At 46.7% G+C, this 278,542-nt stretch overlaps 11 protein-coding genes, 1 long non-coding RNA gene and 1 pseudogene across 29 annotated transcripts; 8 read left to right on the forward strand and 5 right to left on the reverse strand.

The window, feature by feature from the left end:
• The first annotated feature begins 999 nt into the window (after positions 1-999).
• On the forward strand, positions 1,000-33,911 carry HNRNPUL1 (heterogeneous nuclear ribonucleoprotein U like 1). Of its 6 annotated transcripts, none has more exons than XM_031458751.2 (15): positions 1,000-1,114; positions 6,623-6,748; positions 8,754-8,910; positions 10,722-10,795; positions 12,378-12,517; positions 14,089-14,188; positions 16,033-16,145; positions 20,567-20,833; positions 22,195-22,317; positions 22,410-22,538; positions 28,416-28,584; positions 29,197-29,481; positions 30,617-30,906; positions 32,237-32,428; positions 33,015-33,911. In XM_031458751.2, the coding sequence occupies exons 2-15, from the start codon at positions 6,628-6,630 to the stop codon at positions 33,129-33,131; spliced, it is 2,277 nt and encodes a 758-aa protein (XP_031314611.1). In that variant the 5' UTR covers positions 1,000-1,114; positions 6,623-6,627; the 3' UTR covers positions 33,132-33,911. The 6 variants fall into 6 exon arrangements, with proteins under 6 accessions (XP_031314611.1, XP_031314614.1, XP_031314608.1 ...); XM_031458754.2 differs by having other exon boundaries at positions 1,002-1,114; positions 8,757-8,910; XM_031458748.2 differs by lacking the exon at positions 1,000-1,114 and adding an exon at positions 2,574-3,026.
• A 464-nt stretch (positions 33,912-34,375) lies between these two features.
• CCDC97 (coiled-coil domain containing 97) lies at positions 34,376-47,914 on the forward strand. The gene is made up of 5 exons (XM_010985236.3): positions 34,376-36,564; positions 41,135-41,593; positions 43,294-43,563; positions 44,015-44,144; positions 45,629-47,914. Exons 1-5 carry the CDS (start codon positions 36,519-36,521, stop codon positions 45,747-45,749), a joined length of 1,026 nt encoding a protein of 341 aa, XP_010983538.1. The 5' UTR covers positions 34,376-36,518; the 3' UTR covers positions 45,750-47,914.
• Positions 47,915-52,680: 4,766 nt separating this feature from the next.
• TGFB1 (transforming growth factor beta 1) lies at positions 52,681-66,410 on the reverse strand. 2 transcript variants are annotated; one of them, XM_010985237.3, is made up of 7 exons: positions 65,132-66,410; positions 61,984-62,144; positions 60,616-60,733; positions 58,926-59,003; positions 58,524-58,674; positions 53,672-53,825; positions 52,681-53,174 (listed from the first exon to the last, which is right to left on the reverse strand). In XM_010985237.3, the coding sequence occupies exons 1-7, from the start codon at positions 65,484-65,486 to the stop codon at positions 53,016-53,018; spliced, it is 1,176 nt and encodes a 391-aa protein (XP_010983539.2). In that variant the 5' UTR covers positions 65,487-66,410; the 3' UTR covers positions 52,681-53,015. The 2 variants fall into 2 exon arrangements, with proteins under 2 accessions (XP_010983539.2, XP_031314615.1); XM_031458755.2 differs by having other exon boundaries at positions 58,524-58,671; positions 65,132-66,409.
• Positions 66,411-66,985: 575 nt separating this feature from the next.
• Positions 66,986-73,886, reverse strand: B9D2 (B9 domain containing 2). 2 transcript variants are annotated; one of them, XM_010985238.3, is made up of 4 exons: positions 73,696-73,886; positions 73,155-73,246; positions 70,188-70,313; positions 66,986-67,587 (listed from the first exon to the last, which is right to left on the reverse strand). In XM_010985238.3, exons 1-4 carry the CDS (start codon positions 73,728-73,730, stop codon positions 67,274-67,276), a joined length of 567 nt encoding a protein of 188 aa, XP_010983540.1. In that variant the 5' UTR covers positions 73,731-73,886; the 3' UTR covers positions 66,986-67,273. The 2 variants fall into 2 exon arrangements, with proteins under 2 accessions (XP_010983540.1, XP_010983541.1); XM_010985239.3 differs by having other exon boundaries at positions 73,675-73,880.
• A 6,348-nt stretch (positions 73,887-80,234) lies between these two features.
• Positions 80,235-84,663, forward strand: TMEM91 (transmembrane protein 91). 4 transcript variants are annotated; one of them, XM_031458761.2, is made up of 4 exons: positions 80,235-80,564; positions 81,654-81,892; positions 83,637-83,786; positions 84,318-84,663. In XM_031458761.2, the coding sequence occupies exons 2-4, from the start codon at positions 81,683-81,685 to the stop codon at positions 84,474-84,476; spliced, it is 519 nt and encodes a 172-aa protein (XP_031314621.1). In that variant the 5' UTR covers positions 80,235-80,564; positions 81,654-81,682; the 3' UTR covers positions 84,477-84,663. The 4 variants fall into 4 exon arrangements, with proteins under 4 accessions (XP_031314621.1, XP_064345419.1, XP_031314620.1 ...); XM_064489349.1 differs by having other exon boundaries at positions 80,239-80,564; positions 84,477-84,663; XM_031458760.2 differs by having other exon boundaries at positions 80,504-80,626.
• Positions 84,664-86,334: 1,671 nt separating this feature from the next.
• EXOSC5 (exosome component 5) lies at positions 86,335-94,390 on the reverse strand. The gene is made up of 6 exons (XM_010985241.2): positions 94,110-94,390; positions 90,573-90,686; positions 89,964-90,085; positions 88,603-88,743; positions 87,528-87,617; positions 86,335-86,776 (listed from the first exon to the last, which is right to left on the reverse strand). Exons 1-6 carry the CDS (start codon positions 94,255-94,257, stop codon positions 86,684-86,686), a joined length of 708 nt encoding a protein of 235 aa, XP_010983543.1. The 5' UTR covers positions 94,258-94,390; the 3' UTR covers positions 86,335-86,683.
• Positions 94,391-94,738: 348 nt separating this feature from the next.
• BCKDHA (branched chain keto acid dehydrogenase E1 subunit alpha) lies at positions 94,739-111,907 on the forward strand. 2 transcript variants are annotated; one of them, XM_010985240.3, is made up of 9 exons: positions 94,739-94,871; positions 102,224-102,406; positions 102,508-102,594; positions 105,770-105,878; positions 107,947-108,108; positions 109,851-110,057; positions 110,224-110,365; positions 110,560-110,731; positions 111,402-111,907. In XM_010985240.3, exons 1-9 carry the CDS (start codon positions 94,764-94,766, stop codon positions 111,570-111,572), a joined length of 1,341 nt encoding a protein of 446 aa, XP_010983542.2. In that variant the 5' UTR covers positions 94,739-94,763; the 3' UTR covers positions 111,573-111,907. The 2 variants fall into 2 exon arrangements, with proteins under 2 accessions (XP_010983542.2, XP_064345418.1); XM_064489348.1 differs by lacking the exon at positions 109,851-110,057.
• A 124-nt stretch (positions 111,908-112,031) lies between these two features.
• On the reverse strand, positions 112,032-114,217 carry B3GNT8 (UDP-GlcNAc:betaGal beta-1,3-N-acetylglucosaminyltransferase 8). The gene is made up of 2 exons (XM_010985244.3): positions 114,113-114,217; positions 112,032-113,705 (listed from the first exon to the last, which is right to left on the reverse strand). Exon 2 carries the CDS (start codon positions 113,671-113,673, stop codon positions 112,480-112,482), a length of 1,194 nt encoding a protein of 397 aa, XP_010983546.3. The 5' UTR covers positions 113,674-113,705; positions 114,113-114,217; the 3' UTR covers positions 112,032-112,479.
• A 3,604-nt stretch (positions 114,218-117,821) lies between these two features.
• On the reverse strand, positions 117,822-160,801 carry DMAC2 (distal membrane arm assembly component 2). 2 transcript variants are annotated; one of them, XM_064489350.1, is made up of 7 exons: positions 160,683-160,801; positions 137,752-137,874; positions 121,272-121,468; positions 119,822-119,902; positions 118,813-118,949; positions 118,553-118,715; positions 117,822-118,141 (listed from the first exon to the last, which is right to left on the reverse strand). In XM_064489350.1, the coding sequence occupies exons 1-7, from the start codon at positions 160,761-160,763 to the stop codon at positions 117,961-117,963; spliced, it is 963 nt and encodes a 320-aa protein (XP_064345420.1). In that variant the 5' UTR covers positions 160,764-160,801; the 3' UTR covers positions 117,822-117,960. The 2 variants fall into 2 exon arrangements, with proteins under 2 accessions (XP_064345420.1, XP_010983547.1); XM_010985245.3 differs by lacking the exons at positions 137,752-137,874; positions 160,683-160,801 and adding an exon at positions 123,210-123,246.
• LOC116155027 (U6atac minor spliceosomal RNA) lies at positions 124,068-124,167 on the forward strand (annotated as a pseudogene).
• On the forward strand, positions 126,580-128,589 carry ERICH4 (glutamate rich 4). Its single transcript, XM_010985246.3, has 2 exons — positions 126,580-126,797; positions 127,889-128,589. The coding sequence occupies exons 1-2, from the start codon at positions 126,624-126,626 to the stop codon at positions 128,099-128,101; spliced, it is 387 nt and encodes a 128-aa protein (XP_010983548.1). The 5' UTR covers positions 126,580-126,623; the 3' UTR covers positions 128,102-128,589.
• A 25,386-nt stretch (positions 160,802-186,187) lies between the features above and the next one.
• LOC116154638 (uncharacterized) lies at positions 186,188-196,796 on the forward strand. The gene is made up of 2 exons (XR_004138553.2): positions 186,188-187,214; positions 194,513-196,796. It is a non-coding gene; the product is annotated as an uncharacterized LOC116154638 (long non-coding RNA).
• Positions 196,797-220,654: 23,858 nt separating this feature from the next.
• CEACAM1 (CEA cell adhesion molecule 1) lies at positions 220,655-239,114 on the forward strand. 6 transcript variants are annotated; one of them, XR_010382368.1, is made up of 8 exons: positions 220,660-220,861; positions 224,893-225,252; positions 228,898-229,176; positions 230,035-230,313; positions 234,580-234,709; positions 235,383-235,483; positions 236,161-236,390; positions 237,204-239,114. XR_010382368.1 is itself a non-coding variant. In XM_064489351.1 (8 exons), the coding sequence occupies exons 1-8, from the start codon at positions 220,777-220,779 to the stop codon at positions 237,321-237,323; spliced, it is 1,386 nt and encodes a 461-aa protein (XP_064345421.1). In that variant the 5' UTR covers positions 220,660-220,776; the 3' UTR covers positions 237,324-239,114. The 6 variants fall into 6 exon arrangements, 3 of the variants coding, with proteins under 3 accessions (XP_064345423.1, XP_064345421.1, XP_064345422.1); XM_064489351.1 differs by having other exon boundaries at positions 236,161-236,192; XR_010382369.1 differs by having other exon boundaries at positions 220,661-220,861; positions 235,431-235,483.
• The last annotated feature ends 39,428 nt before the right edge of the window (positions 239,115-278,542 follow it).

Below are 278,542 nucleotides of genomic sequence, written 5' to 3' on the forward strand. Positions count from 1 at the left end.
TAAATCTTAAGAGTCTGGGTGCTGTAGTTCTTAAGATTCACACGTTGTAAGTTCTACAGGTCTCCGGGTCTAGAATTCCAAGGCACGCTATTCCAAGGTTCTAACCTTACAATATTCTTTGGTGTGACCTTTCCCCCTCTTAGCCACCTCTGCTTCCTCCTCCCGCACGTAGGGGTGTGCCCCCTGAAGCATGTGCAATGCATTAAGGATGCCTCCTTTCCCCAGAGGACAATCCTTTGGGGCCATGCTGCCCCTCTGAGCCAGTCTCTCATGCCCCCTCTATGAGTGTGGACTCTGGCACCTCCAAAGGGGCTCAGATTACATAAAACTTTGTAACCGTGCTTCTGTCTCCTCTTGTCTCCACTCAGTTGTCCTGTGGCCCCTCTCCCTGGCAACTCAGTTACCCCTTCAGTAAAAAAGAAGGGTTTGGTGGTGTCTAGGAGTTCTCCCCTCGCTAAAGAAGGTAGAAACGAACATATTTATGGAGAAAAAGACAAACACGCAGAGAAAAGCAGACTTTCTGAAGCTCCTAGTGAGGAATAGGCACATAGATACTCACATGGTCACACAGACAGCCTCCCCCACTGCAAAGTAACAGACACATGAATTAACACTTAGGCACAACTGGTCACAAATACAGAGACACACATCCAGACACAGAGTAACAAAATTATTTGCAAACACATGCACAGGCAGGTAGTCACCAGGAACAGGAAAAAGTAGAGTAACAGATACGGATATTGTAAAGTGACACAAATACTCAGACATACAGAGTACGTATAGAGTACTCACAGACCCAAGCGTTCAGATTCACACAGAAACACAGGCACAGAACACCTCCGATAGTCACAAGCCCACAAAGGGACTCTTGCCAAGACAAGCCCACTGTGTTTTGCACGCATCGCGGGCACACGTTCCTGGGTGTGTCCCGCAGCAGCTGGAGGAACCCTTGGCAGCGCCCGGACGCCCCCCGGTGGTAGCTCTTGAGAACCGAGAACAGTTCAATCCGGGCCACAAACTTTTTTAGGACAAACCATTGTGGGAAGCTGGGAGGAGAGAGGAAGTCGGACGTGGGCGAGGGGCGGGGTGTCTGGACTGGAACCTCCGGGCCCACGTGAGTGTCTGTCCCGCTTCTGAGTGGGTGCTGTGTGTCTAGGTTGCCGTTGTGTAAGCTTGTAGTGTAACTGTCCTGTGCGTCTTTATCATTTGATGCTGTGCCAACCTTAGTGGGCACATCTATACCTCAGTTTGGTATATTGTCCCCTGAATTGATACATTTGATCCTACATATGCCATTTGTTTATCTATGCTGTGTGTGCGCCTTTGTCTAAGCAGAGGTTGTGCGGGGCTTTTGTGGGCTTTAGGTATGATTCAGTGGGCAGCGGTAGTTTGTGTTGTGTATTTCCATAGTGTATCTTGTGTCTTTTGAGTTAGAAGCGACAAGTGGTGCAGGGTTAGACATTGTGAAATTCTGTGGGTTTAGTGGCATGAGGCTTAATTACGGACCTGTCTGTATAAGCTTGTCACTATAGACGCCAAACAGGCGGATCTACTGAAGAGCAGTTCAGAGGATTTGGGGTAGAGACTCCTGAACTTCTGGAGGTCTTTCCGGAAGGGAAGGCTCTATGATCCCGTGCAGAGCGCCCATTCCACGTAAGATCTCAACCATAGAGAAAGACGGCAGCCCAGTTGTGATCAGGGAAAGAGGCGCCCGAGAGATGTACTATCAAAGGGGAGAGGGTGCGATTTCCCTTACAACTTTTCTCCGGTTGTTAGTCTAGCCTCTATTTTCAAACCTTCAGGACGCTCTGAGTGAAAGGGTTGCTTTTCATAAAAGCAACTGAGTTTATTCCAGATTAAAAATCATTTATCTACTTAATCTCTATTTCGTATACTTCCCTCTGTAGCCAAATTTGTAAGGCCGACCGTAACCAGAATGACCAATCTGGTTAGGTTTTCCTAAAACGATCCAACTGTACTAGCTTTTGTGAGATAAGACAGTAACTGTGATTGGTGGACAGGTTGTTTTGAAACCGCCCTAACGGCAAGGGGCAGGTCCTTCGTGAATTCATCTCTTTCCGGTTTCTTAAAGGCAATAGTGAAAGGGGCGGGGGAGGGGTCCGCCGACCCTCCATTTGATTGGTTCTAGTGATTTTACCCGCTTGTACCCCTCTAGGGGCGGGAGATTTAGTCCAATCAAAATATGTGTTACAGAGACACTAGTTTGATGAAAGGACTGTGCAGGACAGGCCGTGGTGGTGGGGGTGGATCATTTTGAGACCTCATCGCTAAATGGCCCAAGTCTTTACTCCCTTTCCCTGATTTGACTCTACGGGAGCGGGCGCGCGGGCGCTACCCAATCACTGCGCGCTCCGCCTCCCTCCTTTTCCCGCCCTCCCGCTTCGGCCAGGGTATCGACGTAGGCCAACGCTTCCTCCCCGGCAGCTCTTAAGCCCTTTCATTGCCTTTTTTTTGAAAGACGTGCTCTGATTGGCTGAGTCTCTGGGCCCGCGCCCGTTGCCCCCATGCGGTGGCCAATTGGCACCCGTGTTGCATCGCACAGGTCCGCGGAGGAGGGGGAGGTGGCGGCGGCGGCCATTTTGAGCTGCCGCCGCCATTGGAGTGGGGGGCCCCCCCCTTTCCCCCTTCGCCTCCTGACAGGAAAGGTTTAAGGGGGACAGAGCCCTGGGAGGCCGGTCCGGGCTCGGGGGCCGCCCCGGGGGCCCGGGCCATGGATGTGCGCCGTCTGAAGGTGAACGAACTTCGCGAGGAGCTGCAGCGCCGCGGCCTGGACACTCGCGGCCTCAAGGCCGAGCTTGCTGAGCGGCTGCAGGCGGCGCTGGAGGCCGAGGAGCCCGACGACGAGCGGGAGCTCGAGGCCGACGACGAACCGGGGCGACCCGGGCACAACAACGAGGAGGTCGAGACCGAGGGGGGCTCCGAGCTGGAGGGGACCGCACAGCCACCGCCGCCCGGGCTGCAGCCGCACTCGGAGCCCGGCGGCTACTCGGGGCCGGACGGACATTGTGAGAGTGCGCGGGGCGGGGGCCGGGGAGCCCGGAGTCCGGGCCGAGGAAGGGCTGTGGGACGCGGGAGTCCGGCGCCTGAGGTCGGGGAGACGGTCGTAGGATCGGGGGATCCCGCTACCCGCCGCTGAAAAGGATCTGGGGACAAGGCCCGCGGGACGACTGGAGGGTGGATCCTGGCTTTCGGTGCAGGGGAGATACTGGATTGGGGTCCTTGGTTCCGAAGATGAGGAAGGTCTTGGGGGGTGTAGAGGATTCTGAAGCCTAGGGCTCAGAAACCGGAAGCCGTGGTTTCTGGAGCCGAAGACAGACGGAAGAACGAGAGGTTTTCTATTCTGGGGTTGAGGAGGGTCTTGGAAATGGTGATTTTAGGGTTTGAAGCTGGGGAGGCTTGGGAGCTGTGTTAGCCCAGCCTATGGGCTGGGCATTGGGAGCTGTGTTTTCAGAGCTGGGGAAGGAGTGACCAGGTGCCTAGGGCTGGGAGAGTTTTGAGGATGGAGGATCCTGGAGTTTGCTGCTGTATGAGGTACCGAGAATTCTTATATTTGGTACTGGGATGGGTTGGTAAGATGGAGTGCTGGTGTCTGTCTGGGGAAGGTCTGATGGACTATGTGTTCTGGTGTTCCGCTGGTGAGCATTTAGAGGATGTGGGAGACTACTGTATATTGTACTATGATGGACCCACATCTGTGTGAGGATGGCCTGGGGGACGCTGAGGTCCAGGGCTGGAAGGCCAACCTTGAGGCAGGGGCAACCTGGTATCTGGTGCTGGCAGTATGGGGACCTTCTGGTTGACTTCTAGAGGGAGGTATATGGAAACTTGGTGTCCAGAGGCTGGTGGAGGACAGAAGGGTGATTCACTGGGTGAGGGACCTGGAGGTCTAGAGCTCGGAAGGCTCTGAGAACGTAACACAGTGGCCACTGTAAATAGTATAGGTTGTTTGGAGAACAAAGGTAGCTGGGAGTGGGATGGAGTAGATAATAAGCTGGTGGAGTTTGAAGTCAATGGAGTATCTGGGGGATAGAGAATTCTTGTGTCCAGCACAGGAGTATGTAGCTGATCTGGCAGATATAGGGGAGAGGAGAGCACGTAGGATGTGGAAAGTGAAAGAAAACCTATTGACTTGGCTGGGGGCCTCAGGGTGGAGTAGAGGGAGTGTTTCTGGGGCTGAGCATCTCCACGAGAGGGCTCCTTGGTCCCCAGAAGTAGTTGTGTGCCTGGGGATTGGAGGGGGCTTCATGGGGTAGCAGGGAATCTCTGCATCAGCCAGAAGGTATGACTGAAGGAGAGGGGATGGAGTAGGTCTGTGATTTTCTAAATAGAGGAGACCCTGGTATGGGAGGGAGTAAATCTGGAGTTTAAAAAGGGTGGCTTTCTAGCAGGACTAGGGAATGGGGATCGGAGAGATTGAGGAGTAAGTGGAAAGGACTCTGGCATCCAGAGTTTGTGTTATTTCTCTGAAAAGAAGATACCCTGAGCCATGGGGCTAAGAGGGAATGAGGTGAGCAACAGGGTCAGGGAAGAGACTAGATTTGGGGTTGACGTTGGGTGTTTTCTTGTTCAAGAGAGATGGGATCTTCTGGAGCAGGGTAATCTGAGTGTAGATTTGGGGTAGAGGGCCATTGACTAGGACCCATGTGCTGGGAAGAGTACTGTCTATTTCGTAGATCTGTGAGGGAAGGAGGAGTGGCCCAGTGTGCCTGTCTAGGGCAGGCAAGACCCTGGCAAGAATGCCTAGGAAGAAGGGCCAGTGACCCAGTGTCTCCAAAAGAGTGAGGTGCTTTAGAGCACAGACTCTAGATTCATATTTGTTTCAAATCTGGCTCCATGGCTTGAGCAAGTAACTTCACCTCTGTGAGCTCTGTTTTCTTTGTGTGTAAAGTAGGGATAATAATAGTGCCCCCAGGATTGTTATGAATGAGATCACATGTGTAAGGGGCTTAGCACTGGACCTGCCTATTATTCCGACTTGGATGTTTTAGCAGAGAAGGGCCCCAGAATCATACCTTCTGTGGGCGAGGCTGCCTCTGTGAGCAGAGGAAAGATCCTCAGAAAGAGAGATGTGAGGCTTTTGTGGCAAGAACACTGCTTAGAGCTTGAAAGAAACAGAATGGTTTGAAAGGGCCCCCTGTATTCTAATTAAGGAGATACTCTCTTCCTTTCTCCCCTATTCCCTATAACAAAATCCTTTGAGCTCTCTTTATACCCCTCTCCAACCCTTCCTTCAGCCCTGGTAAACAGACCTGTAGCAAACCACGTGATCTGTGACTTTTCCTCCCTTTGGGCTGCACCTGGTTTGTGCCCAGATATATTTGTCCTCTGAGAAAGGATCCAGTCAGTTAGTAGGCGGCAGAATAGTCTCTCCTTCCCTGTGGTTCTGCCTCACTGGTCCTGGCACAGCCACCACTAGGGCCCTGGAGGCACCTGGCAGAGCTTGCCCCTGGGGCGGAGAACCTGCTTACTCCTCACCCTAGGTTTCCAAGGTTCTCTTTAGGTTTGACTACAGGGTTCTCCTTGAGGAAGTTTCAGGTTTTAATCCCACCTCTGAGCTTTCACATGTGTTATCTCAACCCCAGGAATGTTTTCTCCATTCTCATCACTGAATTATCACCTGTGTATTCTTTGAGTTGAGGCTTATTTGTTTCTTTCTGAATCCCTGGTCTCAGCCCCTTGTACTTCTTTTGTAGCCCTTAACATGATCATAATTTTTGTGCTTAAGTATTTGTTTAATGTGTGTCTATCTCACTAAACTGAAGGCTTCAGTGAGGTAAGCTTATTCTCGGCTGTCTCCCAGCATCTGGTGTGTAGTATGCACTCCGTGAATAGTTGGTATTATTATTTGCCCCACTTCAGTTAAGCTCCTCTTGGACCCACAGGACACCTTCCCCAAACCCTTCTCATCCACCTAACTCCAAAGATTTTAGGACTTACCTCTAATGAGACGGAGGCCACTATTATCATGACTCCTGTTTTCTTAACAGTTCCTTTCATTTCTTCCCCATCTCCCCTTCATCTGAGATGGTTACCCCTTATCATTACAGCTATTTTAAAGTGGAAGAGATTTTTAAAGAGGGTTGGCTATGCAGGTGGAGATAGTGAATTGGGTTGGACAGAGGACTGGTTTGTAATCTGAACAATTTTTAAGGTTGTACTCTGAAGGTAACTCCCTAAGCATTATACCATGTCAGAGAATAGCTTGGCTGGTGGCTTTTAAACTGTGCTCCATGGAGTCCCAGGTGTCTGGAGCTGCCCCCCACCCCCGCCCTAGTGGGGACTTAGAGGATGAAGTCAAGCTGGACTTCTCTGATTGTCCCATTTCCTTGCTTCAGCTGGAGCAGTTCTGCTTCATTTGGTTTTGTATGTTGGGATTTCTTAGAACCCAGTCACAGATAGATCTCCAACCTTTTGAGGGGCAAGAGGGCACGTCCTCAGGCAACTGGGGCCCCTTACTGCATAGGTGGGTTTCCATCTGAAGGTGTTGTATACCTTTTAGCCTTTAGCAGTCTGTCCCCAGTGGGGATGGTGTTGTGTTGCATTAAAATGCCACCCCTGGTCCCAAGAAGCACCCTTCTGACTGGCCATTTTTTGTTTTAAGATGTCATGGACAATATTACCAGGCAGAACCAATTCTATGAGACCCAGGTCATCAAGCAAGAGAACGAGTCAGGCTACGAGAGGAGACCACTGGAAATGGAGCAGCAGCAGCAGACCTATCGCCCAGGTAGGAAAGCAGGTATTTCTTTTGAAGGAAATAGAATCAATATGTGAGTGGCCCTTACCCTCTGCCTGGGGCCTCTCTTCTCGAAGAGACTTTGCATCTTCCTCTTGGGCAGTCCATTTGGGCTTTGTCAGTCTGGCAAGGTTTTTTGAAGGAAAGAACTTAGTCTCACTCCCAGGTGTTAGGAGTAGGGGTGTCTTCAAAGTGTCTGTTTCCAAATCTTGGTACCAACATCCTAGAGAGTTTGGCCTGGGGGCCAATACTTGAATCTTACTTAGAATCTTAGAGTGTGGAAGCCAGGGCCTTCTAAATGTAGTCCAGTGTTTCCCATGTTCTGAATAACATTGTTTCAGGAAATCATACTAGAGACATCTTAGAAAAGAGTTCGTTGGTCAGACACATCCGGAAAAAGCGACATATGGTATACCACCTCTGGAGAGTCACTGTGCTCGTTAGAGTACTAAAGACTCTGAGAAGCCCAGGATTGAAAAAAAAAAACCCTGTGTCACATTGTTTAAACCCAGGGTTTCCCAAACGTGTGCACGTGTGTTTGTAGAACAGGGTTCCCTGTAATGCCAGTTTGAGAAACAATTGTAATCCCCCTCTCTCCCCATTTTTCAGATGGGGGAGGTAGCAGGGCTGAGGTCAGAACATGGGAAACTGGCTCCTGAGCCACTGCTCTTGGTTACTAAGCAGCATCCCTCACCAGTGTGTCCTACTGTTTGGGAAGCAGAGTCTCACTGTTGAGTAATGATAGAGCCGGGACTGACTGTCTTGTACTCCTTTCACTCTGCTGTGGCCTCAGTGCCTTTTCTTAGTGAATCCAGTTGATTCTATCTAATTCTATCCTGATTCATCCACAAACTGAAATCTCCAGACTTTTCTTGTGGGTGGCTCAGGATTTTAATGAATGTAGGTTAAACCATAGATTTGTGTCAGGCTCTGTGAGACTTGTAGGATCATCTGGCCCAAGGAGAGTATTTTTTTCTGCTGTTATTAACAGATGGTTATCGGGGCCTCCTGTGAGCCCAGCAATGTGCTGGGAACCATGGAAGCTTTCTTACATGAGTGAATACCATCTCTACCCTGGAGAACCAGGAGCCTTCTCTGAGAGAGTTGATCTGCATGCCAAAGCCAGGGAGTGGCTTGAATGTTGAAATGTGTAGATGTGAGTGATCCACAGCATCAGGCATAGGTGCTGTGGGAGAAATGAGGAGAGGCTGAATTCACAGTTTGCTCTTGGTTAGGCACTGATTCTTGGAGTCTGTGTGAGATTGGGACTTTCCTATGGTCCACAGCATGTTATCCCATCCTTACTTCCTATCTGTGGTGTGACTTAATTGAGGCCATAACACCTAGGGCTGGCTTATGTGCAGATCGTCCCTTCTGAAGTAATTCTGCACTTTGTGGTAGAGAGATTAGAGCTGGTTAAATTACCTGTGGGACCACAACACTGTTGAGTTGACCTTCCCCCCCTCCATCGCTAGATTGAAGAAGCTTTGTAAGAACTGAAGTGGAGGTACTTTGGGAGGAGAAATTGGAGAATGTAGAATCATGGAATCGCAGAGTTTAAACGGATCTTAGAAATCTTTTAGGGCTCCTTCCCACTTGGTGCAGGCCAGCTTTTATGGGGCCTTTGGCAAAGTAGCCAAGGCAGCCTTTCGCCTTTGGGTAGGCCCTTAATGAACTTGTCCTTGGTTAGTGCTGAAGTCCCCTCTCCCTCCCCATGAAGCCTGAGAGTTATCTGACTGACATCTGTCATGCCATCAACTGTCAGTGCTGATATGCCTAGATGGCCATCCTCAGCCTCCCTGTGGAGAGCCTTGTTCTCCAGCTCAGCCTTCTTTGCTCCCTCAGCAGGCTTCCATTAAACCCAGCAAGCTGCCTGTGCCTAGACTTTCATCACTGTAGTCAGGATCCTGCCGATACCTCCTGAAGTAAAGGGGACCAGAAAAGTGATAGCTGAGGAGTTTCTGAGTGTCTTGACCATCTGAATTTGTCCTGACAGTAGAAGTGAAGACAGAGATGAAGCAAGAAGCACCCACTGGCTTCCTCCCACCCGATTCATCTCAACTCAAACCAGACAGACAGCAATTCCAGAGTCGCAAGAGGCCTTATGAAGAAAACCGGGGACGGGGGTACTTTGAGCACCGAGAGGATAGGAGGTGGGTGTGTGAGGCAACCCTTTGTCCAGTAGGTCTCCACGTCTGTAGCCCGGCACCTGCTGGAACCTTTGTACTAACCAGGAGGGGCAGAGTTCTCCCTGCCCTTACATTCTCCACCAGTCCTTCCTGCACTCACTATCAGATTCAACTTTGCTAAACTTTTGGTCCTTCCCCCAGTCCCTCCCTTTCCATTACCTGGAGGGTGAAGTCCAAACACCTTGTGTTTACATGTGAGATTCAATCTGCTTTTCCAGTCCTTTGCCCCACTGCCCTGCAGTCTGCACAGTGTCCTGTCCTTAACGGTTGCTTGATACTCCTCCATTGAAAGAAAGATCTATTTGCTGACCTACTCCCAAACATACCCCTTCCAGCCATCTACTCATTCATTTATCATCAGCACTCATAGTGCTTTTACAAGTTGCCCACCCTTGGGCTGGACACTGGAGACACACAGATGATTTTCAGCAGTGAGTTTCGCCTTCTATTGTTCCCAGTATAGGGATTGAGACACACATACACACTAGTAAGCCACAGTCTATTGAGGTAGGTAGTCAGGGTGGGTGTGTCAGGAGCTCATGGGAGACAGTGGCCTCTGCCCTGGTCATTTTCTTTTCCCCTTTCTTTACAACCCTTCCCTCCCTTCACCCCAGTCCCATCTCTACCCCTCCCACCTTTCCTCCTTCAGCTCCTGTGTGAGGCCTTTTCTAATCACATCACAGAAACTAGGAATGACCACTTATTTTCTCCTCATTGTGGCTGGTCATCTGACACATTTTATTTCCTATCTGGTGGAGTCACTCTTCTAATTTGCTTGTGACTTTTTTTTTAAGACAGGGCCTAGGTCTCATGGCTGTGGCTAATGTTAGGAGATGGAATCTACCTCTTATGAATTGCTCTCACTGACTCCTACAGAACAGAGGCCTAGAGCGACTTACTGACAGAGAGCAGAGGAAGAACAATTGGTTTCATCCAGGGGTGGCAGAGAAAGCTTCCTAGGATGGACTCACCATGTGATGAGCTGCTTCTTCATACTGGGCTTCGTGCTAGCCCTGGACTGGCAGGGTGGAAAGGCTTTCCACCAGAAGGGAGCCTGCTGCTGGGGGAGTGCCAGTGGCTTGATGGGTGTGGGACCCGATCGGGGCATATGGTGGATGAAGGTCATCCAGACTGTCCTAGGCAGGACCCTGGGCATTAGACCCCGTGCTTCTATCCTTTACTCTTATTTCTATACGTTGGAAACCAGCAGTATTTTCATATAGTCCCTTTTTAGTATTTTGGTTGGAATGAATCTCGTTCATAATTTAGGACACTTTTGAAAGAGAAAGAATGAAAAAAATGGGTCATTTCAAACCTTTCAGATATGGAGTTTTTGAAAGCCTGGAATGTGGACAGATTGTAATAACTGGTGTTTGTCTAGCTTTTATACATTCCCCTTCCTGGCCCAGTACCCTGCCATAGCCTCCCATCAGTAACAGAGTCCAGTACACAGGCAATTCGCGCATGTAGATGATATGAATCAGAATCTGGGAGTGTGAGCGAAGAGTCTCTGAAAAAGCTCTATAAACGATTCTGATGGCCTCCTAACAGAGCACGCCCTCTCCGGTCTCTGTCCCCACCTTAGGAGTTAACAGTCAGTGCTCTCCTTGCAAGGATATAGGGTTCCAGAATTCTTCTGCTAACCTCTGCGGGAAGAACTTGAAATCCAGGAAGCAGCCTGAAAGCCACTTATAAATTCCGGCAGAACCTTCAGTTCCCTTCCTCTGTGCTTGTCCAGCTGTTCTTGTGTGACTTAATCCTTCTTTATGACACAGGGGCCGCTCTCCTCAGCCTCCTGCTGAAGAGGATGAAGATGACTTTGACGACACCCTTGTTGCCATCGACACATGTGAGTCCTTGGAGTCTTTATCTGATTCCGCCTTCCAGTCAGTACTGGGAAACTGTACCTTGACCTTCACAGAATCTCTGCCCAGTACCATCCAGAGCCAGTGTTAGTTCTGATGTGAGAAACGGCAGCTCTGGGGCAAGGGTGCTGGTTTGGAGGCAGAAATTCTGCTCCCAGCTCTAGATGTGAGATTCTGGGCAAGTCATTCTACTTCTCGGGACTTCTCTTCAGGGAGGAGTAATCCAGCCCTGATACCTCGGAGAACTTTCAGTGACACTCATCAGAGTGGATACAAGTGCCATTTGGAAAACCCTGAACACCCTGTAAATACAGAGGGTTGTCGTCTAATCAGGAAGGGAACCTGAGTGCTGCTGGGGAAACTTAACTCATTGACAGCCATTTCCCCAGTTTCCATCAGCTGCTCAAGTTCCTGGTAAAATCAGTGCTGCTTTGCCTTCTCAGGCGTTAACCTGGCTTGCTATGCTCTCTGTCCTCCAGTTCAGTTTTTTTTCCTCTGAATAAGAGGCATTCCCCTTGACTGTACATCTAAACTCCTGGGGGAATGAATATAGAGATCTTGTTCTTCCTCAGACATCCTAAGACAGAATCTAAGTGTAGAGCCTATGAATCCAAGTTTATAAATGCACCCAGAAGCCCAGTCAGGTCTGAGAACTGTGCTTTTCAACAGAGCAGAACGTTAACAGCAGTTCATTCGTGTTTCTTTTCATAACTCATGTTTATAGAGCAGTGGCTGCATACTTTGGAAGAGGTAAAGACATCTCGTACAGTCTCTTCTATCACAAGAATTCAAAGACAGTATACCCAGAGTAAAGCCAAATGTTTTTTAAAGTTGGGTGGCAGTGGTCCATGAAGCAACATCTGATTAGATTAAATGCCAAATGTACAGACCATGGCACTCAGCCTTTTGAGAAAGGAGAAAGCCTACTGGATGAGATGATCAGGAAAGACTCTCCTGAAGGCATGAGAGGCTCCTTAAAGAGTAGGGAGAGTCCAAGCTACAGCAGCAGAGCCCTGGGCCCACATGAGGAGGTGGGAGCCTGTGGTGCACCTGACAGTGGTCCTGGGTGGTGAGTATGGATCAGGGTCAGATGTTTGTTCAGCTGTTGGCAGCACGAGTCTGGCTCCCACACACATAGTTAGCACAGAAGATGGTTGAAATGTGTGGCAGTGGGGATTAGCCTTTCCTAAGTTCTAAAATCCCTTGAAATTGGTGAGGATATGGAACCCTCTTACTAGCAAGCATACATCCCCATAAAAGGCATGTGTACAGTTTCTAGGGGTCCCCCTGATGGCCATCCTTGAACCCCAACCAGATGAAGAACCCTAGTTCCTATGTGAAATGGTTGCTTTCATCCTGTGCAGGCCAGTTGTCAGTAGTCCAGGGCCTTTCTACTAAAAGGGAGAATGGTAAGGTGGTATAGCTGGTTTCTCATGAACCTATCCCCACAATGTGTCAGCTTGTGTACTCCTGGCTAACACTCTTGGGGAACTTACCTCTGCCAGTGCCTGTCTCTCTCTTGGGACCATTAAAACATCAGCCAACTGCAGCCTTTGTTTTCCACAGATAACTGTGATCTCCACTTCAAGGTGGCCCGAGACCGGAGTAGTGGCTACCCACTCACAATTGAAGGCTTTGCATACCTGTGGTCAGGAGCCCGTGCCAGCTATGGGGTCAGAAGGGGCCGTGTGTGCTTTGAGATGAAGGTGAGTGGGAACAACAGAGGAGACAGGGACAGAAAGCCGGTCCATCCTTTGGAATAGCCTATCACCAGCCACCTTGTTCAGAGCCATGATAGCAGAAGAGATTTGACTGAAAATAGACTTTGTGTCCAAACAAAAAAAATATATAATGAATTCAAGAGAACTATACCATTGCTAAACATTATATGGGAAAAACAGGCCGACCATACATTGCTTCATCAAGCATATTTTCCTTGGTGGGATTTGACCCAGGTATTATACAACCAACCATTTTAGAGGTGACATGTTTGCAGAACTGGGAAAAGGAGTTGTTTGGAAAAAAAGTGGGCTAGAAAGAATGGATTTGGGCAACACCAATTAAATGGAAGCCAGAGGGAGAGCTGGGCAAAGAAAGCTTCTGCCATCAGGCCATCCTCTACCATGATCTCTCCACAGTTTCATGTCATGTTTATGAAAATAACACATGCTCGTGTATAACACAAGTTCAGATGGCACAGAATATAGGGTAAAAAGCAAGGTTATACTCACATCCTCCCAGTCCCCATCCTACCCTCTAGAGATAACTTACATGTTAACAATTTCTTGTATAGACTTTGTATATTTAAACTTATTTATGATTGTATTTGTATTTGCATATGATAGATACTCCAGGTTCTTTACATGGTTATTTCCGTTAATCCTCACAGTATCATCATGAAATAGATACTGTTATCCCCATTTTTTAGAGGTGAAAGTTGAGACCAAGGGTTATCATATTTGATTGGCTAAGACCATTAATTCTAAGTTGCACATTGTTTTGTGTGCTACTCATAAAGAAATGCTGCCAGTTAAACTGCCACAGTGCTTTCTTATCACATCAATTGTAAGATATATCCGGATTTGGGGGATGTTAAAATGTGAAAAATGTACATCCAGAAGTCAGTGAAATAGGGTAACTTTCCAAAAGCCACAAACAAGTACAGATAAATAGGCAGTCTAACCTCTAACTTAATTAGAGGTTAAGTCAGAAGGCGCTTTTTATTCTTTCTGCTTCTTTTACTTAGTACTATATCTTGGACATTTTTCTATACCAGTATATCCCCTGCCTCATTTTTAACTGCTGTGTCATATTCTGTGGCTTGGATGTGCCATAATGTGACCAGTGCCTTATTGATGGTTCTTTCTTCCCTTCCTTTCTTTCTGTCGTATAAACAATGCCACACTGAGTATTTTTGTGTGTAGTTACAGGATAAACTGGAAGTTGAATTGCTTGGTTATAGAGCATGTGCCCTCCAAAGACGTTGTACCAATTTATATTTCTACAACAGGTGTTCAGTCCCTGTTTCCCTTGCAGCAAGTGTTAAAACTAAAAAAAACTGTGTTTTGAAATACCTGTCTCTGGCCCTGCACTCTCCAGAGCCTTTTGGAAGCCCTGGTTTCAGTATAACAGGCTCTTCAGAGCAGCTTAAATACCTTTTCCTCAGCAACAAAAAACATTCCTGTTTTTTGCGGTCTGTGCACTTCCCTCCTGTATTGCCTTGTAACCCACCAGCCTCCAGAGAATAATTCTGGGCCCTCTTGTTCTCTGTCCCCAGATCAATGAGGAAATCTCTGTGAAGCACCTCCCTTCTACGGAGCCAGACCCACACGTTGTCCGTATCGGTTGGTCCCTGGACTCCTGCAGCACGCAGCTAGGTAAGGGGAGATCAGTCAGGCAATCCAGAAGAGTAGAGCAAGTGGCTCTGTCCCTGGATTCTCACGCTTCCTAAGCTTCTCTTCCCAGCGTTGGACCTGGAACGGAACTACCTAGGGTGGAACAGACACAAGAATTAGGTATATGCCACTGCCCAACTTCAGGCATACAAGTTTCGACTGGAAGATCACAGTCATATGACAACTTTTCTACCGAAAATTTATCCTTAATCTTTAAGAAGACGGTCCAAAGGTCTCTTTAGAAAACTGTTCCCTTTAAAAAAAAAAAAAAAGGATCAGTTGTCCCCTGTTCTCAAACTATGCTGAATGTAGTAAGTTCCTCAAGCCCCATTAAGTTCTGCTGAGATTTTTTGTCCCGAGCCTAACCCTGAGTAAAAGAGAAATCAGAGATCAGTGGGGCCAGGGCTGGTTGACAGAGAGAGGCAGCGGCTGCCAATTGGGAGGTTTTGAATTTTCATAGGACCCCAGGCCTCAATGATGTTCTGACCCCAAGTGACTGATTTCAGTGACCAATACTGAGACCTCCTTCCTTGGTCATATATACATTCTGATTATGAAAATAACGTGAGCTCCTTGTAAAAATTCAGGCCATTATAGAGGGTAAAAATGGAAATGCCCCTAGACTGTGAGATGATAACCAGTGTTAACATTTTCACGTGTGGTCTTCTGAAAAGCTCCTGTGTCCTTTGCGTATCTTAAATGGGGTATATTATGCGTACTATTCTGTTTGTTGCCTGATTGCTCTTTCCTACTTAGTATATGATGTATATATAAATTTTTTTTAAGTTGAGAGTTAGGTTTTATTCGGTGGACATTTCTGAGAACTTCTGATGGATATATTTTTGTAAATAAGTATAGCTCTTTTGACCACTGCATAATTTTTCATTTTATAGTTGTATCACTTATTTATAAATGCTTTGTAGATCATTTAAGTTGATTGCAGGTTTTTGCTATTAAACACTTGAGCTGTCCTTGTGTGTAATTAATCTGACTGGTCCTTAAAAGTAGAAATGCTAGGTCCAAAGGAGTGTACAGTTTTCATTGTGATGTGCATTAGCACTTTTTAATTTAGGATTCATATGCCACCTTTTATTTTTGTTTCAGTTTTGAGATGTAAGTGAAGGGTAGTTGATACAGATAAAGATACAAAGCCCAGAACAGTCACGCAGATGTCCAGGGTCACACAGCTGGTTCATACAGGAACTGGGCCTGGAATTCATGCTTGTTGGCTCCTGGTTTTCTGGCAGAATGCTCCTTGGGTTCCTAGCCTAGGATTTGTCTATAACCCAGATGTCAGCCAGGGCCCTTGGGATCAGATTCACATTGCTTCAGCCCCTGGTTCTGTAGCCTAAGGAAATCCAGTACCTTTCCTAGGGCTTAGACCTCATTGTCTGCAGGAGAGAAGTGCAGCCCCTTCACTACTTTATGACCAAAACTCACTGGCACCAAAAATTGACACCATTAGTAGACTTGACTGAATATTGAGTGTCACAGGGAAGGGTTGCATCTCAGCATACAGCCTTCCTCTATCCCAGCTCCTCTCTTCCCTCTTCCCTGTCTTTCCAAATTCTCCCCTTCTATGCAAAGCAGTTCAGTTCAGCTCCTACGCCCAGATTTAACAAACTAAACCCATCAAGACCTCAGAAGTTCTGCATAATGAAGTGCTTCCTTTCTACGGAACCTCCTTACCTTTCCCCCCAAAAAGCATCTGATTAGTAACACTAGTAAAGAAAGTGATTTTTTTTTTCTTAAAAAGTATGTGACAGCCATAAAGGCTGTTGTGACCATCGCAGGTTTAACCTGCCTTTGCCTATTTCTTCCGTCAGGCGAAGAGCCTTTCTCCTATGGCTATGGAGGCACTGGGAAGAAGTCCACCAATAGCCGGTTTGAAAACTACGGAGACAAGTTTGCAGAGAATGATGTGATTGGCTGCTTTGCGGTGAGTGCTGGCAGCCTGTGGGAGTTGGCAGAACCAAATGTTGGTCCTATCAGTTCAACCTGCAGACTTCTTTCTCATAATACCTCTGTCCATCGTCTGTCCCATGTCCAGCCACTCTCACCATACCTCTTTGTGTCTCTGACAGACTGGAATGTTTTCAGTCATTTTGTGCAAAATTCTGCCATTCTTCCCCTTCAGGTCTTTTGTGCAAAGCTGTCAGATGGCACCCTGAAGATGTTTGGGGCATCAAGTGTGCACAACCTTCCTCCATTCCTAGATAAGAGAGACGTTTTCTAAACAAACCCAGGAATTTCTTATTTTTCTTTGCTATGGAATAGACTTTCTGCTCTTGAAGGCAGTGATGTTGACTCTTGCCTCACTTTGGCATCATCTCTTCCCAAAACTTCTCCCTTCCTTCATTTCACATTGGTTAAGTCAGGCTTCCTGCGTTGCCTTTTAAAAGGGCAGGGGAGGATGTAAAACAGAAAAAGATAGAGGGTACCTGACCTGCTGCTGCACTTCAGTCCCCAAGAGCAGTGACCAGCACTCACAGTGCTGTGGAGTGTGGCTGTCAGCTTTGGACCAGATTCCCTAGACCCGGACCCAGTCCCTGCTCTTCCACTCACAGTCCTGGACAACTTACCCTCCCTGCATTTCAGTTCCTTCCAGATGAGAATCTTTGCATCTCTCTGAGAATTTCATGTAGGTCACTAAGTTAACCCAGTAGAAGCACTTACAACAATGTCTGGCACATACCAAGTGCTCAGTAAGTACAACTTAACGCCGATATCACTAGGAGTTGTAGATGTTTGTAAAATGTGCCATGAAGCCCCAAAAAGGAGTTACTTAGATGGATCCTTCCTCTTGGTCTTCTTCTCTCTTCCTCATATTTGTACACATGTTCTCTGTTTTTCACCCCGTTTCCTTTTACCTCTTATGTTGAAATAATTTCAAACTTAAAAGCCATAAGAATTCTCACAGAGCCTTGTCCAAATTATAAGATTTGCTTTACCATTTTCTCAAATGTATATTGATTTTTATCTGACCTGTTTGAGTACATTGCCCACATCGTGTCTTCGTTCCTTAATACTTTGGCATGCATCTCTTAAGGATAAACCTCAGTACAGTTATCACATTTACCATTGGGTAATTCTGTTACCTGCTCCATAGTCCACATTTAAATTTTGTCAGCTGTCCCAACCATGTCCTTTAGAGCAGTTTGGTTTCTGGTTCAGGATCCAATCCAGCATCACATATCACATCCTCTTGTCATGTGTTTTTAGTCTGAAACTGTTTCTCAGTCTTCCTTTGTCTTTCACAACCTCATTATCTTTTTAATAAAAAGCATGTTTTCTTGAACAAAAATTAAGCATGTTTATATTCTGCACACTGTTCTAAACTTGATTTTCTTTTCCACTTAACAGTAAACCTCGGCTCTTTCCCTGTCCGCACAGATAATATAGATCCAGTTCAGTTTAAAGCATTGTTGAATAATTAATAAATTCCCATGGTTTCCAAAAATACCAAGAAATACAGAAAGCTATGCAGTGTCTTCTTCAGATCTGTCCCCTCCACCCATGGTTCACATATATCCTCCCCTACATGTGAACCTCTTGGTACTCAGGATTTCTTTATCAAAATACAAGAAAGATGATTGTTATTTTTCTTCTTTTACACAGAAGGCAGCATATTACATATATGTCATTTGCATCTTTTTTTTGCTTAAATATATATCTTAGAGATTTTAAAAAATATCACTACCTAGAGGACTTTGTTCTTTTATATAGTCTGTAGTCATTGTGTGGATCTGCCATATTTATATAGTCAGTCCTATATTATTAATGTATTAATGGACATTTGACTAATTTCTCACCTTTTTATTTAGTGGTTGCCTAATATTCTGATGCAGGTGTCAGTTTCCCCTGGTGTAATTTAGCCAGTCTTCTGTAGGTGGACCTGAAAGTCATCTGCTGGAAAAATCAATGCTATGATGACGGCTTATCTTTTCCCCACTTGCCAGAGTATCTTGGAGAGTCTTTTGGGTCCCCACACATGGATCCCTTGTGTGATTTAGTTTCTCCTACTTCCCCATTGGAGCACATTTAGCAGTGCTGGAGTGAGCAATTTTCACATAATTTTTGCATTCTTGTGGGAATATAGGTGTAGTGTTTACTCCTGAAAGCATAACATCTGAGTCAAAGGTGTATTGTTAATTTTTGACAGCTATTGTCAGACTGCACTTCAGAGAGGTAGTAGCAATAAAATGTGTTGTCAGTGTGTGACAGTGTTCCCCAGACTCTGCCCCACCCAAACGTGAGGTTATGTGAATGTGTGGCATTTTGGAACTCCAGGCCTTGAGTCTTGCTTCAGCCAATTCACCTCTACTTCTATTTTTGAGATTCCATGTGCAATTTCCTTTGTTTAAAGGATGCCATTAACTTTAAAAGGCTCAGAGTGAGGGGTTGCAGGAGATGTAAAAATCAGTGACCTGAAGGAACCAGTAGGGAGAACATTTGTGTCAGGTCTTGACTTCTCAATATTTACGAAACAGAAAGGACAAAACAGCCTTCCAGGTAGGGAAAACAGTATAACCCATTTCAGTAAACGTAAGGAGTGAAATATTTGGAGCCCCGGGGAGAACACAAAGAGATATGAGAAGTGAGGCTACACAAATGGTGCGCTCTGAATGATGCTAGGCACCACTGGAGTGTATGGCACCTGGAGGATTTTAGCAGAAGTGACACAACAACACTTACTTCTTCAACAGATGGCCCTGTCAGTGGTGGATTTGTCAGTTGAGGGTACTGATTTATGTACAACATGGTAAGTTCCTGTAGTGAAGCTGATGGCCAAAAGGAAAGTTAAACCTTGATGATGTTCATTTCCATGTTAGAGGAAAGGTGACCTGGGCCACTCTTCCTCGGGTAAGAAGACAGGGCAGGGACCGTGCTGCAGGAATCAAGAAAGGATTCAGTCCACAGATGTCTGCATGCCTCCCCTGCATGGTCTCAATTCGTGGGCGCTTACAGAGGAACAGATAGAAAGGACTGTGTAGAGCTGTACCATGTGAGCACTGAAGAGGGTGGTGAGGAAGCTCCTTTAGGGAAGGGGCTTTCACAGCTTCTCAAAGGGCGAGTCCCGAGCTGGTCTCCCTATGAAGAGGGAAGGAATACCACATCTTGTACTTTTTCTATCAGGAACCCAACCTTTGCTTCTATTTGTTGTCTGATCCCAAGTTTTGAGTCTCCTTTAACTGTAAACCTTCACCCTGCAGCCAGAGTGATCTTTCTAAAACACAGTTTTGACCAGGCCACTCTCCAGTTTGAAACAAGTCAGGGGCTCTGCTCTGTTGCCGTCAGCACGAATCCAAATCCCTGAGGTGACAGAGAGCCCCTCACACATTGAGGGCAGGGGCCATGCCTCCTACCTTTACTTCAGCCGAGCACAGTACCTGGCATCTTGGAGTGAGAGTGCCCATTCACTGTGTGCTCACAGTGTAGTAAATACACTAACCTGTTTAATCCTCAGAACAGCTCTATGCTGTGTAAATTCTTATCATGGTCCCTCTTTTTGATAAGGAAACTGAATAGGAAGTAAATGGTAGCACTGAAGCAGTCTAACTTCTAAAACAATCTTAACCACTAAACTTCAGCTGCTCAGTAAAGACTCAATAAATTGTTGTGTTAGTAACTATGGTCCCTGCCTGGCTCTCCAGCTGTACCTGAAATTACTCCCCCCACCCCATTCTTTATGCTTCGGCCAGTCTCACCCTATGTTGCCTCACTGCCAGATCTGTACAAAAACAATACTTCTATTTAGAACTCTCTCTTCCCGCACCAAACCTGGCTCATTTCCATTTATTGTTCAGTACTTGGCTTATGGGTTCCTCCTCAGATAATCTTGCTCCTGTGAGGTGCTCTTACTGAATTAGGACAGTGTCCTTGGTCCAATTCCCTACTAGGCCCTGAGCTCTGTCAGGCCCAGATCACTGTAGACATACACACCAGGAAGAACAGGAACTGGGAACACGTCTTGAATGCATAAATGAATGCATTTGTACGAGCTGAACTTGACTTCAAAGGCCCTGCTTTGGCTTTCTTTCCATCTGTTAATCTTGCTGGGATTGGGGGAAGACAGGATTGCTTTTGTCTTCCTCTCAATCTCAGACTAGGCACAAGACTGAAATACTTGGAGCTTCCTAAAATTATACACTTCACATTGGCCAGCTTTTGGGTCTTGGGCAAGCTTTGGGCTACACATTTTCTGAGCTGTTCCCTGGTGCTGCCCAACGTATCTGTATGCTGGGGAGGGATACACTTAAATCTGGAAAGCTGGCTCTGTTTTTACTCCCTACATCTACTCTCTGACTTGTGCCTTAAGCTGAGCATTAGTAGTTACCTTCCTTTGGCTTTTTCTCCTAGGACTTTGAATGTGGAAATGACGTGGAACTTTCCTTCACCAAAAATGGGAAGTGGATGGGCATTGCTTTCCGAATCCAGAAGGAAGCCTTGGGGGGTCAGGCCCTCTACCCTCATGTCCTGGTGAAGAATTGTGCAGTGGAGTTCAATTTTGGGCAGAGGGCGGAGCCCTACTGTTCTGTCCTCCCAGGCTTCACCTTCATCCAGCACCTTCCCCTGAGCGAGCGAATCCGGGGCACCGTTGGACCAAAGAGCAAGGCAGAGTGTGAGGTGAGTGGGCCTGGAAGCCTGAATTGGTGGCCTCCTCTCCAGAACCATGTTGCTGCCAAGACCGAGGGGAGACATTGGGCAGCCAGGTGTGGTGAAAACAGCACAGCCTTGCTGCCTGGGTAACCTTTGGGGGGAAGGGCCTCTTCCCGGCTCCTCCGTGCTGGACTTGGAGTTGAAAGCTGCTGTGAGAGTGAGGTGAGAGTTGTGGGTGTGTGGCTTACGCCAAAGAGGGAGGGGCTAAGGTAAGAGACCTAAATCTTGGAAAGATTCCAAAAGGAAGTTGCCACATTGCTCCTTGGGTGAGGTCAGAATCTTGGAAAAGGAGGCTTTCCTTCCAGCAGAAAAGGGTGCAAAGGCACTTCCTGGTGGGCGAGTTCTTGGAGGAGATGTGCAGCTCCACACTCCCAGCCAGGGCTGTCTGAGAACAAGAATGGCAGCGGGGCGTGGAACTGATTTGGCTGCAGAAGCTGTACTAGTGGTCTTTGTTCTGAAATATTTTTTCTGATACATGAATGATTTTGTGTTTATTCTAGAAAATTAAGAAATATAAAGAAATGAAAGTTTCCCATAATTTCATCATCCACAAAGAAGTTTCCTTTGAAAGTTTTGGAGTTTGTTTGCTGTGCTAGGTGCTTGTTATACACACACACATTTGTAATTGAGATCTCATGATACAAGCGTTTTGATATCCTGCCCTTTTCACTTAATGTTATTTTATGAGAGCACCGTTTTATTTTGTTTGGAGTTTTTTGGTGGGGGGAGGTAATTAGGTTTATTTATTTATGTATGTATTTAATGGAGGTGCTGGGGATTGAACCCAGGACTTCGTGCATGCTAAGCATGTATTCTAACCACTGAACTATACCCACCCACCCCACCTCCCAACACCTTTTTTAAAACTCATTCTTAGTAGCCTCACATACCATTTTCCTATTGTTGGCATTTAGGTTGCATCCAGTGTTTGCCAAGTTCTAAACATAATGATTAAATACGACATATGTCCTTGTGTGTATAGTCGTCCTCATCTGAGACTCCGGGAAGGTTCTACCACTCCTTGTGCCTATTCCCTGGACCCTTCCCTGTCAGAGGCCACTGAATCTTGTCTGAACAAAAATGTAAATACTCATAATAACAGCACTTGATTGTGTGCTCATTTCATGCCAGGCCCTCTGCTGAGAGTCTGACAACCCTCATCTCTGAATTCCAACAGCAGTGCTTTGAGGTAGATGCTTTTTACTTCCCAGAGGTGACCTGAGGTTTAGAGTCACCCTCACGGTCACAGGCAAGTCAGAGTGGTGCCAGGCTGCCATGCTTCACGCTGTTCTTGCTTCAAAGTGTCCCTCCTGGTCCTGTTCTTATAGATTCTGATGATGGTGGGCCTGCCCGCTGCTGGTAAAACCACGTGGGCCATCAAACATGCAGCCTCCAACCCTTCCAAGAAGTACAACATCCTGGGTACCAATGCCATCATGGATAAGATGCGGGTAAGTACGCCCCTGGTCTTTATTTACCTCCCATTCCCTGAGTACTGCTCAGCAAACAGCACTACCTACCCCTCACCACCCTCTGCCCACAGGTGATGGGCCTGCGCCGGCAGCGGAACTATGCTGGCCGCTGGGATGTCCTGATCCAGCAGGCCACCCAGTGCCTCAACCGCCTCATCCAGATCGCTGCCCGCAAGAAACGCAACTATATCCTAGATCAGGTACTTACTGGTGACCATCATGCCCCAGGAGAGGAGAGGGTACCCGGGGAATCCCCCTCTGTCCTTGTATTTTTTCCCCCATAATGCTCTTGGACTGCAGTGCTGGTCAGAGGTCAGCCACATGTGATGGCGCAGTTCCAGATGCTTAACACAGCTCTGTGAGTCCAGTCTGTGAGGGGGGTCTGGGGCAGTGATCCAGGTGTAGCTCAGGCCCTGAGCAGTGCAGAAGAACATCATCAGGTGAGAGCAATTTAGTGAAATGGAATGATACGGATTTCTGAGCTGAACAGACCTCGGCTTGAATCCCAGCTCTGCCACTTCTAGCTGCATGCCTGTGGGCAGCTAGCTGGCTTCATCCTCTGACTCTAAGCCTCCTAGTCCTTAAAATGGCAATCAAAATAGTACCCAAAATGTTACTTATTAACATGGGGACAGGCACATAGAAGCTAGAGTTTGTTGTTAGTTATTCTACAGAATAGGTGTGTCTCAGCTTCTCTGAGCATGTTTTTATGACTGTCAGGTACATGTGTAAGTCATGTATTTTCTACCACATTTCAATTAAAAGCAGGGTTCTTAACATCAGGCAATTTGGGAACCTTCAAAATTAAACACAGAATTTTGTATGCAGATGCAGGTATGTCCTTTTTTTAGCTAGAAAATTTTGAGTTAGGGGAGGAAGATTGCCCGTGGCTTTCAGCAGTCTCAAAAATATGGGTGACCCGAACATGGTTAAAAATCCCTATCTCAGAGTAATGTTTTCCTCATATTTACCACCTGTGAGATATCCTTGACATTTGTCCTGAAGGGTTTTTCAAGTGGTAAATTCTAAATTTAGGGATGTGCAAACAAGTCTCTGTTCCCCTCAGCCTTGGATTTGTGCTTTCTTAAAAACCTGTTTGGGGGAGAGTGTGGCTCAGCGGTAGAGCACATGCCTAGCGTGCATGAGGTCCTGAATTCAGTCCCCAGTACCTCCATTAAAAATAAATAGATAAGCCTAATTACCTCTCCCCAGAAAACAAAAACAAAAAAACCTGTGAGTGTGCAAATACATAAACTAAGCAGCACACCCAACGTGGCAGCCTTACTGGGTTTGCTTTCCATACATGTAACCCTGAGTACTTGGTTACCATGAGTTCAAAGGGCTTTTGAGCTGGTGACGATAGTTGGCTGACCAGAAAGGTGGTTAGAAACTTCAGGGGATCAAGGTGTTTTGCTTAGATGTGAGCAGCTTATACAAAACATTTAAACAGGAGCTTCTGGATTGGTAAACAAGTGGAGATTTGGGAAAGGTGGTGCACTCAGCATGGGAGCTCCCTGCCCCTTCCCATTTTCCTTGCCTTTTGCATCTGTTCCATCTGGCTATTCCTGCATTATATCTTTTTATAATATACCACCATTTACAGTTGAAAAATGATGCCTCAATAGCCAACATTTGAAAGGAGCACATAGTAAGAACTTACTTTTAAAAAGAAAAAGGGCTACTGGCTGGTAATAGTTCATCATGATAGACAAATTAGATGATCTCACCGAATAGTTAGGTATTGAGAGTGAAAATCTGGTTTGCTGATGAAAACTAGAAATGAAAACTGAAAGTTGGCAAAGGCTGTGCAACACCACTGGCACTCTTCTGTGACGGGGGAGATGTGAGATTTACTCTGCTTTTCAGGAAGGTAGACATGAAAAGGTGTACTTTATCCGGTGACCAGTGCTGCAAACCATGGAACTGAGCCTGAAGACTCATGTTTGTGAATAAGACGGGACATGATTCCATAATACTAAATTTTGATAAAAACAAAGTAATTGGGCTAATGTCTAGAATATAGTTACAGTGGGGGAAACGTTGAGCACAGGATAGTCCAAGAGCCATCCAGGGGTACTGCCCCAGCTCAGCCCCATAAGTAATGCATACAGACAGCTTCTTCCCCTTGGAAGACTTTGTCTTTTGTTTGTTTGTTAACCCTGGCCTCAACTTTGCCCCATTTTTCTTGTCAAGGCATTTTGGAATTTTCGCCCCAAAGGGACTCAGTGTCCTGAAAGGTCGAGCAGTGGTGTTTTAATACCCTGAGAATCCCTTTTTTGGATACCCCAGCAAGTATTCCCTGCTTGTCTTTTTCTTAGTTTGCTGGTTAAATCATCTATGAAACCCATTTCAGATACGTGGTCCAGTAAAAAAGGTTTATAGTCCAAGGAGTAGATCATCTTAACATATCTGTCCATCATTTCTCTGGAGGTCAGGCCCCCAGCACCTCAACCAGGCATAGAAAAGCTGACACTGTAAATATTCACTGTTGGCCCTCTTGGCTTGTGCTGGCTTGCTCAGGGACAGCGTCCTGGGCTGTCCCAGGTGAACTTGTGGTCTTCAGGGCTCCTGATGGAGGAGCATGCAGGTCAGGCCAAGTGCTCTAAGCCAACAGCGAGGCAAAAGAACCTAAACTCTGAAGGTGGAAGAGGACGGTTCTCTGGTTAACCACAGATGGGGGCCTGAAACTAGAGGTTATTGAGGCCTAGGAAGAGGTCTAAAGCCACTGGTTTTGACCTGTTTTGGCTTACACCCCAAAAGTGTGATCCAGAAAACCCTCGGTGGATGTGTAGAAGATTCAGACCAAGCCCCAGGCCAGATCCTGGCATTTCCCACCCCACCAGCCTTGGCAGTGAGGGCCAAGTTGATGCAGAGCTGTCTCCTGAGTTAGATGGAACTTCCCAGAGCAGAGACTGGTACTACAGGCAAAGTCCCTGCAGTCCCTGGATCTCAGACCAGAGCTGTTTTTCCCAAGTGCTCTGACCTCCCTGCATTTGGCTCTTCTGGGTCTCCTATGACATAGTTAGACCTCAGAACTGCCATCCTCAAGAGGGAAGGAGAATGTGCCTGCAGAAGCCAGGCTACCCTGAGTGAGCCAGGATTCTGCCTTTGTCTGGCCAGGACCCCAGCCCTTACCCTAGGATGTGTCTCACTGGGCACAAGCTTTCATGTGTGTTGGACCTTTTAAGTACATTCCATGATGGACCAGAGTATTCTCTTCAGATCTTCTGGGTATTAGAGCTGTGGAACACTCAAAGAGAATAAGAAAGAAGGCCATATTGCTTCAAGTGGCTCTTTGGGGTCCTCTGTTGCCCATGGAAAACCTCTGGAATGAGATGCTGGCTGGCCTTTCCCTAGCATATCAAGGTGCCTTGAGCCTGGGTGCAGAGCAGGAGCTGGCCCTGTGTGAGGCAGCAAAGTTGCCCTCCTGGAAGCTTCTGAGAAGGCCTCTGCAGGGCCACATTTGAGGGCCAAAACCACCCCTAGAGCTGAGGTCTGCAGGCTAGGCATTCTCTTAGGATTGCAACAGCCCACAGCCAGGCCAGGCAGTGATCAGAGGCAGGGCTGGATGAGACAGCATTGCTAACCTCGCCTTAACCCTCAGAATGTACAGTTGTGGTTCTGCTTTGCATCCCTGTTGGCAGGTGCCATGCCTTTGCCTGAAACAGAAACCCAGGGCTACAGTGGAGGCCCAAAAGTAAATTACCTCTTGTTGACAAGCATTGGAGAAGATGTTTCTTTCCTCCACCCTCCCCAGAGCCTCAGCCCATTCCTTTGTTGACACTGGCCAATTCTCTCCCCGCACACGTGGTTTGTTCCACTGGGTTTAGCTCACTCAGCCCAGAGTGAACTCTTGTCACCAGCTTTAAGGTTGCTCCTCTGGGATCCTGGCAGGTTTTTCCTACTGCCAGTCTGACCCTGTTGAATTGCAGACAGGGGACAAGTGAGAATGGACAGGGGACAGTGGGACTCTTACAGAACTCAGGCTGTGAGCAGCCTGCTCTGTTCCTCACTTCCCCAGACTGTCACACACCAAAACTACCCCATGTAGCTGCTCTGAGAAACCCAATTCCTATCAACTATATTTCAGTTTAAAAAATAAGATGTTGTAAAATAAATACATAAAATAAAACTAGCCCAGGCTTCCTACCCAAAAAACTCCAAAACTCAATTCCTGCCCTTTGGCCCACATCACAGGGGAATGGGAGTAGCCTGGAGGCCAGGGAACACAGACAGCCCCAGACCTCCTTAGAGTCAGCATCTTCAAGCAGGGTGGGACTGGAAGAAGCAGGAGCTACGCAGAGGGAGCCCACACAGCTGGAAAAGCTGACCTAGCTGTTGTGCTGGTCTCCTAGCAACAGCCACCAGCAGCCCCCAGTGACCACAGCAGTGTTGGGCCAGCCCAGGGGCTCTGACCTCACTGTTTGCTGTGGCAACAGCCACTGACAGCTAACTCCCTTCCTCCAGGAAAGCCAAGTATTTGCATTTCTGCTGTCGTGGCTTAGGTGCCCTTCTTCCCTTCCTGAAGCCAAGGAGTGAGGGAAAGGAGGTGCAGTCTTAAAAACTGTCACCAAGAGGATTCTCAGCACCTTAGTTCCAAAGTGTCTGAGGAGCCATCCCTTCAACTTTGAGTCTAGCCACTTCCCAGGACAGGGGCCAGCAGTTTATGAGTTCAGGCTGCTCTGCCCCCATTCCTCCCATTATGAAGCTGCAGGGACTAGCCCCCTGGGCAGTGTTGCTTTTCTTCTTTGTCCCCTCATCAGTACATTGACAGGACAGGTCTGCCCCCAGAGAAAACCTCCAGGAGGTGTTTATCCATGTCCTCAGGATTCAAAGGAATCAAAATAGGATCACATCTTATGGGCAAGCAAAGAGTGGGATGGGTTGTCCACAGAATGGCTGGGGCCACATCCACCCACTCTGGCTTTTGTGCCAGGAAAAAAAAACTCATTTTCTAGCTGGAGGTAGCCAAATTCTATCTTCCTATGGCCAGATGCCACTTGCTATGGTTTTAGGAATGGAGTCTAAGAAGATCAGGGGGGAGAGGGCTTAACTTTTCCTTTGTAACCTGATGTGCTTTTTAACCACTTGTGGCTCAAGACCTCTCCTTGGGCCAGTGCTCTAGGCACAGTTTACAGCATGTGTATGCCCACCGCACACCCTCATTGCCCCCTGCCCCCTTAACAAAGTTGGGACATTTTCCCTGGGGAACAGGGAAGAGCATCTTCGCCTGCTGTGTGTGTCAGGGCCTCTAGGTCTGGTTGGTATAGAGAATAGCTACACCCTCAGCCCAGATCTCCCAGCAGGCTGCACTGGGGTCCCTGGCCTCTGGCCGACCCACAGTCCAGCTTCCTGTTCCTTGTGTCTTGGAAGACGCTCTCTTGTGCCTCATCTTTTCCTCAAATGTAACTTTCCTTGGTCCTTTCCATTGGGAAGCCTTTCCTAAGACAGTGTCAGTTCTGTTGGCTATATTTTCAGACTTCTTTCCCGCCAGATTTTTTGTTTTCTTTTAAACGGAGGTACTGGGGATTGAACCCACCTTATGCATGCTAAGCACGCATTCTACCACTGAGCCATACGTTCTCCCCTTAAAATGGAACATGTAGTCTTTTGGGGGGTGGGGGAAGGGAGAGGTATTAGGTTTATTTATTTATTTATTCCTTGTTGGAGGTACTGGGAGGTACCCAGGACGTCGTGCGTGCTAAGCAGGCACTCTACTACTGAGCTGTACCCTCCCCCCACCAGACATTTTTACATCTCCAGGTCCTCACCAGAGCCAGGAGGAAGGTGATATGATCCCTGCCTCTCAGATGGAAAAATCTGAGACTTAGACAAGTAGTAGCAATGCCCAGCCATTTGGAATCCCTTGTCCTGTGACTGTCAGCAGCCGCTTTCCCAAGTCAGTTCATTTTGTGAGGGTGGACTCAAGAATCTTAAAAGTGAAGAAGAGCAGTTTCCTGAGCTTCCCTGCTTAGGAGAACTAGTATCCTTTTCTCAGTCCCTGTCCTACATAACATCCCACAGAGGAAAAAAACCAACTGATACCATTTCTTGCCTCTTCTGTTACCTACTCCTAGACAAATGTTTATGGGTCAGCCCAGAGACGAAAAATGAGACCATTTGAAGGCTTCCAGCGCAAAGCTATTGTAATTTGTCCCACTGATGAGGACCTAAAAGACCGAACAATAAAGCGAACTGATGAAGAAGGAAAGGATGTCCCAGATCACGCGGTCTTAGAAATGAAAGGTAGGAGATGAATGATTCCCAGAGGGACATCGCAACAGGGTCCTTAAGGGAAAAGGTACCTTACACGGTTTTCCCTCTCCAGCCCCTTAATTTTTTTGATCTTGTTCTTTCTTTCTTTGCTTCTGCTTTGTCCCTTCCGAACTGTCTTGTACAGCTGTAAATGGAAAAGCTTCCTGAATCTCTTCTGTGGCAGGATTTTCAGACTAGATGGGCCTAGGGCCAGGGGAGGGAGATGTGTGGGAGCACGTGCTGAGAGACGGGCACAGGCATCTGCCTCTGGCACCCACTGGGTGGGCTGACTGAGGAAACCTCAGTTTGCGCCTCGGTTAAAACAAGAATGGTGACTGAACCCGTCTGGCCTGCTCCCTGCATTATAAAACATTGGTTTGGTGGGGCTTAGCCACCTCTTCAGGAAAGGGAGAAGAGGGTCTTTGTAAGCCCCTGACCATTGTCAAAGAGGCTGAGCTTGGGACCCTGTCTTGCTGCTGTTGCTCATGTGGCAGTCCCCTCCTTCCTTCTGGCAGGGCAGTGTCCTGGGGGTAAAGGAGACCAGACCTCAGAAGGTACTGACCGCCTCTCCTTTTTCCCTCTGGGGCCCTCTCTGCCTCCTAGCCAACTTCACATTGCCAGATGTTGGGGACTTTCTGGACGAGGTGCTGTTCATTGAGCTGCAGCGGGAGGAAGCAGACAAGCTGGTGAGGCAGTACAATGAAGAAGGCCGCAAGGCTGGTCCACCCCCTGAAAAGCGCTTTGACAACCGAGGCGGTGGTGGCTTCCGGGGCCGTGGGGGTGGCGGCGGTTTCCAGCGATATGACAACCGAGGTCCCCCCGGAGGCAACAGAGGAGGCTTCCAAAACCGAGGAGGAGGCAGCGGTGGAGGAGGCAACTACCGAGGAGGTGAGACATCTCACACTGAGCTCTCCCTACTTTCGGTTCCCAGGTGAGGGTTGGGCTTTGTGACTCCTTCCTCAGTCAGCAGATGGAAGTTTCCCTGGCACCAGCTGTTGGCTAAACTCTGGTAGAGAACTGAGACAAATTAAGAGTCTGTGACCTCAGGGAAACTGTCGCACTGTCCTGCTCCCCTGGACATTGCTCCTGAAACCCTTGCCTATGTGTATGTCACATTGCTGTCATTTTTGTGAATCCTTTTCCCCCTCATCTGACCATAAGCTCCTTGAGAAGAGGGGCCAGACTGAGTTGACTGCCAGTTCTGGGTCCCACCTCAGGACCTGGCACAAGGCAAATGTTAGAATTGGTTTTGGTTTCTGGTTTTAAAACAAATGGAGAAATAGGCTTGGAGGGGTTAATTTGCCCAAGATTCATCTAGCTGAATCCAGAGCTAGGATCAGGTGATCCAAAGCCCAAGTTCTTATTCACTAAGTTGTGCCATCTCTGAAATAAAGTGTAAGATCATGATTTAATAAGCATACCCTACTCCGTTTTAGTCTTGTGCTGGATAGTTCTGGGGACACAGCCATGACCCAGACACTTTATCACCCTTTAGTGATGGTCCAGAAGTGTTCTGGGCTGAATGGGAAAGTACTGTGAGTTCATTTATACCCGATCCAGCCTGCACGGGAGCAGGGCTCAGGAAAGGCTTCCTGACATACTGGTGTCTAAGCTAAGGTCCAGAGGCCAGTAGGAGTTGGTCAGGGGAAGGGTTCTGGGCCTAACAAAGCTGCATAAAAGCTTAGAAGAGGCTAGCCCATTTGGCCACGCCCAAAGAGGACTGTCCCCAGTGCTTAGATGTTGGGGACACAGTAGAAACCAAGAGAACTGGTCCTGGGCCGACAGTCCAGTGGGTAAGACAGACCTGTCAGCAGGCAGTGAGGACTGAGCATAATCAGGGCTTCACAAGGGGATAGTCCCAGAGCTCTAGAGAAGCCCAGAGAGGGCGCTTTACTTGTTCACTGGGACTGGGTTTTTGCTCTGTATCTGGTCATACTGGAGCCTCAGTGGTCACACAGGCAGCCCAGCTCCTGAGGGTCCCGAGTTGAGAACAACGAGGCCTCATCTGGTTTCTCCAATGCAGGTTTCAACCGCAGTGGAGGTGGTGGCTACAACCAGAACCGCTGGGGTAACAACAGCCGGGATAACAACAACTCCAACAACAGAGGCAGCTACAACCGGGCTCCCCAGCAACAGCCGCCACCACAGCAGCCACCGCCGCCACAGCCACCGCCACAGCAGCCTCCACCGCCGCCCAGCTACAGCCCTGCTCGGAACCCCCCAGGGGCCAGCAGCTACAACAAGAGCAGCAACATCCCTGGCTCAAGCGCAAATACCAGCACCCCTACTGTCAGCAGCTACAGCCCTCCACAGGTGAGAGAAGGAGAGCAAGCGTGCGCAGTGCGAGGAGGTGGGGCTGGGGGAGAGGTCAACAGTGCTCCAGCCACGGGTGGCCACTCTTACCTCCAGCCCTGCCCTTTCTCCCTGCCAGTGCTTCTGACTGGAACAGACCCTTGACATTCCCAGATCCATTCCAGACCCAGAGTAAATTGAGAACCTACATATTCTACCATCCCCCTCGGGGTGGGCTGTGAACGGTGCTTCTTCCAGCAAGTACATTTCTCTTGGCTGTGTCACTGGCCTCTGTGAATCCCCAAGAAAGCAGCCGATTGTAGTTACCCTTTGCCCAGGCTGGCCCCCTGTCTTCAGGATGTGGAGATGGGCCCTAAGGTTGGTGAGGACTTGCCCTCTGCCCTGAGAACTTCACTGCGAGCAGCTCCAGGCTGAGTTTGAGTTCTCAGAGAGCCAGTGCCTGGCTCTGGTATGCACAGGCCCCTTCATCAGAGCAGTCTTCATTTACTGTGCACCTTCCACATGCCAGGCCTCGGGGCAGCTGCCAGGAGGCAGAGGTAAATTGTTCCAGTTCTGGTCTAACCAATACAGATTCAGACCCTAGCCCCACAGCGTTCTGGTTTTGTGACCTTGGACAAAACAACTTCACCTCTTTGGACCTCGTTTTCCTCATAAAGGTCTAGAGTTGTTAGTAGAACTCACTTCCAACATTTGTTGTGAGGGAAGGGTGGCATTATAGCTTCACAGGTAAGGCTCTGGTACTAGGCAGGCCTGGGAGCATGTCACGGCTCTGCCACTTTTTACCTGTGTGACTTGGGCCCAGTGATTTCACCTCTCTGAGCCTCACCTTCCTTCTCTGTAAATAAAGCCGATGGAACCTACCTCACAGAGTTGATGGGATTAGAATAGTTAAGAGTACAGCCTGGACATAGGAAGCACTTAGGAATTTGCCACAACTGTTTTTCTCAGTAGATCTTCCTGTAACAAATGCCACCATTTACTTATTGTGCCCAGTGGATTGTGCACATAAGCTTACTGAATACTTGAGGCAGTCCGAAGGAGTGGTTCTGTTGTAATTCTCATTTTACGGAAAAAAACAAAAGCTGGGATTTCAAGAGATGCCGTGTGCCTTGCTTCCCCAAGGTATCAGAGCTGGGATTAGAGTCTAGATTATAGCCCCACATCCTCCCCTGTCCTGCCCTGTCGCAGAGCTGGCCTCCCTCCTCCTCAGCCCTCAAACAGCCTCCACCAGGGAAGTTCCTTTGTGGGCCCATTGCTTACAAAGGCCCTTCCTCCATCCCAGCTTAACTGGCTATTTCACAGAGCCCTGGTTTTTCTCCCTATTTTCCAGCCAAGTTACAGCCAGCCACCCTACAACCAGGGAGGTTACAGCCAGGGCTACACAGCCCCACCGCCTCCACCTCCGCCACCACCTGCCTACAATTATGGGAGCTACGGCGGCTACAACCCAGCCCCTTATACCCCACCGCCGCCCCCCACCGCACAGACCTACCCTCAGCCCAGCTATAACCAGTATCAACAGGTAGGTGCCAGAAGGGGTTGGGGGTGGAATGGAATGGAGAGACTTCTGGGGCCCCCTCGTTGGTGTGTATTCTCAGACTCATGTCCCTGCTCATCCCTAAGAAGATGGACAGCCTTCTGGCCTCAGGCTGGCATTCATCTGGTATAGCCATTCCATTTGAACAGCTCTGCCCTGACTGCTAAGTAACTGGTATCGTAGTCCCTCTTCCCAGTGCAGCAAGAAAAGGGCATAGCAGGAACCTCAAATCCTGCTTCAGCACCATGGCCAGTGTCCATTCTTATTGGTTGATGCTAGATCACCACACCTCTTTTTGAGTATTTTGAACATGTTATCTAGCGATACCTGAAAGGGCACTAGGTTGGCAAGCCAGAAGATCTGGGCTTCAGTCACTAACTGCCCACGCATGTGGCATCAGGTCAGTCACTTGTCCTCCCTCCAAAGGTGCCTTGATTTCTCTGTTAGGAGACCTATTTGCCGACTGTCATCATTGTACCCATCTCTGCTCTGGGCTAGAGTAGGGTCAGAGGAGGAGCTGAATGTGGGTATGGATGTGACAACCTGGTGCTCTTGGTTTCTCTCTCCCCAGTATGCCCAGCAGTGGAACCAGTACTATCAGAACCAGGGCCAGTGGCCGCCATACTACGGGAACTACGACTACGGGAGCTACTCTGGGAACACACAAGGGGGCACAAGCACACAGTAGCCCGTGTGTCCTGGAGGCCCCTGCCGGCTTCCTCCACCAGCGCCCACCTCGGCCCCCTCGCCCACCCCCTCACCGGGTCCCGTGGTGCTGGGGGACGGGTCCTCCCAGGGCTGCCTCCCTTCTGAGGGGCTCTTCTCCCACACAGGGCCGGGCATTTTCCTCTGGATTCAAACAGGCAACAATGACCTTTTATTTTCTGTTTGTCCCCCTACCCCCGTCCTCTTTCTCTTCCTCCCTTCCTCATTTTTGACTAAAGACCCCCTCCCTTGGTCTTACAGTGTGGCTACAGGGCTAAGGGGAGGGCCCCCTTCCTGTCCTCTTGTTCCAGTCCTGCTCCATCCCCTCAGCTTCCCAGACCCTCATGCAGTTGGTTGTAAATTCTTCCAGGAGCTGTTTTACTGTCTACTTTTCAGGATTAAAAAAAAAAATCAAAAACTTAAAAAAAAAGTTTAAAAAAGCAAAATGCAGAGGGAGGAAGCAATGACAGATTTTTTTTGGTAATTATGCTTTTTTTTTTAATTTTTAGAATTTGTCTTTTTACTGTGGGTCGGCTGTTGATATTTCATCAGGAACCATTTCTTTGCTGAGTTCAGGTGACTGAGGAAGAGCCACACCCTCAAAACAAAACACACAAACAAAACCACAGAATCATCTTTAACCTAACTTTTTATACGATGTCTCAGTTTCCCGTAACTTTGCACACAAGCTTCTGTGTTGAGTTGAATTGTACCTGCTTTTTGTATTTGGAGAGAGTGTGACTATTGAACTTGAAACCTTTTATTCTGGGCGTCTTAGTAGTTTCTGGTGGGATAAAGTGGGTGAGAGGGAAGAAGGGAGTTGGGGGGCTCCTTCCCTTCAAAACATGAAATTTCTCCCACTGACTCCTCTCCAGAGTCTCCCAGGTGCCAGACTTAAAGGTTTTTCCTACAGTGATCCTATGATTATTTTTACTTCCCCTTGATCCATATGTTTTAACAGGATTTTAACAAACTGCACTTACTAAGAAATGTGTTTGCCCTGTTTTGTTTTTGGTTTGTTTTCAATAAATGACATGGCACCTCCTAGCAGGAAGAAAGCAAGGTTTCAACCCTAAAGTGTTACTGCAGTTGGCCTTTCATTGGGTTGGGGGCCTTTTCAAGGGGACATTATTTACTCATTCATTAAACACTTATCGTGGGATTTGTGTGCCTGTCCCCGTTTTTCGTTCTGAGGATGCCCCCTTAAACTTGGGGCCCTCAGTTTTAAATCCACTAGTTCATTTTTAAAGTGGTTCCTGGTCTCAGCCCTTTCCATTCTACCCATAATCCCAAATCCCTACCGGAATTTGTGAGTAGATAGGATGGAACAGGTCCCTAGGCAGAGAGCGAGCCAGTGCTTGGAAACTAGGGCTAGACTGTTCGGGGTCATCAGTGAGTGTGACTGCCCATCCATGTTAGGCCTGGCATATGTGCTGGACTTAGGATGTTTACTGTCTTGTGTTCCTGGATCCAGGCTAGTGGGGATTCCAGGAGCTTCTTTATCCAGCCAATAAGTGTTAGGTACTTGCTCTGTTCTTTACTCTGGACAGTGCTGAGGACACAGCATGACCAGGGTGGTCCTGGACCCTGCCCTCATGGGGCTCCCAGTCCAGAGGTAACAGGGACCTGTCATGGAAGGGTGACAACACCAGGGTCAGCTGTGAGGGTGAGGGCTTCCTGGAGAAGGGGAAATTTCTTAAAATAGGAATAAGCTAGAGTAAAAGATTCTCAGCACCCCACAGCCTATCCTCCTCCAGCAACTTGAGTCATTTCTTCATCCCCTCTGGGCACACTGTGCTCCTCACCCCAATGCTGTAGCACATGAATGGCCAGTTCAGCCTCATCTCTTCCCTCAGGAACTATCACAGAGCTTTGTGAAGGGGACACAGGCTACAAAAAGGGAGGAAGAGGTTGACTTTTTAAGGTCAGGTGTGAGGTATATGAACATGAGATGGAGCCAAGGTTGGTAGCTATGGGATAAAAGGGAGGCTAGGGTGGCCTTTCCTGTTCAGTGAGGGCCTCGGATCTTGTAGTCAGCAAGTCCCCTTCCCTGTAGATCCATGTGCTGGGCAACAGTGCCCTCTGCTGGCCCTTCCTGGCAATGTCTAAGGGTAGTTAGTCCCCACCTTTTCTCCGGATCCTTCATCATGGGGAGTTACTCCTCTGCTTTTGGCCACCAGTGTCTATTTTACTGCATCAACCTCCTCACAGATCTCCCTTACCTCCAGTGCCTTACTCTACCAACTCCCCACAGGATAAGGGAGCTCAAGCTACTTAATATGGCTAATGAGGCCCACATGCCTGGCCCCTGGTGACCTCACTGGCATTTTCTCTTTCAAATTTCAGATCAGTGGTTTGTTCTGGGGGGGGGGGGGTGTCACAAATCCCTTTTAAAATCTAAATACCATGAACTACCTTGTAAATGCATGTGTTCACAGTATTTTGCATAGATTCTTGAGATTCTCAAATCCTTGCAGTCCAATCTTGGCCTTCAAGTGAGAACTCCTTTCCTATTCCCTGACCATACTGAAGTCCTTGCAACAAACAGAACTATCCATGCCTGTCTACCCTCCCACCTGAGACCCTTTCTCTACCTCCCTTCCTCTTATCCTGATTCTCACTCATCCTTCAGGTCTCAGTTTAGGTGTCCTCCCAGAAAGGAGCCTTCCCTGACCCTCCAGGATTAGGTGGGCAGCTCCCTTAGCCCCGTAGGTCCATCAGAGCCCTAGCCATTCAGGGTGGTCACTGGTAACACTTGAATGTGAGTTCCTACCCATCACCTAGGGCAACTCCGGACCAGGGTCTCCCCTCCACATCTGCAGATTCTCTAGATCCTGGAAACACAAAGTAGGAAATTCACTCTCTGGTCTCACCACCTATCAGGCTAACCAGGGACTGGGTGTGATGACAAAAGCAAGAGACACGGCATAGTGAATACTCTTTGAAGAAATAAGAGGATAGAATGGGGTACAAGCTAGACAAGCCCTCAGACGCCCTGAAGGTGGTCATTCAAACCATTCATCCCCAAATTAAGCACGTGGGCCTCTGGAATCACAGCAGTGCACAGGTTGAACAACGATTCAGATCCCTCCGGATATTGCAGTTTCTTAGTGGTTCGGGTTGGGGGCGGGCGTTAGAGCCGATCTGACCCTGACACCCTTTTCCTTCCTGGTCGTGTAAGGGCGGGACCGGACAGAGGCACGCATGCGCATAGGAAGGTCCGTCTTCGTCCCGGAACTTTGGTTCCAGGCGCGGCGGGGCACCGGTGACCCCCGGGAATGCGCTTGGCCGGAAGTGGCCGCTGACGACCTGGGGCCAGGGTTGGCGTGAGGATCCTGCTGTGGCGGTTAACAGGTCGTAGAGAATCAGAATGGAGGCCATGGCGACCGCGGCAGGGGCGAGGGAGCCCGGTGAAGGTGAGGTCCTGGCCACGCGGAGGCAGCGGGAGGGTGGGGTTACGGTGTCACTGAGAAATGATTCCCCGTGAAGGCGAAGGAGGACTCTTTAAAAGGGAACACCCGCCCTAGACCTTTCACCACTTTGTCGATTAAGCCCTCTTGTTTCGTTCTGACCTCCTTTACCTCATTCCCTCCGTCGAAATTAACCTCTTCCAAGTTCCAGGCTAACCCAATTCCTAACCAAGCTAACTCTCAGGGTAGCATAGACCTCTCCTTCCCTCAGGCTAACTCTCGCGTTGTCCCAGGAAACCCTGCTTCTCAAGCTACCTCCGTCCTTATATCAAACTGACCCTTCCCTTGCATCCTCCTCCTGTCCCATGCAAACTCTACTCAGCCCAGACTAACGGCTCCCACATTTAATTCTAATTTCTCCTTCCCCAAAGGCCAGAGTCCCATCTGCCGCCTCAGGGCCCTTAATCCATTTCTGTGCTCCCCCAACTCTATCGCATTTTCAGTGTCTTTATTTCTCCTGATGCCTCCCCATCAGTACCTAAAATGCTTTTGTTTTGCTAACCTTAAAATTCTATCCCATGTGGGATGAGGTGCAGTTGGGAGGTTGGTTGAAATATCACTGGCCAAGAATTAGTAATTGTTGAAGCTGGATGATGGGCATATTGGGGGTGGGGGTCATCATTGTACTCTCTACTTTCTTGCATGTTTGAAATTTTCCATAATTAAAAAAAAAAAGTTTTAACCTAAAAAAAATCTATCCCTTGATCCCATACTGCCTTCCAGATACCATCTATCTTCTCCAAAGAGTCACCCACACTTCCTTGTATTTCCTCACCTCCCACCCACTGCAGTCTGGCTTTTACCTTCAGAAACTGCACCTGTTAGGGTCCCCAGTGACCTCCCGTGTAGTTAAACCGAGTTGCCCCATTTGTTTTTTTACTTACTAGACTGTGGGGCCAGCTGGTGTTCTTCAAAGTTAAACGACCCCCATAGACTACTTGGAGAATTCAGTGCCATTGACACCTGTCCTTCTCGAAAGTTTTCCTTTGGTTTCTGTGACACTACTGTTTCTAATTTCCTTCTTATCTCTCAGGCTCCTTCTCAGCCAGTATTAGTTTGCTGGAGCTGCTGTAACAAATTACCACAAACCGGGTGGCTTGAAACAACAGAAATTTATTCTCTCACATTTCTGGAGGCCAGAAGTCTGAAATCAGTATTGGATTGAAATCAAGGTGTCAGCAGAGACACAGAGGGCTCCCTCAGAGGCACTAAGGGAGAACCTGTTCCTCGCATCTTCCAGCTTCTTGTGGCTCTTGGCATTCCTTGGTTTGTAGCCACCTCACCCCAGTTTCTGCTCCTGTCTGTCTTCACCTTGCCTTCTCTGCATATGTTCACGCTCCCTCTTATAGGACACTTGCAATGGCATTTAGGGCCCACCTGGATAATCCAAGATAATCTCCCTATGTCAAGATCCATAACTTAATCACATCTGCAAAGATATATATATTTTGGGGGGACCATATAAGGTAACAGTAACAGGTTCCAGGAATTAAGATGTGGCTATCTTTCGGGGGCCATCTTTTAGCCTCTCACAGCCTCCTCCACAAGCATGTCTTCTCCCCATCTATGCAGGGCTCTTTCCTAGCCCCTCTTCTCTTCTCATCCCTCACACACTACCCCCTGCCTATCTTCACTTATTTCCTGCTTGCTGCAGCCTTGCTCCCATTCCCACCACTTTTGAGAAGCAGATCTCACCAAGGTTTGCCCAGCACTCTGCTTTCCTGTCACCACTGCGTGTATTGTCTTTGACCTTGCCTGTCTTCCCCTATCAGACGGAGTGCGCCCTGGGAGTGGACTGGATCCCTCCATGGGTCCTCAGCATTGCCCAGCTCAGGGCCCAACATAGATTTAGAGTTGCTGAAGAGTGGTTGAATGAATGTGTAAATGAGTAGGAGATAATGAATGAATGAATGAGTGAGTGAACAAGTTAATGAGTATGTTAATGATTTCATGAACAAGTGGAAAGGCAAAATTGAGTGAATTAGTGAATGAAGTGGTAAAGGACCAAGTAAACACCAACACACTCCTGTCTTAGGACCATTGCTTTGGCTTTTCCCTCTTCCAGTTTGCCCCAGAAATCTCATGGCTCAGTCCCTCACCACTTCAGGTCTCTACTGAAATGTCACTTTTGTGTAATCTCTTTAAAAATCACATAAAAAATAAAATAAAATACTTAGGAATAAACCTGAGCAAGGAGATGAAAGACTTACATGCTGAGAACTATAAAACATCAATAAAGGAAATTGAAGATGATTCAAAAAAATGGAAAGATATCCCATGCTCTTAGATTGGAAGAATTAATATTATTAAAATGGCCATACTTGGGAGGAGGGTATAGCTCAGTGGTAGAGTGCATGCTTAGCATGCATGAGTCCTGGGTTCAATCGCCAGTACCTCCATCGAAAAACCAAATAAATAAATAAACTTAATTACCATCCCCCCTGCAAAAAAATAAAAGAAAAAATAGCCACACTACCCAAAGCAATCTACAGATTTTATGCAATCCCTATCAAATTACCCATGACAGATTTCACAGAGCTAGAAAAAAAAATCCTAAAATGTATATGGAACCATAAAAGACCCAGAATTGCCAAAGCAATCTTGAGGAAAGAGAACAAAGCTGGAGGCATAACCCTCCCAGACTTCAGACACTACTACAAAGCTACAGTAATCAAAACAGCATGGTATTGGCACTAAAACATGTATGGATCAATGAAACTGAATAGAGAGCTCAGAAATAAACCCACACACCTATGGTCAGTTAATCTTTGACAAAGGAGGCAAGAATATACAATGGAGAAAAGACCATCTCTTTCAGCAAGTAGTGTTGGGAAAGCTGGACAGCCACATGTAAATCAATGAAGTTAGAACACCCTCACACCATACAGAAAAATTCAAAATGGCTTAAAGACTTAAATATAAGACATGGTACCATAAACCTCCTAGAGGAGAACATGGGCATAAATCGTACCAATGACATAAATCTGACATAAATCATACCAATGTTTTCTTAGGTCAGTCTTCCAAGACTATAGAAGCAAAAGCAAAAATAAACAAAAGGAACCTGATCAAACTTTAAGCTTCTGCATAGCAAAGGAAACCATAAACAAAATGAAAAGACAACCTAAGGACTGGGAGAAAATATTTGCTAGCCATGTGACTGGCAAGAGCTTAATTTCCAGAATATACAAATAGCTCATACAACTCAGTAACAAAAAAACAAACAACCCAGTCAAAAAGTGGGCAGAAGGCATAAGTAGACATTTCTCCAAATAAGACAGGCAGATGGCCAACAGGCACATGAAAAGATGCTCAGCATCACTAATTATTAGAGAAATGGAAATCAAAACTACAATGAGGTATCACCGCACACTGGTCAGAATGGCCATCATTAAAAAGTCTACAAATAGCAAATGCTGGAGAGGGTGAGGAGAAAAGGGAACCAACCCTTCTACACTGTTGGTGGGAATGTAAATTGGTGCAGCCACTATGGAAAACAGTATGGAGTTTTTTCCTTAAAAAACTAAAAATAGAGTTGCCATATGATCCAGCAATCCCACTCCTGTGTGTATATTCCAGAGAAAACTATAATTTGAAAAGATTCATGCACCCCAATGTTCATAGCAACACTGTTTACAATAGCCAAGACATGGAAGCAACCTAAATGTCTATAAACAGATGACTGGGTAAAGAAGATGTGATTGGTCTGTCTGTCTGTCTGTCTATCTATCTATCTATCTATCTATCTATCTATCTATCTATATCTCTCTCTCAGCCATAAAAAAAGAATGAAATACTGCCATGCAGCAACGTGGATGGACCTAGAGATTATCATACTAAGTGAAAAAAGTCAGAAAGAGAATGACAAATACCATGTGATATCACTTATATGTGGAATCTAAAATATGACACAAATGAACTTATTTACAAAATAGAAACAGACTCAGACATAGCTTATGGTTACCAAAGGGGAAAAGGTGGGGGAGGGATAAATTAGGAGTTACAAACTACCAAATATAAAATAAACAATGAGGTCCAACTGTATAACACGTGGGACTATCTCTAATATCCTGTAATAAATCATAATGGAAAAGAATACATATATATATGTATACCTGAATCACTGCTCTGCACCAGGAACATACACATTATAAATCAACTATACTTAAGTTTAAAAAAAATCACTTTTTTGGCAAGTTTCATTTAAAATTGTAGCCTCACCCCCATTCCCTCCTCCTTCCTTCTTTATTTTCCTACACAGCTCTTGAAACTACTTAACACTATACGTTTCCTAATACACTGTATGTTTTCACTCACTATGTTTTTAATTGTATGTGTTCCCCCACTAAACTGTCAACTTCTTGCTAACTGGTGTCTTCAGGGCCTAGAATGGTGTCCAGAATATAGTAAGTGCTCAATAAATGTGCAGTGAGGGAGGGAGCGCCCAGTCCCTTCCACCCACTCCTCCTTCTCCTGCTCCCATCCCTGGACTGACTGATCTTCCCTCTCGCGGCAGGCTGTGAGGAGCCCAGTCCTGGGCACTGGGGGGAGCTGAGCTGCACGCCGGTCGCATCCAGACCCCAGGACAAGGTGGAAGCAGTAGAGGGAGCACCCAGGGCCCCGGATGGTGAAGACGCCCCGGAGGCCAAGAACGCGGCGGTGAGCGCCATGCTGCGCGCTGTGGCTGCCAGCCGCCTGCCCGTGTGCAGCCAGCAGCAGGGCGAGCCCGACCTGACCGAGCGCGAGAAGGTGGCCATCCTGGGCCAGCTGTACCACGAGAAGCCGCTCGTGTTCCTGGAGCGCTTCCGCACGGGCCTCCGCGAGGAGCACCTACCTTGCTTTGGGCACTTGCGTGGTGACCACCGCGCGGACTTCTACTGTGCCGAGGTGGCCCGGCAAGGCACTGCCCGACCTCGCGCCCTGCGCACCCGCCTGCGTAACCGGCGCTACGCCGCCCTGCGGGAACTCATCCAAGGTGCAGGGGCGACCGGGCCGGGTGGCAGGGGAGACTGTGGCAGAGGAAGTGAGAGAGGAGAATGCAGAGCAGAAGCGCAGATGGAAATCCTAGGACAGACAGGGACACAGGGAGAGACAGATAGAAATGTGAGGTAAACTAGGAAGAGACGAGCAGGGACCCAGGGGAAGAGAATGCGACCAACAGTGAGAAGGCTTAGCATTTAGGAGAGGACAGAAGTGCCGTTTGGGACCAGCGGGTGGAGGACACCGTATCCAGCACTGTGATAACTGGTTACCCCTCAGGAAAACTAGATCCCTCCCTGCCCCATGCACAGAGGCATTGACAGAAACCTGGGGGACTATGTTCATGACCCTGGGGAGACAGAGTTCTCTTGAACAGGACACCCACGTGAAAAGCATGAAGGAAAACATCGGTGATGTTTCTTACAGCATGTTGTACTTATAAGCAGCTTTGTGATCAAAGACACCAGAACTAAAGATAAAAAGACGAGAGCAAATGTAGGAGAGTGGGTTAAGGTTCTGGTTAGGGAGAAGGCGCAGCTGTGGAGAGAGGGATCTGGAAAGAGTGGGACACAGCGGCAGATGTCGGGCAGAGATGAAGATGGGGGCAGGGGAGTGGGAGATGAATGAAGGAAGTGGGGTTAGGTGGCAGAAACAGACTGGGGCATGGTAGGGGGCGAGGAGGGTGGGCAGAGGAGGGGTGGGAGGGACTGAGACCCAGAGAGAGAGTTAGGAAGAAGGAAGGAGAGAAACAAAATGTTTGATGGAAAACACTGGAAACAAATGAGGGTAAGAGAGAGGGCAGGACAGGGATGGTCGATGGTCACAGACTCAGGTACCACAGAGGCCCGGGTTCCTCAGCTCTGAGGGTGGGGATAATGACAGTGGGTGGGAGGGACTGAGCTACCCCTGCAGGAAGAGGCAGCTGGGGGAGGTGCAAAGGACCAGGATCTGGGGCGGTGGGGAAGCCAGTCCCACCTGAGGGGTGGCTACAGAGAGGAGCACGCTGGGGAGAGGTGTGACCTGAGCTCTGGAGGACCCTCACCTGGGCAGATGCCTTCGTGCCACCCTATCCCATGCACACACATGCCTACTCGGAGCAGATGTACACGTACATGCCCGGCAGTGCGTGTCCAGGCGTGTGCACCAACAGACAGGCACATACAGTCTACATACTGGCTCCTGCCCATGTGCAGGACACCTGCCCATGACATCCTGCACACGGGCTCCCAGTCACAGCTCCCCATGGCTGTGTGCTCACACACACGCATACACAGGAGGATGTGTGTGTACGTGTGGCCACGCACGCTGATGGGCAGGAGCTTGTGAATGCTGCCTAGGCACAATTGTACACAGGCCGGAGACCACCAGTGCCTCAGGCCAGGGTGTACACCGGCCTCACTGCACCCACACTTGCTGAGACACAAGTCCACACGTAGATACAGGCCTAGTCACGCACGTGTGCTCAGACACGTGCATGACTGCTCGTGGTCACATGACCACAGGCATCTGTGCATGTTTCCTAACATTGCTGAATGTGCACACTGACACTCACTTGTGTTCAAGCTTCCAGTAAGCGTGGTCACACGCATGTGTGGACACAGGTCTGCTCAGGAACACTCACTCCCCCCCCTCCACCAGCCCCTCACCTCGCCTGCAGACCCCTGACCCTGCGCCCACACTGTCTCCTCCGTGCAGGGGGCGAGTACTTCAGCGATGAGCAGATGCGGTTCCGGGCCCCGCTGCTCTATGAGCAGTACATCGGGCAGTACCTGACCCAGGAGGAGCTCAGTGCTCGCGCCCCGGCCCACCAGCCGCCCAAGCCCGGCACGCCTGCCTGCCCGCTCTCCGACCTGCTGCTCCAGTCCTACCAGGAGCGGGAGCTGCAGCAGCGACTGCTCCAGCAGCAGGAGGAGGAGGAAGCCTGCTTGGAGGAGGAGGAAGAGGAGGAGGACAGCGATGAGGAAGGTGAGGGCCAGCAGCCTAGAGGCCCCAGTGTCAGGACACCCCAGCCCTGGGCCTGTGTGTCTCCACGGCACCAGGCTGGGCCCACTTGCAAGAGCAGACATCGAGTCCCTCCCCTGCTACCCCAGCTGCCCTGGCCCTGTCCATCCTCTCCAGCTTCCCTGTCCCAACTCCTCAAAAGCACCAAGCTATCCCTCACCTCCAGGCGTTGCTCATGCCGTTCCCTCCTCCAGGAATGCCTTCCTGTCACCAGCCTTCAGGTGTCAGGTCATGTTCTGCAGCCTCTGGAGCACTGTAGTGTCCTGTGTCTGGTGTGTGCTCTGGGAAGGTAGAGATGGGGCCATCTTGGTCACTGCTGTGTTCCCAGTGCCACCCAGCACCAAGGAGGCAGCTCTCTGTGGGTGTGAGTTCAATGCCCTCCTCATACACTCCCACCGTGGGTGTCTCCCTGCAGACCAGAGGCCCGGCAAAGACTCGGAGGCCTGGGTCCCCGACTCGGAAGAGAGACTGATCCTGCGGGAAGAGTTCACCAGCCGGATGCACCAGCGCTTCCTGGACGGCAAGGATGGGGACTTTGACTACAGGTGCTCCCGTGCCCTCACCCCCCGCCCAGCACCCCACAGGACATCGGCTCTGCGGTCACACAGCCTAGGGGTTTCAGATCAACCAAAGATCCGTGGGTGACCTTGTAGTAGCTTTGTCCATCTCTGAGCCTCAGTCCCCTCATCTGAAGGAGGGGAATGAGCAGGGCTGACATTCAACTCTATATTCATGAAACATTGAAACATTCCATTTGGGAAGGTGGTGGTGGCCTGGTAGGGTGCCACTACCCCAAGCTCCCTCCCTAAGTGTCCCCCAGGACCCTGGACCCCTTCATGCGGCAGGAACTAATCCCTGGCAGGGTCGCTGCCTGGCGTGGAGGGGCCTGTGGTGGGGGCCCCTGCAGTGCTGGCTGTTCATTTCTCCAGTAGATCCCCAGGGGTGAGACACCTGGGCCACCTGCTTTGGAAAAGAAGTTTGCCATCAGGGAAAAGAATGCAGGCTAGTGAAGTACCAGAGTCAAAGATAATGGTTTTGTCCACTGAGGCAGCCTCGCCTTGTGGTCCAGAACACCAGGTGTGGCAGCAGAGGGCCCTGGTTTCAAACCCCCATGACAGACAGACAGGCAGACCCTCGAGGCCTTGTCAGTAGAATGGGGGTCATGATTGCCACTGCCAGGGGCAGCACCTGGTACCAGAGCATCGCTTGGGCCTCTCTGGGATCCCCCGGCTCCAGAAGTGAGCCTGGCTGATCACTTCCAGCTGGGGTGGAACATCTCCGTGCTCCACACGAGCAGCGAGCAGAGTGTCTGGGCCGTGGGGGCCCTCAGGGAGGGCACCACTGCCCTTGTGGAGCCAGGCGCCCACAAGGAAGTAGGGCCTGGTGTGAGGAATGGGGAGTAGTGTGGACCGAAGCCTGTCCCGTCTCCTCAGGGCTGCTGCTGGGCTGCATTCAGCGCCAAAGAGGGTGTGAGGGGGCCTGGGAGGGGTTGGGCCGAGTCGGGGGTCCTCCTCATGATTTGGGAACCCTCATTCCCTGAGGTCAGAGTTTCTCAGCTTAGGACTGTGAACCCTTGGGGCTGGACAGTCCTGTGTGTGGGGACAGTCCTGTGTGCGGTGAGGTGTTGAGCAGCATCCCTGGCCTCCACCCACTGGATGCCAGTAGTAGCCCCCGCAGTTGTAACAACCACAGTATCTCCACTTATCACCAAATGTCCTCTGGGGGACAGAATCTTCCCGGTTGAGAACAACTGCCTCGGGAATGTGGGCCCACGTGTCAGCACATCTTCTAGCTTTTCAAGAGAAACTAGATATTTCCATGTAAAATCTCTACTTTGGAAAATGTTGCCTTCTGTTTGAAGTCTTGAGAGACCCAGCGTAACTCAGCTGCAAGTTAGCTCTGACTTGCGGCTGCCAGCATATGGCCTTCCTCTTCGGGGGGCCCCAGGCCCCAGCTCCTCCCAAGGGTTAGAAGTGGGGAGGCTGGGGTACAGGCCGAGCCAGCCCCTGACAGCCCCCTCCCCCTGCAGCACTGTGGATGACAACCCTGACTTCGACAACCTGGACATCGTGGCCCGGGATGAGGAGGAGAGGTACTTCGACGAGGAGGAGCCTGAGGATGCGCCCAGCCCAGAGCTGGACAGGGACTGATGGCTGCCCGCCCCGCCCCCCCACCACAGCAAGGCCACTGATTACAGGCCAGCTCAGTGACTTTCTCTAGGGGACAGCAGGGCAGTCACCCCACACCACCAGCCTCGCTGAGTCTGGTCCCATCTCAGCAGCCCCCTTCCCCACTGTGCCTGGAGCTAGCTCCCTACCTTCTCCCTCGAACCCTGAGTCTCTTTCTCCTATTATCTCTCGGTCTCTTTCTCCCCCTCCTTTCTGTGTCTCTGTCCCTCTCTCTGTACCTCCCTCTTTTTCTTCTCTGCCTGTCTCTTTCTCCCCCTCTCTCTGTGCCTTGGCCTCCATCCCCATGACAGGGCCCAGGATGAACATCCTCCCCTTGACCAAGGCCAGTGGGGCCCTTTGGAGTTGGAGCTGGAGCTGGCCAGGTTGACACGAGTGCACAGCTCGGTCGAGGCTGACCCAGGGCCCTAGAGTGGGCTCTGCTTCTCCCTCCTGGTCCCCGCCTGTTTTCCTCCGCCTCTATTCTTGAATCTCAGCCTCACGCTCGGGCCTCCTTGCCTGTGTTACATTCCACCTCTCCTTCAGCCTCACAGGCTCGGCCTCTGTGCTGCGTCTGTCCCTCTCTCTGCCTTGCAGCCTTTATCTCTGGGTTTCAGTGTTCCCCACAGGCCCTGGCTGCCCCCCATCCTGGCAGCTGTGGGATTACTGCTGAGCAATCCAGCCTCACTGTGGGCAGTGGGGAGACCCTGAGGGTGGCCACCAGCTCTCACCTCTCCCTGAGGACCCAGGTTTGGGAGATGTGGGCAGGGGCAACCCTGGGGATTATGGACCTACTAGCTTGGGTGCAGGGGGAGGAGGTGGTACAGGGAGAGGGGACTCTCCCATCCCAGCCCCCTGGCCCCCCTCTGCTCAGCCACAATTTTCCCTTCCTTCACTTCCTTCACCTCCCTCTCCCTCTCCTGTTTACACTCCCCAAATACGCACAGGCTGTTATCATGGGTCCTGAGTCATCCCACACACACACACACACACTTACAGCCTGCCCCAGCGTCCCTACCCCAAGCCGGCCACAGAGCCCGCCCCACGGAGCCCCCTGCCGCCCCAGGCTAATGGGAGCCAGATGGCCGCCTGGTGACTCAGCCACTGGCCTGTGGGAACCCAGGCGTCCTGTCTTCCCATGCCCCCACACCCAGCTCATGCTCCCCCAGTAGACATACACAGAGAAAGGGCCAGCTGCTAGGGGAGGGAGGACCTGGGGACCCCTCAGTCTGTGAGCTAGAATGGTGGCATCCTGCCATGGCCAAGCCGGAGGAACCCTCTAAACTGCCTCATCCAGCATGTGGCCCAGAATGAAGGGGAGACCCCAAGGCTTCCTGGGGCCACAGCTCTTGACCCCCAGGCCTTGGCTGTGCCCTCTGGGTCAACCAGAATTAGAGCCAGACATGAAAAGTGAGAGCTGGACAAAGGCCGAGGGACATTCAGACAGAGAGACTATTAAATAGGGAAACTTCCGGTTACTGAGCAGTTCTATCCTGTGCCAGGCCCCAGCAAAGTGCTTGGTGCACTGAATCCTCCAGACAACCCCGAGAACCAGGGCCTCGGCTCTGTTCCATAGGTGGGGCGCAAGAGGCCGGGAAAGAAGATGTTAATGTACTCAATGCCATGTGGCCATCAGAGGTGGAAACCCAGGTGTAGAATCACACAAGTCCTAGACACCACTCTGCTGGCCTGCCTGTCCACTATCAGGGCCACACAGAGCAGACCGACACACAGACTTCCTCAGATGGGAAGACTGAAGAAGAGTTAGCTGTGGAGGACGATAGCAGCAGCTGACACCTCCGGGACCCGCCCAGTGCACTGAGCACCATCCTGTACACGGACGTGGACAGAGGCATCCTGATGTTTAATCAGTACTCGAATCACTGAACCATCCCAGCGGTCCCATGTGGCACGGACTATCAGTACCGCCAGTGCGTCTCCCAGGGGGCCCACGGCGGTCCAGCCAGCTAGACGCATGCGATTTGGGAAGATGAAGAGGGCGAGGTGTCCTTCAGGCGTTTGTGTCCACGCTCTCAGGTTGTGAGAGCACTTTCATAATCCAGGTTTCAGCCCTAGGTGATGTGCACATTTTTCACCAGTCTATCATTTGATCATTAAATTTGTTTGTGATATACTTTGCCATACATAAATTTGTTACATAATTTTTTTAAGTGATGAGAGACAGCAATTGAGTCAGAATTAGGGTTAGTCAGATGGCAGAGAAGGAGCGTCTGTAGCTGAGACAGAAGTGGAGCCGAGAGACACACCCCCATCATGGCCTCGGAGCCGCTGAGACCCAGAGAGGTGCCTGTCCCTCTGCTCCCGGGCCCGGCCGGGGTTGGGGTGGGCGGAGAGGCTGAGTCAGGCAGGGGAGAGCCCCTCCGTGGGCATCCGGCCCCCACCCACCATGTCTCCTGTGTGTCCTCCCCGCCGGGCTCTGCTGGCCGCCACCCCCACCCCCCACGTCTGACACCTCTGTGTGTCCTGCCAAGGCTGAAAATGCCTGCCTGCTCTTCTTGTCCCCTCCAACGGCCTGCCCCGCTGTCGCTGTCCCTTCTCCCTGCTGCTGTCTCCTCTCCTCTGCCTCTCCCCCAACGCCTGCCCCGTCATCCCTTTCATTCTGTCTCCGCACCTCTCTGGCTGTCAGTGTTTCCCCATCACTTTTCATCTCCCCTCTCTGAGCCCCTTCTTTTTTCCCCCTCGTTTTGCCAGGGCCTCTCCCTGCTTGTCATTCCCTCCCTCTGGATCTCTGAGCTTCCAGCCCCACTTCCCCATGCCATTCTGTCGGAGTCCCCCATCCTCCTCTCGTCTTCACCCTCTTTTTTTCCTACTCCTCTCCCTGCTGTCTCTTGGCCCACCCCCTGTCTCCCATCTTAGCCACTCTCTGTCTCCCAGACCCTGGGAAACCCAGTGGGGATGTCCAGGTCAATGGTTCACTGGTGGCCCGTGGGAGCCCAGAATGAGGGGTCGCCACCTCGCCCCCACCCAGCGAGGCTGCGGCCTGTCTGGCCAGGAGGAAGTGACTGTGCTGTGGCCTGGTCACCCCCGCCCCCAGGACCTGCCTGGCTGCTGCCGCCCCCGGGCTGGGGCCCAGTAAACACAGCCGCCGGCAGCCTGAGATATTTATACCGAGGTCCGGGCGTAGGTCCAGTGCCCACCACAGCCCCTGCCCTGCCCTGCCCGCTACAGCCAGCCCCGAGCCAACGTGGCACCAGCCAGCAAGGGGACGCACCGCAGACACAGCCTCCACTCAGCAGGGAGGCGGTCGCTGGGGATTCCAGCGGCCTCACTGGGGACACAGGATGCCCCCTTCCCAGGAAACACCAACACAAATGCAGCCCCACACGTGCAGCTGCTCATGAACGGGAACGCTCACTCGCCCTGCAGAAAACTCAAAGGTGATAGAGCAAAATAGAGTCCCACACAACTGCTCACATACTGAAGTCATCAGCCCACAGGTGGGGATACAAAATGCAGACAACCACCTGCTCACAGACACCCGCTGAGGCTGAGAGCACCAGTCCAGGAGGTAGACACGCACTCACACAAACACACTCGGAGGAGGACAGCAAGCATATGGGAGACACACCCCATAGACACACAAACATGCTCAGAATACCGGCAACACACACACTGATCACGTAAAGGTAACCCAGATTCTGCTTGCCCACAGACACAAACACACACAACTGTCACACACACGCACTGAAAATACAGCTGAAGCAGGAAACAACACACACACACACACAGCGCCTCCTGGAAACACACTTCTCACAGACGCATAGAAATACATAGAAAACACCCACACTTCTAATTTCCACTAAGAACGCACATATTTACACCCAGAGAAGAGCAAGGGTGTTGGGGGGAAATTCAGACACAAAACACACCCCAGGGATACAGCCCGTTCATACACACAGACTAGCTTAGGACACAGAACCCAGAGAGCACACCAGCTTGTACAGCAGAAACAAAACACAGGTGCATGCACCAGAAATGCAACACACATACACACATACACAGAGCTGAACACGTGCTGGGACACATTCATTGAAATCCCCGTCCATCCATATCCAACATAGCTGGAAGGCACCCAGCTGGTGGGTTAGAGACCCCCATAGTGGAGACACAAAATTCACACCACAAAGTTTGCAGGGACACACGCACACAAAGGGATCCTGAATACATTCCAATTCACATTAGAAACAAACAAAAGACATCAACACTCTGGGTGTCCAGAGATCTAGAGGAAAGGGGGCTTTCTCCCCCTCCTCCCCCATCTCCTCCTGCCTTTCTCGCTCTCACGTTGACCCCGTCCTGGGCCTGTCTGGGGGAGGGGGCAGGAAGGCCTGAGCTGGCCTCCCCGGCCCTGCTTCCTGCCCCGTGAGGGCTGGACGGAAAGCTGGGGCTCCAGCCGGAACCCAGGCTCCCCCCACGACTTCCCTCCCTGCCCCGGGCTGCCCGCAGAGGCGGGGGAGGGGACGGGGGCGTCCCGAACCCCCGGTCCCGGCCCCGCAGTCGGCTGGGGACCGAGGCTGCCTCATCCCGACTGGGCCCGGCCTCCCCACGGGGCCAGGGTCCGGGGGTGGCCGGGAAGGTGCTGAGCCCGCAGGTTTCCCTGCCCCCGCCGGCCTCCCGGGCAGGTGGGCGGGGTGCGCCCCGAGGGCGGGGCCGGGGCTCGGCGACCGCGGGAGTGCGCGCCCCGGTGTGCGGCCGGGACTTGTCCTCGGCCAGGCGCGAGCTGGGCGTGTGAGGGCCGCGGCCCCGGAGGTGTGTCTGGGTGTGGGGGACTCTCCGTCTGGGACCCGGGGTGTGACAGGGCGTCTGGCTATGACGGGCCGGCTGCCGTTGGAGGGCCGAGGGGGAGTCCCCGGGCCTGAGCGCGCGGGGCCGGCAGACATCAGACCGTGGGCACGACGGCCCGGCCGTCTGTGCGATCCTGACGTGTCAGATCTCCGTGTGTGGTGTGTGTCTGGGTGCGGCTGTGACGTGCCAGGTCGTGTGCATGCACACTGCCTGTTGTGACCGTGACCCTGCGGAGGATGTTTGTGTAACTGCTGGTGTGTCCCCGGCCGGAGCCTCTGTTTCATTTCCTGACGGGGCTCCGATGCAGTGAGGAGTGTATGTGTGGCACACTGCCCCTGAATCCACGTCTGCTCCTGTGGCCATTGTGACTGATCCTACAGCATGTACTTGTGTGGCTGCCTTTTGCCGTGTCCCAGCCAAGGCTCCAAGGCTGGGCTGTGTGCATGTAACAGGGCAGCACGGGTCCCATGCCACCAGGTGTCACAGTTCATGTGTCATGGGTCCTGCATGAGTTTGCATGTGTCCATTGTGGCTCTGAGAGGTGAAAATGTTTGCATGGCCGTGGGACACTGTCCACATTTGAACCTCTATGTGAGTGTGAAGGCGTGCTTACCTGTGCTGAATCCTCACGGGGCTGCAGTGACTGCAGTTCATCTCCACACAAGAGGCTAGTGACAACAGCAGCATGTCCTTGAATAGTGAACTCCTTCTGCCCCCACCCCACCTGGCTCTCTGTGGCTCCCAGACCCGAAGCAGGGGTGGCCACATTTCTACCCTTGGCCTGGGCTGGGCTGGACTCAGAGCCCAAGGACAAAGGACCCTCAGCACTCACACCATCCTCGCCCAGGGCAATCACTGGGCAAAACAGGTCAGAGCCACGGACCCAGGAGGGCAAGGGGAGAGATGGGAGGAACTGAAACCAGGAAGGAAGAGACGAAACTGGGAGGCCAGACAAAGAGGAAGCAGGAGAGAATTTACCAGCAAGACCCCAGCAGATAAGAAACGCAGCAGAGGGAAACCCACCCTGGCTCAGGGTGCTGTCATTTCTCTCCTGGACAACTGGTCTCCCTGTAGTCCCCCCTGGCCCCATTCAATCTACTCTCAACCATCATCCAGAAGGACTGTCTGAGCACCTAAGTCAAATCACATCCTTCTGTTCAAAATCCCGTCATGGCTCCTGCCTCCCTCAAGGTATAAGTTTTCACTTTCCCACAGGCCTGATGTGGTCTAGAAGGCAGAACCAGTGCAGAAGTTGTGTGCATAGACCCTCAACTCCAGCTGCCTGGGTTCGAATCCCAGCTCTGCTGCTTGCTAGCTATGTGACCTTAACAAGTAACTTAACCTTCCTCTACCTCAGTATTCCCATCTGTGGAGTGGGGAGGAAATGGTCTCTATAGCAGGAGTTGGTAGACTTTCTATCAAGGGCCAGACAGTAAATATTTTTGACTTTGCATACAGTTTCTGCCCTTGCATAGACAATACAATACATAAACAAATGAGCATGGCTGTGCTCCAATAAAACCTCATTTACAGAAACAGGCAGTAGGTCAGAATTGGCCTGCAGGCAGTAGTTTCCCAACCCCTGCCCTGTTGGACTCTGGGGAGAATGCCTGAGCTAGTAGCTCCATACCTGGTGTGGAGAATTGTTATTACTTTCTGGCCTGTGAGTGATACTATCTGACTCAGATCCCAACACCCTTCCCCTTGCCCCTCCCTTCCAACCACACTGGCTTGTTTCCTGCCTATGTAGCTCACCCCAAGTTCATCTTCAACTCCAGACCTTTGCTTTTGTCCTCCTACCAAGAACACCCTCCCCCACTCTCCCCCAGGTTGTCTTCTTGGCTTCAAGTCCCCAAGGCCACCTCCTCCAAGAAGCCCTCCCTCCTCCCCAAAGCCATCTCTCACCCCATCTTGCTTCCCTGTCTTCGTCTAGCTTTACTATGTCTGTCTCCTCCCCAGAAAGTAGGTTCCTAATGCGCAGGAACTATTCCCTTAACCTTTCTGTGCTTCAGTTTCCTGAACTTTAAAGTGAGTGTTATCAAAGTCCTTTGTCTCAGAGCTTTGTTATAGTGGTTAAATGAGTTAATTAATATAAGACACTTAGAATAGAGTCCAAGGTGCTTAATAAATCTAACCAGTGTTCACCATGAGTTCTTGGAAAATAACAAGTGCTCAGGAAGTGTTTATGTGAGGAGCGGAAAATGAATGGTGGAGAGACATGAGGAGGCAGATGGGGGAGGGGAGGGTCCGGGAACGTCGGAAGGGAGACCCCAGTCAGGCGCCCAACGACACAGAGACACAGTCCTCTCTCCACCTTTAATGGACCCCAGGTGGGCTTGGGGCGCGGTGTCCTTAAATATAGCCCCAGTGAGGCTGTCGGGGGTGGGGCCGGGCCTGCCGGGGTGGGCGGGGCCTGTGGGGCGGGGCCTGAGGGGAGGCGGGGCTTCAGCTGCACTTGCAGGAGCGCACGATCATGTTGGACAGCTGCTCCACCTTGGGCTTGCGGCCCACGTAGTACACGATGGGCAGCGGCTCCAGGGCCTGCGGTACGCAGCATGGCGCCGCCGACGCGCCAGGGTTGTGCTGGTTGTACAGCGCCAGGACCTGCGGGCGGGTGGCTGGGGTCAGGGTTGGAGGTCGTGGGCCGCAACCTCCCAGCCTCTCCCCATCTCCCTCTGTTTTATCTCATTATGTTTCTTTCTCGTTCCCTGCCTCTCCCCATTTTCCACTCTTGGCTTGTTATCTTAGTGTCTTTCTCTGTCCTTCCATCTTCCTAATTCTCTCTGTCTGTCCCCCTGGCTTTTTCTCTCTCATTCTGTCTCTGTTTCTTTCTCCTCCCACCTCCCCACCTCTTCAGCCTCGCCCAAGTTATCCGTCTCCGTGGATCTCCCCATATCCGTCTCCTCTGCATTGTGTCTCTAACTGCTCAGACCCTGTCTCTTGCTTCCCTCCATTCCTTTACCATCTCCCCTCCAATCTCCCCGTCTCTATTTCTGACTACCATCTCACCAATTCATCTCTGATTTTACCTCTTTTACCCCCTCTCCTCCCTCGGTTCCTGTTTCCCCCCATCCCACCCCGAGCTGGTACGCCAGACTCACCTTGCTGTACTGCGTGTCCAGGCTCCAAATGTAGGGGCAGGGCCCCAGGCAGAAATTGGCGTGGTAGCCCTTGGGCTCATGGATCCACTTCCAGCCCAGGTCCTTGCGGAAGTCAATGTAGAGCTGCCGCACGCAGCAGTTCTTCTCCGTGGAGCTGCAGGCAGGAGGGAGGAACCCAGGTCAGGTGAGTGGAGGGGCCGCCCCTCCTCCGTGTGTGTGTGTGTGTGTGTGTGTGTGTGTGTGTGTGTGTGTGTGTGTGTGTCTGTGTCTGTGTGTGTGTGTGTCTGTGTGTGTGTATGTTTCACTCTGGCTGCCCCACAACCCCGCACATCTCCATCTTGGTCTCCCTTGCACCCAATGTGATAACAGCAATAGCAGTAATAGTAATGATTATCACTGATAAAGCACTTGCTTTAGTCCAGCACTGCACTAAGGGCATCACATTAACCATTATGTCATGCAATGCTTGAAACAAGCCTGTAAGAAGCCAGATGACTGTCCACAGGGGAAGGCTACATAAATCACGGCATATCCACACACGTGAACATAAAAAATACAATGCAGCTCCATGTGTACTGGCATGTTCTAAGTGTGCAACAATGTCCATTAAAATACTACCACATGCTGGGCTGGGGTCTACTGGGGACTCAGTACAAATGCTTGTTATTCCCACAGAAATCCTCTCTGGCTCTGTTTCTTCACTTCATTCATATGTATGTTCAAATGTCCTCCACTCAGGAAGGCTTAACTCCTAGGACGCCACATGGCATGCAGTAGGTGCTCAAGAAATATCAGTCAAACAAACAAATGTCTTTTCCTCAGAGTCCTTCCTGGGCCATCCTATCCAAAATACCAATCCAAATGATTATGAATTCCATTCAGTGTAAAAACGGCATTTCAGCTATGCAAGAGAATATGAAAATGTCTGCATTTGAAATGGGGCAAATCTTAATACCTGTTGACACTGGATGAGAGTTTACGGGGGTTCATTATACTATCTTGGTTGCTTATGTATACATTTAAATTTTTCCATAATAAAAATATTTAAATCAGAATAGGAAAAATAAATTATCCCAATGATTTCTTTCTTTCTTCTTCCTCTGATTTATTTTCCTTCTTAGTACTTATTGCCACCTGCTCTTTTATTAGAGACTGATTTGTTTACCTGCTCATTGTCTGTCTTCCTCTGAGGACAGGACTTTTTGTCTATTTCATCCCTAAATGTGCTCCCACTGCCTACAACAGTGCCTGGCACACAACAGGTGCTTAGCAATTATTGGCTGTATCAGTTAACTGATCAAAAGGTTAGGTTTTTAAAAAGGACACTGGAAAGTGGTGGTGTGTAAAACTCAGCTATTCTGGACTCATGATTTCTGTCCCAGGCTCAGATGTGAAAGTCAGTCCTCCTCAGTCTGGGGCCCAGGCTTCTGCTTGCCTGGAAGGAAATATGGGATTTTATGTGCTGGCCTCCAGGACCATGGTTGAGATGGGTAGGGAGCTTGGCTAAAAAGCCTGACTCATGGGCAGCTGGGAACACTTTATATTCCATGTTCATAACAGGTGAAAGAAACATTATGCAAAGTTACAGGTACAATATGATCCAAATTCTGTTTTGAATAGAAGGACTAGAAGGCAATATATTAAAATGTTGACAGTGACATTTGATATCTGGCAACGTGATAGGGGATATCTTTCCAAATTCCCGATAGTGAGTATGTGTTACTTTTAGAACCAGAAAATAAAAATTAGGGGGTAGAGGTATAGCTCAGTGGTAGAGTGTGTGCTTAGCATGTGTGAGGTCCTGGGTTCAATCCCCAGTACCTCTGTGGAAAAATAAAAGAAAAGAAAAATTAAAAGAAAGAAAATGTAGTACACTTCCCACTCCCCTGAAAAAAGAGACTCTACCATTTGGACAAAATAAAAACATATATGGATATGTGTGAGTGTGTCATGCTGAGACTCTCAGGAGGGAGACATAAATGTAATAAAAGCTTCTACAGAGGGGCCTGGGGGTCAGGGCTGGAGGGTCTCTGAGTATCCTTTCTAGGTTTGGTCCATGTGCATGTATTTTCCTACTCAAAAATCAATAGAGAACTAATAAATTTCAAAACCCTACAAGGCAGGTCTTATTATTATTCCCATTTGAAGGATGAAGAAACTGAGCCTCAGAGAAGGGGGTAAGGTGTGTCTGCTCATATGCAGCCTGTACGTGTGGAGCTCTGGGCCAGTTCACAGCTAACTCTGTGCCACCCAGGAGTTTGTGGTCTCATGTACCAGTGCAACCATGTCAGCTCAAGCAGAAGGGGAGAGGCGATGCCACAGGACCTCCCAGGGCAAGACATGGCCTTTCTGGGAGCCACATGGTCCTGAGAAGAAAGTTAGAAAACTGAGGTTCCTGTGAGCTCAGCCTGGTCCCTCCCTAGTCTAATTGGGACCCAGTTCCCCCATCTGTACAAAGATGCGAGAGACGCTGGATCAACTAAGATGCTGTGAAGGGCCCGGAAGGCATCAGGAAGTCCATGTACGGGCTCAGGGAGGGGCATATGCCCCCATATATAGGCATATTTCTTGGGGAAAGGTTCCTGGCTTTTGGCTTCTCAAGGGGGGCCTTGACTCACAGAAAGGGAAGAACCACTGTCCAGAATAATCTCGCATTTCTGGTTCAGCTCTGGCCGGGGTGCTGAGGTCCTACAATGTGAACAGTGTGTGATTCTATTATCCAACTCAGCTGTTCTCCACGTGGGGTTCCTGGAGCAGCGGCAGCATTGCCTGGGAACTTGTGGGAAATGCTAGTTCTCGGGCCCCACCCCAGACCCACTGAATCAGAAACAGAGGGTGGAGGTGGGGGACAGCAGGACACATTTAAAAAGCCGTCCAGATGACCCTGAGACAGTATCTAACCCGTTTGTTCTGTGCATGCCTGGATCCTGCTGCCTGGGATACAAACGGTCCGGGCCCTTGCAAAGCTCTTGCCCAGCAACTCTGCCGTCCAGTCTACCAGAACCCAACAGGGCCTGATGAGTAAAAGAAACCCACTGGGGGCCCCAGGGTGGGCAGAAGGGGCCTCCTATCCAACTGGATGTTGGGGAAAGGGTCAGGGAGGCTCCCCAATAGAGATGGTATTTATGCTAAGAATAACATTATTGCGGAAAGCCTCAAACATACACAAAAGCAGAGACTATCACGTTGAACCTTGGTGTCTCCATCACCCAGCTTCAGCAATCCTCAAGTCACCACCAGCTTCACTGTGTTTCTACTCTTATCCACTTTCTCTCCCCCAGTGAATGATTTTGAAGCCCACGTCATCCACCATATCATTTCAGTCATAAATATTTCAATACGGATCTCTGAGAAAATCAGGACTATGTTAAAACACCACATAAGAAAAACTAACAATTCCTTGATATCATCAGATATCTAGTCAGAATTCACATTTCCCCAACTGCCTCATAAACATCTTTCAATAAAATAGTCCGCATAAATAAAGATCTAAATAAGGTCTACACATCGCGATTGGTTGATTCACCTTTTAAGATTCTTTCTAAAATCTATGGAACCGTCTCTGTATTTCCCCCCTGTGTGTTGTAGTTGTTGGAGAAATTGGCTCAAGTTTCCCACACTCTAGATGTTGCTGGCTGCATGCCCATGGTGGTGGCTCACATGTTCCTCTGGTTTCTGGAAACTTGGGAGTTGGATCTACCGTCTTGATCAGCTCCAGGTTTGATTTTTTGGCCAGACTTCCTAACTGACATTTTGTCCCTCGCGTGGTTGGCTGCCTCTCTCTGTAACGTTATTAGCTGTTGGCAATCAAGACCTCAATCCATGCATTCACTCACAGGGTTGCTAGGCTGAGGGTAGGATCTGGTGGTGAAGAAGCTTGGGAGCAGAGATGACTCGCCAGCGGGAGAATTGCATGCAACAAAGCCCAAAGGCATCATCAAAATATGAAGCAGGGGAGGACCAAGGTCAGACTATCATTCTAAATTAGCAACATTCTACTCTGAATTTCAACATTCTAGGACTACAACTTTTCAATTTTCCTAGATTACCATACACCAGCATCTCAAGATTCTAGATACAACAGCTTTCCAACTTTCTAAGATTCCCACATTCCAACTCTCGAGGATCTTGGCATGTCTGAATTCCAATATTTCAAAACTACATTCCAACATTCCACAGTTCTGAACCCATCACTCAAGAGGTCCAAGCTGCCACTTTCTAAGATCTCAGCCTTCCAAAATTCTAACAAGATTCCAGCACTGAGTCCCAATATTCTAGGTTACCAATATTCCACTTTCTCCAACTCCAACATTTGTGGATGCTAATATTTTAACACAGGATTCCACTATTCTGGGCCCAATATTCAAGGACTCCTATCTGCCAACACTGGAGACTCCAGTCGGACAGTGGGCAATCCTCCGATTCTGGATTCCGAAGTTCTAGGATTCCAACATGCCTTGAGTCCAACATTCTCAGATTCCAATAATTAACATCGAATTCTAACATCCTAGAATTCCCAACATTCTAGAACCAACCCCTACCTGCCAACAATATAGGAATCTAACATGGCGACGTTCTAATATTGAATTCCCACTTTCTTGGTGTTCAACATTCTAATGGTCTCTGATTCCAACACACTAGCAAGAAAGCAAGCTGATCTCAACAATCGAGGACTTCCAGTTCACACATTCAGCATCCTAGGCCTCAGACCTCACCCCCTGAGCCCTCCAGGCTGAAGGAGATGCCAGCCCAAGCACAGCACCAGGCAGGTGCCCAACCTGCGGTGCCTGCTCAGCAGATGTCCAGAAGGTCTCCAGCCCGGAAGGCCTCCGTGAAAGGCTGCAAGGTTCACCTGAAGCAGTAGTTGGTGTCCAGGGCTCGGCGGTGCCGGGAGCTGTGCAGGTGCTGGGCCCTCTCCAGCGGAGTGGCCATGAGGAGCAGGAAGGGCCGGTTCATGCCATGAATGGTGGCGAGATCACCTCGGCGGCCAGAACTGAACCCTGCTTTGGTTTGGGAGTCAGGGGATGGGGAGGGTGGGGGAGACACACACACTCTCAGATGGATGCATGAGTGATAGGCAGGGGCAAGAATACACACACACATGCACATACGCACACACACACACACTCACTTTCTCAGAGAGGTGGATGGGTAGGGGGAGCGGTGAGAAGGCAGGGGGAGGGAAGACACACACATACACACACACACATCACTGCTGCTGGGCACAGGGCCGGGCCAGGGAGGTGGGCCTCACCGTTAATGTCCACTTGGAGTGTGTTATCTTTGCTGTCACAGGAACAGTGGGCACTGAGGCGAAAGCCCTCTATTTCCTCTGTGGGAGTGGGGAGAGAGATGCCAGTGTCAGGGGGTGGCCCATCCCAGCCCCTGGGGGAGGAGAAAGGAAATAGCAAACCCCTGGAGTAGGGGTGAGGGGACCTCCTTCCTGCCCTTCCCCTGCCTGTCCTCTCACTGCACCCTCTTGATCCTTCATCCTCCTTCCGGTCTCAGCTCAAATGCCACCTCCTCCAGGAGGCCCTCCAGGACACAGCCCCTCCTCCACTATGACAGAACTTTATTCACAGCACTTACCATCTCTGACATGTGTATTTGGCTATTTAGTTCCCTCATTGTTCTCAGTGGAAAGCAGGATACATGGGGGCAGGGATCCTTGTTTTCTTGCTCCCCGCTGGGCCTGGCCCACAGTCATAAAAACAAACATCTACTGAGTGCACACTGGGTGCCAGACCCTGTTCTAAACACTCTTTGTGCATTATTTCCTTTCATCCTCACCAAAGCTCCCCATTTGACAGACAAGGAAATCAAGGGCTGCAGAGAGGGGGTGACTCTCCCAAACTGGGAGAAGGCAGGGCTGAGGGGCAAGAGCCTGGGCTCTTGTCCCAGGGCAGGACTGGGAGAAAAGTTTCTTGAATGAATGAGTGGAGTGCTTTCCTGAGCTTCTGCTACCTGCTGGGCCCTGTGCTGGGTGCTCTGGACTCAGCAATGACTAAGACTGGCATTTGCCCAGCACCCACCTGCTCCCTAACCCACATCTTTTCACCTGCCAAACCATCACATATCCCGTGAGTCTTGACACAGTCATTCTCACCCAGGACTCATTCCCAGACCCCACCAGATGGGTTTGGGTGCCCACTCTGGGCTCCCACAGCACTTACAGCCTCCCCCATCCCGGCCCTGTTCACTGTGGCCATCACAGCCTGCTAGGTCTTTGGCAAGACTTCCTAGGTGTCCAGAAGTGACTGTGGGTCCCATGAGGGCAGGCCTAGAAGTTGTCATGGTCACTACTGTGTCCCCCACACCACCAGCACAGGGCCAGGCACAGAGCAGGAACTAACTGGTATTTACTGAACGAAGGAATGAATGAGAGGGAGATCAGGAAGGGAGATGTGGGTGCTGCAGACTCAAGCGGGACCGGATAGACTCAAACCTCTTCCTCTCCCTGGACTCAAGGCCTCTGCACAGCCTGTCTCTCTGCCTTGAACACTATTGTGCCTCCTTTCTGCTCATCCCTCAGACACCCTCTTCGATGTCCCCTCCTCCAGGAAGCCCTCCCCGATCTCCCAGGCTGGGTCAGGCACCTCCTCTGGACTCCCCATCCCAGCCCTGCCTACTCTGGGACATTTCTACCTGGTTTTCAGGTCTTCCCTCCAAGTCTTCCCATTCTAGCAATGGACCACGAGCTCCATGAGGGCAAGGATGGGGCTGTTTTGGCCACTGCTGTGACCCCAGCATCACCCAGCACAGGGCAGGTGCTCAGGAAATGGATTAACCATTAATCACTCAGGTTTGAGCGTCTGGGAGGAGGGCCAGGTCTGGGCTCTTTGGCACAAACATGGGATGGAGGGTGCTAGACAGGGTGACCAAAGGACAAACAATGGGGTCAACACCATTACAAAACAGGGGTGGGGCAGGCAAGCGGTCCTCACCTCTGTGGGTCAGCCACTGCCGCACAACTCCAGTGACATCAAAGGACAGCCACTCCGGTGAGTCGCTGGGGGCCAGCAGCCGGTTGCTGAGGTAGCGCCAGGAATCGTTGCTATATTTCTGGAGGACAATGCGTTGAGGGGAGAGACAGTGGGTAGATGCTGCCACACACCACCATGTACGCTGCACCCCTCATTCCATCTGCTCCCCCAAACGGGCCTCCACGCAGTCCCTCAGTCCCCTCCCGGACACCCACACTGAAAGGCCCAACAGGAACCACCCACCCCCACTGCAGCTGGGAGAGGAGAGAGAGCCTCAGGCATGGGGGGTGGGGAAGGTACCTGGGCAGTTCAGCCCCTGCCCCTGACCTCCTGCATAGCCGGGGAAATTCCTCTCCCTCTTTGGCCTCAGTTTCCTCTCTGGTGAAATGCCAGGACCCTTTCAGGTTGGACAGTTCATGATGCTAAGACTCTTCTACAGACATCGTAAGGGTCACTGACTATACAGTTCTGCAAATTTGACCCCCCCCCCCGAATTCTGAGGGTCTGTAACTTTCGAGGGGCTGATGTCAGAAGTCATTCCCTAAGTGCAGTGCTTGGGAACACCCTAAGAATCGCACATTTAATGAGCTGGAGAAGTTCTGTGAGCCTGCTGCTTTACAAACCCAGGAGCTGGACATGCCACAAACCCAGATGTTGCAGATGCCAGACACCCCCGTGGAATGATCCCCTGGAGCTGGCAGCATAAAGCCAAATTCTCTAGACCCCGAGAACTTAACATCAGACAAATTCCCTTCCTGCAGGAGTCTAACATCTACTACTGAATCTAATGCTCCATATGACAGGGATTCTAGGTCACATAACTGTCAAGAGAATCCAGCCCTCCTGGAGGCCCCAGTCCTCCTGGAGACTAAGTCTTCTAGAACAGAGCTATCCAAGAGAACTTTCCACGATGATGGAAATGTTCTTTATCTGTGGTGTCCAAAATAGCAGCTGCTAACCCCATGTGACTACAGGCCACTTGAAATATGGCCAGTGAGACTGAGGAATGGAATTTTTTTTTCTTTTAATTTTAATCAACTTAAACGGACCACATGTGGCTAGTGGTTACTGTATGGGACAGAGCATTTTGAAAGTCTCCAACCTTTCCAGAGATTCCAGCTTCCAAAGCCCTGAGTTCTTAGAGCCCAAATCCTAGATTCCAGCCTTCAAAGTGTTTAGCATCTAGGGCACTAGGAGTCTAAACATTTCAGAGTCCCTTGGTTCCATGGTCTGTGCTTCATCGTCCTTCGGGGTCCATCTATGTGGACCTCGCAGCCACCAGCCTTCCAGCCGCCCCAGCCCAGGCTGCCCCCAGGGCCCCTGTCCCACCTGGTACAGCTCCACGTGCTGCTCCGCTTTTAACTTGAGCCTCAGCAGGCGCAGCTCTGCCCGAGAGAGCAACACAGGTTCGGGTACCGCCTCTCGGACCTCCGATGTGTTAAACAGCATGTATATGCTGTGTGGGCTCCGCTTGATTTTATCATAGATTTCTAGGTGGAAGGAGAGGGGTAATGTCAGGGTTTGGCAGGGGCAGGGGAACTGGCCCACACCAAGTCCAAGAGCTGACAGCCTTGGGGTTGAAGCCCCTGACACCTTTTAGCCGGATGACCTTGGGTGACTGGCTTCTCCTCACTAGGTTTGTTTCCTCCTCTTTAAGCGGGATCCTATTCACCCTTCCTTCCCGTCATCTGGGAAGTGCCCCCTCAGTACAAAGCTGGCACAGGGGTGGGGTTTGCTCTGCTTGCTCAGGCCTCCCCAGCAGTTGGAGCCTCAAATGCAAATTACGTTGCAGAGTAGGGATCAAGGGTATTTGGCTCTGACTGACTCTACTGCCTTCCAGCTCTATGAGCTTGGGCAAGCCACATTCCCTCTCCCAGCCTCAGGTTCCTATTCTTTGTGAAGGATCAATTTGACATCAAGCTCTCTGCCTCCTAACCCAGATTCTCCTAACTGAAGTACTGTGTGACTTTGGGCAAGTGGATTCCTCTCTCTGTGTCAGATTCTCATGTGTAAGGCAAGGTCTGATTGCAGGACGACAGTGTGAGATAAGTGAGACAAAGCAAGTCACACAAGATCTGCACACAGTGGTCACTCTAATGTGTTCAACAACCCCTTGAGGAAGATACTATTATTATACCCATTTTATAGATGGGGAAACTGAGGCCCAAAGAGATGAAGCAATTTGCCCAAGGCCACACAGCTAGGAAGCTGCAGAGTGAGGATTCAAACTCAGGCAGTCTGATTCCAGAGGCTGTGCTCTTAACCTCTAGGCCATGCTGCCTCCCTGCTAATGTGACATTCTTCCTCTTATTATTATTATTAATACTAATTGTTTCCGCCCTCAGCTGGTTAAAGAAGGCAAAGTTCATTCTAGGTAGGAATGGCTTCAGGGGTACAGGCAGGGAACACAGAAAATTAGGAAGAGTGTTTCCTGGTCCGGGAAAAATTTGGGCCTGGGAATGAGGGGGCAGGTCAGGAACTCCTAGATCGACCTCTGCAGTGGGAGCGTGGAAATGGTGGCGACATCTGAAGAGAAAGGACAGAGGAGGCCCCTTCTGTGGGCCTCCTTCTTCTGCTTCTCCCCTTCTAGCTAAGCCAGCCCCCGCCCACCACAAATAAGCCCTATCTCGGTCCAGGGGTTACTCAGCAGACCCCAAAGGAAGCCCAGGCCGGGAGACAGATAGGGAGGAAGAGAGATAGAAGGGGTAGGAACGGTCAGAGGGAGAGATGGAGAGTTGGGCATGGAGGAGAAAGGGATAGAGAGAGAGAAAGAGATGGAGAGAGAGAAACTGGGAGACCCAGACAGGGACAGAGAGAGTAACGGGGATGCGAAAGAAACGGCAAGGCAGAGATGGGAGACAGAGACACAAGAGATGGAAGACATAGGGTTTGGGAGCAAGATGGAGGCAGAAGAGGGTTGAAGGTATCAGTGTTGAAAAAAATTTCTACCACGAAAGTGAAGCGACCAAGGAAAAGGTGAAATGGAGATGCGGGTGGGTAGGGACATCATTTGGCTGAAGCCGCAACTGGGCGCACAAATGGGCCAGAGACCCGTAAGTGCACTGCCCAAGAAGGAAAGTGAAAGAAAGCAGGGGGGTGGCACCCAAGTCTCGGGGCCACGCGGGACGCCTGGGTCCCCTCGCGGGCGCCGACGGGGCGGGCCCGACGATAGCCCCGCCCAGAGCTGGGGGTGAAGAGGGCGGGAGAGGCCGCCGCCGCGAGAGCGGGGACCGGACCTGCCTCGTCTCGCCCCAGGCTCCGCGCGCGATCCCCGCCCCTCGAGGCACGGGAAGGAAAGGGAAGGGAGGGAGGGCGAGGCGGCCGGACGCTGGGGTTTCCCCAGCCTCCCAGGGAGGAACTAGGAGTTTGGGGTCCAGGCTTTCAGCATTTAGCTCTGCGGGGTCCTCCTGCCCCCTTCCGGAAGCGGAGGCTCCTCCCCCCGCGCGTGGCACCCACGTGGGGCTTCCTCACTCCTACCAGCTCTGTTTCCTCGCCCGGGTCTTGTAGAGTCGCACCCACCCACCTCTCCCGCTACGATTCAACTCCTCACTCAGCCATCTCCCTTCCATTCTGCCGGGGCCGGGGCGGGGGTGGGTCGCAGCTCCCAGCATGGCAAGGTCCATCTCTCCTCTGCTGCCTCCCAGGCCCACCTTTCCCACGCTTGTCTCCCCTTTCCCTTCCCAAGCACGACCCAGTATTCTAGGGTCATAAGTTTCCTGGGGCTCGTTTCCTCCACTGGGCTTCCTCCTCTCTCGTCTCAGAAATACTCGGGAGCACCTCCTGGAGCATCCCTCGCACCCGCCTAGGGTCTCCGCTTCTCTCCCGCTAGCTTCCCCCACCCTACAACCTCGCGCCCCCTTTCTACCCCGCATTTATCACCCCCTCCCCGCCTTTCTCTAAGCCCTCCCCTAATTTCGCGTGTTTCTCGAGCCCTGTGCAAGTGGATCCTCTCTGCACTTTCCTGGCACCTCCGAGCTTACACCTAGTTTTCCTGTCCTTCTTGAATCTTCCCGCCTCACGACCCCTGGGCTCTGGATCAGCTTTCCCCACTACCTCTCCTTTCCCAAATGCTGGGGTCCTCGCTTCTCTCAAAGCGGGCCCCCTCTCTGCAGCCCCCACCCCATGACCCCTGCATTCCAGTGCACCCTGCTAGGGGAAGTCTTTTTCTACACCCCTTCCCTCCTACCCTCTAATTGCTTCGCGTCTCTCCTAAGGGACTCCCCCTACGACCCACATGTTCCTGTCGCCTTCTAAAAGTGGTCCACTTCTCTCACTGTCTCCTCTTCAAGCCCAGATACCTGGGGGGTAGGGAGATCAGCCCTATCTTCTTTGGAATCCCCCACCCACGTTCCCGGCTTCCCCGGGGGTCCTCTTCCTCCAGCCAGTCTCCCCTACGGGTAATTTCCTCCCCGCGACCCCTGCACTCCGGCGCCCCCTGGGGGCTCCCCTCCAGGGTCCCCTGCCCCTCCAAGCTCACTGTCGCCGTTTTCCACCATTAGCACGCGGGTGACCTCCTTGGCGTAGTAGTCCGCCTCTGGCTCGGGCTCGGGTTCGGCACTTTCCCCGGCCACCCGGTCGCGGGTACTGTTGTAAAGGGCCAGTACGGCCTCCGGCAGCGGGCCGGGCGGCACCTCCCCCTGGCTCGGGGGGCTGGCGAGCCGAAGCTTGGACAGAATCTGGCCGCGGATGGCCTCGATGCGCTTCCGCTTCACCAGCTCCATGTCGATGGTCTTGCAGGTGGATAGTCCGGCGGCCGGCCGACCAGGCGTCAGCACTAGCAGCCACAGCAGCGGCAGCAGCAGCGGCAGCAGCCGCAGCCCGGAGGGCGGCATGGGGGAGGCGGCGCCCCCCGGCACAGCCGAGAGCGCTAGCCGAGCTGGGGTGGCAAGAGGAAGGCCCCGCCCCGACAGGGGCTGGGGGGTCTCCCGAGAAAAGTAGGAAGGTCTGGGAGGGAAAGTTGAGGCCCTCAGGGAGAACGGAGCGGAGGTGGCGGGGAGGCTTTGATGGGTGGGTTCTTGGTATCCCACGGAAAAAACCGGGATGGGCGAGATCTGGTACCAGAGGTGGGTGGTCTTGAATAGGAAAGCTGAGGCAGGTCTGAAAGAGATCTCGTCTCCTGGATCCCAGAGGAGAAGGGTCCTTGGATGCGCGGGGGCTCAGGAGAGAGGCTGGGAGTTGGGGGGCGTGCAGGGGGGTGCGCCCGAGGTCTGGGGTCAAGTCTTCGTGGGAGTCGGGTTTGCGGCTCCTGAGGGCTGGTCCGGAATGGGGGAGCCTGGGGAACGCCGTGTAGGGGGCAGGGAGGGAGGAAGCGTCCGAGGCGGTGGGGGGTGCGGTCTGGTGTCCCCAAATCCTGCCTCTCGGGGCAGCGCTGCGCAAAGCGGTCGCCGCGCCTCCGGCTCCCAGCGGCAGCGGAAAAGTCTCAAAACTTTTTTTCCTCTTCTCCCAACCAGCTCGTCCCTCCTCCCGCTCCTCCTCCCCCTCCTCCCCGCAGTGGCGGCGGCGGCGGCGGCAGCACCAGCGGCGGGGGCGGCTCGTCTCAGGCTCTGGGGCCTCGGGCTGCTCCTCAGCGGCTTCTTCCTCCGCTCCCGGCTGAGGCCGGCCCCGCGGGCTGCTCCGAGCCGGGGGGTGCCCCGGAGGGGGCGTCCCCCCTGCCCCCGGCCCGGGGCCTCGCTGTCTGGCGGATCCGCGGCGGGAGGAGGAGGGTGGGACGGCCCGGGTCGTGAAGGGCGGCGGCAGCGGCGGCGGGGACCGGCTGGGGCGGCGGGGGGTTTTGAAGCCGCCCCGGCCCCACCCAGGAAGCGCGCGGGGCGGGGGCGGCCCTCAGGGGGAGGGCATGGGGGGGCCGGGCCACCGTCCTCAACTCGCGTGGGCGGGCTCCAAGGGGGGTCTCTTAAGCCCTCGGGGGAGGGGGCGGGCACCCGGCTCCGCCCCACCAACAGGGTGCTGCCTCCTGGCGGCCGAGCGCTACCCAAGCGGGTGACTGTGATGCGTGTAAGCTTCTCGAGCTGCGCGAGGGTCACCGAGAGAATGAAGACCTGGTGGAGAGGGTTCAATCAGAGGATGGGGACACGGTACAAGAAGTCCGAGGAGGTCCACCCGGAGTGGAGAGTGAGGAGGTGGGGCAAAGGGGGAGAGTGTCAGCCAGAAGACAGGGAGCCAGTGGGGCGGGAGCCCCAAGGAATGGGGGCCGTAGGAGCATCACCCAGAGTGGGGAAGGGGTCAGAGGTTGAGGCAGAGGATGGGGTAGGGGGCCTGAGGAAGGAGAGTGACGGTGGGAAGATGGGGCACAGGACATCTGACAGATGAAGAAAGGCAGAAAAGCACCCACTCCTGAAAGAACTGCTCTCCTTTATTGAGCCCTTCCACGAGCAAACAGCTTCTTTGCACTCAACCCACTTTGCACTCAACCCACACAATGACTGACCCCATTTTACAGAAGGGAAAACTGGGAGGGGCAGCCAGTGGGCTTGAGGTGCTAGACAGGACAGAAGCCACACTATGCCTTGGTTGGAGTCAGGTCTGACAGTTTCCAAAGTCCATGCTTCTGACCACTGAGCCATCCTGCCCATCACTGGGTGTCCTGAGATATGGGTGGGGCCAGCTGTTGATGCAGGGTCCTTCAGCATTCGACACCATAGCGGTCGAAGTGGCGGAGCAGCAGGCCCAGCTCAAGGTGCACGGTGCCGCCAGCGGCGGTGTGCAGGCGATAGCGGTCAGCCCCGCTATAGATGGCATCCCCATGCAGCAGCTGAGGCCCGCCACCCACGAAGGCCCTCGCCAGCTGCTCCCGCCAACTGCCCAGGGGTCGCCATGTGGGGCAGTCCAGCTGGTGGGTGCCTGGACTGCTGGGCACATGGCAAAAACCATAGCCTTCAAGCTGGCAGCGGCCAAAACTGTCTTGGGACCACACCTGGAGATGGAGCCGGGGCCAGCCTGTAGGATAGGAAAGAGGGAGGAAAGAAGGGATGGGTGCAGCCCAGTCTCCTGCTCCTGGAGACCCCAGGCCCAGGCATTCCCCTCCAGGTTTCTGCCCCAGCCTCCTCTCTGGACTCCCACCCACACATAGTGGCCAAAGGGATTTTTCTGAATCCATGTTCATCCCTTGCTCAAAACCCTTCCATGATTTCCTACTGCACTCAGTATGAAGTTCCACCTCAACAATTAAGGCCCTTTAGGTCTGGCCTCTGTTAACTTCCCTCTACACAGCCTCCTCTTCCGTGGCCCCATCTCAAAGGAGCCCAGTCCCCAGGTAAATGCTTTGGGCCTTGCCCTGGATGCCTCCCTCCTTCCCTCCCCATGGGCACACCCTGTCCTCTTCTCTGGCCTCGGGGCCTTCTTTCTTGCTTCCTCCAACCCATCCTTCATCTGGCAGCTGGAAGCATCCTTCGCCCCCTTCTATAGGTCTCCCAATTTCCTCACTCTGAACACAGTTCAGCTCCTCAGCCTGGTAGGCAAAGCCCTTGGAGATCAGCCCCATTTCACCCTCCTTTCTGAGTCCCTCTGTGCTCCACCCTGTTTAAGAAGCTGGGGACACAGCAGCAAACAGAGCAGACAAAGATTCCTGCCCTTGTGCAGCTGACATCTTAGACAACGAACACAGTAAATAAGCAAATTATAGGGTATGTTAGATGGTGATAACTGCTCTGGAGAATAATAAGCTGGGTAGGATGGGGGTAGGGATGGAGTTTTAGAAAAACGGTGATCAAAAAAAGGTTCACTGAGGTGACATTTGAGTGAATGAGTAAAGGAGGGACAGGAGTATGGCCGCATGGCTGTCTAGGGAAGAGCACTCCCAGCAGAGGAAAGAGCTAGTGCAAAGGCCCTGAGGTGGAGTTGCCTGGTGGGGCCAACGTGGCTGGAGCAGAGTGAGAGGAGATGGGGAGGGGGTGGTGGTGACAGAACCAGATCGAGCAGGGCCTCGTGACCCACTGTAAGGCTTTACTTTTTACCCTGAGTGAGATGAGGACCACAGAGGGTCCTGAGCAGAGGAGGAATGTGACCTGACTTAGGTGCTCACAAGGGCACAGACTATGGGGGTGGGGTGGGAACACCAGTAAAGACGCTACTGTAATAGGCTGGTGAGAGGTGAGGATGGACAGATCAGGGTGCTGGGGAGAGAGGGGTGGAAGTGGTAGGATTTAGGAAGCATTTCAAAGGTGAAGCTAATAGGACTTCCTGATGGACAGAACTGGAGGGGAGGGCGCTGAGAAAAGAGGAGGCAAGGATGATGCCCATATTGGGAGACTTGGGGTCCTTAAGAGCTGAAAGGTCTGTTGACTGCCTCACCTTCCAATCCATTACCCACAAGGCAGCCAGAAGGATCTTTTATTTATTTATTTGATTTGGTTTGATTTGATTTGGGGGGGGGTAGGTAGTTAGGTTTACTTATTTATTTATTTTTAGAGGAGGTACTGGGCATTGAGCCCAGGACCTTGTGTATACTAAGCATGCGCTCTTCCACTTGAGCTGTACCCTCCCCCCATAGAAGGATCTTTTAAAGGCAAAATCTGACTTTTCAGTCACCTGTGCTGGCTCCCCAGTGCCTTCAGGAGATGGCCTCATCTCTGCAGCCTAGCATTCAAGGCCCTGCATGGCCTAACACCATCCCCTGCCACCTGACTCCTTGCAGTCCTCCTGCTCTCCCTCGGGCCTCCAGATGCTCCTGGCTCACTTTCCCCCTTGAGCCTTCCACGTGTGGCTCTCTGCCCAGAACTCTCTTCCATCCTTCTGTTTTAATAGCTCCTGCTGGCCCTTCACAGTAAAGCTCAAACATTCCCCTCCTCCACGAAGCCCTCCCTGAACTCCCCAGGAGAGTCAGGCGCCTCTTCCGGACTCCCATAGCCCTTCAGGATCCCCCATCTTGGTCCTGCCTACTCTAGGTTCCTACTGTCTGAGGGCAGCTCTGTCTCCCCCAAAGGATGATGAACCATGTGGGGACAGGGCTGGGTGGGACAGGGGCTGTCTCAATCAGACATCTCCCTGGCATCACCTGACACAAGACAGACACTCAGTAAATATTATTTACATTGTAGAAATATATGGCATATTTACCTAGGCTATTTCCTGGAATCCATTCCTCTCTAATGACCCAAATTTTCCGCTAGAGGAGGTTTTCTGATACCTGGCCTCCCCCACATATTCATTTCCCCTCTGAGCATCTGAAGAGCGCTGCCAGCAGAACAGCCACCTGCCCTCACCTCTCTCTCTCTCACACACACATATACACATAAACCCCTCCCAGCTTCCTCCCAATTGAAGACTGTTGTTTGTCTCTGTGAAAGCCACCACCTCTCCCCCTGGCCCTCCCCTTGACCTTGCTCCCTCCACCCCTGGCCTCTGCCCTATTTGGAACACACTCTAGAGTCAGCCTGGGGATGCCTCAGCTCAGCCTCTCCAGGGCCAAGCCTGCCCAGGAAAGGGACCCAAAGGGCATGGGGAACAGGGACAGCACTGGGTGTTCTCAGTCCTGGAAGCATCGGTGCCACTAACCTACCTCCCCTTAGTCTAGCCTGGGGCCCAGGCAGGGAACCTACCTTGAAGGCCTTTGGTGGCAAAGTGCAGGTCGATGGGGTGGGACCAGTAGGCCATGTCCCCTATCTGGGGGGTGTCCACCTGCGTTTGGCCCTCCCGCACACCTGACAGGAGCTTCCATGCTGCCCCTGCAGTGAGAGTCAGGACACAGATGAGGCAGGGCAGGGTGGGAGGCAGTCATCGGAAGGGGATCCCACTGTGGCTGGAGCACCCCATTTCTCCCTGGCATGGCGAGGGGCAAGGGTTGCAAAGTGTGAACTCTGGAGCCAAACGTCTGGGTTCAAATCCTAGCGCTATTCCTCCTGCCTGTGCAACCTTGAGCGAGTTAGCTTTCTCTGCCTCGGTCTGCCCATCTGTAAGGTGGGTGTCACAATAATGCATTCCTCACAGTGTTATGAGAAGATTAAATGAGTTAATAGACACGATGCACTCAGAACAGGGACTAGGTCATAGTGAGTTCTGGACATGTGTTGGGTATCATTTTATTACCATTCTCAGCCCACACTTAGAGGCCTAGTCCAATGATTAAGATGGGCCCAAGGGTGTCCTTCACGAGAAACACAGAGCACATCGAGAAAGGTGCGTCCTAGCAGCAATCCTGAGGGTGAGAGTAAGAGCAAAAAATGCACTCAGTGCTTACTAAATGCCAGACGCTGTGCTAAGCGCTTTAGTAATGAATTCATTTAATCCACCCTCTGGGACTCTTAATCCCCACCCTACCCCTGCTGACAGATTCTCCTCCGGAGCCCACAAGGCCCTGCAAGGCCTGGCCTGTGCCCCTCTTCCTGAACTCATTTCCCATCACTCTCCCCATTCCTCACCGCCCGCTAGGCTCGCCGGTCCTATTTTTGTTCCCCTCCTCAGGGCCTTTGCACTGGCTGTTCCCACTGCGTAGAAAACTCTGCTCCTAGATGTCCCCCTGCCTGGCTTTTTTTTTTTTTTTTTTTTTTGTATTTCATCCTTCAAGGATCAGCTCAGGTGCCACTTTCACAGAGGGGTTCTCCCTCACCCTCCTATCCAAACACCAGTCCCTCTCCCATCATTTCATCTCATTTCTTCCTAGTACCTACCGCTGTCTGTAATCATTGCACTCATGTCTTTATCTGCTTATTTATTTTCTGTCTCCCCTACTGTGAACCCCAGAAGAGCAAGGATCTTGTAAACTACTGGATCCCTGGGGCCTCAAACCCAGATCATGGTACACAGAAAGTGCTCAATAAATGTTCTTCAGACAAATATGTGATCCTAGGAGGTGGGGGCTAATATAATTTTACTGGTAAAGATACAACCTCTGAGAAGGAAAGGCATTTGGCCATTCATTCCACAAATGTTTACTGAACACCTACTCTGTGCCCCACCATGTTCTCCACCCTGGGGCTACAGCAGGACCGCAGCAGACCAAGGTCCCATGGTGGAGCTGATTCAGATGGAGATCTGAGTGATGGCAGAGACCAAAGGACAAATAGTCCCACTTTATAGATGAGGAAACTGAGGCTCCAAGAGGGGAGAGCACTTGCCCAGGGTCACAGAGCTGGTGAATGGTAGGGTACTGGAAATTGAGTTTCTGAGTCCAGAGCCTGCTTCTTATCTGCTCAGCTGGAGGATCTCAGTTTCCCAGGGAATCTCAACCACCACCCTCCCTACCAGTGAAATCACAAAGGACGCAAGGCCTGAAAAGATGATGATGGCAAAAGCCACATGCATTTCATGGGCATTTATCTGTGCATAAATACTGAGGGCTTTACAAACAAGACTCTATCCAATTTTTTCTTTCTTTTTTTTGAGGGGGGGATCCAATTTTTATACAAGCCAGGCAAATACTTACTGGGCACTTAGAAGTCTAGGCCTTTTTCTAACTGCTGTTGATATTTATTTAGTCCTCACAACAATTCCGTGAGGTAAATAGTGTTATTTTTCCCATTGTACAGACAGGGAAATCAAGGCAAAGACAAGTGTCCAAGGTCACATAACTAACATGCAAGAGCGGGTGTTGAACCCAGGCAGTCTGTGCTCTTAACCTCAGCACTCTGCCTCCTCTTAGTTGCTATTTTTAAAAAAAGTTTTTTAAATTGAAGTACAGTCAGTTACAATGTATCAATTTCTGGTGTACAGCACAATGTCCCAATCATACGCATGCATGCATATATGCATATACATACATATATTCACTTTCATATTCTTTTTCATTAAAGGTTATTACAAGAATTTGAACATAGTTCCCTGTGCTATGCAGGAGAAACATTTTTAGCTGCTATTTCCTTCATTTTCAGACAAGGAAACTGAGGCTCAGAGAGATCAAGTTCCAAGGCTCCCAATTAACAGGCAAGGGAGTTCATATTTGAGCCTGGACCTGATGGCCTGTGGCCTTAACCATCACACCATCCCACCACACTGTACTGCCTCTGATGGGGAGACATGAAAATTGGGGCCTGCAAGGTCCCTATTGGGCCTGTGTGGATGGATTTGGATGACTGCCAGAATAGGGTTCCTACATTCTCACAGAGAAATATGAATACAGGAGTGTAGCCTTGCTTCTTAATTCTGAGATGGAAACTTCCATTTTACATTAAGAACTCAATAAATGGAGGCTGTTAAGCAAATAATAAGGATGGGGGAGGCACCCAGGGCACCCCTAATACAGTGAATGCAGTCAAAGAGCTGTCAACTGTTTTGAGGATTGGGAGTATGTGCTGGGGCCGGGTGTGTGTGTCTAGCCTATAGTCCCATATCCTTAGGGAATGTGTGTTGAGAGAGTGGGAGCCAGAGTCCCCGGAGATGGGATGGGAAGGGATAAGAAGGGAGCCTGAGATTAGCATGAACAGAGCGTGGTCACGTTTAGGAGCCCTGAGAGCCGATGGAAGCTGAAGATCCGGGACAGAGTCAAGGAGTCAAAAAAAGAGGGTGTGGCTTCTTTTGTGGGTCTAGACTGGGGGGATCTTGGTGGGGAAATGCACCATGCCCGGGAATACCTGTGTGGACGCCCCACTTGCAGAAAAGGCTACTTTCCGAGAAACCGGTGGCCCCCATGATCTGCCCGATTACGTGCACCTCAGCCATGGCCCTGAGAGGAGAAAAATATTATCATTGCCTTGTGAGAAAAGTGTACAATTATCTCCACCTAACAGATGGGAAAACTGAGGCCCACCAAGTAAGAAGCAATACTTGGGATTCCAAGCTAGTTTTCTCAAACCACGAGGCTGCGGTCTTAATCATGATACTAACTGCCTCTCCAAGACAGCCCCGGAAAAATGAGAGGCGAGAAACGGACCAGCTGAGGAGCTGGCGTCTAACTCAGCCGGCCTCCAAAATAACCTCTTCCTCCCGATCATTGCAGCGGAAAGTCCCGCCCCAGGGCCCATAGCCCCGCACACAAGCACAAAGCCCCGCCTCCTCACGTCGGATCCCTCCCTTCAGATTCATGAGGCGCATGCGTTCTAAGTGCAGGGCACTTTAGCCCCGCCTCTGAGCTAACGCATGCGTTATTCCTACCTCAGAGCACCTAACGGTTACCAGAGGTGAAAGCGCCGGCGACGATTGGAGTTCATGGGCTTGAATGTTTGTCTCTCCGCGGACACTGACCCTCAGGCCTGGCTCGCGCCTCTCCCAAGACCTTCCTGGCAGCGAGAGATCTGAGGGGCCGATCCCTCCGAGGCCGCGCCCGGCTCCCGCCTCCCTGGTTGTTGCTAGGGCGACAGTAGCCTCCGCCCCTGGCCTTGCCCCCGCCCTGCGGGTTGCTAATTGGCCCTAGCGGTCTATGGGGGCGGGGCTGAGATGTGATGGACTTTTTCTCTCCTGGTTTCTCCATTTTGTGACAGGCGTCTGTCCAGCCGCGACCCACGGTTCCGCCATTCGGGGCGTGGCCCTGCTGTTGCCATCTTGAGTGTGGCTGAGGAAGTTTGATCATCAACTGCTTCTCCCAGACACCTTTTTTTTTTTTTTTTTTAACAAAGTAAGCAAGTACATCGATGCCCCGTGCGCCCTAAAACTCTCTTCACAACCAGAACCACAAATCAGAGACTTGAGCCAAAGCCAAGGGGGAATCTCCGTCAGATGGCTGTGTGCATCCTCCGCCTCATAACTAGAAAAAAACCCCAAAACTCATTCAGAGAAGTTGGGGAGGGGGTTCCTTTTTAGAGTTCCCCCAAGCTTCTCAAGGACTGATAAATCCAACTTCCTTCTCAGCAATACTGTCCAGTTCTTCACTGTTAGTGGCGATTCTGAGCAAGGAGTCGGGTATGGGGGAAGGGGTATGAGAAATGAGGAACTGAGGCCCCTTTATCTGCAGAAAATCCTGTTCTTAAAGGCTGAACTCTGTCAGTAACTTGTGACCTTGCATGACTAGGTCTCAATTATCGCATCCATGCAATGGGCACAAGGAGAGTAACTGAGTCAGAAGCACTCATTCTGATTTCCAGAGCAGTGACTTTCCCACCCTTTAAGTCCAACTGAACCTTAGTTCGTGTCTTATTCCTCCAGCCCAAACCAAAAGAGTCCAAAAGGAACTTTTCCCCCTATCTTTTAGCAAAACGGGGACTGCAAAAGTTAGAGTCACCAGCTGAAAGTTATAGCTAGGGGGCAACATTTCAATGGGATGATATTTACATAAATAAAATAATTCAATAGGTTAATATTTCACTAATAGGTGTATTTGAAAGTCACCATTTATGGAGTGATTTCTCTGTGCTAGCCCCGTAAACTGATTGTTTTGTATGCATGATCTCCTTTAATCCTCACAGCTATCCCACAGGGTAGGAAATTATCAGCTTTATTTAAGATGAAGAAATTAGGGCAAAATCATTTGCCTTAAACCAAAATGATTATAGTTCTGTCTCTGTCCTCAAACTCTATGTTCCTAACCTTCTGCTTTCCTGCCTCTCTTGGATACACATCTCCCAGTATCAAATATGGAGGTTATGCACGTCCTCCTCGACTCCATCACGTCCCATATACAACCAGTCATCAAAGTTCCATACAAGTCTACTTCTTAAATATTTTTTCTTCAGTTGGTTTCTTCCCCACTGGTTGATATTACTGATTAAGAAAAATGCTTCCCAGGGGGCAGAGTATAGCTCAGTGGTAGAGCACATGCTTAGCAAGCGTGAGGTCCTGGGTCCAGTCCCCAGTACCTCCATTAAAAATAAATAAATAAAGCTAATTACCCCCTTCCCCCAAAAAATGCCTCCCAGTTCAACTACCTGGGTTTAAGTCTTAGCTCTGCCCCTTCTGTGTGACCTTCAGCCTCTCTGGGCCTCAGTTTCCTCATCTGTAATGTGAGTGATGGTATCTACCTTGTTAGATTACTGTCAGGATTTAATGAATGTATGAAGCTATTTTAAAATATGTCCACAGACTCTTTAACACTCCTTCTTTCACTTGGTAGAGCCTAATTTCTCTCCTCTTGAGTATAGGCTGCACTTTGTAACTTGCTTCTAACCGGTGGAATATGGTAGAAGTGGTTGGTGTGTGACTTCTGAGACTAGGCCATAAAAGGCATTGAGGCTTCCTCCTCTCCCTCTCTCTCTTTTTTTTTCACTTGGAGGGGGAACATAATTAGGTTTATTTATTTGTTTGTTTGTTTGTTTATTAATGGAGGTACTGGGGACTAAACCCAGGACCTCGTGCATGCTAAGCACGTGCTCTACCACTGAGCTATACATACCTACCCCCTCAATGTCTCTCTTGAATGGCTCAGCTTGAGAGAGACCAGCCACCAGATTGTGACAGCAGTGAAGCAGCCAGTGGAGAGACCCCAGTGGGGAAGAACTGAGGCCCCGTGCCAACAACCAGCACCATGTGAGTGACCCATCTTGGAAGGAGACCTTTCAGCCACATCAAATCTTCAGGTGACTGTTGCACCTGGCCAACATGCTGACTGTAACTTCATGACACCCTAAGCCAGAACCAGCCAGCTAAGTCATCAACAGATTGCTGACCAACAAAAACTATGTCTGATGATAAATGTTTATTGTTTTAAGCCAGTAAGTTTGGGGAGATAATTTGTTACACAGCAGTAATAACTAATACAAATGCCTAATGCATTTAGGGTAGTGCCTGGCACAAAGGAAGCATTATGAATGTTTGCTATTATTGATGGTTTTTATTGTTGACGTTGTTGTTGTAACTGAAATGACATACACACGTGTTTTACAATAAGCACGCTGAGTACTTATTGATGGGCTTTTTACTTTTAAGGTTTTCAAAATTGTGATAAAATACACATAACATAAAATTTACCATTTTAACTGTCTTTAAGTGTACAATTCAGTGGCATTAAGTACATGCACACAGTTGTGCAACCAGTCTCTAGAACTATTCTCATCTTGCAGAACTGAAACTCTGTACCTATTAAACAAAAACTCCCCATCCCTCCCTTCCTCCAGCCCTCTGGTAACCACCTATCTACCTTCTGTTGCTATGAATTTGACAACTCTAGGCGCCCATATGAGTAGAATCATTCATTGTTTGTCCTTTTATGACTGGTCTATTTCACTTATCATAATGTCCTTTAGGGTCATCCATGCTGTAGTGCATGTCAGAATTTCCTTCCTTTTTTTAAAAAAATTATATAGCAGTCTTTTATTTATTTATAATTATACTCTTTATTTATAATTATATACTTAAATTTGAAGTATAATTGACCTACAACACCATGTTAGTTCCAGGTATACAACATAATGATTCAGTATTTCTATATATTACAAAATGATCAGCACGGAATTTTCTTCCTTTTTAAGGCTGAATAACATTCAGCCCATTTTCTTTATCCATTCATCTGTTAATGTACAGTTGGTTACTTCCTCCTTTTCCTGGCTATTGTTAATAATGCTCTTGTGAACATGTGTGTACAAATATCTCTTCAAAACCCTGCTTTCAGTTCTTTAGGGTATATACCCAGAAGTAGAATTGCTGGGTTATATGGTAATTCTATTTTTAAGTTTTTGAGGAAGTGCCATACTGATTAATAGTGACTATTCACATTGTTTTATATCTTGCATTTTTCACCCAGTGATACATCTTGGAAATTTATCCACATCAGTATGTAAAGATCTAACTCACTCTTTTTCAAAAATAAATGTTTTGAAGTATAATATATGTACAGTAAAGTGCACAAATCATAAATGAGCAGCTGGATTAAATTTCATGAACTGAATGAACCTGGTAACCAGAACTCAGCCCATGTAAAGAACATGACCAGCCCCCTAGGATGCCCATCATGCCTTTTCCAAGATGCCCCCAAGGGAAACCACTAACTGGATTTCTAACAATATGGATTAATTTTGCCTGTTTTTTACTTTATGGAAATGAAGTCGCACAGTATGCATTGTTTTGTGTCTGCTGTCTTTGGCTGTGTTTTGCTTGTGAAATTCATTCACGCTATTGCATATGGCTGTAGATCTTTCATTCTCATTGCTGTATAGTTTCCTCTGTGTGAAGATGCCACACTTTATTTATCCATCTGTTGACATATGTTTGGTGGACATATGTTCAGATCTGAGTGGAGTGAAATTGCTGGGTCATAGGATATGTTCAGCTACAGTAGTAACTGCCCAACAAGTTTTCCTAGTGGTTGGACCAATTTGGATGCCCACCAGCAGTGTATGAGAGCCTCCCCAACCCCATCCTCACCAACATTTCCTGGTGGTGTGTTCCTTCATTTAGCTGTTCTGGTGGGTGTGTACTGGTATCGCATTGTGATTTTAATTTGCATTTCCCTGATGACTAGTTGAGTAACTTTTTAAATGTTCATTGCTCCCTTGGATTTCCTCTTTTTGTGAAATTTTTGTTCAATTCTTTTGCTTGATTTTATGTGTGTGTATATATATACAGATATATACATATATATTATACCCATAACTCATTATTTCTAACAATAAAATTCTCCTAAGAACAAGAGGATTCTCCTATATAACCAAAATACCAATTTAACATTTCCCCAAGTATCAATTTAACATTGATGCAAAACTATCATCTAATTTATAGTGTATATTCAAATTTCGCCCACTGTCCCAATAACATACCTTATCACCATCTGCTCTCCCTCCGGGATCACACTTTGTGTTTTGTTGTCATGTTTCCTTAGTCACCTTTGATCTAGAACAGGCTTCCAGCTTTTAAATCTTTGTTATTGTTTTGGTTTTCATGACACTGACATTCTTGAAGAGTATAGACCAGCTACTTTATACTGTGTCCCTCAATTTGGCTTTGTCCCATGTTTTCTCATGATTAGATTCAGATGATGCATTTTTGGCAGAAAAATCACAGAAATGATGTTGTGTCCTAAGTGTATATCAGGAGGGACACAATGTTGATTTGTCCTAATACTGATGTTAATTTCTATCTCCTGGTTACAGTGATATTGTCCGTTATTACTATTTTTTTCCCTTTGTAATAAATATATGATCTGTGGGAGCATACTTTGAGACTTAATAAATATTCTGTTCCTCATCAAACTTTCAGTCAGTGTTTAGGCTTCTGTTGATGATCCTGGCTGGAATCTCATGTTTAATATTCCACGACCATCACAAACTCCAAGAGGCCAGGGTCTCTTGTGGTATCCTGGGGAGACTGACTATACAAGGCTGATGGCAGCCAGAGAGATCTACTGGACATGAATAAATCTCTAGGGTGGACAAGGGAGTCGGAGGGACCTATATTGCTCAGAGGTTTGGTAAAAAAAACAGGCTGGTGGGAATTCATGCCCCCACCCCACAAATATGTATTGAAGCCCTGCTTTGTGCCAGGCACTGTTCTAGGCCCTGAGGCACAGCAGTGAACAAAAGAGATCAAATCCCAGCCTGGCTGGAACTGACACTGATGTGGGAGGATTCAAACTACAAACAACAGAAATATATGTTTCATAGTGATAAGCAATAAGAGCGAGGTTAAGGAGACAGAGAGTAACAGGGTCTCTCTCCCCATAAAACAGGTCTCTCATCTTCCCTCCGTGGATCTCCCCGCCTGTTGTCTGCCAGAAACTCTGGCTGAGCCAAGTGCACTTCCAGACACCATCTGCTCTCCCCGGGAGTGGGGCCTGTGCCAGCTCCAGCGTCTGGACTCTTGGCACGGAGCCCCAGAGCCCTGGAGCAAGGGAACTCTGGCCGGCCCCACATCAGGAAGGGAATCCTCCAGTTTGACTGTCTGGGACTGGTGAGATGGAGGGCTTCCGAGAAAGGGAAGCCAATGCAAGATGGGTGGGCTCCCTGAAAGAGGTGGAGGCCGGCAGGGTGAGAAATCCTCTAATCAGACTGATGAAGATGGAAATAAATAATTATATTCCTAAATACCAGACATGTTCGGAGTGCCTAGTTTGGGGCAGATGTTGGACATTTGTTATGGCACCTAATCTAAGTGTTTTATATATATTATCACATGTAAGAGGCAGGGAGTATTTACTACATTTTACAGATGAAGAAATTGGGGGCTCAGAAAGGTGATGCCATTATCCAGAGGTCATATAGCAGGTGCCTTGAAGAGCCTGGAAAGGAAAGGTCTGTGTGGGTCCAAACACTGCCTCATAACCACCACCTGTACCACCTGATAAGTAGCACGCCACCCCTGGCCCACTCCCACCTCCGCACCCTTTCCCTGAAAGCCCCTACCTCACCTGCTGCCTCTGCTTTCTCCCCTCTCTTTGGGCCAGCAAGAAACACAGCCCTGGGTTGCAAACTGCTGGTGGATCCTAGTACCAGTTGTTTACCTTGGCCAAGTGAGCACACATCTCTGAGCCTCAGTCTCCTTATCTGCAGAATTGGGATAGGAATAGAGCTACTGAGAGGAATCCTTGAGATGATAATGCAGGGCATCTAACCCAGGGGCCGGATGTAGTCTGCACTCAGTGACCCCGCGGCGTGCTCGTAGGCAAATCCTAACCTCTCTGCGCCTGTTTCCCCCTGGGCACAACAGGACAATCAACGATCGTTCTTAGGAATAAACGTATACGTGTATGTGTAAAGCACTAGGAACCTTACCCACAGTTAGCTGTGGTTGCCGTTATTATTGCTGGGCAGCGGGGAGGACAGTGGGGTGGAGGCGGGGCCAAGCCAGGAAGGCCCTGGAGAATTGGGGCGCCCCCTCCACCGTCCTACAGCTTTTGGGTCTGGGTTCGGGAGGGTCTGTGCTCAGAGACTACCGCCTGCTCCTCCACACCCGGGGTAGCAGGGACCCACGCCGGGCGCTGACGTCGGCCTTCAAGGCCCCCTCCCCGGCTCGGCAGAGGGAGGAGCCTGGGGCCCGCCGCCCCGCCCCCATCCCCGCCCCCGCGCGCTGCGGGCCAGGGGCCCTGGGAGGGGCGCCGAGCGGCGCGCACAGACCCCGCGCCCCCAGGCCCCGGTCCCGGCACCGGGGAAAGCGAGGTTCACGGAGTTCCCCCACCCCGGGAGGTAGGGTCGGGGCGGGTGTCTGTGCAGGGGGCCCAAGAGGTTTCGGCCTATGGCCGTGGGCGGTGAGTGAGGGGCTCAGCTGGGGGGGGGGGGGGGGGCGGGTACCGCTTTCCCCCGGGTCCTGGCGTTGGGGATCCGGAGGCAAAACCTTGGTGAGGAAATCGGCTCAAGGCAGGTTTGTACTGAGGGCGGGAGACTTGGGGACCCCTCAGGGGGATAGTGAGGGCAAGAAGAATATTCTCTGGTTGAGTTGAGTGTGTACGTGTGGTGGTTTGCGGATGTTATGGGGGAGGTGTGCAAAGGTGGATTCTGGTGAGGTGTTTGGGGAGCTGGTAGGTGTGAGTCATGGATGTGGCTGGAGTAGGAGAGGGGTGTGTGGCTCTGGGTATCTGGGGCAGGTGTACAAGGAAGGTGATGGGTGGGAACAGGGGAGAGTGTCCAGGCTGCATGTGTGGGAAGCCTGTGTATATATGTGTATCTGGGGGAATCTGATGCTGGGGGGATTAGGATGAAGGTGCAAGGAGTTATTTGGATGAGTGTGTGAGAAGCTTGGGGCTCCAGAGAGGTGTTTTCTGCGAGCTTATTTTAGGGGGGCAAGTATGCAAACAGTCCCTTGGGACATGAATGTGCACAGGAGGAGGGGGTGTTGGGCTTGCCTGGATGGGTACGTGTGGCAGGGGACTTGGGGATTGAGAATGTGAAGGCTTGGGGGCCACAGAGGGTGTGTGAACTACGCATAATTGGGGATGGGCGTGGGGGGGAGGGATGGGAGTGTGAACCCAGTATGGGTGTGAAGTTCATGGGCCAAGTAGGTGTGTAAGGCATGGTTTGGAATAAATGTGCAACAGGTATGTGGTTTTGACCTGAAGAGAGAGTAGCCCAGAACCAAATGTCCAGATTCCTGAGTTCTTGTCACAACTTGGATGAAACTCTTTTTACTCCCTGGGCCTCAGTTTCACTATCTGTAAAATGGGTCTGAAGATCAGTCAGCTACCTAATCTCTGCCTGGGGCCTCTCCAAAGCCAGGAGTCAGGGGAAGGATGAAGGTGCAACTTTTACAACTTGTCTTTTTCTTTCCCCTACCCCCAGGAATTCCCTCTGGGAACCTCTCTCCAGCCATGGACAGCCCCAGTCTTCGAGAACTCCAACAGCCTCTGCTGGTGGGTGCAGGCAGTGAGCCCCTTGTCCAGAAGCCTGGTGAGCCTGATCTGGGGCCTCCCTTTCGAGAGACAGCCTTTGCGGAATCGCTGAGGGGTTGGCAGTTTCTGCCACCATCTTTTCCCTCTGTGAGCGCTGGCCTAGGGGATCCAGGGCCACCTGACCTTGAGGTAAGAGCAGCATCACTAAGGTGGGCTCCTTAGTGGGAGATAGGGGAGGGGGCTGGAGGGCGAACCCAGCTACGGCCAACATCTGGCAGGCTGGCAGCTTGAGTACCAGCCTTTGGCCTCCAGTCTCACTTCCCAACTGTGTGTGGCCTTCCTTGGTTTCCAGTTGTGGTTCTTCCTATTCTCTTTTTCCCCCTGTTGCTTTACCTTTTTCTCTCCAGATTCATCTCATCTTTGTTCCCTTTGTCTCTTTTTCTCTTCCCTCTGACTTCTGACCCCCGTGTTCTCTATCTGTCCATCTCTCTCCTAAGCCAATGCATCTCTGTGCCTCTGTTGTCCCTGGTCTCTCTCTTTTTTTTTTTCCAATTAATGTCACTTTTGATAATTTCTTATTCCTTGGGCATATTGTCAAGCTTGCCTTTTATTTCCTAAACATGGTTTTCCGGTTGCTATTACTGTATAAGAAAACACTCCAAAACTTAGCAACTTAAAACAACAATAATCATTATCATGGCTCATGGTTTCCATGGGTCAGGAATTTGGGAAGGACTTGAGTGGCTCTGCCTCAGGGTCTTCCATGAGGTTGTGGTCAGCCAGTGGCTAGAGCTGGAACACTGAGGGTCTGAAGTAGCTGGGGTCTGGTTGGATCTCTGTCTCTTGATGGAATCTCAGGGCTTCTGCATGAGTCTCCCCAGGTGGGCTGGTTTGGGCTCACAGCATGGCAGCTTCAGGGCAGTCAGACTTCTTGTGTGCCTCCAGCCTCCAGCATGAGTGTTTCAGCAAAACAGAAGCTGCTGACTACCTTTTCTGACTTATGCTTACAAGTCGTGTGGCATTACTTCCACCACATTCTATCAATTACAAGTGAGTCACAGCCTGCCCAGACTCAAGGAAAGTGGACATAGACCTCACCCCTTGATGGGAAGATTATCAGTCACACTGGAAGAAGAGCATGTGGGATGGGAGAGTGGTTGTGGCCATTTTTGGAAACACAGCCTGCCACATTGTGACAGTAAGCTTCCCTTTGGTATATGTGTCTGATAATTCCATTAATTGAAGACTTTGAGGGCCTTATTACTTCTGCCAATTCTCATCTATGGTTCTCGTGTGCCTGGTTATTTTTGACTGCGTGCTGGTCATTGTATTTGAAACATTGTTTTTAGGAAAAATTTCTTTGAGGCCTAGAATTAAAGTGCCTTCCTCCAAAGAGGATTTGGTTTACTTGTGTCAGCTGCAGGGCAGAAGGGGCCTTCTCTGTTCATTTGACCTCTCTGTTAAATTAACCTTGATTTTCACTTCAGTTTTGGCCTTAACAGTAACTCCTTAAAGTCTTGTGAGCTGTTTGATACAAAATTAAAACAAATTGTTTTTAACCTAGAACCTGTAGTTTCAGCTGACAGGTTTGTCCTAGTAATTTAGGCCGCCAGAGCTGGCACCCCTAATCTCCATCTTGTTACAGTTTCCTGTCCCCATTGGTTTCTGTCTTCACTTCAGAGATTTTTAATTCAGAGCTTTTAAGCAGTTATAGTATCCGTGATTGGACTTGTGAACTCCTTGAAACTGAACTCAAAGCTTTTGAGTGTGGGTGATGCTTTTCTCTGGAGACAAGGTCTAGAGCTTCCCCACAGAGGGATCCAGGATTTAGACAAGTCAGGAGCCTATCTCTTGGAACATTTTTCTCTCTTGGTGTCTTTGGGGGCAGGGAAGATGGGTGGAGATGCCCACTTAGGCCGTCTCCTGCCCATAGGATGTGTCATCCAGTGACAGTGACTCGGACTGGGATGGGGGCAGCCTGCTCTCCCCACTCCTACCCCACGACCACCTTGGCTTGGCTGTCTTCTCCATGCTGTGCTGTTTCTGGCCTGTGGGCATCGCCGCCTTCTGCCTGGCCCAGAAGGTCAGTCTGTGGGTGTGGGGTTGGGAGGGGACTGGATTAAAAAAGAAAAATGCGTTAAAAATAAAACAAAACAGAGGAGCTATGCTTGCGAGGGGGCAGGTGGAGGGGGAGAGATGGAGATAAGTATTCATCATCTAAAAACATTCAGGGGTAAAATGAGGCATGTTTCACAGAAAGCAGCCCAGAGGGGTGGTTAAGAACCTGAGCTCAAATCCTAGGTCTGCTGCTCTCTAGTAAGGTTGTGCGCAAGCCATTCAACCTCTCTGTGCCTCATTTTCCTCATCGGTAAAATGGGAATGAATAATTCCTGCCTCAGGGCCATTGTGAGGCTCAGAGTTAGAACTGTGGCATATGGTCATATATACATGTTTTTATTAGTCACGCAGTATTCCCCAGTGCCCAACTGTGCCCGACCCACAGTAGCTGCTCCATCTGTTTTTGGAATAGATGAGTGAATACATGGGTGTGTTGGGTGGGGGAGGAGCTGGGCTGCGGGGATGCCTGAGTCACCGCTGCCCAACGCCTCCACAGACCAACAAGGCTTGGGCCAAGGGGGACGTCCAGGGGGCAGGGGCCGCCTCCCGCCGCGCCTTCCTGCTGGGGGTCCTGGCCGTCGGGCTGGGCGTGTGCACATACGCGGCCGCCCTGGTGACCCTGGCCGCCTACCTCGCCTCCCGGGACCCGCCCTAGTTGCCCCTGCGGCCCCCACTGTGAACCCAGAGGCTGGCCGCCCAGCGCGTCCGCGGTCGGAGTGGAGAATCCGGGTGGATGAGGCGGCGGCGGTAGCGTCCAGAAATGGGAGGGCGCCGGACCACCCCCGCCCCGCTTCCTGGAGGCCGCAAAGAGCGATTAAACACCAGACACTCTTGCCGCCAAACCTGTGTCTGTCTGTGTGTGTGGGAAGGTGGAAGGGGCTGGCGGCGCCTGACCCCTGGAGGGGGCGGGCCAGAGTGACGGGCTGTCCCCAGGGTGCCCCCTGACACCTCAGAGCTAGAGAAGGGGGAATCCGCCGCGCGGCCCGGAGGGCTTCCAAATTGCAGAATATTCTCTTCACAGCATGGGTGGTCGGTAGAATTAGAGAAAGCCAGGTTGCAAGTCCTCACTCCTCCATGTTCATTGTGGAACCTCTGCCCAAGTGCCTTCTCTCTGAGCCTCTTTTTCTCATTTGCAAAATGGGACTATTTCCCCCCACACCTGAAACAGACCCGAAGACTGTGGGTCATACATGTAAACCGCAGCCTCCCTCTGAGCTCCTTTGACAGCAAATGGCAGAAATCCAACAAGGCCTGCCTTGCCCAAGAAAGGGCAAGAAAGCCGACACAGTACCGTATTCAGGGCTCAAATTAAATGGTCTGGTCTCCTCATCTCTTGGCCCTCCTTTCTCCTGTTGGCTTCACTGTGCAGGCTCCCCCTTCTGGGAGAGAAAAATGGCCCCAGGTAGCTCAGGTACCCCAGAGGTCCTGTTCCTCAGGAACTCTCTCGTTGGCCCTCCTGGGGTAGGAGGCAGCCCCCTCAAGTGGCCCGAGACTGGGAGGCTGGGATGGATGGAGCCTTAAGACATCAAAGGCAGGCAAAACAGCCGTCTGCCATGAACACTTAGCAGAAGCACGTTAAATGGGGCCTGATAACACCAAGTAACAAGGCGACAGTGGTTTAGTTTTCTCACTCCATTTAAAGCCATTTAATCTCGCTAGGAGGAAATACTGTTCCCCATTTGTGCCCTCCTGAGTGTCTTCACGGATCATAATTTTAAGCTAGATATTTATGCATTTCCTTCTTGGTTACTGGGGATGAAAATGACACCTGCCCAAAGGGCAATTGTGGGCACCTCGTGAGCCAGTTCAAGTGTGAAGTGTCCAGAAGGCCCCCCAGCGTGTCACCTTCACCATGCACCCCCAAGTGGCAGTGGCAGACAGGATCTGGCAGCCATGTGGCCCACCGGTGGGAACACTACTCCTGAAGGATGTTCCTGGCTCCTATTCCCTAAATATGAGGGTTGTGATCAGTCAAATCAAAACTAAAAATATACCCATTTCCAAAAGCCCCTTAGGGATTGCTCCCACCCCTGAGAACCAACAGGCCTCAGCCACTTTGGTTCACAGAGAGGGAACCGCAGTCCAGAGTGTGCTGGCATCTCCTGGGTTTGTCTGAACGGTGAGGGCTCTGGGTTTGGACTCAGTGGAACCCATGCTGCACCGCTAATTAGGTGGTGACCCCTGGCAGTTAAAAGACTCAGAACCAGATTCCCCTGAGGCCCAGAAGGCCTGTTACCTCCCTGAGCACCCCTCCCTCCTCCCACCCTCATTCTGCTTCAGCTACACTGGCCACCTTGCCAGCCCTTGAACCTCTGCAGGTCTCTGCCAGGGGTCCTCCCCCCACATATCTGTGAGTTCCTGAGCCTGCCCCTGGCCTCTTCCCGGGCTTCCCTTGGATGTCCCCCTTTCCATGAAGGTGTCTCTGACTGATGTATTAAATTTGCCCTCCTCAAACGAACCCGCCAAAACCCCTCTCCCGGCCCCGTCCCTTTTTAAAATAACATTTGCCACCATTCAACAGACACCAACTTTATTTGTCCATCACTTCACTGCTCCTGGAACCTGGGACCTGGAGGCTACAGTAACAGCCCCACTTTATGGGACGGTCAGAATGAGTAGATTCACTCAATAAATGCACACTCCTAGAGTGTCTTCCTGGGGGCGGGGTGGGGTCTGTACCGACCTCCCCCCATGGGCCCAGGGACTGACTAGCAGGTTGGGGGTCCCTGCAGCTCTGGGACCAGCTCACTCCGGCACACAATGACAGATAGGCAGGGCCAGGCTGCTGGTTTATTTGTCGCTGGAGGTGGTAGGTGGCAGTGGCGGGAGGGCGCCCTGCCCTGGCTTGCCTCAGCTCTTGCCTCAGCTCTTGGAGTAACGCCTCTGCAGCGATTCCCGGTAGAAGCGGAAGACGTGCTGGGAGGCGGTCTGGGCTGCTGCCAGGCACTGCTGGAGCTGGGAGGGGAGACAGGTCAGTGCTCAGGGCCCGGGTCTGCCCCATGGAGGCTCCCCCAGGCCCCACCTGATTCCCAGAGTCCCCAGACCTAGCCGTCCACAAGTAAGGCAGGTGGTGTGGGGATTACTCCAAGTGCACCCCCTCCTCCCCGACTGCATGGGCTCCCGAGAGGAGAAAAGGAGAAAAAAAAGATAAGGGGAAGGCTCCAGGGGTCAGATTCCTGCAGCTCCAAGCCCTCAGACCAAGGGGATCGGGCATCCTGACCCCTGGAAGTGACCGCAACCTTGTTGATCTCTGGAGCCAGAGTTTGGAATTTTAGAGCCACAGGCCCTGTGACTCCAGTCTTACAAGCCATGGGATCTGAGACACCCCAGATCTTTACTGCCACGTATGCCTGGATTCACAGGAGGGCCAGGTTGGAAATGCTCTTGGAGACCATTTCATCCAACAGTTGCCAAACTGTTTTACGGACATTCCAAACTCCAAGGTGCACAGCTCTGGGCTGGAAGCTGGGAGGCCTTCAGGTGCCCCTACCTCTTGATTTCAACCTGAGCCCCTCTTCTATTCTCGTAAGTTGGGCTTCCCTTTAAAATTCCCACAAGGGTTTCTATGGCTGCAAAGTTTGAACACTCCTCTTTACAGAAGGGATGCAGGGAAGGAGCTCTCCTTAAGCCTCTGAGGATTGGGACAGGACCTGACGTTAAATGGGAGGGAGGGATCTGACAGTCACCCCTAATCACACGCTGGTACCTCAGCATCGGAGTAGAGCCCCTTGGTGGTGGACATCAGCAGCTTCCGCTCCACGCTGTCAAGTGCAAACGTCAGGACTGCCCGGGCCTCCTAGGGATGAGGGGTACAAGGTGGGGGACCTGGGACTCTCCCCTCAGACACAATCTCAGCTGGTCCCAAAGAAGGGGCTTGCTTTTCTCCCAGCCAGGCACTTATGTATCAAGTGTGTGTGGTTTTTTTTTTCCCCCTACATATCATTCCTTCCCTGCTTCCCTGGGTAACCGCCTCCCACGCCAGACTCCACCACACGGTTCTGACAGGGGCTTCTGAGCACAGTCTCCTGTGCCACAGGGGCAGCCACAGTGCCCATCATTCCCTGGTGCCTTCCAGCCTCCCTCCAGTGCTCTGTACCCCTGGGGCTGGAAGCCAGCAAATTCTGTTTCCCAGATTCTTCCACCAGTAAGGTTCTACCAGTAATCTGGGGGAAGACTGGAAGGAGGGAGAGCAGCATCTTGGTCCTCCCTACAGCAGGAGTTTGGGGTACATCACCTGCCACAGTAGCCATGGAGGTGGGCTGGGCTCTGGACTTCAGCAGCCAGTGCAAAGCCAGAGCATTTCTAGTTCCAACTGCACCAGTGTCTCCAACAGCACAGACTAGGAGTTGCCTTCAGGCTTCTAATATCTGGGTGGCCTCCCTTCTTCCTTTTTGCTCCTGCAGCTCTTCCAACATGGTTGTAACCAGGTCCCAGCATTAAATTCCCTCTGTCTGAAATCCCCCAAGGAGTTTCTGCTTTCCCGACTGGATGTGACTGTTACAGTCGGGCAAATAACTGTGACTAACCAGAGCCCTAGCACACTGTGCACTTGAGAAAAAGTTCTCTCCTCCTTTGCTTTTGATTTTCAGCCTCTAAAAATTAACTCCCTTTTTGCTTAGATGGGTTAGAGTTGGGTTTCTAGCACTTGCCCAGATGAACAGAGCAGAGCTCGCCAGTTGGGACTGAGGTGGTACAAGCCAACAGTTTTGGAGAAGCGAGGCCTAGAGGAGGAGAGGGAGCGTCTGCCTGAGGTCTTTGACCACCCTGCCCTTCATACCTACCTTTTCCTGCTTTGCTGTGGGGTCCAGCATGAGGGTCCCACCAGAGTCCAAAGCACAGGTGACCCCACAGAACAGGGCCCGCATGGGTACCCCAGCGTCCACCAATGCCATGCAGGCAGCATTCAGGCAACAGGCCAGGAGCTGAGTGCCACAGGCAGTGGTTAAGTTTCTACAACACATGCACGCCTCCATTCACCCTGCTAGTGCTTGTGGCAGACATCACTAATTGCTCACAGAAAAACAGAATGGGAAAGTAGTGCTGGGATCCACTATCCTTGAGTTCCAGACTTGAATTTGCCACCCGTAAGCTGTGACCTCGAGCAAGTTACTTACTCTCTCTGAGCCTCAATCAGGAATCATAATGATATGCAACAGATAGGAACCTTCAACGAAACTGAGGGCGGAAGCCTTCCAAGATCACACAAGGAGGCAGTGGCAAGGCCAGGCCCGGAGCTTGGGAATTGAGCAGGTGGTGCTATCAGGTGACAGAGGGATGAGGCAGTATCCTGGGAGCCCACAGTCCGGGGAAGAGGTGTGGCTGGGGTGCGGTGCGAGGTGAGCAGAGGCCTAAGTCAGACAGCTGGCCACACCTCAGGTTCCTCAAGTCCCTCCTCCCCAGGCCTAATGTGGCAGATAAGGGCCCAGCTTTACAGTCAGTCAGTCCCACCTCTGCCACTGACCCTATATTACCTCCCTTCCGTAAAATGGGTTCACAACAGATCTCGTCTTCCCCATCTATGAAGTGTCTGACCAGCACAGGGCCACGCCCCAGCAGAGCCTTCTAGAAAGGCCGGTTTCTGGTCCTTGGCCTCCACCTTTCTCACCCAAACCACAGCCATCTTTCAAGGCTGAGCTGCTGAACCAACCCCTCTGCCTGCTTAGGGCTCCTCCAGTGTTGAACCTCAAATCCAAGCTCAGGGTCAGAACAGAGGTCAATGGCACAGGCTTTGGAGTCAGATAGGCCTGGGTGTGAATTCAGCCTCTGCTGCCTTCCAGCCACATGACTTGGGCAAGCAAACTCCCCTCTCTGGGCCTCGGTTTCCTCACGTGAAACATGGGAACGGAACACCCACCTGCTAGGGGCCTTGAGCTCTAGAACCAGATGGCCTGGGCCCAAGTCCTGGCCCTGCCAATTACTAGAAGTGTGAGTTGACCCTACTGTGCAAATTAAATGAGTTAGGTATAAGGTGCTCAGAACAGTGCCTGGCATGTAGTAAGCACTCAAGCCGTGCCTGCTGTTCTACAACAAGTTGGTGCTTGTGAAACAGACTAGTAGAGGGTGCATACATGGCCATCAGTAAGGGGGCCAATCAGAGATTCTGGAGGACTTCCTGGAGGGGGTGGCCTGGGGGAAAGGATACAGAGCCAGCATCACTGACAACCTGCAGCACCACAGTTATGGAGGTGCGGGGATGCAAGGCTCCCAGCACCACTGCTTCACACGTGTTTCTGATCAGTCGCTCTCGGCTCTTCTCTGCTACGCCTGGGGAAATCAGGGGAGGGGTAGGGGTGGTCAGGCGCTTCCCTCCCGTCTGGCTCACCTTCCTCCATATGCCCCACCCAAACCCTCTGGAAAGGGCCTGCAAGTCTCAGCCCTGGTTAGTACAAGACCCTGCATGGACGATAGAGGATTCCTGGTGGGAAAGAGAGCCTCAGAGCTCCCAAATCCAGTGCTGCTGTCTACTCCCATCCCCATGGGCCCAGCTCTGGGGAGTGAGGGGGACAGAGCGTAAAAGGGCAGAAAAACAGGTTAATGGAAAGAAGGAGAGACGGAGCCCGGAGAGAGGAGGGGAAAGTGAAGACTGAGAGAGAGAGAAGTGACAGGAACACAGGCAGAGAGCTGGAGAAAGAGACAGAAATGGCTGAGGGGAGGGAGAAGGGGAGTGGAGACTGGGGACAGCAGTCGGGGAGACACCGGGCAAGACGCCCCAACAGAGTGGACATCGGAAGATCCAGCTGGGCCCAATTACCAGGCAGCCCGGTCTTCGGCCTCAGGATCACTTCCAGGGTGGCCTTGTTGAAGATCTCTTTGCTGACCTTCACCTCAGCTGGCCCGTACACACCAGCCAGGACGGACGTATCCCCTGGGGAGACAGCACAGGAGGCCTCATCCACATTTTCCCTGACTCTGGGGCCCAATGTGCGGCACTTAACAGTGTGGGGACTGAGCCAGGTGGCCAGAGCTCCCCACATCACCCCCACTCTGGCCTCCCATTTGTTGGCAGTGATTCTTTGAACACTTGCTTCGTTTCTCTGCTTTCACTTCCTCATCCGCACAATGAGGATAACAGTACCCTCCACTGCCCCTACCTGTGAGGATTAAATGAGATAATCTATTTAAAAGAAAAACGCTGCCAGGGAACTGCTGAGTGCCCAACAGACTTTTGCTATTATTATCAACTTTAACATGCAGTCCTTCCTGAGCGCTAATCTTCCTTCCTCTTACTGCTGTGGTCCCAACTTCTCCTTCCAAAGCATCCCCTAGCCCAGCTCTCTTCCTTCAGGCCTACATCCCCAGACTCTGCAGCAGTGGAGAGAAAGGGGTAACAGTCTGGGGGTGGGTCCTGACTCCTGCTGACTTCCTCCTGGCATTTTGCTCACTTCCCTGGGCCTCAGTTTTACCATCTGCAAAATGAAGAGACTGGACTGTAACATCAGCTTCCAGGCTTTGCTAACCGCAACTCCCCATAAGAGATTTTAGAGCAGGATCCAACACACACATCTGTGTGTACTTAATGGAACGAAAGCCTCACAAAACAACTGTTACCATTACTGCTTTGATACACTCTGATATTCTCCATTCTAGGTTAAAAGAACCATTAACAAATGCAATTCTCAACCCTGGCTGTACACTGGACTCACGGCGGAGCTTTAAAAGATTCTGATGCCCAGGCCCCTTCCCCAGGAGCCTCTGAGCTCTGCAAGCTGCTCTAATGTGCAACCGGGCCTGCAACCTGTAGGGGGAAGACATGGAGCTCTCTCTCGAGCACAGCTTCCAAACACTGGCCTGCAATCAGAATCACCGCAGCAGTTAACTTACAGTGTAGAGGGCCAGCCTTAGTTGGCATGGGCAGGTTTTGGGGCTTTGCATTTTTAACCTCACCAGAGAGTCTGAGGTCACAGGCATGTCGGACACACTTTTGAAGGTCTGCACAGAACCCTGCTCCAGGGTCCTGGGCTTTGGGGCTTTAGAATATGGAAGGGGCTCAGTAGTTCTTAAGCTCTAAAAAACTCCAGGCAGCTGCATTTAGCAACAGCTCAGCCTGGGGGAGGTTCTGGGAAAGTCCCGGGTGAGGCCTTCCCCGCCCCCCCCTGCTCCCCGGGGTTGGGAAGGAGGAGCTGCCATGTAATTGGGGGATTCTTCTTGGCTCCCAGAGGCTGTGCCCTGAAGGGGGAAATTATCCAAACAGAACTAGATCCACAATGGGGTCTTCCTTCCTGTTACTCCAGATGAGCTCTCTGTGGTTCATCTGAGCGTAGGGGTCCCTCCACTCTCACCTTCTCCAGGACATGGCTCCAGCAATTCCCTCCCCTCTGGACCCTACATCCATCTAACTCCAGCCCCACTGAGCTGATCCTCTTACAGCAAAGCTCCTGAAGAGCCGTCTCCACTCACAGACTCTTTTCCTCCCTGACCCCACCACGCCACTGGAGCAGCTCGACAGTGCCATCCAGGATCTGCGTCCAAGTTGTCAACCCACAGGCCATTCCCATCCTCACGTGATGCAGCCTCTCAGTAGGGCCGAGGCAGCTGGTTGGCCCTTACATCTCAAACTCATTCTTCTCTGGGCTCCAGGTCACTGTCCTCCCTTGGGTTTCCTCTTACATTACTGGCTACTCCTCCTCAGTGTCTTTTCCTAGCTCTGCACAAGTTGGAAGACCCAGGGCTTAGTCCTGAGACCTCCTCTCTTCTCCATCTATACTAATTTTGGTGGTAATTCCAACCAGTCAGTAGCTTGAAATACCACCTATAGCCGACGGAGTCCAAATTCCAGTCTCATATGTAGTACCGCCCAGTCCACACTGCCACTCGGATTCTACCAAGCACTGCAAATTTAATCTTCCAAACTGAACCCATCTTCTGCTAGCACAGCTGATCTAAGAGAAAAAACATTAGGGTTCTCCCTGACTCTCTCATACCTCCAAACCAAACCATCTGCAACATTGGTCAGTTTTACCTTCAAAACACACCCAGGATCTCACTACCCGCCTGCTTCCACTCTGGTCTGAGCCACCATCGTCTCCCTCCTCCCTCCGATCCTCTATAGTCAACACTGCAGCCAGAGAGGTTCCATTAAAATATATTCAGATCATGTCACATGGCTCCGTTGTCATCATTAGGCCTTATGTGACGGGCAGTCCTTACCTCTCTCCAACCTCCTGTCACTGCTGCAGCCACACTTGTCTCCTGACTGTTCCTCAAACACACCAGGCAAGTTTTTGCCTCAGGGCCTTTACCCCTCTTGTTCCCAGTGCTTGGTAAGCTTTCCTCTTGATCTCTTTAGGGTTTGTTCCCTTACATTTGGGTCCTTATTGAAATGGTGCCATCTCAGTGAGGCCTTTCCCGAACACCCTATTTAAGACTGCTTGCAACCCTCTCTGGCATACCCTATTCCTCTTCCCTGATATATTTTTCTCCATAGTATTTTGCTGTATATTTTACTTAGTTACCTTTTGTCTGTCTCTCTGAATGGAATGCAAATTCTGTTAGGGCAGGGATTTAAAAAATTTTTTTATCTGTGTATTCTCAGTCCCTAGAGCAGCACTTAGCAAAAATGCAGGTGTTCAACCAAGGAATGAATGAAAGTAGGCTTTGTACCTGGGTTTAAGATAATACCCTAGAGAGGGGCCTGAAGCATTTATAGGGGTGATCCTTAGGCCTATCTCCAGAGGAATGTTTACCCAGGTCAGGGAGTTGAGTCTAGTTTGAGAGGTATTTAGCTAGCGGAAGGGGATATTTACCTAATAAGTAAGACCTGCCCCAGTCTTAGGGGTATATGGAGAGTTGTGTATCCCAGGCAAAGGGATATTTATCCAATTGTTGGGGCGGGGGCTGGGGCCATCACCCGCAATCTGTAAAGTATTTACTTGGGTAAAAAATCTGCCACGTATCTAGGGAGTAATTAAACTGGTAGTGGTGATTTGCCAGACTACCGGGTATTTATGCAAACAAATGGGCTTGCCTCAGTCTGGGATGTATGGACCCACGGTTGGTGTGTGGGAGGCCGGGAAGGAACCTAGTCAAGGGAGACAGTCACCCAGGTGAAGAGATTTTCCCTATTCCGAGTATTCGTTCTTAAGAGGAGGTCTGCCCCTCTTTCATTTTGAGCACTACTTACCAAGTGGAGATATCTTCTTTCTAGTCGGGAGGGAGACATATGTCTGCTGGCGTATGCAGTAGTATCCACCCGGGCAAGAACCGCACCAGTCCAGGAGGGTTATTTACCAGCTAGCAGAGTACACTGTAACCACCCCCTCAAACGAATACCACTTGGGTAAGTTCTTACCTTGCAGGAAAGAGGCAGAGCCATCAGGCCGGGACAGCAGGTTCTGTTCGCAGGCAAAGTGCCGGAGGCTACAGCCGGGGCCCCGAGGGCCGGACTCTGTTTTAGACTCAGCGCAGATCTTAGCTTCATTCTGCATCGCCGCCTCCATCGCCCCGGACCCCACGTGCAGCGGGGATTCTCGCTTCCGCACAGAAGCGCGCGCTTGCGTACACACTGCGTACCCAGTGCGCACGCGCCGCCGGGGGCTCCAGAATCCGCGCCTACACGTGGCTCCGCGTTTACTAACAATCTGGTCGCTCTCACTCCCGCCTCGAAAGTCCAGGAAAGCCATTGGACAGAAGAGAAAAGAGGGCGGGCCTTGGCATGAGCTCGTCCTACCCGAGGCCCCCGGGCCCTGAAACCCTGGGGCTCTAGCCAGATTGCCCTCTTCTTTGCCTGTTACAGAAACAACTACGACGAGGCGGTCTGAGTAACTTTGGGGGAAGCTGTATTGTTTTATCCCCCTACATATGTGTCCTACAGACCACAGGACTAGTAGCAGGTGGTTTCTTGGCAGGATGATTTGGCATTTGAGTCAGGCTCATGAAGGGGCAGCCTCAGTCTCCCCAGTCTCGCGAGGAGAGGGGGCGGGTCGCCCAAGGATTGTTAGTCAAGATGGCGCTGGCAGCTGCTGCGGCGAGGGTTTGGGAGCCAAGTCGAGGCTTGGGCCAGGTCGGCCTCCTGGTCCTGCGGAGGCTTGGGGCTCGGGGGCTTGCTAGATCTGTGAGTACTTGGGACACCGGGGAGTTTTCCGCAAGGAGGCATAGGGACGTTAACGCTGTCTTCAGAGTGTAGGGGTCCCTGCAGGGAGTGGAGGATGAATTGTTACCGAAGGGACGAGGGCTGGGAGAACCACTTGGAGAGGATACACAAGAGAGGAACTTTCACTTCTTAGGAAAAGCGCCGCAGGTCCTTTGTAGACCCTGAAGGAGGGAGATAATTGGAGAGAGCTAGGGGGCTTCTCATTAGTTGCCATCTATCACCCGGTGAGGCCGCAGGAGGAAGATGTGACTTTTTCCCTCAGGGGCTGGAGAGTGAAACTACGTTTGTAAGAGAAGGACTTTCTTCTCGGTAGAAACATCCCCTTCAAAGAGGAGAAAAGAGAGAAGGTCCCTCATCACGGGCTTTTTAGTGCGTTGTGTTTCTTTGCTCTAATTCTGATTTTAAAATGAATTGGTTAAAAAGTCGTTTGATCTGTGCCCTCAGGTGGAATGCCTGGCCAGGGCCCTTGTCTGTTTATACAGAGGAGAGAATCAGTAAATATTTGTTGAATTAATGAGAGGGGAAGAGAAGAGAGAGAGGTCTAGACAGAGCACTTTGCCCACATTTCTTAGAAACACTTGAGAAATGCCTTGTTTCTTGTCAAAAGGGTCAGGCTCCCTTTAGGTTGATGCTAAGTGGCAAGCAGAAATTTAGTTAGGAGCTCTGTTCAGAGGGAGAGAGGCAGTGAGCTGCAGAAAAGCTGTGAACTAGAATTTTACATAGAAGAGAGTAGTGGTTAAGAAGGTGGGCTCTGAAGCTAGACCATGTGGGGTCATACCCCTAACCTGCCACTTTCCAGCTCTGTAGCTTTGGGCAAAGGACTGCTCCTCTCTGGACCTAATTTGCTCCTCTGTAAAATGCTAACCTTGGTCACCTCATAGTGTTGTGAAAATTAAATATGTCAAGTGCAAAGAAGCGAACCTGGCATGTGACAAAGGCAATAGGAGTGTTGGCGGCTGTTGAAAGTAAAGGTGGAGGGAAAGGACAGAAACTGACCTTGGAGATGGGGGATAGGAAAGGAGTGACCTTGGGAGTGCCTGGATTGGTGGGGGCCTTAGTGGGAAATCTGTCATGATCTTGTAGGGTTGGGCCTGATCGTCTGATCTTCAAACCATTCAGGAGGGAAGATGGAACCTGTGGGAAAGAGCTGTAGCTAGAGAGGGAAGCAGGGGAGGAGGATGGGCTGCGAATGAGGTTTAGGGGTACCTAGGAAGGGAGTCACTTGACGCAGGTAATTTCAGAAGGGTTGCTGGAGCAAAATGGAGGTGGGACAGCCCCTGCCTTTGGGCTGTTCTGTGCCAGGTGTTTGAGGAGCAATCAGATCCTCCACATCTGGTCTCCCTGGAGCTCACTGACTGGCCTTTGGGGTGGGGGTGGGCTGCACTGGAGTGGGAGTAGGGGAAGGTCATTTATAGCTGATCAAATCTGCGTCCTGGCTCAGTCTCCTTGCTGCCCTTCCTCTTGCTTCCCTTCCTTTTTTAAAAATGTTATTTTTTGGCGTGGTGGGCAGGGGCAGCAGGAGGTTATTCAGTCCCTGCTTTTTGTTTATCTATTTTCAGAGCCCATGTTTTTAATTCTCCGTTTTTAATTATCTCACTTTTTTTTTTCCTTAAGATTAAAAAAGATTTTTTGGAGGAGGGCAGGGAAGGAGTAGTAGCCTTTAGTCAAAGAAGCTTTTAGGCCAGGGCTGTCCCATAGAACTTTTTGTGTTGATGGGAGTGTTCTGTATCTCTGTTGTCCACTACAGTAGCCACACGCCACACGTGGCTGCGGAGCACTTGAAATATGGCTAATGGGACTGAGGAACTGGAGTTTTAATTTCATGTATTTTTAATGAGTTTAAATAGCCGCAGGTGGTTGGTGACTGCTGTATTGGATGGTGCAGTTTTAGCCAATCAAGGTGGAGTTGGGAGAGAGTGCCTTGGGGGCAGGTTGGGAGGCTGTTTCACAGTGGACAAATTGGGTTGTTGGGGCAGGTTGGGTTGGGAGGAAGTTTCCATATTTCTCTCCTGACTGCTTGCTCCTCCTTTCATGTCTTTTATTCACTATCCTGTTGCCCTGGAGGCATTTGCCTGATTCTGTCTCCCTCTCCCTGCAGTTGCTAGCTGAAGTTTTAGTCATCAGGGAGAAGAGGAGGGAGGAAACTTGATTGTCAAGGAGTCCTGAGATGGTTTCTCAGCCACCACCCTGAGAAGCAAGTGGGACCTTGGCCAAGTCACTTTACTACCCTGAGCTTAGCAAGTGGGGTGAGTGCTCTGGTGGAAGTCAGGAAGCTCCTCCAGCTGGGCCTGTATGATCCAACCCAGCTGTTCAGGCAGCCTGTTCGGGGGCTCTAGTGCTCCAGGGCCCGGTGTGGCATCTCCAGGTGGTTGGTGCCCAGCGTGTACTGTGGTATGAAACCATAGGGGTTCATCTCCTTCTTGATTGGTGTCTTTTTATTTAATTGAAGTATTGTCCGTTTACATTGTTGTGTCAGTTTCTGGTGTACAGCATCATGTTTCAGTCGTACATATACATACGTATGCTTCTTTTCATATTCTTCATTGTAGGTTACAAGATATTGAATATAGTTCCCTGTGCTACACAGTATAAGACTTGTTGTTTTGGCCGGTGTCTTAATGAAGCACTTCATAATTTATAGTGCCAAGTCACACCGTTATTACATTTAGTACTACCATCCTGCACGGTATATACTGGTGGTTTTCTTCTATTACAGGGGAGGAAACTGAGTCTCAGAGAGGTGAGGTCTGAACTTGGAGCTCTGGACTCCAAAGCCCAGTCTCTCTGTAGTTTCAAGATGCTTGGAGGAGAAGGTATAGGGCTTTGGTCCAAGTCTTGCAACTCCTGCTTAGGCTAGTCCTAGTGTGTATCATCAGCTGCTGGTGGGAAGAACCGGCCTCAGCGCCCCTGTGCCCTTCCTTCCCTGTCCTTTAGCCCCACTGGCCATTTGCCTCTTCCTTGGACAAGCCCCTCCCACCCAGAGGCCTCTGTAGGGATTTGGTCTTTCAGGTGTCGACCGACAGACCACTTCCTCAGAGAAGCTTTCCTGACCCCATCACCAGTCTCTGTAAAACGGGGACAACAGCAGTACCGACCTCAGAAACATGTGGTGAGGAGTAAAGGAAACAGTTCTTATGAAGCACTTATCACATACACCATGCGCTCGGTAAGGGCTCAAGAAATGGGGCTGCTGTTTCTCTCCAGAGACAGTGAATCTGGTGTGGCCTCGACTGATGCAGGAAAAGGCCACTTCATCCCCTTGGTGGCTCCCTGAGGCTGGGGAGAGCCTGCTTCATCTCCACCCCTCCCTGGCCGCCTTCACCAGAGGCCCCAGGAAGGGGAGGCCGCTGATGAGGTCCCTGACTCTCCTGAGCTGCAGGTAGAGCTGGGGCTCAGCCTTGCAGCATGCCTCAGCCTGCAGAGAGCGGGTTTGGTGGCCTTAGCTGCCCTTGCTTCATCTGGCTTAACTGGCAGCATCACAGAGCCTCCCACGACAGAACCCCGCCTTTCTCTCCAGCTTCCCTGTAGCAGGCAGGCTGCCTGGCTTTGTATGCTCACGTCACCACACATGAGCTCTGTGGCCTTGGACAAGTCACCTAACCACTCTGAGCCTTAGGGCCACCTCTTTTCCAGAGGTGTGGTAATGGCACCTGCCTCACCTGGGTGCTGGGTGGGTTCAGCGAGCACACGGGCATAACAGAGCAGCTGCCTCGTGTGGCGCCGAGGCATGTAGTTAACTGTTGTTATTGGGGTGCCAGGGTCTCTTCTCTTGCCTCAGAGCCTTGTTGTTCCCGAGGACCCAAGTGTTCTCCTGGCCCCCAGCCTTTGCCTGGCTCACCACTGCTTGTCCCGCAGGCCTCGGCTTCACCTCCCTCCTCCATGAGGCTTTCCTCCTGCTGCATCTGCTGCTGGCAGTGACAGCCTCCTCCCAGAGCTACGGCAGGTGCGTTGCACCTGCCTCACCACAAGCCTGCGAAGTAGAAATTCTTATTTCCATGAGAGGACGCAGGTTCAGGGACACTGTCTCCTGCCCAGGTGACAGAGATGGAATGGGACAGAGCTGTATTCAAACCCAGGCTGTTTAGCTGTCCCGCCCCTCATCCCACCCTGCTGCATGTTAACCCTCTACAGTCCTGCTTCCTCTGAGATTGCCCCTCTTGGTTGTAACTTGTGTATTCAGGGCTTGTCATCCCTCTCCCATCGGCTCCTGCCCTCAGTTCAGGGCCCGACTTAGAGCAGGTATCCACTGTCTGCTTGCTTGACCACAGCGGTTGTCAGATGCACTTGCTAGCCTCTCATTTATCCAGTGTTCGTCATGTGCCAGGCACTGGGCTGAGCCCTCTACACATGGGCTCATTGACTCTTCATGAGCACCCATGAGATAGATACTCACACCCGCCTCAGTTGACCTGTGAGGAAACTGAGGCTCTGGGTTTAGTTACAGGGCCCGGAGGCAGTGGTCAGCTCAGAGTCCGTGACCTTAACTGGCGCCATACGGAACGGCTGGAGGAGGGGCCGGACCCAGCCTTCCAGAGCAGGCCTGTTTCCTGTGTGGTAGGAAGGGATGTGGCTTCAAGGCTTTGTGTAAATCTGTGCAGCCTCTGCCATTGTCAGTCACTGGTCACCAGGAGAGGACCCCCCCCAAAAAAAAAAGAAAAAATGGCAGAGATGCATACTTCCTCTGCAGGCATTTTACCACTCACTCCCATGATGGAGCATTTCCTCAGGGCCAGGCACTGTCTGAGCCTTTGGTAGCTCAGGGAATCAGCACAGTAACAGGGTAGGTACCACCGTCACCTCTATAGGCCCAGGATGACGGGGCATGGCCGGGGCCCAGCTCCAGGGTGCAGGGGCATCGAGGTGCCCTGACAGTAGCTTTCCAGCCTTGAAGGCAGACAGTCCTGCCCTGACCCCGGGGTTTGTTCCAAACCCTGGCCCCTGGCCTCCTGTCCTAGGGCTCCTGCCCAGACAGCAGCCCTCATCTGGTTCCACAGGCATCTCCCCTGTGCCTCAGTCTCTCGGGAGTGTCTGCTGGGGGCCTTGGTCTGGAGTTACAATCCAGTCTGAGGTGCCGTCAGGCCTTCTCCCAGGCGCCTCTTGCCCCCATCTTCCCAAGGTGCCAGTCAATTCCTTTTTTCCCATTTCCTGACCTTCCTAGATTTTGTGTTTTTTTCTTCCCTTTTGCCAGTCTTGGAGCACATAGTACGTCCCATGCCTGTGCTGAACCCTCTGTGTGCCTTATCTTAGGAACGTTTGGTGGCAGCCCTCTGCAGCCTTTTTGCAGATGAGGAAGTTCAAAGAGACAAGGTGTTTTGCAGAGGGCTGTGCAGTGAGATAAGAAGTTGGAACCCAAGCTGATGAATTTCATCACTCATTCACCAGTTCAGTCAGTAATCGCTTGTTGAGTGCTCTGTAAAGCAACGTGGACATGCTCCTCGCCTTCCTGGAGCTTGTGATGTGTGGGGGAACGGACACGAGATGAACGGATCTTCTAGGTGGGTCCGGCCCTGTGAGCACTCACGAAGGGGAAGCATGGTTTGCGGGAGTTGGGCTGGTTCCATGACATTGTCAGGCCTGGGCCTGCCCTGCCGTTGGGAGTGTAATTTCCTGTATTTCCTCACAGCCGCAAACGCAGATAAACGCACATGTGTTCCCCCATGGGAACCTTGGATGGCCTTGTTCACTGCAGTTACAGGAGGGAGGGTGGGGAACACATCTGTGCAGCCGCGTGTGAGATCCAGCTCGTGGCAAACCCGGTCATTCTTCCTTTGCTCCTGTTAGAAGTGAATGACTGAGCTTAGCGGGTGGGCAACGGCAGCTGGCTTTGGGGGTCTGGATGTCAGTCCTGCCCTGAAGCTCAGTCCTGACTGACTTGTTTTATTTCTGGGGCCTGGCGCAGGGAGGTTACATTACCTCCCTGAACTTCGGTTTCAAGGGCAATAGTAAATAATCTGTCTCACAGCCACGCTCCGAGGACTCGGTGAGGGTTGTGGACGTGGATCTCAGCCTGGCGCCCGCCAAGTGCTTAATAAAGGGTGTGTTGCAACACTGAGACCAGTCTAAGGCCGTCTAGCTCAAGAGCTAAGAAATGGAATTGGTTCACCTCCTGGTGCACGTGGAGGTGTCTGCCAGGCTTCCCCGCCAGGCCTCTGATCCGAGGGGGTGTGATGCTTCCCACGGACTCCTCCAGCCACGCTGAACTCACTTTTTGCCCTTTGATCTGTTCTATTTCCCCGGCCTCACGTGCTCTTTCTCTGACTCCTAGATATCCTTTGGGTCCCAGTTCTCACATCACTTCTTCAGGGGAAACTTTCCCTCTTTCCACTCTGCTCTAGCCCCCCGGCTTCTCTTGGGAGAATACGCATCACCCTCATCCCCTCGTCCTTACTTGCTCAGCATCTGTCTTTCCTGCAGGGTGGCAGGGACAGGTGTCTTGCCTGTCATAGGTCTCCAGAACTCAATACCTGGGACGAAGCAGGTGCTCAAGTATTTGATGACTGAGTCAGTCTGGACTCCTGGAGGGAGTAAGGACTGGAGTGGTGGGGCATAAAAGTGTGGGGAGCAGTTTGCCACGTGACGGAGGAGGAGGCTGGCCCAGGATAGAGATGGCAGCAGCCGGGCGGCAGTAGAAACGATAATCCACATTTTTTAAGCTTTTACTCTGCTTACAAATACCCTGCTCACCCTTTTATATTAACGGTTCTAAGCCTCACGACATTTCCACGAGGTGTTCTCCATTTTACAGATGGGAAGGAGGAGACTTGAAGAGGGGAGTCACACTCCCATTGTCACCCAGCAAGGGATTTGAACCCAGGCAGGCTGACAGCTGACTCTTAAGGGCTCACAGACGTAAGCTGGGCAGCCTCCCTCTGGGTACGGGGGTCAGTAAAGAGCCCATCTGGCTGACTCGAGGACGCTCTGTGTCTGTGGTAGCCATGGGGGTGGAGAGGAGGGTGCAGCTGTGGTCAGACTGGAGAAGCCTTGGATGCCAGGGTGAAGAGCTGGGGCCTCTCATGATAATGGCTACCAGTTCCTGAGTTGCCTGCCACTTGATTAGATCGATTAATCTTTACAACAACCCTGTGTAGTAGACACTGTTATTTTCACCCTAGTTTTACAGGTGAGGAGCTGAGACACAAAGAAGTAGGAACTTGCCCAAGGTCACACACTGGGAAGGTGGCAGAGCTGGGAACCATGTGCGTCAGGCCCCAGAGACCACAGCGGCTGTGGCAGCTTAACCACCAGGCCTTACTGCCTACTGCTGTGCAGTTGAGCTGCTCCTGACATGAGTGCCCCCCACCCTCTCTCCCCAGCACCCCCAGAGGCAGCAGCAGCAGCACTTCTCGTCCCTGGATGACAAGCCCCAGTTCCCAGGGGCCTCAGCGGAGTTTATAGACAAGCTAGAGTTCATCCAGCCCAATGTCATCTCTGGGATCCCCATCTACCGTGTCATGGACCGGCAGGGCCAGATCATCAACCCCAGCGAGGATCCCCACGTGAGAGCCACCTCCCTCTGACTCCATTCCCCCAACTCAAGCCCCTTGCCCATCTCCTCTCTGGTCCTACCTGGCCCATGTCTGTCTGCCTCCATCTGCAGCTGCCCCAGGAGAAGGTGCTCAAGTTCTACAAGAGCATGACGCTGCTCAACACCATGGACCGCATCCTCTATGAGTCCCAGAGGCAGGTGCGTGGGGACGGGCTGGGGAGGGGTGCTTGGGATTACCTGAGGTTACCTACCTGTGTTTGGGCCAAAAGACAGCTCCCAAGGAGGAGGGGGTGGAATGGAGATCCTTGTCTTGAAGTCCTTCAAGTTCTTGAGGTTCTCCTGGGGCTCTGGAGGACAGGGAGGGGGGGGGGCGGGCCTGCCCGAGGGCAGAAGGATGGACCAAATCACGGAAAACCTTCTGTCTGCTGGGCTGGGGACTTCGCTGTGCTGGGCGAGGGCAGGCAGGAGAAGACCTGACTACCTCTCCTCTCAGGAGCTCACAGTCTTGAGAAACCGTGGCCTGTGGTGCCTCCCGGCGTGCCCGCGTCCAGTGCGCTGCGATCGTACACTCAGCAGTGTTAATACCAGCGGACAGAGATTCCGTCAAAGCAGTGTCAGAGAATGGAATTTGTTGACTCAAATAACTGCAAGTCCAGAGGGCCTGTTTCAGGCACAGCTGGACCCAGGGGACTGAGAAGGTGTTATCAGACTGTTTCTCTTTTTCTGTCTTTTCTCCTCTCCTTTGCCTTGGCTTCCTTCATTCTCAAGCCACAGTGGTCTCTGGGAGCTCCAGGCTCACAGAGAGGCAGCAAAGAAAGGGTTCAAGGTACCGGCTCTGGAGCAAGACTGCAATCGATATCCTCATTCTGTCCCTCTCTAGCTTTGTGGGCTTGGGAAGGTTGCTTACCCTCTCAGTGCTTCTTTTCTGAAGCTACTTCGTGGGGTTGCTGTGAGGATTGATGTAATGGCCTTAGGAACAGTGGCCACATAAGTAGCTAATATTCATTGTGTGCTGGCTAAGTTAACCAGCACACAGTGAATATTAGCTGCTTATTGTGAATATCAGCCTAGCCATTATTGTCCTTTCTCCTTAGCAGTGGAAAGAGAATGTCTGGTCCCTAATCTTTCAGCAGAAGGCCCAGGGCTGATGTTTACTGGACAGGCTCTGGTCACAGACTTCTCCTTGAAAACCAACCCATGTGACCGACCGGCCAGTCCGGGGCCACAGGCCCATCCCCAGGAACCAAGGGAATGGAGGTATGGAGCCCGTCCCTCCCAGGAGACTGAGAGTAAGGGCATGGGGCCCAACCACCCTCCCAGTCCTAATAAAAATAAAAGCAGTCATGTAGGCAGATTAATAGTTGTTGTTGTTGTTGTTTTTTTAGTCTTGCATAAAAGAGATGCAAAAAAAGGTTGTCTAGGGCTGGTATGGTGGCAACCACATTGTCACTGGATATCCAGCACTGGCTTCTAGCCTCCAGGGCTCCTCATGAACCAAATGGCTGCTGGAGCTCCCTCCATCATGTCTCATTCCAGGCAGGAAGTGGAAGGAAGGTGGAAGGTCAGACATGGCAACACCCAGCTATCTCCCCACACCCACATTTGTAGAACTTTCTAGGTAGTCCCACCAAATGACATCACATGTATCGTGGGTCATTCCCAGCTGCAGGGGAGACTGAGAAAGTAGTCTTTTAGTCTGGGCAGTTGCTGCTTACGGTGGAATGAGATCTGTTAGCAATGAGGAAGAGGGATCGGATGCTGGGCCGGCAACTAGTGACCTCTGCCCCAGCCCAGGTCCTGTTTCCTCAGGGGGCCCCTCTCAGGCTCCTCCCCACACCCACCTCGGCACCCCTGCCAGGCCCTCAGCACCAGCATCTGCCCACTCACTTGGCACTGGGAGGTCAGTTCATTTTTAATTGGCTCCCTACTTAGAAGAAAGGGTTATTCATGTGCTTCCCCGACTGTGACAGAAAGCCAGGCAGGCCTGTGGAACACATGAGGCCTGGGCACAGGGTGTCCTGCGGGTGCCCACCCGGCTCTCTCCGTTTGCCTTTACATGCGTTCCTGCTTCTTCCATCTCTGTGCCAAGGCCCCCGGGTCTCCAGCCAGACTTTGCCTCTTAGCCCCAGATCTACTGGGCTTCTTGCCCTGGGTGTCCCACACCAAATTCAGCCTGTCCAGACTTGACTGCGGCACCTTCCTCCCAGACCTGCTCCTCTTCCTCCCTTAGGCCATTTTGCAGTGAAGGGCACCACCGTCCACCCATTTGCCCAAATTGGACATCCACAGTGTCCCCTCCTGCCCCCTCGCTATCACTTTCCCCCTCATTCACTCTGTCCCTAAGTTTAGTTTGAAAGCCATTCTGCTCAGCACCACCATCAGGAACCCAGACTTCCTACCTTTCTGCTTCACCATCGTGGGCGAATTGGCTTTCATCCTGTGCTTGTTGCCTCATGTTCAGAAGGTGGCTGCCACAGGTCCAGACTCCACTGCCACGTGCAGAGCAGGAAGGAGGGCTGCAGGGAAGGGGCGGCAGCAGCCGCAAGTCTCTTTTATCAGGAAAGCAAAAGCAGACTTCCACTAAATTAGCTGGCTAGAGCTGTGTCCTGCGGCCACCTCTGGCTGTGAAGGAGGCTGGGAACCTGCTCTTCCAGGCTCTGGGATTCGGGGGCTTGGGAGAAGGGAGTTGCTCTGGCACCGGTGGAGCCAGTCAGCAGGGGCTGCCGCTCCCTGCACTACTTAACTCAGTTTCTCCAGACTCTGAGCCATCCCCTCCCTGCCTTCTCACCACCACCCACCTGGCTCACGCACTCAGTCCTGTCTCCTCTGTTGTTCCCCGCACAGCAGCCTGAGAGACAAATCTATTTTGTTTTTTCTTTTTTCATTCTGAGAGACAGGTCTGAGACATCGCTCCCCTGAGAGCTATCGGCGGGTTACCCCCATCCTCAGGGTAAAGTCCAGACGTATGGTTCCCTGCACTCTCTGGGTGTCGTTCCCTGTGCTTCCCGCCTCGTCTCCCCACCCCTCCCACTTTATATCTCTGTCCTTCTGGCCTCTTGGCCTTTGTTGTTCTCTCTGCCAGAAACTGCCACCCTCCCCACCTTTGCTCAGCATAGGCATTGCTCCCTGATGCCTCTCCGTGGTGGGGCGGGTCCCCCTTCAGCCTCCGACTGCACAGCCCCATCACCCTGGTTCTAACCAACCTGGCAGTTTCTCCATGAAAGCAGGAACGCCAGTGTGGCCTGGCCCAGAGCCGGCCTTCAGGAAGCATCTGTTGATTCAGAGTCGTCAAAAGTTGGTCAGTGTTTGGATGTGTCTCTGTCATTGCCCAGCCTAACTGAACCCGGACCTCTGGGCCCTCCTCCACCCCCAGGGCCGGATATCTTTCTACATGACCAACTATGGCGAGGAGGGGACGCACGTGGGGAGTGCAGCCGCCCTGGACAACACGGACCTGGTGTTCGGCCAATACCGGGAGGCAGGTACGTCTGCCCCTGGCCTGGCGCTGTGAAGCAGGTGCTAGGGGCTTGGGTGTGTGGTCCCCATCGAGGCAGGTCAGGCCCAGTCAGTCCCTCCTGTTGTGGCCCGCATTAGTCACCCATTGTGCTCTTACAGGAGCGGGAGGCCTGAGGAGCTGGAGGAAGACCTTTCCGAGCAAGAAAGAGCCGAGCCAAGCCAGGGGCAGGAGTTGGGGGGCTTCCCCTCCCCAGAGGCCTGGCGGTGTTGTGGTTAAAAGCCTGTGCTCTAACCATTCCATGCCTTGCTGGTGACCATTTTCAGATGTTGGGCAAGTCAATTCTGTTCTTAGCCTCAGTCTTCTCATCTCCAAAGTAGAGATTAGGATGCACTGTCGGGCTGCTGGGAGCATGCAGCAAGGTCAGGCTGAGCTGCAGGCGTGGCTCGTATTGTAGACCCCTGTCCACAGGGTGCAGGGCTCTGCTGGCCTCTCCCGAGATGCTGTATCGTTCAGAGAGCAGAAACAAATGGGAGGGCCCGGCCAGGGAGCAGCTAACTGCTGAGTGAATGCAGCAGAGGATGGAAGGGTCAAAGACTAAGGATAAAGAAAATGGATGAGCGATAAGGAGAGACTGGAGGTGAAGGAGTGAGCCTGGGGAGCTGAGGGTGGGGGTCTAGAGCAGTTGTTGATATGGGGGCCCTGCCAGGGAGCTGCCCTGAGGCAGTGCCAGGGAGGCAAATCTGACCCTTCCTCTTTTTTTTAAAATTTAATTTAATTAAAAAAAATTTTTTTTGCAGTGGGGGGGTGACTACGTTTATATAGCTAATTTTTTGATGGAGGTACTGGGGATTGAACCCAGGACCTCGCGCATGCTAAGCATGTGCTCTACCACTTGAGGTGTTCCCTCTTCCCATGACCCTTCCTCTTAGGTTCTGCAGGATCTTGGGCAAGTTGCTTAACTGGTCCTTGATTCGGTTTCCTTATCTAAGGCAGTAGTTGAGGGACTTCACGGGGCAGGTGACAGAAAGCCTTCAGCACAGGGCCTGGCTCAAGATGAGCACTCAAGAGTCAGAGGCAATGTTGTGACCAGGGCCTCTCACCCTGGGACAGCTCTTCAGCAGGGAGGCAAGGCCTGGCCAGGGAGGGCTCCAAGCAGGGCCTGGAGCAAGGGTCCTGGAGTCACGGGCAGCAGGCTCTACCCTCAGGGGCCACCTCCACAGGAGTGAGCCAACCCGTACCAAGGGTCTCAGAAGGCCTTGCATCCAGGCAGGTGCAGGGTGCACTCAGGCAGGGCAAGGAGGAAAGTCAGACTGCGGGCCCCATTTCTGGCTGGGCAGCTACTCGCCTTGCTGGCTCTGTGTCTCCCATCTGTGAAGTGGGGAGAACAAGGGCACTCAGAACAGGAGCGCTCACTGAGCTCCTGAGTGCCAAGGAGCTGTTCCCAGTGCCGGAGCCCTGCAGCAGAGCGGAGGTCTCTGCCCAAGGTCCCACTGCAGCTGCTGCGGGGAACCCCTGACAATCCCCCTTACGTGCCAGAGCCAGGTGACACAAGGCCCGGGTCAGAGAGGTGCCACCTTGTGGCTCCTTTGATGATGAGGTGGGCGTCCACTGGGGTTTTGTTTCAAGAAGAGGTTTTACTGCCATGAACAGGTTTGAATATTTCTTCTCTAGTCCAGAAGTCGTGAGCATGGCCCATACTTTTCTTTGGTTCATATGATGATTTTTTTAAGTAGATGAATTAGTTGACACACTTAAAACTCAGGTAGTTTCTCATTCTAAAAAGAAAACAGCAAGCTGGATTTCTTCTTTTGAAAAACTGGACCATCTGGCCTCCCGGGGCAGCAATGAGTTGCTTTGAACAGCAGCCTCCCTCTTGAGCCAGGCCTGTGCTTTCTGCCTCTGCCCACCTGCTTCCTGCACCCACTGGTCCCTGTAAGCATCCGATGTGCCTTCCCCGATTCTAGTCCGGCTTCCTTCCTGCACAGGAGGGAAACGGGAGCCCTGGTAGGAAGGGCCTGGCAGGGAACCCTCACAGGGTTGACCCGCCTCCTGCATTACCCGCCATGGTAACGGCAGCCTCCTCCCGCACTCAGGCGTGCTCATGTACCGGGACTACCCGCTGGAACTGTTCATGGCCCAGTGCTACGGCAATGTGAGCGACCTGGGCAAGGGACGCCAGATGCCCGTCCACTATGGCTGCCAGGAGCGCCACTTCGTCACCATCTCCTCTCCGCTGGCCACGCAGATCCCTCAGGGTGAGGACGCATTTCCCTGCACGGGCCCTTGCCCTTCTCTGTCCTTCAGGGGCTTCCTAGTTGCTGCCACGGGCAGAGTGCTGGTCTGTACAATAGGCTTGCAGGACCCCTCTTGTCTGGGGTCCCTGTCGGAGGGCTGTGGCGGCGTCCACACCCCGTTCGGCAGGCCTGAGCGGGTACGATCACTCTCTCCATTTCCCACACTTGTGCCCCAGGTCTGTTGTTTCACAGGCACAGCCAACTGTGCGTAACTGAGCATGCGCCAGACCCCTCGCTGAAGGTCCGCTGGCAGGGATCAAGAGAAGGGACTCACATTGTCAACCGTGTGGTTCTCGACCCCAGCCCTGCTCTGCCTCTGTCCTCAGAGTCTAATTCCCTAAAGCTTACTGTGGGAGCCCGTGATGCTTAGGTGCTTAGCACCGTCGGTGTGGCTTCTATTAAAGGCCACAGCTTGCGAAGCAGGCCTGCCTGGGGCCAGGCGGCAGCCACATGGCGCAGAGACCACAGGTGCGGACCTCCCTGCCCCACCTCTGGAGCCTGCACTTGATCGAGGGTCGGTCTGCTCCAGGACAGACACATGTGCTGATATGTCTGCGGGGCTTAGCAGAGGGCCCAGCACGTCGGAAGACCTGTGCACATTCACCCCAGTGTGTTCTGTTTGGGGACAAGGAACAGTTTGTGCCTGAGGTGTGAGGTGGGCACGGCAGCTTTCTGGCAGGAGGGGGCATTTTTGCTGATTTCTATTTCATAAGGTTTCTATAAGGTGGGGCCTGGCCCTCACTTTCCAACTGGGTGACCATTAAGTCACTCAGTCGGCCAATGTACGAAGTCCTTGCTGTGTGCTGGGCGCTGTTCTAGGCACAGTGAACAGAGGTGAGGAAAAACCTTAGCCCTCCTGGTGCTGACACTGTGCGGGGGGTCGGGAGGACCATAAACAGGATGAAGTAACACATGGAGTATGTCAGGGCAATAAAGTCTACAGGGAGAATAAAGCTGAGGGAGTGGTGTGTGATGGGAGAAGGTGGGGACAGGTGTCTCCAGGTGACAGAAATACAGACCAGGAAGTTGGGGGGGCAGGCAGGGTCTTGGGGCAGGTGCTTGCTCTGTGTTTGAGGTGCAGGGAGGAGCGAAGGAGCAGGTGTGGAGGGAGGGGCTGAGGGAGGGAGAGCAGTCAGGGCAGGGTGCAGATAGGTGGGGTCTTGGGCCTTTGATTTTTGAAGGCACTTTGACCCAGAGTGAGCCTGAGCCAGGGGAGGGGAGGGGAATGACCGGCCTGGCTCACCTTTTAAGTCCTAGGTTGGCTGCCCTGAGGGTAACAGGTTGGGTAGGTTGGGGCTGGTGGGGAGGCTGCTCTGGAACAGCCACAGGCTAGAGGTGGAGGTGGGGAGGGGTGGGGCTGGGCCCCCGGGGAGAGGAGAGGTGAAGGAGGTGGGGAGGAGGGGTCAGGTTCTGGCTCCACTTTGAAGGTAGAGCAGGTGTGGGAAATGACAAAGTTAGAAGTCAACGATGCGGAAGTCTTTGGCCAGAGCATTTGGAAGGATGGAGCTGGGGTCAGCTGAAGGAAGAAGACTGGGTAGAGCAGCTTCTTGGGGGACAGTCAGGAGCTCAGGTGTCTTCTTTCCCCTCAGAGCCTGGCCACAGCCAGCCTGAGCCCTGGAGCCCCGGGTTGGAGGGCCGGGGTATGTGGGTCTGAGTGCGCATGAGACCCGCGCCTATCTCTGCTCCTGTCTCTGCTCCTGCAGCGGTGGGGGCGGCCTATGCAGCCAAGCGGGCCAACGCCAACAGGGTTGTCATCTGTTACTTCGGAGAGGGGGCAGCCAGTGAGGGGGACGCCCACGCTGGCTTCAACTTCGCTGCCACACTTGAGTGCCCCATCATCTTCTTCTGCCGGAACAATGGCTACGCCATCTCCACGCCCACCTACGAGCAGTACCGTGGGGATGGCATCGGTACGGGCCCGCTGGCCGCTCCCCACCCTGCCTGCGTCCTTCCTTCCCCTCCTCCTCCTGCCCTGGGAGCACAGCTGTTTGCTCTCCTGCCTTTCTCTGCTCTCTCCCCACTCCCTGCTCTTGTGTCATCTGAGCCCTGAGGCCTGACCTACCTCTGTCCCCACAGCGGCTCGAGGCCCTGGATATGGCATCCTGTCCATCCGCGTGGACGGCAACGATGTGTTTGCCGTGTACAATGCCACAAAGGAGGCCCGGCGGCGGGCCGTGGCAGAGAACCAGCCCTTCCTCATTGAGGCCATGACCTACAGGTACCTGCCACCCCCATCACCCCCCTGCCTTGACGGCCGCCATCTTCAGTATCTCCCCCACATTGATCCCACAGCCCCGTACTGTGTAGCCCCTTCCTGACCTTTATTCCATTTCCACCCCTTCTCCCATAGTCCACCCCTCTCTCCTGACCTTCATCCGAGGAGCCGCAGTCTGACCCCTTCCCTCCCCCCAGGATCGGGCACCACAGCACCAGCGATGACAGCTCAGCGTACCGCTCGGTGGATGAGGTTAACTACTGGGATAAGCAGGACCACCCCATCTCCCGGCTGAGGCACTACCTGCAGGGCCGCGGCTGGTGGGATGATGAGCAGGAGAAGGCCTGGAGGAAGCAGTCCCGCAGGAAGGTAAGGGAGGGCCACCCTCTGGGAAACCACCACCCTGGGGCTGGGTTCCAGGATGGCGCGTCAGAACCCTGGAAGGATGGAGAGGCTGGGGGTCTTGGGGGTAACCCCGGTGATGTCTCTGCCATCGTGCTGCTGTGTCCCGGCCGCTGTCTGCCCTCAGCTCCCTCATCTCTGCAAAGGGATACTGGGGTACCCGCTTCAGAAGCTCGGCAGAGGTGATTTAATTTGAGTGCAGTGTAAGGGTCCATCCAGAGTCGGTGCCCAGCCCTTAGCCCTGAACATCAGACCCCAGAGGCATGCAGTCCACGGTGGGCAGGTCAGACCCTGGTGTTGGGCAGTGCTTGCTTCCTGGCTCTGCCCTTGACTACATCATCCTGGGCACGTCCTTCCCCTTCTCTGTGCCTTGGTTTCCTCACCTCTGAGCTGCCGGCTTCTTAGGGCTGCTGAGAGGCTGAACTGACTCTGTACTCTTCAGTGCGGTGCCTGGGCCTGCTAAGGGTAGAGATGCTGGGATTTGGGATGTTAGGGTCACCACTGTTATGACAGTTATCTCCATTGTCCAGATGGGAACACTTGGCTCAGGGGATAACGCTTTGCCCAGGTCCCACAGTTAAGAGGCAGGTTCCTGGGTGGGAGGCTGGCTGCCTGCCTATTGCCCTTTGTCTCCCAGGTGATGGAGGCCTTTGAGCAGGCTGAGCGGAAGCTGAAGCCCAACCCCAACCTGCTCTTCTCAGACGTGTATCAGGAGATGCCTCCCCAGCTCCGCAAGCAGCAGGAATCTCTGGCCCGTCACCTCCAGACCTACGGTGAACACTACCCCCTGGACCACTTTGAGAAGTGAGGCCGCTCGCCCCACCCGCCTCAACCACCCCAAGGGGCAGAGGGGACTGGAGGGACGCTACTCCTTCCACACACAGCCCCCTCAAAATACTCAGGCCAGGCCAGTACCGGGTGGCTCCTGCTCACCATCCCCGCGCCTACAGGCTGTTACATTGGTGGGGCCTCGTCAGCCCCCTCTCCGGCTTTTGTTACAGGGCCTTCTCTCGGGGGCTGGGCCAGGGCCCCTCGAGGACTGGAAGCCCCTTCTGGGCTGGGGGTGGATGTGGCAGCTCAGCCTGTGGGATTCAGAGTGTGAGGTGGTCAGCAGGGAGTGAATAAACTGTCTCTCTGCCTTTGGCTCCGTGCCACCTCTGGTCTCCGTCTCCTGGAGTTTGGGACGTGGTAGGAGAGTCCAGCATGACTGATTTGGGGCCACCCCCACTTCTCCACTTGAGATAAATGAAGCCTAGGCTGTTGAGCTATCTATTTCCCTTGGAAACTTCTGCAAGCTGGAGGGTCAGCTTCAGCAGACAGGTAGGGGTGGGGGACCTACAGAGATGGGCTCCTGTCTCCCATAGAATAGGGACAGGCTGGTGTCCAGCACAGTGACCAGGAGGCCATCGGGGCTGGCCTTGCACATTAAGGATGGGGAGGGTGTCTGATGTGAAGATCAGGGTACAGATGAGTTCTGCTCTGTAAAACCCCCTGGTACCCTTCAGATACAAGCGACTCCAGGCCTCAGGAGGGAAAGCGTATTTTTAAAAAACAAAGACGGAAAGTCCGTTGCCTCTTGGGGAGGCCTCTGGCCTGGGGAGGCCCAGGAGGGGCTCGAGCAGGCTCCATTTCACACCGAGGACTGGAAGGAGAGGCTGAGCCAAGGGCCGGTGCCGAGGCCCAGGCCAGGTCTGCCTGCCCCTCCCTGCCGAGGCTCAGCACTGGAGCTGAGGGTCCTGCAGCTGTTTCCAGAGCCGGATGCTGTCCTGGGGGCTGAGGGGCCGCACCAGCAGCAGGTCGCGGAAGGCACAGGGGTCAGCGGTGCGGTCCGCTGGCCAGGCCGTAAGGAAGCCTTTGTGGGTCCTGGGCACCAGGCCCAGGGCTTGGAAGCACAGGCCTGTGTAGACGTCGTCAAAGGGGAAGGGGGCCACGCGGGCTGCTGCCTGCAGCAGCCAGGGTGCCAGGCGCCCGGCGATGACATAGCCGCCCCCGCTCGCGTAGGCCGGGTAGCTGCCTTCGAAGAAGGACCCAGGCACGTAGAAGGGTCCTCCAGGCTTCCGGAGGGGCTTGGCCTGGGTGAAGACCTCGCCCAGATAGAGGACTCTGGCCCTGCTGGGCGGCAGGGCCCGCAGGTGGTCCAGCAGGGCAGGGATGTGTACGAAGGCGTCGTCCTGGGTTCGCAGGACAAAACGCACACTGGGGCAGTGGTGGCCAAGCCAGGCCAGCAGCAGCAGGTCTTTGAGCGTCTGGTTGAAGGGGACGTCGAGGAAGTCCCAGAGCAGCAGGTCGCTGTAGCGGCGGCTCTCCCAGGCCGCCAGGGAGCCTAAGTCAGGCCCCCTCTTGCCTTCCGGAGACCCCAGCAGGAAGAGCAGCCGGACCCCCGGAGCCGGCCCGCCCCATGTCTCCCTCACGGCCTGTCGTTCCGCGAAGCGCCCTGGTTCCGACTTGACGGCCAGTAGCAGATAGGGGACGTCAGAATCCTTGCAGCTGGCCACTTGGCCGCCGCCACCCCCAGGCAGCCACCGTGGGAAGCTCCGGCAGGCTGCCGACAGCAAGAAGTGGCGGAGGTCCTCAGGGTAGGAGGTGAAGTCTGGGATCTCGGCAGCAGCAGCAGCCCCCCAGGCATTGCAGTCTCCCGCCTCAGTGCTGTCCCCGCTGGGCAGGGTCCCCAGCCGCCACTGCTGCTGGTTCCAGTAAGCCATGGGCAGCGGGCCAGTTTGGCCCAGACGAGCTGAAAGGTTAGCCGGCAGGGTGGGCTCAGGGCAGGCTGGCGTGGGGCCTGGCGGGGTGCTGCGGGGTCCGGGGTAGGCCTTGCTAAGCCGAGGCTCTGACGTCCATTCGATGTACACTTTGAGGCCCAAGAGTGTGAGCAGTGCTGACAGGCAGAGGAGGCACTTGGGGCAGCGCATGACCCGACCCAGGGAAGGGGCAGCTGTGGGAGCTGCAAAGGAACCACAGAGGCCTTTGGGGTGCAGGGATGAGCCCTCCAGCCCCTGCCAACCCCAGTAAGGCTTCTCACAGTCCCAGACCCTAAACCAGCCCTCCACCAAGGACTTTCCCCTCTTCCTGGACTTGTGGATCCCTGCTCCCATTCCAACACCCTGCTCTTCCACCATCAGCCCAGCTCCTTCCACCTTCCTAGAAACTCAGGAGGCTGCCTCTTCCTCATCCTCAACCCCATCCCCACCCTAGAGACCGGTACTCCGCCCTTCCAACCTTCTCCCACCAGTTCATCCCCCTTACCGGGAGTCAGGATCACAGGGTCCCCTCCTTCCACCTTCGTGGAAACCAGAAACCAGCCTCCCTCTACCGCCCAAGTCCTCACCCCAGGCGCTGCTCTGTCTTTACCTCCGGGTCCGGCTCCCGCCAGCTCCAGCGCCCTGGGCCTCTGGTCCGGCCCTCCCTGCCGCCTCCCCTGCCCTCGTCCTGGAGCTACTGCCCTTGTTCTCCAGCCCAGCTGGTCGGCGGGGCGGGGAGGGGAGCTAGAGGCTGGGAGGGCCCCAGGGGCCGGGAGGGGCTGGGGCGGGGCTGAGGGAGGAGGGGAGAGGGAACGGGGAGGAGGGCAGGAGGGCAGGAGGCCAACCTGAGAGATGGGGCTCTGACGTGTTAGGGCTGGTTTTCTGGTGAGGCAGCGGGAAAGGTGCCGGGGTGGCTGCAGAGACTGACGGGGGGCCAGCAGGCCGGGGAGGGGAGAACCAGGGGCCCCGGAGAGAGCCCGAGGGAGGCTGAGGCTGAGGGCTGGTGGAGCCATGGGCAGAGGGCCCAGGGACAGAGAGAGTCCTAAAGTGGCAGCGCCTGGCCGGGGGTGGAGGGCGGGGCGGAGGTGAATGTGCTGAGAGGGCACGGGTGGCCCTGCCAGTGGTAGGGGGTGTCGTCATCGGCCCTCCCCCCCAGTCAGGGTGGGGGTTGGGAAGGGGGCTGGGGGGGAGGAGGAGGAGAGACGGGCAGAGATAGACAGTGCAGAGAAGAGACAGCCAGGGAGAGGCAAAGAGGACTTGGGGAGGCAAAGAGGAAAGAGCTGCCAGGAGAGGAGATGGGAAAGTGGAGTCGGAGGAGGAGGGAAATGGAGACAGCGAGTGAGAGAAAAGAGGAGCCCCTGTTGGGGAGGGTAGAAAGGGACATGAGGAGAGGCAGGTGGAGGGACGCAGGGTGGGGGACAGAGCCTCAGCCAGGGAGAGGCCGAGAAGGGAGCCAGAGAAGGGAGCCAGAGCTGCCAGGAGTGGGGCAGATGGAAGGGGTGGGTGGAGCATGAGCCAGGCTAGAGGGCAGTGAAGGGTGATGGGTGGGGGAACCAGGAGCCCTGGAGCTAAGCTGACCCCTGCACCTCCTCTGTCCCCTTGGGTGCCTGGGCTGCCTGCCCAGTGGGGCGGGAATCCCTCACTCCAGCCCCGGCCTTGTCTCCAGCTGCACCGTGACTCCAGGAACACTCACATCCGGCCCCCTGGGATGGGAGAGAGTGTCTGCCTGTGTTTACATCCCTGCCCTCCAGAGGCCCCTGCTGTTGAGGCTGCATCAGCTGTCTGGGGAGGCAGGCAGGGGGGCCTCCTCATTCCAGACCTCCTGGGGTGGGGCAGAAGGCCCCTCAGCGAGCCTGGCCTGACACCCTTCACCCCACCCAGGCTGGGGACTGCCGATCATCTCAGCAGCAGCAGCAGCAGCAGCAGCAGTTGATTATCTGTCCAGCACTGATTCCCTCCCTGCCAGGTTTGAATAATGGAGCCCACGGGACCAGCTGGGGGAAGTGAGTGCAGAGGAGGTGGGAAATATTGATGGAATAAAAGCTAGAATGGGCTGGGGTCAGGGCCCTGAGCATCCCTGGAAGGGGCCTTCAAGCCTCCCCCAGACCAGGATGGGGGTCCAGGCCCCCTAACTCTCTGCTCATCTAGCAGAGCAGAGAACCTCCCAGGGCCTGGAGGTTCTTCGATCTGGGCAGCTGCCCCTCCTGGGAGTGGTGGGAAGTCTCGAAGCAGAGGGTTTTGGTTGCTGTGTGCATCAGTCTGCAGACACCCGATGAGGAGAGAGAAACCACCCAGCAACTGTAACAGGTACAGTCGAATTTCAAGAATGAAGAGGTGCCTTGTGGAGCATGGTTGAGGGGGATGTGCAGGTAGAACACGGTGAACACAACCCAGCATTCCTGCCTCCCGAGCCTTCAGGTCCCTCTCCAGATGATGCTGGGGCAGTTCTGGCTTCTCGCCCGCCTTAGGGATTGTAGGTCACTGTTGAGTCCAAATTCCAGTCAGCCAACCTAGAAAAGCTGTCAGGACTACCCCCGGCTGCACTAGCTAACTCGTTACATCTAGATCTAGTACTAAAGTGCCCTCCTGTCAGTGAACTTGGCCCCAGCCAGTGAGATCTGCCCTCACTGGCTAACACCCTGAGGACCCACTCCTGCACAGGTTCCCCAGGGTTCTGACACTACATGTTTGCAAGTCTTCCCCTTTTCGTGTCAAAGCTGTTGCCTTCGGGTCATAGTGAGCACCTGTCCCCCGGAGTGCGCCGAGACTTGACCCTCGGTATTTCTGGGTCTAGTGACAGCAGCGGGTGCTTGTGGAAGTCTTAAGAGCAGTCACCCTTTTCAGGGCGTCTGCCCCAGGAGAGGTCAGCACAGGGCTTCCAGGGCAGGGATCCCCGGTGGTCTCAGACACTGGCAAGGGGGGGCCTGCAGCAACCGGGGGGTTCAAGAATCTGATTCCTTTGGGCCCAACCAGATGACCTGATTCCAAATTTCTGGGTCCCACTGTTTACCAGTCAGTGTCCTTACTTTTACATGAGAAACTTCTCAAGACCATGAAGTCAGCTGTTGCACCTTAGCAACTTACAAACTTCTGTGGAAAAAGCACATTTATCAGCCCTGGAGCTAAAAGTAAGAACTGTGGTGGGGGCTGTCACGAGGGCTTTCCAGTTCTGAGACAGTGACCTGAGCTGGGTGCTCCAAGTCACTCCAGGGAACCCGCCCAGCACTGTCTTTAGGGCTGTCATCACTGCCACAGGTCAGCACAGCAGCCTAGGAGCCCCCAGGGCACGCCCTTCAGTTGGCGCCTCATCACAACCCGAGAGGAAGCCCCTCAGATGCTGCTGCTGCTGCTGCATGCCCTGGGTTCTTCCTGTGCCTCTGCCCGTTGCCAGGGGCTTCTGCGCTGCCCTCAAGTCAGAGGCAGGAAAAACCAACTCCCAAATCCTGTCCCTCTGAGTTTATCTCTGGGAACTCTCCGGATGCCAGTCCTGTATCAGTTTGGATCCAATCCAGAGAGAAAAACTACATAGTGCTTTGAACAGGGAAAGTTTAATATAAAGAATTATTGACTTTAACAGCAAACTGAAACAGGAAGGGATTCGTTGGTAAGGTGCCTCAGAATTTACTGGAAATCCACGTTCAGAGGTGTGGTGAGGCATTCAGGGAGGTGTCTCCGTGCAGGCGCTCCTGCGTGAAACTGCGGGGGTGTGTGTGGGGCGGTGTGTTGCCGGGGGTGCTGCTGACCACCTGGGGCTTCAGGAACCAGGCACTGGGGAAGCCGAGCCAGCACTGCAGGGGGCGCCGCGCTGCACACCTGAGCCAGGAAGCAAAAGCCTTTCCCTTGACGAGGAACGTCTTCCCAGTGCCCTCTGCTGGCAAACCTGATCACGCCAGTTAGCAAGGGAAAAATATTTCTAAGGGCCACATCAATTTTCACAGAGCAAACAAGAAAGTTGAATTTGGAGCTGAGTCAGTAATGCAATAAGCAGGAACACCGTGGACCTGAGGCGCTCCCAGCCTTTACTGGTGTGGACCACGCCTGGGTCCTGCGGTGAGCTGAGTCCCACACAGGGAAGCGCACCCTGTAAAACGTGGGTAGCAGCCCCTGTTTGGTCAGGTCCCGGCAGGAAACAGCAGCACATGCAAATGGGATAATTTGACCAGAGTTTTCTTGACATAGTGGTGGGCACGGTGTGGGGAAGCCCCCACCTCCCCCAGGCCTGCAGAGGCAGGAGGAGGTTGTGAACTGGAAGGAGGGACGCGTGCCTGACAGGGGCTGTGACCTTCCGCCCAAGGTACAGAGCCCCCTGGGTTGGGGAGTAAATACCCCGCCTCACACTCTTTCCCTCCATCCCACCAGGGCCCCTCAGCCCGCCCGACCCCCACGTTGGTGAGACCGGCTAGAAGCCAGAACTGGGCTGTCGGCCCCTCAGCGCAGCCCTGCTGACGCAGGCTGAGTCTAGGCAGGGATGGGGCTGCTGGCTGTGTCCTGCGACTGCTCCTCCAGCCCCAACTTGAGGCCCTGGGCCCAGCCAGCCCCCAGAACCTCACAGTTGGGCAGCATCTCCTCCACCAAGATCTGAGTGAGGCCCGGGTTGGACACAGCAGGGAGGTGGGAGATGTCCAGCCTGCGGAGGTTCCTGAGGAGGCAAGATGGGGGAGGCCCGCCTAAGGACGGCGTGTCTGCATCAGGGTAGGGAGGGGGTTGCCCCCGCCCCCACTTCAACCCCCAGCTTCCTAAAATAAAAGTCTGAGGGCCCAAGTACATGAGACCCACCATGTTAGTTACAGACACCTCTGGCTCCTCTTGTTTTGCAACAGTGTAAATATCATGGAGTTCCATTAAAACAAAAAAACCAGGGGTCCTCCGTTCTCCCAGGGGTCTGCCGTGCTGCTCAGCTGTGCTCATCACCACAAACACTGACTCTGTCCTGGAGGCAGGAATGCGGGAGCTGCCCAGCGGCGCCCCCTCCCCACTCCCTCTCCCATGTATCTGTGCTGGGTGGTAGCGCCTCGCCTGGCCTGGGGCCCAGCCTGAGCTGAGGTCTCACCAGAGGTGGTGGAGGCAGGCGAGGCCCCGTTCAGAGATTCGGGGGCAACCAGCCAGCGAGAGCTCCTGCAGTGAGTCGGCCAGCTGGTGGAGGCGGCTAAGACACCAGTCATCCACGTGGGGACAGCACCGCAGCGACAGGGACTGGAGCTCCTTCAGGGCCACTAGAGGGGGGAGAGGGCAGATGGCACCGAGGGCCCTTCTGGAGCTCACCACGAAAGGGAAAGTGCAGAGCCCTGCCCATCCCCACCCCCCACTCACAGAGGTGGTCCAGGCCTTGGTAGTTGATGGCACAGCCACTGGCATCGACAGCCTCTATGGGCACCGCCCGGAACTCCCAGAACTCAAGAAAGGACAGGCCACGCCCACTTGACCGCATCCACTCCTTGTCCTGAAACCTGGAAAGGAAGACAGGGTTTGCAGGGTACCCTACCCCTCCCTAGGCCACCAACTTCTTGAGAACACTCGCAGCCCATATAACACAACGACTGTACTGGGCCTGGCGCACTTACTATATTCCAGGCCCTGGACTAAGGGCTTTACGTGTCTGGTCTCATTGGATCCCCTGACAACCCCATCAAAGATGGAAGGTTTGGCCAATTTTACATACCTGGAAGCTGAGGGTCAAAGAGATTACTGATAACAGAAGAGAATAGAGCTCTAAGACCAGACTCCCTGTAGATGGGCAAAAGTTGAGGCATTTCCAGGTGCTGGAGGGAGTGTTCAAACCAAGTGAGAATCTTAACTGGAACCAAGATGAGGGGTTGATGAAGCTTACATGAATTTTGTTTTTCAAAAAAGTAAAGGTAGGGGTGAAGGTAGAGCGCATACCTAGCACGCATGAAGTTCTGGGTTCAATCCCCAGTACCTCCATTAAAAATAAATAAATAAATAAAGCTAACTACCTCCCCCCAAAACAAAAACATATATAATAAAATATTTAAAAGGCAGAAAAAAGGGAGGAGGAGGAGGAAGGTAAGAATGAGAAAGGAAGGGGGAAAGAGCAAAGAAAAGCAGCACCAACACTGACTGAGCACACGTGCCAGGCCGGGCCTGTTACAACTGTCTGGATTGCAAAATGGCTTTGAATCTTTACAGCAAACCCATTTTACAGATGACAAAACTGAAGCTCAGGAACAAGTCCCAAGTCACACAGCTAGGAGGGGACAGAGACTGGGGGGCGCACAGAAGCCTGTCTGACTGAAGAGCCTGGGGCTTGGAGCCGCTCTCCCGCCTCCCCCAACCCCATTCTGCACCTTTGCCGTCATACTTGACTGCGCCTCCCTGCTTCAGGATGAAGTGGGCACCTGCCACGTACGGGCCGTATCGCTCCTTGATGTAGGTGAAGGACCTGCCGGGAGGAGAGTGAGGATAAGGCTTGGCAGCACCACACCCGTCGTCAGGCCCCGGCGCTGCTGACACGGTCAGAGTCCACAGCACAAGACGCAGGCAGGCAGGCAGGGGGACACACACACTCAGACTGCAAATATTTACTGAGTGCCTGTTAGGTGCTGGGCACCAGGGGACGGTGGTGATCAAGGCAGATAACCAGCCCCGCCCTTGTGAAGTTATTTCACTGGGGGAAACAGGTAACAAACTGCAGAGTATCAATTCCATGATGATCTTAACACAGAAGAACAGACTAGGAGTGGGCTGGGTCAGGGGTAGGGACAGAGGAGGCTAATTTAGTTTGGGTGTTAAGAAATGCTTCTTAGGAATAAAGAGTTATATTCAAATGAAAAGTTCTGTTCTATTTCATGACATGTCATTCTAGCCACATAAAAATAATCTTGAGGAAACTTATTTCAGAATAACAGTTTTATATTTGTGTAGTAATTAATATTCATGCACCTACTGAAACCCAGAAAGCCTGATTCTGAATGAACTATGAATGTCATCAAAAAATGTAGCAAATATTTCACAGTATAAAAATCACTAATAAAAATGATGTAATGATAGGAAAAAAAGGAAGAAATGCTTCTTGAAGGAGATGACACTTGAGCAGAGAATGAGTGGGAGAAGGAACGCAGATGTCAAGGCAAGAGTCTGCCAGGCCAAGGAACGGCGAGTGCAAAGGCTTGGAGGCTTGAATTAGGATGGCTGAACGAACAGCAGTAAGGCCATCAGCTGACGGGGTTGGGGGAGTCTCTGGTGGAGGTCTCAAAGCTCAGTAGGGGCCAGGTTTTCAGCCTCAGAGTTTGGCTTTTATTCTAGTTGCTACTGGAAACCATTTGAGGGTTTGAGGCAAAGCAGTCATGTGACCCATTCTGCTCTCTGAAGAGTCCTCTGGCTGCTCTGGAGACTATGACAGACTGTAGGGGCAAGAGGTGACCAGGTAAGAGATGACCGCTGGGCAAACCTGTGACATTCTAGTATTTTACTGATGGACTGGATGTGGACGGAAGGGATGGAAAGAGAGGAATCAGGGATGACTCCTCAGAATGTGGCTGTTCACTGGGATGGAGAAGGCTTGGGGTGAGAAGACTTTCTAGGGGGAATCAAGGGTGTGCTGTTAGCCACATAGTCTGAAGTGCCAGCTCGAACTCCAAGAGGAGATGGTGGGCGGCAGGCGGCCTTTATGCGCTGGAATGTGGGAAAGGTGTGGGCTGGAGATGACGCTGCAAGCGGGCATAGCTGGCACCGCCTGGAGTGGCAAGGGCAGGGTGGGCACCGACTAGGGAGGCCTGAACAGCAGGGTCTTGCAGGCCAGGGATTCTCACCGATTCTTCTGGTGCACCTTCAACACCTGCTTTCGGAGCAGGTACTCCCTCACGGCCGCCACGTCATAGAATCGGTCTGCCAGGAACTGGAACAGCGTCCTCCCCTTCCTCTGAATGCCCTCCGGGTCCACTGCCCTGCTCAGGCCACGGATGCTGCCGGTACCCCAGTTCCATACCGGGGCCGCCAGGCGCAGGGACTGGGGAAGAGGAGACGGGAGGAGGGGCTGAGCCTGGAGCCTCCTGTGAGACACACAGCGGGATCCCCCTGTGCTTGCTCCACAAATCCCCCTCCCCAAAGCTTTCCGCTCACTTAATCCTCCATTCAGAACTTCCAAATTCTCTGGGATCCACAAAATGTCCTCATGTTTTCCCCAAGTTCTGCTCCTAAATTCTCCTTGATTTGGCCAAATATTCTTGGTTTCCCCAAATCCTCCCAATTTCCCCCAAACCCTTATTTTCTCAAAACCTCTATTATCTGACCTCTTAGTTTCCCACAAATTCTCCTCTTAATTTTATCCAATTCTCCCCAGAGTCTTCCTGAATAACACATTCCTTTACCCCAAATATAATCTTTTCTCCAAACCACCCTTAACTTGTTAAAGCTCCCAAACTCTTCCTTCAATTTCCCCTCTGAAGTTTTCTCTTAGCCTCTTCCATTTCTCCTTTTGCTTTAACCACATTCTCCTGATAATTTTGCCCAAATTCTTATTTTCCCTCAAAATTCCTCTTAAGCTCCCAATCTTACTTCATTTCTTAATTGAATGTCATCTAGCCTTTTTTTTTTTGTAATTTAAGTATAGTCGGTTATAATGTGTCAATTTCTGGTGCACAGCACAATGTCCCAGTCACACGTATACATACATATATTCGTTTTCATATTCTTTTTCATTTAAGGTTATTACAAGATATTGAATATAGTTCCCTGTGCTATACAGAAGAAATCTGCTTTTTTATATCTACTTTTATATATAGTGGCTAACATTTGCAAATCTCAAACTCCCAAATTTATCCTTTCCCACCCTCTTCCCTTCTGGTAACCATAAGATTGTTTACTATGTCTGCAAATCTGTTTTGTAGATGAGTTCATTAGTGTCTTTTTTTTCTTTTTTTTTTTTTTTCAGATTCCACGTATGAATGATATCATATGGTATTTTTCTTTCTCTTTCCGGCTTACTTCACTTAGAATGAAGATCTCCTGGTCTATCCATGTTGCTACAAATGGCAATATTTTATTCCTTTTTTTAAATCACTGAGTAGTGTTCCATTGTATAAATATACCACAGCTTATTTATCTAGTTATCTGTGGATGGATATTTAGGTTGCTTCCATGTCTTGGCTGTTGTATATAGTGCGGCTGTGAACCTTGCCAACCTCTTACTTTAATTTTTCGTTAAGTCTATCCCTTGATTTTGCCCATTCTTCCTAAATTCTCTCCACCAATATGGCAAATTCTCCCCTTAATTTCTCCTAGGTCCTTCCTTGGAATTCCCAAATTCACCTCTTGGTTCCTGCCCCCCCCCCCCCACACCCATCATCCCTTTGGCTTTCCATCAAAATTCCTAACTCTCCCATGAGTTGCCCTCATTTGTATCCTTTGGTCCCCTACCCTAGGACCTCAAATCCCAGTTTCTCGGCCAATCCCTTCCAAACCCTCATCCCTTGCAGGTCCCACTCTCACCCGCCCGCAGTCGGATCCCTTCCTAACTGGCTGGGCGCCCTTTCTCACACCGAACGCCCTGCTTCCCCACTGGTTTCTCTCCTCTGCGGTCTGTGACCCGCACGGATCCTTCCCGACCCCCTGCGGCCACACGTCTCCGCTCAGCGTGAGAGTTAGCGGGACAGGCCCTCTGCTCCCTCCTGCTCCTTGCTTCCTGGGGGCCGACAGAAGCCCTGAAGGCAGAGGGGCTAATTTTAGGGGCTCTAACTAAAGTCACCCACCGTCCTCGGCGCCACCATCTTGTTAAGACTACGTAACCGGAAGGGGCTGGCCTTTTTTTAATCCTACCCATCCGATTCAGGCTCGGGTGTCTTTTCTCATGGCCACGCCCCCTCCGTTTTCCAACCCTCCTCTTAAAGGAACACACACTTTTCACTCTTCTAGGGGTTAAGGATCGGTTGGCGTCCCTTCTTCCACGGGCCTTAGTATGTGGGACTCCGCAGCATTTCCCTAGAAGAGGGTGGGCATTCCTTCCTGTTGGAGTACCTTCCTGACCTCCCACTGCACTCACAGCCCCCCTCAGCTTTCCTGTTCCTCTAGCTCTGGCTTGCTACCTCCCTAGAAAAGGGAATGATGCGCTAAGAAACTGTTGGCTTCTTTCTTTAAAGCAGGGTTAGGGACGGGAAAGGTGTGGGTGGTGGGTGTTGAGGTTAGATCTAGGTAAGGGACAGAAGTGGGATCTCAAGACTAGCATTGTGATGTGTTCACAATTTTAGTTTGGAGTTCAAGGCTAGAATTTGGCGTGAAAATTCAATACGAGGTCTTATGGATAGAATTATTTATTCATTCTACAAATATTTACTGAGTCTCTACCACGTGGCAGGCACTGTTCTCGGTACTGAGGTTGCCGTGGTGAACAGGGCAGACCAAGCTTCTTCGGCAGGAAGTCAACATTCCAGGCAGAGAGAGGATGGGTAAGAAACAAATGAATAGGCAAGATAATTTCAGACAGTGTTTGATAAGAGGCAAATAAAAACAGGCACTATAAAAGGGAGTGACTGGGGCATAGGGCCACCGGCAAAGACCTTTGTGAAGAGATGACATTTTAGCGAAAAACAGCCATTCAGAGATCTGGGGGAGTGTTGTATGAAAGAGAGAAGGTTAGCACTCCCCTTGACAAGGATGAAAGAGTCACTCGGGCCTGACAATACGTATCTAACCGTCGTGGGGTTGTTTTGCTAGAGAGGGTGTGGAGAAAAAGGAACCCTCCTACACTGTTGGTGGGAATGTAGTTTGGTACAGCCATTATGGAAAACAGTATGGAGATTCCCCCCCAAAATAAAAATAGACTTGCCGTTCGATTCAGCAATCCCACTCCTGGGCATATATCTGGAGGGAACTCTAATTCCAAAAGACACATGCACCCCAATGTTCACAGCAGCAATATATACAATAGCCAAGGCATGGAAGCAAACTAAATGTCCATCAGTAGATGACTGGATAAAGAAGATGTGAGATAGATATATACATATATATATCTCATATATATATATTACTCAACCATAAAAAAGAATAAAATAATGCCATTTGCAGCAACATGGATAGACCTGGAGATCATCATTCTAAGTGAAGTAAGCCAGAAAGAGAAGAAAAATGCCATATGATATCACTCTTATGTGGAATCTAAAAAATAAAAAAAATAAAAAAAAAAACATGAACTTATTTACAAAACAGAAACAGACTCACAGAAAGTAAACTTATGGTTATCAGTGGGGAAAGGGGGTGGGAAGGGATAAATTGGGAATTCAAGATCTGCAGATACTAACTACTATATATAAAATAGAAAAACAGTAAGTTTCTTCTGTATTGCACAGGGAACTATATTCAATATCTTGTAGTAACCTATAATGAAAAACAATATGAAAATGAATATATGTATGTATAGGTATAACTGAAATTTATGCTGTACACCAGAAATTAACACAACATTGTAAACTGACTATACTTCAATAAATTAAACAAAAAAAGATCTGGGGGAAATGTGTTTCAGGCAGAGGTAACAGCTAGTGCAAAGGCTCAGAGGTGGGACCAGCTTGCAGAGAGAGGTGGGAGACTGGGTCAGAGAGGTGAGCAAGAAGCTGACTAATTTATTCCATTTGCAGGGGCATGATCTGATTTACATTTTCTAAGGATCATTTCTGCCCAGTGGAAAACAGACCTTAGAGGGCAAGGGGGGAAAGCAGGGTTCAGGGAAGAGGCTACTGCAATAGTCCAGGCAGGAGATGAGTCCTGTGGGCAGTAGCAGGAACGGGGCAATGGAAATGGTGAGAAGTGCCCAGGTTATGAGTGTTTTGAGGACAAAGCCAATAGCTTGAGAAACTAAAAGAATAGTGATGCCATTTATGGAGATGGGGAAACTGGGAAAGCAGCAGGTACAGAAAGGTAGGTGTGGTAGGCTGAATAGCGCCCCCCCCATATCTACATCTTGATTCCCGGAGCTTGTGAATATGTTACTTTATATGGTAAAGGGAAGATGTGATTAAGTATCTTGAGATGGGGAGGTTATCCTGGATGATCTCGATGGGCCCAGTGTAATCACGAAAGTCCTATTTGGATGGAGGCAGAAGAGTCAAGAAGTAGGAGATGTGATGACAGGTGCAAGAGGTTGGAAGGATGCAGGGAAGGGCTTATGAGCCAAGGAATGCAGGTGGCTTCTAGAAGCTAAGAAAGGCTAGGAAATGGATTCTTCCCTGGAGCCTCCCGGCCCTGTGGACCCACTTCAGACTTCAGACCTCTAGAACTATAAGATAACAACTCTGTGTTGTTTTAAACCACTAAGTTTGTAGTAATTTGTCACAACAGCAATAGGAAACTAATAGTGGGGTAGGTCTCAGCTGAGAGATCTGTTTTGACCATATTCATGGTCATGAGATGGCTGAGACGTCCAGGTGGAGATGCTGAGTAAAGGTCTGGGGGTCAGGACTAGAGTCAGAGACGGGGGAGCCATTGACATATAGGTGGAATTTTCACACCCCTGAAAGAGGGGTTCTAGCTGAGGGTGGCCCACAGTGCATCCTGACCTTCTCCGTGGCAGGGCCCAAGACGCTAGTGATAATGACTGCAGGCAAGTCTAGGGTGGGCAGAACTGGCTGCTCAGCTGTGGGCCAGCAGCCTGGACACCGAGGCACTGCAGCCAAGGAATCGTTCTCCTGGAAGCCACTTCTGGCTCCTCAGGCACATGGATCAGGGAGCTGTGGGAGGGCTGGAGTGGAGAATACAGGCAAAGACCCAGCAGGAGGAAGCCAGAGGTCAAGTGGAGAAGGCTGCAGGGGAGGCTGGGGAGGAGCAGTTGGAAGGACCCAGGAGGGGGCAGGAAGGATGAGGCAGCGCATCCACACACCCGGTGAGGGGTCCTGCCTGAGAAGAGTCAGGGACAGTGGTGTCTGACCTCCGCCAAAGGGGCTGTGGTTGGATTCTTAAGAACAGAGTTGAAGTTAAACTTCAGTATGAAAAACAAACAAAAAAACCAAAACCCACACGAGGCTGCTGATTCTCAGGGGAAAATGGACTTTGGGATGCCCAGTCCCCCTCCCCCACCCCTACTGCCCTTTACTCCCCTCCCCCCAGCTCCCTGGGGGACTGGGTCACTCTGGACCTTGCTACTTCCTGCTCCTGGCTGTCACTACCCAAAGACTATGGAGCTGTGGAAGCAGCTGAGGCAGGCTGGACTGGTGCCTCCGGGGCTGGGCCCACCTCCCCGGGCCCTGAACGGGTTCCCCCCAGTGGAGAAGGTGGGTCAGACCCTCATGTTCCCAGGGGCTGACACTGGAAGTGCCAGGGAGAGTCTGCTGTGGATCTGGGAGGAGCTGGTGAGTGAGGGGTTTGGAGGGGCAAGAGATGGAGGTGGAGAGAATGGATGAATGATGGGGAATGTATGGAAATAAAAAGGCCGCAGATTGAAAGACAGAAAGTGAGAGACAGGACTAGAGAAGTAGGGGCAGAGACAGACACAGAGAGAGAGAGAGAAAAAAAAAAAGACATGGAGACAGACCCAGCGAGACAGAGACAAGATATGGAGAGCAGAGACTGAGAACCACAACAGACTCAGATTAAATCTGAGAGACAGAGAGGTAGAGAAACAGAGACAGACAGAAAGACAGGGATCTGGAAAGACAGGGACAGAGACAGTCAAGCAGAGACAGAGAGACAGAGAGGGATAACAAGAGAGGGAGACAGAATAAGAGAGACAAAGAGACAGACTCAAAGACACACAGAGAGAAAGAGAGATGGGGACAGTGAGGGCCAATGGAATGGAGAGGCCAAGGCAGAGGGAGACAGAGGCAGAGATCAGAGACAGAAGAGGATGGCAGTTAAAGTCCAGGGACACAGTGAGGACTCCACCCATGTGCTGTGGGCCAGGACCTTTAAAGAAAAAGTAATTGATGACACCTGTGAAAGATGGCCAGGCCCTAAGTATGGGGATCACTGCGGTGGGATTTTGCAGTAAAGGAAACAGAATGGGCTCAGCTCCGAACACAGCATAGGCAAGAGGAAAATTACAGCCAAGGAGCAGGGGAGGGGTCAGGGGACAGAAAATTCCTAAGAGGAAACATCTGGGGTTAGGGGGGATTCTGGCTAAACCAACCTAGCAGGATTCTTGCTGAAGGCAGGCCCGGGTGAGCAGCCATCACCTGGGGGAGGGGGGAGGGCAAGGAACCTGATCAGATATTGAGAGAATGATGAGATATGGAGGAGGGGGAGTCTTGCTAAAACTGGATTTTACAAGGAAGTGCTGATGGGCCCAGGAAAATGTTCAGGATCCTCACTAAAATTTGGTCAGGCAAAGATCTATGCCGGGGCTTGAGCTGGGAGCCACTCCCACCCAGGGTTCGAGGTGGGGGCACACTAACCCCTCGCCCTCTGAGGTGGGGTGCCCATGACTCCCCCTTCCCACTCACAGGGGAACCTCCGCCGAGTGGATGTCCAGCTGCTGGGCCAGCTGTGCAGCCTGGGGCTGGAGATGGGGGCGCTTCGGGAAGAACTCGTCACCTTACTGGAAGAGGAGGAGGAGGAGAGCATCGAGGAAGAGGACAGAGAGCTGGAAGGGAAGCAGGAGGGGGCCTCCAGCCCTGCCCCAGGCCGCCGCCTCCCTGACTTTGAGATGACTATCTGAGGCCCAGCCAATGTGCTTCCGAGGGACACATGAATGATATGCAAGTTTATGCAAAGAAGGTGGGGGGATTTGCACGTCAAATCAACCTGCCAATGTCGATTTGGAATCGGCGTGCCTTCCTTGAGCAAGAGCTTTCCTAAAGATGTCTGAGATGAGATGGAGGTGTTGAGCTGTGGGGGGTATGTTTGCAGATGATGTGGGAGGTTTGCCGGGAAACTCTAGGTGTATTTGCAGATGCCCTGCAGATGTGCTGCAGGGGAGACAAGGGTCTTTCCAAATATGATGGAGATGTGTGCAGATGGCTGTTGAGCACTTGAAAAGTGGCCAGCCCTAGCAGAGGTGCGCTCTAAGTGTAACATACACGCTGAATTTTAGAGCTTGGTATGATAAACAGAATATTCAGCATTCCGATAGTTGTAAAAATTAATTACATATTGAAGTGACAATTTTGAGTATGTTGAGATAAATAAAAATATGACTAGAATCAACCTCACCTGTTTATTTTAAACTTTTTTATTGTGGTAAAATAACATTGCATAAAAGCTACCATTTTAACCATTTTTAAGTGTACAACTCAGTAGTTAAATGCATTCACATTGTGTGAATGTGTTTTCATCTTGCAAAACTGAAACCGTACTGATTAAACAATAACTCCTCATTCCCCCTTCCCACAGCCCTTGGCAAACACCCTTCTACTTTGTCTGTCTATGAATTTGACTACTCTCGGGACCTCCTGTGAGTGGGATCACACAGTATTTCTGTTTTGGGGACTGGCTTATTTCACTTAGCATAATATCCTCAAGGTTCATCCATGTTGCAGCATGTATGAGAATTTCCTTCCTTATTGAGGCTGAATAATATTCCATTGTATGTACAGTCACGTTTTGTTTGTCAATGGGCACTTGGATTGTTTCTACCTTTGGACTATTGTGACTAACGTTGCTATGAACAAGCGGGTACAAATATCTATCCAAGTCCCTGCTTTCAGTTCTGTTGGGTATATATAGCCAGATGTGGAATCGCTGGGCCGTACAGTCGTTCTATACCAAATTATCTGAGGAAGTGCCATACTGTTTTCCGCAGTGCCTGTACCATTTGCCACTCCCCTCCAACGGTGCGTGAGAGTTCCGGTTTGCCACCTCCTTGCCAACACTTGTTCTTTTTCTGTTTTTCATGATAGTCATCCTAGTGGATGTGAGGTGGTACCTTACTGTGGTTTTGATTTGCATTTCCCTAATGATTAATGATGTTGAACATCTTTTGCTATGCTTGTTCATCTATTTCTTTTTATGTTTTTAAATATGACTGCTAGAAAACTTAAAATTACATAAGTAGCTCCCGTTGTATTTCTCTTGTGCGCCACTATTTCAAACGTTTGAAAATGGAATGTGGGTGTGAGCAGATGCGCGGTGAGGCTTCATCGATGTTCCCAGATGCACTGCAGGGCATCACAGCTCCACCTGCAGGAGACAGGCAGATACCTGAGGATGGAAGCCGAGAAGCAGGGCTGCAAATGTAACTCCTGCCCAGTTCCACATTTGTAGAAAAGCTGCCCAGCCCAGCAGGTGGAGGGCTCCAGCCTGAGGAGAGAGAGCTCTTTGGGGAGCTATCAGAGAATGAAAGAGAATGGGAAAGAGAAAGAGGGTGGAAAGAGCATAACAAGTAGAAAAATTGCATAAACACAGGTTCTGGATGATCTAGCGGTCTGGCTCCTTGCTATTCAGAGTGTGGTCCATGGACCGGCAGGATCAGCATTGCTGTGGCTATCTACTGCTATATAATAAATGACTGCACAACTCAGCCGTTTTAAGCAATGACAACATGTATTTTGCTCACGAATCTGCAGTCTGCAAGGGTAACTCCTCTCAGTTCAAAGATGAGCTGTTGCGCTTCAGCTGGAACCATCTGAAGGCACCACCACTCACATGTCTGGTAGTTGATGCTGGCTATTGGCGGGGGCCTCAGTTCCTGTATGCATCTCTCTACGTGGGAGAGACTGGCTTTCACACAGTGTGGTGGGTGGGTTCCAAAGGCAAATACAAAGAATAGAGAGCCAGGCAGAAGCCATACTGCCTTATAAAACCTAGCCTCAGATGCCAGGCAGTGACCCTCACCACATTCCACTTGTTGAGGCAACTGCAAAGGCTCAGGGGATGGGGAAATGGTTTCCACCTTTTTATGGGGGAACACAAGGTTCTGGAAGCGTGTGGGTCAGTGAAATGGAGCAGGGTGCTATGGGGCCCTCCTGGGTATGAAAGCCCCTCCATGTCCCTTATTTCTTGTTTGTAGAAAAAGGCTTTAGTCTCCTAGACCTTCCTTGAGTTGCAAAGAGCAGACTCAAATAGTTTACTAATTAGGGAAGGAAAGGAATGCAGAAACAAAGGGAAAACAGTCAATCAAGAAAAGTAATGATGGCTTAAACAAGGGTTCAGTGATCAAACAAAGTGCTAGTTCCTCCTCAGGGGATATACATAGTAATTTGATACACAGCTTTGAGTCGTTCTACAGAAACTAAGACCCCCACCCAGGTGGAGGATGGTGAGTACATGGACCACAAGCTAGTAGGCCCCAGACTGGTTGGAGTCAGGTTAGGTTCCTAAAACATCACCCTGTTACCTCACCACCAACCAATGAGAAGAAAGTCACATACCCTGCAGCCCTAACCCCACATGTTGCCTTTAAAAACCCTTCCCTGAAAGCCACTGGGGAGTTTGGGTCTTTTGAGCACAAGCTGCCCATTCTCCTTGCTTGCCACCTGCAAATAAATACTGTACTTTCCTTCACCACAACCTGGTGTCAGTAGATTGGCTTTGTTGTGCAGCGAGCAAGCGGACTCAAGTTCAGTTCAGTAACAACAAGACATACTGCTGTGGTCATTTTTGGAAAACACAATCTGCCACAACATCACCAGGAAGCTTGGTAGATGTGTTGATTCTCAGGTCTCATCCCCCTCCTGAATCAGAATCTATATTCTGCAAGATTTTTCAGATGCTTCCTTTGCATATTTGATTCAAGAAGCACTGTTCTAAATCACAAACAGCACTGTTTTGAGCATGAGAGGACATAAGTTTTGAAAGCTCCCTCTAGCTGCTGTGTGGGGCTGGGTTAGAGGGATCTCAAGTGGTGGCTGGATACAAGCAACCAAAGAAAAAAACAGATAAATTGGAATTCACCAAAACTAAACAGTACTGTATATCAAAACATATGATCAAAAGCAAAAAGACCAATTACCAGTATTGAAATTGAGTCAGTAATTCAAAAACTCCCAACAAACAAAAGTCCAGGACCAGAGGGCTTCACCAGTGAATTCTACCAAACGTTCAGAGAAGTTAACACCTATCCTTCAGAAACTATTCCAATAAATCCCCTTGGTTTTGGGGAAGAAGGCGAGAGACTTGTTTTCTCCTCGGTTGGCTGCATTGCGAATAGCCTCGCCACTGCGAATCTCATCTAGATGCTTCAGCTTGCTGCAAATGGGCAAGCCAACCTGGTTCGGTAACAAAACCACCCAGTTTGTGGTAATTTACTACGGCAGCCCTAGGCAACTAATACAATTGTTTTTTACATGAAAAGAAAGAAAGAAAGAAGAGAGAGAGAGAGAGAGAGAGAGAGAGAGAGAGAGAGAGAGAGAGAGAGAAGAAAGAAAGAAAGAAAGAAAGAAAGAAAGAAAGAAAGAAAGAAAGAAAGAAAGAAAGAAAGAAAGAAAGAGGAAAAGAAAAGAAAGAAAGGAAAAGAAAAGAAAGAAAGGAAAGAAAAGAAAGAAAAGAAGGAAATTATTCCAAAAAATTGCAGAGGAAGGAACACTTCTGAACTCATTCTATGAGGCCAGCATCACACTGTACCAAAACCAAAGACATCACAAAAAAGAAAATTGCAGGCCAATATTACTTATGAACATAGGTGCAAAAATCCTCAACAAAATAGCAGCAAACAGAATCCAACAATATATTAAAAGGATCATACACCATGATCAAGTGCGATTTATCCTAGAGATGCAAGGATTTTTCAGTATCTGCAAATCAGTGTAATACATTACATTAAAAAATTAAGAATAAAAACTAAATGGTCATTTCAAGAGATGCATAAAAAGCTTTTGATAAAATTCAACATCCAATTATAATAATAATAAAAAAAAAACTCCAGAAAGTAGGCATAGAGGGAACACACTTGAACATAATAAAGGTCATATATGACAAACCCACAGCTAACATCATACTCAGTGGTGAAAAGATGAAAGCATTTCCTTTGAATCAGGAACAAGACAAGGATGCCCACTCTTGCCAGTTTTATTCAATATAGTTGGAAGTCCTAGCCCCAGCAATCAGAGAAGATAAAAAAATAAAAAAATAAATCCAAACTGGAAAGGAAGAGCTAAAACTGTCACTGTTTGCAGATGACATGATACTACAGATAGAAAATCCTAAAGACACCACTAGAAAACGACTACAGCTCATCAATGAATTTGGTAAAGCTGCATGATAAAAAATTAATATACAGAAACCTGTTGCGTTTTTATACACTCACAACAAACTATCAGGAAGAGAAATGAAAGAAACAATCCCATTTAGCATCACATCAAAAGAAATAAAAAAACTAGAAATAAACCTACCTAAGGAGGCAAAAGATCTGTACTTGGAAAACTGTAAGACACTGATGAAAGAAATTGAAGATGATACAAACGGAAAGATACCATGCTCATGGACTGGAAGAATTACATTGTCAAAATGGCCATACTTCCCAAGGTAACCTACAGCTTCAATGCAACCCCTATCAAGTTATCAATGGCATTTTTCACAGAACTAGAACAAATGATTTAAACGTTTGCATGGAAACACAAAAGACCCCTAATAGTCAAAACAATCCTGAGAAAGAGCAGAGCTGGAAGAATCACACTCCCTGACTTCAGACTATACTACAAAGTTCAGTAATCAAAACAGTATGGTACTGGCACAAAGAGAGACACATAGATCAATGGGATGGGATAGAAAGTCCAGAAATAAACCCATGCACTTATGATCAATTAATGTCTGACAAAGGAGGCAAGAACATACAATGGAGAAAAGACAATCTCTTCAATAAGTGGTGCTGAGAAAACTGGACAGCTACCTGTAAAAGAATGAAACTAGAACATTCTCTAACACACATACAGAAGTAAACTCAAATGGATTAAAGACTTAAATGTAAGACTGATACTATAAAACTCCTAGAGGAAAACATAGGCAGAACACTCTTTGACATAAACTGCAGCATTTTTTTTCATCCAGCTCCTAATGTAAAGGAAATAAAAGCAAAAATAAATAAATGAGACCTAATTAAACTTAAAAGCTTTTGCACAGCAAAGGAAACCATGCACAAAGCAAACAAAAATCTACTGAATGGGAGAAAATACATGCAAATGATATGACTGATAAGGGGTTAATATCCAACATATATAAACAGCTCATACAACTCAACAACAAAAAGCAAACAATCCGATTAAAAAATGAGCAGAAGAACTGAATAGATATTTTTCCAAAGAGGAAATGCAGATGGGCAACAGGCACATGAAAAGATGCTCAACATTGCTAATCATCAGGGAAACACAAATCAAATCCACAGTGAGGTATCACCTCACACTGTCAGAATGGCCATCATCAAAAAGAGCACAAAAAACAAACGTTGGTGAGGATGTGGAGAACAGGGAACCCTTATACACTGCTGCAGGGAATGTAAATTAATGCAGCCACTGTGGAGAAGAGTATGAAGGTTCCTCAAAAAACTGAAAATAAAGCTACCACATGACCCAACAATTCCATCCCTAGTTATATATCTAAGGAAAATGAAGACACTAATTCAAAAAGATACATTAACCTCAGTGTTCATAACAGCATTATTTACAATAACTAAGATATTGAAGCAAACCAAGTGTCCATCAGCAGATAAATGGATAAAGATGGGCTTTACATATATATAAAATATATATATTACATATATATATACACACACATACACACATACATACAATGGAATATTACTCAGCCATAAAAAGAATAAAATTTTGCCATTTGCAATGGTATGGATGGACCTGGAGTATATTATGCTTAGTGAAATAAGTCAGACAGAGAAAGAAGAATAATGTATGTTATCACTCATATATGGAATCTAAAAATTAAACAAATACATGAATAAAACAAAGGAGAAAAAGACTCACAGATATAGAGAACCAACTATACCAGTGGGGAGAGGAAAGGGGAAAGCGGCAAGATAAGGGTAGGGGACTAAGAGGTACTACCTACTATGTATAAAATAAATCAGCTACAAGGACATATTGTACAGCACAGGGAATATAGGCAATTTTTTATAATAACTTTAAATAAGTGTGATCTATAAAATTTTGAATCACTATGTTGTACACTGGAAACTAATATCGCATTATAAAGAAACTACATCTTAAAAAAAAATCAAGTGACTTGGAAAGAAATTTCTCCAAAGAAGATACACAAATAGCCAATAAGCACATGTAAATCGTTCGACATCACTGGTCATTAGGGACTTGCAAATTAAAAACACAATGAGACACCACTTCACGCCCACTAGGAATGACTATAACCCAAAAAATGGAAATAGCAAGTGTGGATGAGGATGTGAAGGTATTGGAGCCCTGCTGCATTGCTGGTGGGAATGTAAAATGGTGTAGCAACTGTGGAAAACAGCCTGGCAGTTTCTCAAAAAGTTAAACATAAAGTTACCGTATGACCCAGCAATTCCACTCCTAGGTGTATACCCAAGGGAAATGGAAACGTAGGTCCACACAAAGACTTGTACATAAATGTTCATAGCAGGGTTGTCCACAAGAGCCAAATAATGGAAATAATCCAAATGTCCACATGTGATGAATATACATGTCATGTAACCAACTGTACATTATTCAGCTGTAGAAAGGAATGAAGGACTGATACACACTACATTGTGGATAAACCTTGAAAACACTATGCTCTGAAAGAAGCTGAATACAAGGCCACGTATGGCATGATTTCATTTGTATGAAATGTCCAGAAGAGGCAAATCCACAGAGAAAGTAGATTAGTGGTGGCCCGGGGTGGGGTGGGGGGCGGTGACGGAAGGGGAGACCAGGGAATGATTGCTTAACAGGTGCGAGGTTTTATTCTGAGCTGATGAAAATGTTCTGGAGTTACCTAGTGGGGATGGTTATCCAGCATGAATATACTATATATAAGCCACTGAATTGTACACTTTAAAAGGGTCACTTTTATGATGTATGAATTTATATCCCCCCAAATTGAAGTATTGGTCAGTAGAGGACCCAGGTGGGCCGGGAGGGGCCAGACGGGTCAGGGCTGTGGGGAGGGGGAAGCCGGTGGGGAGGAGGCTCAGGAGACTGATGGGCAGGACTGGGCATGGGGAGGGGCATTAGCCTGAGGACCGAGGGACGGGGACACAGAGGAGGAGTGGTTTGGGGGGAGGATCACGTGTGGTTCTTTTGCAGCTTGACTGTGTGCATGGGAGGCTATTAGGAAAATCAAAAATTACTTGCCTGACTTGTGTTTCTATTGAACGCACACCTGCTGTGGCGGACTGCTTCCACCAGATGGCGCCAAACACAGGCTTCTGCAGCCCCACCAGCTATGGGAGAAACCGGGTAGCGCTGGTGTGGGAAGGGAGAAACTTCAAGATCTGGTGTGGGAAGGGAGAAACTTCAAGATCTGGCTGAATAATTACCCCCAAAGATATCTGTGTTGTAATCCCTGGAACCTGTGAATGTTACCTTTTATGAAAAAAGGGACTTTGCAGATTTATGATTCTATGAAAGATACTGAGATGAGACGACTATGGTGGATTGTCTGGGTGAGCCCTAAATGGAATCACAAGTGTCCTTATAAGAGACAGAGAGCTATGTGACCACAGACGTGAGAAGATGATGTGATGACCGAAGCAACAGGCTGTGTGAGGAAGAGGCCACAAGCCAAGAATTGCAGTGGCCTCGAGATGATGGAAAAAATAAGGTAACATGTTCTCTCCTGAAGCCTCCAGAAGGAACGCAGCTCTGCCAACACCTTGATTTTAGTCTTCTGACTTCCAAAATTGTAACAGAATAAATGAGTGTTGTTTGAAGCCACTAAACTTGTGGCTGATTTAGAGATGGGCCCTTTGGCAGGTAATTAAAGTTACATGAGGTCATGAGGGGAGGCTCTCATGATGGGATCTGTGTCCTTATAAGATCTTTCTCTTTCTCTCTTTTTCTTTCTTTCTCCCAGCATGCACTGAGGATGGGCCATGTGAACACATAGTCAGAAGGCAGCCTTCTACGAGCCAGGAAGAGGGTGCTCACCAGGAACCAAACTGGCCAGACCCTTGATCTTGGACTTCCCAGTGTCCAAACTGTAGGAAAATAAATTTCTGTTGTTTAATACTCAGTCAATGGTATTTTGTTGTGGTAGTCGAAGCTCATGTGGATTTTGGTGATGCAAGTGGTTCTAGAGGAACAGAATGTTAAAGATGATTTTCTGAATTGGTTCTGGGATTTCAAAATTGGTTCTCTAATCTGGTTGAACTTAAAGATATTAATGACTCTATTGCTAGTAGTAAGAGCACTGACAGGCCAGGGCTGGCAGCTGAGATACACAGCTTATCTCCACTGGATACTCCTACTCAGCCACTTATACGAAACAAGGAATTAGGTGACTGTGTATGTGAAACTTGCCAACATTTCTGGGGAAATAACAAATATAGTGAGGTTCGCTGACTGATCCTAATGTTGCTGAACAACGTTGTGATAGAAAAGGATGATTTCAGGGGTGAGATTCCAGCTCAAGCTGTGCAGAAATAACCTGGAAACTTCTCCATGTGCCCTGAAGGAGCCCCTTGTCTCTTGTAGTCACAGGGCTGAGGTTGTTGAAAATCAAATGTAGGATCTCATCCTGTGACTGGGTGAATATCAGCCTCTTGGGGTGTTTACTGTCAAAGGAAGGGCATCGACTGGGAAAGAACGAGATCCTACAAGTTTGAATGGAGACGTGTAGGAAGACCCTGGTGAAGCTGGGGACATTGAGCCCCTCAAGTCTCTTTTGCCAGTGGAACAGGTCTCTACACCCCAGTCTGAGGGGCTGAAGCCTGCATCACCTGAGGAAATGGTAATGCCCCCCTGGGGGCCATCGTCCTGCAAGACGATGCAGATTCTCCTCAGGACCCGCCCCCACCACCTCTCAGCATCTACCCATAAGTAGGCTCAAGTCCCAACGGACCCCTAAAGGCGAGGCACAAAGTGTGACCCATGAGGAGGGGCACTGTACTCCAAAGGCACTACTTGAGAAATCTGGGAAACTCGGTGGGAATGGATGTTAGGTGTGTGGGACGGTGGGGGAAGGAACCCAAAGTTGGATGGGGCTGAATTTATTGACGTGGGCTCTCTACACAGAGATTCTGAACTCAATGCTGCAGCTCAGGGAGCTAGAAAGGGCTCTAATGGTTTGGTCGGTTGGTTCTCTGGCTGAAAAGGGGACTAAAGGTGGCCCATGAGGAGCAAATTAGAAGTGCCAGATCTCATGTGGCTTAATGCAGTGGGAAGGATTCAGGGACTCTGGGAGACGGGACTGCTAGGTGGATGACATTGAGACCTACCTACCCACATGGGGAGGGTCCAGAGGACATACCTGTCGTCCTGACTGAGAGAAGCAAATTTGTGAGCTGAGTCCCAGCATCCTTGGAGAGCTCCGTGACCGCTGCTCTCTGCAGGCCCCCTTACAGTGGGACTTGCCGTTGCTGAGTTGGGAAACCTAGATACAACGGGAATAATCAGATCTTGGGGTGGCAGGGGGCAAGATGCAGCGCTCCATGGCCAAAAGCAGGGTGGATGTGGTTACCCTGTGGACAGCAGGGTCAAAGGAGCAATCAGAACAGCCTGACCTGCAGGCCTTCAGCCTGGGCTGGTTGGTGATGGTCTTCCTAGATGTGAGATAGGTAGGAAGCCTACTAAATTCTCACTTGAGCTGTAAAAGCAGAAGAGTTTTAAGTCAAGCAAACAAAAGTTTAACCTGAATCATAAAAACAGAGTCAAGTTTCCTCAGTCAATTCCCAGACTTGAGTCAGTTTATAGACCTAGAATCCTTTCAATGAAGGGAAGGCTGGGTTCCCTTGAGGAAGGACTCTGGGATAAAAATTTATACTGCTCATCTTTCTCTCAGTCTTCCTCAAAGAGACCTGTGGCCTTTTACCACAGTCACTGTGCATTGCAGGAAAAGAAATAATCAGACCTTTTGGGGACTATGGGACATTGGCTCTGAACTGACATTTATTCCACGGGACACAAAATGTCACTGTCATTCACCAGTCAGAATAGGAACTTACAGAGATGAGGTGGTCCATGGAGTTTTACCTCAGATCTGTCTCACGGCGGGCCCCATGGGGCCCCGGACTCGTCCTGTGGGTACTTCCACTTCTGGAGTGCATAATTGGAATCAATACACTCAGCAGCTGCAGAATCCCCACAGTGGTTCCCTGACCTGCGGAGTGAGGGCTTGTAGGTTGGGCAAGGCCAAGTGGAAGTCACTAAAACTGCCTTTACCTAGGAGGATGGTCAACCAAAAGCAATACTGCATCCCTGGAGGGGCTGCAGAGACCAGTGCCACTGTCAAGGGCTTGAAGGAGGCAGCAGTGGTGATTCCCCAGTCACCCCCAATTCAACTTGCCTATTTGGCTTGTGCAGAAGGCAGACCTTGGAGAATGACAGTGGATTATCCTAAGCTTAAGTAGGTGGTGACTCCAGTTGCATCTGCTGAGCCAGACATGGCTCATTGCTTGAGCAAACTGACACATCCCCTGTGCTGGGGATGTAGTTATTGATCACCTTTTTCTCCATCCCTGTCAATAAGACCCACCAGAGCAGTTTGCTTTCAGCTGGCAAGGCCAGTAACCCTCACTGTCCTGTCTCAGGTGTTTATCAGCTCTCTAGCCCTGCATTGTAATTTAGTTCTCAGGGATCATGATCACCTTTCCCTTTCACAAGACATCACACTGGTCCGTTACATTGATGACATGCTGGTTAGACCTAGGGAGCAGGGAGTGGCAACGACTCTGGACTTATTGATGAGACATTTGTGTGTCAGAGGATGAGAAATAAATCCAACAAAAATTTAGGGGCCTTCTACCTCAGTGAAATTTCTAGTTGCCCAGAGGTGAGGGGCATATCAAGATATCTCTTCTAAGGTGAAGGATAAGTGGTGACAACTGGTACTTCCCACAGCCAGAAGAAAGGCACAAAGCCTAGTGGGCCTCTTTGAATTTTCTAGGTAACATATTCCTCATTTGGGTGTGTTCCTTAGGCCCATTCACCGAGTGACCCAAAAAGCTGCTAGTTTTGAGTGGTATGCAAAAAAAGAGAGGGCTGCCGTGGGCCCATGCTCTGTGACAGCTGCTCTGCCACTTGGGCCAGATGATCCAACAGATCCAGTGGTACCTGGAGTGGCAGTGGCAGAGAGGGTTGCTGTTTGGAACATTTGGTGGATCCAGGCCCTTAGGATTTTGGAGCAAAACCCTCTACCCTCCACAGGTAACTATTCTCCTTTTGAGAAACAGCTCTTGGCCTCCTACTGCGCCTTAGCAGAGACTGAATTCTTGACCATGGGCCACCAAGTTACCATGTGACCTGAGCTGCCCATCTTGGACTGGCTGTCATCTTACCCACCAAGCCATACAGTTGGGTGTGCACACCAATATTTCAGCATCAAATGGAAGTGGTACATACCTGATTGGGTCCAAGCCGGCCCTGAAGGCATAAGTAAGTTATATGAAGATGTGGCCCAAATGACAATGGCCTCCACTCCTGCCTTCTCTCTCCCAGCCTGCAGCTACGGTCTTACAGGGAGTTTCCTATAATCAGTTGGCTGAGGAAGAGAAGACTCAGCTGGGGGTGGGGATAGCTCAGTGGTAGAGCACATGCCTAGCATGCACGAGGTCCTGGGTTCAATCCCCAGTACCTCTATTAAAAAATAAATAAACCTAATTACCACCCCTTCAACAACAACAAAAAGACTCAGCTGGTTTACAGATGGTCTTGCATGATACCCAAGTGGAAGTATTTACCAAGTGGGCAGCTGCAGTTCTACAGCTCCTTCTGGTCCTTCTGGTGCATCCCTGAAGGCCAGTGGCGAAGAGACTTCGCTCAGTGGGCAGAGCGTCAGGCAGTGCATCTGGTGCTTCACTTTTCTTGGGAGGAGAAATGGCCAGGTGTGTGATCATATACTGACTCATGGACTGTGGTTTGGCTGGATGATCAGGGACTTGGAAGGAGCATGATTGGTGATAAAATTGGGGGAAAAGTTATGTGGATAGACCTCTTTTGTTGGAGAAAAAAAAATGAAGACATTTGTGTCTCATGTAAATGCTCACCAAAGGGTGACTCAACAGAGAAGGATTTTAGTTTTCAAGCAGATAAGATGAGCCATTCTGTGCATAACACTCAGCCTCTCCCCAGCCATCCCTGTCATTGCCCAAATGTCTCATACGCAAAGTGGTGGTCATTCCATCACCCATTTTTCTTTTTTTACATTGAAGTTTAGTTGATTTACAATGCTGTGTTAGTTTCTGGTGTACAGCACACACACACACATATTCTTTTCCATATTTTTTCATTATAGGTTATTACAAGATATTGAATATTGTTCCCTGTGCTATACTGTAGGACTTTGCCCCACTGGGTCACCTTGGTATTGAACCAATCTTGGGTCCGCTCACCCTGCCTCAGGAAAGCAAACCTACCAACACCTGATTGAGGTGAAGGAGAGTGCAATGTTTATCACAGGTGCCGAGGAAGGAGTACGGGTGGCTAATGTCAAAAGACCTGAACTCTTTGATGAATTTCTGGGAACTCTTTGATGGATTTCTGGGAACTCCTTGATGGATTTCTTTTTCAAAGGCAAGGTGAGGGAGAGAGTCACAGGGTGCATGATCAGTCTGTGCACCATTCTCTGACTGGCTGATGACGAGGTAACAGAGTGGTATCGCAGGGGTTAACATTATCATTTCGCAGGCTCCAGCTTGTCTGGGGGCTATGTGCTCCTGATTATCACAGTTACCTTCTTCCATGTGGTCGGGGTTTTAATATGTGCAGAACAACTCAGAAACATGCCTCAGACACTGTTATCTATGTCCCTCAGGGAAGAACTAAAGATTCTGTGGCTCTGCTATATGGCTGATATATTAAATTGTTCCCAGTTTTCCTGGCCCCACTGCTTTTTTTTTTCTTAGTTGCTACATGCTCACATTCTTCCAATCATTAATTCTTGAGCCAGACCTTCTGTGTCTTGGGGAGGCCTGGGCAACTAAAGCTTTTTCACAACCAAGAAGCAGGTGGAACACATTGCAGGGAGAACTGATGGTGTAAGTTCCAGTCCAAGTCCAAAGGCAGAAGACATGTCTCAGCTCAAAGATGGTCAGGCAGAGAGAGCAGATTCTCCCTCGCTTGGTATTTTCTTTTATTCAGGCCTTCAGTGGATTGGATGAGGCCCCTCCACATTGCGGAGGGCAATCTGCTTTACTGCATCCACTGATACAAATGTTAATCTTATCCAGACACATACACCCTCACAGACATCCCCAGAAGAATGTGTAACCACATATCTGGGGACCTAGTAGCCCAGTCAAGCTGACACAGAAAATTAACCAATACAGCTGGTCATAGGGAACCTCTCCTGAGACCGTAGGTGTGAGTTGAGAGGGTCTGGGCCACCCGTTCATGCCTGATCTTGGACAGACCACTTCTGTTTTATGATGGATGTGCTGGGCCTGCCTGACCTAAAGATTTGGTGGGCTTGACAGAATCCAGATTAAGATGAGGGGCTCTGGCTACCAGGTCATGTTACACCTCACGTTCAGAAACTCTCTCTCCCAAGGCGCAGGAATAGGTCAGGAGCAGTTTTTCTGTTGCTCTAGAGGCATGGCCTTGCTCCGGAGCCCAAGGAGTCTGCACTTCTCCTCTTTTATTAAGTCCTGCCTGAGGCCCCACAAAATGTCTTTCATTCTTCCAACATGGGTTAGAAGGAGGCACAAGGTACAATCATGTGCCCCCTTTTGGGGGGTGGTCCAGCATGCCCAGATTACTGGAGACCTGAAAACTTCACGGAGAGAGCAGATACAGACAGTGCCCGAGGCCATGGAACGCTCACCCTCTGTTTTGCATTGCCCAGACTAGATCTGGGCCTGGCACTAATGTGATTGTCGTCATGGATATCACTGTCCTCAATTATCAATATTCACGAGCATCCACTTCCACTCTTTGGAGTACATGGGTCTCAGTAAAGCATTCAGAATAGTCGCCATTTCTTAGCCATCAAGTCTGATCGTCATGCTGTCACCACTCACCCAGAACACTGCGATTCCGCAGCATGTCCAGACAGGCCAGAACCTTTAGGAACATACTGGGCACAGACCATGAATGTATGTTTTTGGTCCCGTGTCAGTGTCAACTGTCCCTGGTTCATCTTCCTGATAAACTGTGAAAAGAATGCATTTGCCAGGTCAACCCTGCGTACTGCATACCTGAGGCTCTGGTTAGTAGCCAGCACAGCGTCTGGCACAGTGGCTGCAGGTGGAGCTACAACTTGGTGATGTTTGTAGTACTCTGCTTTTATCTGCCATTATCTATCTGGATTTTGGAGATACCAGGCTGGGGATGTGATGGGACCATCACTCTTGTGTCCTTTCAGAGTGACTCTTAACATCTGCCGTTTGCCCTGGGATGTGTTTGGTTTCATTTATTATACGCTAGAGGGCAGTATAGAGAAGGAGGTTTCCTCTGTTTTTCCTGCTGTAAAAGTTCTTGCCCCACAAGTTAAGGAACCACTGTGAGAGTTCTCCCAACTGCTATGTAGATCCACTCTCATCATATGTGTGATGAGGAAATGACCATGGGGTGAGTCCACGGACTCAGTGGGGCTGGTATGAGACAGACATGGACAAGGAAGATTTCAATCAATTTCCTGACCCCCTTAAGCCAAGTACTCTAACAGGCCCATAGCAGTTCTGTGAGTCCCTGGTTTTCGTGCCAACCTGGGCTCCATGTCCAAGAGCTCTTGAAAGATCTGTGTTTTCCTCCTTCCCAGTGTGCAGGTACTCAGGTAAATGGCTGTAGGTCACTTGTGAGATGGCCTGGGAATCATAGTGGCGTGCACTTGCCTTCATGTTGCAGGGACACTGCTCATGGGGACTGAGCACCTTTATCAGTCAGAGTCTGGCTAGGAGGACTTTCTCAAGTCTGAACTTGGCAAAGGATCATGACTTTATATTGCAGCAGCTCTGATCTCAGCCTTCTGCTCCTCCATTCTTCATCTCTCTCTTTTTTGTGTGTGTGCCTTTTACATTTTTAAAAATTGAAGTATGGTCCGTTTACAAAGTTGGATCAATTTCTGGTGTACAGCATATTTCAGTCATACATGTACATCCATGTATTTGTTTTCATATTCTTTTTCATTATAGGTTACTACAAGATATTGATTATAGTTCCCTGTGCTGTACAGAAGAAACTTGCTGTGTATCTATTTTATATATAGTAGTTAGTATCTGTAAATCTTGAACTCCCAACTTATTCTTTTCTGTCCCCTTTCCCCTCTGGTAACCATAAGTTTGTTTTCTATGTCTGTGAGTCTGTTTCTGTTTGTAAATAAGTTCATTTGTCTTTTTCCCCTTAGATTCCACATATATGGCATTTTTCTTTTTCTTTCTGGCTTACTTCACTTAGAATGATGATCTTCAGGTCCATTCATGTTACTGCAAATGGCATTATTTTATTCTTTTTTATGGCTGAGTACTATTCCATTGTATAAATATGCATCCTTCATCTCTTGATTCGCTTAAGTGACCACCTTGCTACCTGTTATATCTCTTGTTCCCCAAGATACCATATTCTAAGAGCCATCTCCTAGACCCCTGCAGGTCTGTCTGCACTCTGATGTTGCTGCCAATTATGGTAATTATGTCCCCCTTGCTTCTGATGGCTCAGTGCTGGCCTCTGCTTTTCCCAGATCCTCATCCCCTATTGCTACTATGGAGCCCCACTCTGTAACAGCACCTCCTGTCTGTGTTCAGCCCTGACCTATGGAGGAGGGTCTCCATTTGCACGTCAGTGGTACTGGTGCCCCTTTCACCAGTGCTCTTCTCACCAGCCCTCCTGGGGATCCTAGATGGCCAGTGGGCTTCCTCTTTAGATAGGAGACCTGTCCCACCCAGCATGCATACTTCCCTGAAGGTTTTGAGCCCTTGCCCCACTGCGATACTGTGGTGCAATTCAATTCTGATGTTGACTACTTGGAATTAGTGCAGACCTCACAGGCTAAGGACAGGTTCTTCCACGAGACCACCTTCACATTAAGTGCTAGCCTCACGTTTGTTGTCCCCATGCCACCCATACTTCTAATCAACTTGCTGCAAATTCAGAGGGTCCCATAACACCCTCAGATTGGATATTTTGCTAGAATGACTCAAAAAACTCAGGAAAATGCTATTTATGCTTCATAGTATTGTAGCTGTCAGTGGCGCAGTATCATGTACACACAAACACCTTGCAGAGAGAAGCGAAGCAGTTCTCTGTTTATTGATTCTTAGAGAAGGATTTATATAGAACATGCATGCTGCCTCACATATCATCTAAGTTATAACAATGTTAATAATCTTAAGGTAGTTAGGTTCCCAGGCTCCAGGTTCCCAGGCTCCTGCAGTAAGCACAGGATGTTACATGATCAAGGACAGATGTTTTAAAGTTCGTCACAAAACTTCATTAAGTAGGCCATCTCTCATCCAGCCGGCTGTGCCTGTCTGAGGTTGTCCTCCTCTGAGGATCTTACCCGTCGTTGGCTATCCAGCCGTCCACACTGGATACATTAAGTAGGCCATCTCTTATCCAGCCGGCTACGTGACATTTCTCACAGCTTGTTTATCAGTTCAGCCCATGGCTTATTCTCTAGAGCCTTCAGGCGGGGGCCTACATATCCCCCCTTTTTATTATTAAAAGCAAGGAAACAATCCTGTTGCACAGAAGCAAGCAATCCCATCATGACAAGAGTTTGTTGTAGAGCTTCCTGTTGCTTATGTAAATTACATATCCATTTTAAAAGATATAACAAGGCAATACAGATCAATATAAGCATGCCAATATGAATAAAAATGTGTAAATTAAGCCCATTAAACCAATTTTCAGGCTTAAGCCAATGCAATCCATTTTCAATTTGCTCAAAGACATTTTGTGCAAAAGCATCATGGATATTATGTAATTGAGTCTCCAACTGATCTTGTAAATTAATATGTTCTCCCCAAAAAATCATTAAATGTTCCTTGTAAATGTTGTCTGATCTTACACCATGGTGTCTCTGTTTCATTATATTGAATAGGAGTTACACATAGCATAGAGAATTGCCAGTCACATTTCAATCTTAATCTTTTTGATAATGCTTCTTGCTGTTCTCTAATCCATTCTACGGCAGCCTCAAGAGCCTGTAGTCTAGCCATGATTCCATGATCTATGTCAACCTGTGTTTGTAGCTCTTAAGTTACATTAGTCAAAACCTTTTCAACCATATGGGCAGTATTAATAGAGGATACTAGAGCTGTTGAAGCAGCTGTGGCCATGGCAATTATGATTACAGCCGATATAATAAAAGCAATGAATGTAGCTACAAATCTTTTTGGCCTAACTTTCTTGAAAGACTCTAATAGCACATATAAACTTTGCTCATTAGACCAGGTTCTGTTCAGGGTAACTGGTAGCCACACATGAATTCGTTGTTTTAGTAGCATAACATAAGATACATTATAGTCACTAATATTTTTATGCATCAAACAATCAGAATACCAGAAAGGAGGAAATAAATTGGTGATATAAATATGGTCAGTAGTAATATTAGGAGGGAAGGGACCCCAAACTAAAATGTAAGGATGTGTAGTGCAAATCATTACAGAATCAGAAACATTGGTAATTAATGACATAGAATAATTGCCCGACCCACTTAACATAGTCTCCATGATAAAGAATTCTGTCAATAAAAGGCAGTCCGAATCTCCAAATGGTCTTGTGCATAGGACTAAAAATAATGTCACCATCAGACAGTTCTAAAATGGGTCCGGAAAGTTCATGTTCACTCCAAGTAATTGGTGCCGAAGAATTTTGTCCAAACTGAAGAGACATGTTATTACTTAACAAATGTCCATGGGGTCCCCGATCCAAGAGAGTTCCATTGAACAAGGAGCTATAACAAGGACACTGTATCTGGCAGGATGACCATTGAACAGAATAAAACATATTTCCAATCAGTTTTCAGTTTACACATGGGGACAGGTGGCACTTGTGATACATTCAGAATTTCATAAGTAGTAGTTGATACAACTATAATAAAAGTTAAATTGGCTGCTTGATTTCTCTCCTTAGGTTGATAATACAAGTACAATTGCTTCTGTAGATTAATACAATCAGTATGTGACTTATTATATACAATACATAAACGTGGATTATGAGAATATAGTGTCAATGTTTGGTTGCTGCCCAGATATTCTTGCGTTGCCACGGGAGGTATCCATGTGCCACCTGTTCAAGCAGAATCGTTAGAAGCAAGTGGGGGGTCTGCAAGCCACCACGTAACAGGTGTGAATAAAGGAGGGTTAAGAATATAAGCCCAATAAGACATATTAGATCCCCCAGAAATTAGAGACATGTAGCATGCAAAATGATAAAAAAAAAATTAAGATCCTTATCCATCTTTTGAAGTGGTGACCACATAGATATACTTCTGTGCTATCCATCATAGCTCATGACCTGTATCAACACATAGAACACCTCTCTTCCAGCATTCAACCTGATAAGGGCCTTCCCAATCATCAGTAAATGGCTTTTTCACCCAAACTCTATCTGGGCCACCTATCACAGGAGGATTAGCATGTCTCTCTTGAGCAGTGTGAGCATCTTTTCCTTGATTTTGAAAATTAAGCATATATAATGTGTGTGCTAGGATGTTATGACATTCTTGGGGAGTATATCTCCCCTTTAAGTTTTGCAAGTAAGCCTTAAGAGTCCTGTGACAACGTTCCACTATAGCTTGTTCAGTGGAATTATAAGGTATTCCAAAAGAATGTTGTATTTGCCAATTAGAGCAAAATTGTTTGATAACCCTTGCAGTAAATTCTGAGCTGTTATCTGTTTTTATAATATGAGGTTTTCCAAGGACAGCAAAAGCAGACAGCCAATGTTTAATAACTTCTTTAGCTGTACATTTAATACATAAAGTAGCCCAGGTGAATAAAGAATAAGTGTCAACAGAAACAAGTATAATTTTAAGGCACCCAAAGGGAGGGAAAAAAGTAGTATCTGTTTGCCAAATCTGATTTTTGCTAGATCCTCGAGGATTAACACCTTTATGTATACGGTGAGGACATGAAAGAGTACGTATGTTACATTGAGGGCAAGCAGCAATAATTTGTTGAGCCTCTCGTTTTGTGATGGGATAAATGGCTTTTAAGGCAGCGACATTACAGTGATGCATTTCATGAAATAACTGTGCTTTCTGAAAACAAGAGAGATTGGTAGCTAACATAGAAACAATAGAATCTATGTAAGTATCTCCTTCTGTAAGTGGACCTGGAAGATTAGTATGAGAACGAATATGAGCAATAAATAATGGGTGTTACCATTGGAAGATTAATCCTTTTATGTTTAGAAAATGCTGAAAATGTTGTCTTGAAGGTGCTTTAGGTGAAACAGCAGAAGGAATTAAGGGTATAGCATCGGCAACATGTAATGAGTCAGTTAATATATTTAATGGTTGAGAAGGCCAAGTCATTAATGCCAACTCAATAGCTGCAACTTCGGCTATTTGAGTACTAGCATGGCCAGTTGTGAATTTTGAGCACCATTGACCTTCATTCATCCATGCAATAGTGGCTTTTGTGGTTTTTCCAGAGCCATCAGTAAAAACAGGTAAGGCTTTGGGTATAGGAGTTTGAGAAATAAGTTCTGGGAATTGTAAAGGAATCTGAGTACAAAATTGTAGCAAGGGATGGGAGAATTTTTTGAAAATAATCTTTCCAAGAAAATCAGCCAAGGACAATTGTATTTCTTCATTTATTATAAAATTATCCAGAAATTGTTGGGAAGTACATGGAGGATTAACAGAGTGTGGATCTTCTCCTATTAATTTTTGCAAACAACGTTGATGTCCTTTCATAATTAACTGGGCTATCATGTCAAATTTAGTTGGGGAGCCTTTAGAGGCTTATGAGAGAGATAGATACATTCTAATAGAAATAATTGAGAACCTAATTCTTGAGCCAACACAGCAGTAGGAGACAAAGGGGTAAAAAACATGAGCAAAATAATAGGTAAAGATAAAGAGATTCTAAGTAAAAATTGCTGATAAACAGCTCTAGCAATTGTTTCTAACTCCATAAAAGCTTCTGATGTAAGGACTGGAATAGATGCAGGATCTCTATCTCCTTCAAGCAAAGAAAATAAAGTATGCAATTGTGATGTGGGTATTCCTAAACATGGATGGATCCAATTTATGTGGCCTAATAATTGTTGTAATCGGACTAGAGGCATTTGTTTGTTTACGTGAATTACAAACGGATGATGATGAATAGTACGTGCGTCAATGGTCATTCCTAAAACTCCCCAGGAACCTGTTTTTGTACTTTGTCTTGGGCAATAAGCAAACCATTAGCTTGAAGTGTCACAAGTGTTCTGGTATATAATTCTTTTAACATGGTATCTGTTTCAGCAGCTAATAAAATACCATCCATATAATGAAAAATAATGCATTGAGGGAACATATGCTGGGTAGGTGCTAAAATGTCACCAACTAATTGTCGACAAATTGTAGGACTATTTTTCATCCCGTGAGGTAAATATTTCCATTGATAGTGCAATGGTATTTCCTGATTATTATAAATTGGGACAGTAAATGCAAATTTTTCTTTATCATCAGGATGTAAAGGTAAAGAGGAAAAAGTCTTTTATATCAATGACATATAAAGGTCAATTTTCTGGAGTTAAGGCAGGGTTAGGCAAGCCCTTTTGTAAGGGGCCCATAGCTTGCATAACAGCATTCACTGCTCTTAAGTCTTGTAAGAGGCACCATTTCCCAGATTTTTTCTTCATAACAGAAACAGATGTGTTCCAAGGACTAGTAGATGGTTCCAAATGACCCAGCTTTAATTGCTCATCAACTAATTGCTTTAAAGCTTGTAATTTTTCTTTAGGAAGGGGCCACTGCTCTACCCATACAGGAGATTGCTGGGTCCAAGTGAACGCAAAGGGTGTTATTCCTGACAATAGTTCAGTGGCCCATATTAAAAAGGATCAATGTTAAGTGTTAAGTTCCATTGAGTCAATAAATCTCTTCCCCATAATGTGTAGGGAATGGGTAAAATAAATGGAGTAACACTTGCCACTTTGTTTTCTGGCCCCTTAGCTCTCAACGGAGAAGTGCTGATCTCTGGGGCCATAAGGCCCCCACACCTTGAACATTAGCATTAGAAGAATCCTTAGGCCATAAAGTAGGCCATTGATGAGAAGCAATAATAGTTTTATCTGTTCCTGTATCTATCAAACCAGTAAATTTTATCCCTTGTAAAGAAATATTTAATAAAGGATGTTGTCCAGATATTTCATGTGACCAAAAGGCAGCTTGGCCAGATTGTCCAAATCCAGAAACCTGTCTCTCTTTTGATAAAGTTTTTTCAGCATGTAAGTAAGGAATCAAGATAAGCTGAGCAATCCGAGAATTTTTTGGTATAATATAATAAGAGGAAGCTCGAACCATAGTTTTTATTTCCCCCGCATAATCATTGTCAATAACTCCAGGCAAAATAGTCAATCCTTTGAGCCCTACAGAGGAACGTCCAATTCAGAGGCTGAAATATCCTGCAGGTAAGGGCCCATAAACTCCAGTAGGTATCAAGTAAGTTTTTGACTTATCATCTAACAACTCATCATTAATGGTAGCTAAATTGAGTCCTGCACTCCCTGGGGAGGTGGCAATAAGGTCGGTAATTGAGTATTGGGTCTTGAGGTGATTGCTCCCCATACTTGTTTTTGGTGGGCACCTGGAGGAGGGGTGCCCCGTTTCTAGTTACCCGATGGTTTTCCTCTTATCATATTACTATTAACATTAATTTTAGATTTGCATTGATTAGCCCAATGGTATCCACGGCAGCACCAGGGACATATTTTTGCAGGTTGTTTTTGAGGAGGTTTATCTCCTTTACAATATTCGGCTATATGACCTGGTTTTTGGCATTTAAAACAGGCTAAGGGTGGTTTAGCATTATTGGACTGCTGGGAGAAAGCAGCAGCCATAATACGGACAGCATGAGTTTGTGTCCCTACTTCCTGACAAGCTTTTATCAGCTCCCCTAAATTATGATTACGACTTCGCAAATGAGCCATAGCAGCCTGACAGTCAGCATTTGCATTTTCAAAGGCACACTTTAATAATAATATTTGAGCAGCCTCAGGATTAGGTATTTGTCGCTCAATGGCAACTGGTAGGCGAGCAATAAACTCAATATAAGGTTCAGCAATGCCTTGTTTTATGTTCACAAAAGAATTAATGGCCCGATCCTTCATGGATGGTGGGATAGCCTTCCAAGCTGCGAAGGCAAGCTCAGAGCTCTGACGTGGTAATAGTGCATGAGCTTGGCATTGAGCATTAGGCGTTGCATATTGTCCAGCTCCTTGTAGCATGTCAGCACTGATTGGTATATTCTGAGTTAAATTATCTATAGATTTAGTAACAGCCAAATCATTATATTCAGACTTCCATAAAACATATTCGGCATGACTTAATAAGGTCTTAGCCAATATACTCCAATCATAAGGAATCATACGGTAACTTCCTCCTAATGCTTCTATCATACCCACAGTAAAGGGAGATTGAATGCCATTCTCTCAAATACTTTTCTTCAATTCCTTATAAACAGTGAAAGGCAATAAATCATGAATACGTTGACCATTTTGAACAATAACAGGGAAAGCTCTATGTATAGCATCAACATCTCCTTTCAAAAGTCCTTCCCTTAAGCACCCATGCATTAAACTGTGACAAGATGGATCCTCAAAGGCAGGGGCATTAACAATAGGTGGAAAAGTAATTTTTTGTTTATCTTTCTGATCAGAACTCAAAGGAGGAGGAAAAACCTCTTCTGAGTCTGAATCTGAATCAAAAGATATTCCCAAAGGTGAAGTCTCCTCTACAGGCTGCTTTATAGCTTCCCCAGCCGATGGCACCGGGGGTGGTGGCTGTAGTGGCAGAGGAGGTAATTTATCCTCTGGAGGGGCTGATGACTCCAAAGTGTTAGCCACAGCATTGTGATTAATGGGAGTATTCATAGTAGAAACATCCTTAGTATATAATGGCCATAAGGCCGTTCTAATTATCCCCCACGTCGTTATTAAATGTACATCAGTTAAGAGTTTGAATTCAGTTTTTAAAACATGTCCAGCTTGTTCCCATAACTCTAAATCTAGGGTGCCTTCCTCCGGAAACCACGGGCAATGTTGAGCAATGTCCAATAATAAATTTTGGAGCTCCGTAGGAGAAACCGAAACTGATACTGCTTTAAGCAGCTGTTGTAAAGTCCGAAATTACAGCTGCTGCTGCTTAGTAAGCTGTTGCCCCATGAGTATTCCTCGGCACGCCTGATAGGCTGAAAAGTCCCCCCAAATTTCCTTAGTTCCATTTACGTGTTTGCCGAGTCTGATATCACATTGGGGTCACCATCTGTGACATGATATCATGTACACATGAACACCATGTGGAGAGAAGCGAAGCAGTTCTCTGTTTATTGATTCTTAGAGAAGGATTTATATAGGACATGTATGGTGCTTCACATATCATCTAAGTTATAACAGTGTTAATAATCTTAAGCTAGTTAGGTTCCCAGGCTCCAGGTTCCCAGGCTCCAGGTTCCCAGGCTCCTGCAGTAAGCACAGGATATTACATGATCAAGGACAGACTGTTTTAAAGTTCATCACAAAACTTCATTAAGTAGGCCATCTCTCATCCAGCGGCTGTGCCTGTCTGAGGTTGTCCTCCTCTGAGGACCTTACCCGTCATTGGCTATCCAGCCGTCCATACTGGATACATTAAGTAGGCCATCTCTTATCCAGCCAGCTATGTGACAGCTCTCACAGCTTGTTTATCAGTTCAGCCCATGGCTTATTCTCTAGAGCCTTCAGGCGGGGGCTTACAGTACCAGCAAAAAGGAGAGATGCTAGGTCAAAGACAGGGTAGGTCCCACACGCAAGCTCCTCTGTGGAGTCAGGACACAGCACCCACATCAGCCACTGAGGTGTTCAACAACCAGGAAGCTCATCGGATCACTGGTGTCCAGAGTGTTCACTCGGGTTTTATTACATTGACAGGTGTGATTGAAACATGGGTTGTGATACTGAACTCACTCTCTAGACCAATTTCCATCCCTAGATGACAGGGTTGTTTATTTGGATGACAAGCCACCCTACTCGATGCCAAGCTATATCATCAGAATGAACTCAGAAGAGATCTAGGAACTCCTGAACACAAAAACAGGCTTACCACTTGGAAAATTTCAGCATCAGCGACAGTGATTTCACAGATACTTCATTATATCACACTGAAGGCCGCAGTTCTGGCATCTCTACTTTATTTAACATGACATTCATTTGTTCTAGGAGGCAGTACTTCCTCATGACTCACTTCAAGAATTTGACCTTTGAAACATCCCCATCCCCTAAACGCTATCGGGGCTCATAACCTGCTGTCCTGCCCCCAGGGCGCTGTCCTTTCTGCTGCTCAGGGGTTCCTTCTAGATCTGGCCCTTCCCCTGCTCTGAGCCTGGCTGGAGAGTCACCCCAGTGGGAGCAGTCCTGCCTGCTCACTGCTCCTAGGAGTGGTTTGGGGACAACTGCCCGAAGAAGGGACTGTGGCTCAGCTGAGGGCAAGTCTCTGTTGAAGAGGGCCTGTGCAGAGATCAGTGAGCAGCCTGGGTACAGGAACTCAGCAGTGAACCCAAAACATTCACTATATATATTGTGCAAACACTTTTAAAGAATAATATCACAGACCCTGGGAACAAATACTTTGGCAAGAGAGGTGTCGGTGACGAGTGATAAAAAAGGTTAGGGTTCTGACCAGAGGTGAGATGAGAGATTGTACGACTCCAAAGCATAGTCAGGATTAAACAGTCACTAAGAGAGGGGATGTGCTCCAGACCCAGGCTAAAGGGAAGTGGCTTTCAGACAAGGGCCCCTTGTGGGCACCACTTAGAGCCAAGGCGTCAAGACCTTGGTGTGGGAGCTCTTTGCACTGAGTTTGTGTGTGTGTGTGTGTGTGTGTGTGTGCATGAATGTAGGTATGTGCTGTATATGTGTACATGTTTGTACACGGGCATGTGTGTATGTCAACGTGTACTCGTGCGATTATGTGTATGTGTGTGTGTATGTTTATACATGTGGTGTGTATGTTTGTGAAGGGAGTTAGGAACACACAGGTGCAAATCTCCAGACACACAGGAGTCCCAGGGACACTTGAAGATCAGGGGGTCAAGAAAGGGCACAGGAAGCCAGGTGAAGAGGGAGATTGCAATCCCCTGGGGTGAGAGACCCAGAGAATGAGCAGGGAATGGAGGCTGTCAGGTCAACGCAAGAGACAGAAGACTTGAGCGGAGGGTGTGGGAGATTCAGAAAAGGAAGGGATTTGAGTGTGGGGGTGTCAGAAGAGGGTTTCTGGACTCCAGCCTGGGGGAAACTGAGACAGGCCAGTGAAGGGCAGGCTTGGGGTGGAGACTAGAGACTTAGAAGACAGTTCCCAGTGGGAGGGCCAGGATCCAGCTAGGACCAGGTTGAGAGGGACAGGGCTGTTCTCAGAGCGGGTCTGGGGGTGCCATTCAGCATCTGGGGAAGCGCAGCAGAAAACCTGATGTCGACCTTGGGCCTGAAAGACATCCCTCAGCCGAGTTTGCCTTGTGCTGAGATGTGTGAGTAAGCCAAACTGTGACCACAGTGGAGGCTGAAAAGGAAGCAGGGCCCAGGGAAGAGGAGGGGAGGGGGAGGGGGAAGGCATCAAGGGCAGAAGAGTCTAGAGCACGGGATGGGGTTAGTGCTGGGATTGTGGGGCGTGGGAGGGCAGGAAATCGAGGAGGCAGGAGACTGTAGTGTGCAGAGCCCAGAAGGATCTAGAAAAGCAGAAGAGCCAGGAGGGGTTTGAGGGGAGGGGATGTAGAGAGGGTCACTGCCCTGGAGGATGTGTGGTGAAAGTCAGGGTGAGGAATAACTCTGCGGGGGGTGGCATGCTTGTACACTTTGATTTCTTCACTGAAAATGAGGCCTCCGTCACATCCAGTGCTGTTTGGACCGTCAGCCTCACGGCCGGCTTAGGAAGCACAGAGCTTGTTGGAGTCCACACCCTTCCCCTCTGAGGTCTGTCTTCTGAGGGCTCCTCCGTGGCCCAGAGCTTCTATTTTCCTCTGTTCTGATCACATTCTGTCTCTTGAAGACTTCCGCCCGGGCCCTGTTCATCCCTGATCTCTCTTCAAGGCCACCATTTCTCCTCTGGCCCCTCCACTCAGATCAGGAAATGTCCTCCTCAAACTCCCAGGTCTGTACTTACAGCAGCGCCCCTGCTCCCCACACTGAGGCAGAGGTTTCCAGTGCCTCCTCAGGACTCACTTCCAGAATTCCACCTTTGAAACCTCCCCATCCCCTAAGCCCCATCCGGGCTCACCCTCTGCCGTCCTGCCCCCAGGGCGCTGTCCTTTCTGCTGCTCAGGGGTTCCTTCTAGATCTGGCCCTTCCCCTGCTCTGAGCCTGGCTGGAGTGTCACCCCAAGGCGAGAAAGAAGATAGCACAGAACCAGCCTTGGGACCACAGCACCATTCAGCAATAATTTTTTTCTCTGTTTTTAAGTTTATTCTTTGTCAGAAAGACAGAGTCATTATGATGGCATAACAGCGTAATTTCTGTTTTGAAATTTTGCCAATGTTTGAGAAAACCACTGGTTAGGAACCATTTCTAGAAGCTAACAGTAATCTGTTCTCCTGAAATTGTTTTCGTAACAGTCGAAATATTTCTCCAATTTCATTTTTTTTTTCAGGGAAGCGGTGTTGGTACAACTATAAAAGCAAATGCTCAGAATCAAACAGTTACACCAGTGGATGATGATACTGACACAGGAAAAAACAAACATGGGGCATGAGGGGGGCTGTGTCCCAGGTCTCAGGGGAGTCCCTTGGATGTACCCCGCCAAGTGTGGCTCCTTGGCTTTGCACAGGAATTCAAGAGCAAGCCTCAGCTCAGTAAAGGTAGATTTATTTAGAGAGATATATGCTGCATAATGTCTAGTCTGCTTCAAAAGTTAAGAGAAAGGCCACCAGGTGTGGGGATTGGGTGCTCAGGTTAAAGTAAAAGTAGATACACACTCCATAGACAGTCTGCAGGCCATCTCCAAAGATGAGGGAGTGAGAAAAGCAGCCATGAGGTGCGGTGTTGCTAGTTTTTATGGGCTTGGTATCTTCACATATCAGCAAGTGGGAGGACAATTCCAACTAGAAGTCAGATCTGCCACCATCTTGAGCCTCAAAGTCCCCTTTGAGTTGACCCTTCCATCATTCTGGTGTTAATTGCTGTGTCATTCCTTGAATGGCTGTGCCCTGCCCCCTTCCCTCATGTCTCATTCCCCCCTCAGAGATTTTACTCCCATAATCTCATGGGGGTGCAGAGGGGCGATGGTCCGACTTCTGAAACTACTTCCAGGCTGAGTAGGGGCGTTGACCCTGCCTAACAGGGAGTAAAAATCTCTGAATGCCTAATCTAGGGGCCCCAGGGGCAGGACAGCCTTTTGTTTTTGCGTCAGAGGGCAGTATGGGCTGGAATTCTCGCATGGCCATCATCTGTTCTGGTAGTGCTGTAACCCACTGTTTTCATAGACTTCCAATGAATCTTAAAAATGAAGCACCTTTGTAACAGCAGTTCAACTGTGTATAACAACAAAAGACTTAAAAGTCATGGTTAAACACCTGTAATTGATAAAGAGAGACTTGTTTACAATTACTAGAACTAGGATTATATTCAACTTAACATACCAAATAATCCTAGTTCATTTAATATCTAAGATTCCTCAGAGTTCCTTTAAGTCATCACAAAGTTAGCTGGAACTAAAAAGAACTTGCAGAATTTGTTAAATCCTCACGTGGTCCCATTTCTAGTGATAGCCTGACAGTAGTAGCTCTGTCAGGGACCTCAGATATTCAGACAGCAGGGTTCACTTGACAAACAATATGGGGTGGAATGAAGACCTCCTCTGGTTTGGGACTGAGGCAGGCTCCCAAAGCCGAGAGTAGTCATTTTTCTTGGTGGGTGTTTTTCATGTAAGGGTCTCTGAAATAGATTATTGCCTGGAATTTAGTGAGCAAGTCCCTTCCCAATGAAGGAGATGAGGCACTCAGGCACCAGCAGAAACTGATATGCAAAAGTAAATTTCCTAGTAAGCACTTGGTTTGGGGCTTTCTGTTGATCTCCACTATTATACAGGATTGAGAGGACAAGGGTCCAGGGAAATCAGTCAGCACAGAGTAAGTGGCCCCTGTATTTACTAAGAAAATAGCTTTTTTTGCCTGCCACATCAAGGGTTACCCGAGGCTCCTTTGGAGAAATAACCAGGTGTCCTTTGGGACCCAGGAAGGGTCTCTGGCCCCATCGGTCTTCATTCATCTAGGCCATCACTGGTTTGGGAGCCTCAAGCCCCCTTCGGGACTGGGGGCAGTCCCGCTTCCAGTGGCCTTTTTGTTCACATATTGAGCAGGGTCCTGGTGGACTTTTTCCAAACATGGGGCATTCATTTTTCCAGTGGCCCTCCTGGCTGAACTTAAAACAGGTCCCTTTTAGGTGAGACAGTGGCTCTGATCCAGGCATCCTGGATCCTGTCCTCACCATGGATCTTCATAAAGGAGGGTAACCCTGAGGTGGCACAGGGGTTAGGGCTGCCACTAAGAATTGTGCCTTTTGATGCTGTCCCTGAATCCTTCTTGCCTCTTCAACCCCGTCTCTATTGTTAAATACTCCAAGTGCCAGATCCATGAGATGATTCATGGGGGTCTGGGTCCCACAGCTGCCTTTTGTAATTTTCTCCTAATGTCTGGGGCTTACTGAGTGACAAAATGAGTATTTACCAGGACTTGCCCCTCAGGGGTTTTGGGATTAATATTAGTATGCTTTCTAAAGGCCTCCACTAAGCAGCCCTGGAAGAGGGCTGGATTCTCATCTTTTTCCTGTGTTACTTCTCTGAGTTTGTCATAGTTGATGGGCTTAACAACACACTTTTTCATCCCCTCTACGAGGCACGTTACCATATGGTTTCTGTGTTCAAGCCCTCTACCTCCCTGTTGGTAGTTCCAGTGGGGGCTCTTGGTCAGGGATTGCTTCCCCCAGGGTAAGGTAGATTATATGTCCCTAATTGTAGGTAGTCAATTCTTTGGCATGCACCTGGGCTGCACTAAGGAGCTGGCTTTTTTCCTCAAAAGTGCAGCAGGTTGAAAGGAGGACCTGTAGGTCCCTCCAGGTGAGCTCATAGGCCATTGTCAGCCTGGTAAATTCCTCCATGAAGCTACTAGCATCCTTGGAAAAACATACAAATTTCTCCTTGCAAGTAGCCAAATCAGTCATGGAAAAGGGAACGTGAACTCTAATAGTTCCTCCATCACCCCTTAAGGGGCAGTTTGGTAGCAGGAGGTTGGTAGGTGGCCCCACTTTGAATAGTACCATCAGGACTTTCCTCTGGTGAGGGAGACGGTGGGGAAGACTGTCCCCCTCAGAGCTGGGGGGCATGGGCGTTCCTGGCTGTGGACCCTGGGGAGCTAGACCCATAAGGGGGTCATCTAGAACATTGAGCTCCTGTCGGGGGAGACACTTGGAGGGGACATGAGCCAGATATAACCGGCAGGAGTTCCTTAGACCTGGATCTTGGGATAGGGTCAGGAACACTTGGACATATGGGATATCCCTGTTTGCCTCCTCTTTTATACAACGGGTTTAACTGCAAGATGGTATTGTAATTTAATGACCCATATTTTGCCCAGACCTCTTGGTCCCCTAGTTTGTATAGAGGCCATGCAGCATTGCAAAGGAAAATTATTTTCTTTTTCCCCAAGCTATCCTGTTTAAACTTTTCCCAATTAATTAATATGTATCCTAATGGGGAGCCCTTTGGGATACTTGTAGTTATCCCCATTTTGGTTAGGATGCTTTTGTCCTTGAGCCTGAGGTGGCTCCTTTGTACTAGTCAAGCAAAGGATCAAGGGCCAGTGGGAGAAAAGGTGGCCAGAGTCCCAGGGCCTAAATCCTTCAGAGGTAAGGAGACCTAGGTCCTGAGTCAACTAAGCAGATTACCTTCTGTGAAAGAGGGGAGACAAATAGCTTCAAAAGGTAGAAATCCAGGATGAAAAAGGAATGCTGTAGTTATGGCACTTCCTAGACCAGAGATCCATAGGCCCACTGAGGGAGTACCCACCTCCCTCAGCGGTGATGTCCACTCAGTGATGTAATGAAACCGGGGCTCCAAGAGGGGTGCTTAGGCCATCAACCCGCAAAGGGAGTGCTCACCTGCGACTTCCACTTAGGGGTGCTTAGACCATCGACCCATGAAGGGAGTGCTCTCCTGTGACTCCCACTTAGAGGTGCTTAGACCATCGACCCCTGAAAGGAGTGCTCACCTGTGACTCCTACATAGGGGTGCTTAGACCATCGACCCATGAAGGGAGTGCTCACCTGTGACTCCCACTTAGAGGTGCTTAGACCATCGACCCCTGAAAGGAGTGCTCACCTGCGACTCCTACTTAGAGGTGCTTAGACCATCGACCCACGAAGGGAGTGCTCGCCTGTGACTCCTACTTAGCGGTGCTTAGACCATCGACCCATGAAGGGAGTGCTCTCCTGCAACTCCCACTTAGGGGTACTTAGACCATCGACCCCTGAAAGGAGTGCTCACCTGCGACTCCCACTTAGGGGTGCTTAGACCATCGACCCACGAAGGGAGTGCTCACCTGCGACTCCTACTTAGGGGTGCTTAGGCCATCGACCCATGAAGGGAGTGCTCACCTGCGACTCCCACTTAGGGGTGCTTAGACCATCGACCCGAAAGGAGTGCTCGCCTGTGACTCCTACTTAGGGGTGCTTAGACCATCGACCCATGAAGGGAGTGCTCACCTGCGACTCCCACTTAGGGGTGCTTAGACCATCGACCCCTGAAAGGAGTGCTCGCCTGTGACTCCTACTTAGGGGTGCTTAGACCATCGACCCATGAAGGGAGTGCTCGCCTGTGACTCCCACTTAGAGGTGCTTAGACCATCGACCCCTGAAAGGAGTGCTCACCTGCAACTCCCACTTAGAGATGCAAATACCCGCAACCTGAGAAAAAGTGATCACTTGCTACTCTTGCTTGGGGGTTCAAAAATCCTGATCCGCAAAGAAAGTGCCCACCTGAAACTCCGGCCTAGGGATGCAATGAGGCCATATGCCCTGAGGGCACTTGGGGAGGGCCTGGCAGCAAATTTTTAAAGGGGAATTCCTGGATTCCTCTAATTTGGGCCTCCTTTTGCAGTTCCGGTGTTCTGGAACCAGATTGAGATGAAGACTGAGTAGAGAAGAGGAACTGGGCTCAAGGAGCAATGGAGGGAAAGCTCACCCAACCACAGTTGCCAATTACTTGCCATGTGGCCTTAATTTGGATGTCTGAGTGGTCACCTTGGTAGATCCTCTCACTTCTGAAGAGATAGAGCGATAGAGGAGAATGAGAAAAGATCGAGGGGAGAAAAGCTTTGGGTTCTGTGGGCTCCTTCATGGCAGCATCAGCTGCCACCTAAGGGCTACTTGAATCTGCACAGCATGGGAGAAACCCCCTGCTACCCTCCAAAGAAAGGAGAGCCATAGCCCAATAGGTGGACCGAGATTATGTCCTTTTAGCCCTGTTTCTTGATTTAAACACCCCACATTGGGGGCCAGACAGATAATACAGGAAAAAACAAATGTAGGGTGTGAGGAGGGCCATGTCCCAGGTCTCGGTTGAGTCCCAATACCACAGTTTAGGAACCATTTCAAGAGGCTGAGGTGATAATCTGCATCTGCTAAACATGGTTATCATAACATTCAAAATATTTCTCCAGATTCAAGTGCATCTTTTTTGTTACAGAGGCGGGGTCGGAATGTATAGTTAGTAACAAAACTGAAATCTCTGCTGTTAACTTCCCACAATGATGCATCATCTTATACAATAATATGAGATGTTGTTTTTTAAGATTTTGTAAAGCTAGTATAGATACCGAACGGATATATTAGGAGAAATTATACCATCATCACTTCTGCCGGTTGGCGACCCATCATCTTTTTAAAGACATATATGATCTTATTTTTTAAACAATTCATGTCCAACTGGTTGTATGCCACCGAAGCTATCTTGTCTACTACAAATATCAGCGTCTTTTTGATTAGGTACATAAGCAACCATTTTAAGAGTATCAAGATTGGCTTTATCATATCATATCCATTTATCATTAATTTATCTTTTACGAATTTCCATACCTCCTCTGTGATTAATTCAGCCACCATACTTGTTAAACTTCCCACGGCCTTGTCCTTGATGAATAAAATAAGCGAATCCATGGTGAAAACGCGAGGAGGTCTTCTGGTGGTATGAGTGCAAGTTCTGAATTTACTCCTTCTATAGAAGACACGGGGCATGGGCATTTCACAGAGGAGTGGCCAATGATCATGTGACACGTTATGGGGCAACACTTGACATATAAGGTTAGTTTCCTCTCACTTGTTTGACGGCCATGATGACTAGTCATAAATGCCTAAATATTGCGATGCAATGGGCCCTCCTTCCTGCAGTACTGGGGATGTACCACCCAGTACAGGAGCAACCAACCTCTCACCACCAACTAGTACCCAGGAGGGGAAGTGGACATTGTCTTCAAAAGGCTTCATATATTAAGCAGAAAATTTTGAAGTTGTTTTAATGCTGTGGTAGGCTGAATAAGGGTCCCCAAAGATATACACAGCCTGACCCCCATGACCTGTGAAAGTTACATTATGGGATCAAGGGGCTCTTGACCATGTGATAAAGTTAAGGGTCTTGACTTGGGGACATAATCCTGGGTTTTCAGGGTGAGAGATAAATGGAATCATAAGGGTCCCTATAAGGGGATTGGACAGAAAGAGATTTGAGTACAAGAAGAAAGAAGGTGATATGAGTCTGGACCAGGAGGCAAAAAGGTGATGCAGTGAGAGGCTATGAGCCAAGGAGTGAGGAGAGCCTCCAGGAGCTGGAAAAGACAAGGAATCTGATTGTCTCCAAGAGCACTGGGAGGGAACATGTTCCTGCAGACATTCTGATTTTGGCCCAGAGAAACGCATTGGAGATCTCAAGACTGCTGACTGTTAGAGAGTAAATCTACGCTGTGAATCTGCTAAATTTGTGGTAATTTGTCATAGCAGCCAAACATTCTATCAGAAATAATATTTACATCAGCCCCAGAATGTAAATTTCTAAAAACATCAGCAATAAGACCAAAATTGTTTGTTTTTTCAAATCTTCTTTTTTTTTTTAACCAGATAAACACTAGTATGTATTTCTATTTTTAACAACAGGGCCTCAGCATTACACTTTTAAGAAAAGAAAAATCTGGCGTGTACAGCCTAGGACTTGTAAACAGTATTTCATAAGTGGTTAGGAGGAAATCTGAAACCCAGCCAGAGGGAAGTGGCCATGAAGGAGGAACCCTAAGATTAACAGTTTAGGCACAGCTCTAAGAGCAGGGGTCAAATGCGTGGGCATTGACTGAGGTCCAGTGCACTCCTGGAGGAAAAACCCCTGGCAAGATGGTCTGGCGGTAGAAGCTGGGACTTTTTAAGGCACATAAGGCAGGGATTCCTACGAAAAGGAAAGTTCAGTTCAGCATGTCCAGGGCTAGTGAAATTGGATGTAAGGGGCAGGGGACTATACTTCCTAGGTCCAGGATGAGAGGGGAAATATTGTTAGGAAATTGTATTAGGGTTCTCCAGAGAAATAAATCAGAGTGCGTGTGTGTACGTATATGTATACATACGTATATATGCATATGTCAAGAGATTGAAGGAATTGAGAAGACTTGTGAAGCCGTCTCCAAGCTGGAGACCCAGGAAAGTGAGTGCTGTAGTTCCAGTCCAAGCACAAAGTCCTGAGAACAGTGCAGCCAGTGGTGTAAGTCCCACGGTGAGGGTGGGAGAAGACTGATGTCCCCACTCAAGCTGTCAGGCACAGAGAGTGAGTTCTCCTTTCCATTCACTCTGTGTTCTACTCAGGCTGCTCAATTGATGGGATGGGGCCCACTGGGGAGGGCAGTCTGCTTTGCTCAGTCTACAGATTCAAATGCTCATTCATCAGGAAACACCCTCACCGACACATCCAGATAATGTTTAACCAAATATCAGGGCACCTTAAGATGGCCTAGTCAAGTTGAAATGTAAAATTAGCCATCATAGAAATAAAGCCCTTTTTTTTGTTGTTGTTTAAAAAAAATCTTTTAATTTTCAAAAAGTTATTTTAAGAGAAAGGTTATTTACAGGCAAGTTACTTGTGTCAGATCTATGGATTGTTTTGGGTAGTGTGGCCATTTTGATAGTGTTAATTTTTCCAATACAAGAGCACAAGAAATCTTTCCATTTCTTTGTGTCATTTTGATTTTCAGAGTATAGGTAACCTCCTTGGTTAAGTTTATTTTTAGGTATTTTGTTGTTTTTGATGTATTGGAATTGTCTCTGCCAGTTATAAAACTCTGGTTTTTGAAGTGAAAAAAAAAAGTGAATGAAGGGCCACAAATGGAAAAATATCCTTCTTTTTTATGGGTGAGTTGTATTTATGTTTATGTATATATATACTGCATCTTCACTATCTATTCAACTATTTATGTGCACTTAGGATGCTTCCATATCTTGGCAATTATAAATAATGTTGCTGTTAATAGCAGTGTGTATATATCTTTTTGAGTTAATTCTTATTTTGTGGATGCCTTTATTCCCTTGATAAATATGTAAGTTTAAAAAGATTGTACTGTGTAGCACAGGGAAATATATACAGGATCTTGTGGTGGCTCACAATGAAAGAAAATGTGATAATAAATATATGTATGTTCATATATAACTGAAATATTGTGCTCTACACTGGAATTTGACACAACACTGTAAACTGACTATAACTCAATAGAAAAAAATGTTTAAAAAATAAATAAAAAGCTAAAGCTCTAAACATTCTTAGAAACAATGAACAGTGCATATATGTAAATTTAAAAATATATGTGCAGTAAAAAAAAAAAGATCTATCAAGCCATGAAAGACATGGAAGAAACGTAAAAGACATATTACTAAATGAAGAAGCCAGTCTGAAAAGGCTACAAACTGTACAATTCCAATCAAATGACATTCTGGAAAAGGTACAGCTATAGAAAAAAACAGAAAAATCATGGTTTCCAGGGGTTTGGGGAGAGGGAGGGAGGGAGGAATGAATAGATGGAGCACAAGAGGTTTTTAGGACAATGAAATTATTCTGTATGATACTATAGTGGTGGCTACGTGTCATTATACACTTGTCAAAACCCACAGAATGTACAACATCAAGAGTGAACCTTAATGTAAAATGTGGACTTTGGTTGATAATAATGTGCCCATGTTGGTCCATTAATTGTATCAAATATGCCACATTGATGAAGGATGCTGAGAGTAGGGGAGAATAAATGTGTGTGTGGGGAGGACTATATGTGAACTCTCTGTATTTTCTGCTCAATTCTGCTGTGAACCTAAAACTGCTCTAAAAGGATAAACTCTATTTTTAAAAAAGAGAGAAAAGTTATTTACAGGCAAGTTACTTCCAGTGTTAACTATTAAAACCTTTTACTGTTGGGCATAGATAGATCAGCAGCAGTCTGCATATACAACAGAGCCACAATAGCATGGCATTCATGGTCTCAGGCTCTCTTCCAATATACCCAAGGGATCTGGACAACCTGCAGAACATCCCATCCATCCCAGGCCATTATGTTGATGACAACAAGATAACTAGACCTGAGAGCAAGAAATGGCAAGTATTCAGATTGTCTAGTAAGACACAGGTGTTCCAAAGTGTGGAAGAGGAATCCTTCTAATATTGATAATCAGTGACAATGAGTATCAGAGGTGACTATGACATCCATTGGAGAGAATGATGCCAATGACAAGGTCAGCCCTAGTTACCAGCAATTTAAGCAATAAGTGAGAGTTCCATGGTCTGTAGAGCATCCTCATCTGTGACCATTCAGGGAAGCTCGTAGGGTCCAAAAGTCTAGGGGGTGCTGGACCACCCTCCAGAGTAAAGGACAAGTTACTGCACCTGTACATCCATATAATCCATGTAAGAGGAAGACTGGTACTTTGTGGGGCTTCTGGCAGAACCTAATGAGAGAATTACAAGCAGCAGGGCCATAGCTCTACAGCAGTAGCAAAACAGCTCCTGATCTGCTCCTTAGTCTGGGGAGACAGTGCCTGATGTGTGATGTAATGTGACCAGGTAGCCAGAACCTGTCATCATGACCTGGGATCTATCACACTCACCAACTTAAGGTCAGATGGGGAGCGCAGCAGTCATCACAAATGGAAGTGGTACATCCTGGGTTAGACAAGGATAAGTGGCCCAGACCATTGGCACCTACCACTCCTGCACTGACATATGTACACAGCTTTCATCTGTGCACTCATGGGATGGTCATTCTGACTAGTCAGCAAAAAAAGAAAAGGCTCCACCCTCTTCAAGATCATTCCAGCCCATCTTCTCTATTTCCCCCTCTCCCTGTCCCAAGGCTCCTATTCAACCTTACTTATTGGTACACAATTGGCTTTGTGGACCAAACTGAAGGAGATCTTGAGAAAGATCTGTTGCTTTTCTGTAGCACTCCCAAAGGATGCTGAAAATGTCTGAACCCAAACCAGGCTTTAAAAGAAAGCTGCATTCATCAACTTGGTCAAAGGTTGACACTGTAAATCTTTCCCACTAAGTCTGCAAACTGCTAGTCATGGACTTTGCTTCCTCCCCAGCTCTGTCCCACATTCACCACCCTCCCTCCAGCTGCAATCCCAGGTGCCTTTTCTGTTCTGGCCACACTCTGACTCCCTTCTGGATTTGTATCCTCAGTGCCCTCAGCTCAAGTCTTGTGTGTTTATTGTGTCCGCTATAGCTCCCAACACCTCAGACACAGCAGTTGGGTGTTTTTGGCATCTTGTTCATAACTCATCCCAACTGTGCATGTCTGCAGTTATTTTTAGCCCCTTATGGTTTCTTTGTATTCTGTTGTCCCAGCCTGTGCAAACACTGTGGCAAGAGGTCTCAGGCCTTGTCTTAGGCCTTGGCCTGCATAAAATGCCAAAAGCATATATCAACCTGACTTTAAACTGCACAAGTTTTTCTCTAGAGCACTTTTCCCACAGACCTCTTTCCTAAGCATCTTTGTTCTAGGCACAAGAATATCAGGAGAGTTCTAAAGCTGGAAGTGAACTTCATACCCAGCAAAAGAAAGGGAACTTCTTCATCTACAAAAACAAGGACAACTTTGCAACAAGTTGTTACCCTGTATGTGATCGCTATGGAAATCATTGCCACCCCTTGAACCCTTTCTATAAAACCTCCTGCCTTCTCTCCCTGGCAGGCTCACAGTCTTGAGGTCATTAGCTCACTGTGACCTCTTTTGCCTGGGTAAGAAATCAAGCTGCCTCTTCTATTTCATCCAAAACTTTGTCCTTGAGTCTCAATTTGGTAAGTGGGGTATAGAGGCCATGTTTCAGCAGCATTGGGACTGAAGCTAATAGACGTGCTCATCATGTTTTCCAAGGATCATTTCATGTATGAAAGTTTTAAAATTCCTACAGGGCAATATGGCTACATTCTCATGGATAAGGTATGAATATTTCTGACAGACAAATTAGTGGCATATCCAATAATCCAGTCACCAACATTCTTAAAGCAGATGTCTATTCTTTGTTTGAAGATTGTTTTTATAAATTTACTGGGAAAAGTTATTCCAGTTGTACACAGCCAAACTGTCATGCCACTGTTAAAGCAATATCCTATATTGTCTTAAAGATGATGCACCATGAACTAAAACAGTGATTATGGTGTAATTACTAATGATAAATCTAACAGAGCATATATCTACTTTCTGGTGGTAGTATCTTCTTGTCCCTGCCTCCTCAAAGGTTACTCTCCAATCATATCAACAACCACTGGCCAGAAGTTTCCATCACCAACTCATTGATTTCTAAATCACTTTACCAATTCTACCTGCCAGGCAAAGATGAAAGACTTGAACTTTTACACAGAAGGTTTTAGTAAATTACTAAGGAAGAATGTGATTTGACTGCCTAATCTATGGATTATGGAGACTTCCTTCTCTTGCGGGGTTCAGGTCTCTGGTTTGGGACCTGAGTCAAAGAGGGGGCTCAAACTGAGAGAACCCAGGGGATGGGGGAAGAAGAGGTCCACATTTGTTAAGGGGAAAGATGCTGAAGGGCTTGAGCCTGGATAGGATTTGGAAAAAGAGATGGGGTGGTTTCAAAAGGTGAAAATCTGAAATGAAACACCCTGAGGGCAGTCTCTGGAACCTCATGGCCCAAAAGCGGAGTAAGTGCCCACTGTGGGTGGTAGATGGCAAATTGCTGGATTTGAGGACAGATATCCAGACATGATCAGAGTAGAGCTCTCAGCCTTGAGCATTCAAGTGAGGAAAAAATAAGGGGCAGAAGAGTGAGGAAGCCTTCCAGAGGGACAAACTGCCAAAAGACTTCAACTGGCCAGAAAATTTCACTATCTCTGCAGCATGCCAAACAGTACAAGGTGTTAAAAGTCAACATTGGAAGTAACCTGACTGTAAAGCACCTGAGGTCATATGCACATGAGAAGACAATTAAGGGAGGAAAAAGTTCACAAGAAACACAAGAAATGATTCTAGTCAGAAATGGCATCTTTGCTCCTTCTGTTTTGCTCTTTTGCTATTTGCAGATTATTCAGAGAGGAAGAAAAATCTTTCTTTTAAAACCTCTTCTTCAAAGCTGATCAGTCATCCAAGAGAATTTTTTTTTTCCTTTTAACAGAGAGAATACCAACTACCACTCTCAAGTCAGTAGACTATTTGAAATTAAAACTCCTCTCTATAAATTCTTATACGTAAACAACTACTGCATGATTCCACTTATATGAGGTTATAAACTGGTCAAATACACAAAAATCACAAAAAGTGTAATTCCCTTTTAGGCATTGTCTAAGGTCTTCCTCTTGGAAAATGAGGACTCAGCAGCTTTCTTCCCTATCACCACTAAACATATGCACCCTTCCCACCTCCATCTCTCCAATATTTTCCTAAGACCAACATTTGGTGTAGACTTTATCATGTCTATTTAATGTTATTGATGAAATAAAATTATTTTAAGGCAGGGCAAGAAAAATGTAAATGCAAAAATCGATCTGCTTTTTGGGCTACCACCTCGCCCCTTTGCTGTACATTGTGCATCTGCATTATACATTAACTAGATACCATTAGAAGGCACAGGAATGCCTGCTCAACAGAATAAAAATGCAATTTTGTTCTGGCACCAGCCAGGTAACTCCTTAAGAGGTAACATTTCTTGTTTAATCCTGTGAGGGAGTCATGATGACCCACCTTGGACACACAGGTCTGGACTATATAAACTGCAATATGGTACTTTGATGTATAATCCATTGTCTCAAAAATTTATGTGCTCTGACCTCTAACCAGCATGGGCCCTTTGAGCCCCACGGACCTCTCAGTATCTCTCAGATATTCAGATCCCATTGTTTTAAGTGACAATACTAAAAATTTTATTTGAGCTGGTTTTATGTAAGATGTGGACTCTTAAGGAGCACCTGTGCATTTCCTAGGCAGGGACCTAAAGGGATATGAGCAAGAGGAGCAGGGAAGCATAGGTGGCTGGTTTTTAAGTTTGGCTTAATTGAAAAATAAGTTGATATACGGTCTGAACAAACTGCTAGTGAAATGAGAGACTGAATTTTTCAGCCCCAAAGAAAAGGGACACTTGCTCCGTCTGGCCACAAGGTGTCCTCAGGGAACTGAGAACCTAGTGGAAATGTTTGAGGATTAATCCTCGCTAAGTGTAGTGGTCCCACAGGCATTCCCACTACAACCATTAAATAAATCTTGCTCATCTGGAAAGCACGGTATAAAAGATTAATCATCTGGTGCTCCAAGCACCCATGGCAGCTTTAGACTGTTGGAAGGAGAAATCAAGACACATAAAAGAGTAGAACAAACCCAAGGGTAACTCTTTGGGAAGCTAGACTCATAAGCAGCACACATCCTATCTACCACATTGTCCTCAGAAAATTGTTTAGGTCATGTCTCATATCTGTACTAGGCTACCAAATTAATCGTAGGAAATTGTGCCTCAAAGGCCAAACAGTTCCCTGATGGACCTCTGGGAACCCCAGCTGGGTTTATGTAGAATATTTATGGAACTGACATTTGCAAATATTTAACTAAATGGGAATGTTTGACCAAGGATAACCTGTCCCTGAGGTGGCCAAAATGGGGCACCTTTGATTTACCTAAATTGGTTTATTTGCCTGCTCAATTAGAAAAAAATAGGTATAAGATCAAACAGCCAGAATGGGAGGCATATTTTAATTGGTACCTTGAAGCCTCAAAACAAAATGATAAAATGGCTTCATCACAAGAGACAAACTGAAAATTTTTAGAAATTAAGAAAGACCTCAGAAGCCATTGCTTTTCCTTCTCCTTTCTCTCCTCCTCCTTTAGCTCCTTCATATCCTCTTCTTTCTGAGCTCCTATCCTGATTTCCCTGCTCTTCCACCTCCAATTTCAAAGGAAGAACTTAGACTCTGAGTCTAAGGGAAAGGATAAAACAGCCCTAAGATAATAGCTACCCTCTTTAAGGAGAAACCCACAGGTAGAGGGGAATCTGTTCTTACCTCAGACTAGGACAGAGCTTAAGAACTTAACTAAGGATTTTCCAGATCCTTTACAGGATCCTTGGGGGTTTGCTAAAGAATTTGATCTTACATTAAGAATTTACAAGACAGGATATTTAGACTTGTTCCAGCTCATACATTTACTAGTCTCTGAAAGTAAAGCAAAAGAATGGCTCCAAGAGATAGATTGGAAGATGTCTATGGAAGATTTTCATAAACATGAGGGTGAAGATCACCAGAAATAGAGAGAAACTGCCCATAACCTATATCAGGGTGTTCAAAAAATCTTCCAATCAAAAATAGATTGGGCAAAAGTCTGTCAATGCAAAAAAAAAAAAAAAAAAAAAAAAAAAAAGTCCAGGAGATACTACTTTTGATTTGAAATAGAAAGATTTGAAAAGACATTCAGACAGGGATCCAGAGAGTTTCCTGAACCTTCAGAACAATCCAGTAGTAAATTCTATTTTTCTAGAAGGAATAGATGAAGAATTGGCATGACTGGTTAAAAGATATGAACTTGACTGGGCTACTCTGCATACTCACATGCTTGTCACTGTTGCTGTCAAGCTCTCCAAAGCCTTACAGAAATGAGAAAAAGAAAGAGCTGCCAAGATTATGAATGGACAGCTACAACAGTGCAGTGGTCCATGAGGAACACTTGGCCCAAATTTCAGTCATTCTCAAAAACAACCACATCTGCATTTATTGCAAAAAGCCTGGGCATTTTAAAAGAGACTGCCACAAGTTTAAAAGAGATTTAGAACAAGGCAAGATCAACAAAGAATAGGGATGCTCTGATGATCATAAGAGGGCATTCCCTTCCTCCTCACCAACACCTTGGAGGAAATTGAAGTAACAGTCAGAGGGGAAACTTCTAAGGCCTTTGTAGACATGGGGGCTACCTTATCTATTCTCAGCCCTATCCTCATTCATTGCCTTGTCTCTGGGAGTACGCAGTCAATTCAAATGGTAAGTATTTCTAACTTACCTATGCAAGTTTTAAACTCACAGCCAATAACTTTCCAGCTAGGAACTATCACAGAAGAGTTTTGTGTTCCTTCTGGTGGAATGTACTCCAACTGATTTGATAGAAAGGGACCTTTAAGAGGTCTATATTGTCTTTTCACCTAGGGCTAAGTAATTTTAGATTTAGAAAACTTAGATGCAGACCAGAACATAATTGTGGAAAAATTGATGGTTGTGAAAACCAAAGTTCAGATAAATTGAGAGGAAATTAATGATTCACTCTTATAAGCACCTGAGGAATTATGGTCCTCTTCCTCAGATACTGGGGAAATCAAGTCAGCTACTGCTATTTATGTAAAATCGGTAATTCCAAGCCTGTACCCAAAATCTGACAATATCCATTTAGACCAGAGGCATTAAATAGATTAAGGCTTGTCATTCAGGAATTCCTTGACAAAAAACTTCTAATTCCTCTACCAGTCCTTGCAATACTTCCACTTTGCTGGTAAGAAAGCCAAATGGAAAAGGCTGGAGGTTTGTCCAAGCACTATAAATAACATGGTAATCTTCACCACCTTGTGGTTCCTAACCCTCAGCCCTGCTCTCAGCCATTCCAGCAGACATCTTTTGCTTTTGGTAATAGAACTATGCAGTGCATTCTTTAGTATTCCAATGGAAAAGGAAAGCCAGTATCTTTTTGTCTTTATGTGGGAAGATCATCAGTATACCTGAAGAGTATAGCCACAGGGCTATACTGAAAACCCTACTCCTTTTTCTCAAATACTTAGTTAATTTGGCTGAGGTAAACTTTCCTAATGACTATTGTTTAATTCAATATGTAGATGATTTGCTTTTGTGTTCTAAAATTGAACAGGACTTTCAAAGTAATACTATCTGTTAGAACAGTTAGCCTTTAAGGGGCTTAAGGTATCCAAAGGTGAACTGCAAGTCTGCTTAACAATTGTAAAATATTTAGGTCACTTGATAGTTAAGGAAGGATTGTTAATTGATTTGGAAAGAATTAAGGGAATCCTGGCTTTCTCATTTCCCCCAAAAAATAACTAAGATGATTTCTAGGTCTAATTGGATATTGTAAGTTATTGGGTACCTAATTATTGCCTCATTGTAAATCCCTTTACATGTTACCTAAGTCTGACTGATCAGACCCAAATGAATGGACAATAGAAGAAGAAAAGGCTATTGATACCTTAAAATCTGCACTGACTCAGGCTCTGGCACAGGGCCATCCTAATTTTAAATTACCATTTTTTTCTCTTTGTGTATGAAGATCTAGGAAGTGCCCTAGGTGTGCTAACTCAGAGGCATGGTGGTCAGTGAGCTGAGAGACAGTGCAGTGGAAATCATGCAGGCTGAACAGAAAAAGAGAAAAAATAATTTAAAAAATACAGTCAGTCTAAGAGACCTCTGGGACAACATCAAGCATAACAATATTTACATTATAGGGATCCTAGAAGGAGGAGAAAGAGAAAGGGGGCAGAGAACATATTTGAAGACATAATAGCTATGAACTTCCCAAACCTGGGAAAAGAAACAATTATCCAGGTCCAGGAAACACAGAAAGTCCCAAAGAGATCCAACCTAAGACACACTGTAATTAAAACTGCAAAAACTAAAGGAAAAGAATATTAAAAGCATCAAGGTGAAGAGCCACTAGTTATATAAAAAGCTCTCTCATAAGACCACCAGCTGACTTTTTAGCAGAACTCTATAAGCCAGAAGGCAGTGATGCAATATAATTAAGGTAATGAAAGGGAAAAAACCTATAACCAAGACTACTATACCTAGTACGGCTTTCATTCAGATTTGAAGGGGAGATCAATAGTTTTAAAGATAAGTAAAAGCTAAAAGAGTTCAGCACCACAAAGCTAACTTTACAAAAAATGTTAAAGGGACTTCTCTAAGCAGAAAAGAAAGGCCACAACTAGGAATATAAAAATTATGCAGGGAAAAATCCAATTGGTAAAGGCAAGTGTACAGTAAAGTTAGTAGATCAACCACTTATAAAACTAGAAGGAAGGTTAAAAGACAAAAAATAGTAAAATCATCTATTTCCACAATAAGTAGTTGTAGAATACTACTAATAAGTAAAATATGATGGCAAAAACAGCAAATGGTGGGGGAGTAGTAAAAATACAGGGTTCTTAAAATGCATTCAAATTTATGAGATCAGATATCTACCTATCTATCTTATAGTAACCATAAACCAAAAATCTACAATATATACTCACAAAAAGAGAAAGGAATCCAAACATAACACTAGAGATAATCATCAAATCACAATGGGAGAGAGGAAAAGAAGAAGAAAGGGGAAAAAAGGAACCACAAAAACAACCCCCAAACAATTAACAAAATGGCAATAGGTACATACTTATCAATAATTACTTTAAAAGTAAATGGACTAAGTGCTCCAATCAAAAGGCACAAAGTGACTGAATGGATATGAAAACAAATCCTATATATATGCTGTGTACAACAGACACACTTCTGATCTCAAGACACAGACTAAGAGGGAGAGGATGGAAAAAGGTATTCCATGTGAATGGAAACAAAAAGGAAGCCGTGGTAGTAATACTTATATCAGATAAAATAAACCTTAAAGCAAAGATTGTAACAAGAGATGAATTAAGACAATACATAATGATAAGGTGTCAATCCAAGAAGACATAACAGTTATAAGTATGTACATCCAACATAGGAGCACTTAAATATATAAAGCTAATCCTAACAAACATAAAGGAAGAAATTGACAGTATATAATGATAGTATGGGACTTTAACAATCAACTTATATCAATGGACCAATCATCCAGACAGAAAATAAGTAAGGAAACACTGGGCTTAAATGTTTCATTAGATCAAATGGGCTTAATAGATATGTATAGAAAATTCCATCAAATCGGCAGAATGCACCTTCTTTTCAAGTGCATATGGAGTATTCAAGTGCACATGGATCACATGCTAGACCACAAAACAAGCACTGGTAAATTTAAGAAGATTGAAATCATATCAAGCATCTTCCCCAACCACAACATTATGAAACTAGAAATCAACTATAAGAAAAAAATGCAAAACCAAAAAACATATGGAAGCTAAACAACATGGTACTAAACAACCAATGGGTTAGTGAAGAAATCAATGAGGAAATAAAAAAAAAAATGAGACAAATGAAAATGAAAACACAATGATCTAAAATCTATGGGAAGCAGCAAAAGCAGTACAAAGAGGGAAGTTTATCAAGCCTGTCTCAGAAAACAAGAAAAATCAGATGAGCAACCTAACCTTACAACCAAAGGAACTAGAAAAAGAACAAATAAAACCCTAAGTAAGTAAAAGGAAAGAAATAAAAAAAGTCAGATCAGAAATAAGTAAAATACAGACTAAAAAATAAGAGAAAAGATTAATGAAAGTAAGAATTGTTCCTTTGAAAAGAAAGAGAAAATTGATAAACCTTTAGCCAGACTCAATAAGAAAAAAAGTGCCAAATAGCAAGAATCAGAAATGAAAAAAGAGAAGTTACAACTGACATTACAGAAAGACAAAGGATCATAAGAGATTGCTATGAGCAATTTCACCCCAATAAAATGGACGACATAGAAGAAATGGAAAAATTCATTCCCAAGACTGAATCAGGAAGAAATAGAAAATAAGAACAGACCACTTACCAGTAATAACATTTAATCAGTGATTTAAAACCCAACAAACAAAAGTAAGACCAGGTGACTTCACAGATGAGTTCTAACAAACACTTAGAGAAGAGTTAGCTCCTATCTTTCTGAAACTATTCCCAAAAATTGCAGAGGAGGAAGCTCTTCCAAACTCATTCTATGAAGCCAGTATCACCCTGATAAAACCAGAAAAAGATTTCTAAAAAACAAAAGTTACAGGCTAATATCACTGATGAACATAAGTGCAAAAATCTTCAGCAAGATATTAGCAAATTGAATTCAACAATACCTTAAAAGGATCATACACTATGATCATGTGGAATTTATCTCAGAAATGCAAGGGTGGTGCAATATCCACGTATCAATCAATGTTATACACTACATTAAGAAACCAGAATCAATATCATATGGTCATCTCACTAGATGCAGAAAAAGCTTTTTGACAAAATTCAACATACATTTATGATAAAATCTTGCAACAAAGTGGCTATAAAGGGAACATACCTCAACATAATAAAGGCCATATATGACAAATCTACAGCTAACAATATACCCAAAAGTAAGACGCTGAAAGTGCTTTCTCTAAGATCAGGAACAAGACAAATATGCCCACCCTTGCCACTTTTATTCAACATAGTATTTCAATTTTAAGCCACAGCAATCAGACAAGAAAAAGAAACGAAGGGAATCCAATTTGGAAAGAAAGAGGTAAAGCTGTCTTTGTTTGCAAATGACATGATACGAAATATAGATAACCCTAAAGATGCCACCAAAAAACTATTAGATCTCATCAATGAATTTTGTAAATTTGCAGGATAAATTAACATACAGAAATATGCATTTCTATATGCTAACAACTATCATAGAGAGAAATTCAGAGAACAATTCCATCTATCATCCTATCAAAAAGAATAAAATACCTAGGAATAGATTTGCAAAGGAGTTAAAAGTCCTGTGTTCACAACTATGAAACTATGACATGCATGAAAGAAAATGAAGATGACACAAACAGGTGGAAAGATGTACAGTGCTCATGGCTTGGAAGAATTAGTATTTTTAAAATGACCATAGTACTCAAGGCAATCTACAGATTCAATGCTATCTCTCTCAAAATACCAATGGTATTTTTCAAAGAACTATAACAAATAAATCTAAAATTTGTATGGAATCACAGAAGACCCCGAATAACCCAACAACCTAAAGAGAGCAAAACAAAGCTGGAGGAAACATAATCCCTGACTTCAAATTATACCCCAAAGCTACATCAATCATAATAGTATGATACTGGCACAAAATAGACATACAGATCGATGGAACAGAATAGAAAGCCCAGAAGTGAACTGGCACTTATATTAGCAATTAATCTATGACAAAGGATGCAAGAATGTACAATGGGGGAAAGACAGCCTCATCAATAAATGATGTTGAGAAAACTGGATGGGTACAGGCAACAATACAACTGTTTATTAATTAACATATGATATCATTATGTCATTAATTAACTTACATATTTAAATATCTATATAATTTGAATTGATGTATAAATTAATATTAATGAAATATGGATTAATATCAATATAATATTAATAATTATAGTACATTATAAAATATTTAAATTATATTAAATTAACTTATTAAATAGTGTGATACATTATTAATAGTAATTAATATATAAATAGTATGTAATTAATATGACATCATTATATATTAATATATAATAATATATTAATACGATATAGTACTACATTATATTAATATTACTATTATATACCATTAATATATCTACTAATTCTACAAAAATGATGAATGCTGATTGTATTTTAATTCCATGTGAGGGTTTCCTTTGCTTTAAAAACTTCATAGTTTGGGCCTCTGACAATTATTGGCCAGATATTTTGGTCTGATCAAACCAACAACCAATTTTGAGATGATTCTAGCATTAAAAAGAAAAACGTAAACATGTTGATTATACAGAGAGCCATAATAATCTTTTTTAAAAAGAGACAGGCAAAACAATTCCCTGTCTATCCTCATTGCAGGTGACAATGACCACATATCACCCTGAAAGTTCGGGCATCTAGAACATCAGTCCAGAGGCCTGTCCTCCCAGCAGAGAGGCTGGGATGAACGAGGTGGTAGGAAGACCAGTTAGGAGACTGTTACTACAACACCATGCAGGAGTCAGGGTGGTTTGGGGCTGAATTTTGCATTCTATTGATATAATGCAAATAGACTGGCAGTAAGTAGAGATTAGTGTGAGAGCAAGAGGTACCAAGTTTACTGGCAAGTTTTCCAACCTGAGCCCCTATAAGGATAGAGTTCACTTTGACAAAGAAGGGGAAGGCTTTGGGAGGATCAGGTTGGAGTTGGGGGGAATAAAGGTCTTGCTGTGAACAGGTTATGTTGGAGATACTTCATGACAGCCAGGACACATACCCCACGTTGACTTAACTCACTCTCTTCCAATTCTCTTGAAAACAATGTTAAGCCTGGGACACCAATTCCCAGAATCTCTTACAACAGATTCATGTTGGGGAAAAGGGAGGTCATTTCTAGGGCAGCAGAAGTCAGCAATCTGACAGACTTTCAGAGACTTATAAAAACAGAGCAAAAGAGGTCAAATTTCTCCAAGTCCCCATTCAAAACCCTCCAGGGTACCCTGTGGTGGGGTTGCCCTCGATCAAAGGTACAAACTGCAGTTCCTAATAAGAAAATAACTTTTTATTTCCAAAAGGAGCCCATCAACCCATGGTCATTCCTAGGGGCAGAAGTAGCTACTAAAATTTCAGGATCAAGTGGACTGTGAAAATGCAGGGCTCCTGGTTCAAAAATCATTACAAATTTCAAGATGGTGTCCAACTAAATATAGGCACTTGCCATCTACCACTACAAGGATAAGATCACAACACAGTGCGGCCGCTGACATCAATATTCCCTGAAAGGAGTTCAGGGTGGAGATCAGGAATGAGACACTCCATGCCCTTGGGAAAACTTGCAGAAAAGGCCTACAGATTGTTAGATGTTTTCAGGAGATTTTCTGAGCCCTAATTCTTCTCTCTCCTCATATGCAGCAAAGCACTAAAATAATTAATGGTGACATCTGCTCCTTGTGACTAGCAGCAAGCCTCTGCCTAAATGTGTGCTTCACTGCACATACCCTCCCTACAATAAAATCACATATAACACTGAGCTCCCTGCTGCCTCTTCGGAGCAGTTACTCAGAGCTAAGATGCTATCTACTAGACTACAGTTCTCATTTTGCCCCCAAATAAAACTTAACTCAAAACTCTCACACTGTGTGATTTTATTTCAGTCGCCAGGTGGAACAGAGTATTAACCTAAGCAGGGTGCTTCTGGGTGACTCACTACTCAGGTTACCAGTCCCTGAAACCCATCCTGCCTCCGAAGGGCAAATGATATGTTCATGCTCCTTGTGAATCTGCTCCAACTTCAAGCCATAAAAAACCTAGAGAAATGGTAAGCCCTGACTGCCTTTAAATCCCCAACGGGATAGTTTTCTTTCTTTTGAAAGTTTCCTATTTGGGGCTCTGACAATAATCAGGCAGGTATTTTGCTCTGGCCAAATCAGTGACCAAATCTGAGAAGATTTACCACATCAAGAGCAATACATGAAACACACTGATGATGTACAAAGATATAACTTCCTCAAAAAACAGATGGCAAAAACCTTCCCCTAATGTAGCTCCTCTGGAGGGTGACAATATCCAAGTCCTCACCCTGAAAGTTGGGGCTTCCAGCCTGGGTCCTGTCCTCCCAGCAGGACTGGGCTCCAGGGGTGCAGGAAGCCCCTTTGCACAGGAGGTGCCTGCACCTGAATGCAGGAGGGAGGAGTCAGTGACTGTCCTTGTGCACTTGGACAACAGGCTCAGGCCAGGAACAGGGTGGGGATGTAGCAGTGGTCAGGGGGGTAGAGTTGGGATGTGACAGCCACAGGCTCTAAGGTTCCCCCTTTGACCCCCACAGCATCTGAGGGACTATGGAGGTAATAATGTCGAGAACACAGGGCAGCATTAAACCACAGTCCTTACTGTTGCTTTGCAGCTTAGTATCTTTTTGAATAAAGGTGATACTGTTTTTAAGCATTTCATGACCAACTGGTTGTATAGAACTAGAGCCATCTTGCCCACTACAAATACAGGCATCCTCCCGATTAAAAGTTAAGACATCTGGTCTAACAACAGCATTGATTATTTCTTGGGCCATAACATTCTTTGTCTGTTAGGGATATCCTCATCTCATCTATGAGAAATGTACCCACGATATCCACTAGAACTTCCATGGCATTGTCCTTTGCACATGAAATTAATGAATGCTTGCCAAGCACAATGAGTGTGATTTTTCAAATTTTGTTTTGTTTTATTTTGTTTTGTTTTTCGCTTCAGTCCTGGATGTGACTTCATCCCTGGAGAGTCAGCCATGGAAGAAGTAAAAGATATGACTTCTGCTCACCCCATACATCAGAGGTGCTCCTGGCCAGTGAGCATAAGTCACTGTGCCCAGAACCATCAGCCATCTGCATGAAGTCACCACCCTCCAGCCAGACTGGCTTGTGTGACCTGTGGCCACAGCCTGCAAGTTAGCAAGATTCCCAGGAGGTTTTGAGGAAGTGAAAATGACTGAGGCCTCTGGAGAGGCTGAAGAGAGGAGGTGCAGGGGGAAGTGAGAGAGTTGATGGCTGGGAAGCCCTATAGTGTGTGGACCCCCGAAAACAGAGAAAAGGTGGAATACCCTGTGGGATTGGGGATAAACTTGAAAGGAGGGTAACTCCTCGGGAGTCACATCTATTTCCACACAGTTTTCCTTCTTCATACATTAAAGGCTTCCATAGGTTAATATGCTCCTTCAGACACTAATCGAAACTGGCCCTTTTTGGACACATCTTCCCATCAATGGTTGGTTTGATGTTAAACCTACTAGGATTCAGAAATTGTGTATGAGGTCACTGTGCCTGAATTAGTCCAGTTTAAAGACTTCTTTCCCTCGGGAGCATGTAACACATTCCTCTTAAGAACACCTGACAAAGTGTTGACAATATTGTAATATGATAGGGATCTAGGCTGAGGCTCAAGACTGAAAGGACTATCAGGACTTGCTCCTTCTGTTGTTGTTTTAAAGTGACAGGGCTTCCCATTGCTGCTGAAGAGGTTGGTATTTCAAACCGTAGGTTTGAGTGTCGAGGCTGAAGAGCCAGATCATTGCAGGCTGCTTATTTCTAGGTCAGCCCGAGGAGAGGTTCCTCACTGGGTGGTTGTTCCTCTCACATCTTTTCCCCGCCAGTCTCTATTGACCCCTGCAGGGATTCCTTCTGTGACTTCAGAGATCCATCACTACCCTGCACCCCTGCCATGTGTATCCGCAAGGGCAGCCTCTGCAAAGCTGGTCTCTCAGACCACTGGCAGACAGTGATGTCAGGAATTAGGGTCTTGCAAGCAGCACAAAGTCCTGCGGAAAGGGAAGGTCAGCTCAACAAGCCCAGGGCGTGACTCCAGTGTGCGGATTATGGCCCAGGCCTGTTTGTGAGGTCCAGAAAGTATAGTAAGAAATGTGTCCTGGAGAAATGGAAATCAAAACTACATTGAGATATTACCTCACACCCATTAGGATGGATCCAATTAAAATACAGAAAAACACAAGTGTTGGTAATGATGTGGAAAAATTGGAACCCTTGTGCACTTTGGTGGGAATGTATAATGCAACAACTGCTTTGGAGAAGAGTATAGTGGTTCTTCAAACACTTAACCATAGAATTACCATATAACCCAGCAATTTCACTCCTTGGTATACGCCCAAAGAATTGAAAGCAGGGTCTCAAAGAAACATTTGTCCACACGTGTTCATAGCAGCCTGATTCACAACAGCTAAAATGTGGAAGCAGCCCACGTGACCACTGATAGATGAATGGATAAGCCAAATGTGGTATATACGTACAACAGAATTTATTCGCAACAATGTGAAGGTCTTTATTACCAGTGAACTGTACACTGAAAAATGGTTCAGATGGTAAATTTTATGTTATGTGCATTTTGCCACAATAAAGAAAGAAAAAAGAAAGGAATCATGTCTCTTAATGTGAATTCAAATGGTATCCTTGAATACAGGATGAAGATGGTCCCAAGTGCCTCCTCTGGCTCTCTTGGTGCTGATGATGGTTGATGTTCTGAGCAGTTGTTCTGCTTCTATTTCCCATGACTTTGCAGCACCCACAAGCTCTGAGAGGGCTCCCTTGCTGCCCTAACCTGGGGGTTGTGCCTGGGAAGAAGTGAATCAAGGGAGACTGTTTTGTAACCCTTTGAAAAATGTTCTCCTTGCCTTAACCATCTGTTAATGTTATGGGTAACTCTCCTCTACCCTCCTCTTCTATCTCTGACTACAAGCTTCACCATTATGCCACTTATCAGTCTAACATCTTCAGAAAAGACAAAGTTTTCTTAAACAGAAGAGGAACCTCCATGGCCACACAGGGTGACAGACATGGGAATTACCCTGGAGACTCATCTAAGCTGGCTTCCTCTTCACCATCCCTGATCCTCATTAACCCTTTCTTGTAAAGCTGAGCCTCCTCAGCCTCCTCATTTCTCTTGAATCCTTTGACCTACCCCCTCCCATCCACACTCTTGTCCTCTAACCATCTCTCAAACCCCACCTCTCTCCTCCCACCTTGGCCCCTCTGCTCAGCATAATCACTGTAGCTTTGAGCCTCTGCCCCCATCTTGGGCTCTTGAGGGATTCAGAGGCCCCAAGAGGAACCAGCCAAGGCTGAAACAGGCTGATTGGAAACAGGAAATGAAACCTCAAACCACCCACACATTGTGCTTACCACACCCAGAAGTTCCCCTTCAAGGCCTGAGGTTCTCAAAAGCCCAACAATCTTAAAGCCTGAGAGCAGAACGGCACTGTAAACCATACCAGTAAACAAAGAATGCTGAAGCCATCAAGTCATCAGCTGCTCCTGACACCCCCCAGTGAAGACAAGCCCGCAGCCCGGCCTCTGCAGCCACTCACAATGGTGCACTCGGAGGGGACTCAGAATAAGAAAGGACAGGATATTGGCCCTAGATACCTAATTTAATTCCTGGCTAAATATTGCCCAGAATATCTCCCCCATGGATTTGGTTCTGCTCAAATGGACCTGGACAATGCAAGATATGAGCAGATCACCTGGTCCAGGCCAACACCCCCCAAAACAAAAATAAAAAGGACAGATAGAGAAAAGCCTATTTTCCAGGGCGACACAGAGGATGAGATGTGCCTGCCCCCTCCGTATGCCCCGGGGCACCAACGCCTCCTGTTCCGCTGGAGACACGGCCACCCTCTGTGTCACCACCTCCCCAACATGAGGACCCAGAGGCAGAGCCCAGCCCCCACTCTGAGCCGATAGGAAGGAGACTCCGGTCAGCACAAGCTGGGAGAGCGGCACCGCCGGCCCTCCAAATGCCGCTGCGGGAGACACAAGGGCCACAGCAAGTTGGGGAGGATAGGACTGTTCAGCCCAGACACCTCATACTCTGCTACCAACCCTTTAGCACTACAGCCGTTCTCAATTGGTGCCATCATACTCCTTCCTACTGGGAAAAACCATAGGCATTTCAATCACATCATGGTCTAAACAAAATTAAAAAGATGAGCTTCCACAATAATAGCAGATGAAGAGCTACCGGTAAACCGGTCAGGATTTTTGGCCTGCCCTCCAAGAAAAGGAACAAAAAGTGTCGGAGCGGGCTGCGGAAGACGTCAGAGGGAGCCACGCCAAGCGGTGGTGGCAGGCGGAGCAGCAGCAGCCCCTGCAGCCCCGGCACCGCCCCCAACTAAGCTGGGGCCACCACTGCAATGGCAAGTGTCGGGGAGCGCCGGCACCTGCCCAGTCCCGAAGCGACGCTGGGACAGTCATGGGGCTCTGTCACGAAGACATGCCAGTATTTGGTCTCTGTCAAGCCCATAATGATTTCTAGTTGGTGGTGTGTGATGACTGTAATCAGGCCGTCAAACTGCAGGCTCTGATCGACCTCATAGAGTCTGTCTTTCATTCTCACCGGCCCACCTGGGAAGATGTTCGCCAGCTGCTTCTGACTCTTTCCAATACAGAGGAAAAGAGACACATTTCACTGAAGCATGAAAATGGCTGCAGGGCCGAGCCCCCAGGGACACAATGGATGTTGACATATGGATGTGGGCCATGACACGGGCCCCTGACACCAGAGCAGACTGGGACATTCTCTCGGAGTCCTAGCTCAAAATGTGGGGCCATGGCAGCGCGCTATGGCCTATTTGTCTAAAAGACTGGACCCTGTGTCATCAGGATGGCCACCCTGTCTACGGGCCCTCGCTGCCACATCCCCCTGGTCCATGAGGCAAACAAACTCACACTGGGACAGATTTTAAATCTAAAAGTGCCCCATTCTGTGACGGCAGAAGAGGAGGGTGGAGGAGAGTTACCCATGACATTAACAGATGGTTAAGGCAAGGAGAACATTTTTCAAAGGGTTACAAAACAGTCTCCCTTGATTCACTTCTTCCCAGGCACAACCCCCAGGTTAGGGCAGCAAGGGAACCCTCTCAGAGCTTGTGGGTGCTGCAAAGTCATGGGAAATAGAAGCAGAACAACTGCTCAGAACATCAACCATCATCAGCACCAAGAGAGCCAGAGGAGGCACTTGGGACCATCTTCATCCTGTATTCAAGGATACCATTTGAATTCACATTAAGAGACATGATTCCTTTCTTTTTTCTTTCTTTATTGTGGCAAAATGCACATAACATAAAATTTACCATCTGAACCATTTTTCAGTGTACAGTTCACTGGTAATAAAGACCTTCACATTGTTGCGAATAAATTCTGTTGTACGTATATACCACATTTGGCTTATCCATTCATCTATCAGTGGTCACGTGGGCTGCTTCCACATTTTAGCTGTTGTGAATCAGGCTGCTATGAACACGTGTGGACAAATGTTTCTTTGAGACCCTGCTTTCAATTCTTTGGGCGTATACCAAGGAGTGAAATTGCTGGGTTATATGGTAATTCTATGGTTAAGTGTTTGAAGAACCACTATACTCTTCTCCAAAGCAGTTGTTGCATTATACATTCCCACCAAAGTGCACAAGGGTTCCAATTTTTCCACATCATTACCAACACTTGTGTTTTTCTGTATTTTAATTGGATCCATCCTAATGGGTGTGAGGTAATATCTCAATGTAGTTTTGATTTCCATTTCTCCAGGACACATTTCTTACTATACTTTCTGGACCTCACAAACAGGCCTGGGCCATAATCCGCACACTGGAGTCACGCCCTGGGCTTGTTGAGCTGACCTTCCCTTTCCGCAGGACTTTGTGCTGCTTGCAAGACCCTAATTCCTGACATCACTGTCTGCCAGTGGTCTGAGAGACCAGCTTTGCAGAGGCTGCCCTTGCGGATACACATGGCAGGGGTGCAGGGTAGTGATGGATCTCTGAAGTCACAGAAGGAATCCCTGCAGGGGTCAATAGAGACTGGCGGGGAAAAGATGTGAGAGGAACAACCACCCAGTGAGGAACCTCTCCTCGGGCTGACCTAGAAATAAGCAGCCTGCAATGATCTGGCTCTTCAGCCTCGACACTCAAACCTACGGTTTGAAATACCAACCTCTTCAGCAGCAATGGGAAGCCCTGTCACTTTAAAACAACAACAGAAGGAGCAAGTCCTGATAGTCCTTTCAGTCTTGAGCCTCAGCCTAGATCCCTATCATATTACAATATTGTCAACACTTTGTCAGGTGTTCTTAAGAGGAATGTGTTACATGCTCCCGAGGGAAAGAAGTCTTTAAACTGGACTAATTCAGGCACAGTGACCTCATACACAATTTCTGAATCCTAGTAGGTTTAACATCAAACCAACCATTGATGGGAAGATGTGTCCAAAAAGGGCCAGTTTCGATTAGTGTCTGAAGGAGCATATTAACCTATGGAAGCCTTTAATGTATGAAGAAGGAAAACTGTGTGGAAATAGATGTGACTCCCGAGGAGTTACCCTCCTTTCAAGTTTATCCCCAATCCCACAGGGTATTCCACCTTTTCTCTGTTTTCGGGGGTCCACACACTATAGGGCTTCCCAGCCATCAACTCTCTCACTTCCCCCTGCACCTCCTCTCTTCAGCCTCTCCAGAGGCCTCAGTCATTTTCACTTCCTCAAAACCTCCTGGGAATCTTGCTAACTTGCAGGCTGTGGCCACAGGTCACACAAGCCAGTCTGGCTGGAGGGTGGTGACTTCATGCAGATGGCTGATGGTTCTGGGCACAGTGACTTATGCTCACTGGCCAGGAGCACCTCTGATGTATGGGGTGAGCAGAAGTCATATCTTTTACTTCTTCCATGGCTGACTCTCCAGGGATGAAGTCACATCCAGGACTGAAGCGAAAAACAAAACAAAATAAAACAAAACAAAATTTGAAAAATCACACTCATTGTGCTTGGCAAGCATTCATTAATTTCATGTGCAAAGGACAATGCCATGGAAGTTCTAGTGGATATCGTGGGTACATTTCTCATAGATGAGATGAGGATATCCCTAACAGACAAAGAATGTTATGGCCCAAGAAATAATCAATGCTGTTGTTAGACCAGATGTCTTAACTTTTAATCGGGAGGATGCCTGTATTTGTAGTGGGCAAGATGGCTCTAGTTCTATACAACCAGTTGGTCATGAAATGCTTAAAAACAGTATCACCTTTATTCAAAAAGATACTAAGCTGCAAAGCAACAGTAAGGACTGTGGTTTAATGCTGCCCTGTGTTCTCGACATTATTACCTCCATAGTCCCTCAGATGCTGTGGGGGTCAAAGGGGGAACCTTAGAGCCTGTGGCTGTCACATCCCAACTCTACCCCCCTGACCACTGCTACATCCCCACCCTGTTCCTGGCCTGAGCCTGTTGTCCAAGTGCACAAGGACAGTCACTGACTCCTCCCTCCTGCATTCAGGTGCAGGCACCTCCTGTGCAAAGGGGCTTCCTGCACCCCTGGAGCCCAGTCCTGCTGGGAGGACAGGACCCAGGCTGGAAGCCCCAACTTTCAGGGTGAGGACTTGGATATTGTCACCCTCCAGAGGAGCTACATTAGGGGAAGGTTTTTCCATCTCTTTTTTGAGGAAAGTTATAACTTTGTACATCATCAGTGTGTTTCATGTATTGCTCTTGATGTGGTAAATCTTCTCAGATTTGGTCACTGATTTGGCCAGAGCAAAATACCTGCCTGATTATTGTCAGAGCCCCAAATAGGAAACTTTCAAAAGAAAGAAAACTATCCCGTTGGGGATTTAAAGGCAGTCAGGGCTTACCATTTCTCTAGGTTTTTTATGGCTTGAAGTTGGAGCAGATTCACAAGGAGCATGAACATATCATTTGCCCTTCGGAGGCGGGGTGGGCTTCAGGGACTGGCAACCTGAGCAGTGAGTCACCCAGAAGCACCCTGCTAGGTTAATACTCTGTTCCACCTGGCAACTGAAATAAAATCACACAGTGTGAGAGTTTTGAGTTAAGTTTCATTTGGGGGCAAAATGAGAACTGTAGTCTAGTAGATAGCATCTTAGCTCTGAGTAACTGCTCCAAAGAGGCAGCAGGGAGCTCAGTGTTATATATGATTTTAGTGTAGGGAGGGTATGTGCAGTGAAGCACACATTTAGGCAGAGGCTTGCTGCTAGTCACAAGGAGCAGATGTCACCATTAATTATTTTAGTGCTTTGCTGCGTATGAGGAGAGAGAAGAATTAGGGCTCAGAAAATCTCCTGAAAACATCTAACCATCTGAAGGCCTGTTCTGCAAGTTTTCCCCAGGGCACGGAGTGTGTCATTCCTGATGTCTACCCTGAACTCCTTTCAGGGAATATTGATGTCAGCGGCTGCATTGGCTTGTGATCTAACCCTTGACATATGTCAAATTATTACAAATAAATTATAGGTTTTGTGACAAAGGCCCTGTGCACTTATAAGCAGAAGGGGCCTGACCTGTACCTGTTGTTTAAGTATACATTTTACAGTGGATATTTATTTGTGTCTGTTCATTTCAAATTTGTGAACAACAACAACAAAAGTACCTGCTTCTGTTAGCTTAAAAGGACCTTGATGGTGTTGTGTGGGTATCATTTGTTTTTTAGTGTGGCAAGTAGGGGCTGTTTGAAGAGAAAGAAGTAGTGTTTACAATGATATGGCCAAATAAAGCACCAATCCGGAAGTTAGTAAGGAGAGAGACAATAAATGACATATGCAGTTCAAAATCAATTTAGAGTGTGCTTGAATGTGAGAGAAGGCTACCATGCTACAGTAATCAGTATTGAGCATTTACCAAACCTCACCTAACTATTTACTCTGGGAATGTTCAACTGTGTGCTTTCCCCACCCACACAGTGACGGGTCCGGTTTAGGCGCTCCCCTTTTACTTATATTCCGCAGCTGTACTGAAACCCTTAGTTGTCTTGGATCCCTGCGTGCTGTGCGGTGCCTCTCCTCAGCACGGGAACTGTGAGCTGTTTTCAACTTCTCTTCTTAGTGGCACTGAGCTCTCTAAATTGCCACTCTACACACCTCTCTACATTAAAACCCAGTCAGAGCTTAGACTGCAGCAAACAGATACCCGCTATGCTGATCAAGGACGTGATGTTTTCACTTATGAAAGACTTAGCCCTGCAACTTCTAAGCCACATGTTATGGCTACTCCTCGAGGAAAAGTTGATGCTGTTTTCCCCAGAGTATATAACAGATCAACACACCGTGTTAAATGAAATCATACAGTGGAGTTGTCGGTATGCAGTGGAAACTGCTCTGACCTATATAATCCGGAACATGGCTGCTGTTGTCAATAACTTGTTTAAGGGAAACATTCTACAAAACTTCCCATACTTCTCTAAGAAGGAGCGTCGTGAAGCAGCATGTCTATATACAGTTTAAAAGAAACTATAAAGGCATATGGAAATTATGTCCAGTCGTTGGATTTTCCTTGCCTTTCTCGTGCAGTCTCAAATGAAAAGATCAAATACGTTCCTGACACAAGCAGAATATAGGCGTGATTGCAATAACTGCTGAAAGTGATTTTCTTTCATCGAAATCAGCTTTCTTCCAATTTTGACAAATTCGCTTGCCGAAGAAATTTGAAACGGACTGAAATAAAGCTGTTGCGAAATGGCATGCAGTCTGTGGTCTGTTTGTGTGGTGAGATCTGTTGTGGGTTTCGGCGGGCTGTCGCTCAGGCGGTAAAAGAAGCTTCCAGACAGAACGAAAAGTTGAATAGCTGCACTGCTACGGGCAAGAGTGGGCCAGAGACGGGAGGTGACCGTGTGAGCGCCGGGGTGACCGTGCCGGGTGTTTTTTTGAGGAAAGGGCTGCGAACCCAGAGGGATGGTGGAGCGTGATCATGTCGTGAACAGATTTCTGATTGGCTACAAGTGAGGTACGGGGCTTTGGTGCATGGCAAGGCAGTGGGATGTGTGACTCGCAAAAGACGGAGACATAGGGTTGAGACAGACCAGGTCCTCTTGACTTTTCATTGTCTGTTTAGACATTACCCAGGGCAGTTAATCCTGCTAGTGTTGGTCGGTGTGACTCAGAAAGTAATGTACTTTATCTTGTGAAGAGGAGAAGGCAGATGCCTAATGGCCAGAAGTTTGGGGGTCGCAGGGCCCGGGCTGGCAGCGCTTGGCACCACAAGATCTGTCCGGTGTCCAGCCCCAGGATCTCTGCCCTGGACCCTAGAGGGGGTAAATAGAGAGGACCTGTTTGGACTTTAATATTGGGGACCAGCAGAGGGTCCCATTGACCATTGACCTATTTAACCTTACATAGCATAGTATCAAAACTTGAATTTTAATCCGTAAATGTCTGTTTTATTTACCTCATTTTCAATAACCATCCAGATTTTTTTTATCCATTTGAGATCAGTCGCTTTAAAATCATCCTTTCTTTTTTTTTTTTTTTAATTTCACTTAGTCAGCCTACGTTCATATTATTTATTCTAATATTTGTATTGGCAACTGTGAGGCCCATTGAGGGGAACGGGAGTACACAAATAAGGCCTCCCAAGGCAGTTTTTCCTGTCATTTTAAACTAAGGGCTTTCTTCGATTAACCATTAGATAGATACTTTCCGTCTTTAAGTTTGATTGAAATTTATAGGTATGAAACTGCTGTCGATAGTGAGAGCTCTCTCAAATGTTACCAATTTAGAAGTTTCTCGAACTTCAAAGTTCCATCCTCTGGCCATGAATGAGCTAGATTTATGCTTAGTGATTTGAAAGCCATAAGAGGAAGAGGCTTCCCCATGAGACAGTAGGGGCTTCTGCCTTAAGAAGATTCAAATTTTACTCCCCGGAAGTAAAGGCCTTCATGGTCCAGGCTGACGCAATGAAGACTGACATGGCAAAAAGCCTGAGAATGGGTAGAATCAGAGAGAGGAATGCTCAGAATCCCAGTCTCTTTGTCTGGCTGACAAATATATGTCATTTGTGGACCTTTTGTATGGCAGAGACCTAGGTGTCTCTTTGTTTAAACACACACACACACACACACACACACACACACACACACACACACACACACATCCAACCCAGAGAAAGATAGAATTTACATTTCAACGCCACAGGAAGAGAAATGCAAGTTCCCTGTAGAAGGATTTTTGTTTGTGTCAGTTCAGAATTCTGAACAGTTGCTTTTACCAGGCTTTTTACCCTTAACTGCATACAGAAGAAAAGAGCCCCAGCTTAGTGATCTTCAGGGCGAGACTTCCTTTAATTCCCAACTAAGAAAGTACTTGTCAGTGTAATTTTACACTGGCAATCTGTTGCTCCTTTTGCTTTTGTTTTGAACGCTTAGTTCCTGTTCTAAAGCCGGTTGTGAGAATACAGTCGAGAGTGACGATCCTGTGGTGGGCCAATGTGCTGTTTGAGAGCTCAGCGTCTAAGCTTTTTCCCCAGGGCGGTCTCCGTTCCCTCTCATGTGTCATCAAAATGGGTGAGTCTCCCTTACAGGGAGAGCTGCCCAGGATCAGGTCTTGGCTTCTACAACTCCTGCAGGTTTCTCACTCACCAGAGAAAGCCATTGCCGGCCAGGAGAGTCTTGTCTTCTGTGTAAAGTTTCAGTTTTTCTGATTAAAAAAAGGACCAGAGACATGTTGCACAATGAGAATATACAGACAGCCACTGAACTGTACGTGGGTTAAGGGTTATGTCTTTTATGATAATGAAATATTTTCAAGGGAGAAATTTGCAGTTGTTGACTGAAATAAATGCACAGCCTAAAAGTTGAGAGTTATGTTTTATTTGGCAGACATTTCTGAGGACTTGAACTCCTTTGAGCCCGGATGACAGCCTCTCAGGTCGCTCTGAGAGGCTGCTCTGAAGAGGTAGACAAGGAGCCAGAATATATAGGAGTTTTACAACAAAAACCAGGTAGTCAGAACATTAAAAGATTACTTGTTAACTGAAGAAAACCAGACATCTTAAATTAAAGAATTTAGCATTCTCCTACGTGAGGGATGGAGGGAGCAAACATTTGGGCTCACTGAATTCATTCCTTTAACAGGCACCTAGCTATCTAGGGCCAATATCCTGTCCTTTCTTATTCTGAGTCCCCTCCGAGTGCACCAATGTGAGTGGCTGCAGAGGCCGGGCTGCGGGCTTGTCTTCACTGGGGGGTGTCAGGAGCAGCTGATGACTTGATGGCTTCAGCATTCTTTGTTTACTGGTATGGTTTACAGTGCCGTTCTGCTCTCAGGCTTTAAGATTGTTGGGCTTTTGAGAACCTCAGGCCTTGAAGGGGAACTTCTGGGTGTGGTAAGCACAATATGTGGGTGGTTTGAGGTTTCATTTCCTGTTTCCAATCAGCCTGTTTCAGCCTTGGCTGGTTCCTCTTGGGGCCTCTGAATCCCTCAAGAGCCCAAGATGGGGGCAGAGGCTCAAAGCTACAGTGATTATGCTGAGCAGAGGGGCCAAGGTGGGAGGAGAGAGGTGGGGTTTGAGAGATGGTTAGAGGACAAGAGTGTGGATGGGAGGGGGTAAGTCAAAGGATTCAAGGGAACTGAGGAGGCTGAGGAGGCTCAGCTTTACAAGAAAGGGTTAATGAGGATCAGGGATGGTGAAGAGGAAGCCAGCTTAGATGTGTCCTGAGGGTAGTTCCCATGTCTGTCACCCTGTGTAGCCATTGAGGTTCCTCTTGTATTTAACAGAAGTTTGCCTTTTCTGAGTGGTGTTTGTTTCTTGGCTGGCCTGTCATTTCTGTAACATTTCTGGAGGCCCCAGCAAGATTCAACAACACCAGCCCCTTTAGCCGCTAGACCAGTGGCTCTGGCCTACCTGGGGATGGGACTCTGGCAGCAAACAAGGTGACGCCACACGACGGTGTTCCGGGTTGTCTTTCATGACAGCGACTCAGCCCCCCCAGGTGGCTGGGCTACAACCAGAGTCAGACTTAGTGGAGGGTCGGACAGAGTCACCAGGTGGCCGTCCGGACAAGGTAGGAACCCCCAGGGAGAAATCAGTTCCTGTCCCAGTGGACAGAAGAGGAGGCTGATCCCCTCCTACAGGAAACAGGATATTGGGATTGGTGGGAGGACTGTTGTTAACCTCTGTGTGTGTGAGTGAGTGAGCGGCCTGTGAAGCATGCAATCAGTCTCGAGTTTGTAGCTCCACGGCATCCCGCTACGGAGTTCAAGTGAGTCCCAACCTGTGGTCCCGTGGTGACCACATATGGCTCAAGGCTGTATCAGTCCCTCAGGGTCCTGATTGGAGTCAGCGGCTTATACTGACCCACCAAAGCTAAGAGGCACCTTCATCCCCATGAGGGGAGCAGCCAGGCGGATGCAGCAAAAACCCTCCCTTGTCTTGTCTGCGACACCAGCACAGGGTGGCTACGCTGGAAGGGAAAGCGACATAAAACAGCCAATGAGTGAACGCCCCCTATGCCCTCAGAGGCCAGGATGCTATTTCTTTGAGAAAGTCTCCTACCTGACTCTGTCACAGAACACCCGAGACTTATTGTTCCCCTACTGAACTGACCCAAGGAGTGCTTCTTTTGCCTAGCCTCAGACCCCCAGGATTTGAGTTTAGAAGATGTATTTCTTCAGGACTGGGCTCACCCAGCTTTGGAGGTCCACTTTCTAGTCCATTTGTTTTGCCGTCAGCCATCAGTCCCACGCCCTTGGTACATTAGTTCAGGTTATAGAGAGGATTTAGTGAGGAAGCCCCTGGAACTGGTTGAGGCCTTGAGCTCCAGAGACATCAGCTGTGACTGGAACCCAAGCTCCCTGACCAAATTAGCCTTCAAATGACTCATAGAGCCAGCAAGAGAGTAGTCTTTCTGGGAACTCTGGTGTTTTGAAGAGTGAAGAAGGAAAAGATATAAAGGCTACCTTCCCAAACACCCAAAGCAACAGCTCTATTATCCTTAAACATCTAGACAGAATGGGAGGCTTGAAGCCGAAACCCACCATCCTAGACTGCATGATTAAGAATTTCAAAAAGGGGTATGCAGGAGACTATGGAGTTCGAATGACCCCTGGCAGGCTCCATACTTTGTGTGAGCTTGAATGCTGACCTTTGGAGTCGGGTGGTCCTCAGGAGGAACTCTGGACCTAGCAGCAGTGCAAGCAGTCTATCAAATAATCACTGGAACCCCAGGCCACCCAGATCAGTTCCCTTACATTGACTCCTTGCTGAATATCACCCAGTCTCTACCCGCATGGATTCGGTTCTGCTCAAATGGACCTGGACAATACAAGATATTAGCAGCTCAGCCAGTCCAGGCCAAAAAGACAGATAGAGAAAAGCTTATTTTCCAGGGAGACAGAAAAGACGAGATGTGCCTGCCCCCTCTATGCCCTAGGGCACTGACACCTCCCGTCCCACTGGAGACACTGCCACCCTCTATGTCACCACCTCCCCAGCCTGAGTACGCAGAGCAGAGCCCAGCCCCCAGCCTGAGCAGGTAGGAAGGAGACTCCACTCAGCACAAGCTGGGAGACCGGCACCACCGGCCCTCCAAATGCCACTGTGGGAGATGCAAGGGCCACAGCAAGTTGGGGAAGACAGGACTGTTCAACCCAGGCACCCCATACTCTGCTACCAACCCTTTAGTACTACAGACCTTCTCAAGTGGTGCCATCATACTCCTTCCTACTCTGAAAAACCACAGGCATTTCAATCCCATTATGGTCTAAACAGAATTAAGAAAAAGAGCTTCCACAAGAATAGCAGGTGAAGAGCTATTGGTGAACCGGTCAGGATTTTTGGCTGCCCTCCAAAGAAAAGGAGCAGAAAGTGTCGGAGCGGTCCACGGATGACATCAGGGAGAGCCCCCAAGCAGTGACAGCGAGCGGATCAGCAGCCACGGCCGCCTAGCAGCAGCAGCAGCCCCAGCACAGCCTCCACCTCGGCTGCTGCCGCAGCTGCCGCAATGGCATCTGTCGGGGAGCACCAGCCCCTGCCCAGTCCCGAAGTGATGCTGGGACACTCATGGGGCTCTGTTGCGAAGACATGCCAGTATTTGGTCTCTGTCAAGCCCATAACGATTTCTAGTTGATGGTGTGTGATAACTGTAATCAGGCCATCAAACTGCAGGCTCTGATCGACCTCGTAGAGTCTGTCTTTCATTCTCACCGGCCCACCTGGGAAGATGTTCGCCAGCTGCTTCTGACTCTTTCAATACGGAGGAAAAGAGACACATTCTCACTGAAGCATGAAAATGGCTGCAGGGCTGAGCCCCCAGGGACACACTGGATGTTGAGGGGTGGGCCATGACATGGGCCCCTGACCAGATTGGGACTTTCTCTTGGAGTCCTGAATCAGAATGTGGGGCCATGGCAGCGCTCTGTGGCCTATTTGTCTAAAAAACTGGACCCTGTGTCATCAGGATGGCCACCCTGTCTACGGGCCCTCGCTGCCACAGCCCCTGGTCAACGAGGCAGACAAACTCACGCTGGGACAAACTTTAAATGTAAAAGTATCCCACTCCGTAGTGGCCCTGATGAATGACCCCGGTTACAAATGGATAACTAACACAAGGATTACCCACAACCGGGGCTCCTACGTAAAAATCTAAGAGTCCATCTAGAGACTGTGAGAACCTTAAACCCAGCCACATATTTACCCAAATGGGAAGGGCAGCCTGATCACAACTGTGAGGAAATCATCGAAGAAGTGTATGCGAGTAGGCCTGATCTAACCGACAAGCTCCTGCAAAACCCAGACCTGGAATTCTTCACAGACAGCAACAGTTATGTGCAGGATGGAAAATGGCCAGCAGGTTACACTGTAACAACAACCCAAGAGGTGAAAAAGGCAGAGTCCCTCCCCAAGGATGGTCTGCTCAGAGAGCAGAGATTTGGACACTGTTCCAGACACTAAGGGAAGGGAAAGGAAGACAAATCAATATATACACTGATTCCAAATATGCATTTGCAACCTTACATGTACATGGAGCCATCTATAAGAAGAGAAGGCTCTTGACTGCTGGGGGAAAAAAATCAAAAACAAAGAAGAAATTTTACAGTTACTGGAGGCAGTATGAGATCCAAAGGAAGTAGCCATTATTCACTGTAAGGGACATCAAAAAGAAAATGACTCTGTGAGCCAGGGGAACAGGCTAGTTGATCAAAAGGCAAAAGAGGCAGCTGCCCGGGAACACCCAGTAATTAAAATTATGGCAACGCCAGAGATACCCACTATCCCAGAATATAGCCACGACAAAAACAAGTGGGCACAGGCCAAACAAGGGAAGAAAGAAAAGGATGGATGGTGGATCATGATGGATAGAAGGGTTTTCATTCCAAAATGACTAGCTTATCGAATAGTCCAACAACAACACAAAACCACACATATGGAAAAAACGACTTTGGAGGCCCTCTTAAAGCGATATTTCCTGATTTCTTGTCTCCCTACTCTGTGTGCATCAGTCTCCCAACGCTGCTTGCTCTGTGCTCAAAACAATCCAAAACAAGGGCCCACTGGGCCAAAGGGAGTACAACAACGTGGATTGGCTCCCTTCAAAGATTTAGAAGTGGACTTTACTGAACTTGGGCTCAGTAAGGGATATAAGTACCTTCTGGTTTTCGCCTGCACCTTCACAGGGTGGATGGAAGCCTACCCCACCAGGACGGAGAAAGCAAGGGAGATAACAAAGGCTCTCCTCAGGGATGTCATCCCTTGGTTTGAAATACCCACCTCCATTGCGTCTGACAGTGGACCCGCCTTCGTGGCAGAGATTGTACAGCAAGTGGCAAAGACACTGAGCATCCGCTGGAACCTACACACAGCATACCGGTCTCAAAGCTCAGGGAAGGTAGAAAGAATGAACAGAACTCTAAAACAAATGATAGCTAAAATAAGCCAAGAAACCCAGCTCCCCTGGGTGGACATTTTACCCCTGGCTCTGTTGCAAATTAGATGCACCCCAAGATTTAACATTGGGTTCTCTCCCTTTGAAATCCTCTATGGGCAACCACCACCTTTAGTCAGGGTGGGAAATCCCACCCCAGAGATAGGAAATATAGGGCCCGACCAACAATCATTGGGACTAGGACAAGTACTATGGGAAGTTTGGGGTTGGGTAATAGAGAAAACCCCCATTTTGTTAGGAGTCCAAGTGCATCCCCATAAACCAGGTGACCAAGTATGGGTGAAGGATTGGAAAAAGGAACCTCTCAAACCAACATGGAAGGGACCATATTTAGTGGTATTAACTACCCCTACGTCTGTTAAAGTTGCAGGGATCATCCCTTGGATCCACCACTCCAGGGTTAAGAGAGTGACTTCACCTCAGACAGAGGGTCCCTGGAGAATTGAGAGCATCCCGGGAGACCCGCTCAAGATCAAGATCAAGAGGGACCAGAAAAAGATCGACGAGCCCTGCTCTAGCCACACCTGGAAGCTGGCTAGTCAACACACGGCCAAAGTTTGAGGAAAGCTCAACAAAACTGTTAAATATATTCCTCTTGTGCTCCCTTGCCTCTTTCCTTGTTTGCTATACTAGCCTGCATATTAGCAGTGGGGCTGGCCAGCACCGCCCCACCTGACTGGAATATAGGCCATAGGATCCTGATAGCTATTATATACCTTGTTATAACTAGTGCCATCACCGCAGCATCATGTCTAAGATAACCATAAGGCTGATGTTACTGACGCTAATGCCCTCACTCCCCTTGGCTTCACAATGCACCTGCACTGAACCGGGTGACATGTCGTCCATGTACCGACCTGTATATTCAGCTTATACTTATCAACCGAGCTGATGCTATGACTCCACTTCAGAGTGCACATATCAAGGCAGATCCTACTGGACTGGCATGATTAAGGCTTATTATGTATCTGGCATCAAGTGCTATGGCACACCAGGCAAGCTAGTGTGCTGGACCAAGCAAACACACTATGGGATGAGTGATGGAGGAGGAGTACAGGACCAGGCATGCTGGCAAGTAGTCCAACAAGCAGTCCAGAGGCAACACCAAAAGTTATTACCTACCCAGGAGCCAATAAAGCTTCTATCTTTAGCCGAGCCTCAGGATCTAGACCCACAAATAGATGAGCTGTTGGCTGCAGTCCATGGGATTCTCAATCATTCCAATCCAGACATGGCTAAAGATTGCTGGTTATGCTTACATCCTGGCCCCATCCAGCACCTGGCTTTACCTTTGACAAACTTCACTAAGACTTTCACTATGACTAATAGCGATGCTGCCTCTACCACTAGAAGTTCCAGGCTAAACTCCGTACAGCTCGCCTACAAGGCACCAGAATGTTATTTCAATAATGGAACTAATCCTTTAGAGGGCAATCTAACTATAAAACAATGTATTAAAACCTCACACTATATGGGTCTAGGGTGCCAACCCACACAAGGATGCTGTTCTAATAACAGGACTTATTTTGTGTGTAGCGAATTTGCCTACCAGTGCCTCCCCACCAGTTGGGCAGAGTTATGTGCTTTAGCTTACCTCATTCCCTGAATGGACATTATGCCTAATAATCAAAGTCTGCCTATCCCTGTCATAACTCACCAGCATCCACGAAGGATAAAATGACCCATACTACTGATCCCCTTGCTAGTGGGGCTCCGAGTGGCAACAGGGGTAGGCACAGGAATCGGTGGCAAAGCCTCATCCTCTTATTCCTATTATCAGCTTACAGGTGAGTTCAGCCAAGATCTCCAATGAATAGCAGAAACCCTGAGAGCTCTGCAAAATCAGATTGACTCTCTAGCCAAGGTGGTCTTACAAAACAGGAGGGGTCTGGACCTACTGACGGCCAAAGAGAGGGGAATGTGCCTCTTCCTAAATGAAGAGTGCTGCTTTTATGCCAATCAATCAGGAATTGTCAGAGGGATGATTCAAGAGTTACAAGACAGAGTGGAAAAGAGGAAGCATATTTTAGGCAAGAGCCCAAAGACAGGCCCCTGGAGCTGGATCTCCTGGCTGGCACCGTTCACAAGTCCCTTGCTCCTAATTTTTGCAGTTCTGCTGTTTAGGCCCTGTATCCTAAACTTCCTGACCCACTTTGTCAGTGAGCAGATAGAGGTTATAAAACTCCAGATGTTAGCCTTCAATTATGAGCCCCTGCAACAGATAAGTGATGATGCTTACTCCAAGAAAGGTTGTGAAAGCATCAAGAGAGGGGAATGAGAAGGAAAAGCCGGGCTAGGCTAACAAGCTAACTCATAAATCTAAGTGTAATAAGTGTCGGTTTACTCATCTCAGTTCTGCTGTGCTAACTCGTAAATCTGAAGTTTAGTAAGTGTCAGTTTACTGGGTTAACAAGTTAATTTGTAAATCCAAGGTCAACAAGTGTCAGTAACACGATCTGTTCCTACAAGATAAGTTCCAGTGTACTGATTCCTTGCTTTTGCTGTTTGTGCCTTATTGGCTAATAGCCCAATCCTTGTAATTAACCCTATAAAACCTCATGCACAGGTCTTGAAGGTGCTCAGGGCTTTGAAGCAGAAGCCCTTCTGAGCCTGCTGACATAATAAATCTGAGTACTCCAACCCTCCAAGTGGTGCTTCATTTCTTGGCTGGCCTGTCGGTTCCATAACATAAGTACTTACTTAATTGGGAATTAAAGAAAATCTCACCCTAAAAATAACTAAGCTGTGGCCCCTTTATTGTGTATACAGTTAAGTTAAAAAAAAAAAGGTGGCCTGAGAAAAACAATTTTTTTCAGAATTCTGATCTTACAAAAACAAAAGCCTTCTAAAGAGAATTTGCACTTCTCTTCCTGTGCCTTTAAAAAATGTGTTTTATCTTTCTCTGGGCATTTTGTGTGTGTGTGTGTTTAAAAAACTTGATCTTTGCCATTGAAAAGATACAAGTATGGTATACAAATGGCAGCCAAGCAAATAGATTGGGATTCTGAGCAATCCTTTGTACCAATTCTCAGGCATTTTGCCAACTTAACCTTTGTTGCATCAGCCTGAACCACAAAGGCCGTTACTTTTTTTGGAAGTAAACTTTTGAATATTATTTAGGTGGTACTCCCCACTCTCTTGTGGGAAAGCACATCTTATTGGTTTGATATATATCTTCATTTATTATATACATTAAACCAATATATACCTTCTTCTTAATTGGCTTAATATGTAGCTCATTGATGGCCAGATGATAGATACTTTAAATTGAGAAACTTCTGAATTGGTAAAACTTTAGAAAGCTCTCATTATAAACAGCTGTTTAATTAGTACCTACTAAAAATTGAATTTAAGGGTGGAAAAAATATATATCTAATGGTTAACCTAAGAACGCCTTTAGTTTAAAACAAGAAAAACCGGTTTGGAAAGTCTTATTTGTGTTCTTCCCTTCCCCTCAAAATGTTTTAGAGGTGCTAATAAAAATATTAGAATAATTAATGTTAATTAGGTTGAGTAACACTGTAGAAAAAGTCTATAAAGATTTTTCTTAACAAGGTAAAAATGAGGGACTTATCCCAAATGGATAAACATTTTTCAGATGGTTATTTAAAACACGATAAGTAGGGGGAACAGCCAAGATGGCAGAGTACAAGGACACTTCTAGCTCATCCTCTCCCACAAATACACCAAGACTGACATCCACGGACCCACCCAGCCAATCAGAGCACCTGCTGAACTTTGACAGAACATCGCCTTCTTTAAAAGACAAAATACACCACAAATCTGGTAGGAGAAAAGGAAAAAAGAAAGAAGAAAAAGCAAAATAGTGCGGGACTGATCCCGCGGGGAGGGAGTGGCAAAGTAGGAATAGCACTCCATTGCTGGGTCTCCTCCTCTCCAATGGAGGTCAGTGGGACGGAGGGAGAACCTCCAAGACTCAGATCTGTATGGAATAGCCCTTGACCATCAGAACTAAGATAAATGGGCACAAAGGGTCCCCATGACCCTCAGCCCTAGAGGCAAACCGGCAGGTGGGGGATGGGACAGATTGCCCAAGCCAGGTGGAGGACTCATGCCAGCTGTAGAGGCAACCACGGGGGATTGCAATGTGCTGTGCACCATTGCTGGGAGGGTATACAGAGCAAAATAACCTGGGTCCGCCACAAAACATGGGGAAAAAAAGCAAAGCAACACTGCTGATGTGCCCTGGGGGGAAGGGTGCTGTAGCCTTTGTCTCCAAAGACCTGCAGAACCATTGCTGGTGTGTTCTCTGGAGAAGAGAGGCAGGACTTGACCACAGCCACCATATCCTTAGGTGTGCAGAGCCCAGGCAGAGGTGGGGTCAAAACCTGAATCTGTACCAAGGGGCTCTGCAACCTCACAGATGGGACTGAGACTTGTTTATAGCCCCAGTCAGATAGGATGGTTCTGCCCCAGTGCCTCTGTGAACTCGTGCCTCTAAGACAAACCAACGAGGAGTGGAGTTGTGGCACAGAGCAGGGGTGAAGGCTGGGTGGCCATTTTCTCTGAGACCACCTATGGAGCAAGGACCAAGATGGAGCAGGGAGCTGCACAGGGCAGGGGAGCAACCCACTGGCCTACCATGCATGAGTGTGGTGCCAGCATCAGGAGGGTGTGCAACCCACCTGCCTATGGTTCACCAGCGTGGTGCTGGACCATGGCATCAGGAGGAGGCTCACAGTCTCCATGGGAACATAACCACTTTTCTCCTGTTCAATTTTCTTTTACTTACTTAATTTTTGCTTTTTAAAAGGTTTTTATGTTTCTATTTTTTAATCCCTTTTAAAACTCTCTTTTGAAATATTATTATTATATTTTTAATTTGTCTCAATTTCTTTTTTATTTCTCTTTGTTTTGTTCTTCTGTTATCAATTATACTCTGTTTTCAAATCTTTTTTCTTCTTTTATAGTTTATTTTTTTAATTTCCCTAAATTTGATTTTTATTGTTCTTTGTTTTGATCTTGTTATTGATTATAATTTGTTTTCAATTTTTTTCTTCTTTTAAGGTTTTTAAAATACGTCTCAACTAGATTTTTATATTTCTTTGATTTGTTCTTCTCTTATTGATTATACTGTTTTCAAACCTATTTGTTCTTCTCTTATTGATTATACTGTTTTCAAACTTTTTTCTCTTTTAAATTTCTTTTTTTTTCTAGTTTTATTTCTGCAACTGGTTTAGATAAATAGATAAATAAATAAACAAACAAACTCCTTAAGGACCACAGTAGATAACTGATACTTCATAATCTATAGTGCCAGAGCGATATAAGCAAAATGAAGCAGAGGAACCACTCCCAATTAAAAGACCAAGAGAAATCCCCTGAACGAGCAATCAATGAAATAGACATTGATAGTCTACTAGATCATGATTTCAAAAGAGGACTGATCAAAGTACTGAAAGGACTAAAAGAGATTGTGTTTAGAGACAAAGAATATGTCAAAAAGAAAATTGAAACTATAAAGAGGAGCCAATTAAAATTGGAAAACTCATTTGCTGAGATGAGAGCTGAGCTACAGAATGTTAAAAGTAGGCTAGATAACACAAAAAAATGAATCAGTGACTTAGAAGACAAGATAACAGAAATAACCCAATCAGAACAGCTGAGAGAAAAACAAATAAAAACCAATGAAAATAATATAAGGGGCCTATGGGATAATGTAAAGCATGTCAACCTATGCATAATAGGGGTCTCAGAAGGAGAAGAAAGAGCAAAGGGGATTGAAAAGGTATTTGAAGAAATCATGACCAAAAACGTCCCAAACCTAAAGAAGGAATCAGATATCCAAGTACAGGAAGAACAGAGGGTCCCAAACAAGAAGAACCCAAACAGACCCACACCAAGACATCATAATCAGGATGGCCAGGGTTAAGGCTAAAGAAATGATTCTAAAGGCAACAAGAGAAAAACAAGAGTGAGTTACAAGGGAACCCCCCCTAACACTTTCAGCTGATTTTTCTACACAAACACTACAGGCCAGAAGACAGTGGCAAGACATTCAAAGTCCTGAATGGAAAACTATGCAACATAGGCTACTTTAACTAGCAAAGATATCCTTTAGAATAGAAGGAGAGACAAAGAACTTCACAGACAAGCAAAAACTAAAAGAATATAGCAACACTAAACCTATGTTAAAAGAAATGAAAGGTCTACTCTAAATAGAAAAGAAGCAGGATGCTACAGAAAGAAGAAAACCATAATTGGAAAGGTGATAATTACCATGAATTACAACAGAATAAAAATGAAATTGTAAAAGAAGACATCTAAATCATTAAGGGTGGCAGAGGGGAGCAAGAAATTATAGAGTTTTATTTCTTTTTTAATTGTTCTTGGTAGGATGGGTTTGAGACTATATTATTATCTGTTTAAAACAAATAGTTATAGTAAAGTTTTAATATATGTACATAACAGGGTAACCACAAGCCAAAAACTTACAACAGAGACACAAAAACTTAAAAAAAAAAACAAAAAACCCAAGATAATGCAAAGGAAAATTATCAAACCACAAAAAGAAAAAGAAAGGAACAAAGAGGAAATATCAAATCAATTGCAAAACTAAGTTCAAAATGGCAATAAACATACTTCTATCATTAATTACTGTAAATGCCAATGGATTAAATGCTCCAATCAAAAGATAGAGTGGCATGCTAGATAATAAAGCAAGAACCTACAGTATGCTACATACAAGAGACCTACTTTAGGGAGAAGGACACACAAAGACCGAGAGTGAGAGGATGGAAAAAGATATTCCATGCAAATGGAAATGATAAGAAAATAGGAGTAGCAATACTGATCTCAGGCAAAATAGACTTTAAAACAAAGGCCATACACAAAGATAAAGAAGTACATTTTATAATGATTGAAGGAGTAATACAAGATGAGGATATTACACTCATTAACATATATGCACCCAATATAGGAGCACCTAAATACATAAAACAAATACTAACAGATATAAAGGGAGAAACTGATGGGAATACGATCATTGTAGAAGAATTTAACACCCCCTCCCACTAACATCACTGGACAGATCTTCAAGATATAAAATAAATAAGGCAACAAAAAAATTAAATGACACAATAGAACAACTAAACTTGGTTGATATTTTCAGAACATTACATCCCCCCAAAATAGAATATACATTCTTTTCACGTACACATGGAACATTTTCTAAGATAGACCATGTACTTGGGCATAAAAGAAGCCTCAACAATTTTAAGATAGAAATTATCTCAAGGATCTTTTCTGACCACAATGCCATGAAACTAGAAATCAACTACAGAAAGACAAAGGAGGAAAAAAAGACAGCATGGAGATTAAGCAACATGCTTCTGAAAAAAACAAAACAAAACAAACAAACAAACAAAACAATGGGTCCATGATGAAATCAAAGAAGAAATTAAAAAATGCTTTGAGATAAACGACAATGAAAACAATCATATAGAATCTATGGGATGCAGCAAAGACAGTGCTAAGAGGGAAGTTTATACCAATACAGGCCTTCTGCAAAAAGGGACAATCTCAAATAAACAATCTAACCTACCAGCTAAAACAAATAGAAAAAGAAGAGCAACCCCCCACCCCCTAAAGTTAGCAGAAGGAAGGAAATAATAAAGATCAGGGAGGAAATAAATAAAATAGAGATTTTTAAAAATAGGAAAAATCAATCAAACCAAGAGCTGGTTTTTTGAAAGAGTAAACAAAACTGACAAACCTCTGGCCAAGCTCATGAAGAAGAGAAAAGAGAGAGCAAAAATAAATAAAATAAGAAAGGAAAATGGAGAAATTACAACAAACAGCACAGAAATACACAATATCATACAAGAATACTATGAACAACTATATGGAGACAAAATGGATAACCTAGAAGAAATGGACAAGTTTCTGGAAACATACAGCCCACCAAGACTGAACCAAGAAGAAACTGACCACCTGAACAAACTAATCACTAGAAATGAAATCGAGTTAGCAATAAAAAAAAACCTCCCCACAAATAAAAATCCAGGACTGGATGGCTTTATTGGGGAATTCTACCAAACATACAAAGAAGAAATCATACCAGTCCTTCTCAAACTCTTCTAGAAGATTGAAAAGGAGGGAGTACTTCCAAACTCATTCTATGAAGCCACCATCACACAGATATTAAAACCAAAGACACTACCAAAAAAGAAAATTATAGACCAGTATCACTGATGAACATAGATGCAAAAATCCTCAACAAAATATTAGCAAACAGAATCCAACAACACATAAAAAGATCATACACCACAATTAAGTTGGGTTCATCTCAGTAACACAAAGATGGTTCAACACATGCAAATCAATCAATGTAATACACCACATCAACAAGAGAAAGGACAAAAACCACATGATCATCTCAATAGATGCAGAAAAAGCATTTGATAAAAATTCAACACCCATTTATGATAAAAAAAAATGTCACCAAAGTGGGTATAGAAGGAACATATCTGAACATAATAAAAGCTATTTATGACAAACTTACAGCCAGCTTAATAGTGAAAAACTGAAAACCTTCCCATTAAAATCTGGGACAAGACAAGGTAGTCCACTCTCACCACTCCTATTCAACATAGTCTTGAAAGTACAGCCATCATTCTGTTAAAAAAAAAAAAAAAAAAAAAGGTCAACAAACCTGACTGGCCGGTTACTATTCACAGCTCCAGGCCCATTGTTAAAACTAAAGCTATTGATCTTACTGTTTCTACTACTTTATTCTGGTAATCAAAAGTTATAATCATGCTTGGTCTCTGAGTGGTTCTCCAGGGAGAAGGTCACAGGACTGTAACCTTACAAAATAGCCTGAATTACCAAGAAAACCATGCCTTAGGTGTTTATAAGATAAAGAGATCGAAATAGATAGCCTGTATAGACTTGGTCACCTGGAGACACCATGACACCACTCTGAGTCTTATGAGAAGAAAATAATTCTGTTGTTATCGATGCTTTGTTGTTTGAGCTATGGCTATATAATCACCCTGCCCTATCTCCAAGATGAGTTCACAGCTTTGAAGGCACTAGCCTGCTATGAGTCCCCTTTGCCTGGCAAAGTAATAAAGCTGTCTCTTTTCTTCTAAGCTCCAAGACCCTGTCTCTGAGTTATTTGGTTTGTCAGGGATGGAGGCTGATTTTTTGGCAACATAGATCTTGGTTACTCTGAAATAGTGTCTAACTGGTGCATTATCCAGGACTTTGACCAATTTTCCTCTCTTCTATGGCTCCTCTTTTGGTCTCTACATTTATGGCTTACCCAGTGAAGTACAGAAAGCACACATCTGTCAAATTTTGTGACTTGTTGGATGAAGAAAGCCTGTGGGGAAAAGACTAAAACTACTGGTTGAAATTAGGTTTATAAATAATTTGAACATTTCATTTCTTTGTGATTTGCACATCCTCCTCATTATAGATAAATAAGAGTCTAAAGAAATGAGGTCATTTGCAATGATTACATAATAAAATGTTAGAGCCCAAATAGAAAAACTCTTCATTTTATTTAGTTTCTACTCTATTTTTTTTTAAATAACATTCATTTTTTAAAGTTTACTTCACCAAGGACTAATCCTTTGCTGATGTCCAAATTTATTCTTTCGTGTCTGTCTCTTAGGCGAAAACATGAAACATTGCTTCTGTGGCAGTTTCTTCCAGTTTTTCAAGCACTCATGTAGTAGTAACTGGTTCAAAATACTGTTTTATTTCAAAGCATGCAGTTTAGACGTACCTTCACTAATGATGGCAATATTTCCATTTTGTTTCTGAGCTGTCAGGTCACTTTCACTGTCAGACAGCATACCTAGCAGAGTGTTATTTTCATAGGTTGGAAAATAATACTGTGGTTGATCCCACGTCTGCCTTTCAGGAAGCAGGGCTGTATGTTTATATTCTTCCATGTGAGTCCTTCAATCAGCTTTGAAGTTGAACTTCTTGTGGCAGCTGTAACATCTACATTGGTGAATCTGACCCCCCAAATGAAATTGACCAGTTTCCCTTGCTGATAGAAGTTCAATCCAAGTTCTGACTTTATTTTGAGGAGACCAAATTCATGTGTATCCAAATAATTGATGACATAAAGTCAGTCATATTCTTTATTCTTAGGATTTATCCTATGATGCCTTAACTATGACCCTTTTCTGCTATTTCTGCAGGGTTCAGATTCAAAAAGTAATATTTTTATCTACTAAAATTCCAGGTACCTCTACATAATTGATTACATAATCACTTGAGTTTTGTTTTTTTAAGTTTAGTTTTATAGATTAGGGTAAGGAGACCCAATTCGCAAATCTCCTGTAACCTAAAATATAGCAACAATCTGTTTTACTTGTGAAATATCTCAAATTATACTATTTAGGGGAAAGTTCTCAAATTTTCAGTGTTCCTGAAAATATCTTGGGGCGTTTTTTGAGAATGTTCTTCTGACCAAGCCTGAGATGAACTGGGCTCAGGTGGGGATATGCTCCCCTTCTAGTGGGAGAAGCTGAAGGGGCAGACAAAGGGTAAGGATGTGTCATTCTAACTTGAAGGCAGAAAGATAAAGAAGAGTCATCCCTTATATGTGGAATCTACAAAAAAGACACAAATGAACTTATTTACCAAAACAGAGACAGACTCACAGACATATAAAACAAACTTATGGTTACCAGAGGGGAAAGAGGGTGGGACAGGATAAATTGGGAGTTTGAGATCTGCAGATACTCACTACTATATATAAAATAAATGAACAACAAGTTTATACTGTTTAGCACAGGGAACTATTTTCAATATCTTGTAGTAACCTATAATGAAAAAGAATATGAAAATGAATTTATGTATGTATATGTATGAAACATGCTGTATGCCAGAAATTGACACATGGTAAACTGACTGTATGTCAGTTTTTTTAAATGGAAAAATAAATAAAAACTATGTTTTTGATCCTTTTTTTTTTTTCCCTTTTTTTAAGGAATGATCCAATCTCCCACATGAACCCTGGCTGATTAGATGTAGAAGTCCTAAACACAAATTCTTGCATTTAAAATAAATATTTTTAAATGACTCTCAGATTCCTTCAGCTTGAGATATCATGTGTGTGCAGGGGCCCATCACACACACACACCCTCCAGGGAAACTATAGGATCCTGCACAGCATCAGGCAGGCATCAGGAGCAACGCAAAGAGAGTGAATGACTCACATGATGTCCCTGGGACAGTTGCTCAGAGTCCGCTGTGAGGGCTGAGATGGGGCTGTGGTGGGCAGATGGCACAGAGGGGTGGGGACCAGAGAGCTGGATACTGATGCTCAGGGAGGAAGGAACACTATTCCTAACAGAGAATACATCTCTGCAGCAGCTGCACAGAGTCCCTAGGCCAGGCTGGCTATGCCTTAGCCATAACACTAACTTTGCCCCAAGGTGAGGAATTTTCAGTCTATGACCCAAAGGGGGTGGGTTTGAGGTTGATGGTGATAGCCAAGAGAAACCTATGATTCCAAATTCAAAAGCTTGTGTCTACAAAATAAGAAGACACTCATGGATTCCCTATTACATTTCCAGGGCAACATACCTACATCTGAATGAGCAGGAATTGCAGTCATTTCCTGGCTTCCTCCCCTACAGGTTTACTTGCAGACACAAGGAGTGGATACCAAGTGTCCCTGCAACTTCTCCTTTGTTCAGCTGCTGCCACCTCCTGGCAGATCACTGATAATCAGGATATGGAGCCTGAGAGCCTGGTCCCCACAGCTGAGCAGGAGGACAGGACTCAGCCTCCACTCTGGTGGGGACAGACTCAGTAATGACCATTCTGACAATCTGGGGGTATCTGGAAAGTTGGGCTGTCAAATGGAGTTGCCCAAGTGTGGTTGGGACAGAGTTGACATAGGGATGGGTCAGGGAACAGACCTGAGGCACCTCAGCTGGAAGTGATGAAGAGGTTCTCAATGTTTGCAGGGAAGAGGCTGGATTCTCCAGAAGAAAGCTCACCCATTGTTTCAGCTGCAGCAGTTAGTGTCTGTGCACTGGTGTACCTGCTCCCCTTCCAGAAATGTCAGCCTCTCCTCATAGCCACCTGCCGAATCTCACCTGTGCTTCTTCACTGTCCAATCTACATGAGGGGTCTCTGGGGTCTCTCTCCTGCACTGCCGGGAGTGGGAGGGGAGGCCAAATTCAGGAATGGTGTCTTGAGAAGCAGACTGGCAGGACCTTACACTCCCACCATCCTGGCCCTCATCTGGAGTTGATGGTGAACTTCAGAAACTACCTGCTCCCTCAGGCTCTGAGAGAACCTGTGCCACGGTGAATAACACATTGTGCCTGATTCTTCCCAGTGGTAAGGTTCTTGAAGTACACAGGAGGACCTCTGTCATGCTGTGGAAGGCCCAGTCTGGAATATTCCACAGCAGTCCAGTCAAGGCCACAAGCACAGATCCTAAGTGACAGGGCCTTCAGGGATGCAGGCTCATGGCCATTCCCCCCAGTATTCACACCCATGGCACAGTGTCTGGGCACAAGTGTCCAGCCCTCACTGCCCACCGTGCCTGGAACCATCCCCCTCACCAAGGGTCCTGGGGTTGGCTCCAGGTCACCACTCCATCCTGTCACATCCTCCAAGTGAGGTTCTTCCCAGGGGGACCCTGATGTCTGTCCCAGGAGCTTCACCCCTGAGCAAACCTAAAGAGCATTTGAAGGCTGGTGGTTGTGGCAGTGAAAACATTTGCATTTGTCTCAGGTGATGGAAAAGGTCAATGTGAGCTCAAAGAGGAGCATGAGTGCCCTCTAGTGGATTGTTTTTGCTAGAAGCAGAGCAAAGAGGGCCCTAGAGAGTTGAAGGATGAGAGCTGATCCTGGACAAAGGGCACATTCAGGTTCAGAAGGAGGCATATTTAAGGGTGACTAACTTATGGCTTCCTGTAGCTCACTAGCTGGTTTTCCAAAGGGAATAACACACAGTCTCTTCAGCAAGTGGTGTTGGGAAAACTGGATAGCAGCATGTAAATCAATGAAGTTAGAACACTCCCTCACTCTATACACAAAAATAAACTCAAAATGGCTTAAAGACTTAAATATAAGACAAGACACAATAAATCTCCTAGAAGAAAACATAGGCAAAACATTCTCTCACATAAATCTTAGCAATGTTCTCCTAGGGCAGTCTACCCAGGCAATAGAAATAAGAGCAAAAACAGACAAATGGGATCTAATTAAACTTAAAAACTTTTGCACAGCAAAGGAAACCATAGCAAAACATAACAACAACCTCTGGAATGGGAGAAAATATTTGCAAATGATGCTACTGACAAAGGTTTAATTTCCAGAATATACAAACAGTTCATGCAATTTAGCAAAAAGAAAAACCAAACAACCCAATTGAAAAATAGGCAAAAGACTTAAACAAGCAATTCTCCACTGAAGACATACAAATGGCTAATAGGCACATGAAAAAATGCTCTGTATCACTAATTATCAGAGAAATGCAAATCAAAACTACAATGATGTATCACCTCACACCAGTCAGAATGGCCATGATTCAAAAGTCCATGAATGATAAATGCTGGGGAGGGTGTGGAGGAAAGGGAACCCTCCTACACTGTTGGTGGGAATGTAGTTTGGTGCAGCCATTATGGAAAACAGGAGATTCCTCAAAAAACTAAAAATAGATTTACCATATGATCCAGCAATCTTACTTCTGGGTATATATCAAAAGGGAACTCTAATTCAAAAAGACACATGCACCCCAATGTTCACAGCACCATATAAAATAGCCAAGACATGGAAGCAGCCTAAATGTCCATTGACAGATGACTGGATAAAGAAGTTGTGGTATATTTATACAATGGAATACTACTCAGCCATAAAAAAGAATAAAATAATGCCATTGCAACAACATGGATGGGCCCAGAGATCGTCATTCTAAGTGAAGTAAGCCAGAAGGAAAAAGAAAAATACCATATGATATCACTCATATGTGGAATCTAAAAAAAAAAGGGAAAAAAAGGACACTATCCCCCATGCCTGGGGATCTGCACTGCATCCAGTGCATCCACTGTGAGCACTGGTTCCCACTCATTCCCCACAACCACCTACCAAGATGTGGTGGAACTGGCACTCACCAATCCTGGCACATGGCGGTCACCTGGGATTTCCCACGAGGCATCCCAGATCTCATCACCGGACCTTATGTCCAATGCCAAGAGAGTTACATGAGGCACAGGGTTTGGTCTGTTCTGCACTTGAGACAGATGAAGGGCCTGGGGACCTCATGGCTGCTCTTCCGAGCTCAGACGGGGCCCCTTCTGTATCCTCGGGACAGGTACCCATATCTGCTGGGCCTCCACCATGAAAGTAGCACCCAGACCCCAGTGCTAGCAAGTCTGTGTTGAGGTCCTCAGGCAATGAGAAAGAGAGACTGATGTTGGACAAAGATCTGCTCTTCTCTGGGAGCCGGATAGTAGGACGGGGAGCCAGGGCACATGTTCTCTGTAATTAAGCCCCAGAGGAGAAAAGGGGTGGTTCCTTCCTTGTACCCAAGCGGGCCTCTGAACAGAAGCCTTCCCTCCTGTCTGGGAGGATGTGCACAGCCCGATAACCAGCTGTCCCTGTCTGCCATCCACCTGCTGCAGGGACAGCACCTGCCTGGGGCCCAAATCCTCAGCTGGGTGAGCTTCAGACTCCAGGGCCTCTGGCCTCACCTCAGTCAATAGCAGAGGCTACAGTGGGGCCCATTTTCTACTGAGGACACCTACTTATTGGGTACCCCCTAAAATTTGAGGCCCTCTGGATAAATCTGGAGGCTCAAGTCCCAGCTGCTTTCACCCTTCTGGGCCCTGTATCTCCTCAGCAGAAGTCACTGACCACCCTGGTCACCTCCACCAGCTCCCATCAAGGCTGCCGTGTTCCATGACTCCCTGTCCTCCTGTGGAGCCCACTAAGCAAAGGATTTTGTTTGGAATGATGAGATTCCAACTCCCCACCATCCCGCTCTGCACCTCCTGAGGACACTGTCTTCCTCCCACATTTTGCTCTCCATCACAGAAGACTGGGGCCCCCCTGTAGTCGCAGTCCCATCGAAGCTGCCAGCTGTGGCACCTCCAGCCCTACTGCTCTTCCCACCCCTCTCAACACCCCAGCGCCCACCTTTGCCAACCTCAAGGGCATCACACCCACAAGAAGCAGCCTGTGTCCCTGTCACACTTACCCTGATTCAGATCTCAGCTGTCTCAGCCTCTTCCACTTCTGTGAATTGGCACCCCCAGATTTCTGACTTAGCCATCAAGGAGGTAGTGGTTGCCATGGGGGATCCTGGCCCCTTTCTTCCAAAAAGCTAAGGGACCAAGGCCTTTGTAGGGAACCAGGAGGAGGCCAGGCAGGAACCCTTTGGGCATGCACTGTCTTACTCACCACACTGGAGAGACATTTGTCTTCTCAAAACCCTTGTCTTTCCCCCATCTGCCCACTCTTTCCTATCCTCTCCCTGGGGAGCAGACTTGCCATGAAGGCATGCCTCCTCCCTCATCCCTTCCATCTGCTAAGTTTGTATATATAGGTTTGTTCTCATGTGATATACAAGCTGCTTTATTATCATAGAGATTGCTATAGTCTTTCTTGCTAAAACTAAATGAGTAAGATTTTTGTCTACAGAAGGGTTTTTACTGTGGAACTACTACTTTGGACCAGATAATTCTTTCTTGTAGGGGATGGTCCTATGCACTGCAGGATTTTAAGCAACATTCCTGGCCTCCAGTAGTTCACCCACAGTTCTGATAGCCAAGTTACTGATAGAGCCAAAAAATCCCCCACCCCCACAACATTTCCAAATGCTCTCTGAGTGGGGGTCAGTGCCATCACTAGTTGAGAAAATAATTCTAAATCTTTAACATTTATCTCCAAGTTTTTTTGCCTTCTCTTGGGGGGAGAAGGGGGTTCCAGGTGAAGTAGGCAGGACTGTGACCCACCAGCATCACCTGGAAGTGACCTGAATGAAGAGGACCCCTGCTCTCATTTGCTCTTTTTCTGCTCATCGGAATTTTCTCTTAGCAGAAATTGATCTGAAACTCTGAGTCTGTCCTTTCTGGGACACACAGGAAAATACTATATCTAAATTACCCCACTCTCACCCCTATTTCCTGGGGAAGAGGAGTTTTGGTGGCAGAGTATGGTGGGGACAATATTAACAGGAAAGGATGACATTCAAAAGAGCCCCTCTCAGCAAGAATAGCGCTGGGATGTCCTCATGCTGCCCTGAGGACCAAGGGACTATGGACAGCTCCCAGCCTGTTTTCCTTGGCAAATGCAGGAAGAGACGCATGAAAATGGGGCTAGGTGATATCCATACAAATATGAGTAGGAAGAAGATCTACTATGGGCAGTAGACACAACATGGACATAACTTCTTCTTGGCCCCTTCCAGTGTCCTGAGCCCTCCTGGCCTCTTCAGTCCAGGCTCTGGGGGAATGACTCCCATAAAACATACCAACTTTTCCCAACTCTTCAGAAAAGCCACCATCTGTTTCATCTCACCTTCCCCCAAGAACTCCCACTCACCTGCTCCTTGTCATCTCATTTCCACATGTACTTCCCCCTCATAAATCTTGGTCCATCAAGACTTGCTCCTACCTCCCTGTATCTGCGTACACAGTCCCCGCCTGGGATGCCCTCTCCCCCTTTTCTCCATCAACCTGCTCCTTCCCCTTTTACAGCTGGACTCATTAGTCATTTGCCACAGTTCATCCCAACCTCCACAGGTGGACACTAGGGACTCCCTCTGAACTCCCACCTCTGACTCTCTCCTCCTTTGGGCTGTAATATGTTCAGGAGTAGTTCCTATACTCATGTCACATGTTCTATGGATCCCTGAATACCTGAGAGACAAGCCCGATGAGCCTAGTCATGATTATCAATGGTACTACCGTTCCTACACAAGGCCCTGGCACAGAAAAATGGCTATAAAGTGTTCAGAGTATGAATAAAGGAAAGAACGATGGATAAATGCGTGGACACCTGCTTCAGCTTCCACATAACTACTATGGGAGTGCTTAGGGTGTGAAGAAATGGACCTTCACATACACTCCCAGTGGTCTATTGGTGCCAGTTTTATGTAAGGTGCAGGATCCTCTCTTAAATTTTTTGTTTGTTTTGAGATAAAATTCACGTAACCTAATATTCACCATTTTAACCATTTTGAAGTGTAGGGCCAAGGGAATGTGGCCCATATGGATCTACCAGAGTTCTACTGTGCTGCAGAATAGGCCCAGGGTGTCTGGAGTCCTCTACTGACAGCCCTGCAGGCGAGAGGTCAGAACCCATCTCTGCCCCGGAGTTGGTCTCCAGAGCACTAATCTGAACCAAAGGGCGACATCAGGATGCATAAAGGTGTCACACACACACATACACACAGGAACTGCTAGACTCACTTGACCCAAAAATGTCCTCAAGTAGCCTGAGTGTGGAGACAGGATGATTTGGGGAGGAGAGTAACCACCATCCTTAGACAAAATGATAGACATGCCTTTGTTTAAAAATGATCCTGCTCCCAGAAGAAGTAACATCATGTCCCAGCGTGCACCTCCTAGGGAGAGCTGTGCTGAGAAGACATGCATCTTGTCTGAATGAGGTAGGAGTGAGTCTCCTGTAAGTGCAAACACTCCAGACTTCCTTCTCCTTGCTCTTTCCCCACAGATGTGCCAAGGAGCCTCAGCACCTTCTCCTTGCAGAGGCCATAAAGGTATCATGACTGGGGTCCAAGCTAGGCCGACTCTGACACAAAATCCCTGGATGTTTTCTGTTCCCAGAAACCTGTGGGGTGGTGGTGCCCTTCTTCAGACCAGGCTCCCCTTTGCCAGGTCTCTTCCTCTGCCTGGGGGAAACAGCATCCCCTCTCATCTGCACATGGGTCTCCCTTTTCATCATCATCCCTCATTCCTAGTTGCATGAAAGTCTCATGCAATCATCTAAATAAGATGACTTTTCAAAAGGCCTTTGACCAAAGCAACCCCAGACATCCAGCACTTCCCCCAACTCCATCGTGTGCGCCCAGGCAGCCGCCAGGAGGAGGAGCTCCAAGGAAACCCACATGCTCCACCTCCTACCTCCTTGCACTGGGATCTTTTCACCCGGGATCAAGTTCCCTTCAAGTCAAAAGCCTCAGCACAAACGACCCCATGGTACAGGACATTCCAAGGATAACAGACACCCCTAGAGGGGGACCCTTCATACTGACTGTGTCAGGCCCTGGCTCACTCCTCTCAGATACTCCAGAGCACCTGGGACTCTGTGTGAGGTATTCTCTCCCTCCTCTGGGCCTCCATGTGTTGGGACACCTGAAGGCCTTCTCAGAAAAATACTTTCAAGTCTTCCTCACTCAGCTCACCAGGTCACTGCTAAGATTTCCATCTATATATGTTTATGACAGAAACACAAGGTCTCTGCCTCAGAGACGAGACCATCTACTCAGAAAAAGAGAAAGGGATCCAAAGACTTAAAGATATTGGAATGTGGTATGGATTTATCATTTCAGACCTGCTCACCCACCCTGGGAGAGTTCAGAGGACATGCCTTTCACTACATGAGATATGAGTTTGTAAAGGAGCCCCAGCAGCCTTGAAGAGCTCTGTGATGGCTCTTCTCTGGAGGTCAGAAATTACAGTGGGAAAAGGGTAACCACAAGCCAAAAACTTATAAGGGAGTCACAAAAATTAAATAAAATCCATGACAATACAAAGGAAAATTACCAAACCACAAAAGGAAGGAGAAAGGAACAAAGAGGGTATACCAATTCAACTGCAAAGATAAGTTCAAAATGGCAATAAACACACATCTATCATTAATTACTGTAAATGTTAATGGACTAAATGCTCCAGTCAAAAGACATAGAGTGTCAGACTGGATAATAAAGCAAGAACCTTCAATATGCTGCATACAAGAGACCCACTTTAGGGAGAAGGACACATATAGATTGAGAGTGAAAGGATGGAAAAGGATATTCCATACAAATGGAAAAGCCAAAAAAGCAGGTGTAGTAGTACTGATTTCAGACAAAATAGACTTTAAAACAAAGGCCATAAAGAAAGATAAAGGACATTTTATAATGATTAAAGGAGTGATACAAGATGAGGATATTACACTCGTTAATATATATGCACCCAATATAGGAGCACCTAAGTACATACAAGAATTACTAACAGAGATAAAGGGGGATATTGATGGGAATACAATCATAGTTGGAGATTTTAACACTGCATTAACATCACTAGACAGATCTTCCAGACAGAAAATAAACAAGGCAACAGAGAAATTAAATAATACAATAGAAAAACTAGATTTGGTGGATATTTTCAGAGCATTACACCCCCCAAAAATAGGATATACATTCTTTTCAAGTGCACATGGAACATTTTCCAGGATCGATCATGTACTTGGGCACAAAAGAAACCTCAATTTTAAGAAGATAGAAATTATCTCAAGCATCTTTACTGACCACAATGCCATGAAACTGGAAATCAACAACAGAGAAACAAAGGAGAAAAAAAGGAAAGCATGGAGATTAAACAATATGTTATTGAAAAAACAATGGGTCAATGAGGAAATCAAAGCTGAAATTAAAAAATACCTTGAGACAAATGATAATGAAAGCACAACCACTCAAAATCTATGGGACACAGCAAAGGCAGTGCTAAGAGGGAAGTTTATAGCGATACAGGCCTTCCTCAAAAAAGAACAATCTCAAATAAACAATTTAACCCACCACCTGAATGAATTAGAAAAAGAAGAACAAAAAGCCCCAAAAAGCAGCAGAAGGAAGGAAATAATAAAGATCAGAGAGGAATTAAATACAATAGAGATTAACAAGACCATAGAAAAAAAATCAACCAAACCAAAAGCTGGCTTTTTGAAAAAGTAAATAAAATCGACAAACCTCTAGCCAAACTCACAAAGAAAAAAGAGACAGCACAAATTAGCAAAATAAGAAAGGAAAATGGAGAAATTACAACAAACAAAATAGAAATACAGAATATCATATGAGAATATTATGAAAAACTATATGGAACCAAAATGGATAACCTAGAGATGGACGAGTTTCTGGAAACATACTGTCCACCAAGACTGAATCAAGAAGAATCTGAACACTTGAACAATTCGATCACTAGAAAGGAAATAGAAATAGCAATTAAAAACCTCCCTACAAATAAAAGTCCAGGACTGGACGGCTTCACCGGGGAATTCTACCAAACATACAAAGAACTCATAGCAGTCCTTCTCAAACTCTTCCAGAAGATTGAAAAGGAGGGAATACTCCCAAACTCATTCTATGAAGCCACCATCACCCTGATGCCAAAACCAGGCAAAGACACTACAAAAAAAGAGAATTATAGGCCAATATCACTGATGAACATAGACGCCAAAATCCTCACCAAAATTTTAGCAAATAGAATCCAACAACACATAAAAAAGATTATACATCATGACCAAGTGGGGTTCATCCCAGGGACACAAGGCTGTTTCAACATATGTAAATCAATCAATGTAATACATCACATCAACAAGAGAAAGGACAAAAACCACATGATCATCTCAATCTATGCAGAAAAAGCATTTGATAAAATTCAACACCCATTTATGATAAAAACTCTCGCCAAAGTGGGTATAGAGGGAACATATCTCAACATAATAAAAGCTATATATGACAAACCTACAGCCAGCATAGCACTCAACGGTGAAAAACTCGAAAGCTTCCCACTAAAATCTGGGACAAGACAAGGATGCCCACTATCACCACTCCTACTCAACATAGTCCTGGAAGTCCTTGCCACAGCAGTCAGGCAAGAGAAAGAAATAAAAGGGATCCAAATTGGAAAAGAAGAGGTAAAAGTGTCACTATATGCTGATGACATGTTACTATATATAGAAAACCCTAAAAGGACCACACAAAAGCTACTAGAGCTGATTGAAGAATTCAGCAAGGTAGCAGGTTACAAAATTAACGTTCAAAAATCAGTTGCATTTCTTTACACTAATGGTGAATCAACAGAAAAAGAAAGTAAAGAAACAATCCCCTTTAAAATAGCACCCAAAGTAATAAAATATCTGGGAATAAATCTAACCAAGGAGGTGAAAGAATTATACACAGAAAACTATAAACCATTGATGAAGGAAATTAAAGAAGACTTTAAAAAATGGAAAAATATTCCATGCTTTTGGATTGGAAGAATCAATATTGTTAAAATGGTCACACTGCCCAAGGCAATCTACAGATTTAATGCAATCCCTATCAAATTACCCAGGACATTATTTCACAGAACTAGAACAAATCATAATAAAATTTATATGGAACCATCAAAGACCTAGAGTTGCCAAAGCATTACTGAAGAGAAAGAAAGAGGCTGGAGGAATAACTCTCCCAGACTTCAGACAATACCATAGAGCTACAGTCATCAAGACAGCATGGTATTGGTACCAAAACAGACATATAGACCAATGGAACAGAATAGAGAGCCCAGAAATGAACCCAGAAGCTTTTGGTCAACTAATCTTAGACAAAGGAGGCAAGAATATACAATGGAATAAAGACAGTCTCTTCAGCAAATGGTGTTGGGAAAACTGGACAGCAGCATGTAAAACAATGAAGCTAGAACACTCCCTTACACTATATACAAAAATCAACTCAAAATGGATCAAAGACTTAAACATAAGACAAGATACAATAAACCTCCTAGAGGAAAACATAGGCAAAACATTATCTGACATACATTTAAAAAATTTTCTCCTAGAAGAAATAAAAGCAAGAATAAACAAATGGGACCTAATGAAACTTATGAGCTTCTGCACAGCAAAGGAAACCATAAGTAAAACAAGAAGACAACCTACGGAATGGGAGAAAATTTTTGCAAATGAAACCAACAAAGGCTTGATCTCCAGAATATATAAGCAGCTCATACGACTCAATAAGAAAAAAACAAACAACCCAATCCAAAAATGGGCAGAAGACCTAAACAAGCAATTCTCCAAGGAAGACATATAAATGATCAAAAGGCACATGAAAAAATGCTCAATATCACTAATTATCAGAGAAATGCAAATCAAAACTACAATGAAGTATCACCTCACACCGGTCAGAATGGCCGTCATTCAAAAATCCACAAATGACAAATGCTGGAGAGGCTGTGGAGAAAGGGGAACCCTCCTACACTGCTGGTGGGAATGCAGTTTGGTGCAGCCACTATGGAAAACAGTGTGGAGATTCCTCAAAAGACTAGGAATAGACTTACCGTATGACCCAGGAATCCCACTCCTGGGCTTGTATCCAGAAGTAACCCTACTTCAGGATGACACCTGCACCCCAATGTTCATAGCAGCACTATTTACAATAGCCAAGACATGGAGACAGCCTAAATGTCCATCAACAGATGACTGGATAAAGAAGAAGTGGTATATTTATACAATGGAATACTACTCAGCCATAACAACTGACAACATAATGCCATTTGCAGCAACATGGATGCTCCTGGAGAGTGTCATTCTAAGTGAAGTAAGCCAGAAAGAGAAAGAAAAATACCATATGAGATCGCTCATATGTGGAATCTAAAAAACAAAAACAAACAAAAACAAAGCGTAAATACAGGACAGAAATAGACCCATAGACAGAGAATACAGACTTGTGGTTGCCAGGGGGGATAGACTGGGATTTCAAAATTGTAGAATAGATAAACAAGATTACACTGTATAGCACAGGGAAATATACACAAAATGTTATGATAACTCACAGAGAAAAAAATGTGACAATGAGTGTGTATATGTCCATGAATGACTGAAAAATTGTGCTGAACACGAATTTGACACAACATTGTAAAATGATTATAAATCAATAAAAAATGTTAAAAAAAAAAAAAAGAAATTACAGTGGGCACTGCTGCCACAGAAGTGGGAAACCTCAATGCAGTGGGGGTAACTGGAACGAGAGGTAGCAGGGCTAAGAAACGGCACTTAATCACCAAAGGCAAGGTGGGCCATAACGGACAGCAGAGTCAAAGCTGTGATCAGAACAGTCTGACTCTCAGAGAACAGTGGCCCTGGCTAACTGATCACAGTGTTCCTAGAAATGAAAGAAGTAGGAAGTCTACCAAATTCTTACTTGATCCATACAAGGGGAGGAGTTCTAAGTCAAGTGAACAAAAGTCTTTTGATTCAAGGATAAGAGTCAATGTCCCTCAGTCAATTCCCAGACTTGGGCCAGTTTAAGGGCCCGGAATCCTTTGAATAAAGGGGATGCCAGGTCTCCTTGAGGAAGGACTGCATTATGCTAACGAACATTCTTACTGCTAATCTTTCTCCCAGACTTCCTCAAAGTGACCTTTTTTACCTTTTACCAGGGTGACTATGCATCAGGAAAAAAGACATAATTGGATTTTGGGGGACTGATGAATGCAAGCTCTGAACTGATACTAATTTCAGGAGACCCAAAATGTCACAGTGGCCCACCAGGCAAAGTAGGGCAGAATGGATGTCAGACAAGCAATGGAGTTTTAGCTCCACTCCATCTCACAAGGGCCCAGTGGGTCCCTGAACTCATTCTGTGGTTATTTCCCCAGTTCTGAAATGCATAATTGGAGTAGATATACTCAACAACTGGCAGAATTCCCACCTCGGTTCCCTGACCTGTGGAGTGAGGGCTATTTTGATGGGATAAACCAAATGGAAGCTGCTAGAATTGCCTCTACCTAGGAAAATAAATCAAAAGCAATACCACATTCCTAGAGGGCTACAGAGATTAGTGCCATCAAGGACTTGAAGAATGCAGGGGTGGTGTGACATTGTGATTTATAATAAGAAGTATACATTTAGCCTTCATCCCCATTCGTGACAAAGAGCTCCTTAAAACCCTTGAAATTTCCTAAATGCTAAGAGCTACAAAGGCATCTTTTGTTATGTTAATGAGGTCTCTACTGGACTGCACCTGAAGGTGAAAGCTGGTGGCTAGTGGAACCAAACGTGTGATTAGAGTTAGAAATTTCAGTACCCCCGCTCCAAACCCACCCCCATCTCTAGGGAGAGGAGATAGGATGGAGACTGAATTCAATCACTCTAAGAGGCTGAATATGCTTAGAATCAGAGTCCACTATGTGGTGCTGTTTCTCTCATAGCCAGGATTCTCATGTCCAGGAATCAAGGGGTGAAAATGGAAGTGATGTCACTGATTTACCTCTAATGATCCACTAGCAAAATTTATTATTACTTCCTGTTCTGTGAATTTATGCTCTGCTGGCCTAGAGGGCTTAGTTCCAAAAAGAGGAATGCTTCCACCAGAAGACACAAAAATGATTCCTCTGACACATCAGAGTTCCTAGCTCTCAAGCTGTCCAAAAGGTACAAAACCTGGAGAGCAACAATCTCAGCTTCAACCTCCTTCCCTCACAGGGATCAGGGGTTAGAAAAAATGGGAGAGACTGGTGAGGCCCAGAGACTGTGAGGGGGCAGCAATCACAGGGATAACTGCCTAGACTGGAAGCAGGTGAGGCCACTGGCTGAGGATATCCACAGAGGCCCAGGGGGAAGGCAGTACAGGAAAGAAACCCCAGGAATGCAGAAGGCAAAGGCAGAGGGTCACAGGCACTGTGGGAGTTCCATTTAGGCCCTGTGTGGAACTGTGTGTGTGAAGCCATCTCAGGCCCAGGGGCTTCTCCCTTCACAGCTGATGGGCAGAGAGCACCAAAAACAACCCTGGATAAAAGTGGAATTAATCCTTGAGAGTTCAGCCATGAGGCATAGGGCACACATGAAACATGAGGCCTAGGTCTTGGTGAACAAAAGGGAACCAGCTCCCATCTCACCTTACCCAGGAACACTGAGGTATAGCCCTGTCTGTCCCAGAATCAGACTTTCTGTTCTGGACACTAGGCCCTGGGAGCGAGAGGGGAAGTTGATTGTCCATCTTCTCCCTCTGCTCCCCTTACAGACCTTCCCCTCCAGACCTGTCCAGTGCCCTGCTCCTCCCTCTTCTCCCCATAAACCCACCACCCACCACTCCAGTCACATATAACACTGCCACCCAGGGTCACACATAGTGTAACTTACTAGAGACAAACACAAACTAGTATACATTCCTGGAAGTCTGAGTTTGGTGACATCATATTAAGGAAGGGGGTTGGAGTTCTTGGAGTAACAGAGACTGTGACTCACAGAGCTGGAACATGATGGAGCATTAACATGATAGGGGAAGTAAAATGTCTACAGATTGATGAATAAACATACAGAGCTGCTTGGCATGGTGATTGCTGCACTTCCCTCCTTGTCCACCAGAGAGCGGCAGAGTTACTCCATAGCCTGGAGCCTCTCCATGGGCTGCAGACCTCCCCCAGCCCAGCCGAATCTGACCCTCACCAGTGTCATCTTAGTCCATAGCCCTCCTCACTTTCTAAGCTCTCCAGACTGGACTGTCAGGTCCTCTATCCAGCCAGGCGTCAGCCCACTTCACACCGTTAGGAATTACTATTCCTTCAGGTCCTGACTGTGTGGAAGCTATGGCCACACTAGACCCCCATGGAGATAGAAGGAGGGTCCTTCTCACCAGGCATCACTCACCTTGCCCCCTTTCCAGCACCTCAATCCTCTTCTGGAGTCTTCTGACAGGAACAGAACACTACCTCCCCAGAACATTTGAGAACACTGGGACGTCCCCATGTGCCCAGCTGAGGTTCTGTGTCACCAAGGGAAATAATATCTTTGTTTGGGGACCTCTAAGTGTCTGTGTGGGGCTGGCCAGACCCCAGGCCAGAATACAGCAGAAGCCAATGCTGGGATACTTGGGTCAGCCTCTCAGGGGACAGGAGCCCCTCTCAGCCTTGCTAGTATAAGTGTGTTCCACAGCCCAGTAGGATCAGCACCAACTGCAAGACTGTTAGATACAGGCTCTTGGGTCCACTCCACACCTGCTGAACCAGATTCTGTATTTTAACAGGATCTTTAGACCCTCTGTGTGCAGAAGAGAGCAAAAGAGGCCTCAGCCCATGTTACAGGGTCTCAGCCTGGCTGGGCATACACATTACCTGGGCAGCTACTGAAACAGCATTTCTAAGGTGTCACCTGGGCATTTACACTCCTTATAAAGTTCCAGAGTGATTCCAGTGCACAGTGTGGGTGATATCCTGTGATAAGTGTTCCTGATGTAGCCCCAGGGCTCCTTCTCAGAAGGGAAAAGCCAGAAGGAGAAGAGGGGACTGTGGCAGGGAGGCTGATGATGCACCACAACTGGAAACTGTGGGAAATGCCCAGGACACTGAACCCCAGGACTGTGCTCCCCCAACCAATGGCAAATTGTGTTTATGTGTGTGTGTGTGTGTTTCTAGGGTGAGAAGTCAAGCTGAAAAAGGCAGAAACAGCAGCGGTTCAAAGGGAATGAAATATAAACAGCAAGGGACAAGAAAAGAAGGGACAAGGGAGGCAGGACTGAGAGGGGAGAGAGAAGGAGTGTCCTGGGCACAGACCCCGCCCCCAGCCCACATGACCCATGATGTGCTCCTGCCCCAGGAGGAGGCCCAGCACACAGAGGGGAAGGACAGCAGAGCTCACACATCAGACAGCAGTGCTTGTGGGTGTTTCTGGAGTGGAAACTCTTCTCACAGAGGCAGGGATGAAGCAGACTGAAGACACCATGGAGCCCTCCTCAGCCCCTGCCCACAGAGGGCACGTCCTCTGGCAGAGGGTCCTGCTGGCAGGTGAGAGGGGACAGTTTTCAGGGAGTGGGCAGAGATGGGAGAACAGAGTCTGGCTGGGGTCTCCTGGGGAGACAGGGCTCTGAGAGGGGACAGAGGGCTTCTGTTTGGATCCCAGGGGAGCAGGGTAGGTTGGAGGGAGGGAGCTCAGCAACAGGAAAATCTCGATGAACTAAAATTGGTAGAGGGCAGGAAAACCTAACTTACTGTATGTTTTACAAGTTACTGAGCTTCATCACTGAGCAATGATTTTTGAAAACTGATGACAATAACAGTTTATATCAGGAGGTCACACTCCAGGGAAAAACAAAACCAGGAAACTAAACATTGTCCTTACTTACCACCCTTAGAAATTGACAAATAAACACCAGGATGTGGAGAGTCCCAGGAAAACGCATTCATTCATCCACAGGTGTTGCAGTTTGTTCCAGGCACTGGGTTACAACCAAGACCAGACAAGTCCCTGCCCAAAGATCTCACGTTCTGTGAGAAGGAAGACAGACAAGCAAAGAGATCTAGAATGTGCTGTCAGGTGCTGACAAGTGTCATGAAGGAAAAAGAGCAGGGAAAGGTCAGAAAGTGATGGCAGAGGGTCTTTAGAGCAGGTGGTCAGGGAGGGCATCTCCTAACCCACTCCCTGAGGGTGAGCAGGCGCGTGAGAGCAGAGAGGGAGTGAGCCAAGCAGGCACCTGGGGAAACAGAGGAAATAACAAGATCAGAGTGGCTGAAGTAATGGGGGTCACACTGCTGAACTTGAACCAGTAGGAGACACACACACACACACACACACACACACACACACACACACACACACACACACACATATATTTTTATTTTTATTTTTACTTTATTAATAGACTTTTTTTAGAGCAGTTTCAGGTTCACAGCAGAATTGAGCAGAAAATACAGAGAGTTTGCATATAGCCCTCCCCACCCACACATATATACTCCCCTACCCTCAACATCCCTCATCAGTGTGACATATTTGGTACAATTGATGAACCACAGAGACACGTTATTATCAACCAAAGTCTACAGTTTACATTAGGGTTCACTTTTGATGTTGTACATTCTATGGGTTTTGACAAATGCATAATGACATGTAGCCACCACTATGGTATCATACAGAGTAATTTCATTGCCCTAAAAATCCCTTGTGCTACATCTATTCATTCCTCCCTCCCTCCCTCTCCCCAAACCCCTGGAAATCATGACCTTTTTATTGTTTCTATAGCTGTGCCTTTTCCAGAATGTCATTAGGTTGGAATCGTACAGTTTGTAGCCTTTTCAGACTGGCTTCTTTCATTTAGTAATATGCCTTTTATGTTTCTTACATGTCTTTCATGGCTTGATAGTTAATTTCTTTTTTTTTTTACTGCACATGTATTTTTTAATTTACATATATGTACTATTCATTGTTTCTAAGAACGTTTAGAGCTTTAGCTTTTAAAATTGACATAGTTATCAAAAGAATAAAGCCAACCACAAGATAAGAATTAATTCAAAAAGATATGTACACCCTGCTATTAACAGCAACATTATTTATAATTGCCAAGATATGGAAGCATCCTAAGTGCACATAAATAGTTGAACAGACAATGAAGATGCAGCATACATATATATGTGATGGAATACAGCTCACCCATAAGAAAGAAGGATATTTTGCCCTTTGCGGCCCTTCATTCACTTTTTTTTTTCACTTCAAAAACCAGAATTTTATAACCAGTATAATCATTTCCATTACATCAAAAACAACAAAATAACTAGAACTTAACCAAGGAGGTTACCTATACTCTGAAAACCAAAATGACACACAGAAATGGAAAGATTTCTTATGCTCTTGGGTTGGAAGAATCAGTATTATCAAAATGGCCACACTACCCAAAGCAATCCACAGATCCAATGCAACCCCTGTCAAAATACTTAAGACATTCCTCACAGAACTAGAACAAACAATTCCAAAATTTATAAGGAACCACAAAAGACCCTGAACAGCCAAAGCAATCTTTTGTAGGTCTGTTTTTGCTCCCTTTCTTCTTTTTGTTCTCTTTTCTTATGGTTTGATGACTAGAGAAGGTTCTTTAACATTTGTTGTAAAGCTGGTTTGGTGGTGCTGAAATCTTTTAGCTTTTGTTTATCTGTGAAGCTTTTCATTTCTCCATCAAGTCTGAACGAGAGCCTTGCTGGATAGAGTATTCTTGGTTGTAAGTTTTCCTCTTTTATCACTTTAAATATAGCGTGCCACTCCCTTCTGGCCTGTAGAGTTTCTGCTGAAAAGTCAGCTGATAATTTTATGGGAATTCCCTTGTATGTTATTTGTTGCTTTTCTCTTGCTAATTTTAATATTTTCTCCTTATTCTTAATTTTTGTCAATTTGATGACTATGTGCCTTGGTGTGTTCCTCTTTGGGTTGATCCTGTGTGGTACTCTCTGCGCTTCCTGGACTTGGGTGACTGTTTCCTTTCCCAAGTTGGGGAAGTCCTCAGTGATCATCCCTCCAAAAATTGTCTCAGGTCCTTTCTCTCTCTCTTCTCTTTCTGGGACCCCCTATAATGTGAATATTAGTGTGCTTCATGTTGTCCCAGAGTTCTCTTAAACTATCCTCATTTCTTTTCATTCTTTTTTCTTTTTTCTGTTCTGCAGTAGTGATTTCCACTAATCTGTCTTCTAGATCACTGATCTGTTCTTTTGCCTCATTTAGTCTATTCTTGGTTCCTTCCAGTGTGTTATTCAATTCAGTGATTTTATTCTTCAACTCTGTTTGGGTATTCTTTATATTTTCCAACTCTTTGCTAAAAACTTCACTCTGCGCATCTATACTCCTCTTGAGTTCTCTGAACATCTTTGCCATCATTACTTTAAACTCTTTCTCAGATAAATTGCCTATCTCCTCATCACTTATTTCTTCTTCTGGGATTTTATCCTGTGCCTTGGCCTGGGAGATATTCCTTTGCCACCTCATATTGTCTATCTTTCTATGTGTTTGTGGATTCCTTCCACAGGCTTTGGGATTGTTGTTTTCTTATTTCTACTATCTGCTCCTGGTGGATGAGGCTGGACTAAAGGCTTATGCAGGTTTCCTGGCAGGCAGAGCCAGTGCCTGTGCACTGCTGGCTGAAGCTTGGTCCTGGACCTTTGGTGGGTAGGGCAGTGTCTAGAGGCCTTTGTGGCTCAGGAAGTCTGCAGATGTTTCCACCCTGTATGTTGTTTGGCCTGAGGCTTCCCTACAGGCTGTTGGGTGGGGCTAGGTCTTGGTGCTAATGATCCAATCAAAATGTCAGCCTCCAGGAAAGCTCCTGTAGATGAACATTCTCAGAATGCCCGCCAACAGCTTTTATGTCCCCTGGGTGAGCCACAGCTGTCCCCCATGTCCCCAGGAGACCCTCCAAATCCAGCAGGCAGGCCTGGCCCAGGTTCCTATGAAATCACTGCCTCTGCCCTTGGACCTGGCACACGCGAGTTTCCATGTAGGCTTCCCAAGCAAATAGAGTCTCTGTTTCCTCCAGTCCCGTGGAGCTCCCAGAGCCAAGCCCTGCTGGCCTTCAAAACCAGATGTCCTGAGGTCTCTTTCTCTTCCAAATTCCAGAACCTGGGCTGGGGACCCTGACGTGGGGCTTAGAGCTCTCACTTCTGTGGGAGGGCCTCTGCGACTTAACTATTCTTTAGCTTGTGGGTCACCCACCCGGGGGGTATGAGGCCCAATTATAATCGCAAGCCCGCCCCTCCTACAGTCCTGCTGTGGTTCCCTCTGAATGTTTCCAGTTGCAGAAGATCTTTCTTGCTAGGTTCTAGTATTTTTTTTTTTTTTTTTTTTGATGATTGGCATTCAGTTGTGGTTTCATTGTAGTCGTGAGGAGAGGCAAGCTCATGGTCCTCCTACCACTCAGCCATATTGACCGGAAATCCACACACACACTATAAAAACACAGACCAAGGCTGAGGGATGAAGAGACCTGCTCTGGACCCAGGGCTCCATTTTTCCATCCCAAAATATAGGTGAGATTATGAATTACTTTCTCTCCCTTCCCTTCTAGTCTCACTCTTAACCTTCTGGAACCTGCCCACTACTACCCCACTCACTACTGAATCAGTGCCCATCAACGCTGCAGAAGGGACGGATGTTCTTCTACTTGTCTACAATGTGACACAGAATATTCAAGGCTATGGCTGGTTCAGAGGAGAAAAAGTAGAAAACAGCCAACAAATTGCATCATATATAGTAAGCTCTCAAGCAAATGTACCAGGGCCTGCATACAGCGGCCGAGAGACGATATACGCCAATGGGTCTCTGCTGTTCCAGAATGTCTTTCAGAACGACACAGGATACTACACTATACTTGTTACAACGGATAAGTTTATCTCTGAAGCAGCATCTGGACAACTCCGAGTATTCCGTGAGTGATTCCTCTCTGACCTCTGGGTGCAGGGTGGTGTGATGTCACACAGGACCGACAGGCCTGGACTGTGGCTCCATCCGCCTCTGCATTACTCCCATGTTGGTGTTTTGGGCATTTAACGTAGGACACACACAGTGGAGACAAATTTCAAAGGATTAGAATTCTTTCACGGAATCTGGACCCTGCAGAAACCCTGTGCAGAAAGAAGGACCAATCTGATAGAGGAACTTAGCAGAGGGAGATCAGTCTCAGTCCTGGACCCTTCACTGTGACCATGGTCCTGAGAAAGACTCTGTAGAACTCGGTCAGGACCTGGCCTGAGGACCCCCTGGGATCCTCACAGAGAAGATCAGCCCCAGGAAGCCCCTCCCCAGGCCCTGTCCCAGGGCTCCTGACTCCAAAGACCCTCAAGCACCTGTGTCACTGTTGGGTTTTGGCCTCTTGGGAAGGGATAATTGGGAACGATGATTTCCCAGCTGCCTCAGTCACCAGGCATCTGAGCTGGGGCTCAACCCCAAGAGCCACATCTGAGCAGAGGTGGACCCTAGTCCTTCACCTGAGACTCAGCATGGAAAGCAAGATGGGCTCGGTCTCCAGGCAATTAGCCAGCCACCTTGAGGACTGAGGAGACTCCAGAGGAAGGTCAGCATCCCAGGGAGGAACAGAGGAGAGAAGATGCTCCTGGCAGCTCCTCACCCACCAGGGTGCAGCCCAGGGAGCCCTCTCCTATGGATGCAAACAATGGTAGATGCAGTTTTTTGGTCAGCTCCTCTATGCCCAGCTTATGTCAGTTAATTATGAATTATTTAAGTTAACATTCAGACAACATGGCAAGGCTGAGACCATTTACCATTTATCCTATTCTACAGGCAAGAAACTGAGTTACAGGGGGATACAGTCACTGAATCAGAGTTACACAGACATGACTAGCCAATCAGAGTCATGCCTAGATCACAGCCCCAGCCTCTCCTCTACCCCAGGGGTCTTACTGAACATCTATGGACCCAGAAGCCAGCTGTTGGTCCAGATCATTTCTACCTGGGCATCCCCAGCTCAGAAGGAGATGCTGGTGTGGAAAGTGAAAGGAAATGGAAAATTAATTACTTGTATCAATATCAGAGTCAGTGACAGGGGAGTCCAGGCCTGCCCCCATCAGGCAGCTAATGCACAGGCTCCTTGCCCTGGATTAGAAATCAAGTGTTTATTTCCTAATGTGCTGGGTGTCATTCTCACTGGAGTAAAATGGAAAGGACTTGGTTTCCTCAATCCCCAGTCTACACCTGCAACCAGCACAGGGCCCAGCAGGTAACAAACTCTCAATCTCTCTGTGATGAAGGAAGGATGGAATAAATAAGAATGAATGAATGATCTATAATCTCTTCAGACACTGGAATCTGCATGCAGAGTCCTAGGAGGTTTTGGCCACACCTGTTCCTGTCTCTTCAGGGATGGGACCCATATTCCATCCTCTGACCACCTGCCCCTAAAGCAGGCTGGGAGCCAAGTCTCACGATGACTGTGAGGCTGCTTGGCCATGGGAGGGTTGCCAGGGTGACATGGGTCCTGCTTTAGGCAGCTGTGGGACTCTTGGATCTTTGAATCTTTGAAATCACTTGTAACCTCCACTTTGAAGTCACTCGTAAATGGACATTTCTCGCTCTCTCTGCTCCTTCCGTGTCTCTCATCTTCCTCCTCCTTCATTCCAGCTGGGACTGGTTCTGCTCTGAAAAGAGCCCCCACCCTTAAGCCCTCCACAAATACTCCCGCAAACGGCTGACTGCCCTGCTCCCGTCCTGCTAACGCCTGTGGCCAGGCCCACTCTCCCGGGCAATAGTAAAGGACACAGAAATCAGTGGGAGCAGCAGCCTCTGTGAGGCTCCAACCTGAGCCAGTTTCCCCAGGTCACCAGGAGAATGAACTTCTGCTTTGCCCTGGTCCAGGGCTCTTTCCCTCCATGACACCAACAAGTGGGACATGTCACTTGAGAGTGATATGCCACCCCTCCATCTACTCTCTACATGACTCAACCAGGGAGTCAAAGGCAGAAGGACAGGTCTGCAGTGGCTCACGGGCTCACTTCACCTCTTTGACTTGTGACTCACATCCTCACCCTGGTGTGAGGCTCCCATTCCTCCCAGTGGTTCTCGAGACTTCCTGGGGGGCAGGGAGGGGAGGTGGCTGACAGACGCTGTGCCTATTCCATTGTCTGTGTGTCCTCGTGATGGCACCTTTATCATAGGAAGGGATGCTCTGTGATAATGAGATGCTTGAGCCACTGTCCTATCACTTAGCCTCTGCCCAATTCGGACAAGTTTGATCAAACTCTAGTTTCTTGAGGCAAAAAGAAAAGAAAGCATGCCACATGCCTTTGTTGCTCTCCTCCCCATTTACCTGATCGTCCATAGAAATTGGTGACAGGGACCTCTTCTCCTAAATTTATTAACATAATACATATCATTTCTAGTAATTTAGATCATCCCTTCCTTTATAAAACAGAGACTCAGATTTCTCACGATCAATTCTGCCCTTAATGGGACTCACGTATCTCTACCCAGGTAGTTCCTGATCAAACCACTTTGGCAGCTTCCTTTGATCATAATGTCATCCTGATTGGACTGCAGAACTTGGTCTAAGACCTTACAGAGGTATTCCTCAGAAACTGGTCTTAGATCTTTGGGGCATTAATAATGATTTTCACATATTCTTTCAGAATTTAACTTCTACTCAGATTTCTACCTAATTGCCAAAAACAGATGGTCGATGAGGCCTAAATTTTCTGCAAGTTCATGATTCCTCACTTTCCACAACTCACCCTGTCTGTATTTGCTACTGTTTAAGAGTATTCAGGAAAGATTGACACGGTCCTTACCTGCCCTCAATAATGGGAGAAGAGACATTAAAGACCAAGGGAAGAGATTCTGGTTCTGCTGCCAAAGACAATCAGCTCCTGCCTGTCCCTCTCCCTCTTTTCTAATCGTTAACTGGACTTGTCTACCCTTTATGGGCTCACTGTCTCATCAGTCATCTTTGACACCTGGACAGAACTGCCCCACCTCATGGCCCTGCAGACTGAATACTGAACTGAACGCCAGGCTTGCTTCTGGTCTTCCTGTGTATTATTTCTGCTTAAACACCCAGTTCCAAACACCCATGCTGCTTGGTCCTCTCAAGGTTTAAGGACCATGAGATGGTCCACAATTACCCATCTCCAGGGTATCTTGGAAATCGAGGCCTCAGTGAAAACACATCTCCACCAGGCAGTGTAGGTCTGTGCAGCTTGAAGGGACTCGGAACCCACATGTTCCAGGTGAGCACCACAAGGTCAGTCAGGCAGTCACCAAGTCAGTGAAAAACCAGGAGAGGAAACAGTGACCTCGACCCCCAGGCTTATGTTATGGCTATGAAACTCTGATACTTAATTGACACTTGAGGAAGTCTGTGCTTCCTCCCGGACATAGAGCAGGTGGCTGTATGTTCAGAGAGCTCAGAGTTTCATGCATTTGTCTTGTGATACACAGACCTGCCTTATTCTTTAAGAACTCAGCTTGGCTTAGAGGTTAAGAAATGATGACTCTGATTGAAGATGCTTTTGGAGAAATCAAAGGTATAAAAGAGGCAATGTTCTCTCTGTTATCTTCACAGCGAAGTTACCCACACCCATCATCACCAGCAACAACTCGAACCCCCTGGAGCACGAGGACACGGTAGTGTTAACATGTGAACCTGAGACTCAGAACACCACCTACATGTGGTGGATCAACAATCAGAGCCTCCCTGACAGCACCAGGCTGGAACTGTCCAAGGACAACAGAACTCTCACTTTACTCCATGTCACAAGGAATGACACTGGACCTTATGTGTGTGAAACCCAGAACCCAGTGAGTGCCGGCCGCAGTGACCCATTCACCCTGAATGTCCTCTGTGAGTAATCTCTGTTTCTATGTGGCCCAGGTAGCCTGCCCGAATCTACACAGCCAGAGGCCAGGCCACACCCACTCCTCTCAGGTCCAAGTACATGGACCCTCACCCGTGGATACCAGACTGGCCATGACCTCCTGGCCCAGCCAAATCTGGGCAGGCCTAGCCTTGAGTCAAGACTGGGAGGGAACAGCTGCTCCTGTCTTGAGAGGCTCAGGATCACCATCCTGTGATGGGAGAATCAGGTTAATGTCTCAGACTTAGGATGAATGAAAATGAGGGGATTCTAAAAACAAGATTGTTCCTGGATCAGAGGGATATTATAACCCTTCTATAGGCCAGGAGACTGGGTTGGGCCACCTTAATTCCCTAGTAAATTATTTAACAAGAATTAAATTCCTCTCCTACTTTATGGAAAGTTCCCTTGGCCCAGAGATGCACAGAGCTGGCAAGCCTGCCTTCCCCAACATACATGGAAGTGTATATAAGGAAGGGGAATGGAATTTTTTTAAAGTCAAGAAAATTCTGGGAAAAAGGTCAATGAAAGTTAATGAAAAACTCCACTTGATAAGGAGGATGCTAGACATATGGGCTGAGAAGCGGTTCCTGGTGCTGATACTACAGTGATGTCCATGGAGACTGGCCAGGGGTCATCCTGGGGTGTCTGGGTTTCAGAGAGGAAGAACAGTCTCCTCCTCACAGATTATCACTGAAGAGAGACCCACGACCTTGTTCACAGGGTCAGGGCCATCCTCTGGGTCACCTCTACAGAATTCACTGGACCCCAGGAGTGGCTGAGATCTCTGAGGAAGGAGTGTGGCCCCAGGCCCTAGACCAGTCACCTCCTCTGTTTCTTCGCAGACCCAGTGGCACAGCCCTCCATCCAAGCCAGCAACACCACTGTCACAGAATATGAGGATACCGTGTTCCTGACCTGTCTTACAAATGACACTGGGATCTCCATCTCCTGGCTCTTCAATGGCCAGAGTCTATTGCTCACAGAGAGGATGAAGCTGTCCCAGGGCAACAGCACCCTCACCATACACCCTGTCAGGAGGGGGGATGCCGGGAATTATCAGTGCCAGGTCTCCAACCTGGGCTATTCCAGCAAGAGTGACGTCCTCAGCCTGGAAGTGAAATGTGAGTGACCACTTGCCCCGTGCTGCATCTTCCTGGGAGGACTACCCTACCAGTGGATGCAAATTAGATACAGGTCACAGGGCGAAGAATATCAAATAAGAGACCATTGTAGTAAACAGAATGGCAAAATGGATAAGAGCTCAGTCTCTAAATCAGATAATACTTAATTTCTTATCCTGCATTTGGCATTTTAGTGTGATCTTTCACAAGATTCCTCCTTTTTTCCTGTTACCATTTTTAATGTGGTAAAATATACATAAAATATAATTTTAATGATTTTAAGAGTATAGCTCAGCAGCATTAGGTATATTCATACTGTTGTGCAATCATTAACTCAATCCACCCAGAACTTTTTCACCTTACCATACTAAAACTCTGTACCCATTGAACAATAACTCCCCACCTCCCCCACCCCAAACCCTGGCAACCACCATTCTATTACCTGTGTCTCTATGAATCTGGCTATTCTAGTTATTTTGTGTAAGTGAAATCATACAATAATTGTCCTTTTGGGTCTGATTTATTTCACTTAGCATTATGTCTTCAAGGTGCCATCCATGTTATAGCGTACCAGAATTTCATTTCCTTTAAAAGCTGAATTATATTTCCTTGTGTGTGTGTGTGTATATATATATATATATATATATATATATATATATACACCATATTTTGTTCATCATTCATAGGTTGATTGCTTTTAGATTATTTCCACCTTTTGGCTACTGTGACAACACTGCTTAAACATGGGTGTACAAACATCTGTTCAATCTTTTGAGCACATACCTAGAAGTAGTAGAATTGCCAGATCAAATGTCAATCCTTTGTTCAACTCTTTGATGAACTCCCATACCACTTTCCATGATGGTTGCACCATTTACATTCCCACCAGCAGTGCACAAGGTTCCAATTTTTCCACATCCTTGCAAACATTTGTTGTTTTCTGGTTTTTCTTTTTTTAATAGCCATCCTAAACGGTGTAAGGTGATATCTTAGTGGTTTATATTTGCATTCCTCTAATGATTAGTGATGTTGAGTGTCTTTTCATATGCTTATTGGCCATTTGTTTATCTCTTCTGAAGAAATGTCTCTTCAGTTCCTCTGCCCATTTTTAAACTGGGTTGTTGTTGTACTGTAATAGTTCTTTACATATTACAGATATTAAACCCTTATCAGGTATATGTTTTACAAATAATTTCTCCCATTCTATGGGTTGCTTTTTCATTTTGTTGATAGTATCCTTTGATGCACAAAACTTTTTAATTTTGATGAAGTCCAATTTATCAATTTTTTTCGTTGTTGCCTGTGCTTTTGGTTTCCTATCCAAGAAAGTACTGCCAAATCCAAAGTTATGACGCTGTCACTCTCTGTTTTTCTTCTAGTTTTATCTCTAACATTTAGGTCTTTGAGTCATTGTGAGTTAATTTTTTGTTTGTTTTTGTATATGGTGTTAGGTAAAGGCTCAGCTTCATTCTTTCATATAAATGTCCAGTTTTCCCAGTTCCACTTGTTGAAAAGACTCTTTTCCTCATATAATGGTCTTCACACCCTCATCAGTGTCATCTGACTATATATGCAAGGGTTTATTTCTGCCCTTTCTATTCCATTGTTGTGTATGTCTGTTTTTATGTTAGTACCACACTTTTGATTACTCTAGCTTTGCAGCAAATTTTGAAATCAGGAAGTGTGAGTCCTCCCACTCTTCTTTTTTCAACGTTGTTTTGCCTATTGGGGGACTCCTAAAATTCCATATGAATTTTAGGGTTGATTTTCTATTTCAGAAAAAAAAAAGCCATTGGGGAATTTTGACAGAGATTGCAATGAATCTTAGATCACTTTGGATAGTACTGTCATCTTAATAATATTAAGTCTTCCCATCCATGGGCATGGAATGTCTTCCCATTTATTTATGTCTTCTTTAATTTCTTTCAGTAGTGTTTATTTATAGTTTTTCAGTGTATAGATCTTCTACCACTCTGGCTAATTCCTAAGTAGTTCATTCTTTTTGATACTATTGTAAATAAAATTTTCCTAATTTCCTTTCTGAATGTTTCATTGTTTATATATAGAAACAACTAAATTTTACATGTTGATTTAGTATCCTGCAGCTTTGCTAAATTAGTTTATTAGTTTTAACAGTTTTGTGGGGAATCTTTAGGGTTTCCTACACATAAAGTTGTGTCATCTGCAAACAGAGATCATTTTATTCTTTTCCATTTTGGATGTCTTCTATTTCTTTTTCTTGCCCAGGTGCTCTGGGTAGTACATCCAATACTATTTTGAATAGAAGTGGGAAAAGCAGGCATTGTTGTCTTGTTCCTGATCTTACAGGAAAAACTTTCAGTCTTTCGCCATTGAAGATGATGGTTAGCTGTGGGTTTTCTATATGTGGCCTTTATCATATTGAGGTGGTTTCCTTCCTTCTTTCCTTGTTTGAGTGTTTTTATCATAAAAGAATGCTGAATTTTGTCAAATGTTTTTATTGATTTAAACTCTTTATATGTCTGTTCATATTTTCTATTTCTTTGTGACTGCATTTTTGTAGCTTTTGTTTCTAGGAATTTGTCCATTTCATAGAAGTTATCCAATTTGCTGGCATATGATTATTCATAGAACTCTTATACTTCTACTATTTTTGTAGAATTGGTACTAATGTTCCCATTTTCATTTCTGATTTTAGTAATTTGAATCTTCTCTTTTCTACTTAGTCAACCTAGTTAAATATTTGTCAATTTTATTAATCATTTTGAAGAACTAAATATTGGTTTTATTGATTTCCTCTACTGTTTTTTCCATTGTCTAATTGATTTATCTCCATTCTAATCACTATTATTTCCTTCCTTCTGGATTTGGGTTTAGTTTGTTTTTTAACTCATCCCTTAAATTGTAAATTTAGATTTTTGATTTGATCTCTTCTTTCTTAATGTAAGTATTTACAATTATAAATTCTTGCCCAAGAGTCTTCTCCAAGGCTCAGATTCCTCAACAGAAAACTGCAATAAGAGTACGTGTTTCATGGTATTGTTTCACAGATTTACTGTAATATCCAATTAAACCCTTAGCAAATACACACACAGAGGAAATTTTCCATAAATGTTAGCTGCTGTTATTGCTACTATTATCATTAGGCTCTATAAAATCAGGGACTCCTAACTCTAAGGCCCCCTCTTATTAGCCATTTGACTTTGGGTTTTTCACCAATGCAAGCCTGTTTTTTCATCTGTAAAATGGAGATAGTGTCTATCTGACAGGGTTATTATATGAACTAAATGAGATATATGGGAAATATGTAGCACAGAGCCTGGCACATAGTAAGTACCTCTTAACAGTAGCAACTCCAGCATTAATTTTCATCTTGAGTAGAATGGTGAGGCCAAACAAAATTAAAAAGAAGAAACAGAGGCAAAAGGTATTATATATATTTGGGAAGGAAGGCATAACACAAATGACCAATGGGACATGTTACTGACTAACTATGGGAAAGAAAAAAAGGAGTTGAATGCAGCGTTTCATATCTAGTATGTTAGTTTTCATCCCACGAGATGCAGCCAAGATAGGATTAAACATCAAGACATTCATTGCCGAAAATGCCTGTGAAGGAAAGCGGGGCAGGAGAGGGAGGAAGCTGGCAGGGTCCTCAGACCATGATGTATATCTGACTCTTGAGAAAGAGAAAGGGAAGGAAGGAAGTTTTCGATTACAGTGCAGTTTTAGAGACTGTCTGCAAAGCTGGCGGGAAGTCCTTGAACTAAAGTCACTCATCACAGAAAAATCACTTCTCACAGAATTGGGGTTGACTTCGTATCCCTGCTGGGAGCCCGTGGGAAGGGTAGTCTCTGTGCAAAGGGGTAGTGAATTCAGAGTTCCATCAATTAAGTCCCCACCACAAGACACTTGAGAGGCACATATTCATGGATGGTGCTCAGGGAAAGATGCAGCCATGAAAAGGTGAGAAGTCATAATATACCAAAAAAAAAAAAAAAACGCCATCAATCCTTCTTATATTTCTAAAGGCTTCAAAAATATCTGAGTACAGAAAGGCCAGGATAGAACTGAGGCAAATCTGACCACCAACCTAGACATACAGTCAAAGAGAAAAGAACTGCAAGGATATAGTTGGCTAATCCCCTCACAGCAACCTCCCACAGAAAATTTACTCCTTGAAGAAACAAGTAGAGATTTTTTTATACTGAGAGTTGTTTCCCAGAGCACTTTCCACTGTAAAACAACGTCACCTTCATTCACTGTTCTCTTTTCTCTCCATGACAGATGATTCAACACAAGGAAGTTCTTCTGGCCTCTCAGATGGTGCTATTGCCGGCATCGTGATTGGAGCTGTGGCTGGGGTAGCTCTGATAGCAGCCATGGTGTATTTTCTGTATGTCAGAAATACTGGAAGGTATGATGCCTTTCCTCTCGTTCCACTTTCTCCAAGGCTAACTGCCACGCTTGGGAGAGGGAAGGAGACTTCATCTCTGTGTCTGGCCTGGATCGGCTCCTCATTCTTCCTAAAGCTCTGCTTCCCAGCACTAATTCCTGCGGGTCTCTTCTTCCCTGGTGGTCATGCTTCCCCTACCCTACTCTCTCTCGGACATGGTTATTCCCATCCCCATCTGGTTTAGAGGGGTGAGAGCCATTGTGTTCTTCTGTCTCCAGTCAGGGAAGCCAAGATCCAATAAGGAAAACTAATGAGGAAATGAAAGGAGAAGCGGGAGGAAGGGAGTCACATGCCCAGTGGACAATAGTAGCAGGAGGGGACTGGGGGATAGGACAGGAAGAGAACCTAAGAAAAGCAGACACAACGAAAGGCCTCTTAGGCAATAAATAAAGTGAGAAATAACCAGCATCTTCCTACAAAAGGGGAAAGGTGTCAGGGTAGAAACAGGCTCAGAAACAGTTGTATAGGTCACCCAAAACGTGAAGGGCCAGCAAACAGGGAACAAGTAAACACTAGCAGGGATCATACATAGATTGAAGAAGGAGGGCCTGAGAGGAAAGAGTACTGACCAAGGAATAAATGAACACTGAGGAGCCCCAAGGGATCATGCTGACAGTGTCCTTCCTAATTCAAGGAGCAAAGATCCTATGCCTGGGAATAACAGCATCTGGTATTTATTTAGGGCAAGTGACCAGCATGATCTCACACAGCACAAATCCTCAGACTCCAACCACAGTAAGTAAACCCACTTACCCAGTGAGAGCTGGTATGTTCTACCATGTGCCCTGCCCTAGCAGGGAATCCTGGATTTCCAAATGATCCGTACCTTCTGAATTTTCAGAGGGTATCTCCATGTCCCAACCTTAAGTTGACATAGATCCTCGCACCCTTCCTACTGCAAAAGCTTCCCCTGAGACACAGCACCGGAAGAGAAACTCACTCCCCCTAGGCCAGGCAAGCCAGCAGGCCATGAGCTGGTCATGTTTCCAGGAGCCATTTCTTCATCCTTAATCCTACCCCCTCCGGACTCTTTTATGGATGTGGGCATCTCCTTTGGTGAGAGTTTCCCTGCCTTTGGTGCTCTGGGTGCTGTCGGCCTCAATGTCCCTCCCTGCCACTTGATCCTGTTGCTGAGAAACGCCAGGGCAAATCTCAGGCCTTGTGAACTTGAAGAAATCTTCAGAAGTGAACTGAGGCCTTCTGCCCCTCCTTGGTCTAATGCCCTGGGGTCTGGACCACAGGTTGAGGGAAGTGAATTCCTTAAGTGATCATGGGCCACCTCCATAGCCTACCCTCCCACCACCTGCCACCTCCTTTACCTGGAAGTCACAATAGCTTAGGAACATCACGTTCTGAGGATTTAAGTCAGGTCTGCATTTTCATAGGTTGGTAACTCTCTTTTGCTTCCCCAGGTCAGGGACATTCTGACAACTCACCCAGCAAGGTAAGCACAGCCAGTTTCACCAGCTCATTTTCTCATGGAAATATCTCTGTGTAGAATGGGTTATTCATGAAGACAATATAAGATCCACTCTGGGTCAAAGTTCCTCACTTCAGAACAAACAAAGAAGTATTGGTTAATTACTTCCACGGGTCTACATCACTGCAAGAATGTGGACTTGAATCCTAGCCATGACCTTGGGCAAGTAACTTAACTTCTTTGATCCTCAGTTTTGTCATCTGTAAAACTGGCATGATGCTTACCTTGAAGAGAAGGTCAAGGAATTAAATATTATAACAAATGTAAAGCAACCAGCACAATATCCAGCACAAGGAAGGCACTGGCTTATCCTCCCTCCTCTGCCTCCAATCTGACCCTGCTCTTACTGTCAAATGATAATTTCCATTCTAATGGCTCCTTTACTTTCTAATAATTCTATTGAAATGAATTTTCTCATCTTAACCTTTCAATAGAATACACATATATACTGAAAAGTGCCTAAATCTTAAGTATTTTTCAACAATGTGTAAGTTTTCGCAAGTTGCACATACCTATGTAAACAGTACCCAAATCATTAAAAAAAAATTGTCTCCCCAACACACATATACAAAACCTTCTAGTTATTTCCCTCTAAAGAATAACAACCTTCGAATGCACTAGATTAGTTTAACATGATTATATTCTTATATAAGTGAAAACCGCAGTATATCCTTACATGTGCCTGGCTTATTTCATTCAAAATTGTTTTGTAGAGTCATTCATATTGTTGTATGCCTTTGTGGTTCATTTGTTCTCACTGCTGTATCATCGTATTCCATTGTAGAATTCCATAATCTATCTCTCCTAACGATCATTCAACAGGATGTTAGCAAGCAGAGATAATGGGTAACAAAAGCCCTCCTCCTAAGCCAAAAGTTTCAAAGTGCTGAAAGCATTTGGTGCTGAATCACAGTAGACAAGGTGAGGGCCTGGCCTGTGATGTTGACTCAGTTGACCCCTGCTCCTGCCTTTCAGATTGACGAAGTTGCATATTCTTCCCTGAACTTCAATGTCCAGGAATCAAAGAAACCAACTTCAGCCTCTCCATCCTTAACAGCCTCAGAAACGGTTTATTCAGAAGTGAAAAAGAAGTGATGCAACCAGTCCTGCTCTCTGTACTGCTGACTTATTCCAAGCTCCTCCTCCCCATCCCTAGGAGATCCCTTTACCCTCAGGGAAAATGGGAGGAGTGTCTTCCCCACCCTCCCTCCCTTAACCCCCTAATGAGGCTCCTCCAGGCTGCCTGGTCACAGCCCCTTACTTCAGTTTTAAGAGATGAAAAGGTACATCCAGGAGGAGGTCTGCAGGAAACAGACCTTTGTCACTGAAATTTGGCAAAGCAGACCTTGGGAGAGGTTGCCAGAACCTCTGCTCCTCCCCTTTTCCTGACCTAGACTGCTTTTAAACTTGCCTATTCGGAACACATTTATCCCTTCCCACCTCTCCTGTCCCACTGGAGTCTAATTTCAATTTGCCATAACCTGGAGAATTATGCACTGAAACACATGTGCCAGAAAAGGAGAGAAATAGCAAAAGGAAAAGCTCCTCCTAGCTCTCTGAAGTCCAGTGTGAACCCACCATTCACAGGAAAATACAAATATAACCAATTCTGAACTGGGAAATTCTATACCTTCATCCACTTTTAGGGTTGTCTACCTGCAGGACCAAGGCCTGAGCAACCTACTACTTAGCTAGAATAACACCTAAACCCTTTGAAAGCCTGTCTTCAGAAAACCTACCAGAGCATCTAGAAAACAACTTCTCAAAAGTCCATATGTGATTCCTGATGGAAAAAAACGCACATACTGTTTTTAATAACTTTATGGGCTGTATTCAAGAAAATGCCCTTGGAGGGAGAGGTTATCGCTTTAGAGGAAAAATCAGCTCTTAACAGAGACAGTCTGCTGAGTTTGGGGAGAGGAATCAGATAGCTACCCTTCAGAGATTATCTAAATAATGGTTAAGGAATGCACAACTTGGGGTATTGGGGTTTTTTCCCTTCCTTCTGAGACATTCCACCACTTTAATTTTTGTAACTGCTTGTTTATGTGAAAGGGGTTATGTTTACTTAATTTGCTGCATAAGCCAATCTGACTGCCTTAGGTGACAGAAGCCATCAAAACCCCTCAAATCCCTCTGCCCAGGAGCTCCTCAAGGCTTTTATGTCAGGGGCTCCACATAAAAAGAAGAAGAAGCAGTTTTCTACATCAATGGCTAGAAATGGGTCTCACTCAGTTTCTAGGCATCTCAGACCAATCATCAACACCATTCTATTCCATGTTTCCACCTGTGCACATTCCATCTGTCTGCCCCACTCACCTTCTCAGGAAACCTGGGCCTCTGCTAAGGTGTGTTTGGTCCTTGAGAAGCAGGAGTGCCCTAAAGAGAACACTACCACTCATGCTGTTGGCATTGTTTACAACCTAGAAAGCAGCACTGGTGCTGATCCTCCTTAGGACATAAGGGGAGGATTATAACTCAGCCCTAGGCTTCTTGAAAGCGTCCGAAATTTGTTTTCTCCCACAGGGTCTATGAGACCCAATGTGTCAGCATAAAAAGGAAGGGCAGGAGAAGGAGAGGCACATCTACTTCCCACTCAGCCTTCTTCTGCACAGATGGAACCTCCTTGGGGCTGCTGAGAGAAGAGTTTTATTCCACATTCGTTACTTGATCTCATGCTGTGTCTAAGAGGCCCCCTCAAAGAGGGTTGGTTGGGAGCTCTCTGTACTCAGGTACCTCTTCAGGGTTTTCCATCCCTGACACTCTGTATATAACTCCCCTCATCCACCCTGTTCTGTTATTTAATTTTGCCTGGCTAAGGCTGCTTCTGAATTATTTGTAAAATTTGCTCTATATTTATAATAAAAATTATATACCAGACATCAACATGGTGCCTCACAGTTGGTACTACTTTCTACAATGTCTTCTTTACAGGCAGAAGAAGGAGAAATTGCTTAAATGGGAGTCAGAGTAAGCCTATGTCTAAGTACACAGATATTTGCTCTAGTGATCAGAGAATCGCTCAATTCATTTGCACACCTGCTAACAAAGTGAGCTGATCTGGAAGCAACAAGCCATAGCTACAACCTGCCTGAAGAAACTGCCTGTCTTCCTCTAGGAAAGAAGATGATCTCATGAGCAAATGATCTCCAGCCTCTTCCCTAGGAAGAAATCACACTTTCCACACAGAGGCTCCAGTGAATCAGATGCAGCGATACAGCTTTCACTCCCAACAGTCCCCACAGGTTCAGGTGTGTAGAAATCTCTGTAGCACCCTCCCTCTTCCTCGTACCCTGTTCCTTCTTTCTGTCCCCTCAGAGGGTCAGATCTCTTCCAACCTGGATAACCTTCATTTACTAATTCCACCAAGCGTTAGCCTGTTATCTCATTTCCTTCACTTCTAAGCAATTGAAATGTGTGCTGTCTTTCCCCTTCCTCCTCACCTGATTCCTCCTGGCCCTCTGCAGTGGTGCCTCCATATACAAGGCTGAAGCAGCATAAAATCAGTAGCCATTGCTTGGCCAATTCAAATGTATTTTCTCTGTCCTCACATGGTTCACTTTTACAACATCTGAGACCACAGACAACATTTTCCTTCCTGGTCATTCTCCTCCAAGTGTCCCCATTGCACCCCCACATCAGATTTCTTACTCAAACCTGCCTGAATCCAGCCACACAACCCTGTTTCCACAGCTTTCATGATCTCTTTGCAGATAAGTCCTTCATCTGTATCTCTAGCCCTGACTACTTCACAGAATGCATGACACTCACATCAAAATACCTTCTCAAATTACTCCCCATCTAAACTGGCTTTCCCCCACAGCTCACTCATTTTTCTCAGTGACACCACTACTTCCTCAGCCCTTGTTCTTTTGTTTCCCAGACTTGATACATTGCCACAGCCTGTTGATTCTTTTTTTTTTTTTTAGCGTCTCTCAGTTATGTCCTTCTCCCCATTCCCATACACCTAAATAACCCCCGCCCTCAACACCTCTGCTGGAGGTACTGCTTGAATTCTCATCTTTGGTCACTCTACTGAAATCTTCCTTGCACACTACTGCCTCATTACCTTCCTAAAAACTAGTTCACTGTCCCACGCAAGGACCTACAGTGTCTTCCCCTGGCCTATCAGATGAGTTCAGATTTCTTCCTCTTCACTAATATTTCTTATTTTCTTTCCCACTACTCTCCAGTTTAATTCCTCCAATCTAATTAGCTCTGTCTCCTTATCCATCCTACCCTCTACCCCATATACACATAGACTCCTTAGTCCCAGTAATATGCCTGAAAACAAGCACCGCACAGGGCATCATTATCTCACAGAGCAGTTACCCACATCAGTCATCACAAGCAACAACTCCACCCATAGGGAGGACAAAGACCTTGTAGTATTAACACGTAAACCTGAGGTTCAGGATACAACTCACCTGTAATGGAGAATCTTTTTCCTGTTGGCCAATCTATGTGTTCATGAAATCCTTAGGGAGCACCTACTGTGCTATAAGTCTCAGTGTTAGACCCCATGAAAGATACAGAAATGAGAAATGCAGGGCCCTTACCCCAGGGAACATAAAGCCTAAGACAAGAGATAAGACATGAAAAATTATCATAATATAAAAATAGAAATGGAAAATGCCACAAGAGACGACAGGGAGAAATTTGATGAGAAATATGGCTACACAATAGAATGACCGGGAAAATTTTAGAAACAACTGGTGTTCAGACCCAACTCACAGATTTAATTTAATTGGTGTGCGGGGGAACCCAGGCACTGGTAATTTTTCCAAAGCTTCCCAGATGCATTTCATGTGTAGCCATGATGGAGAACCTCTGCTATAACAGACAGGACTTAAGACTAATAGCAGTGGTTTTTAGCTAGGAGTATAAGTCAGAATTACCTAGGAAACATTTTTTATATACATACTAAGCCTACAAACCATCACTGAAGAAGCCGATACATTATGTCTGGAGTGACACTTGGGCTTGAGTGTTTTGAAAAACACCTAGATGATTCTTTTTTTTTTTAACATTTTTTTTATCGAGTTATAGTCATTTTACAATGTTGTGTCAAATTCCAGTGTAGAGCACAATTTTTCAGTTATACATGAACATACATATACTCATTGTCACATTTTTTTCACTGTGAGCTACCACAAGATCTTGTATATATTTCCCTGTGCTATACAGTATAATCTTATTTATTAGATGATTCTTAACGTATATTCTATGTTAGGAAACATTGGCCTAAAACATAGGTAGGATTGAAAAATGTGGGAGTTGCGAGAATATTCCCTGAGACAGACATGAGGATGAATAATCTATTCTGCAGCCACAGAGAAATATTTGAAAAGAAATTTTGGCTAAACTTTAAAAGATTAATGATACCAAGTGCTGTGAGGTTGGGAAAAAACTGGTATTCTGACATACTGCTGGTAGAAACATGAAATGGCACTACCACTCTGGAAAAGAATTTGGCATTTCTTATCAAGTTAAATGTACTTATAGAGTTCAGCAACTAGGTATTTACATGAGAGAAATTATAATAGATACCCATGCAAAGAATTATACATAAATGTTCACACCAGCATTATTCATAATAGCCAAAAAGTGGAAGCAACTCAAATATCCATCAGCATGTGAATGGATAACCAGACTGTGGTATATCCATACAAGGGAATACTAATCAGAAATAAAAAGGGCACAAACTGCTGCTAAAACAAGATGAATGAGTCCCCAAAACATTATGCTGTACAAAAGAAGCCAGACACAAAGGAGCACATGCTATATGATGCCATTTAAGGGAAGTTCAAGAATAGGCAGTAGTAATTAATGCTGTCAGAATTCACCATAGAGGGTGGAGTTAACAATGAAGATGCACTTGGGAGCTCTTTAGGCCGATGGAAATAATCTACAACTCAATTGAGGTAGTGATTACGTGGGTGTGCACAGTTACCACAAATCAAATTGTACATTTAAGATCTAAATGCCTACCAGCACTAAAATTGAATCAGTAATTTTAAAACTTCAACAAACAAAAGTCCAGGGCTAGATGGCTTCACAGGTGAATTCTACCAAACATTTAGAGAAGAGTTAATGTCTATCCTTCTGAAACTATTCCAAAAAACTGCAGAGGAAGGAACACTTCCAAACTCATTCTACAAGGCCATCACCATCCTGATACCAAAACCAGACAAAGTTATCACACAAAAAATTACAAGTCAATATCACTTATGAATATAGATGCAAAAATCCTCAACAAAATACTAGCAAATCGACTTGAACAATACATTAAAAGGATCAAGTGGGATTGATCCACCATGATCAAGTGGGATTTAGCCCAAGGATACAAGGATTTTTCAATATGTGTAAAATCAATCAATGTGATACACCACATTAACAAATTGAAAAATAAAAACCATATGATCATATCAATAGATGTAGAAAAAGTTTTGATAAAATTCAACATTCATTTATGATAAACACTCTCCAGAAAGTGGGCATAGAGGGAACATACCTCAACATAATAAAGGTCATATATGACAAAACCACAGCTAACATCATACTCAGTGGTGAAAGCATTTCCTCTAAGATCAGGAACCAGACAAAGATGCCCGCTCTCACCACTTTTGTTCAACATAGTTTTGGAAGTTCTAGCCATAGCAATCAGAGAAGAAAAAGAAATAAAAGGAATCTAAATTGGAAAAGAAGAAGTAAAACTGTCACTGTTTACAGATGACATGATACTATACATAGAAAATCCTAAAGATGCTACCAGAAAACTACTAGAGCTCATCAGTGAATACAGTAAAGTTGCAGAATACAAAATTAATACACAGAAATAGCTTACATTTCTATACACTAACAACAAAATAGTAGAAAAAGAAATTAAGGAAACAATCCCATTTACTATCCCCCAAAAAGAATAAAATACCTAGGAATAAACCTACCCAAGGAGGCAAAGGACCTATATTCTGAAAACTGTAAGACTCTGATGAAAGAAATTGAAGACAACACAAACAGATGGAAAGACATACCATGTTCATGGGTTGAAAGAATAAATATTGTTGAAATGACCGTACTACCCAAGGCAATCTACAAATTCAATGCAATCCCTATCAAATTACCAGTGACATTTTTCACAGAACTGGAACAAAAAAATGTTAAAATTTGTATAGAAACATAAAAGACAACAAATAACCAAAACAATCCTGAGAAAGAACATACGTGAGGGAATCTCACTCCCTGACTTCAGACTATACTGCAAAGCTACAGTAATCAAGAGTATGGTACTAACACAAAAACAGAGACACACAGCTCAATGGAAAGTATAGAAAATCCAGAAATAAGCCCACACACTTATGGTCCATTAGTCTACAACAAAGGAGGCAAGAATATACAGTAGAGAAAAGACAGTCTCTTCAATGAGTGATACTGGGAAAACTGGGCAGCTACCTGTAAAAGAATGAAATTAGAACATTCTCCAACATCAAATACAAAAATAAACTCAAAATGGATTAAAGACCTAAATTTAAGACTGGATACTATAAAACTCCTGGAGGAAAACATAGGCAGAACACTGTTTGACATAAACTGCAGCAATATTTTTTTCAAACCAGCTCCTAGAGTAATGAAAATAAAAGCAAAAATTAACAAATGGGACCTAATTAAACTTAAACGCTTTTGCACAGCAAAGGAAACCATAAACAAAATGAAAAGACAATCTACAAAATAGGAGAAAATATTTGCAAATGACATGATTGACAAGGAACTAATTTCCAAAATACACAAACAGCTCATAGAACTTAACATTAAAAAAAAAAAAAATCAAAAATGGGCAGAAGACCTAAATAGACATTTCTCCTAAGAAGACATACTGATGGCCAACAGGCAATGAAAAGATGCTCAATATCACTAATTATTAGAGAAATGCAAATGAAAACTACAATGAGATATCACTTCACACAGACTAGAATGGCCATCATTAAAAAGTCTACAAATAATAAATGCTGGAGAGGGTGTGGAGAAAAAGGAACCCCCCTACACTGTTGGTGGGAATGTAAATTGGTGCGGCCACTATGGAGGACAGTATGAAGTTTCCCTTAAAAACTAAAAAAAAAAAAAGACTTACCATCTGATCTAGCAATTCCACTTTTGGGCAAATATCTGGAGAAATCTATAATTCAAAAAGACACATGCACCCCAATGTTCATAACAGCACTATTTACAATAGCCAAGACATGGAAGCAACCTAAATGTCCATCGACAGATAAATGGATAAAGAAGATGTGGTATATATATATACAATGGAATATTACTCAGCATAAAAATGAATAAAATAATGCCATTTGCAGCAACATGGATGGACCTAGAGATTATCATATTACGTGAATTAAGTCAAAGACAAATATCATATGATATCACTTATATATGGAATCTAAAAGAAGATACAAATTTTATTTATAAATGAGAAATAGATTCACGGACAAGAAACTATGGTTACCAAAGGGGAAGGGGAGGGGAAAGATGAATTAGGAGTTTGGATTAACAGATACACACTACTATATATAAAATAGATGCACAACAAGGACATACCACTATATAGCACAGGGAACTATATTCAGTTTCTTTTAATAACATATAATGGAAAAGAATCTGAATAAAAAATATGCATGTATATGTATAACTGAATCACTTTGCTGTATACTTGAAACTAACATTGTAAATTAACTACACTTCAATAAAAAATAAAATTTAAGAAAATATCTAAATGCTTGTCAATGTATTTTAATTTTGTTTCAATTTTTAAAAGTAAAATAAGCAAAGGATCAGCTAATTCAACCTATCAGGTACAAAGCACCTGTATTCATTTTCTATTTTTGCTAGACAAATTACCACAAATTTACTGGTTTTAAACAACACTCATATATTAGCTCACAGAACTTAGTTCCTTGATGTTATGAGACTGAGGTCCCCATTGTCCTGATATGAACACTGTTAGCTACTAGAGGACCTTCTCAGGTCCTAGGCATGAGGTCTCCTCCCATCTCAGCAATGGAGAACATCCCTTAAATCGAATCTTTTTACAGGTCCCTTCTGAGACGTGCTAGAAAAAAACTGCCTGTTTTTAAAGGACTACTGTGATTATATTAAACCAATTCAGATAATCTCTCTGTTAAACTCAAAGTTAACTGATTAGTAACTCTAATTACATCTGCAAAATTCCTCTTGCCACATAAGGTAATACAATCACAGGCATGATTACTCATCTTATATTCACAGCCCAGGGATTAGGAGTAAATCTTGGCATAACATCTTAGAATGCTGCCTACCGCAGCAGCACCGTATGAAAGCTGTTTATGCTCTCAGGGAGCTCCTTCCGGGTCCCTGCTCCGAAGAAATAACAAAAAAGCTAAACATGGTCAGTCCAAACTTAACATGACACGATAGGAGGTTAAGGACAAAAAACAGAGACAAGAAAGCAAAAGCCCACTTCCTGCTAACCTGTAAATCTGAGTCACAGATGCATTCATTACCCTCAAACCTTTAGTAATGTTCACAGGTACTGACTGATAGTAGCTAGCGTCAAAGTTAACCCCTAACTAAAGTTATCAGAAACCAAAAGCCATCCCAGCAAACTAGCCAAAAGTGACAGTAAGGCTGCACTAATTCAACCAGGACATTTTACAGACTTCTGATGATTCATTTATTTAACACTTATTGAGGATTTACTATATGTCAGGCATTAAGCCAGGTGCTGAGAACAACATGAAGATTAAAAAACCATGCCCTTGTTGGGGAAGGTATAGCTCAAGTGGCAAAGGGCATGAAGGTCCTGGGTTCAATCCCGAGGAACTCCTCCAAAAATAAGTAAGTAAATCTAATTACCTACCAAAAATAGAATAAAATAAAATGTTCAGAAAAAAAATCAAGATTGAGAGAACTGTGCAGAGCATGTAAAAAGAATGGAAAATTTTTTTTAAAGTCATGTCCTTATTTGGATGTGTATTAAAAATTCTACTGTAAAAAGAGTGTGGGGGCAGAGTGGAGGACAAAGCAAGAAATGAAGGAATAAAGAAAAACTTGAAGGGAAGGGAAAAAATTATAAGGTAATTGGCAGAAATTTAAACATTTAATATTTTATGATACTGGAGAAGTATTACTTTTTGGTGTGATAATGGTACTGTGGTTATGTTTTTAAAAGATCCCTTATGTTTTAGTAATACAATTGAAATATTTACAGATGAAATGACTTGATAACTGGGATTTGCTTCAAAACAATCCAGGTTTGAGGAGGGCAGTGGATGGGACAAGACTGGCCATGAAATGGTAACTGCTGAAGCTGCATGAAGAGTACACGTAGATTCATTATATTATTGGCTTTACTTTTACAACGATTTCAAATTTTCCCGAATAAAGAAGTCCTGCTCTCCAGAAGCTTATAACACAACAGCCAGATATTCCAACAAATAAAATGCTAAGTAGTTAAACAAAATATACACAAAGCCCTAGTCATGCTCAGAGGATAGTGACTGCCCCAGGATAAGCAGAGGGAGTCAGACAAAATGTCAAAGGAGCATCTCCCCTGACCAGAGTTTTAAGGAAGTCCTCCAGGCAAAAAGGGCAGGCAAGCAGCTACAAAGGCATGTGGATGTGAAGCCGCAGAGCTTCTGCACACTCTTTGGACCACTTACTAGAGGCCGTGTTACCTAAGAGCACATGTTCTAGAGCCAGACCAGCTGTGCTGGAGTTCCTGCTCCCGGGTCTCTACTGTGAGACTTCAGACAAGCTATTTGCAATGTTTCTGTGCCTCAGATTCTTCACCTACAAAACAAGGATAATAATAGTACATACTTCACAGCGCTGTTGTCAGGCGTCAAGGAGTTAATCCATGTGTAAAACATTTAGAACAATAGGTGAACAATAAACGTTAGCTGTTAGTGATGGAAGCAGCATCCCAGCCCACAATACCACACATCATGAAAATCTCATCTACTCTCTACTTGTTGTTACCTTCTTTTGGTTAGACTGTACACCTGTAAAGTAGGAACCACGTCCACTGAGCGCTACAGCCCAGAACCTAGCCTACGGCCATGCCCAGAAGAGGCGCCGATCAGTCAACTCTTCTTTCAGGCAGCAGGGCTAGGACCACCAAAAGTCTCTGTCCAGCCTCCTCTTTATTCCCCCATGGATTAGACCCTGAATTCCTACAATTCTTTGGCTCCCTTTAGTTTCCTTCTTTGTTTGCGCCTCATCCTTTACTCTGCTCCAGAGATGTCCATTCACTAATGGTGCTCTCTGGTTCCCTCCCTGGTAGGTAATACAATGCTTTCTGTGTCTTTCTCCCCACTGCTTTATTATCTAAACAGACACTACACTTATTCTGCAATTTATAAAGGGTGAAGGGAGGTTGAATTCTAGACCATTCGCCTCATACCTATTTGTGAGAAGCAGACTCCTCTGGAGAGGAGAAAAGCAGGTAAGATGGTAGCCACAACATAGGTCTCCCCACCTTCGAGGAGATCCTATAGACATAGTACAATCAGCTAACATCTCACTTGGGTTTGGAGGGGTGGCATTCACAAACTGCTGGGGAAGAAAAGGAAGCATGGTGGGCAGGAAGTGCAGCTTTATGTTAATTTTTGCTGTGGAAACTTCCGAATTTCTTTTCCTCCCTCCCCCACTAGTTGACATCCTCATTCTGGCCCAACCCTCTCCCCAGAGAGGAAGAGCCTAAGAACTGAGAAGATACAAGACCATAGACGGATATAGACTCTAAAGATGAAGTACGAAGGTCAGATGCAGTTCTCTCTCAAATCTCAGCTCTCTGTACAAAGTCCCCTCTGCCCTGAGCAGCAGTGTGGGGCTGGAACACGATCCTGGTCTCCCCGAGAGCGGGAAGTGCTGGTTGAACATTAACTAACTACCCAGGAGCAGAAGGAAATGGAGCCCTCTGACGTTCCTCTCCCTACACATTCTCCCCAAGTTTCCTCTGAGAGGAGGACAATTCAAGGCTACGTTCCCAGCCCTAGGATTTGATGGCTCTTTGCTGTGTGAAATGAGAGGAAGGGATCACAAAGCAGAAATGGGACACTGGAAAGGACAGACTAAAAAGAGCTGTTTAAGCATGATTTATTTAAATGTCAAAGTCTTGTGAAGCATGCCAACATCCCTCCCCTGCCTGGTTTCTCTATGATGATGAGCCTTGCCATGTACTTGGAGCCCCGCTGAACCCAGACTCTTCTTGCTTGGGGACTAAAGAAACAAAAGAAAGGGGGAACTGGGAACAGGAAGACAAATAAAAACAAGCAGAGTGACAGGACCCCTGAAATACTCAGTGTGATTACAAGGAAGTGAAACTGGTCTTATTGTAAGGCCCAGACTAGTTTGGAGAGCAACTATACCTGATAAGTAACCAAAATATTTTAAGTAATGACATAACTTTTGGAATAAATATGTAGCCAACTAGGACAACTACTTTTAAGATGTTCATATTTATCCGGATATGATATACTTGTAAAAGGAATCCTATAACTCATATGAGTCTTATAACTTTATTGTCTTAACTCACATAGGACTGAGAAACAGTATGATACAACCAGGAGTTTAAGGAGAAGGGAAGATTAGGGGAAAAATAGGAATGTAAATGGTGGCAGAGATGTATGGATAAGACAAAAGAAGACCCAAAGGGAAAAATAATACAAAAGGAACAATAAATTCCAGAGATGAAAGCACTATATTAATTATGGCTAAAATCAGCTAATAGGCCCCCTTCCCCAGCTGAAGCTTTTCTGGGGAAAGCTGTCAGCCAGCTTTGTGTGGTCCAAGGTGAAGTGAAGTGGGAGTGAAAATGGGCAGAGACAGACATTAATGTCTCCCACTTCCATTTAAACCCAAGAAGGGCTATATTAATATATACTAGAGAATTAGACTTTGCACATTTGTTGGCTACTTTTACATTAGACAGAGAAATTTGATTAATGTCAATTCTTCAAAGAAGCAGCTATATAAAGAACCAGCTGTAAAACTTGCCTATTTGCTAAATTAAATTAAAGAGCAAGTTTTTCAAAGGGTTTCATGTGTTTGTGAGCATATTCTCTACGGCAACCTCATTTCTAAAGAATCCTAAGTCCTCCTATGACCCAGCAATTCCACTCTCAGATTTACATTCAAGATAAATGAAAATGTATGTCCAGACAAGAACTCGTATACAAATGTTCATAAGCAGGACTATTTGTAATAGCCAGAGTGGAAACTAGCTGTATGTCTGTCAACTATGAATGGTTAAACAAAATGGTGGTATATAATGGAATATTATTTGACAACAAAAAGAAGTAAAGTACTTTATATGACACAAAGTGAATAAGTCTTGAAAACATCATGCTAGGTGGAAGAAGCCAGTCATAAAAGCCACATATTACATGATTCCATCTAAATGAAATACCCAGAATAGGCAAATTCGTAGAGACAAAAAGTGATAGTGGTTTCCAGAGGATAGAGGGACAAGATGAGAGGAGGGAGGGGAATGAGGAATGATTGCTAATGGGTATGGGGTTTCTTGTCAGGGGATGAAAATGTTCTAAGGTTGATTGCGGTGATGGTTGCAAAATATTGTGAATATACTAAAAACTACTGAATTATACACTTTAAATGGATAAACTGTATAGTGTATTAAATAAAGACTGATAGATCTGTTACCAAAAAAAAGAAAAAGAATCTTAAGGCCTGGATAAGGGCTGTGTCAGCTGGCGGGAATTTAGACTTCGCTATACTATCCTAAAAACCCATTCAGGCCCATAGCGAGCTTGTAAAACTGCAAAAATATGAATTTTGATTTAATTTTTAAAAATAACTGACATCAAATGTTGGACCTCATTTCTGCTTGCTTCCTACAAAATTCTATACTAGTTGTTCAATTAGTTTAATGAGACATGTCCAAAGTAACTATGGAAATCATTCACTGAGATCATAAATATTTACTGAGCATCTACTAGGTGACAGATGCTTTTCTTGGCTCCAGGAATTCAACAATGAGACACAGAGTCCCTGCCCAAAAGGTGCTTACAGTGCTTACTCACCAGGCGGTCTCAAGAAAGTATGCTAAATGCTACAGAAGGGGTAAGCACTGAATACTTCAGCAGCATAGTCTGGGGTTGGTGTGTTAGTGTAGGATTACAGAAAAAATAATGTCTCAACCAAGGCCTGAAGGATAACAAAACTGATAGGAAAATAATGAGGCATGATAGGAGCACAAAGGCCCAGATGCAATAGAGAGCAGGGGCAATTAAGGAATAAAGTACGTTGGTGTGGCTGGAGGATAAAGTGCAAGAATTGGGGTGGGGGAGGGGCAGGACTGGCAGAGATGAAGCTGGTGGAGACTGAGGCCTTTTAAATGTGTAACATGACAAAAAACTTGGGAGCCATGCTGAAGAGATCAAAGTGCATCCTGAGGGCAAGAGAGAACAGTTAAAGGACTTTAATAGTGGAAAAAGTTCTGATCAGAATTTAGTTTATTATAAAATCACTCTAGCTGCACTGTGGACAATGAATTAGAGGGGGAATGGAATTAGACTGGAGGCAAAGAAGGGAGTGAAAGAGAAGACTGTTGCCGTAATCTCAAAAAGGAAATGGTGATGGTTTGAATCAATCGTGCGAGGAAGGTTAGAAAAAGGAGTGGACAGGTTAGAGATATATTTAGGAGGTAGCATGGTCAAGACTGAATTACTGGCTAGATGAGGAAATGACAAAGGGAATTGTCTAGGGTGGTGGCCAGGTTTCTGGCAGAGATCACTGTGGGGCACCAGCCACTAAAAAAAAAAAAATATTAGTTTTAAAAATCAGGTTTGGAGGTAAGATAAGTTCAGTTTTGGACATGTTGCATATTCAAAAGCAGATATCTGGTAGACTGTTGAGATACACAACTCAAAAGAGAATGATTACAACTAAAGTCCCAGAGGGCCTGGTGAGTAGATCTAGAAAGAGGAGAGGGCACAGCTCAGAACTCTAAAGACCACTGACACTGATGGGATGGACAGATCAGAGGAGGTAGCAAAGAAAACTGCAAAGGAATAGCCAGACTGGTGGGAAGCCAACAGAGTGAGGGCCATGGCAGCAGCTCCAGTGAGTAGAAACTACCTGCATGTGTCAACAGTGTCAAGTGCTCTGGGACTTCTGGTAAAACAAAGAGAGAAGAATTTAGTGTGTTTTGGGGTGACTTCATCATTGGAGACATTAGAGCATTTCAGCTGTGTGACAGGGGAACTCCACAATGCTGAGGAATGAATGGGAGATACATAAATGGGGATACCAGCTAAAAACAACTCTGAGGAAGTTTGTCTGTAAAAAGGAAGACAGGGATAGAGTAGAAGTCAGCAAGAGAAATAGGGTTCAAAAGGGACTTTTTAGAATATTAAAAAGACCTAAAATATTTAAATATTAAAATAGATACAGGGAGTTTGTTATTTCACATTATAATCATAATCTTCCCCCTAAATTCCTCCTTCCTTCTCACAGGGAACCTGGAAGGGAAGATCGATACAATAATATGTTAGGTGTGAAGTAATTTAAGCCAGCGCAGCTTCACAGACTTGTGAAGACTTAATTTACTAGCATCTTCTCAAACAGGGTGCCTTAATGCCTCCATTAAAATCTGCTCTCCTATCAAGTCTTTTCTTTACTTATGACCACACACAATATAAAACTACTGATTTTCTCATCATCTTTGAAATGATCTATATTCTTCTAAAATGGACCTTTTAAAAACCACAATATGTGCTAACTTACAAAGATCCAATGGAGACATGCAAATAGTGGCTCTCCTTCTCTCTTCTCATTTCAGCAGTAGAATCTCCATTGCTAGTTCTGTGGGAGTGCTTATGAGTTACTGTTTTTAGAGGAGCTGTGGTTTCTGAGGAGGAAAAGTGAAGAATCTGTCAAAGCAGTAAGTGCATAGGAGGTACTGACCCTAAGACCGACTACCAGAAAGGCTATCATGCCTGCCCCCTGGGCAATTACTCAAAGATATCACCACACTCTGCCTAAAATGTTCACCCTACTTTATTAAACTACTTGATATTTCATCCAATTCATTTAGCAAACGATTCTGAGAAGGTTAGAGAGCTTTCAACTACACATGAATCACCTGAAGATTCAGACTGCTTTTCCCCTACCACCTACTTCCAAATCTACCACACTGAGTTGGGAGCTTTGATGGGGTGGGACTAGGAAGATAACTCAAAAGAAAGGAAAATTTTGGCCTTAAATGAGGAACAGGGTGGGCTTAGGTCAAGCATTACAATCCAGGGCTCATGAAAGCATCTAAGTCCTATGTGCCTGAAACTTGGAAAAGAGAGGAGTGCAAGTGAAAGGGTTCAGGAAACGAAAGGGGTAAGCATCATTTTTAAAGTATGTCTCATGTGAATCCACCAGCTCCAAGAAAGGCAGATAAACTTCTTTTCTCCTGAAGAAATTTCAAATCCAGAACCTAATTGTATTAGGGTTCTCCATAGAAACAGAACCAATAGGACAGATACAGATTTAGATCTAGAGAGAGACAGAGAGTTGGAGAGAGGGATAAACAAAGAGATTTATAAAGAATTGGCTCACATGATTACAGAAGCTGACAAGTCCCAAGATCTGCAGGGCGAGCCAGCAAGCTGGAGACGAATGAGAGCCAATGGTGTCATTCCAGTCCAAAGGCCAGCTGGCTCAAGAAGAATGTTTCAGCATAAGTCTGAAGGCAGGAAAATGCTGATGCTCCAGCTCAAAGGCAGTCAGGCAGAAGGAAGTCTCCCTTACTTAGAGGAAGGTCAACCTTTTTTTCTATTCCATAGGATTTGATGGAAAAAGTGTAACATTTCTTTAGGGAATTGAAGGATGATGGCAATGGCATAAAGGAGGAGGGCATTCCTAATGAAGAAAAGAACCAAAAGACAAAGAATCAGACTATGGTGAGTCATCCATGTCAACCGCAGTTTAAAGTATGTGAGGAGAGCTGGTTCGGATTAAGATGTTGGAGTAAGAGGACACAGAACTCACCTCCCCCCATCAACATATCAAAAAATGCATCTACATTTGGAACAATTCTCACTGAAAACTAACTAAAAACTGGCAGAAGGACTCCTGTACAACCAAGGCTGTAAGAAAGATACACACATAATCAGTAGGAAGAGGAGAGAAGCAATTGGGTCAAGACCTGTGTCTCTGAGAGGAGACTCAGAAGGAAAAGGCAGAATACACGGACGGAGACCTGTCCTGGGGACTGAGTGGCAAGAGCCACAAGTTGGGTGTCTCAGCCCTGGGGCCCTAGACAGGGGAGAGAAGCCCTGATGGCTGGTTGGAAGACTGCTATGACTTACAGGACGGCTGTGGGAAGTCTGGACTCACTCATGAGGAGCCCATGAGCACTGGCTAGCCCCCAAGACAGGACAAAGGGAAGTCTGCTCTAGCAGCTGCCAGGTTTCCCATGACTGCCTAACCATACACCCCAGACCAAGCCAAGTGAACGCTCCAGCCCCACTCACTCCACATCACAGTATGGCACTGGATCTGAGGAGGCCACGGTTGGGGTAAAGAATCAACCATGGAACATGGAGGCAACCTCGTCCCAGAACAGAGCCTGCATGGCGTGGTGGTGGCCATTGCTGGCATTTACTCAAATGTGTTCCTCTGAAGCAACCCAGATCTCTGAGGGTGGCTGCTCCACCACAGCTCACTCCGTGGTATATGCTGAGATTCCACATCAGCCGTGCCTGCCCTGTGGAGTGGTTCTACAACACAGCAGGGGCAGCAGAGGCTGGGGGCAGTGATCAGCTGTGAGGGACAAAGGGGACTTGCAATCAAGGCTGTATCAGAGAAGAACCATGGACACCTACACAGGCAGCACATAGGACCTCTGTCTGTGGCTAATGTAAGCCAAGAGCCTACAAGAGGCCCACTTGCTTCAGCATTTCCCTGCTCTGGGACAAGAGTCCTGGTGCAGGGAGAGAGGAGAACACACATTTAAAGGGAATAGGGGTTTTTGCTCCAGCAACTTGGGGTCAGACCCCACCTCCAATAGGGTACTGATGGCCACTGACCAGAGAAGAAGTCCTGCCAGACACCTGGCTCCAGCTCTAGGTCCTCCATATCTCCAGCCCCACACCCTACAAAGGTTATAGCTACCAGCACACCTGGAGGCCAAACATGACTTGTGTCCCTGTCAAATCTGGCTTTCCCACCAAAGGTACTGGGCACAAACTGTCTGTAGTGGGATATTCCCACACAAGAACACCCTTTCAAGTCCACAACAGGTAACTGTTTCACCTAAATTCATAAAGGCAAAGAAAGTTAAGCAAAATGAAAAGGCAGAGGAACTACTCTCAATTGAAAGAGCAAGAGAAAACTGAAAAAAATAAATCAAACAATTTATCAGATAAAGAATTTAAAGAATTGTTAATAAAAATGTTAACTGAATTAGAGAAAAGAATTGATGTACATACTGAATACTTTAACAAGGAAGTAGAAAATAGAAAAAAAATCACCCAATCGGAAATGAATCACTATGCTGTATACCAGAAATTAACACAACATTGTAAATTGACTATACTTTAATAAAAAGAAATGGGTTTGAATTTAAATGACTAACAGTTTACAACAAATAGATGTAGTCATAATCAACATATATAAACCCATGGTAGCCACAAATGAGAAAGAAAAATACCATATGAGATTGCTCATATGTGGAATTTAAAAAAAATGAAAATAAATACAAAACAGAAATAGACTCACAGACATAAAATACAAACTTGTGGTTGCCAAGGGGGCAGCGGGGTAGGAAGGGACAGACTGGGATTTCAGAATTTGTAGATACTGACAGGCATATGAAGAATAGATAAACAAGATTATACTGTATAGCACAGGGGAATATATACAAGATCTTGTGGTGGCTCACAGTGAAAAAAAAAATGTGACAATGAATATATGTATGTTCATGTATAACTGAAAAATTGTGCTCTACACTAGAATTTGACACAACATTGTAAAATGACTATAACTCAATAAAAAATGTATAAAAAAAACCCAATAATACATACACAAAAACTGAAAAGAAAGTAAACACAAGCATACCACTAAAGAAAATCATCAAGCTACAAGTGAAGAAACAAAAAGAAGAAATGAACAGAGAAGAACTACAAAAACAACTGGAAAATGATTAGTAAAATGGTAATAAGTTCATACCTATCAATAATTACTTTAAATGTCAATAGACTAAATGCTCTAATCCAAAGATATAGAATGACTGATTGGATCAAAAAAAAACCCAAGACCCATCTATACACTGCCTACAAGAAACACACTTCAGAGCTCAAGGCACATACAGGCTAAAAGAGAGACGACGGAAAAAGATATTTCATGTTAATGGAAATGACAAGAAAGTGGAGGTAGCAATACTTATATTAGACAAAATATTCTTTAAAAGAAAGTCTGTAACAAAAGACAATGAAGGGCATTATATAATGATAAAAGGATCAATACAAGAAGAGTATATTACACTTGTTAACATATATGCACCCAATATAGGAGTACCTAAATATGTAAAGCAAAAACTAACACACATAAAAAGAGAAAATGACAATAATACAATATATTTGGGGACTTTAATACCCTACTTACATCAATGGACAGATCATCCGGACAGAAACTCAACTAAGTGACACAATAGTCCAGTTGGACTTAATAGATATCTATAGGACATTCTGTCCAAAATTATCAGAATACGCATTATTTTCAAGCACGCATGGAATGTTCTATAGGATAGATCATATGCCAGGTCACAAAAACAAGTTTCAACAAATTGAAGACAATAGAAATTATATCAAGCATGTTTTCTGACCACAGTGGTATGAAATTAAAACTCAATTCCAGAAAGAAAAATGGGAAAAGAACAAACATGTGGAGACTAAATAGGCTACTAAGAAACCAAAGGGCCAATAAGAAATCAAAGAGGAAATCAGAAAATACCTTGAGACGAATGAAAATGGGAACACAACACTCCAAATTCTATGGACTCCAGAAAAAGAAGTTCAAAGAGGGAGTTTATAGTGATGCAGGCCTTCCTGAAAAAACAAGAAAAATCTCAAACAACCTAATCTACCATCTAAATGAATTAGAAAAAGAAGAACAAACAAAGCCCAAAGTCAGAAAAAGGAAGGAAATAGTAAAGATCAGACTGGAAATAAATAAAATAGAGACTTCCCCCCAGCATAATAGAAAAGATAAAACCGAGAGCTGATTTTTTTAAAACTAAACAAAATTGATAAACGTTTAGCCATGCTCACTAAGAAACAAGAGGAGCAAAATAAATAAGAAATGAAAGAGGAGAAATAAAAATTGATACCAAAGAGATACAAAAAAATCATAAGAGACTACTATAAAGTTATATGCTAATAAATTGGACAACCTAGAAAAAAATGGACACATTTCTAGTAACATACAACTTGCCAAAATGGAATCAAGAAGAAACACTTTTTTTTTAATAGTTCAACTTAGGCAGGTAAGAACAAAAAGGGATTAATTAGGAAAACTATATACAAGAGGTACTTTACAGAGTAATACAGACTTTTCATGTTGATTATTTTAACATGGTTTAATACCTGTGATTATTCTTCAGTCTTCAAAGTTTAAATTGTTCAGGTAGCCATAAGATCTGGAGACAAATATATATAATAAGTAGTTTATGTTCAATATGTTTATATTCAATGATATGTTTGTTGCAATATGTTCAATGTGCTGTTCCTCTCTAGTGGTTCATAGTTCAATAAGCTGTGCAAATTTACATTGCACAATGTGCACTAAAGCAGGATTTCAATCAATCCTTGTACATCCATTTACAATGCATTGCCTCAAAAGACTTGTGTGTCTAATTTTCACTGAATAAACCTGCAACTTTAGCATATCCTAAAAGAAGTGATCGATGGAGTTCAATATACTAAGAAATATATGTTGTCTATGTTTCCAGACTTTGTGGTCACCTGTATTTTATTTTTTTATAAGATTCATCTTCTGTAAGTCTTAACCATTTTTTTCTTTTTTTTAACTTTTATTGAGTAATAGTCATTTTACAATGTTGTGTCAAATTCTAGTATAGAGCACAATTTTTCAGTTATATATGAACATACATATTCAGTCACATTTTTTTTCACTATGTGCTACCACAAGATCTTGTTTATATTTTCCTGTGCTATACAGTATAATCTTGTTTATCTATTCTGCATTTTAAAATCCCAGTCTGTCCCTTCCCACCCCCCACCCCCCTGGCAACCACAAGTTTGTATTCTATGTCTATGAGTCTGTTTCTGTTTTGTATTTATGTTTTGTTTTGTTTTTAGATTCCTCATATGAGCGATCTCATATGGTATATTTCTTTCTTCTTCTGGCTTACTTCACTTAGAATGACATTCTCCAGGAACATCCATGTTGCTGCTAATGGCATTATGTTGTCAGTTTTTATGGCTGGATAGTATTCCATTGTATAAATATACCACATCTTCTTTACTCAGTCATCTGTTGATGGACATTTAAGCTGTTTCCATGTCTTGGCTATTGTAAATAGTGCTGCTATGAACATTGGGGTGCAGGTGTCATTTTGACGTAGGGTTACTTCTGGATTTATGCCCAGGAGCAGGATTCCTGGGTCATATGGTAAGTCTATTCCTAGTCTTTTGAGGAATCTCCATACTGTTTTCCACAATGGCTTTCCTTGCTTCCCTCTCCCACTCTCAATGAGTCTTAATCATTTTTGCCATTTATATTATGCCAAGAAAAAAATGAATACTAAGAATGAGATAATGGAAAAACAAAAATAGATTTCTTTTGCTTTCAAGTAATTCCACACCAAAACATTTTGCTGAAATGATTTTAATCTACAGATTTAAAAGACTCTTTAAATGATACTCAGAATACATTATAAATTTGGTTTTAAAATAGATTTGAATTTTAAATAGAACTTACAATGATTTCAATAAATCAAGTGCTCCAGAACACAAATGTGGAGGTGCAACAATTATCCAAGGAGATAAAGAGGATAAAGATTTTCTTCAAATATGGAAAGAAATTAAATCTTTCTATAGTAGTGACCTCTAAGAGCTATTCTCCTTTATAGACTACTATATTATTGTCAGTTTCATATACTTTTACATTATGAGAGTCCCCATAGGAAGAAATTTCTGGAGGTTTTCCTACATATACACAGCGACATTTTCTGTCATGCTTACATCTGCAAAGTATGGCAAATCCAGGTTCAGATTCTTATGATCAAAGGGCTTCATAATTGCCTCCTCCATACACTCTCTGAGATCAGTCGAATTCATAACCATTCCTATAACAGGATCAATCTTTATAATTGTGCCTATGGCCAGTTGGATTGTTGCATTTCCTGAAAAGTTTCAAGTTTTCTTCATTACTCAGATATTTGCCATGGAGCCGATGGCTCCAGCTGAAGGATACAAGGCAGGAAGCCCGCCCTGGAGGCAAGAACCCCCGGAACTCATCTTTTTGCAGGCAGGGCACCCAGCCAAGGCCTCTTTACTCCACCCGACGCAGGGCTGGGGTGGGAGAGCCTCCCTCCACTGCTGTGCAGTGGGGGCGGTGCCCAGAAGAAGCCAAAACAAGCACTTTGAACACACCAATCATTAGTAGTGAAACTGAATTTATAAAAACAAAAACAAAACACTCCCAGCAAATAAAAGTCCAGGAGCAGTCGGCTTCACAGGGGAATTCCACCAAACATACAAAGAAGAGCTATTACCGTCCTTCTAAAACTATAAAAGAAAACAGAACAATCCCAAAATCATTCTATGAGACCACCATTAGCCTGATACCAAAACCAGCAAATACACTACAGAAAAAGAAAAAGGCCAACATCTTTCATAGAATATAGACTCAAACATTCTCACAAAATATTAGCAAACTGAATCCAACAATATGTATAAAAAGGATCATACACCATGTTCAAGTTAGATTTATTCCAGGGATACAAGTCTGTTTCAATATAAATTAATCAATGTGATAACACCATGTTAACTAAAGGAAGGATTAAAATCACATATCACATGATCATCTCAGTAGATGCAGAAAAATCATTTGACAAAATTCAGTACCCCTTCATGATAAAATCCTCATTAGGGAATATATCTCAACATAATGAAGGTCATTTATGACAAACCCACAGCTAACATCACACTCAAAGGTGAAAAGCTGAAAGCCTTTCCTCTAAATTTAGGAAAAAGACAAGAATGCCCACTCTTGCAACTTCTATTTAACATAGTGTTGGAAGTCCTAGTTACAGCAATCAGACAAGAAAAAGAAATAAAGGGCATCCAAATTGGAAGGGAAGAATTAAAGTTGTCTCTATTTGCAGATGACATGATACTCTATATAAAAAATTCTAAAGTCTCCACCAAAAAACTATTAGAACTAATGATGAATGAATTCCGCAAAGTTGCAGGATTACAATCTGTTGCTTTTCTACACACTAATAAAGAGCTATCAGAAAGGAAAAGGAAAAAATCCCACTTAAAATTGCATCAGAAAGAATAAAATGCCAAGGAATAAACTTAACCAAGGAGGTAAAAGGTCTATACTCTGGAAACTATGAAACAATGATGAAGGAAATTAAAATGATACAAAAAATGGAAGGATATCCTGTGCTATTGGATTGAGAGAATTAATATTGTTAAAATGGCCATCCTGCCGAAAGCAATCTAGGGATTTATCAAAATACCCATGACATTTTCCACTTAACCTGAACAAATAATCTAAAATTCATATGGAACCACAAAAGACCCTAAATTGCCAAAGCAATTTTGAGAAAAAAGAACAAAGCTGGAGGTATCACCCTCCTAGACTTCAGGTTATACTACAAAGCTACAGTAATCAAAACAGCATGGTACTGGCACAAAAACAGAGACATAGATCAATGGAACAGAAAGGAGTCCAGAAGTAAACCCATGCATCTATCGTCAATTAATCTATGACAAGGGAGGTGAGGCTATACAATGGACAAAAGACAGTCTCTTCAATAGGTGGTACTGGGAAAACTGGACATCTACATGTAAAATAATGAGATTAGAATATTTCCTCACACCTTTCATAAAAATAAACTCAAAATGGACTAAAGACCTAAATGTAAGATCTGAAGCCATAAGACTCCTGGAAGAGAACATAGGCAGAACACTCTCTGACATAAATCACAGTAAATTTTTTTTTTTTGGATCTGTCATATAAGGCAAAAGAAATAGAAGCAAAAATAAACAAATGAGACCTTACTAAACTTAAAAGCTCTGCACAACAAAGGAAACCATCAACAAAATGAAAAGACAACCAACAGAATGGGAGAAAGTACTTGCAAATGATATGAATTACAAGAGGTTAACATCCAAAGTATATAAACAGTTCATACAACTCAATATCAAAAAGAAAAACAACCCAATCAAAAAAGGAGCAGAAGACCCAAATATACATTTTTTTCCAAAGAAGACAAACAGTTGGCTAATAGGCACATGAAAAGATGTTCAATTTCACTAATTATTGGAGAAATGCAAATCAAAACCACAATGAGATATCATCCCACACCAGTCAAAAAGTCTACAATTAACAAATATTGGCAAGGATGTGGAGAAAACCCTTGTACACTGTTGGTAGGAATGTGAATTGGTACAGGCACCGTGGAAAACAGCACAGAAGTTCTTCAAAAAACTAAAAGTAGAACTATTATATGATACAGCAATTCCACTCCTGGATATACTTGGAAAAAATGAAAATGCTAATTTGAAAAGACACGTGCACCCCAATGTTCATAGCAGCACTATTTATAATAGCCAAGATATGGATGCAATCTAAGTGTCCATCAATAGAAGAATGGACACAGAAGATGTGATGTGTACATACACAATGTGATGTTACTGAACCATAAAAAGAAGGAGATTCTGCCATATGCAGCAACATGGATGGCCCCAGAGAATACTATGCTTAGTGAAATATGTCAGACAAATACTACATGATGTCACTTACATGTGGAATCTAAAATTAATACAAACAAAGATATATAGCAAAACAGAAACAGACTCACCAATACAGAACGCAAACTAGTGGTCACCGGAAGGAAGAGGGAAGTGGGGAGGAGCATATTAACAGTATGAGATTAAGAGATACAAACTAATATGTATAAAACAGATGAGCAACAAGGATATATTGTATAGCACAGGAAATTAGAGCAATTATCTTATAATAACTTTTAATGGAGTGTAATTTGTAAAAGTACAAAATCATTATGCTGTACACCTGAAACTAATACAATATTGTAAATCAACTATACTTCAATTTAAAAAATTAAATAAAGTGTATGAGGAAAATTGAAAGCCATTTGCATAAGGGTAGGTGGTAAAGGGAACACAGAGCTTCCCTATCTCCCCAGTAGGACTTTCTAAGAACCCACCTCTGGCCCAGAACCTTTCTGAAACAGTTTCAGTTCAGCTGCTAAATATTTCTGAGAAGTAACTTACTTCCCATTCTGCCAAATTCTCCTACCTCCTAGAGTTCCTCTCCTTCTCAGGCCTTCAATATACCCAATTACCCCTGTTACACTATAGATTTAAATCGCTTCTGAGGTGGAATCACCACCTAATCAACATTTACAATATATTTCATGAAATATATTTCAAATTCAAAACAATTAATTTCAAATTCATGAAACAAATTTCTATCTCTATGTAACATGCACAGTGATAAGTCCTATGGGGAAAATGAATTAAAAACCATACTTCCTGCACTAAAGGACCCACTGTTATCCACCCAGGTTCGTAGACTCTAATCAATAGAAATTGATTAAGAGGCCAGACGAGAAATTCAGGCATGGCTTTACTGGGGCTCCTATGCAGGAGCAAGAACAAGTAACAGGTTCCCTTGCGCACTCCCTGAGGAGGGGCAAGTGGGTTCTTAAATGGAGTGAAGGTAGGGGAAGCCCCATGGGTGGGGCTGGAGGGGTGGCTTGGGTGATCTGCCCACCCCCTTGGTGGTGCTGTGTGCAGGGATCATGTGCAGTAACCTGCTTTTGCTCCCAGTACCTTAGACTGGCAGTTGGGTTTCGGTCTTTTTGTGTCTCATTGTTGATAATTTGCTCCAACTGCACATGTGAGCAGTTATTTTTGGTCCCTTATAGCTTCTTTGTATTCTGTTGCTCAGAGAAGACGCTTGTCCAGGTGCAAGCACTGCAGCAAAGGGTCCCAAGTCTCAGGTCCCAGTCTGTCTCATGTCTGCTTTGGAATGAAGACACGTCACAAGATGGACGATGTCTTTGGAAATATCTTGAGAAGGACCATGTAAAATATATTTTCAAGGTCAGTTCTAACCTACAAAGCAATTTTGCCTTGTTTGTGACCACAGGAAAAAGGGTACCCACCTACATTCAAATCAGGACTCAGCAGCTGCTAGCAGAAGCTACAGCAGTGGAGCTAACCAATAAGAAACAAGCACTTCCCCGTGTCAGCCTCCCTGTCAGGCTTGGGAGATACATACAAAGAGGAGCGTGCTAAGAGGTGTGTATTAAGTGCCTCCTGTTTACCAGGTGCTACGGCAGGGACTGGAGACCTAGTCCCTAAAAATGGAAAAGAGTAGCCTGGAGAGGAAAGAAGCAGCAATCACAGCTAACTCAGTCTATCCTATTCCTGGGGCTTCCCTGGCTAAATTGCCCCAGCTTTAGCTCATTTTCCCCAGCCCATTCACTCTGTTCTCCATTTTGATATTCAGAGTGATCTTCCTAAGTCACAAATCTGATTACGTCAATGCCCTGCCTAAAATCTCCATCACCTTGAGGATAAAATCTGTTGATGAAAATAATCAATGAACAACCAATAATAAGAATAGAAGAGTTTTATTTGAGCCAAACTGAGGACTAGCCTGGAAGCCGGCTTCCCAAGTTACTCTGAGAAACTGCTCCAGAGAAGCAGGGTTTTTAGCACAGTTTTATATGTCGTCAGCACAAAGAACACTGAACAAGTCAGGGATCCATTTCTTCATGGTTTCAAAAAAACAAAAACAAAGCAGACCAGCACATACACATACAGTACAGCCTTGGCACCTGAGAATGGAGTCTTAGTGTCAAAGGAGTACCAGCATTGGCGTCCAAGGAAGAGTGACATTTAATCTTTATTTTTAATGTGGACATTCCTTACTCCTGGTCACTGTGCCCTTTTCTTTAATAATTAGAGCAGATATTCAATGTACATTTGATAGGTCACAAACAGGCTGTTTTAGTTAGCATAAAATTCAAGTTAACTCACGTATAAGCCAGAATGACATCCCTATACCTCAATATGTGAAAATTTCTTTCATCAAATCCAAAACTTACACCCAGCATGCCAGGCTTTTCATAATCCGTTCCTTGCTTATTTTCAACCATTATCCCTCTGTGCTCTGTTACGACATACTCACTACCTTCATTCCCTGAATAGAGGTACTTGCTCACATCACTGACTTTACACATGTTATTCCCTCTGCCTGAAAGGCCCTTCCCTCATTTTTCACTTCCCCTTTAGAATTTAGCTCTTGAAAAAAGAAAAAGTGGGGCGGGGAGCCTTCTCTGACTGGTCTCAACACCTCCACACTTATCCCAGGATGATTTGGAAGGCCTTCCTCTGTGCTCCTGTAACACCTCATCTGTCCCTCAGTCACAATACTCTGTTCTGTAATTGTCTGTTTATTGACTCTCTCTCTCTCACAAGACTATGAGCATCTTAAGGGCCACTAAACTTAGTTTTTATTCCCATTAGTATGCCTAGTACCTTACATAATGCTTTGTATCTAGTAGGCATTCAGGAAACTAAATACTTATTAAGGGATTGATTGAATGAATGAATGAGAAGTACCAAGCATTGGCCAGAATCCAAGTGTGAGACACATGGGAAAATCTTCAATTTAATAAGTAGTCATTGGGTACCTATAACGTAAGTAGTATCTTGCCAGATACTTTAAAAATCAGAAACAAAGATGTAGTTTCTATCTTTAGGCTGCTTTCAGAAGAGGGTAAGTAAATATGTACTCAGATAGGGAACAAGGCATAAGGACAATGCAACAGGTGCTGTTAAAGTTATAAAAAAAAAAAAAAGGGCTTTGGGGTGGCCATGGGACCACCACCTGTTTCCTAGAGTTGCTCTTTCAACTGCCCCAGTTATGCTGTATAGGTAAGAATGAATCTTTTCTACTCAGTTCAGCCAAGTCTGACTAACTTTTCAGTAGGAACTAAGAACAGGAACAACAACAACAAAAAGTACAAAACAATTCTTTTTAAAGACAGAAACTGTCAGTCAGCCAAGTATAACTGAAGCGTAGCCAGAGAACTCTCTTGGCTATCTCATGCTTTGCCTGAACTTCCTTGGAAAACAGATCCAGCTCCTTAAGCCCCTGACCAGTTCCCAGGGGTTTGGCCTGCCTGACTTTCCCTTCCCTTTCACTAATCCCTGGGCAGTGCTGAATGTAAACTCTGCAGGTCCTGATCACCATGGGGAGGACAGCCCTGCTCCCTGTTCTCTAGGGCTCTACTCCTGAACTTTAGTCTGACCTGAGCCTACCTGGCAGCGGCCTCCTTTGATCTAACCAGAAATCACTCTCATTTTGAGACTCTAGAATTTCTTCTGCTGCCTGAAACTCATCTTTTCTCTCTTTCTTTTTTATTAAAAAAAAAAAAAAAAAAAAAAAAAAAAACCTCTGTGGAATATATACCTTAGCCTGATCTTTGTCAAGGATGTCTTAATATTTTTCACCAAGGGCAGCATTAGGGCCAGGCAGGTTCATCTTTCAGAGGTCTTCCTCGTGTCCATCCTTGCCAAAACAATAGGAAACAGCTTCTTTTCCTTCTTCAAAACCTCTTACCCAAACTCTTATAATGCCAGTGGGATTATAGATAATTCTAACTAGTTTTGCAAAACAATGTGGCAATATTTGTCAAGAGACCAAGTAACTCCTTTGACCAAATTATCTTTTCACTTTCAGAAATAGAGCTCAGGGAAATAACTAGAATGCAGAACAAACTTAATGGAAAAAGATGTTTATTGTAGCAATATTTAAAAGAGAAAAAACTGGAAATAACCCAGATGTCCAACAGTAGGGAAATTATTAAGCATGTTGTGAATCATTCATTAATATAAAGTTAATATCTTAACTTTCAAATGTTTGTTAAAATTTAAACAACATGAAAAAATTAATAACAAGCAAAAAGAATCAGTATTCAAAGCTATATACATAATATGATCTCAGTAAGCAGAAAAACAGGCAAAGAAAAGGTTAAAAATATTCATGTCTCCAGGTATTGTGATTAGAAAAATATTTCACTTTACAAAATTTCTATAATAAACATGTATTGCTTTCACAATCGGCAAAAAAAGTATTTTTTCTTAAATATATGCCCTCTTGTGGACTCAAGTTAGTATAGTACCTGTTGCATATTGGGCACTTAAAAATATAAACGAAAGAAGTGAGCTCCTACTTGCTGCCTGAGGAACACGGCGCAGGGAAAGGTAACTGCACGCAGAAATGAGGAGGCCTAGCTTTGAGACACTGAGAAATTATGTCCTTTCCTCATCGAGAAAATGGAAGGAGCACCTGCCTAACCCCCTCAGGAGACTCTGGTGTGAAACAAAGGAGATAATGCCTGTGACATTTATTTTGTAAATTGAAAAACTCTACACAACAACTAAAGACAAACAGTGAGGGACTGCTGTTATTTTTGCCCTTCTCAGTTTACTGCAGAACGGGAATGATATAAACCTGAAGCCCACAGAACAACCACTCCTCTCCCAGAATAGTTTACCAGTTTCCCCACTTCTCCAGGTGCCCCAAGAGTAGGTGTCTCCTGGGGTGGCATCTTGCAGAACTCAAATTGTTATAATGTCAAAGAACCTAAAACATACAATAAAGACCTTCCCTACCTACATCTGGAGTCTCTTTCAAGAGACAAAAACACGCTTCATGCCCAATATAGTGCTGGCTTCCTAAAGAATACGTCTAGAATACCTCTACCTCCACTTTCTCCCTTCTAGCCAGTTCTGCACTTTATCATCAAAATAATCTTCCTGTATCTTTGAATCATGGACTCCTTTACAATCATATGGTCCAGACTCCTTACTTTAAAGATGAGGGATCTAAGGCCCCGAAAGTTAACATCAAAAGAATAAGTCACTGAATCAAGAGCCTAATACTAATGTCATTGCCATCCTCAAAAGCCTTCAGATAAATTCCAAACCCCTTAACGTAACATTCAAAGCCCTTCACACCCTACCCCACCTACTTATTGAAACTGTTCTCCCTCTAGTCTCCCCCACAAACCCTTGAATCCAATTGTTTCTTTCTCCATCCCTTGAACTTATGCTACATGGCATCATCTCAGATGTTTGCCTGTAATGTCCCTCTACCTTCTTTTCCACCATTTCCACATGGGAAGGTTCACTTGCTCAGGAAGGCTTCCCTGACCAGCTTCACACATAGGGCAGCTCGCCAACCTTTGAACTCCCAAAGCTCTCACTGTCTGTTGTACCTGTTGACCTGTGTTTAATTACATGTAGTCCTGACACTGCTATTTCTATGTTCACCTGCTTTATTACCTCTCCCTCCACCCAGACCAAAACCTCCTTAAGGGCAAGGATTGTACTTTATGTTTCTCCTCATTCCCCCGTCACTGCACCTACCCATGACTAAGAACATTTACTGAGCACCTACTCTATGGAAACTGTTCTTTTAGGTACTTTGTGTAATGTTACTTCATTTGATCCTCACAATTTTCCCAAAAATGTGAAAACCAAGGCTCAGAGAAGATGAATAAACCACCAAGGTCATACAACTAAAAAGTGATAGAGCCATGAAGGGAATCCAAGTCTCCCAGCCTCGAAAAGCCTTTAGTCATAAATTGTGCTGCCCCTAACCCACCAGGCACCTTGCAATGGCAAGTGAGCCGGAACTGCTCACTGCTGACTGAGCTGGTCCCAGGGCCAGGCAGAGAGCCAAGGTACACGTGACAAGAAACAGAGCAAGCTTGACACACCCCTCCTCTGAGCACACATCAGGTTTCCCTGGGTCCTGGCAGGGTCTCCTTAGCTCCCTGGCATTAACCCTTTACCCTGTGCCAATCTAGGCAGCAGCCCCACTCTGTTTCACAGATAGCTCATCTGGGAGCCCTGACCAAATGGGTGAGACAGCAGGAAATGAAAAGCCAAATTCCTCTGAAGGAGAATCAGAAAAGTGATTCTTGAGCAACTGGCTCCCTGGGAGGGAGCCCTTCCTTATGGCCACCCAGTTTCAGCTCTTGTTTTCCTTTCGGGGCCTGTCAGGCAACTTTGGGATTGCAGGATGAGACTGTGCCAAAAGCTCTGTCTAACAGAGCAGGTTGGAAGAAGCCCTGACATTGTGTAAACCCTAGGTTGGCAGGAGGACCTGTCTCCCCTGCCTCGCCCTGACCCAGGGCCACATCTTCCACACGCCCACATGGAAGCAGGCTTCCTTGCTCTGGTGGTAACAGCTACCATTTATTCAGTGCCTACTGTGCGCCAAGCACTATGCCCAGGGCTTTAAACATTCATCTCAATTAATTCTTCTTAATGTTCTGTGAACTCCACAATCTACTGCAGCTGTTAAGGACACAGGATGTGGGATCCAACTGTCCAAAATCAGAATCCCAGCTTCACTACTTACACATTACATTAACTTGGACCTGCTACTTAACTCTTCTGTGCCTCAACTTCTCAACTGAAAAAGGACAGATACCCCACTAATTAATTCCTAGAAACATACGAAGATTAACTCAATAAGGATAAAGTGCTTGGCTACTTTTAAAACAATTATGTGGGCATCATCTACATTTTACAGATGTAGCAACTGAGTCTTAGAGAGCTTAAGTCACTTGCCAAGGTCACACAGTTAATGAAGGACAAAGCATGGATTTAGATCCACGTCGGGTCTACCTTACTCCAACCGCACATGGACATCTGATACATCCCAGTGCTTGAAGCCTCTCTGTCTCTCTCCCTGTCTCTGTCTCTAACTCTAAATCTAAATCTATCTCTTGCTAAACTGTACTTAGGGAGCAGTTGGGTGGTGAATGAGATACAATAGGACCCAGGTTTTACTTAAGTTCCCAGGGTCATCCTGGAGAAATAGAAATGTGGGGGTCCCAGAGGCAACCCTAGGAAAGTGGGTCTGGAAAACTTTCACTCACCCTACCCCCAGTGAAGTACATCAGGCTAAAGTGAATATCAAAGGCGGTATTAAAGGGGAAAAGAAGTCACACAAGGGTATCATGAAGTCTTAGCAGATGGGTTTTCAGCACAGAGGGGTGGTCTCACCTGAGTTGACTTGGGGTCTCAGTATGGTCAAGGGGATACGAGCTTAGTACGGGAGCGTCAAGGAAAAAAAAAATGTATTACAGTTGTTTTGAGCATTTTTGTGCATCTTTTTCTCTACCCAATGCTTAGCTACTGCCCAACCTCCTGGTCTGAATGGGTGAAGAACCTGTTTCTCCCTAGAGACAATTCCACAAGGCCTCAAACTTCCCTGAGCTTTCACTGCTACTGTCCTTATAACATTGGCTAACAAACCCTGTTTCCAGGTCCCCAGGGAACATACACTCATTCTCCATCTCTGGGAACTCTTGTGGCATGCTCTCGTATCTCGAGGAGCCGAGAGACAAGCTGAAGGACCATCGAGCTGCCATCCCCACCACATCACCTATCACAGCATTTCCTAAGGAGCCCACTTTCCTACTTGCTGTGGTCACTGCACTGCTGAAAAGGAGAGTTAAAAAGTGCAAGGAGCTGGGCTCTTGCTCCAGGAGAGCAGTCTCCTCCATCAGCTGCTCCAGCACCTGACCTCACTTGTCTGGCTCCGAGAGTCCCCAAAGGCTTACTAGTGAGACACAGTTGGGTACTGTGGGAATTCGGTCCAGAAAGCTTTGTTCAAGAAAAGCCCAACTATTAGCTCCTGTGATCAGGGACTGAATTACATTTAGCTTTGAAGTTCAGCACCTTGCAGCTGGTAGGGAGGTGATAGTAAATGAAATTAAGTTGTTTTTACAGGTCAGACATCTGTGGCCTGCTTCCTGCTTCTAACCTTCCCAGAACAGGGGAACCTTCCTCTGTCACAGAAGCTCTCAAATCTCTGGGTCCCACCTCACAAATCCAAGAGTGGTGATGGCTAAATAATCAACACCTAATTTCTGAGAGCTGATCTCAGGCTATTCAAGCAGGTCTGGTGTTTCATGCTCCACTCCACACACCGTCAATACGTTACACACCCAAGAATAAAATAAAGTGAATTTCAGACTGGATTGAGGAAATTTCTAACACCTTTTTAATCAGCCTTTGACAACACAAGTTACTAGTACATTGCATAAAAAGCAGAAACCCAGCTCCTGAATCACTTCCCCTCACCATCAACTGCCATTGACCCCACTCTGACCCACATGCACACACCCAGACACATGTAATACACTCCTGCTCATTCAGAGAACCCATTCTCAACTCTTTAGTGACAGCAACATAAATGACATTAGGACACCACACAGGTTCACACGTGTGTTATGCAGGACCCCAGACTACATTAAGAATATAACCCACCCTTTACCATACGTGAACGCTGGGAGCTAGAGCGTGCGCATGTGTCCCTCTGAGCCCTGAGTGTTCTGTCAGGTTCTCTGGGGAAAGAGGAAAACATGAAGCAGAGACCCTGGTGGCTGTGAGATGCGAGATGAATTTGCTGCAGTTTGTTTCAGGAAACCACAGGCAAGAAACAGCCAGGAAAGTTATCAAACAATCATAGCCCACTCCGGAAGCTGAATGTGATGTTCCAGGATGCTGGGGGAGGAGGAGGCTAGGAAAGGAAGTCGAATCACAACAACACAGGCGAGGTCCCAGCGATGGCAGGGAAGCTATGAACTAGGCCCTCCTTGCCCAGGGCCACGGGGGGCTCCTGACTCTAGAGACTCTCCTTACCACACCCACAGTGGACATCTTCAGGCCACTGAGACACAGAGTTGTGCAAGAAGAGACACAAACAGAACTCAAAACCTGCTCTTTTGGCAGGAGGCAGGCATGTGAGACAAAATAAAAAGAAGTGTTCAGGTGTCTGCCACAACTTCCCCATCCTCCCTTCTACTAATCATAGAAGCAGAACTTGAGAGCAAAGATTACCTCACCCAAATCCAACAATTTCCTGATAAGAAACTCAAGTCCAAAGTGGGGAAGTGACTTTTTTATGGTAACAAAGAAAAGTGGTCACTTGGCTCCAGAACTCAGAACCAGCTCTGCTCACTCTGACCGAGGCCCCTCTCCACCACCCCCCACCTGTGGATCTCCCCAAGGCCACAGTGTGGGAACATCCCAAAAAGCGAACTGTATAAACTCTGCTGTCTTCACTGAAGGTGCGCGTGTAACTGATCAGCCCTCCAAACTTGCTAGTGGATGATTCATATTTCCTCCTGTTTACCTGCACTGCCCGGCTCAGAGCCCTTAGGGAGAGTAACCCTCCATCTCAGAAAAGCTGTGGATGCATGTAGACCACTGTGTGGGTGACAGGATTTCCACTTCACATGCCAGGCTGACACTCCACTATCCCCACCTCTGCTCTCAGCATGTCCCTGCTCCTGATGGGGTGAAGCAGCTGAACTTCATGGAAAGCCCCACCTCTCCATTGGGTATGGCTGGGCCTGAGAAGAACTGCAGTGCAACTGCTCCTCTCCCAGCACTGATCCCCCACTGGGCACTGAGCCACACAGATGTTGCCCTGCCCTCCCCCGGGTGGTAAGCTGTCCACCTGGGACAGGCAGAGAAGTGAAACCCACCCCTGAGGGAGAGTGAGTGGGAAGGGGTATAAAAGAGGAGAAAAACAAATGAAGGGTGAAAGGAAAATGTGAATAAAAGATGCTGTCTAAAAATACCTCCTCTAGCAGAAACGTCAGCATGATTCCATCCATTCTCGGAACGGAACGCACCCTTCCAACAGCCCAGAGAAAGAAAGCATAGATTACAGTGCCGATTTCACAGAAGGACAAGACTCAAACTGCAGGTGGCTAGAGAAGACAAGGTTCCATTGCCTTCCGGAACCCAGATCTCCAGCCCCAGCTCAGTCTCAGATATCAGTGTTTGAGAAATTCTGCTTTTGATTGGTCCAAGGTAGACCTATACAGCTCAGCTTTTTATAAACATCCCAGGCAACTGATTCAGATGGTCTGAGGACCACTCTGTGAGAAGTCGTCCCTCATCACTTCCCCACAGGGCTGCTGAGTGGTTAAAAGCAAAAGCTAGGAAGTCCCTGGCTTCAAATTCTGGCTCAAGCACTGCAGCTGCAGGGCCTTGGACAACAGACCACACCTTAGTCCCCTTACCTGCTGTGTGCGCCCTTGTGAGGATCAAGTGAGGTCATCTGGTTATTTAAAGTGTTTAGCACACTGCCTGGCCTGCAGGAGGGACACAATATTTGTTGACTATTAGTTGTTCTATTAGTACACGACTAGCGACACTAGTTGTCAATTGTATTGTAATTAGAAAGCAAGCCAAATTTGCTGACTGTTAGGAGTTCATACTGCAATATTTACATATAAAACTCATTATTCCCAAGAAATTGACAGGTCAAGTAATTTTTAAGCAATAAAGAGCCTTCCAAGGAAATGTCTAGACCTCGCAGCCTAGCTACTAGCTTCATCCTTCTGAGTTACTTCTTTCCCTCTGAACTTCCAGTCTCCCTATTTTGCCCTGTGGATGCTGCTGGTGTTCTTAACAAACTTTATATTTACATTGTGCATTATGTTTCATAATGAATGTTAAAGTGTTTTCTAGTGTGTTTTGATTGTCCACCATTCTCTACCATCTTTCTCCAGAAGTCCTTCCTTCCCTCCACCCCTCTCGATTAACAGCTCCCATTTTCTGAAAGTCTTACAGGCAGTTAGTATGTGACCCCCCCCCCAAGTTAAGAATATCTACCTGGCCAAAACGCTGAAAAGTCACTCCAATCAACAGAGAAAAGGTTGATGGAGAGTGGAACTCAGCCCTGTGCCTTGTGCTGAGGAGACCAGGTTGAGCAGTACTGCACAGGGCTCATGCCCTCTTTTCCACCTCAGCCCCCACGGCTCAGTGGCTCCAGCCCCATCTCCTTGTAGAGCTTATTCCCACTGCCCGTACAGTATTTCTACCTGCAGAGTCCACAGGCATCTTATCTAAACATATCCAAATCTGAGTCTGCATCTTGGTCCCTAGACAACCACCCCTCATCCTTGTCTCCGGGCTAATGACATCTGCTCACCCAAGAGCCCAAGCTGGACGCAGCTCTCACTCATTTTCAGGCATCCTCCTCACCACCTCTCCTCTCTGGTCACTCACCCAGCCCTGACAGTTCTTCAGAAAGCTCTCCTGTCCCTTGCTCTCCATGCCCTCTGCTCCCCCTGTTCTGATCTCACATTCTCATGAGAACTGTCCACAGTCACAATTCTCCCAACAGAACAGCTGCCAGAGTGCAGGTCCCAAAACACAGATCTGACCAGGTCACTTCCCACTTATGGCCTCTGGTAGTTCTTCACTTATGAGAGTCCAAACTCCTTAGGCTACTCCTCAAGACTTCCACAATTTGATAGGACCCTATCCCTCCTACCATCAAAGAGGGCCCAAATAAGACCAGGCCAAAAATACTTACCCTCTTCACTCTATTCTAAAAGACCAGCAGCTGGGTACATGATACCTGGGAGTGGGTCCTTTCACATAGACATTAGTCAAGTTTATTTTATCTGATGGTGGATCCTCGTGCTCTGAATGATGATACAGATTTCAATGAGGAAGAGGAAAGAAAATACAGGGCAGGGCATTTGAACTGTAGGGCTTGAGTTCATCTAGTCTAATCTCTTCATTTTGCAGCAGACAAAGCTAAAATCTAATGAAATAAAGCTACCAATTCAAGATCAGAGCTTAGTCTCCAGCCCCAGGACCTAGGTCCCCTGGCCCACAGTTCTGCTTCCTCTGCCAACAGGTCTATAAGACTCTCCCAACACAACTGTCTGGGATTCCTATAACCCTCCCCTTTCTCTGGATGCAACCCAGGACCCCCTACTCCATCCTATAAGCCTGCAGATTCTAGGATGACCAAGAAAAAACAGAACAGGAAGGCTCAAGCTGTGGCACTGGTTCAGGGTGAAACTCCTGAGGACAAACACAAGGGCCTTTGATTATAGGGGAAAAAATAGGTTTATTGTCTTGTTGGGTGGAACCAAACCACAGCAGGATCAAGGAAACCAGTTCTATGCCCAGAGATCAGGACTTGGCCCTAACATACCAGAATGGAGAAGGGGGAAAAGAGAAAGAAATACATACTTTAAGAAAATAAAGGCCTTACAACAGTTCTTTCTCACCTCTGGTTTCTGTTTTTTGTTGTTGGTTTTGTTTTTTTTTTTCTTCACATAGGCCTCTGAGTCCCCCAGGATCTAAGAGGGCCACGCAGGAAAAGGAGTGGTTCCCTGGAGGGTGGAGGACTCAAGATGAAATTTGATGGTTCCATTATGAGACTGTTAGAATATTAGAGAAAAATTTCCCTAATTGCAAATTAAAGAAAAAAAAATCCACCTCTCAATAAAGGAAAGTACCCTCCTGCAAAATACAGGGGACTCATTTGGATACTGGGGACCTGCCCATCTCAGTACTGCAAGAAACAGGAGGAGCGAAAAGCAGAAAAGCCTGAGCTTTAAACAAGTATTTCATGAGCACATCCTCCTCAGTCACCAAGTCTGGAGCTACTTGATATGATTTCAGATTGCCAGGATGTCTTAGATCAGCCCATAAAATGTCTCTGACCATATTCCTTGATGCCTATAGTCATTCCTCTGGGTTTGATCCTTTGAAGTGATTGAACATTTAGACTGAAGGACAAGGTCTCACGCTTACCCCCAAAGCCTATCATTCCTCCCTTCCTGCCCTGGCACAAGCTGCTCCTCTCCCTGTAACATCCTTCTTCCCCCTTCCCTTGCCCTCGGCAAACTCAAATGGCATGCTCTCTCAGAGAACGTGAAAGGGCTCCTACAGGCAAATGTGCTCCCACAGTTCGTTGAACATACCTCTATTTATAACACCATGAAGTAATGATATTTAATTTTCTTAATTTTTAAAAATTAAGATAAAGTATGAAAAATAAAACTATCACCCACATTCCATTTTCCACTCATAATCTAGACTTAATCATTGTTTAATATTTTGGCATATTTCTTCCAGTCTCCTTTTCTGGGTGGCAGGCTGTAACTTCCTGGAATGCAAAGATGATATACTTCCTGACCCCATGCACACATCTCTGGAGGTTAGCAGTCCAAAGCGTGTCACTGGGCTACAATCAAGGCACTGGCAGGATGGTATTCCTTCTGAAGACCCAAGGAGTGAATCTGCTCCCTTATCTGATCTGGTTTCTAGAGACCACCTGCACTCCTTGGAGCACAGTCCCCTTCATCTTCAAAGCCAGTGACAGTCGTTGGAGCCTTTCTCACGCTGCATCATTCTGACCCTGACTCTCCCGCCTCCCTCTTTCACTTATGAGGACGCTTGTGATTACATCGGGACCACCTGGATAATCCAGGATACTCCCACCATCTCAAGATCCTCAACTTTATCACATCTGCAAAGTCCCTTTTCCCATATAAAGTAACATTCACGGCTTCCAGGGATTAGGATGTGGACATTCGGGGAAGACCATTATCTGCCTAAACTTTACCCACACCCAAAACTTGCTTTGCCTTCCTTCTCCTTCACTTTCCTTCTGATCCAGAGGCAGGAGCACAAGCTTCAAGGTGAAACACACTAGCTCTGTCATTAACTGGCTGGATGAACCTGGACCAGTCATTTTACCTCCCTTAGCCTCTTCTTCCTCACCCGTAACACAAGGATAACTCTTACTGCACTAGGAAATGACAGTGAAAGAGTATCTGAGACATCTAAGGCATTATACCCGGTACATGGTACGTGATGAGCCCTCAGTAAACATTCCTTTCAACCTGTGCCTTTTTCCACCCCATTTTCTCTCACCCGTGTCCATTTTCTCCTTTGTCTCCTTTCACTTCAGTGACTTCTTTTATTCAGCAAAGAAGGTCATATATCCGTCTCTTGTGATTCTGCTTCAGTGCCTCTTGGGATGGAGTCTGATCTCACCCAAGGTAGCTCACTATATTTATACAGAGAGAGCTGTTTTTGAAAAAGTCCTTTTATGGTCACATAAAACTTATATATATGTCCTCATCACTTGTACCTTCCAGTTCTAACTCTTCCCTGTTAATTTCTATATATGCTTCCTTATTTCATACTTTTTCAGTCTTTCTCTTCACACTCTGTAAATAAGGATAGTGCACAGACAAAAGTAATGCCTGGGCTACAACAGGGAATTCCTTAAGCAAGATGAATGCATTTTGCAAGACATCCCCTGAAACCTGGTTCTAGGATTGGCTTTCAGCAAAACCATTTAACTCTAGGACACATTCCCAGATCCCCAGGTACAGTAACTGTGACAGAAGGAAGCCACATGCCCTCTGGGTATTCCTGCCATTGCACTAAGACATTTTCCAGAACATTATTCATGAATTACTGCTACCACTCCTGGCAGGTAAGCCTTTCCCTAATGTTTTTGTCTCCAAATGGCCTACCAGGACCCTGGCTAGAAGACGCTTCCCCCCAGATGACCATAGCGGCACCTTTGCCTGTTCCCATAGTTACAACAACTCACACTCACCATGTGCCGGGTACTATCCTAAGGGCTTTATATGCAGCTATAGTCTTCACCAGAACTACCATGAGTGTTATCATCTCTGCTTTTACAGATTAAACAAAACTGAGACAGAGAAGTTAAATAATTTACCCGACATCATACAACTCCATAATTTAACCTCATCTACCATGCAAATAAATGTTAATAATTTTATCTGGGCAAAGGAAATTCTAACATTTCTGGGGTCTCCTGAATGAAATCTACTTTCCAGAATGATTTTGCCCCCTCTGTTTTCAGAATTCAGCAAATATTCAACATTGTTTTCTGTCTTATCCTTCACTTACACACCTGTTCCCTAACATCACACTCACAATCACACATCCCTTCATAAGTGCTTGCTTTTATGAATATCAGTCTCTTTGGGGAAGAAACAGGGTCAGGTTTCCAGGTGCAATGGGGAGTCATTTTTATTGAATTGTCAACTATTTGCCAATAGTCATTCTCTAGCCATAGAAGTGGTGCACTACGAAAAGAATGTGTAATGAAAAGGAAAAAGAGGATAAGGAGTCCCTGGAAGGATCACAAAAGGGAGGAGATTCTAAATTCAGAAACAGTCATAAAACACACCCAGAATTTGTGGCCTCTGAACAATGGCAGCCCCACCTGCCTCTTTTCCATGCCTATTGGCCTCTGACTTCATTCTCAGCCCACCCCTCCTGGCCTTGACTTCTTAGACCAATACTAGGGGCCTGGGACCTAGGGCCAAGCCAGAATACCCAGCACTGAGCTGTGTGGGTGGAGGGAGCAGAAAGCGAGAAAGTACTCAACTCACAAGGGCCTTGACTCATCTGTGTACACATCACTTGGGCACAGAATGGATTAGCGAAGAGTTGTTATGCAGGACTCTTGGTTTAAGGGGTTTTACTAAGGAGTCAACTTCCTCAGTGCTGTTCTGCTGAGAGCAAAGGGGTGCGTTTGTAAGACGTCAGCTCTCTCCCAGTGTTTCTAACCCATTCTCTATGAACCCCCAGGGTTCATTCCTTTATCCATAGGTCACTTATTTACTGAGTTGGCTTCCAGGAAAAAAAGTCTCAGTTGAATTCTTTAAAGACCCATGCACTCAGTTCAGTTCAAGTGTGTCTGTCATCTTAGTGATGATCAGACACAAATATCTTTTAAAGGCTCTGGAGGAAGTTTTGACAAGAGCTTTTGTACCACACACCATCCCTTTGAGGACACCTGAGCTACAAACAAGACAAGGAAGGAACCTCCTATGTGCTGAGACCTTTATGTCTGTACCTCATCTAATGCTCACAATGACCCTTTGAAGTAGGTACTACTATCCCTATTTTGCAAATGAGAAACCAAAACTCCAAGAAGATCAATTAATGTCCTATTTTAAATTTTTTTAAACAGAAGTATGGTTGATTTGCAGTGTTGTGTTAGCTTCAGATGAACAGCAAAGTGATTCAGTTTTTATATATATATATATATATATATATATATATATATATATATATATATATATATATATATATATATATATATATTCTTTTTCAGATTCTCTTCCATTATAGGTTATTATAAGATATTGAATACAGTTCCCTATGCTATATGGTAGGTCCTTGATTTAACTTGTCCCTTACTCAAGAACTGGTAGAAGCAGAACCAGAATTCAGATTCACATATTTCTGAATTTAAAGTTCATATTTTCACTCTATACCATCCTACCTACCAGAATTTAAGGAAAGGAAAGATGGTGGCTTCTAACAGAAATACTCATAAAAGGCCTCAATGAAGAGACAGGATCTGAAATGAGCCTTAGGATGAAAAATAATCCAGGAGGTCCAGTAGGAATGGAAGGGTATTATAGGAAGAAGGAAAAGGATCAGAATAAATGCAGACATGGGAACGTAAAATGTTCAGGGTTCAGGTCTTACTATAGAGACCAAGGGAGCATACTGGGGTCATGCTTCGGGGATTTTGAATGGTGGCTTAGGAATTTGAACTTCATTCTACAGATGATAGGAGTCACTTAAAAGTTTTGAGAAAGTCAAAAACAATGCAAAAAAAACACTTCCAGGAAGGTTACTCTGACAATATTAGGTATGATGACTTAGAAGAGTGGTTCTCAACTTTGGCAACTCATTAATTACCTGGAAGTTTTCTTATTTTGCTTTTCTTATCTTTTCATTTTAACATAATTTCAGACATTCAAAAGTGTTTCAAAATAGTTCCAATATACCCTTCACTCAACTTCCCCAAATATTAATGCTGTAGGTAACCACAGAGATTATCGAAATCAGTAAATGACTATTGATATATACAATGAACAAATCTGCAGATCTTATTCAAATTTCATCGACTTTCCCAATAACAGCCTTTTTCTGAACTAGGATCCAATCTAGGATCACACACTGCATTTAGTTGTTTTGTCTCCTAAGTCCCCTTTAATCTGAGCCAGTTCCTCAGAATTCCTTATACCTTCCTGACCTTCACGTTTTTAAGAGTATTAGCCAGTTATTTTGCATAATGACCCTCAGTTTGAGATCATCTAATATTTCTTAAACTTAAACTTA

The sequence above is a fragment of the Camelus dromedarius genome, chromosome 9 (genome assembly GCF_036321535.1).
Source record: "Camelus dromedarius isolate mCamDro1 chromosome 9, mCamDro1.pat, whole genome shotgun sequence".
NCBI classification, from domain to species: domain Eukaryota; kingdom Metazoa; phylum Chordata; class Mammalia; order Artiodactyla; family Camelidae; genus Camelus; species Camelus dromedarius.

What these genes read in the sequence shown, in the direction of transcription:
- EXOSC5 (XM_010985241.2), bottom strand. Translation starts at nt 94,257, where the DNA reads ATGGAGGCGGCGATGCAGAATGAAGCTAAGATCTGCGCTGAGTCTAAA. An exon ending in GCCGAAGACCGGGCTGCCTG is followed by an intron (nt 90,086 to 90,572) that starts GTAATTGGGCCC and finishes TGATTTCCCCAG; the next exon opens with GCGTAGCAGAGAAGAGCCGA. An exon ending in TTGTCAGTGATGCTGGCTCT is followed by an intron (nt 88,744 to 89,963) that starts GTATCCTTTCCC and finishes TGTGGCACTCAG; the next exon opens with CTCCTGGCCTGTTGCCTGAA.
- CEACAM1 (XM_064489351.1), top strand. Translation starts at nt 220,777, where the DNA reads ATGAAGCAGACTGAAGACACCATGGAGCCCTCCTCAGCCCCTGCCCAC. An exon ending in TGGACAACTCCGAGTATTCC is followed by an intron (nt 225,253 to 228,897) that starts GTGAGTGATTCC and finishes TTATCTTCACAG; the next exon opens with CGAAGTTACCCACACCCATC. An exon ending in CTGACAACTCACCCAGCAAG is followed by an intron (nt 236,193 to 237,203) that starts GTAAGCACAGCC and finishes CCTGCCTTTCAG; the next exon opens with ATTGACGAAGTTGCATATTC.
- TMEM91 (XM_031458760.2), top strand. An exon ending in CAGGGCCACCTGACCTTGAG is followed by an intron (nt 81,893 to 83,636) that starts GTAAGAGCAGCA and finishes TCCTGCCCATAG; the next exon opens with GATGTGTCATCCAGTGACAG. An exon ending in CCTTCTGCCTGGCCCAGAAG is followed by an intron (nt 83,787 to 84,317) that starts GTCAGTCTGTGG and finishes ACGCCTCCACAG; the next exon opens with ACCAACAAGGCTTGGGCCAA.
- TGFB1 (XM_010985237.3), bottom strand. Translation starts at nt 65,486, where the DNA reads ATGCCGCCCTCCGGGCTGCGGCTGCTGCCGCTGCTGCTGCCGCTGCTG. An exon ending in AGCACGTGGAGCTGTACCAG is followed by an intron (nt 60,734 to 61,983) that starts GTGGGACAGGGG and finishes ATTGTCCTCCAG; the next exon opens with AAATATAGCAACGATTCCTG. An exon ending in GCAGTGGCTGACCCACAGAG is followed by an intron (nt 59,004 to 60,615) that starts GTGAGGACCGCT and finishes CCACTCCCACAG; the next exon opens with AGGAAATAGAGGGCTTTCGC.
- DMAC2 (XM_064489350.1), bottom strand. Translation starts at nt 160,763, where the DNA reads ATGGATTCGCTTATTTTATTCATCAAGGACAAGGCCGTGGGAAGTTTA. An exon ending in TCTCTCAGTCAGGACGACAG is followed by an intron (nt 121,469 to 137,751) that starts GTATGTCCTCTG and finishes CCTCTTCCCCAG; the next exon opens with TCCCTGCGCCTGGCGGCCCC. An exon ending in CCAAGGCCTGGACCACCTCT is followed by an intron (nt 118,716 to 118,812) that starts GTGAGTGGGGGG and finishes TCCCCCCTCTAG; the next exon opens with TGGCCCTGAAGGAGCTCCAG.
- HNRNPUL1 (XM_031458748.2), top strand. Translation starts at nt 2,732, where the DNA reads ATGGATGTGCGCCGTCTGAAGGTGAACGAACTTCGCGAGGAGCTGCAG. An exon ending in GCAGCAGACCTATCGCCCAG is followed by an intron (nt 6,749 to 8,753) that starts GTAGGAAAGCAG and finishes TTGTCCTGACAG; the next exon opens with TAGAAGTGAAGACAGAGATG. An exon ending in AGGAGGCAACTACCGAGGAG is followed by an intron (nt 29,482 to 30,616) that starts GTGAGACATCTC and finishes TCTCCAATGCAG; the next exon opens with GTTTCAACCGCAGTGGAGGT.
- B9D2 (XM_010985238.3), bottom strand. Translation starts at nt 73,730, where the DNA reads ATGAACTCCAATCGTCGCCGGCGCTTTCACCTCTG. An exon ending in CGCCGGCGCTTTCACCTCTG is followed by an intron (nt 73,247 to 73,695) that starts GTAACCGTTAGG and finishes TTCTCCTCTCAG; the next exon opens with GGCCATGGCTGAGGTGCACG. An exon ending in CAAGTGGGGCGTCCACACAG is followed by an intron (nt 70,314 to 73,154) that starts GTATTCCCGGGC and finishes CTCTCACTGCAG; the next exon opens with GGGCAGCATGGAAGCTCCTG.
- BCKDHA (XM_010985240.3), top strand. Translation starts at nt 94,764, where the DNA reads ATGGCGCTGGCAGCTGCTGCGGCGAGGGTTTGGGAGCCAAGTCGAGGC. An exon ending in GGCCACGCAGATCCCTCAGG is followed by an intron (nt 108,109 to 109,850) that starts GTGAGGACGCAT and finishes CTGCTCCTGCAG; the next exon opens with CGGTGGGGGCGGCCTATGCA. An exon ending in ATTGAGGCCATGACCTACAG is followed by an intron (nt 110,366 to 110,559) that starts GTACCTGCCACC and finishes CCCTCCCCCCAG; the next exon opens with GATCGGGCACCACAGCACCA.
- CCDC97 (XM_010985236.3), top strand. Translation starts at nt 36,519, where the DNA reads ATGGAGGCCATGGCGACCGCGGCAGGGGCGAGGGAGCCCGGTGAAG. An exon ending in CCTGCGGGAACTCATCCAAG is followed by an intron (nt 41,594 to 43,293) that starts GTGCAGGGGCGA and finishes TCCTCCGTGCAG; the next exon opens with GGGGCGAGTACTTCAGCGAT. An exon ending in GGAGGACAGCGATGAGGAAG is followed by an intron (nt 43,564 to 44,014) that starts GTGAGGGCCAGC and finishes GTCTCCCTGCAG; the next exon opens with ACCAGAGGCCCGGCAAAGAC.
- B3GNT8 (XM_010985244.3), bottom strand. Translation starts at nt 113,673, where the DNA reads ATGCGCTGCCCCAAGTGCCTCCTCTGCCTGTCAGCACTGCTCACACTC.
- ERICH4 (XM_010985246.3), top strand. Translation starts at nt 126,624, where the DNA reads ATGGAGCTGTGGAAGCAGCTGAGGCAGGCTGGACTGGTGCCTCCGGGG. An exon ending in TGTGGATCTGGGAGGAGCTG is followed by an intron (nt 126,798 to 127,888) that starts GTGAGTGAGGGG and finishes TCCCACTCACAG; the next exon opens with GGGAACCTCCGCCGAGTGGA.